The following is a 288358-nucleotide window of genomic DNA, read 5'->3' on the forward strand; positions in this document are numbered from 1 at the left end:
AATAATTGCTTGTTTGATAAATGTTCATTGAGGGTTTAAGTTTGAGTTTGGTGCACTGTGCTCTGTTGCCCTTCTTATCTGCAGCCCGTTACAGAGTCTCTACAACTGCAACTGAATCGTCTGATGAGCAAACAGCAAGAGAGTCACACAACACAGTTCATCACTGAGCCTCACAGTTGGAGGCCAAGCGCAACCAAGGGCAAATTACAATATGTTTGCGGGGGTAAACACATGCTCGGATGCCTTGAATTCCAAAAAAGTTAAGTGTCTACTAGTGCACAGCTTTGCACAGATCGATCGTCAGCACGCTGCAGATAGGAGAAAGTCGGCAAATGTTGACAAAGGTCAAAGGAGCACTTTGAGTTAAAAACAAGCGAAAGGAAAAGAAAGAAATGAGAGCATTAGATGAAACACAATTTTACTGGGAGAATATACAGTACCCGAACCAGACACATCATTATGACCACTCGCACAAAATAATGATACCCATACAGAAACTGTATCAAGCAACATGTGTTTACAAGGACCAAAATATTTTTACCGTTTTCTTCGACACTATTTGCGTGGGACTTTCCAGAGGTGTTGATTTGATATTAATTATATTGTCCATTATATTGTGTGTGTACGCGCGTGTGTGAGTGTGTGTTGTCGGTTGTGCGTATTTTGGCACGTTAAAAATTAAGTAATAGTAATACATTAGAATTGGGCAACTAAAAAAAACCCACTTTGAAGAAGAGTAAAGGTTTCACCCCTTGACTAACTTGCCCACCCACTAAGAATCATAATTGCATAATTGGCCATCTGTTCGTCCGCCTTCATGAACCAGGAAGTAGCCTGCCAACTAACAAACAGATGGACAAACACAAACACAAATCCTCTACAGCACTCCAAAATATTTGATATTTACAATAGTGCATATATATTTGGACTTGTTTTTTATGACTACCTATTGAAATGTCCCCTAAACGTAGAAAATCGCGGTGCTATAATAATACTGGTCCGCGGTAAAATACAATCAGAGATGGCTTATTGTGTCCTGAAAATTATTTTGAATGATGATTTGACAAAAATGTCTTTACTTTTTTTCCAGCACATCAGGTTTGTGAGATAAATATATATTTTTTATTTTTAAGTCTGACCAATAAACGATTGTGCAATACTCATGTGTTGTAATTTATAGCAATATTGATTTAGAAAAAAGCACCTGTTGTTGAAATGTACCCTTCATTTAAAAATATCACTATTATATATTACTATTGTTCATATTACATTATTGTTATTATATTATATTACATTATTATAATTATGTATAAATGTGAGGGTAAATTTGTATTTAGCACAAAAAAATAATCATGGAACTTTTACTTGCATCTCCAATTAAATAATTTAGTAAAAATAAAAATAAAAAATTACCAGTGTAAGTAAAATGCCCAACACCCAAAGGTTGTTTAACATGCATATTTTTATTTCATTGTTTTACATAAATATGAACAGCATGACACCCAACATGCAGATAATCGAACACCTTCATATATATGACGATTGCTATCTGACCATTTGCCTTCATCTGTCGTCCTCAGCATCAGCTTTCTCACAGCTATTAGGACACGTCACGTTCTGATAAATAGTCAATGAAGCAGAGTGCACACACATCTGAGCAGGCGCGTAAACAGACGCGTGCATGGCAGAGTTAGATTAAGTGTATCAGCTTGACCAAGTACTGCATCAAAGCAGACACACACACACACATGCTCACGCCATTGATCATCGGAGCTGTGATGTAATCAGTCATAGAGCACTGCGTGCATCCCTCATTAACTTGCCCCGGAGGCTTTAATGAAAAACCACTGGAGAGGATCTCCGCATTCACTGTTTCGGTCCCTCTTCTTTCTCCTTCCCATCTCTACTTTCACGCCCTGCAATACATGGTCGCCCTCCTCCTTGTTCATTGCCCGCCCACCCGACCCCATATGCCCCAGCGGCTGCCTTGACTTCCGTCAAGACAAAGTAAATATTTCCCATGGCTTATCTGACCGCTGGCAGAGTAATGCAGTGCGAGGATAATTAACAAGTAGCGTCCATATCACAGGTCCTGGTGGGGTTAAGGTCATTTGGCTACCTTTTAAACCTCAACAGCTCAGGGCCCAACTTGGAAATGAATTTTGTTCCTTTGTTAACTTAACATTAAAAAGCCTTGCTTCTCAACTCATACGATGACTCATTTTTTTAAATGCATGATGGTGAAATCCCGCCGTTTATCAAGGCTTGGAACTTGCACAAGCAGTCTGGGTGTTTTCAGCTGCTTTGGCCGAGGACCACCTCACAATAGCAACATGAAAGCCAGCTATGCGACGCATGTACCACAATAGTTTGAATTTTCACATAGGCTGACACTAAGACACTGCTAACTACTGTCATAAGAAACACAACAGATTGGAATTACATGCAATAAGCACTAAATTGTAAGTATAATAACTGAAATAAAAAGGCAATGTGGCTGCATGCATGCAAAATTCCCATCTTGACTTGATTATCTCATTGTTTGTCCTGTTCCTAGAGACCAAATAGGAGGGGTAGAATGAAAAGGATATATTTGTGCAGATTGGCTTGTCTCCAGGTACGGCTCCGCCTCTCTGATGATGACAGTGTGACGTGTGCGTGCACCTTCCCCTGTTGTGCAATCATCATGGGGGCTATAAGCCCCCTCGCAGCCTCATCTGGTTTCTCAGAAGCTCCAGACCGTGTCCACCGCTCACACGCTCGGAAGCACGACATGGTTCAGGATTCTTCCATCGAGAAGCCGGCCAATGAAAAGACATGGACTTTAGCCAAATGAGGCATTGAAACAGCTCAGCTGATCGGACTGGACCAACAAACTCTTGAGGTACAAAATGTTATTGCTTAAATGAATGATGTTACATTTTACAAGTGTAAACAACTTTATCTAATGAATTTCGAAAGTGATGCAATCTCTCCCTGTTGCATTCCTTGACAGCCTTCTTTGAATTAGATTTTTTTTCTCTATTAACAACGTATTCTTCTTCAAAACAACTAAACCAGCTTCTTCTTCTAAATTGCTCATTTAAATTCAAATTCAACTTGACACTCTGTTCATATATGGTATGAATGTTTCAAACCATACTTCCAGGTGTTAATACAGAATGTGCGTTTCTGTGAAATCCAATAGGCAGACGTCACGTCTTTTTTTCTTTTTTGGTTTCATTAAAAGAGTTGTTTTAACTTGTATTGAGGAGCCAGTAATATATTTGAGCCAAATGCTAAGTTTATCACACGGAAACGCAAATTCTTATCCATAAAAGGCCGCTGAATTTCATTTTTCCTTCCTTCCAGTTGACCTTGGCGCGCTGAAAGAAGGCAAGTGGAATTGTTCCGTTATGGCAGTCCCAAATGACAGCTTGAGTTTCAACTCCACCTTTTCTCCTTATACGAGCAAAAACAGTGAGAACACGTCCGTTTGCACAGACTGGCCGCCGGTCCCAATGACCACCATCATCCCCTCCGTCTACAGCATTATCTGCGTTCTGGGCATCATCGCCAACACACTGGCCGTGTTTGTGTTGGCCCACACGAGCGCCTCGAGGAAAACTGTGGCCAACACGTTCATGCTGAACCTTTGCGTGTCGGACCTTTTGTTCCTACTGTCTCTCCCACTGTGGGCTGTTTACTACTCGCAAGGCTACAGCTGGCCCTTCGGACGAGTCGCGTGCAAGATCTCCGGAAGTCTCCATAATCTCAACCTGTATGCGTCCATATTCTTCATCACTTGCATGAGCATGGACCGCTACCTTGCTCTGGTGCACCCGTTGCGCTCTCAGAGTGTTCGAGACCTGAAGCGAGCCAAGCTCATGTGCATCCTGGTGTGGGTTCTGGCACTAGCTTGTACGGCGCCAACCATGGTTCTGAGGGACACCCACTACATCGAGGCCTATGGCGTAGAAGCTTGTGTGATTATCTATCCGGATTCCATCTGGTATCGGGTCCTGGCCTGGATGAAAGTGCTTCTGGGCTTTTTGCTGCCAATGATCATCATCACTTGTTGTTACTGTGCCATTGGCAGACATTTCTTGGCTGGTTCTGGCCTGGTGAGCCTGCGCAAACCATTGCGTTCTGGCAGCGGGTTTAAATCCTCCGGGTCACAAGACAGCTGCAGTAAACCGGAGAGACCCCCGACCCCATGCGTGAACCCAAGCTCCAGTGGAGGCAGACCCGTGGAGGGAAGGGGGCTGCAAAGGGTTTTATGGACTGTGGCTGCCGTTGTCTTGGCCTTCTTCCTTTGCTGGTTCCCCTTCCATTGTGTGACATTTCTAGACATACTAAATAGTGAAGACTGGTTGGACGGTTGCTGGGCACAGTGGGCCATCCAGAATCTCACCCCCCTCACCCTCTGCTTGGGCTTCTCCAACTCTGCCATCAACCCTGTGCTGTACTGCTTCATCGGGAACCATTTCCGGGGCCGACTGGGCGCCCTCAGTAAGGGTCTGTGTGTGCATTTGAAGGCACGTGAGGAGGATCACAGTCAGAAGAGGGGCTCCTTCAGCACTAGGCTCAGTTCTTTCTCCCGAAAACTCAGTGACTTGAAAGATCTGGCGATTGTTGAAACCTCTGCACATGCTTAGATGACTGGTGAGGTAACTTTACACCGGGCAGATATAAGAAGCGCGAGGAGCAAATTAATGTACCGTAATGTGAAGATTGAGACTGCTTTTGCAAAACTGATGAGCATTTTATAATGATAATTTTCCAGAGCAAAGAAGATAAAAGTAAAGTTTATTGTTTATCAAGATCCCGTGTGAATTAAAATTACACAGTTTTTACTGCACAGTAACCTTCAAGTAAGCTTTTTTTTTTTTTTTTTTTTTTTTTTTACATCCGACATGCATGTGAAAAGAGGGTCACTAGGCTCCCATTGGGCCCATTGTGGAGCATGATGATGTACGTTCATGCAGTAGCCTTTTCCACACCTTTTGCACGTCCTTGAAAACAAGAAAAATGAATTTATGAAGCCTTTAGGAATCCTCCATGAATGCACTGAAAGGATGGAGGAAATCGACTATTGTTTCTTCCATACATATTGTTCAACAAAACAACTGCAGTAGCTTCCAGTAAGCCCAATAACAATTTTAGTTGGTTGGATTGTGTGATTTGTCTATTTCATTACATATGCAGGACACATTTATCTCATCTGCCTCATAGTCAAAACTTTTGTTACTAATGTCTACTCAGGCCCTCCCTTGTGGGGTTTGCTTCTTATCCCAGTGCTTGTGTGTTAATGATAATGTTATTTTTTTTTTAATTTAACAATATGTTTATTGGGTTGTGGAACTGCACTCCAACATACTGAAGGCTGTCTAATATATATTGTCGGCTAATATTATGATTATAGCATTCGTATTACTTTTTTATATCCACTATACCTAATGTCATTTCACAAGCTATTAAAAGGTGAGGTTTAAAATGTTTGGCTTTGGTTTGCTATTGGTCAACTTTACACGGCTACTCAGCTCATACTGTTGCCATAATCCATCCATTATCTAAGTCGCTTCTCCTCACAAGGGTCCCTGGCGGGCCGGAGCCTATCCCAGACATCTTCGAGCAGTAGGCGGGGGACACCCTGAAACTGGTTGCCAGTCAATCGTAGATTGTTACCGTCATATTTTATTTATTTTGTGGATTGCCTTAACCCCAAATTATTCATGGATAATGACTTGGCAAGTTTTGTGAATCCTGGTTTTAGCTTGAAAAGGCATGAGGAATTCACACTTTAGCATGTCTTTTTCAAATATAACAATTTAAAACACTGTAACACTGCAAGAAATAGTTGAATAGTCTGAAGTTCTCAGACTCATTTCGAATAGTGCACATGATTGCATTTCATCCAATTTAATTATATCATTTATTTATATCACTGACCTGAATTTAAGTAAAACAAAGGCAAATATATTTGAAAATAGCTCCGTAGACACTCTCTGGTGTGATTTCCAGTAAGAATATATCCATTAAACAAATACACACTCACTTGAAGGCAGAATTTGACAATTGACGATCTTTGGAAAGTTAGTCACACAATGTGATTAAAATGCTTCATTATTTTGAATGTACAGGGCTTAAAATGTATTACCCCATCCGCCGGATTTTGTCTTAAATTAATCAATGATGTTAAAAATGCAAAAACACAATAATTAATAATCATATAATACAGAAATGAAGTTATTTTATTAGTCTAACAGTTAAGAAAATATACTGTTTGGGTGATTGTATGCATTGTATTGTATCATTTCATAATATGTCTTTGCCTGATTTTTTTGGGAATAAAATGAAAAAGAGCAATATGTTTAGCCGCTCCTCCTCCTCAGAATGATCTTGCAATGCAGTGCACATAACAAGTCTGCCTATCATAGTCTTATGCAAATGGTCTGATGATGCATTCAGTCCAAACAATTGTGTTGTGCTAATCAATGGACTGTCTCTGTCTGCTACTTGTGTCTGGTATAGATCCTCCACATACCCCACTGACCCGGCCTGCCCCTACTGGGTGGGATATCTTATATTTGTATTTGTCTTCTCTGCTGAAGGCCACACAACAACAGTTTGGTAGTGGTGTAAATTAAAGGTGGACATTTTTCACATGTCTAGTTACATTTTGTATAGATTTTTTTCATTGTATTTAAGTAAATGTTTCAGTCACTTGAGTATTTATTACTGTGTGGACAATTTGCTTTTAATCCCAACATTTCAAAACAGATCCAGTATTTGCAGTGGCGACCCGTGCATTTCACTCCAAGGCCTTCAGTCAAGTCCTGCTTAGTCTGAGTTCAATAAATCCCCCCCATAATACCATTATTTATGACACCACGGTTGGACAAATAATATATGGTGCACCTAGCTTCTCCTGAAAGGACCATCTTCAAAATGGCCTTGCAAGTATATCTGCAATGAAATCCAAACTTTTCCCTCCTTCAGCCATTGTGGTTTAAAAAGCAAGAATATATTTGAGATTTTCGAACAGCCGCCAGTTCCAGCTTTCTGGTGTGTTGATTCCGCATAGCACACTCCCCTCACAAGTGAGTATCCAATCACAAGACACGTTCATCACCTTCAACGTAAGGCCAGCGAGCAGACCTTACTGTCATCCACTTGGGATCTGATTGGCTATCGCAACTGTCTATCAACTGTAAAATTCCCCTTTACTCACACACGATTGTTTCTGAAAGCCTCGAACGAATAGTGCGTGCTACTGGTATGGTATTGTGAAATCTGCCTGGCAACACGAGCTAGTTGAATTCTGATTGGATAAAAAATCCTAAATATTCAACACTATGATATAATGTGACATCAATGTGAAGAATATGATCATGATTTCTTGATTATGTTAGGCCAGCAGAGAAGGCTTTGAAGGAATTGACCGCTTACCACTGAGCATTTGTACTTTCTACTCCTTACTTTGTCAAAGAAGGCTTGGTACTTTTTTGAACCTCCACAGATGATGACACGACACAATAAATAGAGAGTCATCCATAATTGAGATTTTATTGAGGCGCGATATTCCCTAACAATGGCTGTCTTTTAGAGATTTGGTTGATGTTGTCCGCTCCAAGAATGATTTGTGGCAAACTTGTTGTATTCCGTGACAGGCTAAAAAAATACAAAGACTGTACTGCTGTTTTTCCAAAATTTTAAATCTAATCTGTCAAACAAACCAACAAGTAAACTACTGTATATGTTGTTCACGATACAACTATTTCTCCCCATTTGTCCACTGGGTGGCGCTAACATGCTGCAGATGTCATAGGTAGACAGGGCCGTGCTGGCTGCTTCCCCACACAGTCAGCCCAGAAGCCCCACGCTCATGATCTTTACAAGTTGAGGGAAGGCGAGCCATGATACAGACTGATGACTCGGAGGATACAATTGTGAATGTAGAAACCTTTAAACTAACCACATTGAAAGATTCTCAAGGTCACAAAATGATTTTCTGCAAGAGCATGTGGTCATTTGCGTGAAGGACACGGGGTAGGCATATGTGGCCTTCTCGCCTCTAATGATATACATCTCAGTGTGACACACCAGATGCTATAGCACACGCTTAACAAAATGTGCACACGACATTCAATATTTTAATCAGCAGCTCCTGTTTACAGCAACACTTGACACAACAGCAACTCTGCAACTGACAGGACAGATTGCAAGCGGAGTTTGGAGCAACACTGCAGTATGTTGAGACACACACAGCTTCATTAGCTGCTTCCTCGCTGTTTGGTGGATGAGGTGTATGTGTCCTTGACACACGATCAATAAAAGGCCCTGGTGAACGAGAAATGAGAAAATGAAGTGCAGGCGACTCTTTTGGATGGCATGTTTTTTGTTGCCTGCCTGTGAATGAGTGAAAAGAGTCTCACATTTCTGAAACTGTTAATTACTGTTTGTTCCAAATTGTTGCATTTTTTTAAAAAAAATGATGACTAACACAATATTGGCATTTTTTTTTTTTTTTTTTTTTTGCAGAAATAGAAGTGCAGGGGACTTTCACTCAAATTTCAAATTGTTTCTGAGCCTCATTTGGTGGGTTTAGTTCAAGTCAAGGTGTCAGTGTTGAAGGACACTACAGCCCTGGAAGGTGGTTGTCGCCACATTGTGAAATAAAGAACTTTAAACAATATTATATTTGATAGCAGTTATATGTTATTTGTTCAACACAAAATTAATGTTGGATCAATTTAATGTTGATGACCGGTTGTGTTTTATCTGGCAAAATGCAACAACTATTTTAAAATGTTATGTTATCAGCTGCTTATGTAATCAATTATATAAATGACTTTTGTTTCTAATTCTGTTGAATGTCATGTTGGCGGGTCCTGAACAATGCTCATCACTGGCGTCACAATTTGGTAAATTACCCATTTTTTCACAACTATATACTTATGGTCAGCCCACACGTGTGTTGTTATTTTTTTTCCCTATTATTGACCAATCTCAAGTGTTGAAAATGGCTTGCTGTCTTTGATGACACAACGTTAACGTGATATTTTTGGGGTCTCCTGAAAAGAGGACTGTTTGGAAGGTACGAGGCTTCTACCCGAAGCCAGTGATATGCACAATTTGAAGGTGGAGTTAGGTGGTGGCCAAGGCCACCCCTGTGATTTTTCAGCCATTATCACATGGATCCATGATTCTTGACTAATACCCGCTTAAGAATAGAACATTAGATTCCTACAGTCAACCTCAATAAAAATCATTACTTTCACTCCACACAGGACTTTATGTCATGCTATCCACAGACACAGTTTCATGAAAGAAAATGCACACGTACAGACACTAATAATACAAGCAGGACCAAACCTAAAAAACAAACAAACAAAGTTTAGAATTGTGACAAATTAAGAGATTTTTGTGTGATTGTGTTTTTAAGATATGATTTGAATGAATTAAGCTCAGCAAAATGTTGCTGTTTTCTTCGACTTGTTCCTGCTTGATTATGAGAGTGAGGGGCATTGTTCTGCATATGCGTACATTTTATTTCATGACACCCTGACTATGGATGGTATGACAAAGAAATCACGCATGCACAAATGTTTGGACTCCCCTCACTGAGATGATGTGTTAACTTGGCCAAACAAAATTCTGGTTATGCGTATGCTTAATAAAAAAACAAAACAAAAAAAAAAAACAGGAAGGTTACTGAATGATGAGACGTGGTTGAAATAGCAGTTGCTTCCGTCAGTGTCGGTTAGGAGAAAGAGAAGTTTAGAAAGATCAGAAGCCAGAGCTCAAGCAGCCAAACAGACATTTGAATGAGTAAGAACAGATAGCAGAAAAGGTTCCCTGCCTTCCAGTTTGGGCTATACAGTCAGGCCACTGACCAAAAGTTTAGTTTTTAAAGAGTTGAATATGAAAAGGAGAATTACTACAGGTAAAGAATACTGGGAATAAGTTAAACAGAAAAAACAACAAAGCAGTTGTGGAATGTAAACCCGCCTGTAGAAAGGTAAGATGGAAAATCTGTCTGTCTACCACGGACCCATTGGCAAGAAGGAGGCTGAGAGGCGATTGGCTCTGGATGGACGAGATGGATGCTTCTTGGTCCGAAACAGTGACTCTGTACCCAATGTCTACTGCCTCTGTGTGCTGTGAGTAGAAGAGCAACTTCTTTTTCAAGCTGGTTGATTGATCATCATGTCACCTTGGAGAACCACTAACATAATTGAATAATGTTTGAAATTCTTCAAAGGGACATCATGATCAATATCATACATGCATATATATAGAGAGAGAGCTAGATATGTAGATATACATACAGATAGATAGATAGACAGAGAGATAATTTGTATGTATATGAAGTGACATTTGTGTGTGGGTGTCCGTGTGTAGGTGCAATGGAATTGTCTTTGCGTACAGACTTCGCTGCTATGATGGAGGATCATGGGCTGCAGAGGTATAAGACACACAATCAATTGATTGCCTTTAGTTGTGTGTTAAAATATACTGTTTTAGAAACTTAATTATTGAGCATAGCAAGACACTTTGGACAATTTTCTGCATCCTTATTTACAAGTACAACTTGGTGAAAGCTCTTTACAGTTTCAGAGTGAAAGTTAGTGAACAACGCAGGGTCCATAAATACCATAAATGGTTGTTTGTGGATGAATATGGCAAACTTGATCTCAACTCAAATCGCTTTTGGGATAAATTACAATAGTGACTGTAAAACATTATAGTGTAACTTATAACCTCAAAACTCTGAGGTGTTAAAATTGTGCCCAGTTTTGTATCCATTATTGTTAATCATTCCATTACAGTAGGTTTCATAGTCTGACAGATACCGCATGACTTTTCTCCATGATGCGATGTGCATCCGCTGAATAGGGTAAATCATTTATTGCGTTTGCATTTTATTGGTCACAGTGGTTTACTTAGTTTTTACATGTATCTCATTTTTAAAATGTTTCCAAAAATGATTAAACAGAATCAGTATCATTATGATGTCGCCAATTTGACCTTGGGGCAAAATAATAATAATTTTCTGTTATTTCCCCATGAGAAAAATGGACTTTAATATTGAAAAACATCAAAACTGTTATGTAAGTTGCAAAAAAGAATTATTACAATTGTAAATAATGTAGGCGACCTTGACTACACAAATGATCTGTTTCTGAATTCACAGATATTAAAATTTGAGGATCTTGGAGATTTTAAAACGACGCAAGTGATCTATAAAGTAAAACCCAATCTAATAACATCTAGCATCCAAAAAAGATTTCATGACAGAGAGGGATTCGAATTAAGAGGGATATTACATTTTAAACAATCAGCAATCCACACTACACGTAAAAGCATTCGCATATATAATACAGAGAGCTTATAGAATAGAATAGAATAGAAATCCCTTTATTGTCATTGTACTCAAGTGTGCAACGAGATTAGAGGGCTCCCCTCTCCAGTGCAATACAACAATAATACAGACAAATATATAAATTAGATAAATAAAGAAGACAGTGCAATGGAATTCAGTACTGAATAGGGCATATAGAAACACATCACAATGCTGTTTTGCGAGGTTAGGGTGGTCTCGTGTGTGTGTGAGAGTTCAGTATGGAGATGGCTCTCGGAAAGAAACTGTTTCTCAGTCTATTGGTCCTTGATTTGATGCATCTGTAGCGCCTGCCAGAGGGCAACAGGTCGAACAGGTGTGAGTTTGGGTGGGTATTGTCATTGACGATGTTGAGAGCCCTTCTGAGGCACCGGGCGGTGTAGATGTCCGACAGTGGGGGGAGAGGGCAGCCAATAATCCTTTGCGCTGTTTTGACTGTCCTCTGGAGCCTCACTCTGTCCGCCTCAGTGCAGCCGCTGTACCAGGTGGAGACACAGTACGTCAGCAGGCTCTCGATGGACGAGTGGTAGAAGGCCAGCAGCAGCTTCCTGTCCAGGTTGAATTTCCTGAGGACTCTCAGGAAGTGCAGACGTTGGCGGACCTTCTTTACCACTGCTGTGGTGTTGTGAGTCCAAGAAAGGTCATCGGAGATCTGTACTCCCAGGAACTTGAACGTGTGGACCCTCTCCACACACACGCCTTCGATGCAGAGGGGGGGCGGCAGCGTCTTGTTCCTCCTGAAGTCGACGACAATCTCCTTTGTTTTAGCAGAGTTAAGGTGCAGTCTGTTGTCCTTGCACCAAGTTGTCAGTCTCTTTACCTCCTCTCTGTAGGCTGTCTCGTCACCTTCCGAGATCAGACCGACCACTGTCGTGTCGTCAGCAAACTTGACGATGGTGTTGTTGCCGTGGGCCGGGCTGCAGTCGTAGGTGTAGAGGGCGTACAGGAGAGGGCTCAGCACGCATCCTTGGGGGGAACCGGTGCTCAGCATGAGGGTGGAGGACGTGTAGGGGCCGAGCAACACAGTCTGGGGTCTGTTGGTCAGAAAGTCCTTAATCCAGATGCGTGTGAGGGCAGGGAGGCCGAGAGTGTCCAGTTTGGCGACGAGGATGTCTGGGATGATCGTGTTGAATGCCGAGCTGTAGTCCACAAAGAGCATCCTTGCATAGCTCTGCTGTCGTTCCAGGTGGCCCAGCACAACATGCAGAGCAGTGTCGATGGCGTCCTCAGTGGATCTGTTAGCCCGGTATGCAAACTGGTAGGGGTCCAGAGTGGGAGGAAGGCAGTCCCTGATGTGCTGGAGAACCAGCCTCTCGAAGCACTTCATAATGACTGGTGTGAGAGCAACAGGACGGTAGTCATTCAGGTGGACGGCTGGTGACTTTTTGGGGACAGGAATAATGGTGGAAGTTTTCAAGCAGGAGGGGATGACTGCCTGAGCCAGGGAGCGGTTGAAGATCCTGCAGAAAACATGTGACAGTTGGTGGGCACATGCTCTGAGGACCTTGCCTGGTATTCCGTCGGGTCCAGTAGCTTTCCTGGGGTTGACCGCCAGGAGCGCGCGCCTCACATCGTGTTCCTCTACGATGAGTGGGGGGGAGTTGGAGCTTGAAGTGCGGGGGTGTGACGGTTGGGGCGAGTCAAAGCGAGCGAAGAAGCAGTTAAGCTCCTCTGCCAGCGATGCACTCGGGTCTACAGAGGTCGTGCTGCTGCCACGGAAGTTGGTGATGCTCCGTAGACCCTGCCACACCTCCCGTGGCCTGTTACTGGCAAGGTGGGCCTCCAGCCTCCCCTTGTAGGTTGCCTTGGCTAGCTTGATGCCTTTGCTCAGGTCAGCACGAGCCACCCTGTACTGGGCTTTGTCGCCTGACCTGAAGGCAGCGTCACGGGCCTTGAGGAGAGAGCGAACCCTGCTGGACATCCAGGGCTTCGCATTTGGAAAGGTCCGTATAGTCTTATGTTGGGACACATATGTACATATATATATGTATATATATATATATATATATATATATATATATATATATATATATATATATATATATACATATATATATATATATATATATATATATGTGTGAATCGGTTTTACTGGCGCTGTGCCGATTTCTGATGTGGCTACCACTACAATAGCACCTTCCCTGGGTTGATTATAGCTCTTCAGATGTATACGCTCAGATTGCACCTGGCAGAATTGGATGAGGTCTAAGAATGATACGGCGAAAAACATTGTGAACATATAGTGACATTTTGTTTGCTGTGTCTGTTGTGACACGTACTCATTCATGCACATACTCACAGAACAATTCCTTGCCATCATGTTGTACACTGACACAATCAAGCAACATTGATGAGGACAGACATGGATTGGGCTGCAATAATAATTTACGCGATACTTTCATGAAATATTCTTTGCGGTAATACTGGAAGGCATGAAAAAGAGTACAAATGAATGGAGATTTGAAGAAAGTAATCTACGTGTTTGATTGAATGATTGTAAAATGCATTTGTTTTTTTAGTGTGACTGAAAGAAAAGAATAGAACGCAATCACAACTAAATAAAGGTTCTTAGATGACAAAGTCACTCTCTTTTCAAATGTTTAATTTAGCTCCTGTAAGCGGGCTTCCATTTTGCCAGGTGGAGAGGATCACTTCCAAGCATTTTTGATTATTTTGAAGCCACATATGTTTGTGTGGTTTCAATTTTAATTGGCCACAATGGAAGCTCCAGAGATAATGGCACACATTTCAAAAATGTACTCATGATCAACTTGAATAATTGTTTTTTTTTGTTGTTGTTGACAAACAACGTGTGAAAAAGCCATAGGGGAGTCAAGAACTCTCTGTCTGCATTTTCCTAATTTAGCATCCAATACCCCAGTGTTTTATTTTCCCATCTGCTATCATCAGGTATTCTGTTTTTTATTAATTCTCTGTCTTTAATGAGAGTTCTGCCAAACTGTGCCATATATGAAACAGATTTGTGTTTTAAATATATCTTTTATTTTTTATTTTTATTGCAACAGCCCATTTGTATCCAGGCCAATCTGTGATGTCTTTTGTGAAGTGCAGCTGGCTCATTTTAAACTGGACACGTCATATCCTCCTCTTTTCATGTTGGCTAGAAGAAGTCTATGAATTCTCCTGTGCCTACTGCTTTACTTTCTTTCTTTGTTATCCCTCAGACTATTCCTGGTGTGCCGAAACGATATTTCCGTAAAATCGACAACTTGATAGCAGCTTTCCAGCAGCCCAGACAAGGAATAGTCATTCCTCTGCTTCACCCTGTCACTGCCCAGAGATGGGCGCAAACATCCACAGTGGCGCAGAAGCCCAGTAATAGGCTGTCACCACCGCACAGCAGCTCGAGTTCTCTCCTCCAATAGTCGTGTGCTGCTCAGGGACTGAAAAATGAGGAAAAAATGTGATAGTCTTTTGCTTATGATCGTCTTTTGACACTTGATCATGTTTTGTTCAAACAGAAGATCCCTTTTCACTCGCCACAATATCATCACTTTAAATCAAAATACAATCAGTTAATGTTCTTTAGTGCTATTGTGCCCATTGTACAGCTTTAACATGACGTGTATGAAAAAATAGATTGTGAATTTCTTTTGTGTTCACACACAGTAGACTCAATTAAAATATCCAGCTAGAATATACTGATTGACCAAATAAAATGTATGAATAACAGTGGTTCTAACTGTATACTTGCGTCTGTTCTATTTTTTTTTTTTGTGCCACACAAAATATCTCATGACTAGGAAGTGTTATGTAAAATATTCACCGACTGAAACATTCATATCCATTACTGTTTACATAAATTGACAACTAATGTTTTTTTTTTTATTTTTATCTGAGAGACAAGGAAAATAAAGCATTTGGGTGAAATGTACGGCATAAATGAGTATTTGTTCGCTATTTTACACACCCACACGCAAGCGAGCACATGCACACCCACATGACGCATTATATGGAACAAAATTCAATTTGACATATTGAAGTGGCGAGCTCCGTGGAGAGTGCTGACTGTTGGGGTATAATGGGGGGCGGAGGGGTGGGGGGTACGTGCAACTGTCATTTTTGTGATTGACATTACTGGCTACTCGAGAAGAAAAAGAAAAAAAGAAGTGTGAGCGTGAGGCAGAGAGAAGGAGAGAGTATAAGCATCCATTCAGCCGGGACAGTTGTCTCCTAGCAACCGGACTTTCCCTCTTTTCAGCACCGAGATGAGGCTAGACAAGTATCTAACGAAGCATATGGTTTCGGAACGAAAAGGAAGGCGCTTCGCAAATAGCTCATCGTGAACGTATATCACCTGCTTGCAGTCACAACACATGCAGCGTGAGGTTCTGTCATCCGCAGCCCACGAGAGAAACACAAACAATTAATGGTGGGCAGATGGTGAAGTGACGCAGGGAGGGATCGAGGCATGTGGCTTGGGGAGGCAGATGGAAGAGGAGGTGGATTAGTGAAAGCTCGCTTAAAAAAATCTTTGCATAAACTTTTTTTTGGGGGGGGGGGGGGGGCGGAGAAGCTTGGAAGTGGTTCACATGTACCCTGATTGGCATGTCCTAATGAGACGAGACAAGCTGTAGAGTGCGCTGTAGCCAACTCCAAGGTCCTGCTCCTTCTGCACTCGCCACCCACTCACTGCGCTTCAGCTGTCACATTTCTTCCTTCCGGCCACAGTGGCTTTCTCTTTGCTCCTCGTCCTCCTTCTTCTTCGCTTGTGACAGATGCAGGTTTCTCATGCAAGGCTCAGTTGGAACCATAATGATGGGCGATAATGACAGCACAGATTTGAGAGCGACAATCTCTCTGAGACGAGAACAAAGAGCGCGCAACAAATGTTTTGCAAGGGAGGCGAGTGAGGACACACATACAAGTTGCAAATAACAAGCCAGAACACCATCCCAGGGAGCACTGAGATTATTCACACATAATAACTTTAATCAGCCATGGAACGCCATAAAGTCAGATTTTTTTTCCCAGCGAGAATATTTACTATAGCCATGTATAATTCTTTGCAAAAATGTAACTTCTCTTTCTATTGATTAACAATACTGACACTGATGAACAACAGAACTTCCAGTTGAGCACTTTTTTTTTTCCTCAGTGTGAAAGCACTGGCTATGTACATTCTTGATTGGAGTATACACACTCATACAAACTACTGTTGGAGCACAGCAGAGGCAGCATCCCAGAAGAGGTTCACTCCTCGTTTCGGGAAGTGTCAGCGTCGACAAGGCCTCTCTTACACATTATGTAAACGGGAGTATATCCGGAGTAAATGGCAACTAGAGAGCTCTTGATTTGAGTCATGAGGAGATAATTCACTGGCAACCGTCAAAGTCTTGAGTTTGGGTAAATCAGAACAAAATCCAAAGAGAAGAAGAGTGTTTAGGGCAGCAGAAGAGTCAGTTAACTCCCAGACTAGCAGGGATACAAAAAGCAAAGCCACAACCAAACCACACTTGCTTGTGCCACTGTTAGAAACCAGACAATAATAATAAAATACCATCATTCTGTCACAGTTAAAGGCATTTTGGAAAATCTTTTTCCCCTAATCTCGCTTCTTGTTCTGTTTTGATGATTTCATTTTTTGGGATACAGTGTAGAAAGGGTAGAACAAATTGGAGTAGAGTAGAAACAGGCAGTCTTTGGTGGGCTGGGGTGGGAGAGCCGCTTGAGTGTTACCTGCCGCCCACCTCGCTTAGAGTCATGAAGTGGATGTTGTAGGGGCAGTCGGACAGCTCTGACTGCTGCTCTATAGGCAGCGAGTAGTAGCCGTCGTAACCCTGCACACGTCCAGCAGACAGCAGCTGCTGCTTCTCTACGTCGCTCCACGTTCGGGTCCCCACGTCGCCTAACTCCACCCTCTTCCTCTCGTGGTCCCACGCCCCCTCCACCGCTCTCCGCCTAGCCTCCTCCCTGACCCTCGCTCTCTCCTCCTCCTCATTGCCGCCGTAACGGATGCACAAGCACAGCGCCCCCTGCTGGAGAGTAATGTCAGCGAACCGACGAGTCCTGCCATTGACCATGGCACTCATTTGCGATACGCTGACGTTGACGCCACTCTCTAGGACGCGTCCACCAACCCCTAAACCCAAAGCTAGGTCTTCCTCGATAGGCCGGGACTGGAGGAAGTGGTGTGTGTCGCAGCCATGCACTGTGAAACTCATCCCATCGAGGTGGACGGCGCCGTTCAAAATGGCAGCCACTCGCCGACTGTCCTCACTGGCCACGCCGATAACTTCTGCGCTGACGCGGCCGTGGGAGAGGGCAAAGCGGATGCTAGGACCGAGAACGAAGGGCCTGGAACCAAAGGGAGGAGGTCGTGTTGGTCGGTGGCAGGTTGAGCCAACGGGTGCTGAGACCAGAGGCAAACGCTCCAAAGAGATGAAACGCCTTAGCTGCCTGCGGAGCTCGCACTGGATTCCCAAAACCACCTGAATAGAAGAAGCACAATTAATGTCGACCCACGCATACTCATGTTTCGGCATCTATGGATTCACCTAATTGCAGATCCCCCCCCCACCCAAAAAAAAAAAAAAAATATGTATATATATATATATATATATATATATATATATATATTATATATATATATATATATAGTTTTTTTGTTTAAATTTTCCCAGGATTTTTTTCTCCGATTATCGGGAGAAACACAGATTGAATGTTTTCAGTGTTTTTCGAAGATTTTTTTTATTTACATATCGTAGAAAAATAAAATAAAACTTTCCAACGCATTACAGTGACAGTCAATTATATATAGGGGGTGTCGACTGTATAGCTATTTGTAAAATGCAGATTGTTTGCACTGTGTTCCAAACTAGCATGCCTTAGTAAGTTCATGTTAATTTTCCTAACAAGTCTATTTTTTTAATTCATTTATTACATTAGGTTAGGTTAACACAAATTCATTATAATGTTGAAATAATTCAAAATACAAAAAAATTACCTTTTCAAAAATGTTCAGTTTAATTTGTTTTGTAAACAAATATGAAACTCACATTAATCTAATCAAATGAATTTTTCCCTTTGTAATTATTAGAAAAAAATACATCCTTACCAGCCCGCCAAAACGTTTTTTGTTCTGTGTTTTTAATGAAGAAAACTAGCAAAAATATTGTATATATATATATATATATATATATATATATATATATATATATATATATATATATATAAAAAATATATATATATATATATATATACATACATAAATATTGCACACATAAATATAATATACAAACACAGTCAACGAGAATATAAAGAAATTTATTGGTTTATTGGGTTTAATTATTGTACATTGCATCATGTCGTAAGTAACAACACCAACGTACTCGTGTTTTAGTTGTATTTGTCCAATTAAAGGGCGTGGCCTAGTGAACGATGTAAGGAGTTGGATACTTTGACTGTGGGTTATAATGAAAAATAATATAAAGTGCTAAGAGTAACAATTACCAGTTTCCCAATGTTTCAGTTTGGACTCAGTAAATAGAACTGCAATGGGGTATTCACCTTGCTCGAGTCCCAGTCTTGCGTCTTGGTTTGAGTCTTCATCAGTTCATATGTTTGTTCCATCCGGCTGATCTCAGGCTTTGGGAAACCTGGGACAACGTTATGAAGTTGGAAGCCAAATAGCTGCAGCCAGCTGCCAATGTCTGCACACAGGAACACAGAAATGAAACAAACAATAATGATAAATTTGAGTGTTTTGGGGGACAATAATAATTGTTGTGATTGACCAAGGACATGAGAAGAAAGCACACACTCACACACGTAGTCGGAAGCAAAACAGTCACAAAGTCAACTTGTTCCATATCTGAGCATAATATGCTGCAGAGGCTCATTTGTGTCTCTGTGACTAACACATTCACTCTTTAATAAACAATAATATTGCAGGGGGTGATGATGGTCAAAATTAATGTTTCATTGTTATGAAAGAGAGATGACCCGACCAACATCCTTCATTCGCTCTGATACACTTTTCCATTTCTTTCTCTTGTTCAAATTTTTGTTTCACCCATCGGGGAAACTGTGTTCTTGACAGACAAAAGGGGACAAACCATAAAAGCTTGTGTTAAAAAAAAAAAAATGAAAAAAAATAACAGAAAAACAAGATGATCAGAGACTGTCCTGTTCCTTGTCTGTGTTCTTCAGTCTATTGCATTTTCTCTCTCTGACACACTGCTTCACCTGTATCATCTCATTCTCAACGGCAGATGTTTTCTACGTGCGTGTGTGTGTCTGTGAGAGAGACACAGAGTGTTGTGCTATAGTTGTCATGCGGCACTTCTCACATGTTTCCAAGTAGTACAGTGTAGTGCTGTTCGCCACAGTACGATTTGGATGAGTACATTTAGAATTGGCTCACGTTTTGGTGAATGACAATGTAAAAACACTTTATATGTAACAACGTACACTGCTGTAGACTTATGTGTAAACTGTCCATCCCATTGGGCTTACAAATTGTAAGAAGACTTTCAACTTTCATTTGTGTCGCGCTTTTCTACCTGCTGGGTACTCAAAGCGCTTCACCACTGTCGCCTCATCCAATTACTGAGCGGGTTTCAGTATCTTGTCCAAGGACACTTCGACATGGTGGCAAAGGCTGAGGGTTGAACCCATGACCTTCAGGTTAGGAGACAGCCACTCTAGCATTGAGCAAGGCCACCCTCTGAATGGAGAAGGTTTCCACATATACACTAGGCTAAATAATATGCCTCAGTTGGAAGAAGACAGCATACAATAGAGCTCCTTCATTTGTTTCGACAAATTATATTTGAGAGGAGACACAGAGCAGTAATATTGACCAGTGATTTCCAACCAGGGTGCCATGACAACCTCCTATGCCATGAAAGCTCAATGGGGTGCCATGAGAAATTATTCATCCATCCATCCATTATCCAAACCATTTATCCTCATGAGGGTCAATTTCAATTAATTTATCCCCAAAAACATTATTCATGAATTACAAATATATATATACTTTGTCCATCTATGTGCTGGAGCCTATCCCAGCTGATTATGAGCGAAAGGCGAATCACGCCCTGAAAAGTTCGCCAGCCAGTCACAGGGCAGACACAGACACCGTCACCGAGGGGGAACCGATCCCACACGAGTCAGGCGGATGAACCACTACACCATCATCGACTTACCAAGCAATGATAAAGGGATATTTCATTCTTTTACAATAAAAAAATGACAACTACGTCAACCAGTCAACAGACAGTAGTCGGCTTAGTTCATCACACACACACGGTACCTCCATCAAAAGATATAAGGAACAGTGAAAACACTACCGAACTCAACCAAATCATAGCGCTCGCACTCAGGTGTACATCTGTAAATCAGTATTTAACAATGACATGAATGTGCGCGTGCACAGGTGGGAAGCTGACCTGTTGTAAACTGTGTCACCTCCTCCACTCTCCCCACAGGGCAGTTGTTTTTGAAGGCATACAAGTTAAAAGGTCTGGGCTCCTTGCTGAGCTCCAGCCAGAGCTCATGGTTGGGTGAAGTCCAGCGACCAGCAAGAGTGTCATAATCCCGCCTTCCCAGGTGGACCAGCCTTGTGAGAGGATCATACAAGCCTCCCTGGAATCCGATGACGAGCTGAAAGTCAGGGTTGGTGTCCTGATAGACTTCTCCGTAGGGGGTGTAGAGGATCTCTTTGACCAAACGGCCCTTGCTTGAGAAAACGGCCCTTGGGGTCCCTACGCTGTCACAGGCGACATAGTATTCCTCCCCGCTACTCAACTCCATGGCGATGAGGTGACCCTGCAGGTCGTAGTACAGTGACGTGATCAAGCTGCTGCTGTGGTTGTACAAGTGGCTAACCCTGGTAGGGTGTGAAAGATCAGCGTAGAAGAACTGCAGCTGCTCGCCCTGGCTCGTCTTAGTGGCCACACGTCGGCCCAACCCGTCGTATCGGTACCACACGGAGTGCTCGGTTGCTCGGCTGAAGACCCGCATCAGGAGCCCATTGGAGTTGTAGTCAAACAGGTCGTTGGCTCGCTGACGGAGGAATCCATCTTCATCCACAATGTACTGTATCTCACCGAGGTGCGTGATGCGGTCTCGCTGGTCATAACGCAGCGGAACCAACCTGGAGTCAAGCAGACCAGCGATTAGGCTTTGAACGTATCAAATGCTAAAAAAAATGAATCTGGAACATGTGAACATTCTGAAAATGTGGCTTTAAGTCCCTCGTGGGTGGAGTTACAACATAAAGACATGAAGATTGTCTCTATTTTTATTGCATAATAAATCATCCTTAGGGTGGCAATAATGTTAGAAGGAATATGACAAACTTAATTTCCTGCAAAACAACTAATAATATCATGTTGGTGCCCGAGGAAAGGTTAGATGCACACATATTTCGGGTTGTAAAACTGAACCATAAAAACATTGCCAGTTTATCTAGGTTGTAATGATTAGATGTAAAATTGACCAGTTGGGAACTTGAATGTCACATTTCATGACACTGCTGAAAAGCTCATGATGTAATTTATACCAAACCAACGGCTGGCAACAAGAGCTGACCAGTTTAGGACTGTGACATACACTCAACATAATAGCAACTATTCAACTTTAAATAAACTGGATATAAAAATAATAATTATGATTGGCCACTGGCATATATTGAGGCGGCGTACACACTGGTCTGTTCGTGGACAGTTGCAGAGGAAAACAAATGTTCATGCTCAGATTCACACCTATTTTTTCAATTTAATGTTTCAGAAATGTGGGAGGAAACGGGAGTATCCAGCGGAACAATCTAAACAAGAGAACTTGCAGAAAGGCCTGCGGCCTGAATCATACAGTCTGATAAGGTTACTGTAATTTCAAGAAATTCAATTAACACACCAACCAATTTTTCTGATTTCGTGAACTGTGCAGTGGTTTATTCTCTCGACTTCCGTGCAGGCTGCATGGGTTCAGTTCATTGTAAATGAGTGAGATATGTTCGTGTGTAAATTGACTGGTGATCAGTTCAGGGCATAGTCTGCCTTTTGTCTGAATTCAGCTGGGGTAGGCCCCAAGACAGGCGGCGTAGAGAATGGTGGGATAATTTAGCAGCATCAAGCGTGTCAGGGTGTGGCACGTTGGATTACTGCTGAGCACGTCTGCCTCACAGTTCTGAGGAGCAGGATTCGATTTTGGCTCTGACCTTCCTGTGCGGAGTTTGCATATTCTCCTCCTCCTCCGGGTACTTCGATATCCTCTCACATTCCAAAAACATGCATGGTAAGTTAATGGGACAATCTAAATTGGCCCTACGTGTGATTGTGTGTGTGAGTGGTTGTTTATATTCGTGTGCCCTGCGATTGGCTGGCAACCAGTTCAGGGTGAGCCCCGCCTATACTGCCCGAAGATGACTGGGATAGGCGCCAGCATGCCCGCGAACCTCGTGAGGAGAAGCGGATTGGATAATGGATGGATGGATGGATGGATAGAAGTGTAACATGGTAAACCTGAAGCAGGTGTCTTTAAAAAGCATCATCAATAAAGGCTCACCTAGCACTGGTGCCATGGCTAAGAAGGTTGATGTTCCCATTGAGGTCATAGCTGTAGCGCCACTGAGGCCGCTCATTGACAGCGGCACTTTGTAGTTGGCTGTCCGCATCATACTCATAGGTGTATCGTGTTACATTGCTGTCCACGCCCACCCTAATGTCACAGGTAGTTGTACGTCCGGCAGAGTCATACTGGATGGTCATCCAGTAGGCGATAGATTTGAGGATCTCGTATTGGACCTCCACCACTTGGCCGTACGAGTTAAACACCTTGGTGTGCTTCATCAGATGTGTCGTGATCACCTAGGCAACAGCAGATTGTTGTTGGACGGACTGATGGGTGGATAGAATACACTCACAGTCCGTCCGCAAAGTACTTGACAAAGCAACAGGTGACCGCCAAATGTATGGACAGTTCAGCTCATCAGAAGACAAAAGATTTATTGAATAGGCAGCTGTTAAGGTTGTACTTGTTCAATTTTTTTTCAACCAATTAAACATGATTCAAATGTTATTAAAAATATACACGTACAGGTTGTATGATGACCCTGGAAGAGATTGTGTTCGACCTTAAAGGCTCTGCTGACTATATAATTATGTGAACAAAGAAAATCAATATACAACCCCTAGGAAATAAAACTGAAAAAAAAGGACAATATGAGTGAGGAAATGTGACAATTTTGCCCACAAATCTCTGGTAATTCCTCACTGTGACCAGAAATGATAACAATAAAAAAAAAAGTTTTTAAAGAACACGGTCCAAAATATAAAACAGATCGTGTGGGTGTATTGCTTCATCATAATTTACCTGGTTGAGGTCATAAAAGATGACGCTGAACTTGCCAAATTGCTCCACCCGCCCCGATACGTCAACATAGCGGTACAGATCGATCGGAAGGGGAGTCTCGTTGATGACGGCTTGCATGCTGGTCACTCGAAAGTTATTATAACTGTAGTCGAACCTGGCGTTGACCAATCCCTCTTCACTGAAGCGGAAGATCTGCCGGCTGGTCAGTGGACCTAAGCACAGAAAATCACAAGCATTAACAAAACATCCACAGCCACACGCGTCCCCTGGTTAACCAACACCCAACCAGCTAATCAATTCAATTGACAGTGAGAGTTCAACATCCTAAACGGCGACACGCTCAGTGCAATCCTTTCATTTGTAACTCCCCGCTCACCTCTCTGGCATTTGCAGTGCTGACCTTTAATACGGACGGATAATGAAGTCTAAAGACAATAGCCATGATAGGCCAATGTGCTCCTTAATGTCAGAACATCAACTTCAACATTTTTCGCCTAATCTCTTGCAAGTGACTAGCAATTGTCCTCCACTGGGGGGAAAAGAAGCCTGTTAATGAAATGGTATTATAGCTCCATTTAAAATGACTAAGCACCAGGCTTTGCCGAGTGCAGAGAGCTGGATCATCATTACATCCCCTATTTTTATTTTCTGTGCAATGTTGAATCTGCACCAGCACACATAGGGAAACGCTAGATTCACCCAGAGTAAGTAGAAGCAAGCTTTTTGAAATCCCAAGGGAAGTATGCTCCTCTCGCTTCTAAAGCTGTCATCTTTCCACTCGTTTTTTGCTCATTTTCTCCTCTAACATATATCCCCCCTTTTCAGTCTCAACTCTTTACTCTCGTCCTCTCAAGTTGACAATTACCGCTATCTCCCCTCTCTCCGAACATCCGTTTGTTCTGCTGAAATGAGATCAGTTAAAGGAAGGTGAAAGCCTTTTCATAGTGAGGGCAAAGTGATAAACCACACAAACACACCAACTAACGGACGCACACACAAATCGCACTGCACATTAGTGACACCTGGTTTAGCTAGTGACTGTTAATCACAGGTTTAGGTATCAGGCACAGCAGCGTGTGAATAGCAAATAAAAACAACGGCATGGGCCCTATTTTTGTGCCCAGCGCAAATTGAGTGCAAAGCGTAGTCAAACTGGGTGCATGGGTGGAGTTTTCTTTTTTTTTGGTGTTGCTTTTTTTCTTTCTTTCCTTGGCTATTGTGGGATGGAACACAGCCAACTCCCAACCAAATCCATTAAAATCAGGGCGGTCGTAGCGCACACATGCTTGACATTGCGACAGCAGAGATTGACTCGCTGGGGTCCGCACATGACATTGGCGTGCACGAAGAACCTTTATACAGGAGAACTCCAAAACGTCTGTTTGCGGATGATGCGCATGTGAAGTGGGCAATCGGAAACCGCCTTGCACCTACTACCATGCCTTTGTATGAGACGCCACGCCCGCACACGTTTCCAAACGGTCAAAGGGAACGAGTGCATGCTGTGACATTATTTTATTTCAAGAGAAGCAGAAACTGCTCGGGGAAGTGAGCGCAAACCCCTCCGTAACTCTAGAAGACCTGAAGAAATCTCTCCAGGTCGCTTGTACTAATTTAATTCCACAATATCTCACACTTTCCACGAGGAAGGTCTCTATGGGCATGTTGCAAAGAAGCTTTCTGAACAAACAGCATCTCAAGGCTTGCTTTCAGTATGCTACTACAGATCTGAAAGACACTCCAGCGATGTAGGAAAAAGTAATCTGGTCAGATAAAATGAAAGTGGAACATTTTGGGCCCGGTGGAACATATTGCTCCTAAAGGAGCTGCAACCAAGTACTGACTATGACTTGACGACTTGGAGTGAATACTTTTGCAACAATGAATATGAATAACACCTGATGATAAAATAACACAACATTCAAAGTTCATCTACAACACCCTACTTACTTTTGAGGTCGGGTTTAGTTCTTTTATTTACAGAGATGTTAGTTATAACAGTTGAACAGTGAGTGGTCTGCTGTTAAGGTTTTGGATTGATTGCATTTTCACACCCTCGGCCTTATTCACACTTTTGCAATTGTTGGTTTCACCTCCAGAACGTTTGATACCACATCCATTCTCACATTGCATACAGTTTGAGTCCCAACGATTGCACATTATAAATATTTGAAGTGCAGATGAGTGTTGCTTTAAAGGCATGCTTTACTAATTTTGCAATTTTCAGCAGTAAAAAAATAATATTTCATGAAATACCCTTCATTATTGAAGAAAGATTTATGAAAAATATGAACGCAAACATGAAAAAAAAATAAGGCATCGAATTCATTATGGACAAAATATTTTACTTATTACTGCTGAAAATTCCAAAATGAATGAATTATCCCTTTAAGTGCACGTGTACCTGTTTGCCGATATCGTATAGAGCTTATGAAGCCGTTGTGGGTGAGATGGATGGTTTTGATGCTGCCAGAGGCCTCATCATAAGTGAAGGTCACCAGGGTGGCATCATATGTCACCTCAGCGAGACGCGCTGCTGGTGTGTACCTTGAAAAAGCAGACAATAACACATTAGTTGTTTGCAATCATAAACTAATCATGTGTAGCAAAATGTGGATTATATCCAACCTGGGCTGCGGCTTGCGGAACAGTTGAAAGTATAAAAAAAAGAGTTATTCATGGACTGAACATTTGTTCTGTGGTGCCTTGTTAGGTTGCGGCTTGGTCATATATAGTTATTTTAATATGTGGCTTCACGTTTATATCTTCACCGGCAAAAACACATTTTGTGTTGCTTGTAATATTCATGATGAGCGTTACCATAGTGACCATATTAAAGTATTGTGGTTACCCTTGCAATGGGGTTTGTGCTGCTCGTAAAGGTACATAAAAATACATAGTAGATTTGCGTTGTAGCGTTTTATTAATTGGCCCACCCTTCAAACCTCACACACTCCAATGTGGCAATGTCAGCTGCCGCCGGAAAAACGTGCAAGCTCTGCAACTTGAGTTGACATGTGTCTGTTGTCTTTTTGGTGCGTATACAGTAAACCCCCGGTTATCGCGGTTAATGGGGGCCGAGACCACCCGCAAAAACTGAAAATCCGCGAAGTAGCGGCGCACCTTCAAAAAAAAAAAAAAAAAAAAAATAAATAAATAAATAAAAGAAAATACTTATATATACTTCGCACCTATATATATATATACATATATATATATATATATATATATATATATATATATATATATATATATTTATATATATAGGTGCGAAGTAGTGGCGCAAAAAAAAAAAAATAAAAAAAATAAAAATAAAAAAAAAATATATATATATATATATATATATATATATATACGGGTAGAGAGAGAGAGAGAGTGAAATTCATGTTATAACAAAAAAAAAATTATTATTAAAACTTATTACTTTTTTTATTCCCCAGCCATTATTTTTGTATTTATTCAATTACCTCTTTTTGTACTTATTTAATTACTTCGACTTTTACCTGCTGGTACGCCGTCCGGTGTGCCCTGTGAAATGAAAGGTGGCCTTTTTCATTTGTTTATTTATTCATTTATTCATTCATAACTGACAGCCTCGCGCTCCCCTCATGCCCGGGAGGAAGGTGTTCCTCTTCGGCTTAACTACCACGCACGCCGGCCGGTCTCCTCCGGAGCTCTCGCACGGTCCCGAACGAAACGAAATGTCGCCGCGCTATTGCCCGGGCGGAAGTTGTTCCTCTTCGGCTTAACTGCCACGCACGCCGGCCGGAGCTCTGGTACGGTCCGAACCGCGCGAAACGTCGCCCCCGATAGTGCCGGGGGGAACGTGATCTTCTCCGTCCACTCTCTTCTTCGCCCACGCTGGCCGTCTAACCGCTCCAGCGCCCCGTCGTGCCGCTCGGCGAAACTACAATGCCCCCGAATATTTTTTAGACCCGCGAAGCACTGAACCCGCGAAAGGTGAACCGCAAAGTAGCGGGGGTTCACTGTATTATAAAATGTTTCCACATGTCCGCCGCACTGTGCTCACGTAGTTGCGGTTTGGTCCACTGAATGAGTAATTGGATGGATGTTTGAGATGTCTCAATGTGTGAGTGGGCCCTGAACCCACTTTGAGTCAACGGAACAGTGCTTGCTTTCTTTCGCTTTTCAACACAGCTATCAATTGTTGGATGCAAGTACATCTTTCTTTACAAAACCTTGTCTTTTAACCTGATTATCTTAGCCTCACATCATTGATGCGTGTCACAATGTACCGTCTACGTGTCTTTTTGTTTCATGTGGCTTTTATAATTAAAATGAAATGTCAACACTGTTAACATTAGAGATGTGCTGGGGCTCACAATACAATTGAATGGTTGTCATGGCAACTGAAATCTATAATCTTTGTTTGAGTCTTATATTTGATGTATGTGCATCTATTTGCACATGAACCTTTATGGGTATGGTTTTCTATTAATGCTTTGTGAAATTATTTATTTCAAGAATATTTTGTGAACAATTAATTGTGGTTCGGGTCACGGGTCATGTAGAGTCAGAATGATAATGCGTGTGACATAGTAAATAATAGTAATCGTGGTAGAAGAAGAAGATCCGAACGGTATTAAAATAAAAATGACATATTGTAAGTTTTTCATTCTCAGTTTGCGAGTCAGGTTGACATTTTTGACCGCGAACAGCGATGCAAATCCGCTTATTTTGAGCCTTGCATAGAAGGAAAAACAAAAACAAACAAACAAAAAAAACCAAGTAAAATTATAACAAGAAATGTAATTATTAATAATGCTGTGAACTTGTACTTTCACATTTTAACCTATCTATTCAAGACATAATTGATTTTCTAAGAGTCACGGCACATTGAACGAAAATCGTGAGTACAAAACTGACATCAAAGGAACAGTGGATTTTGTGAACCATTCCACGCCTATAAAACATATACAACAAAGACACATCCGGTAGTGGGAAACAGCAGTTAATTATTTTAGAAATGTATTAGAAGTTTGTCTTAGCTACACTTGAGCATCAAATTTACAATATAGCAAAACATGGACGATTCTTCATTGATCTTTCTGGTGAAAGTTTCAAGTAGACTCAGAATGTTTTACATCCCAGTGGTCCTTCATTTATCCAAAATGTGCATTTGCTTCTACAAATGCCTGTTCTTACAAATGACCCTCAACATATTCACTTATTAAAGAACAAGAGGCACTGCTATATTTCTTTAGATTTTTTTTCAATCACAATAAGAGCAAAGCAGTGGAAGTTAGAGTATCACCTTTCAAACCTTGAACAATTGATAATTTTATGAAAGGATCCTCATCAAGCAAATGAGCATTAGGAACAAGTTAAATGTCAAAATACTACTGCTGTCAGTCTGTTTATCATAAAAATTAGATCAGTGGTGGTGGCCACTGCTGATGATGACGTTGATGCAGACGATGAAGCGGCCCTTTAATCACTTCAATCACTATAATTTGTAGGGACAACGGACTTAGATGTCGATGCAAATTATAGATGATATGAGAGTGTGTCGACTGTTTTGTGTATTAACCCTCCGGCTCGTGAAAGATCTTTGACCCATTTTGTATATGGGAAATGGCACCAAATGCACTCTGTTGTCAACCGTGTCATGTGTTCTCATATTTAAGATGTGTTAAGTACCTGTAGATGACACTGCGTCCCGTCCCCAAGTACTGAGTCCGGAGCAGTCTCCCATCCAGGGTGTAGTCCTGCAGGAAGGACGCCAGGCTGTCAGGAGGACTGTACATATTCCTGTAGTAACCAATGGACAACAGCGAGTGCAGGTTGTGTTTGGCCATGCTGGGCATCGTGACTGCGATTAGTCGGTCCGTCTGATCGTATTCAAAGACGTATCTCCGTTGGCTGTGCAGCAGTAGCATGACCGACTGCAAGGACACAAGAAGACAAATGGGCAGCACAGTGAGAGTCACTCTCCAATTTGACTTGTCTACTTCTAAATTATCTTTTGGTTTTATTTGTACCACTGTTTGGGATTAGGGCTGTACTTAGTCCAGCATATATAAACGTTTTTGTGTGTTTTCCTTTCCCTCAAATAAATATTTATCCATGTATTTTTTTTCTCTCCAGGGAAAAAAAGTACTGAAATAATTTATCTTTGTCCAGTTTTCACAAAAACCTGACACTTGATCAAGGACGTGTAGAATTGTTATTTTTTTTTTATCCACTGCATTTGTTCTTAAGAGGCACCCTTTAATGGCTTATTCCCACAATAAGGCAAAACAAAACAAACAAATAAAAAGCTCATGCCATTTTTTCCAGTGTCTTTGACATGGTATAATGTTGGTATTTTCGCAGTCATAAGGTGCACTTTAAAGTCACAAAAATTCTCCTTAACAAACAAAGCGCCCTGTCAGTCGATGCGTCCATTAAATGGACAAAGTTCCACTCACGCCCATCAGCCCTTGTCATCAACGACCTGTTGGAAGTGCATGTTAGCACAACCTGCTGGGCAAAGAGTGAGTTGTTCATGCTTACAATCGACCGTGACAAATACACTATCTGACTATAATGTTTGGGTGATGGTGTTGGAAAAAGCTGGACAAAAGGGCAGCTGTCCACAATGTTTAAGTCTGTCTTATCATTTATGTTATTGCAAGCAAGAAACGTCCCAGGTTTAGACAACAGACAAAAAGTCCAAAGCATAACAGCACATCTCTTTAAACAGCCATGCAAATCTCTCTAAACAGCTATGGGATTGTGGGTCTCTGCTCCCAGAATGCATTGCTTGAATTAGCTAAGGCTGAGTGGCTTTTGTGTTATTTTCATTTTTTTTGGGTATATTGATGGCATGAGAGATACATGTTTGTGTTCATCTTATTTCTATGTTTCATTGTTTGCTTGTATGATGAGTTTTTTATTTTTTTTTGAAACCGTGACTCTAAGGAGTGTGGTAAGCAGCCAAGTCCCTCCCCTGACGTTGCTTTGTACGTTATTGCCAATGCACCTAATATTGGTCTGAGCCATTGTCAATGTCAGCTCTTGTCAATAGAGACTTGGCGTCTGCTGCAACAATGGGGTGATTGCTCATGTTATTGGGGCATAGTAGGTTGCTATCGGCTGTGTCAGTGTGGGCAGCTCTGCCAGGTTCATGCTATGCTAACACCAGCTGTGCTATCGTCTTGTCAGGCGGTGCGTCCAGTATATGTTACAAAGACAGAAATAGCGCCCTCAACAGGTGTTGCGCCCTTTGACACGGCGCGTCTTTTGGGTGCGAAAATACGGTATATATATATATATATATATATATATATATGAAACATTCCAATTTAAAGATTTGATAATAATAATAATGGCATAATAATATTAAAACTACAGCTTTTTTCAGTGTCACTAATCTTAAAAAGGTTCTGCAATTTATTAATCAAACTCTAATTTCAATGTTAAAAACTGACACTGATTATAGCTCAGGATGGATGCTCTTTCATTAAAATGAATTTTAATAATGGAATTTAAACCTTAATTTGTCACATTTATAAAAGGAACATGCTGGTATTCACTGGGTCCTCACTGCCAATTAGTTAGTCTAATGCACCGCACACATTCCAAAGTCTATTAGCCATACAATGAACCTTTTTTTAGTCGGCACTATTTCTTATACGTCCAATAAGAACTTCAATGCCTTACACTGAGGTGTTATTAAATATAACTCCAAAATATATTTCCCATACACTTTTTACTGTGACAACATTTTCTTGTGATGTATGGTTGAGTTCAATTTCAAATTGTCCAAATGAAAGCTTACTCTGTCTATGTATGTGTAGCTCCATATTTTCCCATTGACCCAGGCTCTGGACACCACCTTGTCGTTCTCATACTTGAGACGTTCAAACCAATCTCCACGGTGGATGGCTGACAGGAGTCCACCTCCAGAGTAGCTGACATTTACTTCTGTGTATTTGCTACTAGGAGACCAGACCACAGGCCGGCCGAGAATATCATACTGGATATGGAGGGTGAACTTTCTGTGGTCATCATAGATCTTGCCCACTCTTGTGCTCTGATCAAAGTCTATGGAGAGCAAGTTCCTGTTATGTGCCTGAGAAGAGAAATTGCAAAAGAGGATAAGCTTGAGGCAACATGGCAAAAGCGAATAAAATCAAATAAAATACAGACATCAGGATTTTTTTTTTAACTTCACTGCTGTATAATCAAAAACCAAAGGTCATGAGACACTGCGATATACAGTATAAATCTGTACTAAAACTTTCATGACTTTCGACTAATCAGTAAGGTGACATTTACAGTAAACCGCGTGCAAATGAAGTATCGTAATGAATTATTGCGCTTGAACTTTCATTTTCTTCTGAAACTATGATAACATTCTTAAATGAAGAAGAGAGGCGTCAGTGTGGTTTTGGAAAACATAACGGTTTGATACAGTTTGGGACTTATTTGTTGAAGTATGCTTTATAATAATGACTCAAAACAAAAAATGTTTCATTTGCTCAAAACACTTCAAAGTTTCACTGATTTATAATACTGTATGTACAGAATGTTTTGTCCACGTTGTCAATATTTTTAAGTATATTAAATTCTGCTTACGTGCTTTCCGCATGAGGCGCATTGAGAACTGAGAAGTGTAATTCGTGCTTGGTGATAAAGTGCTGACTCGAATACAAAATTTAATAATGTTCTGTTGTAGAGATGGCGAGCATGCGTGGAGTATGCGCAAGATTTTTTTTAAATCACGGGTTTCAACAAGTAGCCACCCCGTAGCACCACCTCCGGTTGTCGTGGCAACCAAAGACATCCTTAAATTAAGCCTGGCTGTGTTGCAAAGTGTCTGTAATCATTGGGATAGTTTGACCAAAGGACGTCACAAGCATGCTATTAAGACACATGTGAACTGTATTGAATAGTGAAAAATAAATAAATAAATAAATAAAAATGCAGTATGTCTCCTTTCACATTAACAACAATTGTGCAAATACTTTAGAGTTTCCTAAAATTGTAGTCACACAAAATGGCTGTCACGCCTAGACAGAAAAAGACATGTCTTGTAACACTATTTCAATAGAAGCAGAAAGTAATTACTTCAATGACATCCAAAATGCGTATTATTAGATATTATATTATTCGATTTTCTTTCTGGTGGATTACAAAGATAGAATTCCAAATACTTCTGTGTTATGTGACTAATAATCTCTTATAATGCCGAAGCTCACATGGAAAATTTTGTTTTTTTGTGGTGACTTGACATTTTACCCTCAGTCTCCGTTCATAAGTAGTGTAGTTAGTCTTGCTTTGCTCCTTCCTCTGCCTCCATTCAATTAGGCTGGGGGCGTGGTCACCAGGCAGGCTGATGTTACAGCGGCTGGCGGTTGGGCTGACTCCGCCCCCAACACCTCCTGGGAGGAAGGGCTCGGTGCTCAGGGACAGCTCCATCCCGCTGGCCAGCGACACAAAGAACGAGCCGTCGGCGTTGACTTTGTAAGAACTCTGTGCATGGTCTGCGTGTCGATTTATGGGCATGACACAAGCACACACGTACGCATATAGGCAAACAGACAAACAGGAAGTGGCACAGACACCCCAACCACACATGCACGCAATGGAAATGTGTAGTAAAAAAAAAAAAAAACATCATTATGTGTTTCACACTAAACAACCTAGAGATACAAAAAATGTGTGAAAGCCAGCAAAAGAAGGCATTAGGTTAAAAGAGCCGTTAAAAACAAAAGAAAAAAACACCAAATAATAAACCAATATTGGAGCAATTACACTAAGTTGTACCTTCTATCCCCTCCTCAACTAGTAAAACTTTTTGTGTTTTGGTGCCTCACTTGCAGTAGACACTGTTGCTCATGTGCTGACAGGTTGGAGAACTAAAGGGTGGGGGGATCACTCTGGTGTTCCCAAGCAGATCACAAATTGTGCAAATGCCTTCATGCATGTACAGTATGAAAGCAGACCAAGACACCATTTCTGTCATTATGATGAGTGCTGGGAAGCAATTATAGCGGATAACATGAGAACAGAGTCATCTCCCATTCTCATTTCTCCTATTTCTAAGTCTACCGCTATTTTTTTTCTTGAGGTCATAAACATTCTACTATTATCTAACTGAATTTAAACTATACATCTTTTCAAAATATATCAACGGCCTTTCTGTCATTAATAAATGGATGCTTAATCCTTAATGTTTTAGAGAAAAGGGAACTTTCTATTAGCTAAACCGCAGGTACGGTACTTCTTTTTAGCAGATGCAGAGCTTGCATCTGTGTCTGGCGACCCTCTGACCTTTCTCTGACTGCTATCCCTTATGTTGAGGATGACGGATCGTTATTATGCTGTTTTACTGTTTCGAGAGTCCCTCAAATTCAAACTCGTGAATGTTTCGACGGGAACCTTTGCAGATATGATAGTGAAACAAACCAAGAATGTTTCAAGATTCCTCTTGAACAATGTTACCACTGTCCCATTAAAATTACACATATTAACAAACTTGACCAACGTTAAAAATAAATATTTCTTTTTAAAATCTTTTCTCTTTTGTGGCTTACTTCAGGAAAAGTCATCAAATTTCATAGTGACACAATGTCATTTCGGTCCCTGTTTTTGTAGACAGGCAGCCGTGCGCTCGGCGTAACGATGGGCGTATCTTCATTTTTGTGATGGGGCAAGTCTAGTTTACAGTGTTTGGGAATTTGGAAGACCACGCTACTTACGTCAATAGGTATTCTGGTGTATTGTATTCCACCCCCCGGTGCATTTGGAAATTTGGTGAGCAAATGTAGACTAGAATTTTGACTAGGTAAAAGCAGAAGAATGTCTGTCGCATGCAGAGTAAAATGATTTTCATGGATTTAAACGACTAACGATTCTGAGCTCCACAGACGTGTGGTGCATGTATTTGTATTGCATTCTTAAATATGACAACGGAATGTGACAATCCCCCTCAATCATCACACAAATCAATTAATTGAATAAAGTGTGACCAATGTCATCTTATAAATATTTTTAAAGGCATGCCCACCACCACCAACGATCAGGGGCAAAAGGTGGTCTCCAAGAGCCCATCCACCGTAACCAACTTCACATAATCAAGAGGAGATCTTGCAGTTAATTTTCAATGTTCTTTGTGCATACATGTATCCTGCATCTACACATTGACCACACGACTCTCTCTCCTTGTATTTAAAAGAGATTGAAGGGAGTTCCCTCCTCTTTCTGCGCTAGTCTAGCAAAATACCAAAAGAAAGAATGCTCTACTCATGTGCACAGTTAGTCTGCGTTTTGCACAAGGCTTGCGCTAGTCACAAAAACAGGGCCCTTGGGGTATTTTTATTGCTGTCAAATGTTAAAATGGGTCAAATTTGACCACAACAAAATACAAGGGTATAAAACTTCTATCAAATTCATATATTTATAGAGAAGGATAAATCTGCTTTCACTCCTGTGGCGCCTAACGCAGTCAAACAGAAAAAGTGAACCAAAACACAGGTCATGTCATCAAAAGCTGAAAAAAATACTTCCATGCCATTTGCCAGTCATAAATGTTTAAACATCTTTTATAGCTTCACAGGCTCCCTTTCTTACAGAGCTGTGAATGTTTGGGCGAGCCCCCGATGACTCATAAACGCCAGAAGAAGACGAGGGCTGACGCATGAGGCTGATTTTATGATCTTTCATGTGTCACTCATACACAAAAAATTGCAACATTACGTCTGTACCCCTGTATTTGGTTTCATGTCAGATACTTGCTTTTCTTACATTTTATCCGTTCTCTGACATATGAGAAAAGCCCGTGAGGCAAAAAAAGGCAATGATGTTATACCTCGTTTGAATGTGTAGATAGTGTCACTGGCAGACAGGTTCGTGCTGGTGACAAAGTTCTCCCGGTTGGATGCTTCAACCTCAACCCTCGACCAGCGGTCCAGGTTGCCTTGGAAACCGCGCACATCACCCGTCGGGAGCGTGATGTTGGTCACACGGCCTTCGTTGTTGTACCTGCAGGAATAAACACAAAAGCGATGATGGACAACCGTGCACACACAGATATAACTGTAGCAGTTGGCCGAATGAAACACACAAATGTGTACGCACAATAACGTGCCGCTTCCACACAAGTGTCAGCTTTGATTTATACAGGCAATTATCCAGCTGTGAGATGGTAAATAATTCAGACTGATGTGCGTGTGTGTGCGTGTGTGTGCGTTATCTTTTAACCTGAACATATGCACAATCAAAGCATTGCGTTGAGATATCTTCCAGGTAAACTGTCACAAGTCTCATAATGTAACAAAGTACACATACATGTACATTACCGTACTCTAGTTGAATTTTCATGGATCTGCATTTTACTTGGTTTATATGTATTTATATTACTAGCAACTTTCACTTTGTGCATACTTTTTCTCTGAAACATTCCCGTGTGCCTATTTATTACTGTTCAGCCCAAAATCAAATCAGAAGAAATTATTTTGTTGACCTAATGCCTGAACAGTGGAGCAGAAAGTAGAATAATAGTTCTGCCGTATGTGAAATGAACTGTCGCTCTCTTACTGAGTGTCAACAGGCAGAGCCTTTTTGTACGGTCGGGTGCTCAATAAGATACATTTTTTCAGTCTCTGTGAAGCGACTCACAGTAGTTGGTCTACAGTTGATCACTGAAATCAGAAGTAGCAGTCAGGGGCTGATTAGTCTGGCTTCAAAACTGTGCCTTCTTGTCAATACAGTTATACGCCAAGTGACTACAGGATAACGACAAGATATTTAATGTTCAAACTGATAAACCTCATTGTTTTGTTTATTTTCAAATGTTGACATGTTACTCCTCAGAAAATGTTTGCAATTTGTTGGCTGCGACAAGTTCCAAAAAACGTTGTATTTTATTACTTTTGAGGAACACTGAGCAAGTGTTTGGATGCACCAGGGGCCCTATTTTTGTAGACGGGCGCACATGCAATCGGCATAAATACAGTCGCATCTTTATTTTCGTGCTTCGGCAAGTCTACTTTACCATGTTTGAGAATTTGGCAGACCACTTTGCACTTTGCTAGCCGTTCCAGCAGATGGAGGTTGTTTTCTATTACATACCGCTGGCACACTTGACAATTTGGTGATGGCAACTAGACTTGAATTTTGACCAGGTGAAATTAGCTCTAAGTTATCGCGCAGGTGATGTGACGCAATTTTGGTGGGATTTGGTGTAATTTATGTCATATTTATATGGCTACAGAGTGCATCTAATCCTCAGAATTATTGTAGTAATCAATTTATTTAATGCATTATTTTTATTATTATTATCATCTATATTTTAAAAGTGTCCTACTGTTCACGGCCGAATTGGTGTGCATCTGTGTGTGTGTGTTAGGGAGCGGGTTGTCATTCACAGACAACAGCTGAGTTCATCCTCTTAATATTTCACCACTTGATAACTGATGCGTTTTTATTTGCCGTGGCTCAAGTAGCCGCACACTATCTTGTGTGTGAGGTCAAAATTTTAAGACACATAAATCGAAGTCACTGCTCATAATGGCGGCACACATCCGATAGCTATCAGACTCTTCATCACACATGCGCTACGACATACGACGGCAGCCAAAACATAACAAAGGAGACATGTTGTATGTTCAATATGAGGTCTTGTTTGCGATTTAACAACATATGGTGAAGATAAAGCATTATATAAGTGCACTCCATTTGCCATTTTTATCAACTTTGTTTTTCATTTGTTGGACTATGATGTGTTTTTTTTGGGGGGGGGGTGCTAATTAAATTGCTGAAGATTTTGCGTGGCAGTCTGAGTTCTCGCTTCTTTTATAGGCGGGTTTTAGCTATTCGTGGCCGACCTGTTCCTCATCCTCACCACTCTCCTATGAAGACATGCTCTATTTTGAACTTTGAGCTGATAAAAATCTGTATTGTCCTTTTTCTCTGTGGCCCAGAGGACAGGATGGCCATGATTTCCAAGTACCATTTGAAATGTGGACTTGTCTGACCACAGCGTTGTCCACTTTGAGATGAGCTCGGGCCAGAGTAGCGTCTGTGTTTTTGGTTGTTGTTGATCATTTGTGTTTCACTTTGCATGGTTGAGTTTTAACAGCACTCACGTGGCATTATCCTCTACACCATAGGAGTCAAACTCCAGTCCTAGAGGGCGCTTTCCTGCATGCTTTTAATCTCTCCCAGCTGCGACACACCTGATTCAAATGATCAGCTCATCAGCAAGCTCTGAAGAAGTTTGATAAGCATCCTGCACATTTGAATCAGGTGTGTTGCAGCTGGGAGAGACGGGAGACACGCAGGAAAGCGGCCCTCCAGGACTGAAGTTTGACACCTCTACTGTGTACGATAATGTCAGTTGTTTGATTCAGTGCCATCTGACGGATCAAAGGTCACGAGCATACAAGGGGTTGGTTTTTCTGTCTAGCCGTTTATGTGCCGAGATTTTCTCAGGTTTCTCTGAATCTTTTGATGTGAACAACAGCCTTTGGGAGATGCTACTTTTATACCCAATTTTAAGCAGGGCACCCACCTGTTCCATTTCATATGCTCATTTGTGCAATGTTCACAGGTGTTTTTTGACCATTACCCAACTTTCCCAGTCTTTTGTTGCCCCTCCCCCATCTTTTTTTGGAATGGGTTGAAGGCTTCAAAGTCAAACTGAGTGAACATTTGAAGAAAAAAAAAATAAAACATCTTGTTTTTGTAGTGCACTCAATTGAATATAGGTTGAAAATAATTTCCAAATCATCGTAACATGTTTTTATTTACATTTTACAACATCCCACCGTCATTGGAAATGGAGTTTGTGTTTTGTGCAATCTTCTCATTGACTGAGGACAAACATACAGCTTTGTATTCATTCACACTGTACATACGCACATACAGGATGTGCATATGCGTGTATATGTAGGAACCTGAACGGAAAGGGGGGAAAGTGATGAGAAGTGTCCTTCGCAGGTATTTAGAACATAACCAAACTCAATAACAAATGCTCGATTTAAGTCATTATCGCAAAAATTTTTAGACTGATTTTATATATGACTGCAGTTTCGATAAGTTGTGCATCTTGGGTAAAAGATTACTGTATGATGGCCAATGAGTGCAGAACTTACTCATACACAGTGGTCCAACTGTTCTCGTCGCTCTTGGTTGCTAGGAGACCGGTGTTACCGTGGTAAATGATGTGGGCAACGTCGTGACCTTGTGCTGAAACCTTCCTCAGTGTTCCGCTGTTACTAAGAGACAAGCGGTACACCTGTCCACCCGGTAGCGCCAGCCAGAGTGGCACACCGTGAGCATCTCTCTTCACCTGCAGTCCATGAGCATCACGACCTGTCACTGTAGACAGCAGGCCGTCTCGACCGTAAGAGAAGTTGTACAAGTAGTGGCCGGTGATCAGGTGCTTAGTGTACAGGTGGGAGCCATTCTGTTGTGGAAAAAGAAAAAAAGGCGTACACTGGTGTCACAATAAAAGTCCGATATCCTATTAGCTACCACCCTTTTCAAGTAGAGAATCAAAAACATACTAATTGATAGGTGTAAATAATAGTCAAAATAATGGTAACAAAACATAAATTTGTAGCTACAATACTGTAATGATATATCGAAATTCTGCCAATAAAAAGCATCATAATGTTAATGTTCCTTATTGTTGTTGTGGTGGTATATAAATGAAACATAATAAAAATGAAATATTTCAGGAAATGAAGTATTTTGGTTTATTTGATTACAGGAGAGGGACAATGACTCCATGCGTCATTTGACGATGCTTACGAAAACTGAGTAATATTACAGAAGGTTATGTATTGACATCAATTTGTTTGTTATTTAGTGTTGGTCATCATCCATTGACCTCACGAGCCACTTCTCTTTTCCGCACTTCATAATATGAACATTGTTGGAGAAATCTGATAGATGAGGGTAAAATTGGGCTTCATGATGTGTAGCAGAATTAAAATGTTTAAAAGAGAAAAAAAAATGTCAATGTTTTAACCCGACCAAGTCCAAGTCTGCTCCGTTTAATGTATATGGCAACTGCCTTTTTTGTGAGCTAAGTGTTCTCACCGATTCTGCAATTTTTCCTTCCACTGAGTGCCATTACATCGGTTTGGCATCATTAAAAAAAAAAAAAAAAAAAAAAAATGTTACACCTATCGATGAGCAACAATTGTATCTTCCGCAGTAGCTTGATTGAGAATACTTGATTTTATTTCACAGAGAGCTTCCTCTGGAGCTCTGCGTGTACACGACATCGCAACGGCGCAATAAAAATGAATGCATTGAATAATTAAAGTCCATTTTATTTTGTACAGTATGTAAGCATTAAACATGTTACTGTAACTAAATTACAGTCACGCTCTCTTTATTGCATCTCGCGGTCAATGGCAAAAGTACTGCCATCAGTTACGCTAAACTACTCGTTTATTTCATGCATTTTATTGACCTTGTAAATACAGCACTCAGGAGAATAAAATCTTAGTCCTTAAAAGCTCTGTAATACAGTTGTACAACTAAAACGTTTCCTGATCAAGGTGTTTGTGGAATTGCTTTTGCCTAAGAATCAGCTGTGTGGGTCAGGGTTGCTAGGCAACAGAGCGGAGCTCTCTGACACAGTTCTGAGATCGGCAATCGGCGGTGCAAACAGGAAATCAACAATTGTACACTCCTGACTCATCACATCATTTCGTGGCGCTCGCTGCCCCCCACACAGACACTGCAGGCTTCTTTGAATAATTTTATGTCTGCGTTGACAATATCACATGGAACAGGATCCCTTCCTCACAACGACCTCTGAACCCAAAGAGACTGGGCTGAACACGGACGACCATTTTTCAAATTCCCAATTATTAGCACGAGAACAAGATCCATTCCTCGTGATGACCTCTGACCCTGGACAGGCCAGCACTATTATATGACTCTCCCAGAGGCCACGTTCCATCGGCAGATGGGCATTATTTTCTTCTTGCAGTCTGATTTTGGAGTTTTGATGACCTTACAATGAAACTAAACTGTTTTCTAGGAATTGAATTAACGTGTTAATAAAATAAGTCTTTTATTGACAGTTACTTGATCAAAAGAATTACATAACACAAATGTGCTCACTATGAATCACATCCCTCCAAAGACAGTACAATAGTTTGACACACTATATTGATTATATCGACTTTTTTTTTTTTAATTCTAAGACTATTTGATCATATTTATACATACTGTACACGTCACTACCTGTCAATGTTCAATCTTTTGGTGTTTTATTATTTCACATATTAAGCCTTCATTGTGTTTTCAAACCGGGGGTCCTGAAAAATTATCATGGCAGTGCTGGAATGAAGGATCATTTGGTACATTTGGTAAATCATTTTGGAGAAATACATGATTTAAAATAAAAGGTTACAAATAAAAGAATAAGTTCTGGACCAGAAAGATGATGAGGGTGGGCTTAATTTCCCTGCCTTTTTGGCTAAGGTGGTCCAAGTACAGATGGCCAGTGAAAAAAGAGAGCTCCCAAAAGGTTCTTTCTCTCTTTCTTCTTTTTCTGCACTTAAACAGTAAAGCACTTTTCAAGCAGTGCCCTACGACCTCAAGCCATTTTGAGTGGTGTCTCTATTGGGCCTCCATGAGCCAAATTGTGGTGGCCCTTTCAGAACAGGTACTGGATCTGTATATTCATCATCTAATGTGATAAGAATAAATCATTACAAATATATATACAATATTTACTAACATTTCAAAAATGCACAAAAGATATTTGTTTTTATAGAAAGAGATCCCCCAAACTTTTTAGTGACTGCTTTCACATGAAGACATATTTCAGAAATATATATTAGCTTGAAGGAGCTCATTTATTTGTGGTTCCCTGACAAGTGTTACGCGAGTAACACCGTGCCGTCTTGATGCGTGTTGTCAGACAACTTCTATGATGAATGAAGTCCTCCTTACATTTTCGGAAACCAAAGATGATTGGTGACAGAAATTCTAATTGGCCCAGTCGGGACAACAGTTCACGTTGTGTCGTGGCAAAGTGGTACATTTGAGTGACTTAAAATTGGAAATAGATATTTTTTTTTTGTCTTTGAATGTATTTATATTATTTCAAAGTACACATATTTGCTATGTAAAACATATGGAATCAAACGCTGTATTTGTTATCAATAATGGTAGTAATAACATTCCGTTTTGTGTCCGTTTGACCCCAGAAGAAAAAACACACACTCACACTTTCAGAAAGACTTGTAAAACCGAGCATAATCATCATTAGAACATCAGAAAAGGTACATTCATACATTGTATCAGGGATTCCTTCATACGAATTGTGCTAGTACGTATGTGTAAGATATTTTCTCTGGCGCAGCTTGTCTATTTGTTTTAGAATCAGTCCAGTAAGTAAGTAAGTTGACTATCAGTGGTTTTTGAAATACTACAGTTATCGTTATGTTAAGTTAGAACACTGAAGCTTTATGAAGGCTATATGGAACTGTATGTTATAGTGAGTTTACCATCATCCAAAAAAAAAAAAAAACCTGAACAAATGTGTGTAAAATATTGATATTAGTGATATATATTTTCTACAAAATTGACCCCCCAAAACATGACCCCCCCATATATAATAATACGGTAAAGTGCCATTAAATCACTTATGCAATGAGAAAAGTAGAGTATCAAAACATTTGACGCACAAGAGCATGAATAAGGGGCCATGTACCTGGCTGAAGAGGTAGAGCTCCTGGTCAAGCGGGGAGCTGATCTCCACCAATCCAGCCGGGCTAGGCTGAGGCTGGTTGGGGCTGACAGCTCGGATCCGAATGTTCCCAAGATCAGCAATATACAGTGTTCCATTGGGACCCACGGCCAGAGAGGAGGGAGCTTTGAGACGGGCGTCACGAGCGTAGCCACCATCACCTCATAAATGACACAAGATTTGGAGTTAGCACCACTGAGCCACACAGACTGAGAAACCACCCTCATGAATACAAATTCTTCTTTTGAGAAGTAAACATGTATCCAAGTTAGCAAATAACATTTCACGGTGTGCCCAAAGCAGGACTTGAACTCCAGTAGCTACTCAATGGTCTGGATCAGATCAGCATGATACTGTCTCAATACATTCACGTGTTGCAGTAGCGCAGCAGGAGAAGCGCTTGGTGAAGCCTTTTAAATGTAGCCAGCAGGAAGCACAGAGTCTCTGGCGGGGCAGTGGAGGCACTGCGATGGCAGCTTACCTTTCAACAGCATACAGTACATATACAGCTTTCTTCTGAGTATTTTGTGGATGCATGCTGACGTTCAAAGACAGAGACTGTGTGAGTGTTCATGGTGGGGACATGGAAACGGAAAGCCTCTGAAGAGTGTAATCATCAGTTAACAGCAAGACATGATTGGAAATATGCAAAGCAAAGCTCAAGAAAAAAGGAACCGTTACAGCCCATTGGCTTGTGGCATGAGAGAGACTTCCCTTTGCTTTGAAAAGGGAGGGGGAAAAAATGACAGCTTTTTATGGGCTGAATTAAATGATAAAATCACATCCTCTGACACTTACAATGGAAAGCAAGGCCTAACTGGCAAAAAAAAAACATAAAAACATCTGCTTATTTGTTTGGTCCTTTTCACAGCCTTTTTATTAGATTTCTGGCGCCCTGCAATGATGTGCCAACCAGTTTAAAACCTTCATCTGTCATAGCGGAAGAGCTTTTCGTTCGCCAGCCATAGAATGATTAGATTCGAAAGGCTTTTCTCATGCAGGTTTCAACTGATATTCAGGTGAAGGTCTTCACAAAGGAGACACAGCCACGTGAATACAAATATTACACCAATATATAATATGTACACTTGTATACTCGAGAGCTTAAATCTTCCATTTCAATCACGCTCACACATTAAGGTTATTGTCATTGGTCAAAGCGCAACTTCCACTTGAATGAATCAATTAAGAAAGGCCCAGCAAAGACAAACAATATATGGTGGAAAAAGAAGAGACCATTTTCAAAAGAAATCTGTCCAAAATTGAGCAGAGATGCAATCGCTCCTTTAACACCACTTGATGACATAATTACAGCTTGTCAGCAAGCTATTAAGAGCTCATTTCAAGTCCAGATACAGGACATGTCGTTCTTAGCGCTGGAATCCGATGATCTAATATGGTCACAGTATAATGATAGCAGCATTCGCATAGTGGATTTGTGTGTGTGTGGGTGTGTGTGCGTGTGTGTGTGTAAAGTCCCAAATAACCCACCAGAGAAGCAGTCACAGTTGGGGTCTATCTTGCAGTCACAGTCCGTTGGAGCGCCAGAGATAACCGATATCTCCCCATTGGTTGACACCTGTGCAGTGTTCAAAAATCCATGTGACACAAAGCAACAAAACGGATCCATACTGATGCTAATATGTATCATCTTGTTTGGTAATGCTGAACAGCTGTTATGGAAATCGCACGATTATTAAACATTCCTTGAGCTCATCAACCCCATTTTCAACAACGGTAAAAATACACAGCATTTGCTATCAGAAAAAAAACAAAAACATGATGAACCCTATTCTCATACAAGGCGCAAGTCTAGAGTAAACCTCAGTCTAATTGTTCAGGCCTTTCTAAAATTTTGTGGCGTGTACTTTTTGTAATCAAATTTGCAGATGGCCTGGGGGGGGGGGCAAAGCAAGTGTAGTAAGTCTACCAAATATACAAACACGTTGAAATAAACCATTATCTGTGCATGAAAATGACAATGTGCAAGGGTTGGTGCAAGATGGCACCAAATACGCTAGACTAGATTTGTGCTGGCATGCAAATGAAATTATGCCTAGTTTTACAGCGTGCATACGTACGCCAGTCAAAAAAGCAAATTAGCACCTGATTACTATTTTTTTGTTTTTTTTTCTAAAAACTAAATTCATTTCATTTATATTCAATGGTAAATGAAAGTAAAGAATATATCCTGGCATCTAGACTTTATTTTTTTTGTTTTCGATAAACTTAAACTGCTGATGCAAATCACTTCAGAATATGAATCATTTGAAATAGCTGCAAACAAATCCGGATTTATCCATGTCAGGTTCCCCAATCGGACATTTCATAAACACACCATCAATGACGCGGAAAGTTTTGACTTGCCATGAGAACGGAGAGAAAGTCTGTATCATTGCTTATCTCTAAGCTTTGAAATCACCTTAATTCACATTAATTTCCAAAAGTCATTTTTACGTTTGTGTCTTCAACCTAAATGGGCGGGGTTATCAAAGCGAGCAGTTGAAGACTTTTTTATGTGTGTGCATGTTCCCAGAAGATTACTGCATACATGTGATGAAAAGTGCATCAAAGCATTACTCAGCGGAACATTTCAGCCTTGTACACAACCTTCTTACGTCAAAGCATTACAACTAATAAGGGAATTTGATGCCTCCATCTTCTTATCTTCTATCTTATAACCAAAATTCTTACTTGAGGGCAATATAATTCAAGGCAGATATTTCAACGCGTCACTAGATCATTTCACACTACATATATTCAATTCACAGCAATAAAGCAAACACGTGATAACTATTTGTGAATTATTCTTTCAATCTGATGGTATAAATCCAATAAACTGATGAAAATTAAACAGGCACATTTGCTACTATGCACATTGGGTCCTTGATTTGGGCCTTGAACTAACAAGAGTTTCATCAGGTGTTGTCGGCAGAGACGGAGCTGATTTCAAATGTCTTGTGACTTGACTGTGATCAAGGCTTCAAAACGATGCCCTCTACATGGAACAAGAGCTTGCAATTGATGCTTGTCACGATTTGCCCGCTGTCTATTCTGTGAGTGCGCTCAGAAGAAACATCCTGTGATCGTACAGAGAAGCGCTTCTGTGCGGGAGACAAATTGGAGGAGCTGCGTAAGCGGTTTTGACCACCAAGGGTACACACCGCATCTCGTCTAAAGTTAGCTGGGATTGGCTCCATCTCACCTGCGACCCTAATGAAGATAATTGCTATAGAAAATAGATGGATATATTTTTGTTGTCACCAGTAAAAATGGAACTGTGCAGAAGGGTTTCTAATATTTTTTTCAACTTCTATGTAGGTAATAATGATAGACTTGCTGCAGTTAGTTTTAAATTGCTCTTATATTTGCCCACCTTAGACGGTCGGCCTTGATGAATTGGTCAATGAGTGTATCGCCATTTAGATCAGCTTCTTAAATTTGTATTGCAATTTTACTAGGGCGGTCCCATTTCTTAAAGATTTTCTCATATTGCATGTATTTGTTTTTATAAAACTCATGAGGGCATTACTTCATTCTAAGAATCGAGCGGAGTTGAGCTATTGAGTGTTAAAATAATTTTTTGAAGATTAAAGATGTCAATGTATGCATTTAACAAATGTATTTGATGGTTATAGTCTAAGGCATGCTGGGAAAGTTTTTCTTCTTTTTCATTTGAATTGTAAAGGCTGCTGAGAAACCAGTTGCATTACCACAACCCACTGGCAATATGGACCATGGATGTAGCATTCTAAAATGCAAAATACTTGGGCGATCATTCTAACATTTTCACAAATTGGTGTGAGCATCACTAGAGATGTCAACATCAATTTTGGTGATGATTGAGGGCAGTTTTTGCACACACATTTAGTTTCCTACATTAAGCGCTATGCCTGTTGTGGTGCGTGACTGCATGGCAAGTGAGGAGGGAAACATTACAATTCGAACCATATGCTCCACCATTCCGTCTCTATTAACACTTGCTCAAAAATATTGTCACTGGCACTTTGATACAGCACTAGGTGTGCTTGTAAGCCTTTACAAATGAAATATACCAAATAAGCTATGCATCATTGTTTTGTCAGTCTCTTGCCATGTTTAGCTAAGAACAGCCCAATTTTATTCACTTAATTTACTTTTGACGGATCAAATCAACTCTACGCCAGGCTGCATTTATTCATTTATTATGACACATCAGTGCCAGTTTTCATCAGTCATCATAGAATTTCAAAATTCATCTTAGTATGATAGTTTCATTCATTCACGACTCACGAGGAAGAATTTCAATGTTCATATGCACTAAATGCCTTTGATGGTTTTGTGGGAGGCCTTACGATGAAGGAGTGGTGAGCAAATCCGCTTCACAAAGGTTGTGGTTTTGAATCAGTTGAGTTTGTCTTTTATCTCCAGACTTAAACAGGTTTTCTGCAAATACTCTGGCTTTCTACCACATCTATGTTAGGTTCATTGTCCTAAGGTGTGAGTGGTTATTCATCTATATTGTCACTGTGGAAACCCCTTTTGTTCAAATATGGTAGATAGATATATAGATAACGTGTGAAAATAGAAAGGTTAGATGTATTTGAATTGGTGTTGTTTTGTTAAAATCAAACGCTGTAATGCATCATCGCAGAAGGATCTTGTTGAGCCTTTGTTGCTTATTAATATCAGCTTATTGCATGGGGTGAGTCGGTTCATTATCTTATTTATTGCGTCGCTCACAACTTAAGAGGAGCTTGGTGAGACCTTGCGGACTTCAAAGTGCACGGCTGCTGCTGGCTCCATGTTTGTAATAAATTTGTGATTTTTAAAGCCGATTGAATTAGTGATTTATCTTATTATTGGTTGATGTTGTGTTGATGTGAGTCTTTAGTGGCGACAAGGTAAGGTATAATACAATATGAACGACACGCAAGATGTTGTTTTTTTGATTTCCTAAAAATTTGTCATTTTGACAGTATGACGATTCTGCAGGACACGGACGATGTGCCCTGAAATTGGCTAGCGACCATTCTTGGGTGTACGCCACCCCTGGCTCCAACTCAGATGGAATCATCTTGAGTACAATTTTTTTTTTGCAGAGAAGTGGAAGGAGTTGCAAAACAAGGTCTATAAGAGAGTCTATAAGAGAGTCAAAGGTGCTTATTGTTGGTTCACAAAACAATGCAAGCATATAAACAAGATATGTGAACGAAATGCAATGAAACGGCAATGGAGGATGTTTTCTACTCCACAGATTCCTGAAGGGTTCTCACTTGAGTCAGTGTACTGGGACTATTGATTGAGGCCAGTGAGCCATATCTTTGTTGGTGTTGGTGCTTAACTTTTAGGAAGTGTCAGGCTGAAGGAAAACTACATTAGAGCGGAAAGCTTTAAAATGAAATGCGGCGCTGTTTTTGATTTTTATGACTTCCCAGTATGAGCATTATAGCAATATTTGGGATTAGAAACTCGACTGCAAAAGAATCATCAGTAATAAATGCTAATGCGTCGAGTGTTTAATAGATGTTGTGACCTGCTGAATGCGATTGATGCGCCTCTCATCCGTCTCAGCAATGTACAGGGTGCCCAAGTGTGACACGGCGATGGCTTTGGCGGCTTCCAAAGTGGCCCGAACCGCAGCCCGGCTCATTAGGTGGTGGTCAATACCCGGCACCTGGCAATGGATGGGCCGGCCGGCAACAATACGCACCTGAAGAGTCTCTGATACCTGAAAACATACATGTTTGTGTGTTAGTCATGGAAAGGAGGAATATGAAAGAAAACCTTTATCTTTTATCTGGCAATTTTAAATCTGTGATATTCCGTGTAAAAATAATGACAGCAAACCTAATCCTTCCATTCTATTCACTCTCTATGCACACGTAGTATGTTTCTCCAGAGCCTGGAATATCTATCAAATGATGAACTACACATTTTTTCAAAAATTATTAATAGCCTGGCTGACTATCCTAAACGGAAGATGAAGCCTTCCTGAAAAGGGAAAATGCATTTTTTATTTGCGAGAGTGAAGGTGCTTGTTTTTGCTGGTGCACGTCTCTTGCCTCTGTCAAGGGACCCTCTGACCTTAATATGACTTCTGTTCCTTATGTTAATGTGTACAGTATGAATATTCTTAAGCTTTTCTACTTTTTTACCCCTTTGAGTTACCTCCATGACCCTTCAAAGACCACCATGTGCATATATCCGCTACGACCTGTACAAATGCGACTGGAATATTCTGTGGACTGTTTCAAGCTTCCTTTTGAAAAGTGTTTCCACAGTCCCATAAAATTACAAAAATGTGTATGGCATGTTAATTGTCACAGTTTAAGGAGGGCCACCATTTCCACGATTTATTTTTTCAACTCACACTGGTTAATCCAAAATCTATTCTAATCAGATGTTTAAACTGGTCAAATTGGACTGGAGTTTCTTAATGAATGGTATGGTTGTCTCACTGAAAAAAAACCTCCATTTTATTTCATCTACTGGTTCCATGAAAAAAAGCATCTGGATCGAAAAATATTTTTTTAATTAGAATAAAATGTATCTCGATCCAGATGATCTAATGAAATATAATGCAACAACTTGACAAATGGAAATTTGTTTTCTCAATGACAATTAAGCATAACTTTATTCCTGTGGTTCTGAGTCCTCCGCTAATTGGGACGGGGCAACAAGCTGTGCCCGGTACTGACAAACCTCTACGATGACACTCTACTCTCAGCCATGTCAAGTCTTTTCATCATCTTGTCAGACTCTTAGGGCCCGATTTTTGTTTCAAGTGAAAGTCTAGTGCAAAGCGCAGCATATCTGTGCACATTTTTCTTTCTTTTGTCATTTTGCTCGGCATTGCGCTGGTAGAATTGGGCATAGCGGGGCGTTTGCGCCTTTGTGCACCGTTGTGGGATGGATGGCATGGATAGAGACTTTCCCCAGCCAATCCTAGTGGCATCCCTCATTTGCATCAAAATCAGGGCGGACGGAGGTGCAGCTCGCACGACTACGCCGTGCTTGCATGACATTGACAGGTAAACTGCAAGCTCTCCGCTTGCTGATGATTTAGTCAGTCGTGCATGTGATATGAGCGATTGAAGACCACTTGGACCCCTGATTGTGTGACTGTGAGTTTGTGAATGTGTGAATGGGTTGATTGCGCGAAGGTGGCTTCTTGAAAAGTAGATCTTCACTCAAAAAAGGTTGGGCACCTGTGCTCTAACCTTCACAACCATAGTTGCAATCTTGTTGACATTTTACCATGACAATGTTGCGTGATATTTATTTCAATCTTGCCTGACGCGATTTATGTTTTTCACATGAGAGGCAATCCACTTTTGGCTGACATGTTTTTACATCAAAGTGAGTGACAAACAAAAGAACGGCTTCTGCAGCGACAGACATGCGGCGTCTCTTCTTCAGCAGGGAGCATGATTTTCACTTCATCTTCCGTTACTTGTATCATGCAGAGAATTCAGATAAAGTGACAACATGGCAGTTTGCTAGAAATTATTCATTGTTCCCCTCTGCAGCAAACGGAATTGGTATCTCCCAGAAAAGCACACGGATTGCTGTGTATACAACGTTTGCTTGTGTGTGTGTGTGTCTACCTGTAACACAATGTTGTTGTCCAGGATGTAGAGGGAGTTGTCGAGAGGGTTGATAGCCAAGTCTGTTGGCCACTCCAGACGCACCTGCACAACCACGCACAGAACATTCATGAATACAACAGCCTTGGCCCTCAAGTGTCAGTTACAGGTGATCGGAATAATATCTGCGTAATAACATAGCATTTGGCCGCTTGGCCCTTCCTGCGCATGCAAAGGCCAGCATTAGGCAGGGAGCATTGCCTGTGTTTATTCAAGAGCCACAACTGCTCGTTTCAATGCTGATCCAAATGTCAGCCAATAACCATGATCGCCACGTTCTGAAATGGCGTACCCTGCTTACTAACACTGCGGGGGTCAAAGACAGACAAAGCGACACTGGATCCACGCACATTGCCGTCCCCCGCATATGCAAAAACACTATAAAACACAAGCTGGGCTCTTTGTCTGAGGAGATTTGTTGGAGGGGTAGGAGAGGTGATTGATGACTATGGAGTGGGATTGGTAAATAAATGGATCATGTTAAATTGCCACTGACATGTCCAATTATAGGCTCTGTCAAATGGGAAAGAAGAGGTTTCAGTCTGAAATCCCATTTTAATGGGTAGAGAAATTAATCAAGCAGGGCTCATCCCGTCTTGAGACAAAAGACGACACACACCAGATCCCTGCTCATGATACTGAACTTTTCAGTAATGGCAGGCAAACGCTGCCGCATACCGCATACAAAAAGTCTGGCCTTAACAATTTCTGTCAAAAAGAGCTCAAACCTTTGCGTTATTATAAAAAGTCAGTGTCAGTCTCTATTGAACTGATTTGTTCAAAACAAACGGGTCAGCCAGACATGCAAATTTCTTTTAACAGAAAATCTGATGCTGTGACTGACTTTAGCTGAATATGATTCAAAGACAAGAGTTTGAAGTGAAAACTCTACCTCTGTTTCCTGAGGAACTAAGGAGGTCTTTGAAAATACAAATCAACTTTGTCCCCACATACATAAAAGATGAATCATTCAAGTGTCTGTCAATAGTTGATTCTGGAGTGCTTTCCCAATCAGCTTTTGTGTTATAGAACGAAAAGTCAAATTATTCTTGTCCAGTGAATTATACAACTCTGCAACACACAGTTTTGATTGATAGGCTCAGAGGTACGTCAATTTACAAGGTTTATGAATGTGTTTGTCAGAGTGTCCGGGGTTGAATATGAATCCATCAAATCTTGATGCAACGCCAGTAAAAAAATAAATAAATAAAAAATAAAATAAAATCTCTCTCTCTCTCTCTATATATATATATATTCGTTTTTGTTTATTTATTTTTTTTCGAATCACGGTGGCCCCCACCTGCACACAATGCATATTTGACGTACAGGTCAGATGACCGCGAGCCAACCTGAGCATCCATACTGCAGCCTCATCGAACAAGATGAAGTTACATCCACATACAAAAGAGGCCTGGCTCGGATTTAAAAATAATCAGAATTGTTTGCCTTTTACATGGCATGAATAAATTAGCTACATGTAGGTCACATATAGGCAAAATAATCTAAGTTGAGCAGCAGTGTGAACATAGTTTAAAATGGCCACGTGAATGAGAATGTGAGTGTGGATGACTGTCTCTCTATTATATTGCAATCCTGTATTTGACTGAATATCAGTTCTGATTGTACCCCCCTCAAGTCATATGGAAATGAAATAAGGCTTGGTTATCAATTAAAAAATCACCAATGGTAAAGTTCCAAATAAAATGAATAAAAAAAAAAAAACATTACAAAAAATTTTATTTAGAAGATGACTTTAAAATAGTGATGTCTTAATGTCTTAAAATAATATAATAACTCAGATTCCGATGCTGAATTGCCATGGAGGAAAATACAACTATTTGAAGAAAACATTTCCAGATCTGTGTTGCATGCAAGCTTAAGTTTAATAAAATCACACTTCTAAAAAAGTCCACTACCACTGAATTTTTAGACTACGCTTCATAAAACATCAAGTGTTGTAATTCAAAAGTCAGTTTGACTTTGCACAAAACCCGTGCCAACAATCTGCTGTTTATTTGGCATAAATTAGCGTGGTGGTGTTTGTCAAGTCAAAGAGCTACAGAAGTTTTGATCAATATTGCTGCCAGTTTAAGGTCAGTGCAGTTTACAAGAGCAAACACAGATGGAGTATGATGACGGTCAGATGTGCTGCAGAGGATGATATCTAACAGGAGGATTGAACTGGCCTCTTTAAAGGCATGCAATTGCATCTCTGGAGACTCACCTGGCCTGAACAGTCATACCCAGAGTCATGCACACACTCAGGCACACACAACTCTGTGTGTGTGTGTGTTTGTGCAGAGATCGCACTTCATCTATAATTCATCTGCAGCTCTAATAGGCCTGACTTAAGTCAGCAGTGTGATCTGAAGGCTGGCTGATCAAATTAGCTGCCTTTGGTCTTCACCAGATACTGTCACACGCGCACACACGCACGTACACGCACGCACACAGCACAGACATGTAAAAAATATGCATACGCACACTCACGCACACACACAACACACACGCGCGCACACATACGCATATTAACACTCACACGATGATTAAGTCAAGTCACAAGAGTTTTTGGGGAGAAGTTTAGTAATTTAAAATTACACTGAAAAATAAAATGCAAAAATCAAACTTTCAAAAATCTTCTTTCTGATTGAAATACAATACAATACTACAAATACTACAATATTAAGCTTGTTAATTGTCCTAACATTTCTTCAAATTCAAACAGGACTCAGTGATGAAGCAAATATTATTAAAAAGCCGATTATGGGAATTAACAACTTTCAACTTTACGAAACAAAAGACTTTTCTTTTAAGATTTTACCAGTCATATGCAAACTAGAATGCGCATCACGATCCAATATTTGAACATTATCTAGTGGAATTAATTATTTAATAAACTATTCATTGATCTTGGAATTTTGCCAAATGGAAATATTCTATTCTATTCATTGCTTAACCCTTGCAGGAGTGAGTGGACCCTACACTCTTCCAAAAGTGGGTCAAAAATGTCCCATATGAGAATCAATGTGTTTCTATGCCATTTCGGTGACAGAAAATCACATATATAATATTTAGTATTATTTAGGACCACAAAAAATATATTTCATGTTTGAAATATCCTTATTTTTCACTTTTTAACATTTTTGAAAAGTTACCCAGACCAGCAATAGAAAAATGCGAACATTTGTTTATTTGTCCGCGTGTTTGGCAATGTCAATTTTGTTGTACTACAGCACCATGGGCCACCTCTCTGTTTGGCCGTTGCAAATGTTGTCGCCAACAACTTGATCAATAGTGTCTACACCGCCTTTCAACTTGTTGTAAAATGTAATCACTTCTGTTTTTTTCTTACTGCTATTTTCATCCACTACTTTGTCGTGGTGCATCGTGCTCTGAAGCACGCCAGCTTTTCCTTTCTTTCTGACATAGTTGACCATTGTGAGGTTGTTATTGAATCTAAACTCTGTGCTGCAAACTTCCTTGGACTTGGTAGGCTTCATCAGAAAAGGGATGTCTTATTTTGACTTAGCTCTTCTCACTTCCTGCAAGCACGGTCAATCCAATGAAGGCCATGAATTCATCTTTGGTGACATTTTTCCATTCTTTTCCTCTCGCTGTTGCTTCTCTCCGTCCTTCCAAGTTTGAGCACTTCATCAGCTCTTATGTTATATTATCAATGATAAAGAGTTGATAACAATCAAAGGTTCCCATTGGATTCCATAGAAAATGCACGCGGGCATTTTTGAGGTAAGTTAAAATGTGAATTGTATTATACCTGGAAAATTTCCAGTATGAAGATATTTCAAGAAAACTACCTCACCGGGTCATTTTTGACCCACTTATGCATCTAAGGGTTGACTAAAAATGGTGTTTTTTTGTTAAATATTTCAATATATTATATTTCACATTAAATATTGCTGTAGTCCGCACCCATATCATTTTTTCCAATGTCGTGTAGCAAAAATATTTAAAAATTTAAAATAAATATCAGTTTACCTGGCTGATGTCCATACGTGCATCACAACTTAGGGGTTGCGTTGACATCAATCCATTGGAGCCAATCACAGTGGACAGCAAGCCCCTTTCATTAATCTTCTGAATGGTGGTGCCATCAACAAAGTAGACGACACCCTTTTTATCCACTGCAATACCTGGCGGGTGAGAAAGCGAGGCAAAATTAGCTTCAAAGATGAGACGAGAAGAGAACGCGGAGAAGAAAGCCCAAATCAAAAAGGGGAAAAGGTGAGGAGTGATTGTGACAAGATGGGCAAAGTCAAGAGACGATGGGACTTTGAAGCAGCATTCAATTCAGTTAGACATTCAGCTCAGCTAGTGACTGTCTTATCAAACGTGCTGCACTGCAGAAATGTAATTATATTTCCATCCCAGAGACCACAAAAGGGATTAGAACAATACAACTGCAGGAAGAGCTTATTTGTCACATTAGATGCGAGCAGGGTGCTTCAGTGAACTTTTGACATTTGGTGCTTGCAAATTTACATTAGAAATGTTCACCCACGAAGCATGTGTGCGTGGTTTTCTCACAACACTGACAAAAACATAGGTGTGTGTGTGTGTGTGTGTGTGCTTTGTTATGACCAGTGTACACTTGAACTCTCCTTGCAGTCAGACACTGCAGCAGGAAGTGAGAGCAAGGCAAGTCGAGGTATTAAAGGCCATGGCAGACGATGACTCATCTGGAATGGATGAGGAGCGACCTCCCACAAGACCCCCACCCTCTCCCCTCTCATCTTCATACACAAAATGGGCCCTTTGACTCAACCCTCAACTCTCATTCCGCAGCTTCACCTTGATTGCATTTACTCTATATCGGCAACAATCAGCCGTATTTCAGCGTTCCTTGGCGCCATCTCCAATGCCACTTAAAAATACATTTGGTTTATGGTTCATCATTAAGTTATCCATATTCCTTTTTCACACTCATGCCTCAACGGACTTCACAGAGACATTGCATATTTAGATTAAACAAAGTTAGAATCAATCACTGAATAAAGTGTGTGAAAGGGTGATACTGTATATAAAAAGCTTCAAAATGTTTCAGGCACCACACTCATATTAGTTATTATAAAACAGTTATAAAACACAAAACATGTGCTGTATACACATTATTTTTGGCTCAAATGTGGAAATGGACTTTTTGTCTATGTGTGAAAGCTTCTGTGCATTTAATGAGCTCTGTATTGCCACATTGTCATCGCATGCAACAAGCAATTCATATTATGAATCGCCCCAAAAACAGTGGCTGAGTGTGAATAGTGTGGCACCCCCATTCCACCGCGCCAATGTTGTAATGGAAACGCAATGGAGGCTGTTTGGTGTAGTGCTCGTTAAAGTGTGGGTTTTATAATAAAATACACATCCAGTTTCTTTGCTCTAACCCAACTCGGACGGCCTTTATTTGTAACAAGCAGCTTCTCAAGTCAACTGCTATCATACGTTCAGGCTTCAACTGCCTGTAACAGCACGCAATTGCCCCCTATTGGCACAACTGATAACGACAACATATCATATTGTTACAGTGCGGAGTGGCGTGGCGTGGGGATGTTTGGAGCTCATGCACAAGTGGCAATAATGTGAAAGTCTGCTGCTCCTGCACTAAGGAACAACAAATAGAAAATTGAGACTGTATTTGATTTTTTTTTAATTTTAAAGAAAGATCAATGATTTTTAGAGCATTAAAAAAATCTATGGACATCATTTGTTTTCCCACCATAGCGCTTTTACAACAACTACAGTTGAAGCAAAGCACAGTGTATTATTGACAATAATACAATAACCATCATCATCAGTGAAAAGACATTTCTTCCACCCATTCCTTGCCTTTTAGTTTACCACAATGATGAAAATAAATCCTGAATCCATATATGTATCAACATCATCTTATCTTACTTCCCCCATCGCTGCAGAAAATGTATTTAGATTTAGAAAAGCTGTTGCTATCAGCATCCATTAATCAAAAGGGTTTTAATTAGACCCCCGCGTCTGGTTGTAATCGTGGTTAGGATTATTGCCTCACAGGTAGACCAGTCTAATTCCATCATGGGCCGGGTTGATTTCCAGTCGAGCTGCAACTAGTCATTACTTTAGTAATCAATTAATCTGTGCTATGGATTAAAAAAAGATTCAATTTCCATCCTTATATCTATTGAATATCAGAACACTATTTCAAATTGACAGTGCAGTAAATGCACAAACATACATTATGAATTAGTCAGTGGTTTTGTCCTTGACGTGTCATGAAAGAGGCAAACATGATCAAAAAGTCAAAAGTAAAAGCAGATGTTTGGAAATATTTTATTTAGATTTAATAAAAAGATAATAGGACCCTATTTTGGTAGACTGAAGGGCGCAACTTCATTTGCATGCCAGAGCAAATCTAGTCTAGCATGTACGGAGCACGGAGCAGCCTCACCTCTGACGCAACTGCCAATAACTGAAAGTAGTTTTTGCTCAAGGAAAAACAGGCGGATCTTCATTTTTGTGCCAGGGCAATGCTCTAGTTCTACGTATTTGTGAATTAGGTTGGTGTGCTCCGTCTCACTGGGCATTACCCCCAGCACATCCGTAATTTGGTGACAAAAAGTCAACACGATTTTAGAGTTATAGCAGAGATTTTATTTTGCAGCACAGGTGGTCTAATGTGATTTTGGTGCAGTTAATTGAGGCACAGGCAACCAGATTCGGTGCTCCTTGGATGTGCTTGGACGACCACTTTATTTCAATCATAGAAGCCCTCATAAAAGCCCTCTGAAACATTGTTGAAATCATTATAAATTATAATTACAGTCATGTTCTCATAATCCACTCTTCCAAATAAATGTGACACTTTTTAGACTGGCAAAAAAATATATATAATATATATATATATAATTTTTCAAAGTACAACTTTGCTCAATTATAGTGAAATGAAATGTACTGTTTTGGAACTAAATGTTTACTGTTGAGAGGCTGAACTATCAAGGATTTGGTTAATTTGAAATTGAACGAGGACTTTAAACCATAAATCAAATATAAACAATAATTGTCAATTAATTTGATAATCAAATAGTTGTTGATTAATCAATGCCCCTATAATTTCCAGTTGCTTCCCTTGACCAAGGCTTTTCAAAGAATTTCGGATTCAGTCACCAGGCACAATGCGCTTGACACCCATTGGTCCTTCTGCGTGGAAATAAAAAAAAAAAAAAAACTTTTACTATTGATTTTAAAAGAACATATTTAGGAATACTATGAAACTTTCAGTTTAGTCGAGAAGCATTTAGTTTCGTCCCTATGATCCAATCAAGCTCATATTCCTCCTCCTTGTGCTCCGCAACAGCATTCTAAACATCTCATTCATCACGTGCCACCATGAGACAATCTCTCTCTCTCACGCAACTGTGGACCGACCCGTTGGGTCGTAAATTGTGCAGGTGGAGAGGTGACGTGGGCATGCAGGGCCAGGGTCAGTGTGTTTTCTCCCAAGGCCAGGAGGTGAAATGCAGAGCTCTTCCTGCTGGCCCCTTCATCTTCCCTCTGACACAGACAGATGAAACCACGCACACAGCCTCGCACCAGCACCCCACTCGTCAATAGCCACGACCCGCCAAGCCACACAGACCCAATATGTTTCCATGCACATCTTCTAAAGCGACTTTTGTCTTTTCTATTCCTGTATTTCACGAGTGCATCAAATCAGTGGCCTCTGACCACTCAATAATGTCAAGGCTCTACTTTTTCCTCTCCTCCTTTCATTCTCCTGACCTTGCCATTTCTACTCCTGTCACCTGGCATTATGTAAAAGCAACATCTCAACCTAGTGTGCAGCCTGAGCCCGCTCACATCTACATGTCTGTGCATTCTCCTCGCAGTATAGCCATCCCGGATCCATCCAGTCCTACATTTCCTTTCACTCCCACCCCAACATTCCATATATAGCACTTCTTAAAACTGTCCTTGATCGTAGAGCTCATAAATCCTGCACAAGGACAGGACAAGGAAGCCGGGACTATGTCTCAGTATCTCCCTCCTCACTTGGCCCTTCGTATTACTCTTCCTTGCATGCGTGGTATGTCTTTTATGCATCTTACACTTGGACACTAAGTAATGGCAATCTTTGACCATTATTTCTGTGTCTATAAATAGAATTAAACTAATTTGTCCGCAATGCTGATAAGGTGGGTATTGAAACCGCCACAGATTAGTCCATATTGGCTGCATTTCCCTCCATAGTTGAGAAAGCCATGTAAAGAGAATTAATATTGCATCCATACAGCCCATGGATTATTACAAAACATACAAAGATAGTCTCCCACAGAAGACCTGGCAGACCTTATACTGATGTTTTGAGGCAGAGATGGCGGCAAGACAAACGGACATGATGAGGAATAGCTTTAATTAAGCAACATGAGCCAATCACTCTCAAGCAAAACAGTTTTTTCAAAAATCCTCATCAAATGAATATCCGCTATAACGCCCGCCGTGGAACATCAATGCAATCTAATCTGATGAATGCCACAGAGAGGGGTTTTAGTAAGGCATAAGTGTTGATTATAGCTATTTGAAGAGAGTGAGCCACAGGAGATTACTGGGCAAACAGACTGAATGTTGGGATGGTGAAAAATTAAATGAAGGGAGAATGGCTACGGTAATTATAAAATATGTTATAAATGCTGAATTTTACAATGCAGCAATAGTTTACAGCTTGTTACAGCATATAGTAAAATGAAGATGTGGTGTGTGGTGTGTGTGCGTGTGTGCATGGTGAATACTGAGTGCGCTTTGAAAACAGCAGGGTTAACGATGTCACCATTGATGTTTCCTTGCTACTTTGAGCTCTTGCAATTTGATAGAAAAACAGCAAGTGCACTGCAAGAGCAATTCTAAAATCACTTGTCAGGCTATACAGCTCACCAAAACAACAACAACCTGTGTGCAATATAATCACAAAGGAGATCTATTTAAATGATATAAGAATGAAGGAGAGATACAATTATTCATGAAATTCCATCCATCCGCCTTACATGCACGCTCAAACTCTACAAAAGCATTAACAACCAATAAAAGATACATTCAACCAATGAAACTTTTGTTGTGTTTGTACCTGTGATTGCATTAGATGTCACATTAAATCAAGACAATGCTTTATTGCTTAACCAGTAATGCGCACCTTCGGTTACAACTTGAATGAATCAACGTCAAATCATAGGCTTGACATGTATCATAGAAGAATAACGAGGTGCATGCTGGATGATTGCTTAACGCCGTTGCCTCACAGCAAAAAGGAAAGGCATATCCATGGGCTAGGCAGACTAAAAAAAGAACTATGCCCGCCTGTGAACTGCCTGCTGCCCACTGAAAGCCACTCTATGCCTCCTGAGAGTTGACGTGATTTTATCGTAGCTAAATGTCCGAAATATAACCAGTCGGGGTTCGTGTGCACATTTTGCTCTTGTCCGCTTCAGCCTGTGTAAGTTGTTATTTAACCATTCACCACTAGATGGCAGACACCACTTAGTTGCACTTGTACCAGGTTTTATACTGCTTTATACTGTTTTACATACCCTGAGTAGATCTAATCAATTTTACACATTTGGGATGACATGCAGGACAAACATAGTATGTGAATAATATAAAAAGTGATCAGATTTTTTTGAAAGAAATGCAAAAATAAATGTATTCTTATATATATATATATATATTAAAAAAGACAGTTAATACAGCGCTATAAATAAAGTTGAGATTTTTTTTCATAGATCGGGTGAGGAAGTGCATGGTCCTATGTGGGCCTCTGGTAGCAGCAATGGAAAACTGGCCTACCTCCATTATGTAAGTTACCCAACCCTATTCTAAATATTCACCTGCCACTGTACATCCCTATAGACATTTAGTTTCTAAGCTTCTCTGTATGGAACTACCACAGATTTGAGACAGCCGCAACAGAACAGAAATTTGCAAATAATACACATCTAAATGGCACATAATTGCAGCTAGTATTTATTTATTGCAACTGCAATATTTCACAACATTGTGAACCAGCAGGTGCATTATAATTTCACAGTGCCGTGCTGCCACTGTAATAGTTCGTCATTCCGCCCGGCTTCCCATATTCCTCTTCTCAGTGGGTGTTAATTACATGGATTGAAATATTATTATAGCATCCAACTGATGCTAGCTATTGTTGATTATGAGGCACGATGCCTTTGTAAGTGAATGTTGACAGATGGACAGCACCACCTGTACCATCTCATTTTGTCCAAACAATAGTTTGTCTGTTACTTCCCAACCCTGCATCTTGTTTTTGATTATGTAATACGAGATCACAAACGAGTTGAGACAAATTCAGCATCGCTTCTGCTCGTGACAGCCAAATGGTGCACTAAACGGCCAAATGGTGCAATGAATCAACAATCAGATGCAGTTGATAGACATTTTTATGTTCAGTGATATTCTTACATTATAATTAGTGATTTTAATTGGTGTGGTCCTGACATGAGCCCCAGAGGTTGTTGTTTGGTGCTCATTTTTTCCCGACCCACCGACTTCATGAATAAACTTGGAGACTTGCGTCACATGTGAGCAAGGTTTATGGTTAATGTGTGTAAATATTTCATTTTAACAAAACTGAATGAACTTTTTTCTATATTTTTTTAAACCAGTTTTCACTTTTTTGTCTAATTACAACCACATACCACCGCTACACAATGGCGGCTTATTAAAACAATACATTTTACTGTTATATAAAAGAAAAAAAAACATTAAATTCATGAATTCATCATAACCCAACTCATTTGCATGGGATGTTCAAAAAAGTAATTGCCCACTTCTGACTTCCAGTATGGGACCCTGTGATCAGCGATCTGAGTGTAATTCTCTACTAGGGCAGCGCTCGGGTGGCCAACCTCTTTTTTGCGCGATGCACTACAAGGATACATTTTGACCAACTGTTGGTGCGGCACGGAGATGGACAGCAAGCTGCTGCTGGCCTTCTACCACTCGTCCATCGAGAGCCTGCTGACCTACTGTGTCTCCACCTGGTACGGCAGCTGCACTGAGGCAGACAGAGTGAGGCTCCAGAGGACAGTCAAAACAGCGCAGAGGATTATTCGCTGCCCTCTCCCCTACCTGTCGGACATCTACACCACCCGGTGCCTCAGCAGAGCTCACGAGATTATCAAAGACAATACTCCCCGGAGCTCAAACCTCTTCGACCTGCTGCCAGGTCTCAAGCAAAGACAAACAGACTGAATAATAGTTTCTTTCCGAGAGTCATCTCCATGCTGAAGTCTTGCACACAACGACCCTTACCTTGTAGAACTTGTTCAGTGGTTGAGGCTCAACTTCTTAATAAAAGTGCGACAAGCAGGACTGTACATGAATATCAAGGCCTCATCTGGCTTTCATTTTGAGGTTTGCTTTCGGTAGCAATCGTTGTGGTGGGGGACTTGACATCGAATTGATGCTGCATACAGTAGCCTGACTGCAGTCAAGCTGATTGACTGAGTTGTATTATTTTAATTAGCAAAAGTGTGGTGATAGATTGAACTGGAGAACATTATTCAATTTAAACTGATCATTAGCACAGGCACTTATGTGCCCCCCTGTTTATTATGCCCATCCTTAGTAACAACATTTACATGTGAATACACAAGCAAATCTTATGTGTATACTTCTGCATGGTTTCAGAACTACAATCATTCTCACCTGCGACTTTTAGGTGTGAAACACCAAGATGTTAGATAAAGCAATGCACCATACTCTTGTGTGCATGTGTGTAAAGGTGTAATAACATGATAATGAATAGTAAATGTCAAGAACAATTATCAGTAACTACATATTTATGAACCCCAGTAAAATGAGTCTTGTTGTTAATGCCTGAGTTTTTCCAGTCAAAATTATTTCACCAATCAAGGTTCACCACATGGGTGGCTGTTAATCTTGGCTGGGTCTTTGGAGAGCAATCATAATACTTCTCATTAACTATTTATCAAAGATCCTCAGCACAGACGCTGACTTTGTAATTCAGTCTGAATCAAAGACTGCATCATATCTAATTATCACAGACTATAGGCTTGTCATTGTATTAGCCTGCAATCATTAATTATTCAAAGATGCAATTTCTAATGAGTTGTTACTACAGACATACGCATGATGACACCAGAAATGGAGGAGGATTTTGAAATAATTGCATGTAATTTTGTTGCACGAACGTAAACTTTTTGGGGAGTGTGAAACACACGCCTTGGCAGTAATTCCTTTTGTCATAATAAAGAGATTCAGCAATCACAAAGGCAGCAGACAAACTCAATTATAAAAGCAATTGAAATGCTTTGGACTATAGAATGGTCTATGAAAAGCTGAGGTGCTTGGATCAGTGCAGCGTCTGCAGATTATTTCACATTGTTTGGAACATCAAACAAACACAGGGAGGTCTCACAAAAGAGCCTCTTTACCAAACACACCATCACAACAAGAGATGCTCTGCATCGGTAGAGGAGAGGATATCATCAGATTGGGGGAAACAAATGTTTTCATAACTAAAATGGTGGAGTAAAAATGCCAGCTGATTATAAAAGAAAAAAAAATGCAGAAATTTCTACGAGAGTCAGCGACAACTAGAAAAGCGTTCTTTTAAACCATTTAAGATTTTGCACCCACATTTTGACAGTGAAGGTGCTCCTTTGGAGAAGGCATGCACAAGTGATAATGGCACCCGAGTGACATTTACTGTCTCTCTCGACCCATTCCTGTCGCCACATTTGACCTCAATACAAAGTTACATCTACGACCCTCCTCCCCCAACTAACGCAGGTGAAATTGGACTCTCAAGTAAACCTTGTCTTCCACCATCACGATACTTATTCATCATTCTGTCAGCGTGTTTAAGGAATCAAGATAGCTTTCGACCTGCATGGGCACGAGCTCACTATCGCCTTGATCACAGCATCACCTGCCTACTCTGTGTGTATATGTGCGTGCCTGCGCACGAGCGTGTGTCTCAGCATGTGCGGCTGTGTTGGGCACCCACCTCAACAAAATGTAATTTATTTCCCGCCACATTGGCAAAGCTCCCCTCCTCCTGTCAGCTTGCCAGGCTCCCAGTGGAGGTTGACAGGCCGGCTGCCAGCACTGGCCATTTCAAATAGTTAAAGGGACACGTGTGTCACATTCCCCATGATCATGCTGACATTGTCAAACTGACATCCCTTTAACAAGACTCCTCTAACTAACTCACTGTCTTATCAGGGGAAGGAGTGGAGTTGAGTCCGGGGACTAAAAAGCTGGAGACTGTCAGTCACAAAAAGTGGAAGCACACACGGTGGCAGTAACTTAACACCTTTGATGAAACTGACTCAGCCACTGGCTGCAGGCCAGCCATCTCTTATTGACAATGGGCTTCATGAGACACACAATATGCGCTTTTGTAATCTCTCAGTGCCTTACTCAAGCTACAAAGTAGCTCTTGGTTTGTATGCAGCTTTCTAATACGCACACATCAGTGGCAATCCGTGTATTTCACATGTCGGCCTTCAGTGAAGTCCTACTTAGTCCGGCTTGAAGTGAGAAGGCTCACTGTAACCAACTTGTGATCTGATTGGCTATTGCAACCGTCTATCAACTGTAAACCCACCCTCTCTCCCACAGAAGAGATACCCGCACGATTGTATCTGAAGGCCTCGGACAAACAGTGCATGCTACTGGTACTATGAAATCTGCCAGGCAACACGAGCTCGTTGTATTCTGATTGGATAAAAACTCTCACCTAAAAATACAACACTAGGATATATGACAATGTGAAGAATATGATGATGATTGCTTGATTATGTTGGGCCAGCAGAGAAAGCCTTGACCGACCACCATTGGTACATATATTATTTGTAGTTTGAGACATTGTCTATCATTCATTAAAAATTAATTGATCATTAAATTGTGCGGGTGCACCAAAGAAAGTGACTAATGAGCATCTAGCACAGACCGGGGCAAACTGAGAAACATAATCTCTGATTGGCCCTCACAGTGACCATGAAGTCAAAATTAAAAAAAAAAAAACATGTGTTGCTTCTATTTTGAAAGTTGTGCTTTTATTTTATGATCATGTGTGGATGTGCTTAAAATACACCTCTACAATTTTTCCAAAACAGAGTCAAGCAAAAATGAGAATAGTAGTCTGATTCGAGCAATGGGGGAGGGAAGAGTACCAAGATGATTTGGCTTGATTATACTGTACATAAATTAATTTCATATAGACCATATGTATTGGGTGTTTAAGTCATTACTTTGTCATCACTGTCAATAAAATGTTACTTCCGTTATATATTTGGTAGTCCTGGCCAGGAACGGCCAATAAATTGTAAATTAGTGCACAGAATTAATATTGTCATCTTGAATGTGTAAAGATTTATTTAATTTTTTTTCTTATAATTTTGTTTGATTTAGAATTTGTATTTGCTAATATTAACACTATATCCCAGCTACACATCTAAACATTTTATTGAAACAATACAATATGTTTTTTCTAAATACATTAAACATAATAAACAACAAAGTTAGGGTTAGCATGATGGCTTGGCCGCAACAAGTGTTCCAGCTTTGCAAAATTAATTGCCCTCCCCTGCAATAGCGTGTCAACATAATTAAAAACCGTAAAGTGCTTTTAAGCTCAGACATAGATTGCTAGTATATGTTGCGGCAAACTTTTGAAACCTCACAAACCGAAATAGACATTGTAGTGCCTTAAACTTATTACACTGTTTTATCAATTTTTTATCCCAATTATAGTCACGGGGAGCTGGAGTATTTACCAACTGACTTTAAGATAAAGGCAGTCTATGCCATCAGACTGGAATGGTATGGAAACCATGTTGACTGGACTGAAGTGGCGGTAAGTACTGTAAATCATTACAGTGTCAGATACTGTAACTAATTCAACTCACCAGAAAACATCTAAACAACAAAATAACATTTTCTCACAAACATGTGAGATGTCTGATGCATATGCAGTACGAAAAAGTCATTGGAAAGGTTCAGTCTTGCTGTTTTCATGAGAGCCATCTGTGGACCTTTTCTGGGTAATGAATCGATAAATGAATCACTTTTAGTACACGTCCCATTTTCTATTGACATGAACACAATTCAATTTCACTCAAAGACACATGAACTGTATGACTGAAGGACCTACTTGACTCTCTTACGACTAACTTCACGTCCAATGTTCAAAGTCATTTGGGAATTCCCATTGAGAACATGTGCTCTAAAGTGCGAGTGCATGGATTATTTACAGAAACCTTCCTGTTCTGGGATCACAATGCACTACACTTAAAAGGAGTATACTGTATGTGTTTTTTTTTTTTTGACTGAGTGAATCGCTTTAATATTCCGCCACTTCTGTCAGAAATGCTCACATCAGCCATTGCACTCTCTCTGACTGAGAAAAATTCCGCAATATATCTGTACAAACACATCCCTGTAATTCTTTTTCCTGTCATGCAAAAACTGCACACTGGCTTGACAGGTCCTCGATGTATCTGTGTGCAGTGGGCTGGGCTGGACGCTGTTTGCTTGGCACTCTGTTTATGCCACTGGCAAATTTTTCTTATTCTTGGCAAAGGTTTTGTAAGAAACGTGTGCAATACTTGCAGTAATGGCTGCTCAGCAATGTACGTCTGCAGCACATCCTTTTTTCAAGAGGAAAAAAAAAACACTGCGGTATTTACTGTTACTCGTTTGACCTAATGGTGTCATTATTATCAAAAGGTATGCAGCTGGTTTCCTTAACTGTGTGATTAATTCATGAATGCATCATTAATGCAGGAATGTCTGGGGGCAATGGCAACAGCTCGGTCAATGTGAAATGAAATACAAGAGAAGGTTGTTAAATATCGCGCAAGCTTACACACAAAGAAAATCTCTGGGCTAAAAAAAAATAGGGCTACATTGATCACATGCACTTGTTTTGCAAGGAACAACCATGATTGCTGGCCCAATGAAGGGACACTTTCAATATAAACCAATGACCTCTCTCTACTCTCGCTCGTAATCCACTTCATTCACTTTTTTCATTGGCCACAGACTTTACATTATTTTGATTCTTGATTGGATTTAATCTCCCTTTTTCTTCCCTTTCACTCTATTAATCGAATCCACTCACCCACCTCCTCCCCCTCTCTGAGACGTGAGAGACAATCACTACACCAAACCCTGAGAGCCAGCAGTAGAATAAGTAAGGTAAAAGCATTAGCACATTATAATAGCGAGCAGCTGCTTTAAAGTCAACATAGCCATAGGGGATGTTGTCGCTTTTCTGCAGTGACCCGCAAATACATTTTGAGTAGGGGCAGAGTTGGAAAATGTAAAGCTGAAATGATTTGTGATGCACTCGCACAGAGGAACCTTCATGAATATCCCCAATTGCACGCATCCGCTGCTGTGTACCGGCACCCTGCTGTTTGATAGTGATGCACACACTTGCAAGAAGCATCAAATGTTGGATCCTGATTGAGATTATTCAACGTGCTAAGCTGCTTACAGTATACGGTATCTCAACCCCCAGACAAGGTCGGTGTTGAACAGCATGAAGGAAGCCTTGCTGTTTTGGTGTGAGGTTGGGGGTTGACAAAACCTGTGCCTTCTGCGGTATTTATCAATTCCTGTACTCTGCCCTAGTTAAACTCTCTTCCTTGTGATCGCGGCTAGTCCATACTCCTTATCTTTACTCTGGTGGTGAGTCTAGGAACTGCAGATCTGAGAGAGCTGAAGCCCAGTGTGCGTGTTTGTTTTTAAAGACAAGATTCAGACAACGAAGACAAAAAGACAGCAACAGAGGAGAAAAGGGTCAATGTGCAAGCGGGAGAACGAGGAGGCAGCATGTCAGCCTCTGATAAGGGCATTAGTCTGCCTCCTGTGGGTCAATGTGGGAGACCAGCAGTTGCACAACCATGCAGATCTGCGCGTGCACACACACACATACACACGCACACACACACGCACACCCCCACACGCACGCACACACGCGTACACAAGTTCTGACTCGGGGGTTGAAGTCAAGGCGCTTGCCATGCGTTCATGGACCTTGCTGGAATAGAAAGTGACCTTTTCCCAAAAAGTTGTGACCATACTGTGTTAAAGCTAATGTCGTCAAAAATAAAATCATAAATTGTATCCAAATTATTTTTCTATTTATAGTAAGTACCTTGAGGTTGTAAAAAACAGCATTATATTTAACGTCACATGTTGCAAATGTATATTATATATAATGGATATAACGTAATAAGTTGTCTGGCGTCGTTGCAAACATTTTGTTTCCTGGTTACCAGCTCAACTTTATTTTTGGAGCACTTTAAAAACAACAATCGCTGCCTACAAAGTGTTATACAAGGAGTGAAAATTAGACAAATACAAAGACATGAAATACAAATATGAAAACAAAGACAATTAAAACAATAAATTACTAACGCAAAAAGGCAGTTCATTTATTAATTTTCTTCATTCTACTAGAAGCACAGCTTTTTTACGGTGATTTTGGTGGGAAGTATAATACATGGGTTTGAGGTATTAATGAGATTTTACCATAGTTAAACAATAATACTTTATTTGCAATAAAGAATTTCAGAATGAATGCAACTGGATAATTTTCGGTGGCGCACTTGAGGCTCTCTCACGACACACTAAGGTTTATACTCGTTGGGAATCACTGGTCTACAAATGAACCGCTGATGTTCTAAATGCACACAGCTCTTTTTCACGAAAAATGAATCACTCTCTTGTGTTGTGCGCAGATCGAGTGCAAAGATATGTGGCAACGCTGTTGCCTCTCAAGGGAATTTTTCTCTTTCATGTCAGACATGGGATCCATCTTAAATGGAGCGAGGCCTTTTATTTGCCGAGCTAATTGTCACACGTGGAGCCAACTCTAAACAATGCTCCAGATCTCGTATGCCTAAGCGAGTGCTTGAAGGACACCTAATCTGTGCATTTTATGTTATAATCTTGCACAGCAGCAGTGTGCTTAATCGGCGGCATCTTGATGGCCAAATCTAAATTATGGATTACTTTCACAACTGTTTGCAATGTTGTCACACGTGCCACGGCAAGCCTACTGCAGCTATGTCTACACACAGATGATACATTGACGGCAAATGGAAAGGGTTGGAAAAGAGAGGAAGGTGCCCATTTGCAGAAAAGCACACCAGAGGACACAAGACAAGATCAATGCAACAGAATAACAGAGAGCCATCTTGGAAAAATAAAATGAAACGGACAGATATTTGTCTGTGAAATCTTACACTTATTACAGTTGGCTCGAGGCTGGAGGAAAGAGGAGGAGCGTGAGCGTGGGCTGTGGCAGATGGATGACGAGGTACCAGGAGGCTTTGGGCAGAAACCTCCAGAGCCTTTCTAAGCTGGTTAGTCAGAGCGGAATGGCCACACAAGACTCCGTGAAGCGCGACGAGTCAAAGGGTATAAAATACCTGACCACGAGGGAACAGGAGGAGTCGAGGGAGGCAATTTTCTATTGCTGCATTAAGGAATGAAAACGGAATGTTCTGCAGCAAGAACATATGATGAGGATAACAGGCTTTAGATCAGATGTCAAATTATTGACAGGATCTGCTCCAGTCTTTCATTCAAAAATCATTTCACAGTCTGCTGATGTAAAACTCTAAGACTAGATACGAAAACATGAACTGTACTTTGACATTCTGTGACATTTAAAGCACAGGGCACTATGTTTATTGTGCAACACATTGACTGGATGTCTGCCTCACTCTGCATTGCATGCACAAACTGAGAGTGACTGACATAAAAGACCATGTCGAATGATGGCTGACAGGGCCGTGCCTCAATCTCCTGTGCCTTATGCGGAGCCAAAAGGTGGCCGACTGCGTGGGTGTGACTCAGTACAGTGTTCATTTCTTCTTGACAGCGTATACCTTCTAAAAAATTACAGCCCCCACTGGCCAAAGTTAGTCCTGTTTGGGCCCTCTCGTCTAATACTTGCTGGATAATGACCTCATTATGATCACGTGTCTTCGACTTGTCAATCCTGGGCCGCAAAAGTTGTTCTTGCCTGGGGCAAAATGAGGAAACAAAAGTACATTATACTCTGAAGTAAAATAGTCACAGAAGTCAGTATTTCTTTTCAAGCACAACATGCCACAGGCATGGCTTATTTTGTGCGTTATATGCACATTACTTGCACATTGGAAATTTCCCTATCATTGGACCAATAAACGTTAACTTAATAGGGCAGGTTAGTCTGAACCAAGAAAAAAAGTAACCAGCTCAATTAGTAGATGAATCTCAGTGGTGGACGGTCAAGGCCTTCTCTGCTGGCCTAACATAATCACAAAATCGTGATCAGATTAATGATAAAAGTTTACCATCTATCAATATCAATCTCTCTCTCACTCTATATATATATACATATATATATATACTGTATTTTCCGGACCATAGGGCACACTTTAAAATCCCAAGTCTTCCCCAAAACAAGCGAGGCGCCTTGTAAAGCGACGCGCCCATTATATGGGCTGAGCATCACTCGCGACCATCAACCCTTTTACTCATTGGGCTGTTCAGAGTGCATGTTAGCACACCCTGCTGGTCAAAGTCTGACTCATCTATACTTCGAATTGACGGTGACTTATACATTATGTGACTATGGTGTTTGGGTGATGGTGTCGGAGAAAGCTGGACAAAAGGGCAGCTGTCCACAATGTTGTAGTCTGTCTTATCATTTATGTTATTGCAAGCAAGAAACGTTCCAGGTTTAGACAACAGACTGCAAAAAGCCCAAAGCACAACAGCACATCTCTCTAAACAGCCATGTGATTGGCTGAGTCTGAGTGGCTCCCAAGAAGCCATTGCTATAATCTTTTTGTGTTATTTTTATTTCTTTTCGGTATATTGATGGCATGAGAGATACATGTTTTGTGTTAATCTCATTTCTTTGTTTCATTGTTTGCTTGTAAACTGAGTTTTTTTTTGGTTTTGATTTGAAACCGTGACTCTAAGGAGTGTGGTGACCATTGAAGTCCCTTCCCTGACGTTGTCTTGTAGATGTATTGCTATGAGACCTCTTATTGGTTAGAGTCAGCGTTATTGGCAGTGATTCCTTATAGTCTAAGGACATCTGTCATTGACTTGGGATGATACATCTGGCAGTGATCCTTAAGGGATAGAATCCTGGTGAGCTGGCTACAGTTAGCGTGAGCTCGCACCTTGTAGTGTGGCGCACCTAGTATATTATTATATTATATATATATATATATATATATATATATATATATATATACATTATATATGGAAATAGCACCTTCAACTGGCACCCTTTGATACAGCGCGTCTTATGGCCGTAAAAATACGGTATTATTATTATTATTGTTTTTTTTTTTTTCTCATGTCAAAAAAGCTGACGATACATGTTAGTCTACTTGAGGTTGTGCAATCGCTCACAATCTGGCCGGAGTGTGCATTAGGCTAATGACTAATGAACGCTCTTGATGTCAAGTATTTTTTAACACTTTTATTACCTATACTGTATTTCCATAGTCAAATGAATATATTCATGTATGTGCATATGCATATTCAGTCTCAGTTGGAGGACATACATCTGCATTAAAATGCACTTGGTCAGGCACCCAATATGTTAACGAAGGAAAGGGGCACACCAGACCTGTGATGCTCTTCTTCTCGTACAAAAAGTGCCAATAAGCGGGAATTACATTAAAGCATGAATTGAAATGTCAGGCTTGTAAAATTGTGGCAAAACTATTAACATGCAGCTCTGCAAAAACACTGGGGATAATAACCATGGAGAAGCATGGACTTTCAAAATTAAAAGGAGATTAGAAGAACTTGCGCTACAAAGTCAAGCAACATTTTGGTGCAAATGGATGAGGAATGAACTCTAACAGAATAAATCATGAGATTATATTTTATATTTAAATATATTTGTTTTTACATCTATGAAATCTTTCAACTATTGTTGTCGTTATCATTTATTGTAAGGGAGAAAGCTAAGCAAATGTATGTGCGCACATAGTCTGTAGTGTTCTTTTTTCTTTTTTTTCAATTGACTCTGCAAAAGTCAGTTCTGCCCCAGCCGCAGAATACAATACAATTTTATTTATACAGCGCATTTCACAACAGCTGAACCTGTGACAAAGCGCAACGTGCGTACCACCTTTTCGCAACCTTCAAATGTGCTACCACGTAATCAGTAGGCTAGACACACATTAGTTAATTAATTAGTCCATAGAAAATTGTCAGTTAAATACAGGAATGATGTAAGTAGAACAAAAAGCGGGCTTTATCTCAAACAAACATTTCCTTGTAATAAACAGTTTGTTCCCAAGAAGACAGAAGGAAGAACACAAATTGAAGACGTCCTCCACTGTTTTTCTTTGTCCATGACAGCCCTGTTTCCGGGTACCACGGGCAAAACCGAATAGTTGTGTGACAACACGGGGCAACGAGATGTACAAACGTGACATGCTGTGAGTGCCCTGAATGTCCGGTCAGACGTGAGAATATTAATCTCAAAACATTTGCTGTTGCAGTCTTAATGCAAATTTGAAACCTAGTCAATTGTAGTAAAACGGGATGCACACAACTAAACCTGACAATACCCAATAAGGCGTACCAAAATTTGGATGTGCGCTCTGATGGGATGGGAATCTTAAGTATTTACTATTTCCATGTGTTTAATTAACCTACAACGCAACACTTTTAAAGCTATGCCATGTGTGTTCAATTAACCAATGAGAGGGCAGAGAAAGGGAGAGACAGATAGAGAGAGAGGGGGGGAGAGAGAGAGAGAGAGACATTTCCTGGCAAGGTGAGTGCACTGTGCAATGTGTATGTGAATAATGGGCCCTTCTATAGCCATCCATCCATTATCCGATCCGCTTCACCTCACGAGGGTTGCCGGGGTGCTGGAGCCTATCCCAGCTGTCTTCGGCCAGAAGGTGGGGTGCACCCTGAATCGGTTGCAAGCCAATCACAGGGCAAACGAATACAAACAACCATTCACTCACAACCATACCAAGGGGCAATTTTGAGATTTCCTTTCAATTAACCGACCATGCATGTTTTTGGAATGTAGGAGGAAACTGGAGTACCCAGAGATAACCCAGGCAGGCACTGTTTGTTAAATTGTATACATCTTGAACCATTTTGATTGTTTTCTTTATGATCCACTGGTCAGGGTAAAAAGGTAAAATCATATAAACTTGATACTTCTTCTCAACAGTAGTTAGTAAACAGTAGTGATGGAAAACGAAGCTTCAAAGATGCTTCATGAACAAGTTGCTTTATTTTTGGACTCCTTTAGATGGGCGTGTTGGTTTAAGAAATGGAAAGTCAGTGTACTTTCAGCCCTATGTGGAACAGAGTGCCATTTGGAGAAGTCAAAAAAATATAACCACTGGTTCATGATGCAACTTGAAGTTTCATTTTCTCATCACTAGCTTTAGCCTTTTGGAAAATTTGTACAGGTAGCTATTCAGAGATAGTAATGCTGGGTATCTGAATGTTATTTACATGAGAGGTATTGATAGTCCCTGCAATGTTGATATACGAAAATGACACAAGCAGATGGCAAGTCACATATCCATTCATTATCTGTACCAATCCTCCTCACAAGGGCCGCGGGGGGTGCTGGAGCCAATCCCAGTTATCTTCGGGCAGGAGGCAGGGGACGCCCTGAACAGGTTGCCAGCCAATCGCAGGGCACGCAGAGACGAACAACAATCCGCGCTCACACTCATACCTAGGGGCAATTTAGAGTGTTCAATCGGCCTGCCATGCATGTTTTTGGAATGTGGGAGGAAACCGGAGTACCCGGAGGAAACCCACGCAGGCACGGGGAGAACATGCAAACTCCATACTGGAAGGCCGGAGCCGGAATCGAACCCACGACCTCCGCATTGTGAGGCCATCGTGCTAACCAGTCGGGCCACTGTGCCGCCCCAATCACATGTCCCATTCTTTAAATATATTGTACACTATACAAGTAGTAAAATATGACTGATGACAAATGGGAAAGCAAACTACAGTGGGTTGTGTAACATTCAATTTCTTGGCACAGAACACATGCAGGGAATGTTTGTTTCACTTGTTTGCAAAACTGTCCAAACAATATTGCGTAAAAGTCATTTCTGGCTATCCAAAGTAACTGGAAGCTGTTATTGTTACCAAAGGAGCTGCACCCAAAAATTGACTATGCCTTGGTGTGTATGTTTTTGCAACAATGAAATGCAGACCTATGTAATTTAAAGAACCCATATGAATAAAAACAGTGATGGATTTGTGTTACAACCCAATATAAGATAGTGGTTACATTAGTGGACCAACAAATATACATGAACATGTCTGTCCATATGTTTATGTACAACATTTGTTTTAATACAGAGTGTCAAGTGAAAACCTCTGTCATTTTAGTAAAAAAAAAAAAAAAAAAGCAAGTATAGTTGCAACAAATCCCGTTATTGAAATTGAAATTCCTGCCACTTATGAAATAATATGACTATTTTTTTTCCAGAATAGTACTGACCGGTCAATCAAATGTCTTTAGCCTTCTACGGAGAGCAAAGCTTCTCATAATAAAAATTGTCCTTTGTCTATTGGCGTTATGTGAATTATGTGCCGCCCATGATGAATGCCTCATACAATATTAGCTGGAGTCAACAGGGCAGACTGCTGCGGATGCAAATTGATGCTTTTGGCAGCGCACAGCAGGATCTTTAAACCAGTAATGCATTATACTACACGCATGAGAGCATCCATTCAAAGTGCCACTGAACAAGCGATGAAGATAATCACTACTGTAAACGATTGTGTGTAGTCGTCAAAACATAACCAGCCATTATATTAATACTTGTTTAATGTTTGCAGTTTGAGAATTACAGTACCAGTTTAGTGAGAACCACAATATGATTTATGTAATAGATGTAATATTTATAGTTGATTGGTACAATAATCATCTCAATAAAGTCTTTGCAATCAGTTATTGAATATGAACAGCAGCAATGCGATGTGACTTTAAACAGTACCAATATGAAAATAATTATTGGTGTGTCATATGCGTAACAACTCAGGTTCTTTTTGCTGTAATTGAAAGAGACAAGTAAAGAAAATGGATGGATGGAGCTCATGATTCTTAAAGGGCTCTTGTGCACTGAACTCACACAAGCAAGCGGTTATGGACATTGATTTCACAGTTATACAAACTTCATATACTTATATAAAATTGTGTAGCCGAGTGGGTTATGCAGCGCCTATCCACAGTTCCACAGGAAAGGGTTAAATGCAGAAAAGAGATGGCGCTGTTGTATTGCTCACCCTTAACCTTGACTCCTACATATATTTGTCCATACAGTGCAACAAGAATAACCTTGGCAACAGTGGTAACCGTCAATTTATAAGAACGTTCTCAGTGGCAAGGTCTTACCTCGAGGGTTATTGAGTGCCGCTTCTGTGGCCTTCCTGCCCTCTCCACAGTGGCTCTGGTCAAAGGGCAAACACTGCTCCCCAGTCCCAGCTACCACCTCCAGATTGCGTGACGGATCTTTCGGTTGACCAAGGTTCCTCACCCTGTACACTCTGCGACTGCTGGTATCCGACACATAAAGAACTTCTCCCATTGGGTCCATGGCTAAGTAGTATTTATGGGCCGGGCTGGTGCTATTGAGGACAGGTCAGTGGAGAGCCAAGTTAGAACAGTGCAACACTTTTACTGAATACATTACTCATGACGTGAGTAAATGTTGATTTAATAGTGTATTTTTAAGCAGGAAAGTATGAGTGAAAGTGCAAGTTGTAAGATGTTTGTGTTTTCTTAAATGATTTGATTTAATTATTTAATTTATTCATTTTTTTTTTTTTTTTACATTTTAATAAAAATGTAGAGCGGTCAAAATTATTTCTCTAATTATAATTGTATTGTGGATTTAGATCATGAGTAAATCTCATTAATCAGGTCCAACTTGCAATGATTCATTCAAATCACAAATAGTGGTAGATCTAAGAGATGTCGAAGCGCAGCAGCTAGCCCGGCCCCACCACCACAGCCTGCCAGCAAGACTAACTGGGTGGGAGTCATCCATTCGGCAGGGCAGTATGCATACAGCCGAAGTGTACGTCGGCACTGTGCGTAGGCGGGCAGGTCGGATGGGCAGCTGTGCAGAGTGGTGAGAATGACCTGTGTTCCAAATCACCACTGCGCACTCACTCGACTTGCACCTGCCTTCAGGCAAAGCAAAGAGAAGAATATTTGCCCGTAGATTTCAGCAACGATTGGACACTTTGTTTGAAATGTGTTGGTGTGACTTTGACGCTCAAATCAACCTTTAACTCAATAATACTGTATGCACATCTAAAGTTTCATATACTGTTCATATTGGGTGTATCATAAGTCATCACTGTATTAGTATGCATGGCTGTCAATTATATACTTATACTTCCCACATATCTAAATACTTGGGAGTCCCGACTAGGAATTGTCAATATGTGTTGGCGGTTAGTGAACAAAAATATTAGTTAGACAGTTTAATGTGTAACAATGCCATTTTAATGACTGATTATATCTTTGTTTAAATTTTGTATTTCATAACTAGAACAATACACACGGTACCATATCTACACACCTTGCAATTTGCTTAAACAAGAAAATAAGTATTTTTGTTTTTATATACATTAAAGTAAAATAGATTTATTTTTTTGTTTAGATTTGGCATGTTGGGTTTGCCCTCGGCCTTGTGTTCCAGTTTCTCATGCGGCCCATTTACTAAATTAATTGGCCAACGCGGCTCTAAACACACGAGCACCATGGGATCGGTCAAGATAATGTTGAGAGACAGCGGACGCTGACTTTGGGTGGAAGGGGGATCAGCTCAAAAGCTAAAAAAAAAAAAATCTGTGTGTGTGCGTGTGTGTGTGTCATATATATATATATATATATATATGTATATATTTTCATGTTTGTGTGTGAGCGTGTATTGCTGGAAGGTTATAGTGCTGTTTTTGACAGTTGGTCCGTTTATATTTTAATTGAATGCCCCTGATCTAATGAAAACGCTCGAAGGAGAAAAAGCTCTTCTTGACCTGAACATCCTTTGTTCTTACGGAAGAATAATGCAGCATAGTCCAAGAGCTGTCAGTCATTTGAGTCCATTAAGCGTAAAACTGTTTTCAGAACTCTGCACTGAATTGCACATACATAATTTAAACATGATCCAAAGAGAGTTTTTCACAGAGTTTCAAAGTGTGTCACTGCTCTGTGCAGCATAAAATATTTGTTGGGCCTCTGAAAGTTTCAGCAAGCATTGCTGGTACACTGAGCTGATTACAAATCATTTGTCTGTATTTTGACTAAATTAGATGCCCATCTCAAAAGGCATCTATCCATTTAAAGGCAAATTAATACAACACATAGGTCTTATGCTTCTCCTGCTTCAATAAATCTTAGGAATTCAAGTTGATTGACTCGGTCATCTTGACTGTCTAGGTCACTCAGACTTTATTGGAGAGGACGCCTTCCTCTTGTGTGTTCCTTTTGAAGACAACAAACTGACAATGGTATTACACTGAGTACATCCCATATTGTCTCCCCACTGAGGGCACCTTGCTTTAAAAACCCTGCTTGCTGATAGACACTTTGTGGGGAAAATGTGGAGAGGAACGCTTGAGAGCTGAATATGGATGAATAATTAATGCATTTGACTTGGGAGAACAATAGTATAGCATAAAAACCGAAATGTGCTCCAAACAGTAAAAAGCAGCCATGGAAGCAGGAAGTAAAGGAGAAACCCCCAGGGTGAGGAAAGGGTATCTTAAGTGCCTCCAGAAGAATACACTCCATGCATTAGGGTTTACAACTACTTTTTTGTTACGACATTTGCCAACAACTGCCTGTCAGATCATTTGATATATCGACACCATATATCGTTTTCAAGGTTGATCATCTCGTAATAGAATATATATTTTCACAGTCTCCCTTATTCGTTTAAAGGTGTTAGTAACTGAGCCCTTTTTGTCAATTTTTCAATATATGTTTACATTATTAGATGAGAATCTTCTTGGATCAGGAGTGCTACTCAACTTTTCCATGTCACATACTGGCTGCGGCCAGCTACACAATAGAATTTAATCAAAGTTTAAGCATTTCCCGTTCTTTTACTTTTTCACGCAAACATAAAGTAATTTGTACTGTAGTAAAATGTTTATCTTTGGCATACAACGGATATTTTAAAACCCTCAATGATCATGTAGAGATGTTCCGCATGATATTCGGTAACAATTTAATGAGGTGCTCATACAGAAAGGTTCAAGTAATACACACACATGCACACTGTGTCATGTCGAATTTTCTGTGGCCATGGTGTTAAGAGCTCACGCTATCAAGGCTCAGAGACAGCAAAGAATGCATGGCCAAACCAGGCACTACAATTCCCTTGAATCAGGGTCAGAAAGAGGACAGCCTCCAGCATCCAAAAAGCAGCCCTGAATACAAACTCAATTTTGGCTATCTTCAATATTAACATATTTAGTTGATATAGTGAATGATTGTGGATACTGAGGATGGTGTGTGTTTCAAAGGGAATTCAATGCAATTTGCGGCCAACCAACAAAATTAAGTTGCTGTTAAATCACTTGTTATTGTTGTTGTAATGTGTGAGTCACTCAAAAATTGGTGTTTATCGTCCCTTCTCACCTGTGTCTGGTGTCCCGGTTCCTGATAATAAGCCACGATGGAGCATTAAAAAAAAGAAAAAAAAAAACAGAGAACAAGGCAAATATGTAACTCACAATTGTAGCGAGAACTGAAAAATATTCACAAGGAATAGTAAGTGAGTTTTATCCCCATAAAGTATGATTAGGGTTGATTTAAATGGCTGCATGGTTTCATATTAAATATTAATACAAGCAGGGAGCTGTTTGCTGTTTTTTCCCCACAGGAAAGTGAAGTATTAAATATACTCACGATGAAAGTCTGAAAAAGAAGTGTTAGTAAGATATGCAATAATACCATCCAATAGGAGTTGAGTTACATAAGAAGAACACTTTACAGGACAAATGACTGTGAAATTCCACTGAGATACTGTGCTTGAGAAAATAGAGCAATAGAGGTTGTAGTGCCTCCAGCACCGTGTGATAGTGTCATAATCCACCACAAAAACATCATATCACAAAAAAAGATTCTTTGCCCAAAGAAGTAGATTCGAGTCTGTGAGGTTGGAAACGTGCATACACAGCTTCTGCATGAAGAAAAACTGAAATCGAATGTATCGCAAACACATCCTCTAATGAGAACAAATGCCTTACTAACTCACATGTATTCATTACATATTATATGTCAATTAATTTGAATGCAATTATGTTCAATCAATTAAATTCTGCTTCCAACTCACTTTAGTTCCAAAATGGTTCTGGTGTATCCATCAGGATGTACTCTACGGATGAAATTGAAGTCTCCAACATATAGAGAACCATCAGGACCACTGGACAGAGCCACAGGGGCATAAAGCATCAGATCACGAGCTGCACCACTGCAGCTTGGCCCACAGGGGACGCTCCGATAGAATCCGTTGCCCATAACTGTGGCGATAACAGCGGGCTGCTGCGAGAGGAAAACATTTTCCCCGTTTCCCTTGTGAAGGATTCCTGGGAAAAGACAAATGGATTCATTATATAATCACTTATATTTACACTTGCTGTATTTTGGAATTGCAAAAAGTGGAGGTGAGATAGTCCTTAGAGGTAGCCATGTCCAACGTACAGAGTGTCTACATTAACAACAAGATGTAACCTAGAGTGCACAGAAAACAAGCATGTGTTGAATTTATTAAATTTTATTTCATCAAGTGGTTGCATGAAATAAGAGCATCTGGATCCAGATGCATTTTATAAGTAGAAAAGCAATGAACTTAAAAAATATATTGTTTGTTTGGATCCAGATGCTGCTACGTTGTGCAACCGTTTGACGAAATTAAATTGAGTAAATTCAATAGACCATTTTCTTCAAGTGTGCGGACGAATAACAAAATCATGGGAAAACATGACCGTGTGGTGCCAGAGGAAAGGAGACGCAGGTGTATCACAGAAAACTGCACTGAACATCACTCACAATCGAAACCGAAAAAAAAGGCACTAAAACAGACATTTGTCACACCCAAAAACCCGTCTTCCCCAACACACCCCTCGTCCACCAGTTCCATGGGGGAATAATGTCAGCAAATGCCACAACTGCAATGGAAGCCATCACAATCGTTTGTGTTTACAAGCGATCAGAAAACGTATGCATGTCGGCTAAATGGTAGATCTGGGGCGGCTTCGGAAAGACTGTTTCATTGAGAAGGTTGCATTTGATTTTATAGCTCGCCTTACTCTTCTTTCCTTTGTTCCTGTGTGTGTGATTAGCTTACTTATGCTAATATGCTGCACCTGTGTCCATTTGTCTGCCTCTCATTTCTGTCCTTTAATTGTATTCTTTTAGTGCAGTGTTTAGTGTACTGTTTCATGACTAAATTGTTTTGTGCCCTGTGCTTTGTATTCTACTGTACACAGGAGGTAGATTTCTCTTGAACAGCTTTTGCAGTATTGTGTACTGAAATAAAGTTTTGGCGTGTTCAAATACTGACGGAAATTTTGATTGCACTCTTACTACCTGACAGACTATCAAGTAAAGGATTTTCAATCTTTATTATTGTGAAATTGATAAGTGGATGGAGAAAAATGCAATGGAGTTTATGTAGGGCGAAACCCTTCCATTGGCACAGGATAGCGACAGAGCAGTGCCACAAATAGTGAATAGCAAAATATGAAAAAAAAAAAGGTTTTAATTGCCTACAGATGCCACAGGGTAGTAGCAAAGCATTTTTCTATGAGACAGGGATATGGCCTGAGTAAATAACCTCCTGCCCTCAGTTTAAAATATTTTCAAGGCATCAAGACGCCACCAGACATGCGTTTGGCCCAGGCACAACAAACCGCAAATGTGTTTTCGGGTGGATAACAGAGGAAAACAAATCGCAGAATAGGTGAGTAAAAAACTGTGCGCGGGTTCACTAGAGTTGTATCACTAGAAACAGTCTCCAATAATCCCCCTCGGCCTTTGTTATGGAAACAATCGAGGAAGCATCCACGTTGTTTTTTCTTTCAGTCAGTCAAACATTTGTATGACTAATGCTGCCAGGATCATATCAGACAGCCGAACAAATCACTATTTCATGACAGCGGTAACATACATAAAGACAACATATGTACTAGGTGATAAAATAAAAACCACGATCCCGGTGCTGAAAAATCTGCAGTCCATTGTCCTGCTGCAGCCACGCGCTGATGCTCGGCCCAACTTTTACACAGCCCTTGCTCTCTTTAATTACTTATTACGTGTTTTAATGTAGCCAGATTCATTATACAGTTGGTTGCATTTGCATTTGACTGTGTTTCTATTGTCAGACAATGGTGTGAGCACGCTGCATTTATTTATTTATTTTCACAGTCCATTTGCTAACTACCAAAGCCGGTGCAGTGCAGTGATAAACTGATTTTACAATCACAAAGACCTTTACCAAAACCAACATGGATTCAAGAGATCTGCCTGTACTGACATTTAAAATGATGTATTACAGAAAAAGTGAAATGCAACCTTACACTTACTTGATCAATTAGGTCTCATTTTTGTATTTTTAAGGGATGCTAAGACATAGCTCAGAATTTTGCAGAATTACACAGAGATGGAAAATTAAATGTCCATTTGCATGCGCTTTCTTCAGACCTTGTAATTGTGATTGGTTTTTTTCTATTTTGGTGTGCATGCCAGTAAGAATCAATTGCATTTTTTGTTTCTGTAGTTTACTACTTTTTGTAAGTACTATGTGGAACACTTTTTGAGCTCTTTCTGTGAGAAGTCGTTTATAAATAACTTTTATCTTTTTACTTGTAAGGGGAAGAAAATATTGAGTCTCGACGTGGTTATATTTAGATGGTTCTCAGAAAGCTTTTTTTTTTTTTTAATATAGTGAGGCATTTTCCATTCAAAGATTTCAATTTTATCGCTGGAGTCCCGGTATAGTTTCCAAGAACAAATATACGCAATGTTCACATTTGACTCAATATTTATTGGGGAGATACTCACCACTACGAATGTTGAGGGAATGATGTTTGTCCAAGGACCAACCTCCAAGGTGAGAGGGCACCAGCTCAAAACCCTGCATGAGTGCTGTTCTCCTCTCCCACTGAATAACTCCGGCACACGATTCATACTCATAGCCGACTGACACTAAAAGCAAACATACGCACACAGATGCTGGTATTAGATTCATGCCATTGTTAGATGGTGCAGAAGAACTGAATAGTATAGGGTTATAACATTGGCATAAAATAGCAAATAGCAAAAAAAAAAACATTTTAGAATTACTGAGCAGAATGTAAATGTATAATTGTTAATCTTCTATAGAAATAAAGTTGAGTTAAGTTTAAAATTTATTAAAACTTTCAAATACTAATTTCTCAATTGGTTTACATGGGAGGAAAATGTGTCTAGTTCAGTTGGGTATGGGCTATTTCATTCTATCTATCTATATCATTCATTCATATGAACAAATAAGAGTATAAATGAAATGTCTGCACACCCTGGATCAAACTTGATTTAAACATTTTTGAAAAACACACAATTTTCCAAATTCAGGTTTCAAAAGCAAATTTATGCTCTCAAATGCAGTGTAATGCAGTGCATAGTGATGGGAGTTTTTAGGGGGAAGGATGCCAGGGTTCAACTCCTATGAAAACATCTTTACTTCATTTCATTGGCGCTGTGCCCGCAGTAACAATGAAGTTGAATTTAATCCCTCTCAAAGCTATATTGTACTATATGTTGGGCTGAACCAGATGAAAGGGCTGTACAGCAAAACCTCATCAGTGAGTCTGTCTGCGGAGATCAGTATGAAGTAGCAGAGTAATCAAAAGAAGTCAGTCTTGTATGAAAGAGTGCTAGAATTTGGTGCCTGGACTCTTAGCTCTATTAATACACTGTGCAGCTTCCCACTACAGATAGAGAGCAAATTAGCTTTTCAAACACACACACACACACACACACACACACACACATATATATATATATATATATATATGGGAGATTTGGGATGACTTCCCCTTTAAACATTATTTTGAACACCCAGTTCTGAATGTGTTCATGATATTCTATACTTATTACTGTCTTAAATGTTTAATATTAACAAGAGTCACTCTATAGAAACATTCCCACCTTCAAGTGTTAGTATACAAATACAAGGAAGAACACAGTACAATAGGCAATTTTAAGCGGTAGGTGATGAGTTAATGCAAAGGCATGAAAAAAGAAATATATAAATACACTCACAACAAACACATATGAATTGGAGATGCAAAGACAACTTGACATCTCTGACACAAATGTGGACCTTTTACTGTCAAACACTGTTGCAATGATGTCACTTTCGTAGAACCAAATGCACGTAAATTGACAGACTCTCGAAGGCTCCGAGCAGCAAAGTCAGCAGGAATACCAGTAGAGGAAGTGAATACATAAGCGGGCAATTCACATTATATACCAAGTCAAACATTCACCACAAACAGAAAATATTCCAAAAGGCATCAAAGGCAAACCTAGATCCTCCAATCAATAAAGATATGGCTGCAACAATTATATTAAGAACCAAGTGGCCTAGGTTACGAATATTGTTATCAGATATCAAGTATTTATTTGTTACTAACACAGGGCTCGAATGTCAAAATGCAATTAATGTATTTGTACCCGGCAGTCATAGAAATTGACTCGAGAAAGAATTTGAGCCTGATAAAATTGACCGAAGCAAAACATTTTATACCTCTCCATCCTTTTAAGGTTTTTGTTTAAAATGACACACTTTGGAAATCCTTAGACAACACAACTGAATTATGTTTACAAAAGAGGTGGAAAATAAAGTCCCCCACAAAAGGAAATAGACAGAAACTTTAGCGCCAGCCAAGGTCCCTCTATGTGGGTCTGCAATCAAATCCCACCTGTCACAGAACCCACTGAGTCAATCTGCCGCCAATATGAAAAATGATCAACCATAGTTTATCATTCTTATCAGTTAGCAGTCATTCAGGCACGCATGTGAGTTGATCAGTATTCATAAAAAGATCAATGAGCCTGCGGAGGGAGGGAAGAGGGGAATGGTACATTCCTTGTAAAATTGACCAAATTGTAATGCAGAAGCCAGACAGCGATCAGTGCACCAAATGGACCACTTGGCTCATTTGTATTTAACCTGAATTGTGCAGCCTTCAGAATTCTTCAAAAGTTCAAATTTCAAGTGTGGAGTGCCCCTACATATTATCTGGAGGGTCATTCTCAGAATGGGGTTGTGGCTGCTGAATGACTTTCCTCAGAAATGTTCTCTTATAATTATTTGTCATGTCACCATATTTATGCACAGCGAGGAAAAAGATGTACAATTTTGATGATGAAAATCACAAATTAGTCAAAGGGAAGGAAAACACCGGACAGTTCAAGAAAACTTAAAACACACCATCCTACTCTTACAATAATTGTGTATCATTCAGGGAGGAAAGGGGTTATTAAGGAATTTTCTGTCAGGCACATCCATCACATTTAGAGGGCAGCTGTTAAAAAAGCCACTGATAAGTGGCAAGCAGATAAACTGAAGCTGCTGATGTCTCCGGAATCGCACAAACCTCAATGCAGAAGCATTAGGGCAACTGTCAGTCACAAAAGGAAAGCCAAGCAAAGTGCAAAGGCAAAGTGTGTTTCCACAAGCTAATATCACTACAGATATATTACAGGTGGGACACAGCACACATTCAACACTCTCTTACAAACAATAATATGCACATGCACTACAGCGCACAGGTGAAAGCTTTCATTCCCCTCTGTTGAAGCCTCAGGCATGTGTTCACCCCAGCAAACAGAGCATGGATCTCCCTTTCTTGCAGACTCGATGTCTGTGTGTGTATGTGGATATACAACCAGTGTTTGCGTAGCTCGCTGTGCCAACAAAGCACCAGAAAGTCTAGAGAGGGAATGTTTAGGGTAAAACAAGTGCACAGAAGAACGAACAAGAGGACAGCATGGAACGAGGAAGGCAACAGGAATGAGATGAGAACGAACTGAGAAAATAACAAGTAAGGAGGAAAAGACCATGCTGAGAAAGAAAAACAACACATTAGGAAAGGAAGCATGAAGGGCAAAGATGGGCAAAATCTCTGTTTTGAGAGGGAGGTAAATAGAAGTGAAAATTTGATTGACTAAAAAGATATGAGTGGAAAAGAATAAACACAATAGAAAACCTTTTGATTTGTCTGCACAAAGTTTCAAAGTAGTATATGATTTACTTTATATCTGTGAGTTTAACATCATAAAGAAAAGTGGACTTATATTAAAAAAATAGCCTTTTTAGAACATATGTCAAGAGCCTTCCATGTTATTTTATGTGGCCTATTCAAGCTAGAAAACAATGCCCTTTAAAGATTGCAATGCCCACGGACTAAATTACAGTATATGTCCCAAAATGCATCTTGAGTTTTTGATTTGTGACATGCCCGCAGCCAGTTTCAATAAGGCAAAGTCATTTCCAAGCTGAGTTATGTTGGTTAAAATAGTAGAAATGTGTATGAGTTTGTGTTTAAAGGAGAGGAAGAATTTTAAGTTTAAATGGATTTTTTTTTTTGTCTGAAAATTTAACAAAATTTCACCATGCTTCAGAGTCGCTCAATACTATAGCAAATCTCATTGGAATTCATTTGAATGAGCGTCTAAATTATTATTTTCAGGTTGTTGTTGTTTTGCTTTCGTGTTTTGTGAAGAAACACATAACAGCAATGTATATATATATATATATATATATATGTATGTATATATATATATATATATATATATATATATATATACACATACATATACATATATATATATATATATATACATATATATATATATATATATATATATATATATATATATATATATATATATATATATATATGTATATATGTATGTAATGGGAACATAATGGGAACAGCTGAGATCCAAGCTTATTATTATTATTATTATTATTAATATTATTATTATTCATTAATAACCCCAGCGAACAATCCACAAGGTGCCACTGGTAATTACCTGCAGTACTGCAGTTTCACCTAATAAATAAGTTACATCAGCTAATATGAACAAATGTGACAGGTAAAAGCGGACACAATTGTTCCAGTTTTTGTAAAAAAACACTCACTACACAGTACACTGCATTAACTTGAGTGAATGCACAAAGTTTCTCCATGGAGCCAGTTCTGTCAAAACTGCCCTTAAGTGTTTTCTACCTGCTGCTGCAGTTGGTATTTTAACAACCTACCGATTACTCCTCAGTATATTTGTTGATATTCCAATCTTCCCTTTCAAAGTACTTCTCCACTGACAGAGCCTGTCCTTCTAAATCAACCGTTTACAAAATATATGCTCTTGCCATTTTTATAACATGTTTTTAATGCCCTGACACGAAACTGTATACAGCAATGCCCTACCAGTTGATCACGGTAGACTAATAGAACATGGACAGCTCCCAATTTGTCATTGCCTCACTGCAGGCTAGTCATTTGTGGCCCAAGGTAAACAAAACATAATCACCCCTCTCTGTAATGACTGTATTATTACAGTATTTTGCATGATAAAATGCTAGCTGCTCAAGTCAAGTTGCAAAATTCTGCTAAAGCCGTATTTAATTCTTTATGTTTTTATACAAGAAGTGCATATTTTAAGTTTAATTCAATATTTGTTTGAAATTGCCCCGCTAAAAATATTTCTCAACAGTAAAATACTGTTAGCTGAAATGAATATTTTCAATTTAAGAAATAAAACCTGTTCATTATATATATAAAGGAAAACAATTGTTGGTTATAAAGCAAAACATATTAAGTAAAACTATTGTATATTCAAATACATGGTTAGTCTACACAATTTTCAGTAGGATACTCAAATGCTGAATTATTCGATAGCTGCAGCCCTACATTCAACCTCTCCTTTATTTTCATAAAACCCTTGCTTCAGGTCACTGGGATTGACTTGCGAAAAATTGCTCCTCCAAATTATTTCAAAAGTACGTCTAGTTATTCTGTTCTTGCTTGTTAAGTGCCATTATTTGTTCGGTAGTGGTTTCACATATGTGATGTTAATTGCGTCACGATAATAGCCAGTTGCCAGCTGAACAAGCCTCAAGAAACTCCGTTCATCATCCTCGACAGTGACACAGTGTTGTGTTAAACAGGATGCATTAGATTCTGGCTGAAGGACATCACATACCATCCCGCCAGAATCCTCACATTCCAAAGTCCTTTGACACTTGGAGACAAACCAGAAGATGCAAAGGGCCTTTGTCCTTTGTTCATGAATAGAACATTAAAACTCATGTGCATGTAATTTTCTTATAGTACATGTATTGCAAATGGGTTTAATGTCTGATCATGTCCTTCAATGTCGATTATATGGATGAAATAATGGGCAGAATAAAGAATAAATGCAAAGCTCAAAAAACGCCATTGTGTACTGTGTGTGTGCTTACAAGAAAGTCATGATCCTCTAAGATTGAAAAAAAACTCTAACTCTTTCAATGTAGCAGCCTTCCACTAATAATTCCACTGTTTTTCCATCTGACTGAGCCTTTTAAATTGAATGAAGAAAAAAAGTTGCACTCCTAGTGGCAGCTGAGTGTACTGCAGGCAGTAAAATTCAGCTGCAGTTATTTAATTAAATAAACCGTACAATAATCGTCACAATTGTGTAACTCAAACACTCAAAAATAGCTGATTTAAGTATCAAGTGTTTTCTCTCCCTCACAAACCAAGAAATCACCAGGTGAGCGGTGGTATTCACCCACTAAATATACCCACTGAGTGCACTTGAAACCCCCCTGCGAAAACACTGCACATTAAATATAAAATACAATAATTTCAGTTGCATTTCTCAACCTACCAGTTGCATGAGTGAGGCCCCACACCTCCTGGCCATAAACATCTGTTTTATTCCAGACCAGCCTGTGGACCAGACCGGGCCCAGCAGGATACCAGCGTTGGTACAACCTTCCCTGGACTGAAGCTCTAACGTGCACCTTAGACAGACCGCCCAGAGGAGAGATGGGCGAGGATGCAGATGGAGGTGTGAGGAGGATACGCAACAAGGAGAGGTAACCTGCAGCTCGGGTACTCAAATAGTTGAGCTTCATGGAGGCTCCTGGAATTGCCACTTCTTCCTGCACTGCCTGCAGGACAACAACAGACAAAGATAAACTTTGATGGTGAAATATATGTTTTTTGTCTGCTCTATATGATGATTGGTGTGATTGGAAATGACATCATGAAACAGCTGTAATTATCATTAACCATATTCTTTTCCATATCTGAACAATTTGGGTTTCACTCTTGTACACAGATGACTTAGCTTCAATTACTGGTTTAAAATGTGTCTTCATTAAGAAGATCTCCAAGGCTGTTATTACAGACAAATATTCATCCAAAATCATGAAGATTAATTGACTCATGGACCCGGGGGGGGGGGTCAAAGAAAGCTGAGCAAAATACCAGTAACTGCTATCTTTCACATTTGATTATTGCCTATTTTTAGCAAGCGTAAAATGTTCCTTCTGGATTTACCATTTTTAATTTCTATAGCTGAACAAACAACAATACTCCAACTGGATACACATACTATAGATAAGTTGAGGTTTTTACGGGAATTGTGCTTTGCCTTCTTTGCAGAGAGCTTGATCTCAATGGCTATTTATTTTCTGGTCAAATCAAGGTTCTGATCGATTCATTGAACTGCAAAGAAACCGTAAGCACATTTATTGTTGTTTCTTCATTGTAACTTTAAACTGCCAATCTTTATTGACGTTATTTCTGCATTCAATGCACAAGTGACAAACCAAAAATACTTAAATAATCCTACCTGAAGCTCTGGTACAGCAGGACCTTTCTCTGCACATGTCCCTGTGTATCTGGGCAGTGGGTATGGCAGGACCAGAGGATAAGGACTCAAAACTGTCCGAGTATCACATTTTGAAGGCTGCACCTCTTCCCTGGACATGATAACCTGATCCAGAACCAGGAAGTTGTTGTTCGGGGTCCAGACAGTGCGTGTTTGTGACAGGAAAGGCGGGCGTTGGAACATCAGAGTCACTGACATTGCACCCAAAGTCACAAGGTCATAACTAAAGTGTAGGAAAAGTGAATTACAAAACAAGATTAGTGGCGGAAAAGAAAACGTATTTGTGTAAGTGTGTGTGTGTGGGGGTGTGTGTGTGTGTGTAGGTGTATGCATTTTTTGTACCTCCCATCCTGTCGACTGACAGTGTAACCATACTCGGGGTGCTGAGGGAAGGTGATGTTTACGCCAACCAATGAAGAGCCATCTTGCAATGTAACACTGCCTCGAATCACAGCAACACGACTGACATAACAAAGAAGGAAAAAACAGTTGGAGAAAATCACAAAAGGACACAAAAGAAGACAAGATGATAGCTTTTCAATGGTTTTTCAATGACAATGATTGTTTGAGAAGAGATGCATGTGATGCTCTCCCCAAATGATCACCTTTTGCTTTAGGTGTGATTGTCAGTAAGATTCCATCATTTAACAAAAACTATGGCAGTCATCATGAGGATAGGTCTAGAAACAAAAAGCCCAGTAAAACATTAAATAGCTCAATTTGATTTTAAAACACAAGGTTTCCTTTAACGAATGTCCGCTGGTACGGGACCTTCAAAGTTGAATTTAAAAAAAAAAAAAAAACACTTTTATAAAGCAAAGAAAAAACACATTTGACATGGTCTGACTGTCTACAACAAGTTATTTGATGAATCAATTCATTGTGGTTCTTGATCACATTGAACATTTTGTATGTGTGGATGAAATTGCTCTTCCTCCTGTCATGGCATAACTGCCCATTCATATAAATATATATATATATATATTATGGCTGGGCAATTTAACATTAATGGTTACTCTGCACTGCACTTGAGATGCGTTCAAAGACCACTCACACAGTTGGACAGCTGACTATCTCATGCGCATTCAATGCATCAAACAGCCATAAAATACACATGAACAATCCAGACTTTCTAACACGGTGCACCATTACTGTTGGTGACTGTTTTATCCAAAGAAACAAAGAATACGTACGTTTGTTTTTGATTTGCATTTTTACGAACAAAGCATGGCACAAAAGAATGCTTGCACTTGTCAGTATTGTATTGCATTCAGCGAATTATTCACTACAATTTAAAATGTTAGCTATTCACATTCGCACTTGATGTATGAAAAACGTTTTGCAAAGAAATAGTTGCTGGTAATATAACAATGAATGTGAAGTGTAGTGAATTTCAGCACCTATCCGCATTTCCAGGCAAAAGGAGAGGATGCATATTCTGGCGGTCAATAATTAACCTCATAGGTGAACCAAATACGTGAAGCCCTAACCATCAAGTGACTTATTCTGTGTATTCCTGGGATCATTTTGAGGAACTTTACAAAATACAAGCAAGATACCTTTTTCCTATGTAAAGTTACTGTAGGCGATACAGATCCTGACAGGCACCACTCACAATTTGTATCCCCCCCCCCTAGTCACAGAACGGAGAACCCCAACCACCATCAAATGAATTTCTCTGCATATTCTGGGGTCATTTTGAGTATCTGGAGCAAATTTGAGCAGGATCCCTTTTTCCTCTGTATAGTCACTAGGAGATACAAATTCTGGCAGGTAGCAAAAAACGTTATCCCAGCAAATGTTATGGCACGTTCATTTTTATGGTAATGGATTTAAAATAAAAGTGTGCTTTATACTTTGTCAGAATTCTGTGGATTTTGTCTATAACAATACGATTAATTGTGATTAAACACAAAGAACTAATCTGATTGATCGCAATACAATACACCAATATATATATATATATATATATATATATATATATATATATATATATATATATATATATATATATATATATATATATATATGTATATATAAATAATTTTGCATGCACATGGTGACCCAAACTCACAAAGAGTAAAGAAACACATACCTGGTGTCAAAGGGCACGTCTCCCGGGAGAGTGTGTGTGGCTGTTTTGCCAAGGAGAAAGTGTATGCGGCGGTAGAAACTGTGAGTGTGTGTGTTAATGGGTGAGGAGGGTGCAGTTGGGGGCAATGGGCTCCGTTGCAACAGGGCCATGGGGTCAGCCGAGCCGCGGCATAGAGGGTCAGAGCCACAGCTCAGCTGCTCGCAGCAGTCCGGATCCACACAGTCAATCAGACCATCTGATATAGACAGAAACAATGTCAAAAGATCAAATGCAAAATGATATTATGATGAATAATATACTTCACATTTATGATGTGTGTAACAACAATACATACGACCAGCAGTTATATTTGTATACCGATTTACAATTTTTGTTTCGTCAGTAGGGCTTCAACTGGTTAATGTTATGAGAACACCTTTCTATTTGATATTCAAGAGGGATGAATACTGTACTATATTAGCATTGACAAGATAGAAAGAGGATACTATAAAACCTCAGCCCCAAAAAATTATTTCTGCACCTCCAGCCAACGAGGAGCTCAACAACGAAGATGTAATCTGAGCCAATGAACCGTCCATGTATCATCATTATCACAAAGATAAATCAAATTAGATTCCTTCATCAAGCCCCATCCATATTGCTATAAATCAGGCATTTGTCAGCACAGTTATTTGAATGTAAGTCATAAAAGTCCAGTGTAAACAATGGGCTGCTGATAGGAGTCAAAGCAGCAGGTAACAGGAGCCAGGCTGGCATTTGTGCTTCCTATTTCAGGCTTGTTTCTGAAAAGGCAGGAAGCAGTGCTGACATTTAAATGCATCTGACCACAGAGCAGAGAGCTAAAGGCCAACAATATTCTATTATAACCTCCTCCTACAAAAGTGGCCGAGTACAATAATTCATTTCCATAACATTCACCACTCCAGCATGAAAGAACACAATTAATTGAATTTGCTACATTGTCGCCATTAAAAGGACAATGTTGGTAAATTACTATTCATAGATGGCAACTGAAATGCAAAAAGGGGCAAAGTATAGTTGAGAATATGTACAATACATAATGCAGTGCAAGTGTTTAAGTATGGGAGTCAACTGCACTCTGGATGCAAAGACTTTTTTTTTCTCCAGTTGGAAGAACCTTGATCTGAATTCTGCCCAATACAGGCGGAGTAATTAAAAAAGTTTCTCTTTATTCACTGATTACTCGTAAGAGCATCCTTTTCATCTCTGCTGATCATCAGTGACAAAAGCTGTTAGAGACACGAAAACCTACCACCTACATTGTAAGCATTAGCAGCAAGCGCTATATTATGCTATTTGAAAAGCTGGTTTGTGGAGTGGCCGAAGAGAAAGACTGGAAGCCTGAATGTACCGCTTCTCCTCACTATGGTCGTGGGGGGTGCAGTAGGCGGTGTACACCCTGAACTGGTTGCCAGCCAATTGCAGGGCACACATAGACGAACAACCATCCGCACTCACACTCATACCCAGGGGCAATTTACAGTGTTCAATCGGCCTGCCATGCATGTTTTTGGAATGTGGGAGGAAACCGGAGTACCCGGAGGAAACCCACGCAGGCACGGGGAGAACATGCAAACTCCACACAGGATGGCCGGAGCTGGGATTGAACCCACGCCCGATGCTGTCTCTCACTGTGAGGCCATCGTGCTAACCAGTCGGCCACCGTGCCGCCTAGTCTTGCATCAGTTCTTTCATTTTTAACGGATTTCTTGCAATTGAGTCCTGTTTGCCTGCAATGTCAAACGTACCTTATCCATTTATAGAGTATATGACACTAGATGACATGAAATTAAATGAAATTCTTTAATGGATGGTAAATTGGACGAGGATAGTATGCTTGGCATTTTTACATGACTAGATGAAGTAATTGAAACTTTGTTTTATGAATGAAAATAAGATTGACGATGGAGTTCCATTCATGATGATATACTGAAAATAGGTACGGAATTTGGAAGGTGACATAGTCTACCACTAACCTATAACCAATATGTGTATGAAAAACACTTCTAGGCCAAATACATATTCTATACTACATTACATTATGCAGGTGGGACGATTCCCTTTCCTCAATTTAAACCGCAATACTTGTGTGACAATTAGATTTATATGACCAATGGTGATTGTACTGCGATTTATGATTCAATATCACGGTTATTGCGATTTTTCAAAAGCGATTCTAAACAATATAGACCATAAACAATATATAAGTTAAATCATGTAATTTAATCGATGCAGCCGGATGAAAGTCAGTCACTCTTTCTGACATTTATTTTCAGCCAAATGTCAGTGATCTAGCATTACATTCATATTACGTAGTGTGACTTTGCTTAATGCTTAAGCTGGCCGACTCGCCCCCAAAAAATTGGCTCCGCTCTCCCATCTGCTGGAGGAAAGTGGTAAGTTCATTTTTGCTTTTTGAAAAATCGTGAAAATTTATCAAATTTGACATTGATTTATTGAAGCGTAGCATATAAAATCACGATAGTTGAGTGAATAAATTTTTTTGCACACCCCTATTACAACATATAGCGCGTCTTCTTCCGCTGCGAGATGCATTCTCACGCAGAGAAATCTCTGTATCTATCAGAGACTTCAACTTGAACAGGGAGTTGGTCTTTTTTAAAAATATGTTACCACCCAAAGTAGTTCAAAGTTCTTCCATACCACTTGCAATCATGAATTTTAAATGTGAAATTTCTTTATAGATTTACATTTACATTGATCGTAAAAAAATACAATTGTTGACACTGATTTCAACAAAATAAAGCCTTTTTTAATCTATGCGTGGCTCTCTATGTAGGGTGTGGAGAAGATTTGGAGTGTTTTTTAAAAACCACAGCAGGTGTTATGCATAACAGATATTTAGCTGTGAGAAGACAGAAATGTAAATGCACACCCACACTCAAACACACGCACACACTTGAGTAATGACCAATAGGACTCCACAGGCTTCACAGCAGGACTGGGACAATGCAGAGACGGAGAGAAGGAAGGACAATGAAGCGGATTCTTTTTGTCTATTGAATCAAGAGAAGTGATGGAAACGAGTGCAAGGAAGACAGAAATGAAAGAGGTAACAAAGACAGAATAGAGATAGAAAATGATATACGGTGATAGAATGTCACCTCCATCGTTGTCTGTTCCATCACTGCAGTCAGTTTCCATGACAACGCTGCATCCAGGCCCACTCCATCCAGACTGGCAGACGCAGCGCCAGCCACTCTGCTCCAGGGTACAGCGGCCGTGCCCGCTGCACAACCCTGGGCAGCCATCTGAGCAGGACACACATGAACAGACACACACACACACACACGCACGCATACAGGCACCCATACACACACAGTTATAGGAATTTGTTCAAAGTTAGGAGGGAGTACTCCTGAATAAAATGAACAAAAAAAAAACTACCTTTGACAACAATGTCCAAATCGTGAGCAACTGCGGAGGGGAGGAAACGTGACAGTGACACAATTTTCCAATCCAAATATCACAACAAATAATTAACATCTCCCACGTGCGCTCACCAATGTTGCAGTGCTCTCCCTCCCACCCGGGTTGGCAGATGCACGTCCCATCGTGGCACTGGCCGTGTTCTTCGCAGCGAGGATGGCACGCTCGCTGGTCGCATGCCGCACCGAGCCAACCCTCTTCACACTGGCACTGGCCCTCTGAGCAAACACCATGACTGCCACACGGCACTGGGCACATTTCTGCCAGCGAGGTGGGTGGGGGTATGTGGGCGAGACAAGCATGTTAGTGTGACAAGAGAAAAGAAGGGGCCAAGCAGATGGAGCAAATTAAGAATTGAAGGATAAAGTGAGAGTTGCATGGGTGATGGAGTAAAAAGAAAAAAAAAAGTACAATTCAAAACTGAGGCAGAAGGAGTATTCAAATGTTCCCATCATCTCATACTAAGTTCAGGAGAAGAGTGGAGTGAATCGAGTCAAACAAATGGTTTGTATTTACACTGCATTTGGAAAGCTGCAGGGGCTTGAAATTCAGCTCTTTGGCGGACAAAACATTTTCTATATCCCATTTTCCAACAATCATTTTATTCCCTACTTCTTCTCGCTTGTCTATTTTCTATTTTATTTTTCCACTCTCGACGGAGCAATGAACGTCATCTGTGAGTAACGCCAGCAAAGTGCTTCAGGCTCACAAAGACTACCATACCTAGCCACACTGAAAGGTTATTTCAATTTAAATATACATTGCATGGAGAGGGCGGGAAAAGTGGATTAAAGGTGGAGGGTTTTCAGCTCCGCAATTGTTATTACATGTTACTATGCTGGGGCAAGAAGAAGATTGAATTGTAGAGTTGTTTTTCATAAGGACATGACAGGGAGCGGATTCTTGCGTGTACCACAGATAGAAATTCAGAATTTCAGCCATGGTCTGTCATTATCACGGGATGCGGTATATCACAGTAAAAAGGCATTCACACTCTTGAGGGCAAGTGCTAATGCCAATTGCCCATAAATCATCTTTGCCAAGACCAGCATTAACTTTATGTGGTGGAAAGTCTTAAAACGGACATTTTGCCATCTGTCAAATGACACAGTAACAAGGACAAGAATGAGGTGTGTACCGAATTTTATAATTTGGACATTGTTGAACACTCTGCGATTGGGTTTGTCTTTTTTTTTTCCAGATCGATTATGCGGAGGCAGAATATCAAAGGCATTCGACAGAAGGAAATCCCTAACAACTTTATTAAAAAGAAATAATAATTAAAGTATTCGTTTGGCAAGATTAAATGCCAACTTGAGGTCCAATTTACATTCTTGGAGCAGCCTTGATTGAAAAATAGCTGCTTTTTATTTCTCTCTCCCTCTCTGTTTCTCTTCCGTCCATGTTCTTTCATCACCTCAAGTAGTTGGAGGACATTTGTTTGTGTGATCGCACATTCGATGAGCGATCCACAGCAAAGTTGTTGGCGGTTGCGCTGCCTCAGTCATGACAGGCAATATTGCAGATAAACAAGAAAACTGAGCATACATATTTTTGACACAACTGCAATCTAATAGAGCAGCATCAAATGTTTTACATTGAGATAGACAAGGATCATTTTCAAAGGAGGTCATTTCTTGTCTATCATCGTCTGTTACTGAGAAAAAAAATATTCAATTCATGGATTGCAGGGGATTGTGCTGGTGAATCGATTGCTGTTGTTGTGAGTGTACAGTTAATAGAAAAAGTCACACCGCTGTGCAAATGCCAGGTTTTTGTGAAATAAAAATATGGGGAAAAGTTAATAGTTTCTAACTTGTTTTTTTCACCAATCACCACCACACCCAGTTGAATGAAATTAGATATTTGAGACAGAGGAATTAAAAATAAACTACTGAAATTATGGGGTTGTGATCGTCCCGAATTGACCAACCAAATTCGAACTCATAATAAATGACCGTCAGCACACAGCTTTCACCATTAAAAGTAACTCTGATTCATCCCAAATAACCTCGAGCTGGTCTAGTAGGCTTTTCCTGACATTTTTTTGAAAGCTCTCATAGCACAAGACACAGTCCGCAGAGAGCTTCTAAAACATCAGACGCAGCTTCTTATTCGAAGGTATCTTTCAGGAGAAGGGTACAAAAGACTTTTACAAAGGGTGTGCATACTTATGCAACCACATTATCACATTATTCTGTTTTTTCTTCACTTTTTGAAAGATTTTTTTTCAGATTGAATTGTACAGATTATAGAGCATGTTAGTGGTGAAAAAAGTTGTATTAACTCATTCAATCCATAAGACGTATATATACGTTTTGAAAGTTGTTGTCCTCGCCTCCCAAAGACGTATTTATACGTCTGTCTTTTGCGTAAGAGCTCCATGTTTTCATATCTTTAGAACACAATATTATGTAGGCCTAAATCAGTCAAATTCCAGAAGAAAAAAAAAACGTTGTGATCGAGGTGTTTCCTCTCGGCTGGGATTCAATGAGTTAATCGGTCACTTCATATCAACAACAGTGTAGACCTTTTATGTCAAATATACGTGCACACAGCGGTATCGTGGAATATCCGCTATCCATTCATCTCATGGCTAGAAATCCCCCCACACGCTCCCAAGGGCACCTGGTCATGCCACTTGAACACTGACAAATGTGTGACGTACAATCGCATGTTCCTGTTTTGACTGAAAATCCAATTCATGTTTTACCAATGTAGCAGTCCGGTCCTGTCCAGTTGGGCTGGCAGGCGCAGGTGTCTGACTCAGGGAGGTAGGTGCCATGTCCTGAACACTGCTCCTGACAGGCTGGCAACGGGTCATCACAGCTCACTCCTGCCCAGCCTGGAGAGCATACACAGTCCCCGCGGACGCACACGCCATGCCCACTGCACTGAGGGTCTACGCAGTCCACTGCAGACAAAGAGAGGACAAATGTCCAAGTTTGGGGGGGAGGGGCGGGGAGTCGTTAAGGGTCCTGTCTAATTATAATCATCAGCTCACTGAGTATGAAAGCAGTGTTCTTTGCATCCCATCCAGGAGTTAACCGCCCTAGCTACAATCCCTGTATCTGTTCCACAACATTACATTTCATAGGACACTTAAAACCCGGGCTTTGATAAAGGGTGAAATGGCCTGGTTGAAATCTGCATGTGCGGGTGGTCAGTGTTAGTGTGTGTAATTACAGCTCTGAGCGCCGAGCCAAAGCTCAGCACAACGCCTCAGCACAGCTCAGCTCGGCTCTGTTGTTCAAGGTCAAACACGTGATTCAGTCTCTGCAGGCAATGAGTTACAGTACGCGGTTGTTTTGGAACACTGTACTGAGAGGTTACAATTAAGTATAGTATATAGCTAGGAATAACAGCTTGGTTGTTTTTATAATTGGTGGTTGTACAGTGGAGAGATACAAAATGATGCACGGCATTGCAAAAAGAGCATTTCATATTACACTATAATATTTTCTATATAAATTCATGCTGTAGCCCGACCTTGCATTTGCAATGCCATGTTGCAGTTATGAATCAATATTTGGACTTCAAATGTTGAATGCTTCATTTCTTTGTTAATAAACTGAGTGGCAAGTGGAAGGGAAACTCTGAGAAAAAAAAAAAAAGATGCTGGCAGAATTTGAATGCAAAGCAAATCAATGGATAAGAGGAAGTCCAAAAGTATTGGTTAGGTCAATGAATGTTGGTGCAACACATTTATATTGTTTGTGTAATTTTAGCGTGAAGCATTGCATCGTTTGCGTTTGTCCTTGTTTATGATGCATTTCTATTGCTATTCTGCCTACACACCATGAGTTCGAACCCTCGCTCATCATGAACCAAAATGAAATGGACCACAAATAGAAAATGTCATGAGTAATACAAAATCCATCCATCCTGAGTCGCATTTCCTCACAAGGGTCACGGGTATGGTGGAGCCTATCCCAGCTGTCTTTGGGCAGTTAGGCGGGGTACACCCTGGACTGGTTGCCAGCCAGTCGCAGGGCACACGTAGACGAACAACCACTCACGCTCACCTAGGGACAAATTAGAGTGTTCCATTTGGAAGGGGGTAGGAAACCAGAGTACCCTGAGAAAACCCACACAGGCACAAACTCCGGAGCCAGAATCTTGGACATGCGAAAAGGTCGACCAGCGTGCAGCTCCCATATTAACAAGTTTGACATATTTAAAAAAAACAAAAATTAAAAAAATATATTTTTAAGGTATTTCAGGAGAGGACAAGCATAGCTGGTTTGTTCAACCATTAGCATTGCATCAAGAAAACGAACAAGCCATTTTCAACGCTTCAATTTGGTCAATAATGTGTAACACCCCACTACATTCAAAAACAAAACACGGAAGCAATGCGTGTGTATGAGAATTTCCAGCCGGCTATTAAGCTGTCAATGAATCTCAGTGTGATCTTTTAGAATCCAGCCCCTAATACAAAGGAATTTTGTAGTGCATAAGATTCTGAAATACAGACATGGTCTTCCAAGATGGTTTCTCCATGGTTACCATACTGAAGACAACATTTACATTTGCCAACTGGAGACAACAGTGTCAGTGAAGTTGAGGTTTCAGAAATGCAGTTTTGCCTGATTTGGAATCGGCAGCCACGGCCGAAGCAAAGCGCCTATTTTTGGAGTATGTGAAAAAAAAAGTGTGCATGTATTAATTTTTTAACTTCTGCCATCACAAACAGCAAGTCATCACAAGTAGTGTTTGATGTCGGACTGGCTGTAAACGGCTGCCAGCTGGGGCAGGAAATTGGGTTGATGACAGCAGTTTACAGAAAACCAAAACTCATACACATCATAACCTCAATCCTCCTCCAGCCTCACCCCCTGCTGTGAGGATAATTAGAATCACATATGTGGCACTATGAGAACATAAATTATGTTTATATCCTCCAGTTTATATAAAACTCATCCACATGCGAGTAACTTCATGGACCAGTTGTCTACACTTGCCACTTAACACGAGGTTGAATGCCTATCCAAATCATTACAGTGCACATGTATTTATTTGGGTAACCTTTTGTTGAGGAAAATTAATTGTTTTGTTTTTTTGTATTTGTAGCAAAGTCAATATAAACTTTTTCTCACATTCTCAAAATAAAACGTCTTCCAGCCATTTTATTTATCTCGCAATAATGCAATGTCAAAAAATTGATTTTTAAATTTAAATAATCTTCCTGATCATCAGTTGTTGTAAATACATTTTCCCACTATGTTAACAATGGCACTGTAGTTTTCTTTCTGTAACTATTGTGAATGAATAATTCATTCTTTCATTTTGGCAATATAAACTCAATGGTCAAATAAAGCCTACTTCACGTTCTCTGTTCTGAATCAGTTGATGGCTCTGTTAACTTTCCCCCGTTAAGTTTCTCTTCACATAGTAAAATCTCCGGCCAAATCAAAATGGGTCATAAAAACCATGTGAGATTAGTCTCTCTCAAATGAAAACAGGTCGAAGGTTCGATTTGCTGCAAAGTGAGTGAAATAATGCGAAGAAATAAAGCATTGAGCATTATTACCTTTGTTAATTTTCCAATATTTGTATTAAAGTCTGGCCAGCCAAGGATAAGAACAAAGAAAATGTGAGTTTCTGTAAAAGGTGTTAATTTATGGAATAATAATGATAATGAATTTAAAATGTGTGAATATATTTTGGTTAAAAAGACGTTTAAAATGTAGTCCTGCAAAATATATAAATCTTATGGACATGAGCAACTTCACTGAATATATAATTCCAGGGTCTTTAATGATAATGCTTTAGGTTTTAGTTTATGAATACGATTGTCCATACACGGATATAAAGGCGAATGTCTATTCATATTTCTCCTTTAGTTGTTTGTTTGTTTTTTTTTATTTAGAGAGTGAGTACTGAATTGTGGGTCCACACGTCACGCTCATGCATAGTTATTTTGAACATATTTATGAAAAAAAAATAGCATTGATTTTAAGTTTTATTTTAATTTTGGCTATATACTGGTGTGTTTGTGTGTGTGTCTCTCTCTCTCTCTCTCTCTCTCTCTCTCTCTCTATATATATATATATATATATATATATATAACAAGGGGTAGGGCTGGATAAATCTTTCTATTTCTTCCTACTCCCTATGAACATATAAACTGTTTAGAACTAAGATTTGTATTGATTTTTTTCTCTTTGATCTTAATTTTATGTCTTATGTTGTTTGATACGATCAATCAACAATGAAGGAGCACAAACGCTTGTCATGTCATTATCCACACCGCTTATCCTGTATAGGGTTGCGGGAGGGTGCTGCAGCCTATCCCAGCTGACTACGGGCGAAAGGCACACTACACCCTGAACTGGTCGCCAGCCAGTCACAGGGCAGACATAGACACCGTCACTGAGTGGGAACTGAACCCACGCTGCCCGCACACAACTCGGGCGAGTGTACCACTACACCGTCAGTGACGGAGCACAAACGCTTAATATATAATTCTTCTGCAATTTTATTCCTTCAAGTTGCGAAAAGATGTGGTGCTCCAGTCTGCCTTTATAAAGGCAGCACATTTAGCATTCAGGGCAAATAAAACCCATATATGTTGATAGTTACTTTTATGATATCTTTATGCCAGTTGGATCGGATCAATATTAAACAACTAGCTCACAACAACAGACGAGTTAAACCTGTTTGAGCCTCGGTGGTTTTGGAATTGTCGGACCTCACAAGAATTTGATTACCATCAGTATGTAATATTATTTACTGTAATTCACAAAGTCAATGTTCGTAGAACTGCCGCTGAGTGATTATATAAAACAAAATGAATTTTGATTCGGTTCAAAAATCGTGATTGTTGATTGACACCTGTATATTGATTGCTCATAATCATTTAAATCTAAAAAGGGGAAAACCACAATCAAGTTTTGGGAATGTTGCATTAAAGTGCACTTTGAGACATAAAGTAATGGACCTGAGATATAAAGTAATTGACATTTTTCAGTCTGGGAAGGGTTACAAAGTCATTCCTAAAGCTTTAATGCTCCAGTGAATCACGTTGAGAGCATTTATACCCACAAATTGAGAAAGCATGGAACAGTGGTGAACCTTCCCAGGAGTGACCAGCCTACAGAAATGACCCCAAGAGCACATACAACTCATCCAGGAGATCACAAAGAAACCCAGCAAAATGTGAAAATAAGTGCTGGGCTCCCTTTCCTCAGTTGAGGTCGGTGCTCTTGGCTCAACAATGAGGAAGAGACATGGCAAAAATGAAATGGCATCCATGGCAGACTTCCAAGGGGAAAACGACTCCGCTGACCAAAGAGAGCAGAAAGGCTCTTCTTACTTTTGCAAAAAAAAAAAAAAAAAAACATCTGAATGATTCCCACGACTTTTGAAAGAATATTCTATGGGCTAACAAAATGCAATTAGAATTTTTGGGGAAGGTGTCTAATGAGTGAGCACACATCAGCAAGTCATCATATGATATTGTCTTAAAAAAGTTGCAATTTTGGATTGGCCTAGTCCAAGTGCAGACTTGAATCTGATGGCATAGTCTTTAAAATGCACTTCATGCTCGAAAACGTGATTTTTTTCTGGTCCTCACCTGCTTCTCATCTCCAATCAAGCCCTTATATGTTCCCCTTGTGTCCCATTGCTAGTTCGTCGATTTTCTTCAAGTCACATTCCAGCCTTGCTTCTCATCATAGTCATAGCCATAATGTACCGAACCTTGTTTGCTTTTGACCCTGTGTTTTTGCCTTATGACTTTTGCACCTCCGCTTGAACCTTTGTCTCTCACGTGTACCTGTGCTCAGTTCTTGACAGTACGTTCTGACCGGTTCGCTAAGCCTTCCGTGCTCAGGGACAGCGGTTAGCTCAATAAGACGAGCAGATTGCTACTCTGAGTGCTGATCTTAGAGAACTGGCTGGTCGCCACAAGTCAATGATTGTTAAGCTCACATTTGCGTGAACTACTCACTCACATACCACAAGATCGAAGAGCATCTGCCGACCCAAGTGTCCTACAGGATTCGGGCACAGACTCACAGCCTCCAGTTGGTGTGTCATAGGCATGATCACAGCACTCCCTCACGGGGAAGTTCTCCGGTGAATCAGGTGGCGTGAGACCCTTTTTGACCAAGTGCGAACTGCATTTTGAGTTGAAAGCTTCAGTTTTCCCCACAGCTTTTATCATCACCCACTTCTCCGGGCAAGCAGAGGTGTGGGCCACAGCCGAGTGGAGTCGGAGGTTTAGTGTCGGTTCTTCTCTCACCTGTGCTCTCCAACAGTTCCAGCAAAGCACCACTGGCAAAGAAGCATTACCTTTCTTTGATTGGGTCAGGAGCAAGATTACCACAGTGTTCTAGTTCATGTTTCCCTAGACCCAAAGATTCTGGTAAGATTCGGTCAATGTCCGCCACATCAGGCATGTCAGGTCCATTCCTCTCGTCCCTGCTTCCAGATGCCATCCACCCCTACAGTTTGTTAATGGTTGGCGCGTTTTCACCGTTCGGAAACTCCTATCTGCTCGGCGTCGGGAATCCAATACCTAGTGGATTGGGAGTGCTATGGGCCTGAGGAACATTCTTGGATCCCCTCTAGATTCATTGTGGACCCCTACCTCATCCGGGACTACCATGCTGACAATCCTCATGCACCTTGGCCATCGGGCGCCGTCCCTTGAGGAGGGTTGCTGTCATGATCCGTGACCGTCTCTCTGTTTTGATGTCACTGCCACCTGCTCCCTAACTGCTTTATCCTCATCTGTTTTTCATCCTCAATCAAGACCGATATATTCCCCGTGTGTCTCTTGTCTCACTGCCAGTTCGTCAATTCTCTTCAGGTCATGTTCCGGCCTTGCTTCTCCTCTTAGTTATAGTCATAGTGTACTGAAACGTATTTGCTTTTGCCTCACACCTCTTGCACCTCTGCGCAATCGTTTGTCTCTCGTGTGTACCGACCTTTGCCTTGATTAAACCTTTTTTGCCCTCACCAACTCTGAGTGGTGCACTTAAGGCCGAACCACCTGTGCCTAGTTCTAGATGTTTGTATTTTTATCTCCCTGACTGATAAATGCATTTATTTTGAAAATGCACTTAGTGTTTAATTGTGTTGTCTTTGACCAATATTGAAATTTGTTTCATGATGGGAAACAATTAAGTGTGGCAAATATGCAAAAACTTAAGAATGCAGGAAGTGGCAAAACACTTTTGTAGTCCACACCACTGTAGTCACTCAACAGGGCCAGAGAAGCGATGCACCCTGATTGGCTCAAGCAGCCACACACACTAACAATACAATACAATACAACTTTATTTATATAGCGGATTTCACAAGAGCTGGAGCTGTAACAACGCTTTCCATGTGGTGTAATGCAACACCTAAATTGATGCAATTTATTAGTGCATGCCCTCACACAAGAGACATTTCTTTTTCTCATCAGAACTCCAATATGCATGAGTAATCACACATGTACTGCACATACTGACTTTCAACAGTCTGTGTAATATATTTCATGAACACGTTGGTCGACTGGTTAGCACGCCCACCTCACAGTTCAGAGGTGTGTGGGTTTTCTCCAGGTGCTCCGGTTTGCTTGGTAGGTTAATGGAATACTCAAAATTGTCCCTAGGTATGATAGTGAGCATGTATGTTTGTGCATCTTTGTGTGCCCTGTGATTGGCTGGCAACCAGTTGATGGTGTACCCCGCCTACTGCCTGCAGACAATTAGGGTAGGCTCAAGCATGCCCGCGACCCTCGTGAGGATAAGCGGCTCAGATAATGGACGGATGTGTGTGACATATGAAGTCTTTCTGTTAGGTCAGGAAAGCAAGTGAAAGTGGATAAGTGAGCCAAGTAAGTACCATGCCGCTGCCAATCTCAGATGGTTGAGGGATGTACAGACCTAGCCGCCATGTTCTTCATAATTCAATGCAGATTTTGACATGGATTGGTTTATTACAAACATGGTTTACTACAAACTGACATGCAGTTATTACAGCTGTCACCGGGGTATTTTTTTATAATTGTGGCTTCATACCACATTCAATATAAAAGGTAAGACCGAATGCTTTTTTAAATTTTATAAAAATATATCAGCAAAAAAATAAATAAATGAACAAAAACAACAACAATGAACATGACCTAATATTAAATATTATTTAGTTTTTCTTGTTATCACATTGTTGAAAAGTGTGGAACAGATTGAATAATTATTGAAAGCTTTGAAAACATGTTTCAATTAACGTCAATCTATTTTGGGTTAAAATGTTTATATTTGACTCTAGGTGAGGTAGTCACTAACCAGTCATGAACCTCACCCCATACCACTGTCTGAAATACAACAACTTAGAAGGATGTATTCCAGCCACTGGAGGCAATGATCGGATAGCTTTTTATATCGCAAACATGGGTGAATGTGTGGTATTTGATTGACAGCTAAGCGGGCTGGAGTTTCAGTGCATTCAGCAGACATGTTTGAAAACGGAGATAAGATTTTGAAGCCTGATTTGATAGATTTTAGAGTTTTAAATTAACACATTCTACAAGACATTTATTTTCACTTTATAGATACTTTAACTATTGTTGGACTGTGTCAAAGCACCCCGAGTCAGTCATTAGTTGCATTACCTATGAGGACCATAGTTTTTGCAACATAGTCTGAAATAATCAATGCTGAAAAGCCATGAGGCCGAAAAAGTGTATTCAGTGTACATGTTTCGGTGTTACTGTCTTACCTAGTTCACAGTTTACTCCTTTGTAGGCCGGACTGCATATGCAGATGCCGTGCATGCAGGAGCCGTGGTTGGAGCAGGTGGGGTCGATACACTGACCTTCCTCCACATTACACTCTGCTCCCTTCCAACCGGTCAGGCACACACACCGACCCTTCTCATACACGCCGTTACCGCTGCACAACACAGGGCACGAATCTGTAACAGGACAAACACAGATTACAGCCACGTGAAAAGACACACATGGTACTGCAGTATATTAGCTGGGAGACCGCAGTAACCCAGTGTGAGAGGGGCGACACACTCTTATCTCAGCTGCTGCACGGATTCAGCAAATCCTCAAACAGTCTTCCTCACACACACACACACACACACACACGTCACATAACAGAACACACACGTGCACACGCACACACATGCATCCCAGCTTATCACTCACGCTGTTTCAATTTACTCAAGCACCACCTGAGCTCGGCTACCACGGCAACCCAAGAATTGGAGAAAATCCCCTCAACGTCACCTCACTTGCTCTGAACAGGCCGTGAAAACAATCGTGAAAATGAAAGATTAGAACGAGAGCATTAGGGTTTTATAGAATGAGGAGCTCTCCCCATGCGGAGATGGAGAGCTGTGCGGCAGCCAGCCACGTAGCCACTGACAGTTACCCACCGCTCCTCACATACACACACACGCCATCCCCGAAATTGCTGCGGGGCAGGTAGACACTTCAAATGGATTTGAATGAAAATTTATAAGTAATACTTTCTTTTCTGGGCTAATTTGAACGGAGAACCCTGTCCGTATTATAAATGTGGGCCTATGTTGTCTTGTTTGACCCTTTGTAAGTATAACCCGCTGAGCTCTGCGGCAATAAACACACACTTCACTTTTTACAACTCTTGTCATAACTTTTCAAAGAACACATGCAACCAAATGCTAAAAGATGAGAGGAGCATGAATAAATGATGCCTGTAAATAAATCATCGGAGAACATATCTGAGCAGCTGTTTCAACACAATGAGGCAGATAAAATTGAGAATAAAAATGGGGTGGGGCAAAAGAAAAAAAGAAAAACGATTGGAAGCAAGGGCAGGAAAAGCCAAAGGAGAAGATTACATTTCACAACAGGGAGTGAGAAAAAGAAATAGAGACACCCAAGTAAAAGTCGGAATAAAAATGATTACTAGGATGATATACTTATTTAATACAGTTACAATATTCGGTTGCTGGGTTGATTTAACTTTATATGATGAGGTGGTTTGTTTTCAGGTTATTGGAATATTTTTTACTTGACACCGTAGGACACAGGCAAACTGACAACTACTAGCTGTGAATGCTCATTAAGTAAGATTGTAGATGTTGCCTAATGAGTACTCTGTAAACAAATTTGAATAATCCTGAGGTAGGATATCATAAAAACTAAAATAGTAATTCCCTTTAATCTAGATGTACAAGCAGTGCACGGACAGAGTAAAAGGCCATTAAATTGTGCAGCAGACACGCTGTCATTAAAGAAAATATTGCAGAGACCTTGGTGGCTTGGCTTTTTACTTATTTCACTTCATTTCTCTTCGCGAATTCCGTGTATATAGTTAGAAACTAATGCGAGCCAGAGGTGTCCGACATTTAAGCCACCATATTGCTTTTAATGTGAAAAATGTGGTGGAAGAATCCTCAAAGCACTGCGAACAGACAGACAGACACAGGGTAAAAGTCATATTCTCTTGAAAATGTCTGTTTCAAATTGCCTCTCTCAATGAAATATTCCGACACTTGAGCTGTTCTATTCAGAAATACATAGAGCCTTCGGAAGAAAAAGTTTACCGTGTAAATAGATGAACTTGCAACAAAGAGTTGGAAGAGACGGAAAGTGTATTAATTGTTCTTTTTGTTTAGCCGAATTACAAATGGTCATGCATTCAGCTATTTTTTTAATCTACCACTGGCAGACCATTGTGGGTCTCAAACCATAAAGTGCATGATAATCTCAGTTCACACAACATTTTCATTTATTTTTATTACCTTTGGCACAGTTCGGACCCATGAATCCAGCAAAGCAGTGGCAGCGTCCAGCAACACACTCTCCATTTCCGTTACATCCCTTGGAGCAACCATCCATTGTTTCTATGAAACAACATACACAGACATCATTAATGTATTCATTGATTCACGACATTAAAGGCAGAAAACAAGAAAATAATCCACATGCAACTCCATCAACTGGCATAGCTTTCTGTTATTGAATGAAATATGTGATAAGCACTGGATGGTTCCCCAGACACAGTAGCTATATTAGATTAGCCTGATCCAGCTGCTATCACTCTCTGGAGACTGGCCAAGCACTCACTTACTCTGTGTTGCACTAAGCACATTATGCTGCATTACAGGTTGCAAACACGCTGCACGCACATTTACATACATCAGCGCTTCATCATCAAACTGTTTACTGAAACACAATTTGGAACAAGATTGAACACAAAATGTGACGTTGGGAATGACCCAGTTAGCAGAGAACGGATTATTGTCTGACGTGACTGCTGGAACAAATGCACGCAGAGGTCAGTAGATGACAGTGCATCATCACATTAATTCCTGCCTCTTGGTGACTTTGCTGCTATGAAGTTAAACTTTAGGAAGTCCACAGTGTCTTAAGGTCACTGAACATGAAATGGGTTACTTGCCAGTCTTCAATGGAGTCATTTAGTAACAGTGTGAATGTGACCATGAGTCACATGTGTGCCCTGTGAGTGTCTGGCAGCTAATCCGAGGTGTAGTCCACCTTTCAACCAGAGTCAGACAGGACTCTGAACATGATAAGCGGTGTAGAAAATGGATGGAAGGCTTCATGAATCGTGTTTTTAATATTACCCTGACCATTAGGTATTGTTTTTTTTTTCTTTTGATATTTTTTTTCTGATGGCAGAGTGTAAACAATGCAATATTGCATATTGCTTCATCTGTCTGTCTGCAACACACATATTACTCAATGTTATTTTTTCAGACCATCGCCAAACTTCTGGAGAATAGTAGTCTTTGTCAATGACAAAATGGTGGGCACGTCCATCCCATGTCCATGAATGAGAAAGTAGAACTGTTCAACAACATGATACCTTCTGTGTAATAATCTTACATCATCTTCCACAAAGAAGCAAGTTGCTAGGTTACAGATGGTAAAAGTGCTATTTCTGACAACATATGATTGTGAACAGTTGAGCCTTGGCAGAGGTTACTCAACTGGTGCTGTTGTAGTTACTATGGCCAAAGGGATATTGCAGAGGATCATAACAGATGGGCTGGTATTTAAGAAGTGCTGATGGATGCTTGATATTGTGCCCTAAACCAGTGCACACACTGCACCTGTATGCTTCACACAGATGTGTATCTGTACTGAAAATATACAAGGAGCACCAGATTCAAGTGTGTTGCTACGCATTTGTGTACCAAACATTTTGCAATATTACATATGAGGCATTGGCCTTCTTTTAGCCGAAGCTCAAATTCCCTTGGATTACTTATTAAGGGCGTTAATTGAACAGCACAGGACATTGACACTTGTGCAACAGAGATGACAGCAAAATTGGTATTGGTACATTTAGTGATAGAGCCACTGTCAAAGTCAACGCATAGAGAACTGACCCAAATCAACTGATTATGCAGCCCCATACTGTCAATCTTTTAATTAATCGAGGTGGATAGATTGTGAATAAAGGAGTACCAACCAACAACCCAACGCACTCCTTTTTGAACCACACTAAAATTATGTGCACCACTTATACTGTATTGTGCCCTACAACATCAACGTATGACATGCTGTAAAGTAGGTCACAAGAATGAATCTTTGTAGACTTTGTTCTTTCCATTTCCAGCTGGTACTAGAAAAAAAAGTCAATTGTTACTGTGTTCAGTCGCAAAAAAAACATTTTTACACTTCAATTTTAGACTCAAATATGAAGAATAAAACTGACAAATTCCACAAGCCTGACTTTAAGTTAAATATCTAATTGGTCGTGTTTACATGACCGGGACGTATGTCACACGAGCATTATAACATTACAAGTTCATTGTAATCCACTCTGCATTATGACCGAAGCTATAGTTTTGCTACATATAGTTTATGAAGGTTTTCTTTCTCCTCTGCTTATTTGCCCCATCTACACTGACTTTCTGGGGCTGTCATAATATGACAGACTTATCATCTGAAAAAAATGTGGCTGTGGTCCTGACTGATTGTGGCTGCTGACAGGCTAACACGCTGGTTACTGAACTTCTGGATCACGGAAGCCAAACCAAATAAAAATTAAAATCAAACTCCATCCTGTGTAGCGTTTGCCAATTTTATATTTTCAATTTAATCGTAAATTGTAATGTGCACCCACAGGCCGATTCATTATTTATTTTTTTTTTTTTAACAATTTCATTAAAAACTTAATAAAAAAGTCAGCTTTTTGTTTTTTGATTGTCCTTTAAAAACGGAAAGCGCAAATAATACACAGAATAGAACCCTGGTACCTGCCGCTCGCTGTCCTGCTCTGCTCCTCTGCACGTAGATCTACTCAAGAGTCAAACCACTGCTGTCCGCTGGCTTCTTTTATTGAGGTTGCATGAATGACAAATCCTTCATTGGCATGGACCACACACGTGCGCACATGCGCACATTTTACAAACAAACACACAGCGATATGGTGTGACTCTCGCCTTGAGGCATGTGTGACACATGCTAATGAGACAGGCAGCACAGTTCCTCCACAGCAGTGCATCACTATAGAAACCAAAGTCATTTTCACCTCCATCACCTGTCATCGTCACACTGATGGAGAGGAGTGCCAATCATCTCCCACACAGTCAGGAAAACTCCTCATGTGAGTCTTCTATCCTCTTGGAAGAAAAATAAACTCACACACGTAAATTCTAATATTGGATGTGGCACCTGACAAATGAAATGAGCAAGAACTCATCTGCAAGGTCAGGGAGGAGCTTTTATTCCTGAGAAGACGGCATGATCTCTCAGGCAGCTCGAGGTCGGGAAGGTTGTAGCTGTGAATTAAGGTCTGCATTTTCAGTTCAATATCTTAGCTATAAAATTCTCCAGCCAATTAACAAGTAATGCACAAAGACCATTGTATTAAGAGTCTACGGCATGTGTGTATGCATGCATAATCTGTCCTTTCCACTGACTAAACCCTTTTCAGTTGGAAATCATTCATGCCGTAAGTTATTGCAGCTAAGTGTGATGATAAAATAGGTACTTCCACCCAAGTGATCTGATTGGTCAAATAAGCATTCCAATTGTAGTTTATGAGCCTTTTAAAGTTCCAGCCATGCTTTATGACCCTTGGGTTTAATGTGAAATGAATTGACTACTCAGCTTATGAGACATACCCGTGCATTTCATCCGTTTCTTAGAAAATGTGTAGGTGTCCATATGATCATGGATTTTTTTTTTTTGTCTTGCAAGTACTTCAAAGAGGAAAAAGGGCTGGGAATTTGCATGTGAAAATGCGTCATGTTTGAATTATGCACAATTAGCCCAGTGTGTGCAGGCAGAGGTGAATAATTAACATGATGATTATGTCATTTCTTTCATCAGATACAGTATAACATTTTTAAAATGATATTCCATCAACTGTTTATATACCTGCTTGGTTCATAGTACTGTACATATATTTTCCGGCTTTTTTGTGTCCAATTATATCCTTACTTATAAATCTAAATAAACCAAATAATCGTTGACTGATATTCACCAAATACATGAAGCTTTAAATTTTGTTTTACTGTCCCTTTTGTACGGTCTCAGGAAATGAATGATCATCGTGATTGCCCATGACAGCACTGCAGTACACGTAATCACATACCTCATTGCTTTTGCACCCATGCTTTACGGCCACCCATGTGTTTTTATGACAACAAGCATATCTGGCTAAATCAGCAGTGACTTCACGTATTGTTTTCATATTCCTCATGTTCTCAAATGTTCCATCTGTCAAGCTGAGGAAGGTTTATTGATCTAATTTATTGTATTTTTTTTTCTAAAGTGTATACATATGTGCCGCTTCCTTATTTATTCTCAATATTCATTGCTGGATCCAGTTACCATTTGCCGTGCAAAAGCTCAATTTCCCGACAAATGACCATCTCATATCTTATCTTCCTCTCAGGCTCCAGTCGGAGCTCCAGCACACGGGGTCTCACATTAGAATGCACTGCCTCACGGCTCAGTGGCTTTGATTTCTCCCATCCAAAACAACACAGTGCTAGTTCGGAACCAATTTTTGAATTGGTAGCAAAATGAACTTTGTCATCAAATCTTTATTTGGTCTCATGTAAGCTAAGCCATTCAAAGCCCATCTCTTTCGACTAGATTTACATTATTCAAGGGCGGCTGATTCTAGTTCAATTCAGAACATACAATGGAAACAAATGTCTGTTATATATCAGCCTTCAAACCAAACACGTCAACTGCTTGACAACACAGGAATAAAAACTATGTTTATAGCTTTCATGCTGTCAGTCAGTACAGAAAGGACTGTGTCTGACATCAAAAAAATATCTTGATTTCAGAACAATACTTTTTTCACAGTTCAGCTAGATTAGTATAACGCCTGGTTCTTAATTTAGAACATCTGCAACACCAGATTCCAAATAGTTGTAAACAGAGGTGGGTAGTAATGTGTGCCGTTTAATTTCATACATTTTGTCAAACAGCTTATTTCACATCCGATACTGGTTCCAATACAGATGATGAACACTTTTTGAGCAGTTTCCCCCTTGTGTTGTAAGAATATAGTGTGCAAAGAAACTAACACTTTTGGATGCACTGATGTGCTCCCCGGTGTTGAAATGTATTTAAATTTAAGTTATAAATAAGTATATTTGTATAACAAATTCACTACCTGTGAGTGACACATTACAGATGAAAATGCTACATCTAGTTGGCTGACATTCCACGCAAATCCTTTGAGACCAGACATGCTGAAGGTAACAGTCAGAAATATCTGAAATATTGATTCCTCTGACCAGAATGCAGTTTGGACCGTTTGAAGCAAGATCTTTGCCTTATATAACCCAGATAGGTCCAACGCAATTTTAGAATCAGTTAAGACTAGGCTTATAAAAATTTGGTTCTGTTTGAACTGTTTGTGGACAGTACCCTGTATACCGTATTCTGTGTCAACGACCTGTCAACCCTCAGTGTTTTACAAATGCACAACCTGGCATCACGAATGTGCAGTTAAGCCTTTGCACATTTTTCCTACACCCAGAAATACCAACAGATTGTGTTTATTCTTAAATTGTGATTCAATAAAGCCATACGCTGAATGGGGGTATTAAAATTAAATCCTTCTATCTTTGAAAAGAGCAATGTTTACGGTCCCTTCTCAAGGATTCTCATTTTTCCCCAGATGTGTTTTTGAGTTTTTCCTTGCTCCCCTGGGGGTTAAGATCAGGGGATGTCGACTGTGGGTATGTGAAGCCCTTTGAGACTTTCTCTGATTAAGGGCTATACAAATAAATTTTACTTGACTTGACTTTAAAAAATGTGTACAAATACAATGGAGGCCAAGTTTATTCCAACCATGGTCAAATTTTGAGTGGTTCTTTTTTTTTTTTTACTTCGTCAGTGGGTATCATCAGTGGTGAAAACCCCTCCCAAATGAGTGGAAGATGCACTGTTGTGCCCTTGAGAAAAGGCACCAAACTGCCACATCTCTGATGTATCACTCACAGTACTAACAAATGTACCACAAAATAAAAACCCTTCAATATGTTTCGTAATCATTTTCAACCCCTGTTGGTGCAGTAGCTTTTAGCCATAGTATAGTTTTATTCTGAAATGCTTTTTACGACACATCTAACTGGCCTCTCTGCTGTGATTTATTTTTTTTATAGTGGCTAATCATTGCAAAATCTCAATGTTTTGACTGTGTACCTTCAATTTAATGAAATCAAAACGCTGCTAGTAATTATCCACTTGTCAGTATTCAACCATGTAGTCCTGTATTAGTTAGACTCCAAATTACACTTGGATCCATGTGTGTCATAGCAATCAGCGCTGTACCACGTTTTGCCATAACTGCAATCAGTCCACACCCAGCTCACGTGACTCACATAATATGGAAAGTTCCCTTCAAAATTTAATTAGTCAGCCTGTTTTGATATATAAAAAGATGATAGGTGAGAGAGGACGAGGATTTGAAGAACTCTGAGATAATGAGTCATACAGTGCTCGCCTGGTGTGACTCAAACAACCGGTGATGATGCAATTCTTCTTCTCACCTATAGGAGTGCTGTGGAGTAATACTTGCTCAAGGTTGCGTCCATCGTTGTAGAGAGCCAGATGCCAGGTGCCAGGGTCCATGTACTCAATAAAGCGTGTTTCTTGGAGGCCGCTCAGCAGCAGACCTTTAGGTGCTCTGCCAGCTGAAACAGGATCACTCAATGACCTGGGCAGCGCCTTCCCATCCAGCAGTTTCACAAAGTCAAACTGAACACATGAGGGACCATAAGCAGAACATAGTTAAAGGGAGACATTGGACAGTAGAGTTTATTTAAATGAAGCTGCAACAGTCCACATGCATTACTGAAAATATTTAAAAATCCAACCTACAGTCTTCAAACTTCTGGGTCAAAAATAACCTATTTTTGGTTAAAAAAAAATTGGCAGAGCTTGTAATTGGACCAGTCTGACCCATCTTTGTGCTGAGTGCTTTGGGTTATTTTGTACAGGTTTTCAAATGTAATATGACAATTAGTGGCTGATTCACATAATTTTTTATTAAACGGCCACGTGGAAGATTTGAAAGCTGATCTGCTAACCAGGCGTACCAAGAAGAGCATCTGCCAAACAAGCACAATTTCATTTTGTTGCTGCCTTCTGGGAGGAGTATAAGTAAATTCAGGTTATACTATACATGTCTATTCACAGGAAAAAAAAACATTATTATTATTACTTGACAACAAGGAAAAAAGCAAAACATGAAAAACAAACAAAACATGGCTTTTATGCCTTCTTGAAACACAATGAAGTTTACAAATACTAATGGCTACGGTTACTTTATAGCCATTTTTAAATGTTTTTTTTTACTGTTTTTAATATTCCCCTCAACTTTTAATTTTATACAGTCCATTAAAATAAAACTTTATTTATATAGCACATTTCACAACAGCTGGTGCTGTACTTCACTACATTCCCTAAAGAAAGCATACTTTTATTCCAATGCGTTTTTGAAATGTGGGAGAAAACCGGAGAAAACCAGACAGAGCCTGGATGCAAACTCATGACCTCTGTACTGTGAGGCGGACGAGCAAACCAGTCACTGTGCCACAAGAAATTGGATGAAATAATGCTTCGTCCCCATTGCAAATAAAAAAAAATACTTGTGGTAAAAAGTCATTTTCTGTTACGATACTTTTATATTCATTCAAGCGTCATTATTAAGACAATTTTTTTTATTATTTCGTTGCTGGCTTCAATTAAAATATTGCGGCGATTGATTGCTTTCCTGTGACTCAGTCGTTTGTTTTCCCCGGTTCTACTAACATTTCCGATTACATTACTTTTAAATTAATTTTGCAATTGCATTGTTGTCCTACATTTTCAAGGTTAAAAACATTCAGAGCCACATTAAAGCACAAACTCCTCTTTTAAACATACATCATTATTATTATTATTATTATTATAATTATTATTATTATTATTATTATTATAGCATTTGTGTCAAAACTATATGTTGTGAACCGATGGAATCGTCCAGCTCTGAATTTTATTGCCATCCCTTGGATGTTCTTCAGCCTGAAGTAACCAGGAAAGAGATGACTAAAAGGCAAATGGACAAACCAACCCCAATAGAGAACTCTATGAATTGTTTTCAGTTCTACGAATGCTTCAGCTGTGGTGTTGGTCCATGCTCTACTTACTGGTCTGATGATAATTGATGGCATTGCTAAAACAACAAGTCTAATGGTGGTCCAATATTTTTGCATAGCATTGTATGTTCTGCCATATAAAGTTAAGAAAGCTGCAAATAAGGTCAAATACAGCATATGCAAAGTAAAACAGTAGCCAGTGCCACACATGTAGAACTGCATCTATGTTGTTATATGAACCTCTTGATATTGCATCATTGGAGTAACATATGCTCGAATATGGTCAGATAAACAAGTCAAGAATTAACCACTAGGATGTGACGGTCCACTATTTTTTTTTTGTGATCAGCTAACGCTCAGGGCGGGCAGCTTTAAAAACACACTGCAGATGAAGAATTACTGCAATTTGGAGATTGACTGAAAACTGGCACACGGGCAGCTTAACAAGAGGCACTGCTTTTTTCTGTATAAAAGGGCAAAAAATAAACTGAGAAAAAAATCATTTTCCAGACACAGGCATTGGAAAAACAACAACAACATAAAACAGAGTTTCCTAGGCTTTCAAACATGCATCGTGTGTTTTTCGACAGAAAATTGACTTTGGAGAAATCTCTTAGCGTTGTAATCTTTATATTCAAGCATCTTGCTCATGAATGACAGAAGCTAAGACAAGTTTATATTGGGTCAGATTTTCAGAGATAAATGGCATCAGCTTTCTCATTCATTATGTAGTAGGCACAAAATTACTTGGCTAAATGTGTTGTACTCATGATATTTGTAATGAATTAATGTGTCTTGACTTCATTGCTTATTTATGTCTTAAACAGTTTAGAAAAGTGGTTAGTGCAACATTAATGGGTACTTTTTTATCTTGCATGTGTTGGGTTTTTTTTAGTGGAGAGTGACCTTCAGGTATTTTGGAACTTGTGTGTGAGAATCATAACATGTTACTAGGTGCGAGTGTGTCTGACACAACCATGGTGGGTTACCTGTGTGTGGGTCGGTGGTATATTCCTGCGCCCATAGACTCCCAGCAGTGCATTATGGGAGAGAGAGAGATTGAACTTGATGTGGGTTGGATGATGCACGGTCATATGAAACCTCCAAAAGACTCCTGGTGGGATGGCCTGATTCTGTTGCATTCCAATGTCCACCTCGCCACGGTCGATGGCCCGTCCACGCACCCACTTTTCTGTAGATCCAAACCACAGATAGGTGATGTAAAGGTCATATACGGTAGATTAACCTAGGAGGGGTTGGGGTGATCTCCTCACAATCGAAGGAGCAATTAAATACCAGCTCTCTGTCCTTAAACATCATTGGGACGAACAGCTCGACTAATGAAGTGAGACTGAAGAGACATCGGGAATGACTGTGCGCTGTAAAAATCCTGCTCTTCAAGAGACTCTGTATTGGCACTCCTTTGGATAGGCCCTGCATACAAAATGAACTGCTTTAAAATAAAGTGTTTTGTCTGAGCACTATCTACAGGGGCTGTGACACGTGCTATTTTGGCATCTTTTGAAAAGAAATATTGTTGCGAACAAGAAATAGGTGAGTTCAAGGTAGATGGGAGAAAAGGGCTGTCCACATGTATGCTTGTAACCACAAATCGAATCATGGCAGAGGGATAGCATCTTGAGTGAGTGTGCGTCTTTGTGTGTAAGGAAAATGGGTATTTCCAAAAGTCCTTTGGCCATTAGCTCATTGCCTCTCCATAAGCCTTTATCAACCACCAGGCCTCAGTCTTTTGTGTTTGGGGAGCAGGCGAACCTCTTCAGCCCTCTTTGTGCCTGTCTTTATGGAGAGATATATCTGGGCTTCTAAAAGGCGATGGAGGAAATACGGCGACAGAGGGGAGCCCAGCGATCGTTACGGCAACAAAGGCAGATGAACAGTTAGGTGCAGATTCATGGATGAATCTGCACGCTCTCTATCTATAATGGCCGCAGCTTTACCACTCCATTGTGGTGACATCATGCACACCCACAAGCCAGCTGTCATATATCTTGTGCCGTCGGATGACAGTGAGCAAGAGAGCACAAGACATACCACTGTTCATTCCATCAGAGCTCTTTTACTTGCTCATTACTATACTATTACTGTTGTTCTGCTTTAGAAATGACTATACTACTGATCATTTCCTGACTTCCCATTAGTGTCATGGTACACATGACTGAATTGGGAGCAATTCCTGCTGAGTAATTGTAGAAGTGCATGAGACTGAATATAGTATTCTTTCTTTAAGTGCCTGGAGGACTGGTGACCTTGAGTCTTCTTTTCGCCCACAGACGGTAGGGACATGTTTGAGCTCGCCCATGTCCCTGAATATATTATGGATCGCTACCAAAGCACTTCCTTCATTTTGTTTTCCGACGATATCAAAACTTATGAACCTGCTAAAATGTTGATATAAAATGTATTGCTCTCAACAGTGCTGCTACCGTTATTTTGGACATCATCCAGGTGTTTCTTAGAATCAGACAAAATTTGTCTGGGACATCAGTAAAGTAGCTGCAACCACTACATATACACTTTTCATTTAACAATATAAATGTCAGAAATGCTCCAGGGTTGTTATCACAAAATACATATTTCAAATAAATCATTTTTTTTCGCAAAGTAAACCCCCTGAAGTCTTTTAGACCTTAATGCACACCTGGATGGATTTCTTTCCAGAATCCTCAGAAGCTTTATCATCACATCCACATATTCAAAACAGGTTCCCTTAAAGACACCCATGGAACTTGTGAAAGATGCAGAAGAAGAAGATTCTTCTTAGCAGTGGCGGATTTTGGCATGTGTTACATGTGTGGCCGGTATAGGAAATCTGGTCTGGTCCTCTCATGCGTAATGCATCATCTGTCAAACAGCGAGCTTTTTGCATGGATAATTTGCACCCCCTTGAGGAAGCACTCATTTGAATTTATGAGTACTAGAAGCGATCCATTGCGATACATCATCTCAGCATATGCACATTTAGAGAAAAATGTGAATCTCAAGATGCATTACATGGATGGATCTTTCTGAATCATCTGAACCTGACCAAGTAATATTTACTCCCCTGCCACATGATGAAATCAAACACGTGAGTCACGAAATGGAATGCTAACATTATTTACAATGTGAAAAAATTTAATAAAATTGGATTCCGTATAGTGTTTCCCCCTGCTCCGCCTCCATTTCAAGATTCGTTTTCATGTGCATGTGTGTGCGTATAGGAGGATGTGTGGGTTGGTAGGTGTCAAAGGGGCGCTCGTACAGGATATTTAAGCTAAATTTACCACTGGTTCTCAGCCAGTTACTGACGGAGACTCACGGCATTGTGAGCAAATGCACTGTCATGGTAAAGCGGTCGTACGTTTTCCTGCTACGACGCTCCCCTCTTCTCGAGCACGGGAAGAAGCAAAAGCAACATGATCTCTTTGTCTGGTTGATCGTATGGCCCACAATAAAGGGGAAAACTAATCGGTTGTACATTGAAATATCGTTTGTGACACCGGAAATACATTTCATTGAAACGGGTATGATGAACATTGTACATGTCCTCACTGCCTACCAGTGAATTATCAGTTCAATGAGTCACAGAATTACATGGGCTATTACAACTAAGTCTACATGACTCTTTTACAAGATGAAAAACACATTTTTTATTAAATCAATGCTTAAATTAGTACTCATACATATGGGGAAAACACCCATCCATTCCTGAACAGCTTATCCTCACGAGGGTCATGGACAGGCCGGAGCCTATTCCAGCTGTCTTTGGGCAGTTAGACAGGGTACAATCATTAATATCAGTGCAAGTCACTAATTCAAAATAGTGATTGATGCAGGAAGGAAAGACAACTTTTGGTTAATATTTACAGACAGTATGAAGGGATTGATTTATTTATATATCACCTTCATGGTAACATTCACCCCCTTTTTATCTTTGTGTTGAATGTGTAATATATAAGCAATATTATAAGATTGTGGGTTTAAGTGTGGGAAAACAGTACCATTTTGAAAAAGTGGGGGATATATATTTATAATTTTTTATATATTTTCAATTCGAAACTGACTTGTACATGTCTATAGTATTGTAATGTGTAAGTAAGAAAACATATTTTACCATATGTATGTGTGGAGTGTGGATTGGGCTAACCACAAATAGAAAAAGGACAAATATGGAGATGAGAAAATAATAGTGCTGCATTTCCAAATAAAGTGATTCAAAAATCTGGGAGAACGGAATTCAACCGGGAAATTTATTTTTTTCAACAACCGCTGAGGTCTACCACACAAAGTCTATTTTAAAACCTGAGGCAATTTGAGTATCCATGCAAAACAATCCCTGTCCAAAGGCCCAGGGTCCTTTGGTTTGGATGTGATTGGACAGAGAGAAAAACACAAAATGCTCTCCAATTATAGTAGTAGGATGTAAGCAGCTTGGCAGAACTAAAGCATGCTTTTATGCATTCCTGCTGAGTATACCCCCTCTGTCTATTCCCTTTAATGCTAATCCTCACTCCTGTGCTTCATCGCAAAAATAAAGGCCAGCAGAGGGATGGCTGTCCCGAGGAAAGCAGCCTTTTATTCAACTCTAGATGGAATAGGACATGAATCGAGCATGGCAGTTGGCACAACTCAGGCAGGCAGACACGAGCGCAGGCAGCACGGCAGGCCAGCTGACTGGCAGCAAGATGAGCAACCAGGTCCTTCTGATGCTAATTACTGTACTGTAGCTTTTCTCGTCTGATGCAATATGAGGACAGACACCAGAGCTCAGGGCATCGGCAAGTATGGGTATTGGGTTGAGCGGGGGTGCAGGGGAAGATTTGTAGGAGGAGGAAGAAAAAGATGGGCGGGGGAATGAGCCAAGAAGAGAGAAACATGTCCAAAACAGAAGCTGGCAGCGTCAACTTACTGCTGCTGATGCAAGAAAGAGGAAAAACCTTTCTTGCATCTCACTCAGCAGAAAAAAACCCTTTTTTTTCCTGCTAGAAACAAGAGAGGATGGAGACATTATGCTGGCCCAGCAGAAAACAGACATATTTAATGGTTACTTTGATGTCTCTGCTCTCTGCTGTCAATCAATATTTAAAAGATTATCAGGTTGATTTTGAACCTGATTCTCTGCCTCCAACCTGAGTCACACTTGATTAACAGATGGTTCTAAATATATTCTCTAAAATTAGTAGGAGCAACTCATCAAAATTATTACATGTGTTCAATAGTCGTCAAACAAGATCTTTACATTACAAATATTAAATCAAGAAGCAAAATAACGTTTGAAAAAGGAGAAACTGTTTCAATTGGGGGTGTTATATAGACTGACATTCGCAACAATAGCAATGGAAAGAAATGTTGGCAAGAAATGCAGTTACCAGATCTGCGAACCGATTCCAGCAACTTCTTCTACAACATCGCTACAACGCCATACGATAGACGTGTCCTCAAAGCCAATATGCTTGCAGATATCACTAATGATGCTACTCGGAATACGAAAGAGCAGGTTCCAGAGATGTTTAGGGGGGACAATATGCGTGGTTATAGTGGGTTGAGGTCAGTATTGGAACAAGTGTGTGTGTGAACTAGTTCAAAATTCAATTCATTGTCCTCAAAATACTGGCATTTGCCCATTGTTGCCATCCATTCAGTCCGCACATAGTGCACAGCTGCAATTTGCTGCTTGAATGCTCTTTTTTAAAATGAGGAATTAAAACAAAAAATGGCCTGTAATCTTCAATGTGCAATAAGGAAGACTATAGTCCCACACAATCTTAGGTAGAAACCAGTCTGAGGTGGGAAATGAGCTCTCACACACAAACTAACCCCCCCTTTCGTCCTCCTGCAACCGTAAAACAACAACCCACATGCGACTCCACCCTCCTCCTTGCAAAGTTCTAAGGGAAAACAATGTAATGTCTAATGCATACCGGGGAGTAACAAACAGTAACTTAACGTACTATTTGTTTTCCATTTACTCCTTGGTTTGGGTTGCCAAATAAGGTCTTTATCTGCCTTCTTATGAAGGCGTGTGTTTTTTCGTGTGTTTAGTTGTTCTTTCTCCTGGAAATCTAACAAATCCGAGCACTCTTGAATAAATATGAATGGAAATTGATGCAAAAATCGATAGGATAATCGATTTCAAAAAGATTTCTTTGTCACAGCTCTAATTATAAGTTACTTTAATTGCCTCATTCAGAAGGCACTTACAATTCTGCTCAGGATGAAAGTTTTGTCACTGAATTGGAAGTGCATTTTAAAGGTTTCGATTTTGACTTATCATAATTACATTTATTTAAACAAATATGTCCAGTCCATTCTGAATTTCACTTACCTAACATTAATGGGCTACTTATTTCTTTATTTAACAATAAAAACAATCTTTATACATATAAATACATGTTAAAATGAATTCTAAAATAAAGGCAATCCATTAACCTGGCATATGGTATTTAACTATTAGTACTATAATGATATAACTCAGCATTAATATTGTACATTATTTATAAACCTAAACACATTTGTGGTCGTCCTGCAACCCCACAATCTGTTGGGACTTTCCCTTTAAACTTGAATGCATACTGTGCTGCGCTCCATGTGTTATTTTGTAGGTTTTTTTTTAACGTAGCTTAGGGGAGCTTGATAACACTCTGTCAACATCATAGAGTTCGGAACAAAACGTAATATTTTTGTTTTAGCTGCCAGAAACTCCAAACTGTTTTTCCATCTTGAAAATATAAATCTCTTTCATTCCTGCATTGCTGTTTATGTGGTATGATATTGTCACATGAGTAGTCAACACGTTGAAAATGTGACTCTACGCATGCATCACCCAGGCCAACACGTATGAACCGCTTATTTAAGTCTTGTCAATTCTTCCTCACTGCTCCAACCTGGAGGCCGTTCACTGCAACTGCCTTTGGGGAAGGGTCCAACTCTTAACTCACTGTCAATACATTCTACATTGTAATGTGTGGTTATATTTGAAGACTAACTGTATTCTGATTACTACATTGGAAAAGTAATGCTTTTGATTGGTCCTCACAAGGAAAATGTGCACAGAATGGAGTAAAACATTATTTAGTAATTTAGCCACATGTTAACACCCTCACTGGCTACAACTTCAAATGAACTGCAGTCAGGCGAGAATGTATGAAAAGATTTGATAACTGATTACTGCTATTGATTACTACACATTGATTAAAAAAAAGATGCTTCATGGGATTGTCTGGATGTGATAATAACATAATGACGCTGCTTTGGCCAATTAAACCATGTGTGCATTGTCAGATATTCGATTCAAAAGTGTTTGTTGGCCACATTTGGAACAGGCCTGATTCTTTTGTGAGCATATCTGATTTCATGCTTTTGTTCTCTTTATGTTGCCGTGACCCATATCTAAATTGAGCCATTTGGGAGCACAAAAATCTGAATTGTGTCACGAGAAGCATTAGCTATAAATAACGCCCACGATCTGCCATCTTCATCCTTGCGTGAACACCTGGCCAGCTAATGACTGAGCTACTTTAGGACTTGGAGCACAAGGTCTAATTATTTTTTCTTGCCTGGGGGTTATTCAGGTAAAACAATTACACTTTACGTAATCATTTTTCAAAGGAACTCAAAAGTCTTTGGCATGAATGTTATTACCTCTGAGATTCTAGCCAAGCAAAGAACAGCGTGGTAGTGCAGCCGACGTCTAGGATAACAGGACATGTCTGGAGGGACTGAAACTGTATGTGTGTTAGTCCATATTCGAGTGTTTGATGTCAATCTCACACCCATTGGTGCATACAACATTAATAGTGTTCCAAATGCAAGCGAAAATCGCTTCAGGGTGAATCAAAATATCACAATGGGTAAGGTCTCTATAATTACTTGGATTGGACGAAGGTCTTTTTGAGCAGCTGGCTTAATAAGCTTTCAGCCACCTCTCTCAACTCTGCAGCCTAATGAGTGTCAGTCAGAGTCAGGAGGAGATAATGCTCTTGGCCGTCAGGCTCACCGCTACTCCCGTCCTCACCGTCCACCATCAAAGCCTCAGGCTATGTCTGTGAGTGACAAGTCTGCCTGTCCACAGACATACTTATCCCAGGACCATGGGAAATTTCCAATGCTACTCGTTACCATTGGAAATTGGTCAATATCGTCAACTGTTTTCTTTTTTCACCTAGGACTATGTGTAAAATAACAGAACAAAAGAATAGAGACAGAAAAGATTTGTATGCATGGCTCTGTAAATAAAGTTGTATTGTATGATGATTGATGCCCGGTCAATTAGTTGAAACTCACGTTTTTTAAAATAAAACTTGCACAAATAAATGGTGGTGCACATTTTGCTGCTTGTGTATAAAATAACCTGGGCAAATTAAAATCTATTATTGACAATTTATTTGTGTAGTAGTGGGATCTCTTGGAGTGTCTGCCCAACAACCGAGTGTAGCAAATCTTCAGTATGAAAGTAAGTAAGTCTCTTCTTGGCTGTCTTTTTCAAAAAAAAATCTGCAAGTCAGCCATTCTGAATTTCACCGGATGATGATGTAACACTACTGTAATTTACATAATACAGTGAACCCTGCATATTCACGGATCGGCACCTACTGAGCAGCATATTTGCTGTATGTTTTAAAATCTCTTTCCTCTCATTTCTCCCCACTTTATGAGAACTTTTTTGCTCTTTATCAGCAATGTGAAGATTTTTTAATGCATTTCAAAGGGCCTCAATTGTACAGCGATTTTTGCTATTTGCCGGCCCCAACCCCCAAACTCAGCAAATAGTGGGGGTCCACTGTATTTCCCCCCCACACTGAGATTTGTATCCAATAATTGACAGCTATGCTGGGTGAGAATGAAAGAAAAAAAAAGCACATCCACAGTACACTGCATCCATCCTGCCTTCTATCCAAGCTATTATGCCTGCATCTGCCCTCTCTATCGGGCAATTTCTCCGAGGTGCTTCACTCTATCAAACAAGAGAGGAAGTGAAGTGGGCAAATTGGAGACCTCAAAAATTTAGCAGCGCTGCATAATTTACTTGTGAATATTTCTGATGTCTAAAGTAGTGAGGTGTACCGTAATATTTTATGATGAAACAAATAAGCACAACGTGCCCATATACGTATTTTTTTACAAACACAGTCTTTCTCATTTAATGAAAATATGAGGAATGTAAAAGAAGTATCTCTAAAGTGGCAGTAATATGTTTCCTCTTTTTTTTCCAGACAGTAGCAGACTATCAATGCAACTGACAACAATGCAAGTGGTCCAGTATTTCTATGGCAATTATGATTAGTCACATGATTTTAAAAAGTATATTTCAACAACAGCCTACAATATATTACAGAAATGTATTAACTGATTTTTTTTTTGCATCATAAAGCTGTTCCACATGCACTGTAAGCACCGTTTGAATTTCCTTTGTTTGACTACATTGGACAAAGGGTTTTGAATGCAGGATGAGTAAAAAATCGACATGGTGCTCCTCTAAAGCTTTTTAGACTTGAGGCCTGGGGTTCACTAAATGATTATTGTGTACGTATGGATGTGTGTGCATATGTGTGTGTATGTGTGCAGACTAGTGTTGCACTCACATCCTGAGAATGTATCGCAGCGTGAGAAAATCAATGAGACCAGTGTAACATGGACTAGTCCATCAGCATTTATGCTCTCTCTCTCTCTCTCACTTTCTCTCTCTCGCCCTCCATCCTTCTCTTTCTCCCTCTGTCACACATCGTTTCTCATATACACTACATACAGGCCAGACACATTTTCTTACACACTGCTCCCACTTCCTTTAACTTTCTCTCAGCACAGAATATTGATGTGCTTTTTAAGAGTCCTCTGTCAAATTCTCGCGGTCTGCACTCCATTTCCAACCGCAAGCGAGAGTGAAAAGAATTTGGCATTGACTCCCATTTCAGCTATAAATGCTACCATAGCATTGGCTCAAGTGCCATTGCTCAAGCCCCACAATCTTCACTTGATAATGAGGCAATATGCTCCCAGTGAATGTCACTTTGCATCAATTTATATAATAAATATAGCTGATGCTTCCTACTGACTCAAATGGTATTCTCAAATCCAACGTACTTCATTAATATAAAAATGGTATTCCTTGAGCGTGCCTTCTGCGGCACTTGGGTATTTCTCAGTCAATATGTCAAATAAAGAAATATTAAAGCATGTTCACTCATAAAAACTCAACAGAGTTTGATTATCGTGGGGTGAGTGGCAATTATAGTAGTGCTAATTAGAAATACTTTTACTTGTCAACGACTATGAAGGGTGTCTGATGATATGAGGAAACATCAGGAGATAGGTATAGACCATAAAAACACAGTGTGTATACACGTATGAATGACAGAGCATGTTATTTTTTTTGTTACAATATCCTGCTGCAGAAATAATCAAGCAATCAAAGAGCGTTCTCTTGCTCATCCTGCTTTTAATGTTTGCATTAAACACACATTTAAATGTATTTGTGCTATGCAAACAATCTTCATTGTATATTATAACAGCAAGGGTGGAGAAGAAATCAAAGACTTTTAGTTGAAGTTGATACCCTTTAATTAATTTTCTTCATCCGACAAGGTAGCTATTGAAGTCCAATACATGGCAAATGGGCTGTCACTTGTATAGCGCTTTTCTACCTTCGGTACTTAAAGCGATTCGCTCTACTACCTCATCTATCTACTGATTACGTCACATCTGAAGCTCCTGCTCAAGGATTCTTTGACATGGTCACAATGGTTGGAGATCAAACCCACAACCTCTAGGTTGGGAAACGACCATTCTACCACAAATTAAAATATTTATTACATAATAAATAGAACTTTGGAAAACATTTGTGGATTTTCAAGCCTTAACGAATGAACAAACAGTGCACTTAATCATTATGCCAAACATGTTTTATCTATCTTTCAACATGAAGAATTGACTATAAAATAAGGAGGAATTGACAACTGTTCTCAATTAATAATATCCCACGACCAAGCTGCGAATTAGCAAATTAATTCACAAATTCAAACATGGGAACAAGCTGACATTTGCCTTTAGCCAAAATTGCAGAAAACTAAGAATTAATTTCAATGCGCAAAATTATTCTCATTCATCACTTTGGTGAAAATGCACCTTGACCATCCTTCAAGCAGATTGCCGCCCATCAATCATTCATGTCTTCCTACCATCTCCATTCTCTCACTCCGCACTCTCTAGTGTCACGTCTTTATCCTTTTTGGTTCCCTGCAGCCTCCACTCACCAGGCCTTGCGATGTAATCTGGGGGATTGTGCGGGTTCTGGGTGTGAGAGGTGATGGTACAGCAGGCTGAGCATGATAATCTGACGCACTGGATTACAGCCCAATCTCTAATCTCTGTCCGTGTAGGGAATACCTCTGAGGGTAGGGCCTTAATATCAACCTACTGTCTTAACTTTGCCCATTTCTATTTTCCAGTTTTTATCCTGCACCTAAATCAATAGATGTCAAAACAATAGATTGTGATGCAACAGTCATAAGTAAATTCAATGACCCCCGTGTGCTCTATTGTCTAGGATTTAACTCCCGATTTGAGCGTTAATCCTCCGAATGTGAGGATTCATCAAGAGCCGTTGCTTTAGGGATGTCCCAGGTTGCCTGAAATGCAATGCGTTGCAGTTTATCTTAAACCTTCTCTGCCTCTAAGTGCTGAACATGAGCACTGGCAACTATGCAATATCAATCAGCCGACCATGAAGGTTGTTGTGTCCTGCCTGACATCATGACCTGCAACACTCACAATTAATGTACCGTATCATGGGGTTAAATTGGTGTTAGTAATTCCTCTGGCTAGTTGAGAACTCAGTGACGAAAGTCAATTCAAGTCACGTAGCGGCTAAGAGGGAACATGATTAACCAATTATCGCGCCTTTCTTTTAAATGACTAATAAGCTCTAAACTAATTTCTGGAGTGAGGTCTATTATCAGAACATGCGTCACACACAGCATATTGTGTATGCAAGCCAAGGTTCAAATCAAAATCCTCTGACTGATATTCACGCCTGTGGAGAGTCAGATTCAGCGTGTACTGGCAATTTAAATGCAGTGCTTTGTTTGACGCTGGAACACATTTGTTAAAGCAAGCATTATGCGTCACAGATTAAGAATACTTTATATTTTCTCAGGTATTAATACCGATAAAAATGAAGAAAAGCAATGCCTTATTCCAGGATTTTTTTTTACCCTAGCTGGGTGATAAAGGATTCTCTATTAAAAAACTAAAACAATTAATTCCTTCATTTTTCAACTGCTTATTTTGTCGAGAGTAAAAAGTGAGGTGCAGTCTATCCTCTGTGATGTTCGGTCAGAGGGTGGGTACTAACATAAAATACAATTTTTTTTTCCATCAGAATCAGAATCATCATTATTGACCAAGTATGTAAAACACAAGAGGAATTTGTCTCCGGCAGTATGAGCTACACTAGTATTACAGTAACAGGCAACTACGATGACATGACATATAAGTATAGAAAATATTTCCGTAAAAAAGGGGTACCATTGTGCATTAACACCACCCTAATGAAAGCTGTGCAACAATTTGGACAGTCATAAGTGCAGAGATGAAGTGATCAGTGGTGCAATATTTACAATACAATGAAGCGTTGCACCATTTCTTAAGTGTCCAGGAGCAGTACATGTAATGCAAATTTGTTTGTATAATTATACAGAAGGTCCTTGAGTGCTTTAAAATGCCAGTGCTGGGGAATATTGACATCAACAACGGCTGTTAAAGCATGTACAGGGCTGAGGCTACAACTGATGTGTTCATTAATAATAATAATACAAATAATACTACTACCACTACTACTACTACTACTGCTACAACTATTACTACAACTACAATTGCTAATAAGAATAATAATAATTATAATGCCCCACGGGGTGTGCAACATTGGCAAACATTAGCAAAGTGCCACTGTAGAGGTTGAATCAACTGTTTCGGGAGGTAATGGCATGAGGGAAGAACTTGTTTGAATGTCTGTTGGTTTTGGTGTGCATAGTTTGATAGTGTGCACCTGAGGAGAGAAGCTGGAAGAGATGGTGGTCAGGGTGTAGGGGGTCCAGAAGAATTTTCTGAGCTCAGTCTTGTCAAGAGTGGGTCAGTCCGTTGCAATCGAAGCTTGTCCTATTTTGTGGAGGCACCAAACCAGATTGTGATGGAGGAATACAGGACTGATTCCAGGACTTCTGTGTAGAATTGTTTCAACAGCTGGCAGGCCGGGGACGAGTTGATGATTGTCCCACATTTTAGGTCCTGAGATATTTTAATTCCCAGGAACTTGAAGGTCTTGACAATTTACACAGGACAGTTGAACAATGTGGGTGGCACCTGTAGCAAATGATGTTTCCTGAAGTCCAAGATCATCTCTACAGTCTTGAGCATGTTCACATCCAGGTTGTGTTGGCTGCACCAGTGCGCTAGCTGCCCCACTTCCTGTTAGTACGCAGTCTCATCTCCATCGTTGATGAGCCCGATAACTGTGATGTTGTCTGCAAACTTCAGCAGTTTGCTTTGTGCATTGAGGTGCAGTCGTTCGTGTACAGCAAGAAGAGCAGAGGAGAGAGGATGCGTCCTCAAGGGGCCCCAGTGGTGGTGGAGCCTGTTGCTGAGGTTGTCCTACCCAGCCTCACCTGTTGTGTCCTGACTGTCAGAAAGCAGTGGATCCACTGGCAGATGGCGAGACACACTTTGAGTTGGGGAACATCGGAGGAGTAGAGTTCCAGGACGATGGTATTGAACGCCGAGCTGAAGTCCACAAACAAGATCCTCGCATAGGTCCCAGTTCCGTCAAGGTGCTCCAGCATGTAGTGCAGCCCCATGATGACTGCGTCATTCACCGATCTGTTCAGTTTGCCCGGTAGGCAAACTAAAGGGGGTTTAGCACGGGGTCCGGAGATGTTTTTTAGGTGGTCCAGCACGAGGCATTTGAAGGACTTAACTACCACAGCTCCAGGGATCTGTTGAAGATCTGAGTGAAGACAGGAGCCGGCTGGCCAGCGCAGACTTTAAGGCAGGAGGTTGACACCTAATCTATGTAGTAACTGATTTCAGGCCTTTCTATAAAAAACTGTTTTCCTCAGCCTTTCCGCATAGCTTCTATTTGCGGTTTTAATTTCCTTTGTCAGCTGGTTTCAGGCCCGTTTGTACAGTGTCCAGTCTCCGCTTCTAAAGGCGGCCTCATTTGCTTTTCTAAATTGGCTGAGTTTGGCAATGAACCATGGCTTGTTATGGCAGAATGAGCGGAAGGTGTTTGTTGGGACACACATGTCCTCGCAGAAACCGATATATGATGTTACATAGTCTGTGTATTCATCCAGCTGGCTAGTTGAAGTTTCAAAGACACCCCAGTCAGTGCAATCCCAAAAATCCTGTAGAGGCGGCTTTGCCTCATTGGTCCATTTTTTTTTTTTTTTTTTACAGTTTTAACTGGCAGTTTTGTACTCTTAGGTCTTTGCCTGTATGGTGGGATTAAGCGTGTTAAAGAGTATCAGACAAGACCATTGCTGCGTGGGCAACAAACCGGGATCAGTCTTTAATTGTTTTGTAAGAATGGTCCAGAGTTTTGCCTTCCATGGTGAAACAATCAATGTGCTGCTTTTATCTGTATAGCTCATGGTTTAGTTGTGCTCTATTAAAATCACCTCGGAAGATGAAAGGTACTTCTGGGTGCTTTATCTCAAGTGAGTTTACTTGATCAGCCAGTGTTTTTAGTGCCACATTATTTTTATTCAAGTCCTGGTTTGAGTTTGTGTTGAGCTCCGTGACATCAGTGTACCATCTCTTGTTGATATCGAAGCATATTCCGCCACCTTTTGACTTCCCTGTTAGTTCCTTGATGCGGTGCGCCCGGTGAAGACGGAAGCCGGGAAGTTTAGTGCGGCGTCCAGGATGTAATCATTGAGCCATGTTTTGGTGAAGCACACGGCGGCAGAGCGCCTGAAGGTTTGTTTGGTCCTTCTGAGGTCAAGAAGTTCATCCATCTTGTTTAGCAGAGAACATAGGTTAGCAAGATGAATCAACGGGAGCGGTGTTCGAAATCCACGCTGTCTGATTTGGCTGGCCTCCCCCTCCTCTTGCTGCGGCGTTTCCACACTCCATATAGTGCACTGCCTCCGCCAGCAATTATCAGCAATTAAAAATAATGTTGGTTTGTGTAAGTTGGCGAAAAAAGTCAAAGAATAGACTCTCTAATGCTTAGCTCTCGTGTAAGCAAGTGGCGTAGGGTCGCCAGAATCGAACGAAAATGATAAAAAACAAAAAATACTAGAGAGCGCAACACTGAGGCAACCCCTCGTGTGGTTGCCATCTCATCTTTCCCCATTTGCACTCAAACGCAAACCAAAATACCCAGAATATGATGCTCATCTGGAGAATACTGAACGATAAACATATTTAAACCCATCTTAACTTTGTTCGTTATCATTAATATTTATTCACATAAAATGTGTAAGTACAACCCACTTGGTATGCAACCCACTTGGTATGCAATGGCATCTCCTGGATTTTTCGCTTTCACCATCCCATGCCCCTGTGTTACATTGCATGGCAGTACTAAAGCCTAGCGCAACTAAATGGAACCGGAACAGTTTATTCAATATATTGAATGCTTACGTACCAGTAATTTCTTTTTCTTTTTTTTCTCAAAGGCTTTATACAGTAAAATACTGTCAATTGCTGAGTGCATGTTTTTATTTTATTTATTTATTTTTTTAAGCTCACCTCTGTCAGTGCCATGTGTGTTCTCAGGGTTAAGTGTGTCCAGCAGTTGGATGGAGCTGGTAGGTCTAGTTTTGCGATCCTCCTGTTGATGGTCGGCTGAGCTCACACCATTCTCATACAGCTGGCTCTCTCCGTGCCGCAGATGCCAGGTCAGACCTAACAGGTGGACCGCTACACACAAACACACACAGAGGCAAGGAGTGCCAAAGAGAGAGAAATTATAGAAAAAAAATTAGAATTCAGCGTGTGTGTATATGGGTATGTCTGACTCTCCTTTAATGCCCATATCTGGGCAATCATTCATTTTATGTGCTTATTAGTGTCCATCAAGGCAGCACACAGATGCCCAAAGAACACAGGAAGCATATGCACACACCCACACACAAGCATGGACACACACGAGCACAACCAGCACACTTTCACATAGATTGTGGCAGAGGTGGGCAATTATGGGAGATCTTCAGAACTTGAGCCCAAGGCTGATATTAAAGTGCTAACACAGTCTTTTGTGCATGACTAATGATGCTTCTAAAGCCGTTGCCGATTCACAATCCATATGGGCCTTTTAAACAACAAAGGGTATGGGAGGATACTGGATTTCCCCCGCCCGCTCATCAAACTGTTTACTGGGAAAACAATCCAACACACTGTTAAATAGAAACAACCAACACCTGTCCATTAAGGAAATTAATTGTCTTGCAAGATTGTCAATAAAACCTTCCATAAAATATTCACCACGCTCAAACAAATGTTAACGTTCCGTGCATGCAAAGTTGCAGTCCTACGTTGCTTTCATTTTTACCTGAAACATATCTTTACACAGAAGAAATAAATGAAATAAATCACTGCCAAGTTTTCTTCTGCGACACCTTCAGAACATCAAATAACAGCAAAGAGTCGAACCACAAAGTAACTCTGCATTGGTGGCAGTCAGAGGCTGTCTGCAAGCATTGCAGATCAAAGACTTCAAACATCTTCACTGTCTATCTTCCTTCTGTTGATTGGAGGCACCCACAGAAAACCCTTGACACAAACTTGCTAACTCTCATACAAAATGGCTGCTTCAAAAAAGCAAATTAGACATGATGACCAACACAATTGAACACGCTCACTCCAAAACATGCATGGCTGTACTTCCAAAATGTATTTGCTTGCAACCTATTTGAGCTTGAGATCAGCATGCACTTAATGAGGCATATGTAAACAACATATAACAAATAACAACTTGGGACTTTTGGGTGCAGTGCTCTACCCGCTCAGGAAACGACATATATGCAACGTCTTACTAGCTCGAGCTAATGTTGGATTAGCACTCGACTCACGCACAATACGAGTTCTTCAAAGCAAAACACTGATGATGATTACAAGAGCCATGAGGGAGACGTCATGCGACATTTAATTCACACTAATTGAACTGTCAGCGTGAGACGAGACCAGACACGGACAGGCACAAATTCTGCACATCAATATGACTACAAGCCATTCGTGTGAAATTTGTCTTTCTTCCCTCTCAACTGTAATTTTATAATAAAAGATTTTTGTCATGAACAAATGAGTAAAAAGTAAATTAAAGTGCCAATGGAGGAAAAGTAATGCAAAAGGCCTTTCTTATTTACTGTGTGGTTGGAGGTTGCCCTATTTACTATATTAATTGAATTAAATTACATTGATACATCGATTAACTTAGTGTGGCATGTAAACGTCAGATCAGAATAGAACACATCACAAGTAAGCAGGTAACCAGAGCTCTTAATTCAAAATTATTTCAATCGGAATGACAAAAAATTCTCCATGCAAACTGAGCTCCTGACAATCTTGTCTCAATTTACACACGAATGGATTTACTCACTGTGAAATTGGTGCCGGTTTAATTGAACACAAAGCAGTTATACGAGCAGGAATCAATGATTATTCTGTTGTATAAATGGCAACAGGTTTATTGTATCTTCTGCCATTTGATGGAAGGACATTTATTAGTTTTGCCCATCACTACACACTGGCAAGTATTATTTTTTCAATTATATTTGTCTTTATAAAACAAAACAAAAAAAAAAAACAATCAGGGATGAGCATTTCATGTGGTCATGTCACATTCCGTCCAAGTATAGGAAGCAAACTTCTCATGGCCACGCCAAGCTTTATGTGAGCTGATTTCTTTCAAACTTGACTAACATTTGTTGCCTTCAATGGAAATATGCAAGCATCCATTCTCCACTCTGAGAAAGCGTTTGCAGAACACAGATGCACAATGAATAATAGAAAAAGTCCCAGACTAGTATGAATGTTACATAAAACTAGAATGGCATTCAGATATGAAACTCAATTTGCAACCACAAATGTCTGTGTGTATTATTTTGCAGAACAAGATTCATAAATGATTGTTCCGTTTTCTCTGTTAGTCCTCTGCCACTCCAGAGACGACTGTGTGGCAGCAGTTCTTAACAACTCTCCTGTCCTCTCCTCTTCACCACAACTTCCCTAAAAAGCCCCTCTTAGAATACTTGCACTTCCTGCTCATCAGTCTCTCCTTTTTTTGTCTTGCTCACTCTTTGTTTTATAGTTGTTGACCTTTAGCTTACAACACTTACCACAGAGATGTGATGAGGAGACATGATGAGGAGAGGATGGTTGTGTGGAGTGTGTGTGCAGTGTGCACTCTAGCAATTGGAAGCACAGCAATATGAATGACTCTTTCTGTTCTGTTACGATACATATATATATTTTTGGGGAGGGATCTGCTAATTAAGCAGTGCCAGCAACAACAACAAAAAAAGTCAAACATATAACGATATATGTCCAAATCATAGTTGGGCATACCCTTCATTTCATCATCTGTTTCACTCAAATGTGATCAGTGCAAATATCTTTTGTATTTTTTAATTACTCTTAAAGCTCCTGAGGCCATAAACAATTCGGTTTAATTTTAGGAAGACAGTAAAATAATTTTACATCCTTGTAATATTCACAAGATTTGTAGCAACATCAGAAAGACAGCTGTTCTCAGGAAGGCTGCCACTTCAAGTCTAACAGAAAAGTAGCTTTCTGGCATAACTTTGTTTCTGTGCTTAACAATGTTTTGACAAAACCAACTCAATTGAAATTCAGCGATGTGTCTCATATTCCAACAAAAATAATTTGCACAGTTGTCATGGAGATACAGTATGTTACTGCTATGGGATTTATTATAGCTTTCGACTCCCAAAAACAAAAGTAAACCTTAAGATCAAACAAGCTTTAGTCCAACAGGCATCATGTGCTTGACACCTGCACACGTACAGATAAATCAACTACAAATTGCAAACAGGCGAGAGTAACTTTCTGAATAAATTGTGGATCCCTACTGAGACACCCACTAACATTATTCACCCGTTTAAATATCATCACTGCCTACAGATTAGAAAAAAAAATGGGGAAGACTATGCCGTTCATGTACATGTAAATAACCTCTTGTTTGACAAGTAAGCAATCAGTCAGATTTTCTTGTTGTATGAAATGTGACAGTCAAGATTAAAATAGACTTATTATTTGTTATTCAAATCATTCAGATGTTCTTTAGATTCTGGGTTAACATTACATACAAATATGTTGTGGTGTTCTATTACCCAAGACAATTTTCTGGTTTGGCTACAAATCTGAATCTCATCACAGATTATCTTCATTCCCTGAGGAAACAGTCAATGGGTTTTATGGCAACTGTAGTATTTACAATCGTCTGCTTTCCCGGACTCAACAGAATTAAGACATAAATGTATATAGTATATAAATATATCATATATATAAATAAATAAATAAACCTTGAAAGCAAGAATGAAGAATGTTACCGAGATACATACATTCCAGATGTATAGGAAATTTTGAGTGCCAGTGGTCAAGTGGGAGTGTTACGTCGAAAACGGGTTATTACAATTTGAGTGCTGGGAAAGGCTGTGTGTTACAACAGACATGCTATAAAAAATAAGAATGACATATTTTAAATAAATCATCATGGGCGGAAGAGTGGACTACTGGTTAGCACATCGGCCTCACAGTTCATAGGTGCAGGGTTTGATTCCAGCTCCGGCCTTCGTATGTGGCGTTTGCATTTTCTGCCCATTCCTGCGTGAGTTTTCTGGTTTCCTCCCACATTCCAAAAATATGCATGGTAGGTTGATTGGACACTCTAAATTGTCCAAGATATGTGTTTGTCTTTGTGTGCCCTGCGATTGGCTAGCAACGTGTACCCAGTCTACTGCCCGAAGACAGCTGGGATAGGCCTACGAACATTGTGAGGAGAAGCGGCTCAGATAATGGATGGATGAAAAAAATCATCATGGCACTTCATCACACAGGTTATGTGTGTGAATATAAGAAAAAAGCACACTCATCCACACACACAACACACACACGTGCACCCACACACACAAACACTCTTTCAACAGCATGTAGTCAGTTATGCGAGCAGCGTGTGCTCTGCATGAACCTTTGCTTCTACTCTTTTTCTCACTGGCTGTCTATCCATCTTTCCTTCTGTGTCTATCTTCTCAGCATCCTTACCAAACGGTGCCTAACGGTTGGAGAAATACTCAGAGAAAGTCCAGTCATTATTTCCTGAAGAGGCAGCAGCACAGTGGAACCAGTGAGCTGAGAGCTGCAGCGCAGCAAGCTAACAGGCCAAGGTCCTACTGCACATGAATCATTGATCAGCGTGACAGTGAGATGACTACCACAGGTAATAGGACGGCAGTGCATTGAGGGGGTTCTGTGCTGTCACTTACCCCCTGAGAGTGACTTGAAGAATATTGTTCAAGTGAGACTACAACTCAAAGAGAGAATGGTGCTTCTACTTGTAATATGTCGACATGAAGTATGGTAAGGAAAATGTATTTTCCGAAATAACTGCTCCTATATTTTTCACGTTGAGAGCCAAAATACGATGTCGTTTGGACCATGGAACAGGTACTTTTGAAACATTTACTTTGCTTCCAATTCAATATTGATTCTTATTTAGGTAAAGGTGAAGATTGGGAAACATATGTTTATTTTTTTTTTCCCACTGAAGTCAGCTTCCATTCTGACCAAGTGGAGCAAAGGCTTGCAGTTCCAGATGTAGCAGATGGTGCTGTGGTTAAAAAGCTTGCTTTGTGAGAGAGTCACCACCGACTTCAGAATGAATATTACTGACATACTATATTATATAGGGCTGGAGTGGAACATGACATCACACATATCCAGTCAGATGAACATGTTTCAGCATGTCCAACCTTGGCAGGGCTATGACCGTAAATGAATCGCACTATAATAATAACAATATTTTTCAATATATTAATTATTATCATATTAGTGGAGAGAATGTTTCCGATGGTGAGAACACTTTTCAAATGCCAACCAAAATTATCATGACATATCATCTATTCAGCTATGCAATTTTGGAGCTTCTGAATTATCTCAGGGGTGAATTGAAACAAATTTACAAGAAGCAGTCATGCATATCACCTATTATCAGTGATGGCCATTAGTGGTCGCTACCTATAACTACATTCTCCAGTAGAAAATTATTAATTATTATTATCATATAGCTTTTCAATAGAAATGCTTTTGTTGCAATAATGTGGTAGCATTGACAGGCGCTACATTTACTCTGCCACTTCTAAACCTTAAATCATCTCTTTCAATTGATGCCACATATTATGTAGCTATCCTCCAGCTGAAGCTGGCCCGAGACGATACTGGTGAATTATGCAGAGCGATATGGATTATGGAATGTGCGTAACTGGATACAAATGCAGAGGAGTGAGAAGAGGTGTATTCATTTCGTCAATCCCTGCTGTCACACCTTTAGAAATTCATGATATTTTTCGAGTCCTTACAGAACACTTAGTCCAGTTAAAAAGTACATGGCCTCTTCTCAAATTATAATTTTTTTTGCATAGTTTTCCAACTTCAAAGTTTAAGATCATCAAACAATTGGCAATATCTGATGAAAATAAACCAAGTAAACAAAATGTTTTCAAATTGAGATTTGTATTTATTAAAAAAGTGTGGAAAAGTATGTGTAAAACCCCTCTTGTTAATTCATGAACTATGACTATTTTTTTTTCTTTTGGAACGCCAAGTTAATTTTCTTTGATGACACCCAAGCATGATTGCCTCCAGACCTTTACAATCAAGACTACAGTTAAATAGAATCTGCCTGACAATTCGTCCAGTAAGAAAATTCCACAATCCAAAGAAATTCAAGAACAGAGATGTAATAATAAAACATAAATAAATAAATAGAATAAAAATATTCCATTATTCTGAAAAGGGGTACAAAGCCATTCCTTATAGTTTTTAGGACTGCAGTGATCCACCGTGAGAGCAGAAATGTAGGGAAAAAAATGGAACAGTGGTGGCAGGCCGACAAAGAAAATTGAGAGACTTGAAATAATCCAGGAAAACATCTAAAGAACTGCAGGTATCACTTACCTCAGTTAAGGTCAAGGTGTTCAAAAGTCAAAAATAGGAAAGAGAATGGGGGGGGGATTACACCCAAGGCAGCAGCGTTCCAATGCACAAAAACACTGCTAACCAAAAGCAACATCAAAGCTTGTCATAATATTGGGAAAAAAAATAATCTGTCAGATTCTCATGTGAAGACTATTCTATGAACTGGCGAGATGAAATTTACGTCTCATTACATATGGCGTAAATGTGAGATGTTTGCGGAAAAGAAAATCCTACCAACAGGCAAACATGGAGCTTGTAGTCTGATGGACTGGGGCAGCCTCTCCTGGACATGCAGTTTTTCTTGTAGAGGCGCAAACCAACTGGAATAGCTTTGAAGTGCTTTTTGTACAATTATCATTTTATTGTATCTTAGATTGCTTTAATGCTGGATAATTTGTAGTTTAGCTCAATACTTTTCAGGTAGTTTGCCAAACAATGCCAATGACGACACTCCTTTCAACTGTGCATTTACTTGCATTTGAGTCATTTCAGCGCTTTGTGAAAATTGGTGCTGGCCTCTCCCAGAGCTGTTAAGCCGTTGCTGTTTCTAAGTTTTTAACGCAGATACCCAGGATGGTCACATACCTCCATTTGCCACAAACTCTGAATGAGTCAAATCCAACAACGCATGATTTATGATGTTAATGGTTTCCTCCAAATTATCAGTCTGATGTATTTCTTTTCAGTAATTCAGTGTTCCCATTAGTGCTCCCAAAAGTGCAATACTGTTTTAAAAACAACTCTCACCATCTTCTGTACAAGTGTTGCCAACAGAGTACTCAATCTGTTCGTGAATTTGCAATTTAATGCCAGCCATTTGAGAGCTTGATATAACATCCTACACAACACGGACGCCAACAGTACGCGGAATCTAGTCGAGCAAACGTGAAATTCAGTGAACACGCTTTGGGACCTTAGAAAATCAGGTCTATAGTCTTAGAATGCACAGGCGAAAAGAAAAAAAATCAATACCCGCATTTTAAGCATCAGTCATTCCATTTAGAGTGTATGTTAGCATGTACAGTAAATGCAATTGCTCATCCAAGTTTGGTTGTGTGGCAGCGTCAGCCTCCAGCAAAGCCGCAACTTCAGAGAGATGGTGGTGGCAGTAGCGGCGGGGGAGGGAGGGAATGCAGGCAGAGATAAAAGTCACACGCGAGAGGAAGAGAGCGGAGTAATGGAGGAGAGAGACAAATGGGCAAAACAAGTGTGAAGGAGAGTGAAGGGGAGTGAGGGATGGGAACGCCTGAGCCAATAAAACACATTTCTGACTGAGACTGACTGCGAGCCTGGGGTGTGTGCATGTTTGTATGTATTTTGGGGGTCGATTCATTCTGACAGACATAAGTTGGTAAAATGTTTTTATTCCTACCCCCAACTGCGCTGACTGTTTACGTCTGCATGCTTGTGTGTACTTGTATGGTTGTGCGACTGCTGACATTCGCGTCTTTGCTATTCTCTCTTATACGAATGTGGCAGTTACTGTTTGAGAATTAATTGAACAACAATTGAGCATCATTATGTTCCTGACAGCTCTGTCAAAGGCTGAGGTGAGGCTGAGACAGTCAGCAAGGTTTTAAGATTTTTTTCTCTTGAGTGGAAAAAAATACTGTCTGGAAAAAAAGAAACTTTCAACCTATTTTAAAAATAAGACAAAATAAGGCATTAGATCCCTGTACAGTTAAGATTCAGACAATGGCAGCTTTGATGAGTTTGATGTACCGGAGTGGTCTCAGAGTAATCCTTTAAATGCAAAAGTCGGTGTTGGAGAGCCGGTCAAGGAAACGACTTTGTTTGTCACGTTTTTCCACTTTTCATTGTTTTACATTTCTTGTCACACCCGCCACCTACTCTCTCTGTTTACCTCCCACTTGTCTAACTAATCTGGCCCCTTTGCTGAAAGATGAGTCATATTCCAGATACATACATACAGGATTAATTGAAGCAAGGACAGGTGCCATGTTACATCCCTCTCTGGCAGTCATCAACAAACATAACAAAGAAGAGAACCAGCAACACACACAACTTACATTATATGGGCAATGATATTAGTACACATATAGGCAATTGATGAAATGTTGGCTTTTCTCCTTTTCAGCAGTTATTCTCTTCGGAAAAACTTGCTATTCTATGCTTTGCGTGTTTCTGGCCATTATTGTTAATTCATTCAGAAAAAACACAAGTGAGGTCAGAGGTCACTGATGTTGGGCGACACTTAGCTGACACCATTTTAGTTCACACCGAAACTATTCAATGGGGTTGAGGTTGGGGTTCTGAGAAAGTTCTTCCAGCCTAACCCAACTCATTTTGGATTATGGACCTTTCTCATTGTCAAACTGGAACACAAACTCTTTCAAACAAGTCAGATGCATTGATCATATTTTCTTTGTATGATTAACAGGAAGGTTAAGAAAAAAATAAACTCTTTCAGACCACAAACAAGAATGAATGGAAAGCAATATGTAAAGCCATGTGAACATAGGCTTGCCAGGTGAACTAAGGCAGGGCTGTCATTCCTCGAGGTTCTGCATATTTTCCATCTCTCCTGGCTGCAACTCACCTGATTCAAATGAGCAGGATACTTGCCTGATGAGCTCATCATTTGAATCAGGTGGGTTGCAGACAGGAGCGTTTCAAAGTATGCAGGAAAGCGGCCCTCCAGGACTGGATCTTGACACCATTGAACGAAGACTGCTTCCATTCAAAGCCTTATGAAGCTTGTCTAGTCTTTTAAAAGCAATTTTATCTGAGACTCCTGTAGCAGTTAGACCAGTTTTAGCAAAGGCCAGTGGGTTGCTTAGCGCTGCATCGGTTGACCAAAACAGAAGATGAAAACAAAGCGAAACTGGACCAATCAATATAAATCCCAATGAGGCATGAAGCAGCTGGCAGAAAGAAGCTGCGGGTGAGGAGCAAACACACAAACACACACACACACGCGCACACGCCCACGCACACGTATGCAGTCCGTGCACATGCACACACAAACAAATACACGTGATCTCGAACATTCAGAAAGTGAAGGACACCAACAAGTTCCTTTTTCCAATTTTTTGAAACTATGAAGCATTAACCCTGTAGCGCATGCATTTGTCCAGCATTTGTCAACAATCTCCTCAGTTAATTCCACAGTTACTTTTGTGGAGTACTCGATAAGATTATTGTACACAAGACCGATGAATACTATCAATCTGGAAAATTGAAGAACAAATGCTCACATACGTTACACTTGTTTAAGAGGAAAATAAGCCACAGAAAACATGAAATCCATCCATTATCTGTTCCGCTTCTCCTCACAAGGGTCACGACGTGCTGGAGCCTATCCCAGCTGTCATCGAGCAGAAGGCGGGGTACACCCTGAACTGGTTGCCAGTCAATTGTAGGGCACACTAAGACGAACAACCATCCGTGCTCATGAACACACCTGGGGGCAATTCAGAATTTCCAATTAAGCTGCCATGAGTGTTTTTGAATGTGGGAGGAAATCTGAGTTCCCGGAGGAAACCCATGCAGGTAAGGGGAACACAAAAACATGTTTTGCTCAATTTGTTTTATTACTGTATGCATTTATTAAATTATTGTATGTATGAATCAAATAAATAAAAAAAATCATACAGAAACAAAGCAAAGTGTCATTGAAACTTTACGCCAAAGTGAAAGCTGTTATTTTCAAAACGTATTTTATTTTTCGTTCATGTGGGTGTAACAATCCATCCATCCATCCAGCTTTCACCACCAACATCACAGGGCTCGATTTTAAACAAACAAGTCAACTTAATCCAGCAACCCTGACTATATTCACTCATTATTGTCTAAAAAAAATACCCCAACGTTCAACGAGACGACAACTACGTCACTCAACACCCGCGCAACAAGGAAACCATAGTAATTTACCACACCAATGCAACACTTCCCAAACTAAAATCACATTCAAGTGTGGCAATGTTTTTGTGTTTGCATGTGTTTTCAAGCTATTTTCACTGCTTTAAATTGGCTAAAATTGCGTAAAAATTACAGAAAGTATATTTGGCCATAAGAGGTTTCTTGGTGGGGTGGTTTGTAATGTGGCGAAGTCTACATTTGAGTGAGTGGGGAAGAGTTGTGGCAATGTCTGTGTATAACTGTTCTTTCAGCATTCAATAAATTGCTCAAACGTGCGCTCCTTTCCCATGTGAGGCCATTACAGTCAGTAATATACAATCAAAACCCATAAAAAAATTATTTGAAAATATATACTAGGTAGTTGCAGATTTAAAACAACAGGTAAAGAACATAAATAATAATAACCCCACTGTGACACGCTGCTTTTGTTATTGCGATACAGTACAATGTTGCTGTATTTTAATGAATGTGTTCAGTCGTTTAATTGCTTTGAGGTTTTGGGCCATCCTGATGTGAGTGGTATGCCCACACCTTCAATTTCACACCGCACTCCATCGAGACCTCCACAAAACAACTCCAATATATCCCTTGAGCTTGAAGTCATTTATGCATGTACACGCACTGTATTTTTGTAGTCATGTTTCACAGTTACAATGACAATTGATCTCCTGCATCCTCCCACACACTCAAATGTGCATTATTTGACCCATAAATAAGTCAATCAAAGCTAATAATTTATTATTTTCATTTCCACAATCCACCGTGTTTAATGCACACCATTAGCTCATTTCCTAATATCCAACCAGCGCATGCTGCAGAAGCTATCAAACAGGGAAATACAACCGATTGAGCTGTCAGATGTGTCCACAGATAAGCCAGCAGCAAGTGTTACATCTGTGCCATCTGGAGTGAAGGATTATCCTCACAAAACAAGATTCAATACAAATTTATTATCACTTGTTGCATCTACTTTTAATGTTATTTCAATTTTACTCTGTCCACGCTATTGTCTTGTGAGTACTAATACTTTGTGCTGTGTTAAGAGCCATACAAGGGGAAATATTGGCAACCTATGACGTGTTATTGTATGTTATAAGTTTGCTTCAGGGGAAATGTTTAAGACAAAGAAAGACAAGACCTATTTATCTCAACATGCAAGTGCAGAAATTTAAAAGTATGTAGTTTATCATGATACAAACCGGTATTTTTTTCATATATGACATGCATGTTTTTTTTTAAGAAATTGAAATGCGCAAGTGGTAATGCTATGAAGAAAACCGAGATAATGTCTGCAGCCATCCTCTTTCTCACTGCCGGAGCTGAGCAGAGGTGAGAGAACTACTGCGCTATAAGGCACTGTCTAAGTCATAAGACAAAACCGTATTATAGTGTTTTGTGTGCGTGACTTTTGGCTTAATTACACATCATAAAACCAGGTTTTCTATTTTATTTTATTTATTTATTCATATTATGATATTTATATATTCATATTTTACAATACACTTTTTTTAGTTGGGTTTGGAACAGATTCATGGAATTTCTATTCCTTTCAACCGGGAAAGCTAATTTGATATATTTTTTTAATTAAGTTATAAGCATGGCCACGAATCCAATTAAAACTTAGAAATCAATACACCACTGAATAAACAAAATGGTTCACCCCCCTGAACATCCAACAGCTACGGGGCGGCGCATAGTGTGGGCCTGCAGCATCTCTGATGGACGGTCAAATTGAAGGCGTCTAATCAAGTTTGGTTTAGATGCACAAGTTAAACAATAGCTTGTCCTTTGCCTGAACTGAAGTAGGTTTACTTGCATTCTACTCAATTACAGTACTGACACTTTGATATATATTGCCTGTACATGAGACCCGTAGGCAATAAACTCAACCTTTATTGAAACGTGTATGAAACTTCATTATTATGTGTTGAGATTATGTTTAACCCACATTTATCAGTTGAACGCTAAGGAATCAACACCATTCGGAAATTGATGGTACAATTACAAGAAGGTTTTACTATTTTTATTATTTTTTTTTTTTTATGAAAAGATATTTTGTTCACTTGATTCTTTTTTTCCCCCATATAATTGTAATGCTCTTTCTTGTTAGGTTACTCTTACACAACAAAGCCGGTCAATGTCATCACAATCTGGGTAATTCAACTCAAAGACTTGCTATTAGAGACTGCAACCACACGCTCACACACACACACTTTATAAAATTGGAGACTGAACAAAGTTTGACCTTTGGCAATAATGTGTAAGTTTGAAGGCTCCACACATGTTTTATTGCCATTAAACTGTAAACGGAGATTTAGTGAAACAATTGTGTTTACTTAAGCAACTGGAGGATCATGTGTCTTCAACGTAATCAATCCACAAGTGCCTTGAGCCACAATGGCTACCCAACAAAATGTAAACGAAACGATCTAATATCAGTGACTGAAATGTAATTATTATTTGAACGCAGTGAGCTTTTCTGTAACAGATTTATCAACGGACCTCTTTTTTTACAAGACCACATCCCAGCCTGCTATTATATTTGATTCAATGTATAATAGCCAAAACTTCCATTATGAAATTAGCTGTGTTAAATGAATTGATGCAAGAGCATACCCTAATGAGCTTTTCTGACACAAAAGGGCATCAATGTTTTACAGAAGCAGAGCTCAAATGAGGCTTAAACAATAAAATGAGTGACTGGTGGTGGTGTCATCACATCTATCCTTCAAGATTATAGATGCAATCTGAACCTGTCCTCTAGCTCTCCTTAAATGCCCCATCATAATGCCCGCTCCTCATATCTGATGGTCGTGCTGTGCGTAATAACAAGTTAAGTCTGCAGGATGGAGGTGCACTGGGAAATGAACAAATTAACAAAGCAATTCAGTCTCTGCAGCACAGTGGGGGTCTGCGAGGAGAGACAAAGGGTAGTAAAGAAAGCGTGGAATACTGTGTCACCTGCTGAAAACGAGGCATGTGCTGCAATCATTTAAAAACAGTAATATCTGCATTCATACGCTGCCCTATTTACGCTCTAATTGGGCACCTTAATCAGAGACATAATATTACTGCTTCATTATTGGCTCGGTTATTTTTCTCCAAATTAATTAAGCCACATATTATAACTCCACACGCAAGGCGACAATGACTCATGCGAGGTCAGTTATAAGAACTGTTTCGTCTCACTAGTGTCCCATCAATTATTTAAATTCAGAGAATTTCCAACAAGGCATGGTGAGTAAGTGGTGAACACATCACCTCACAGTTCTGAGGTTGAGGATTCGAGGCTGGGCTCCGACCTTCCTGTGTGGAGTTTGCATATTCTCACCGTGTTGGTGTAGGTTTTCTCCGGGTACTCTGGTTTCATCGACCATTCCTTAGGTTAATGATCAAAGACTCTAAATCAGCGGTGACAAACTCAACGTATTGTATGTGGTGACAGCTGGAGATAGAATCTGTGTGTTTCGGGGCCACATCAAGTTTTCCACAAAAAAAAAAAAAGGGGTTCAAGTATTCCAAAAAAAAAATTAAACGGTCCAAAATGTTCAATCTTCATTAACAACAGTTCAGAACATTAATTCTTCTTCAGAGCGAGAAGAAAATTGGTGACCCGGTCCTTTCTCTCATTGCCCTTGAATTTTGCATACCCCTCAGCATGTTCACCTTAATAATGATGTCTGAGTTTTTGACCATGGCAACTTTTTCTGTGCAGTCAAGACAGGCTGTGTTGGACCTGTACTCAACCAAAAAATATTGTGTCTCCAGTTTTTCTTGAAATTGGTTGTTCTTGTCGCCAACCTTTCTATTCGTGGTAGGTTTTGAAAAAGACATTACTGGGATTAGGTAAAAAAACATCTTTTTCATCCACTGGGGGTTACTTCAGTGTTAAGAGAGGTATGTTTCGCCGAAAGCTCAAAAATAAGTCATGAGCCTGAGCTATGGTAGCAAACAACAACAAAAGTATGTGCTGTCCTTTTCATGGTCAGTTTATAAAGCGATTCCAAGGGAATGGATCGTGACGGTTTTGGCTCGGATTCGCCGGAGGATTTATTCATTTTAAATAACATTTACAAAGAAAAGGTGTGATGTGTCAAACTCATCCAGACTGCTTGTTACCATATGAGGAGCTAGCAGGCTAATACTGAAGCCGCAACTGTTAAGCAAATACTTACAATATAATACTACTAATAACAATATAATAGTAACTACTAACAATACAATAAAAATACTACTAATTCCAACCATGAATCACCCACAGCTATACTATTTAAATGCCATATTAACAATATCTTCTGCTAAATTTGCGACAGTACTTCCGGATGCCTGCATGGAATATCTGTCACATACCCGTGCCATTCGACCACAGCGCGACACAGAAACTTGACGGTGTTCATTTTAAATACCTCCGCTTTGAAACATCATCCATGGCCCAATTTAGTATTATGTATTGTGGAATCTTCTATTTCTGATTCAACAAAACACATGTGCAATCTGAGGTACAGAAATTGTGCGTGAGGAGAGTCATATCCCATATAAACTGATAGGCATATAATGTATACTCATTGCGTAAATGACAGACTTTTTTCAACCAAAGTGATATTTGTCTCTTGTTTGTCTGCATGGGAAACAGAAAGGAAGTCAAGTTTCCCCAGGAGAATTTCCCTTTGTGTTGTCAAGTTTAAACATTCAGTTATGCTGCCTGTTAGACTATGTATCCTTCAAGATTTGCAGCACAGATAAAACTTCAAGCATAGTAAGACTACATATAATGATAGTTGTGATCTTAAAGTCCATTAATTTAGCAAATGAATCACTAGAAAAAATATCTTCTTGCTAAAAGTGGATTAACTGAAGTTGGGCTGCTACAAAGATCGATATCGATATAAAAATATTGATTACTTTAGTCACACTTAGAGTGAATTTGGGCATTCATAATGAAAGTGTCTGTAAATAAGGGGCAAAAATTCATGTTGTTTATTTGTCACATAAATTTACTGTGAAACTGACGTACAACAATCGATTAAACAATTAATGTCCCTAATTCTACCTAAATGCAGTCGTACAGCAAAAGCCAGATATGCTAATGAAAATTACAAACCTTCAAACAAGACGCTCGTAGCAGTCCATCGTGTTGTTCACTATCTTCTTGCATGATATCAAAGAGGTCACGGGAAACAATTGCAAGCTTGTGTTTTGTGAAGCTCCGAAAAATACAATAACAAGGAGTGGTGGACAGCTACGGCGATCCCCAAGGGACAAACTTAGTTGCGCACAACAACATATGTTGCTTCAACGAATGCACTGGAACTAGATTTTAAAAATGCATAAACTCGACGTGTGAGATAATAGTTTGAATAGAAATAAAGAGTGTTAAGATTGTGAAAATGACTTTATTATATTAACAATATGGAGAGCCGGGCGGCATCACGAATGTAAACTTGCATTTCCTTACTACAGAGATGCTAATCATTTTAGGGCCGTTTGTGGTCAAATAAATTCCTTGTGAAATTTTCTTTTTAATCTCTCCTCAAGGCTTCTGACACCCACCATGCACAACTTGGACATTTGTGTGCAACCAGCGAAAAGATACGTAATATGGTGAATTCTGAGGGTGGCCATAATTCTGGATTGTGGAATTTACATGAAACGGGAATTCCATAGAGTTCCATTTATAAAATATGTTACATTTTCATTGTAAAATTAACGTGTGTCGTGGATCCAGAAGTGATCTTCACCAGTGATCTGTGTGGAGTTCATCTGCGCTCATTGACTACTTTCAAGGAGCGTTTGGTTTTGCATAAATTTTTTAATAAATTCAATAAAAGCAATTTAATCAGAATATCGTGCTCAAAACTGAACTATTAAAAATGTTTAGAGTTCCCCAACACAATTCATGCGTGGCACATCAAACACAAAAAATATATAAAAATTGCAGGCATGGCGCATAAAAAAAAAAAAAATCTGTAACTCACAGACGATGACTGCAGTTCTTTCTTCAGAACTCCATGCTGCTCACATGTAGAAAAAAGTCAGCTGGGGCTGCTTTTTCTCTTTTTTTTGTTTTTTATTTACCAATTAATTAATATAATTTTGATATTCGGCCTTCATTCTAATGACGTAGGGACAAATCTACAGCCTTTGAGCAGTCGGTTATATGGGAGAGGTGTGCCCCACAACCAAGTCCGCACACAGGCACGAATCAGTGGAGTTGGCCGAGTCAGTCGATGGCCGTCATCCCTCGCAGCAGCTGTGCAATATGATGTTATGCCTTCGAGAGGTGCTATCAGGGGAGGGACATTCCGGTCCTCAAGCGCTGGTATCCTGGATGTTTTATATGTCTCCCTGCTCCAGCACACTTGATTTAAATGATCACTTCATCAGCAAGCTCTGCACAAGCTGGGTAATGATCCTGATCATTTGAATCATGTGTGTTGGGGCAGGGAGACATATAAAACATCCAGTAAACCGGCCCTCGAGGACCGGTGTTGCCCACCTCTGTTCTAGACCTTACTACAGCCTCCGGAGGGCGGAAGCCTCAAGTCTATAAGAGAATGTGCGCACTGACTGATTTGTATGGGAACCTCTTCATTTAAAGTTTGCGCCATGCAAAATGCGTACAATTCATGAAGGTGGGTAAGATGCAAAGTTACAGTAACCCGATGGGAGAATCTGCAGAGCCCCTCAAAAAATTGAGGAACATAATGCCTTTTCTGACTCAAGCACAAGGGAGAATTTGCTCCATTGTGAATAAGCTTCTGTGTTGCTGTTCAGAAATAAGGCCTATTTGGCAGATATTGCATGGCATACAATGGTTTTGTGGTGGTCCTTGACGAATTTTTAATGTCAACAAACAGTATAGTTAGAAATAAATGTAGAACTCAAATATTCAAAAGCGCAGGGATGTTTGTGCACTTCACTGCCCGGTTAATTTGAAATCATTTCTTGTTTTTTTTAATAAAAGAATGACTTTTTATTAAATATAACAGATTCATCTAAAAAAATATGGGGTTATTAAAATTATTGTTATTTGCAGAACAAAACATTAGGACGACGCCAACATTGTGTTCATCATAATCATATTTCAACGCTCTGGACTTATGAATCCATAATGTATGATCGAAATGTTTATAATTTTTTTTCAATTGTTTTTTTATACTACAGTACATAAAAGACAAGGTATGTTTGCTTTAAAATGTTAGACTAAGTACTCAGAAAATATTGACCAAAGTGAATTTTACTCCTACAGAGTTATTATCTGTTTAGATATTTTGAGTAACCCTAAGTATTGTATTCAGGAATTCTATTGAAGACTGGGAATTGGGTAACCAAAATACTACTTGTCATTTTTTTTCTCTTCCTGTCAAAGGTTGTTAATTAATAGATTCAAATAGCGGGATCATTAGGTAATGAGAAAACCTAATCATGTGGTTACCAGCGTCTCAACCTCTCACCCTTAACAAAGACATTAAGTCCATGACCACTGTAATCTTGGATCTGAAAGTCTTATGTGCAAGTGAACACAGCATCTTTCCTTATGTCACATCCATCTAAATTTAGTTGCCATGGTAATGACAACATGAAGATCAATCATTGCCAAGCAGGAGTGGAGCATGACACCAATTAAAAGGTTATGTTGCCTCCTAGTCATCACTCACTCTCTTCACTAATGCACTAATTACCAGGTCCGGGACATTAATGGCTTAGCATGGTTCAGCCAGGGGATTAATCTGCATGGCTTTGCTACGTGAATGTATGTGTGTGCGTGTGTGTATGTGATTAATGTGAACCCCCAAAACCACCGCTGACAGCCTGAGTATGACACCACATAAAGGGAATGAATCGGCCGGGCATAGCATTGTGATATCTGCACAGGAAGACCATGGGCCGAGGTACATTGATTATATTCTTGCACAAAAGGGATTTCACAAGTTTGCTGTGATGCCTTATGCCATAAGGCTTATGGGATGGTTTAAATTTTCATGACCTCCTCCTGGAACTGCCACCTAAACGTGGTTGACGGGTTTGTGTGGCTCAATGATCCTAAGAGGAAAGTTGTCAACTTGTAAGGTCATAGAAGGCAGACAGAGCCTAGGTGAGGGAGCAGAAAAAGCATGGCTTGTTACTTGGAATGACAACAAACACTATTGGCACTTATCATTGATGTTATTGAAAGCAAGTAACATCACAGGTTAGAAAAACCTTTACACAACAGACGCTGCCCAAATCACACCACTCACGACATCTCTCTAACCGGCCATCTGATTGGCTGAGGCTGAAGCGCTCCCAGAATTCATTTGCAGCACTTGGGATATGAATGGTCTGAGAGATACGTGTTTTGTGTTAATTGTACTTCTTTGTTCCTGCTTTTGGTGGTTTCATTGTATGCTGTTCAGTTGATGTTGGGATTTAGTTTTGGTTTTGATGTAAAACCGTGACATAGTGTGGCAACTAGTGGCATACCTACATCGGCATTGTGTGATCAAGCGTTGTTAAGTGAATGTGTCTGCTTGCACTGCTGTTCAAGTTGTCATAAAAGCCGGCATCATATCTGTGGGGCCGTGCACCAGGAGACTGACTGACAATGAAGAGAGGGTACATGCTGGGTTGGATGGAGAACTTTCCCAGCTGTTCGTTCCATTTACAGAAGCTGAGGACTTTGATGGATTTGTGGATGAGGGCTTACCAAAAAAGAACCTGAGTGCATTGTTAAATACTTAAGTTTAAAAACATGTGCTAGCATGCAAGCCAAATTAAGATGTTTATGGCTGTGACCAAATAATAATACAGTGTGCCCTCTGTACATGTTAAAATACAGAAATAGAACCCGCAACTGAGACTGTGCCCTTTAATATCGCGCGCCTTACGATTGTGAAAATACGGTATGTTCTTTCTTGCCTGAAGACCAGGCTTCGAAGTGGGGCTCAATGGTCTCCACTCATGGGGCCCGCCCGGCACAGTACGAATATATAATGTGGGAGCCCCTTCCCATTGATTCACCACCTGTGGGAAGGGACAAGGGTGGGGCAATGTGAGCTTGATGATGGCCGAAAGGCCAAAAGGGACCTTGGCAGTAAGATGTCTCTAGGGATGTGAATGTCACCGCTCTGGCAGGTTGATTGATACCATCAATTTAGGAGTGATAGGAGGCGCAATGCTTGTGTTGGGCTCAGGAACTAGTCCGCTTGTGAGGGGCTGGACACTTTCCCACCGTTGAGCTACCCGATTTAGAGTCGCCAAATTGGTGTGAGCACACACAACTTCATGTACCCTGACACAAGAAGTTACCCTCACTCAGCCATTTGACTGATGTTCACAGACTGTTGTGCTCAGAGTACAAACCGCTATTGGAATCCTTGGAGGAAATTCTGGAGAGCACTGTTGCTGGGTACTCCCGTATTCTTTGGGACAATGACAATGAGATCTGAAAGGGCCTGATTGGGAGGAAGGCCATATAACCCAATCTGAACCCGATTGGTGTTTTCTGATTGGACTTCTGCGTTCATCACGGATAGTCAATAACTGACACCATGTTCAAGCATAGGGGAGTCCATACTTGCACTTGGCACCAGGAAGGATAGAGCCTACAGTACCACACATCACCTGCAAAAAGCAGAGATGCAATACTGAGGAAACCAAAGCAAACCCTTTAATGCCTTGTCTGACCTAGAGATTTTGTGTCCATAATGTTATCAACAGAATCGGCGATAAAAGGAAAGCCTTGGTGGAGTCCAACCCTTAATGGAAACAAATATGTATTACTGCAATGCTGGCCAAACTCTGACATCAGTCGTATCGAAACTGAACATCCCATCCTAAGTACTCCCTTACCACCTCCAAAGAACTCCCCAGGGAGAAGGTCGAACACCTTCTCCAAGTCTACAAAACCAAACGTTTAACGAACGCCGATGCACCCTGAAAGAATTGACCTTACTTAAAAAGGGGGACTACCACCCCAGTCTGCAAATCCAGTGGCACTGTCCATGCAATCTTGCTGAGGCGCGTCAATCAGGACAGAACTACAACATTCACAGCCTTCAGGAACACCACAAGGATTTCATCGCCTGGGCCTCTACACCGAGGAGCTTTTTAACTAACTCAGTGACAACACCAGAGATGGGAGAGCCCACAACAGTCCCCAGACTCTGCTTCCTCAAAGGAAGCGTGTGAGTGGAATTGAGGAGGTCTTCAAATTATACTCCCCAGCGACTCACAACGTCTTGATTTGAGGTCAGCAGCACCCCAACTCCATTGTACACCGCGTTAATTGTGCACTGCTTCCCCCTGCTGAGATGCCGGATGGTGGACCATTGCTTGGCCAGCCAATACCCATCAGCTGCCTCAGGATCCTCACAGGCCAAAAAGGCCTAAAAGGTTTGAGGGCATCATTTCCAGATGGTGTCCACCAACAGTTTTGGGGCTTATTGTCATGACAGGTACCGACCACTTTTTGGTCATAGCGCTGGTCGGCTGATACAACAATGGGGGCATGGGACATGGTCCACTTGGACTCAATGTCCTCCGGCTCCTCTGGCACTTGGAAGAAGTTCTGCCAGAGGTGGGAGTGATGTTCTCTCTAATTTTCCATACGTCTGAGCATTCAAAGTCACTGAGCATTCCTTGGACCACGGTGAGCCACATGAGATTTGCACACGGTGGATAAACACCTGACACGCTGTAGGCATAGCCACCTATATATCAAAATAGAGATTTATACCACGAATAAAATGAGCCTAAGTTTGAAAAAATCTGTAAAAGATTGTCTACTTGTGGTGGTCAGAAAGAAAATTATACATGGTTTATCAACAAAAGCATGCTTTCAAATGTGTTTTGGGTAACACTGGTTGTATTTAAGAACCTATTTGTTGAGACAACATGGCGGCTAACTCACAACTAATCTTGCCTACAACCAGCTGAGCTGTGACGTAGCGGCCCTGAAAGCCGTCTTGGTTCGGACAACTCAACAATGCGGCATTTTCTTGGTCAGCTCGTTTTGTTGACTCTGTGTCAGGTGAGGTCGGTGCAGAGCGCGCAATAAAAATTCCACCACCAAATACGAAGACGGAAGCCTGTCTGTGATGTCGGTCAGATCCTTTGTGTCTAAATAAATAAATACATACATCTCAGAGTCTGGATGACAGTGGAAGACAAAACAGATCCTTACATCCATCCGTGCATGGGACGACACAATCAGTCTTGACGTCACATCTGTTCCTCACATGGCGCCTAGAATTAAAATTAACTCGGGGAACTCTTCTGGCAAATACAAGAGTAGACACAAAAATGGGAACACCATATATTCATCAATCGTTACATTATTGCTCTGTTTCCCTATCAATGCCTCGCATTGGGCCACCGGAGGTACAATTTAAGGATTTTCTGCCGCTTTTTATGTTGTGAATTGGCCTTTCTTGACGAGTCCAGTACTCAATGCAAGTAAATGTGAATTTGGTAGTGGCCATATTTTTTTTAAATATTTGCTAGCAAAATATATGAAGAGTAGATTAACATGGGTGAAACTTTTCCTCAACAACAAATAGATATAAAAAATGGTTGAAAATGTAAACCATATTCAATGTTGATGGTTTTACTAATTCCTGTAAAATATCTGAGAAGTTTCACTTGTTGGATAATATTCCTCAAGAGAATTTTAAGAACTTTACCCAGCACAGTAAATATGAGAATTTGCTCAATTCACGCTCTTTAGATGGTGCTAAACATCCAAAGTCTAAGGTGGGAAATATTAGTAGGCTAAATGAAGCAGTCAGGTCACTGTAACAGATTTAAAAAGCAGCACAAATTAGCCATTATTGTATAACTCACATTTAGTCAAAAATGAGCAAAAGTACAGAGGTGCAGGGGCGCTCTGATTAATTTTGCCTTGGGCAGCCGAATGACTAGCTCTGGTCCTGGACTGAGTCAGATAAAGTGTGCTTATTCGCAGCTCATCCAATGATGACGCAAGGCTGCTTGGAGCAGCAAGAAGTTATGTGAATTGCACGACAAATTAGCCATCAACACTTACATACGGTGAGCAGAAATGGGCAATTTCCAAAATTTTGCTGATCTGTCATTCATCATTCGTCAGTGCCCTGGGCACCGTCCATCATTGTCGTCAGGCATTTTTTTCAAGCCGAACCAAATTGTAATCATTAGTCGTCATGTTATTTTAACCACGCTTCCGTCATCACTTCCGTCAGTATTTTTTTCTTCACAGCCTACGAACGGTCATTGTCATTCTGCTCAGAGTCGCTAATGGAGAACCCGTTGTCAAATATAATCATAGATTACATGTTTGTTTTTTAGTGTCTTCTTGTCCTGAAGAAATAACTGCATGGTCATATGCCTCTGAAATACAACTGAGTCATAATGAATGATTTATTTTAATTTGTCCAACCTTGTAGATTGATATTTCTCAAACCAATGTTTTGGCCTGAAAACGAATTCATTCTATAATAGCATACCTAGTATTTTAAATGTATGAAGGTTTAGAGTTCGGGATGATGTCGTAAGCATTGCCTCTTCAATATGCACATGCGTATTAACGTTTCCAACATTATTACATTACAAATTTGGTTCTAATATTTTCAGACTAGGATTTTATTTATACACACATATATTTTTTGTCCAATGAGTGATGGAATATTTCCTCTCTACAAAGCAACTGGAGGGGCAAACTTATGACGGGGAGTAAAGAAAAAATATTGCACTTCAGGGGCTACGGGAGATTTTAGAATATATTTAAAATGTCACATCTAACAAATGAGCTGAATCACAGCAGTTGCCTCTCTACCACCAAGAATGACGGAGATCCTCAGTGAAGCACAAGCCCAAGTGTCTCACCCAAACTCAGTTCAGTGCAATAATGCAATATTCAGTGTTGACATGGTAATGTTGTCACTCTTCTTTTTAATTATGAAATAGATATTTTAAGATAATTTTATTATAAGCAGTTTCTGCTTGTATTCTATTTATTTCTACTATCTGTTCCCAAAGGAGGACACTTTTTGTTGATAAAGTATTTTGATGTGCATAAATAGGTATTTACAATTAAATTAATTATTTCTCTTTTTTTGTTAGATTTTTCTCCAAATAGTTCGAGAGATACTACTACAAATGGAATTATATACATTGATGGCACAGTCTTGTCTTTTTTCCATACAAAAATGCTTTGCGCTAGATAGGGCGGTGTACTGAAAAAAAATCATTCACAGGGGGTACATCACTGAAAAAAAAGGTTGAAAATGAAATAATTGCTCTACTTATTGGATTTAACTTAATGATGTTATTTTTCGGCCTGTTTATTCACCCCCGCCAACAAACACTTTAAGTGCTGACAAATTATGTGATTGAAGTAGGTCATCTCTTGAATCCAACAGGCTCTCTGAATCTATCGCCTTCATCAAGATCAGGGGTGGGCAAACTTTTTGATTGGTCGGCCACAATGGGTTCTAAAATTTGACACAGGGGCCGGACCAAGATAAGATGCATGGAGTGTTTTGGTAACCTCACCTCATCGGAGAAAAAAAATACATTTAATTTGAAATGAAAGTGTACAAAAGCATTACAACAATATATATGTCTTGGAAAAACCACAGTATTTAGAAAATCAAACATTAACAAGGTTTTTCTTCATTTAATTTTTTTCAAGTTCGGCGGGACGGATTAAAACATTTAACGGGCCGCGTGTGGCCCCCGGGCCGTAGTTTGCCCACGCCTGATCAAGATATATATATATATTTTTTTCTGGACATTTTTACTTCCATCAGTTGTTCACAAAACTGGGGTCCGTCAGTGACGGAATGACGGACCTTCCAACCGGTGCTCCAATTGTGCAGAGATATTTTCACTCAAGCATCGACGCACTTCCCAGTCCATTATGAGGCAATTAGTAATAACGCTGTGGCCCCAATATACGTGTTGTCAAACACATCCCAATTATCGGCAAACTATTTTTGCTAACCTATGCTGTTTGTTTCTTTTTGAATATTTGGAACATATGGACATAACGAGTTAGAGACTAAATCTTGAAATAAACAAGCCATGACAGTAGCTATAATTAAGAGAGACCAGGCCATCCGCAGGGATAGTTCTGTTGGTACGGTACATTGAAGATGCGCGGCATAGGTCCCGAGACAAGACAAAATGAACGTTCGTGAGAGTCTTGGTCGTGCATTAGCACAAACACAGCAGTCCTGACGCATCCCCCCCACATGAAGGCAGAGAAAGGCTGTCATCTCATTCACCGGAGTGAACCACAAAGTGAAGGCACTGAGACGCAATAAGTATGCGCACACCTGCCTCTCATCATGGGAAACTCCAAAGTGGAAGAGTGTTAAACCCCTCTCAAGATGACTAGTACCAGATCCCAAACTATTGCCTCAAAATTTCTCAACCTTGTACATCAGCACCTGCTCCTTCCCTGCCAGTGAGGTGACATTCCACGGCCCTCAAACCAACTTCTGTAGCAAGGGATTGGATCAAGGTGGCTGTCTCAGCTCCCATTGCACCCGAGTACTATGGCCCCTCTCACAAGTGGTGAGCCCACGAGAAGGTGTACCCATGTTGTCCTTTCGGACTGGATCTGGCCAGGCCTCATGGGTAGAGGGCCAGCCACCAGATGCTTGCCTTCGAGCAGCACCTCCAGGCCTGGCTTTAGATGGAGGGCCCAGGGAAAATGTCATCAAATATTTTTCCTCATCAAATAGGTCTTTTAAACCGTGCCTTGTCTGGTCCCTCAACTATGACTTGTTTACCATGGGTGACTGTTACTTAATCAGAATCAAAATCAGAATGCCCTTTGTCATTGTACGCAATGTACAACGAGTTTGGAGCTTGGAGATTGGAACTAAGCTAATAGGACCAATCGAACACCTAAACCCTTCCACCGCAATAAGGGGCGCACTTCCAGGTGTATTTGATGATAACTACAAATATTAAAAAGCTAAAAACATTGGGTCACATGTTAAAAATGGTCTGTGCATCGACTAGGCAGAGAGTGCGAGAGGGTGAGAGAGCTGTGAGAATAACATTTTACAACTGAATTTATGTGTCTATTCATCATCAAATAATTACCACGTTTGTGTGCTTTGGTCCAATGACTCAGATGCAATTCAAAATTTCCCACAGATTTGGAATACATTATTTTCTGTGTTTAAATCCATTTCGCACAGCTTATTACTACAACATTCTGGTTTATAATTGCATTTTAGTAGTTTGCATTGATTATATTTCAGATTTATTTTCTATTGAAATGGCTCCTTTGGTGGTTTGCTTTGAAATTATTGGCAAAAATAAAACACACAACAACAACAACAACACTAATATAAGCCCTTCCTCTCAACCTTAAAACCAGTGATAACATTGTTCAAATAATACATGCACAGTTATTCTGGTCTTAAATTGTTTCTGCAATAATAGTTAGGTTCACAACAACAACCATTATCTTCATTGTCATCATCATCATTATCATCACCAAAGTTTAAGTAGAATGTATAAAGACAACGTAGCAAAAATATGTTGATGTGCTTTTGTTTTAGGTAGATCCTCTTATCATTATTATATTGGTCAAATAAGTTAGAAAAATGAAATTAACCTTTTTGTAGTTTGAACTCAAAATAAAAACTCATTAAAATCCGACCTCTATGCAGAATTTCCCTGAAATTGGCGACCGTTTTCAACAGACCCAAAGCATTCCTTTGCAGAGATAAAGGAAAAACATTGCGCAGTTTTATGGTAATGTTATGCAGAAGAGTAACTCACCAATGACATATGTAAGTAGCAGAGCCAGGGTAAGAGTAAGAAGTGACGCAGATAATGCTGTGCACTTCCAGTTGCAGCAGCGATGAGGCTTGTTGAAGGTAAACAGTGGTCTGGTCACACTGCTGCGAGGCAGCGGCCTGGGTGGAGGCGAATACACTGTCCCAGAGGTCAAAGGGTAACCCTGCCCTGCGCCGGACAGCAGGGCTGATGAGCCTGAGCCTTGCTTGAACAGGAAGTGCCTAAAATGGAGTAAGAAAATGTAGCATTTATTTGAAATGATCATTTTAATATTACACTAATTCTCGCTGAAACTGCTTTGCTCAGATGAGTATTATTAAAGCTGTATTATTAAAGCTCTTAACTCCTCAATGGCATCTATACCTGACAGATTTTTATTTATTTATTTTTTTTAATCAGATCAATCTAGAGTGCTGATTACCACAGCTGCGTGAGCAGGTTGAAGATGTACTGTACATTCTACTAAATGGTTTACCTGGCAAAAAAATGAGTACAGTACATGTAGAATACATAAACTCAAGCTTACGAAATAAAAACATTTTTGCTACTCTGCAGCAGTATAGAAAATACGACATTGACTTGACTTGACTATCTGTCTCATAGTTTGAATCTCCTATGTAGCTAAATTAGCTAACGAAGATATAATGTCCCCGCCTATGGTGGCACAGTGCCTAATGTTTAGCACATCTGCCTCACAGTTCTAAGGTCCTGTGTTGGAATATTGGCTTTATTATATTGGCCTTTAGGGTAGGGTTAGCTTTGTCGCCCAAATGCTCGCGTAGGATTTCTCAGGGGAACTCCAGATTCCCCCCATATTTGAAAGAAATCCACATGTAAAGTTCATCTAAGTCCCTAAATTCCCCATGGTTGTGAAAGTGAGTGTGAACAACTGTTTGTCAATGTGACCTGCGAATGTCTGGCGACCTGTCCAGCTCACCAACGATGCTAATGAGAACAAGCGGAAAAGAACATGGATGGGTGGACCTCCGAAAGTGATGAAATTGCCAAGATTGGCTACAGGGTAAAATCCTGTTTTACCAAGGAGGCCTTATTTGTGAGTTGTAGTTGCTTTGAGATGTAAAATCCATGTCCCGCAAGCTTCCCTCCATCTCTGGGACTAAAATGTTTGTTTTGTTTCAAATGAGATTGTAAGTTACATGAAAGTGGAAACAACCAGGTTACTGTGTAGGCAAACCGAATGTAGGACAGCAGCTGAGCAGATCATAAATTAAAACTGCATCATATTTTCTCAGGTAGAGTATCTGAGTCACTGTTTAACTATGCAAATCTGCTTTTGGTTGGATTCTCACTCTGGAGAATGCTTGACTGAAACTCCTTCAAAGGGCTCACTTCCAAGACAGGGGACTTTTTTTCTTTAAATCATAGACAATCAAGACGGCTTAAAATTCAGACACGCATGTTCTACTGTATATCAGGCCTCATTTTAAATCATTTATAATCCACATCTTTGGCGGCTTATGTATGTGTGTGTGTGTGCTTTAATTTAGCAAGCATTACTCCATCAGCGTTTCATATTAAAAACTAATATTAATAAATGTAGTGCCTCAGCATTAGAATTCCCCTTGTATTCTATATTTAGCTGCACAAGAATATGTAATGAATAGCCTCCGATTCCAGTCAGTATGAAATTATTTCTTATTAAGAGAATTCCAAAACACTACTTTTGTTATTATTATTATTTTTTATTTTAATCATCACTAATGTCATTATTATTTAATGTTTCGTATATTTTGGCTTCTCCCATTTGGGGCTCAGAAAAATAAACTGAGAAAGTGGATGGTGTGAACCATAGAGGAAAAAAATAATAGGATGTAGAACATGATGTTTTCAACCTATAAAGATGAAAAGGGCAAAGATGTGAAAGTATTTCACTTTGTATAAGACAACTGATGGAAATCCAAGACACATTGAGGCATTTACAACCATGCTTGAATGTGTTTCTGTATTTTCTTGGTGTAAACGCATGTTTGAGTTATATCTTCAAAATCCTGATAAATGTGCTAGTTCAACATTTCAAAGCTAAGAACTGCTTGCAATTAACTGTTCTTTTTTTAACTTGTTACTTGCAAACAGATTCAGGTTATGAATGAACTAAGGACCCACTTTATAATTGTCACGTGAATGTTTTTTTGACATACATTATATTAGAATGCTCTAGATGTTAGATGAAGATGAAAATAAAATAAAGTGCGATAAAACGTTTTACTGACTCTGCATTGTGTTTGGATAAAAGACTACAAGGTGTGAGCTGAGAACGCATGATGACAGAAAGAGGAGCTATCCAATTTGAAAAAAATGGATTTTGGTAGGCAAATAGCAAGTATAATCAGCGTTACTAGATTGACTCCAATTTAAAAGTGAACTAAGTCGCTTGGAGATGAGGTACTATTCGCAAGGATGTGACACGTTTATTGTTTTCTGTGAAATGTGCGCATTTTCTTTTGTTTGAAAATACCCTCAGCCATTGCCCTAAGTTACGTCATGCTCGATAGACATTAATACTGGTTGACCGTGTGCAATGCACAGCTTTGCCTGACTGTGTTCTCTTGGAGCAGTAGAGTGTGTGAGGTCACAGGCCGTTGGTGGGTCTCCGAAGGGCCAACAGACGCGAGGTCATTAATGTCCAGCCAGACAGCAGAACGAGCACCAAGCTACAAAACAGGCCACACTATTCCTTCATTTGCAACCGTATGGAACGTTAAGTTGAATTTATTAAAATACAATGATAAGGTCACTCCCGGGAAATTAGTGGGTGACAAAGCTCAAAAAATGTTCTGCACAAATGATTTGTGGCATGAAAGAAAATAAATGAAACCGTGTCATAATTATTGTGTCAACCTAATTGCAGGAAAATTAAAAAATAAAATTGAATTGCTGTGTTATTTATTTATTTATACTGATGAAATTAAAATCATTTACACAGCCAAACAAACGGCATTCATTTTATTTAGGAATGCTCTGATGCTGTGACAGGGTTTATTCATTTTGTCTTTAAAATCCTCCAGGTATCACACCAGATTTGTCTTTTCGTCTATTCTCTCAGTCTTTCTCATGCGCGGTTTGTCTAACTCATGTGGCCCCATGGCAATTTAACACAAGACAGATGACATCCATCCTTCACTGTCGGCCTCCCTTGCTCTGCTCATCCACCCATCCAGCATCAGCTGAAGGGTCGGAGTCAGATGGGGGACACAAAGGCTGCACATGAAGCTTCCGCACACCTAAAGGGTCAATGCTAGTTCAAGTCTAAAAGGAGATAAACTTGGGGGACATACAGAGACACACAGCCTGCGGAAAACAAGCAAACACACAAAGATGACAGATAAAGATGGGCATTTCAGTGCGTTTTGAGCCAATTGACGGGTTCTTCGGTTTTTCTTTAGAAAACGGATTTGCTCAAAAACAGGATTCATCTGATGATGTTGTGTTTGCAAAACCACATGGACCTCAAATCTCCATGTGTGTTACTTTTAAAATGCTTCCCAATCTTCCCAGTCCACTGCCTTTGATCGTCTCAGACAACATGTACGGGCGATGCTCAGGAAGCTGGAAATTCATATTGGGAAGCAAATTTCCCCTGAGACAGGAAGTAAATGAGTCCTCGCTCTTCTGGAGGTTGAAGCCAGCTGCCCTCGGGCTGTTCACATGGTAGACTCATGCAACTACAGTATGGAATATGGGGGTATCAGGTTTTGGTGGTAAGGAAGAGGGGAAAAGGTATTGTTCAAATATATAACGTTCGAACAAGAATGACTAGTCTGTATGTCTCCCAAAACATTTCATCTTTTCAGACGAAAAGCTGATCTATGCACACTTCAAACATTCCTAATCTCTTTTGGCATATGATCAATATGTTCCAATGCAACTCAACAATTCATCGGATATGCATCAAAGAAAACTGTGCTGCTCTTGACAAGACACGCAATTTCTTGCCATTTCCATCAAAGTAATATAATCCCTTAAAATTTTACCGGCATGCACTCTCATGACAAGTTTGATTCTTAATCATCCTTGTATCTCAATTGAAAAAATGATTTGAGAGCAGGATTAGACCCCAAAAATAATTTGATACCAGGGTGTCTGTCATTGTGAGAGAGCATCAATTTTGTAGTAATAAATTAAGTCAAAACTAACTTTTGTCCATGCCTCAAAAACATTAACAGTCACTATCCTCTGAATTTCTATCACAAAGGGCCACTATTCAATATGAGCTGTATTACATATTATAGTCGCGATACAAAGATAGAAACTGACTGTGCTCATTGATGGCGAACATTTACATTTGTGTTTGGGACATGATTTATTGAAAATGTGAGTAGAACCTTATTGTGCACTTCCTTCAAGTCGGTACACGACACCGACAAGTCAGTAGAAGAGCGTATCGTAACTACTACACTTTCATCGCGCTGACGATTGATTTAAACTGTCACATGGTTCTATTTTTTTTCAATCCCTTTACTTTAAGTGAGATGAGATCTAATTATGGTCTGATGCATAACTTATTAAAAGCACTTTTTCTGACATGGCAGCCTGCCAATCTCATCTCCATAATGCCGAAATTCAGCCGCCACACTGAGGTCTCATTAAACATGCAAACATATTCTTTTGCACCTTTCTGCTTCTTCTCAAAATCAGCCTCACAAATGAGAATCTGCGAAATAATTCTCAGATCAATTATTACGTATGCAGCTGGGAAATACTTAATTCCGTTTGATGGGTTGAAATTCCAGCGTCTCTTCTGCGAGCATTAGACGGTGCAGTATGTTTTCAGGTGCCACAACTGAAGGTGGAATTTCAATGTGTTCCCAAAAAGAGGATTTGTGCTAGATGCCGGATTTTGTTTTGTGACGTCTTAACTCATAATGGTCCCCTGATGGATCTTCAGAGGTATGGTGAGAAAATCCAGTGGAAAAACCTGAGAGATTCACGATGGCTTTGATGGTGTGCAAAGACGTGTAATATCACCCATGAGGCTTGTGTGTTGCTCCACTTTTTTTCTTTTTTGAGCAAATTCAAAACATCCAAATAAAGTCCTTGTCTTGTCCTTAATTGCTCTCCACAGAATTTATGAAGGTTTGTCAATTGCTAGTGCAACGCTTATCTTTAATGTGATGATAGTCATTTGTGGGATTGGAAAAAATAGCTTTTTAGAGTAACAATCAAGTGACATATTTACTTGGAATATTCACTTATTTTAAGAGTTTCATTGTAATAAATTAATCCTTTGGTGCGAGCTGAAAGCATTCTGGAAGAAAGTCCCCAATCTGTTCCCCTTAAAACGTATTGTATCATTTATTTTCTTTTTGGGTCAGTTCAGAAGGCACCTATCAATTGTTGCATTTCCTTACCTGGTCTCGAGAGGAATGTTGCTGTTCAGCACCCAGCTGTCATGAAGCTGTGCCTGGTCCGTGCTTGAGCTGGTGTCTGCCCCCTGGACGCCCTGGCTGGCCTGACATCGCGTCGGCATGGTCTTCCTCTGCAGACTGACTTGTGTGTAGGGTGCTGGGCGGGCGCAGGTGCAGGCATGGGGGGGCGGAGGAGGTGGCGGTAATGGTCGAAATGTGAACTGACCACCTGGACTGCTGGGTAACTCTGGAAGAAAGAGGTAGGGGCAGGCATAAACCAAGTGTTATCAGCGACAAATTCCAAAAGTTGCAATTGCAAGTGACATAATGTAAATTGCATTTCATTTTGACAGGCATAAATCAACTTGATAACTTCCATAGCCTCCTTTCATACTCGCTTTGATACATTCCCAGCTTCCCTATAAATAGATACTGGGCTGTCCAAAGCACTGAGTCTTTTAAGAGCTCACAGCTTTGACTTAATCCTCACCCGCCAGCCCAAACTACCCATACAATGTTTATTATGAGATATGTAGCTCTGCGGAATGAGCTAGCCAGCTGTAACCCGCTCACACTGGTCACCTCGAGGTCTAGCTGGAGCACTTTCAATCCATCATTTAACATGCTCTTATGCTATAATTCCTCCACACTCTCCTCCCGGCAGCCTTCTCTTCTTTTCTGGCTTCCTTTTTACGCTAATTACAGATTTTGCCTAATTGAATGTTTTGTTTCTTGTGTTTCCATGTGAAATATGTACCAATAGAACCCGTTTACAAGTATTTCATGTGTGAAAGCAGTTGTATATTTTGAATTTATTCATGAATGCACATAGACTGCCCTGAGACTTTCTTTTGCAGTGTTTAGGGGGACATCGCCTGCCATATGGTTGTATAATGGTTGCATGAACATGCCAGCTTAACAATGAGCATTTTCCCTAAACACCAACTCTGTGCAGGTACTTTGAAAATAAATGAAATATATGTCGCAAACCAGCTGAAGCGGTTTAAATGAATAGACAGCATTGAGCAAAAAAATGGCCAACAGTGTCTTGAATTTTGGTGATGAAAATTATACTTCAACTTAAACCGGCTAAAAAAAAGGTGGTCTATTTTGCTGAGCAGGTGGTCTAACGCGATATTGATGTATTTAATCAAGGCGCAGGCTGACAGATTCTGCGGTCCGCAAGCAAGCGTGATGGATCTCATGGGATTTTTTCATTCATTATAGGACACCAGTGTAGTATTATGGGTGAGGCAATTTTCTCGGCTACCAAATTTGGACTGAAAATTAGGAGGGTTCAATGTAGAAAACTACAATTTGGACCTTTTCAACCACTGGAAAGTTGATGTTTTTTTGGTTTAATACGTCTGCTAGGACAGACAGTTAAGATTAATTACGTTTTTAAGACAGCGACCGTTGAGGATATGTAGTTCAGATAATGGATCGATACGTGCAATAGGATGATACAGGTAGTACATTTGTGGTCATATGCTTTGCTACACTGCATTGTGATTTTGTTACTGACAGCACATAAGACACTTAATACTGCTTGTAAATCGCTAGTATTGTAATGCGTTTTCTACCAAGACTGCCAGCAAAACACATAAAGGTTGAATAAATGACTGGTGTTAAATTTTGCTCACATGACATGAGTGAAGTGATCTGAAGGCAGCGTAATACTCAGCGAATTAATTACCAATGTGACATACCGCAGTAATATTGAAACATGTCTCCATTTAAATTGTAATAGTGACTAAAAAGAAATATTTCTGACTGGCTGATCACATGTCCCTGTTCTAATTAGTTTGGTTGTCCGGTTGGGTACAGTCTGTGTGTTCCCGATTAGTTTTAAGATAGAGCCAAAATAAATGTGAACGTGAATAAGCGTGTTCAAGAAATTTACAATTTTAGTCTTCTGGATCTTGTGAAGGGAGGTTTACATTGCTATGTCGTTACAAACCGCCATGTTTTTGTTTTTCACACCAATGTTGAAGCCTCTAAATGCCAGTTTAGAGCAGTTTATCACGGCACAATGAGCACATGTTGTTTTGTCACTTGAGGCTTAATTCCTTTTAAAGAATGCCTGCAAGCTTAAGGCGTACAGTTTGGCATACATCTATGTACTGTCATTCAGAACCGCTTGTTGTTTGGTAGCATCTTCATTTTCCCATCTTGATGCTCACGCATGCGCGGAGGAGATCTGCAAGTGGCTTGATGCCCACGGCACACACACACACCCACACACAGCCGACTACATCATCCGAAAGTGAAGATATTACAGTTTCCGTGCCAATGTCATTAACAAACTTCAGCAGGTCTCATTTCTGTTTCTGCATTTTCAAGCACAGTGTACTCAGGGTGTGCTCCCTAACACCTTGATTTTGTTGCAATTTAGGGATGCGTTGAGGTTTGGCCACAAAAACATTACATCCTATCCTACAATAGTCCCTGCAAATGCCCCATTATACCCGATTCTACCGATTGGAAAGTCTAGCAATAATAACAAAAGAAAGAAAACTCCACCCATGCACACAATTAGACGCGCTTTGCACTACACTTGTGCCTGGAACTAAAATAGGGCCCATGTGCGGGGTGACAACGGCCTCATTGCATGACCGATGCTTTGTGCTGCTGCACGTCTGCAACACGCGCCACGCACACGTCAGAAATTATTGTTGGGTATAGAATGCAGGGCACCTTCTCTTGTGATTGGTCAGTTTAGTTACATGTTGCAATGACGTAGTCAGCTTTCCCCGGCTTGGTTCCTCAGTACACAACACCTGTTTAACGGTAATTTATTTGTCACCACGGAGTATAGGAGCTGCACACATAGTTTGTTGCTCCTACTGCAAAGCAAGATAACTTGGTAGCGCAGTGGGTGTTTTGTCTGTGTGTGTGTGCGTGTAAAAAGGAGCCTACACATACAGACGCACATGCCACCTACGCCGGCTCCTTCTTGATCGATTTTGCAATACAATTAAATGCTTCATCTAGTCATCCAGGTCCCTTTGTTCTGGCAGGCACAATCTCCATTGTTGTCGCTGTCACTTAGTTCATTGTTCCGCAAAGTAAAAAACGGTGATCGGAATTGGCCAGAAAATGCTGTGGAAACTCCACCCTGTGGTATCCTAGCCAATATCAGACGTAGCGACACCCTCCTGCTTGGGGTGAAACAACACATTTCGCCACCAAAAAAGTAAAGAGGCAAAATGCACGTAACTTTGCAGCAGTGATCTCTGCGCGGTCGTTACCCTTGCAACTAAAAGAAAATTTAACAGTTTGCCCTTTGTGGAGGTCTGCGCGATAGTTTCAGTATATAACAGAAGCTCTAGAAATTCTTGCACAAAAAATAAATGTTACTTTTGGGGTATAAACATACCGCATATTCACATCACGTTATATTATTCTTGGAAATATGTATCGTGATATAGCTCTCTATATTGCTAGACAGCACAGATGCATCTTGATTTTTGTGCAAGTGCAAGCCTTTAACGTTTTCAGGAATTTTGCAGACGGCTCTGTTCTATGCCGGGCATTTCGGCAGACCGAGGATGTTTCCTTTGACACGCCACTTGGGCGTCTGACAATATAGTGGAGGAAAGTAGACTAAACTGTACACCTGCTGGAACCACATCTCAGTATTGGCACAGGGGGTGCGATATTGGTGAATGGGATCAAGGTGCAGGCAGACCAATTCTGAGCGACATGTGGTGATGTCATCATATTTCAGTCATAAATATAACGCCACCAAATCAATTTCTGCTTCCACCGTCAAGTTCTGGGTCTCTTGCGCGCAAATTTTTTAGGGCATGTGAGGAGCCGTTTCGACTGTCTGCTAGGCACGTCAGCTGTGTTCACAATCACAGTGGAACATAACACCAAACCATGCCAAGCTGCATGCATCTGTAAAGAAATACCAGCACTTGGTGTAACCCGCCCCTTCGCACAGTTATAGGCCACGCCAGACTCGTGGTGGGCCACAATATAGAGCCCATAGTGTCTACATTGTGAAAAGAATGCTCAGCATAGCAGTAGGACGGACTGTCAATGCTCTATAAACATTTCTATGTGACACCGACTGTTATAAGACCATCTGTCTGGTTTTAGCAACAACCTTCATATATCTGTATGCGTCCAAAATTTCTTTGGGATTTCTGTCATCACACTGTTTGACCAAACGCTCGGTTTTGTCATGTATCAAAGACCATTGCTGCTTATTGATCCTTATCAAGGCTGATATGTCTTTGGTGCATTCATGTCTCCATTCTCTGATCACTGCTACAATGAAATGGCCTTTTCATGAGTTGTGACAAGCCATTAGTCATTTTATATAGTGTATTTTATGGTTTCACTGACACATGCAGTACAGTTTCACTAAACAGCCCTCCTCCATAGTTTTGCCCGTGACCATCTGCAGTGATGCACATTGCACACCCACACACGATTTAGTATTTTTAGTACGCCTAAGAGGTCTGTTTTGAATTATAACCGTATGCCAACTTGTAGTTTGTGGACCTGTTTTCTCATGCTCGATAACTCTTGTTTTCACCTAATCAAATTAGTAGAATAAAAAAGATCATCCGTATGAGCTGAAGCTTATTGCTTTATACCTGGTAAAATGATAAAAAATGTGTTTGCTTTTTCATCGAGGGGTGCTGTTTCATCAAAAGTAATAGATGTGGAAAAGACATTGGTTATTTTTGGCTGAACCATCTCAAAATACCTAACGTGGCCTGCTTGGAGGAAACCAACAAAATATTTTTAGACCACACTACTACATTATGTGTCATTGCTATGCACCAGGAGCTTTAATTCTCTCTTATTCATCAGCAACTGGGAGTCCTTAGAGCCCTGTACAAATTCTTCTGCTCCCCTGCTCCCATATTTTGCCTCTTCTGCACACCGAATGTGCTGATATACTCTATATTACTTATCTTATTACTAAAGTGAGCTGCAATCAAATAAGGCAAGGCAGTTATAGTTTTATAGCACATTTCATACACGGGGCAACTCAATGTGCTTCACACATCACCTACAAGCATTTAAAAAACACAGCTGTTAACATAAAATAAAAAATACATTTTATATATATATATATATATATATATATATGTTTTTGTGAAAGGCAGGGAGAGAGGAGGAGAGGTTGCAGTGAAGGTCGGAAGGTAGTACCATGTGGTAGTTATTGTTGAACTCCATTCGGTGAAATATATACATATTTTTTGTAAATTACTATATTTAACTTTTTGGTGAATTTTCACTGTGTTGCACTTTGGGAGTTTGGCACAATAAACATATGTTGCATATATTCTGGCTACGTCATGGTTTTGGGAGGAGGTTAAATGGGAACCCGTGACAGTAGGTCACAGATGGTGTTTTTGAAGGCTTAGCTGAGACAACTTTGGCTCACCACTCCCAAAGACCAATTCACAAATAGTCTGAATCTAACACATCACATCCAAATATCAGCTATTGTGTCTAACACACTCTTGCACTTTCATTCTACAAGACAGAGACCACAAGCTGTGCTGCTCCAGATGTAACCCATATAATTCAGTCAAAGTAGGCCAGGGGGGCACAAAACATTTCTTCAGTTAGCCTGGAGTTCAGAAACATCAAGTCAACTCTGAGGGTAACAGATAGAGGCAGCGGGGGAGGACCATTATAGCTTCAGAAGACATCCGTGACAGTGTGGAGCATCTTTGCCCTGAGGTTCCTCTGGGACTTAGCCCTCCAGAAGCGGGACTTCAGAAAGTCACTTATCTGATATTTCCCAGCAATCATCAGCTTTTGGTTATATAAGGGACATATAGGAATTAAAAAAGAAATAAACATGGGGATTTAGGGGTAGGGGGGAGTGGTAAGAGCAGGTATTAGGGCACATTAGGCGTGCATCACAGTAGGTGTACCAGAAATTGCACTCAAACAGCATATTAATGAAAACGACTTTTTTAAATCAAGACATTATAATACAATACAACTTTATTTATATAAAGGGAACACACACAGACAGGCATACATTAAAAAAGTAAAGCCAAATGCAAATACTGCAAACAAACGACATTGGCAAGGTAAGGAACAATGAGCTAGGTCCCTGCATACTCAGTACTAGAGTAAATTGGAGAGTTTTTTTTTGTTTAGATGTGTTTATTCCTTTAAATAAATTTAAAAAACAGGCTTTAATACATATAAAACATTTTCCCATCGATCTATTCATCTACCCATCCATCCATCTGAGTCCCGGAAATAAACTCCCTGCTCACTTCTTCATATCATTTGGTGAGTGCGATACTTTGCAAAATTAATTTAACACCTTACAGGAAAGTCTGACAAAGTACATTTGAGTGTGAACACTAGACCTTCATACCTTTCGGTCTAACAAAGCCATCTGGATCGAAAAAAAATCAACATTGTTAACTATCCCAGTAAAAAGTACATCACTCTAGAAATAAAAGCTTCAAAGTATCCCTTTGAACCTAGCCCGCTTCTTAATTGACTCACATTAAATTGCCACATAGCTTATTTTACTGCAGTGCTTGGATAAAATAAATATCATCACAAAAAGGTCAAACAACTGGAATCAGTCTTTTGTCTTCCCCTTCCATCTTGAAGAATCATCTTTGTTCACTGACCCGTTCTATTGCATGTATGTTATAATTTGTCTTTGTTATCTCATCAGACATTGTAACTTCTAGAATGGCTCATTTCATTGTCACTGATGAAGTTGACACAAACAATAATGATATCGATAAAAATAATAATGTTTGCAAGATAACGGGGAGTAATATTGCTAATGATCATGGTGAAAAAGGCATTGCACAAGATGATTTTACTGATAACAGCAGCAGTGATAACAATAACAACAATGAAGATGAAAACATTGGTAATAACAGTGCTGCAGAAACACTGATAATTGTATTGATGACATGTGGCTTAGAGGGAGCAATTAGAATAAAAACCAGCCATTGATTCATCTTTGCAGACACAGGGATAAACGACAGGAATTCCATTTACCAAAGTGACACAATCATATAGTCCAATTAAAACCAGAAAATTCAAATGAAGGAACTGAGGGTGCACAGCTCCTTCCCCTCTCCCCCAATCGATTTTCATACAGAGTATGATAATTAGCAGTCAAGCGTCATCTGGCTTTTCCATATCAAATTCTACTGCCAACCTTGCTGTGTTTGTGTGTGCGTGTGCATTTGTATAACTGCTTGTTTGTAACCCCATCTTCAAAAACAACTCCACAATCATGTTTAGGCTTCAGGTGATTCTGAAAGTAGCTTTTCCCTGGAGAAGGCATTGAACCCTCTAGAGTGTAGCGCCTGAGTTCTAAAGCGAGAAGCTTAGCATCACTCAAACGCTTCACTGCAGGGGCCCACATTCTCCAAATTAGTTTTTCAGAAACACACTTGCACTCATGTACTTTTTTAATGATCAACAAAATGTAATTACCAGATCATATTTTACTGAAATAAAGTATACAATGTTTTTTTTAATTGTTAATTTAAGTTACCTCTGTTTCACAAAGCATTCATTTATGGTAGATAGATATAAACACATTTAAAAATATATTTTTCAATCAAACTATTACTCTTAGGTAACAAAAAATAAAAAGAGGTGTAACAAAGGTTATCCTGATAATGTGAGTAACACCTCTGTCTGACAAGGTGCAGTTGTACACTTCTGAAAATAACCACAATAATAAATATAATATAAATGTTTTCTGTCTCTGACAGGGTCAATCAAAAATATTTTTTGTTACCTTGCTTACATTGTGAAAGGAAGTATTTTGTGATATTTTGTATATTTTGCACATACATTGCACATTAGCTTTGGTGATATTGGTGGCATGACATTTTGTCGTTGTGTTGGTTGTTTGCGTTGAGAGTAAGACAATAATGCAAATTGTTTGAAATTGCAAATTGTTGCGAGTCAAGACGTGAAAAGTTGCCATGATCATTGTGATGATTAGTTCACGTTCAGAATTTCTACGCTTCACAATGGCCTTCCCTTCCGCTTGCTCTCCAATGAACACATGCCACATCTCCCTCAACCCCAAAGCAATCACGAACAAACACACAAAGAGTATGAAGGATTATTGCTTTCACTCACATGCTCGCTCAATATGTTTTTGGTGACTCCCAACACTAAAAGTGTAGAAAGTTGCTGGGCTTGACAGCAAGCAAACCAATATGAAGAGATACCTAGCAGGCTAAAAAAAAAAAGAAAATTTTGACAGGGAGAAAGCATGAGCGCGTGCAAAAGAGAGAGAGTGAGAGAGAGACAGAGAAAGGGAGGCAGAGAGATGGTAATTAGAATGGGCTCTGAGGAGAGACAGGCAGTGGAATGAATGCAAATGAATTCAGTGGTCTGGCAATGCGCTACACAACCACACATTTCATACAGCATGCCTTTTAGACATGAAACTACTGGCACAAACAGAGCAGGACTACACAGCAAATAGTGAGTGGCATGACCGTTGGCACACACATGCCAACATTGCGCACGAGTAAACACTGATGTGCACGAGTATGTGGATACAAGGCAAATCATCAGGCCTGAAACAAATACTAGCCCCAGAGTGCATAAGGAAGCATGCAGATGGAAACGCACAAAACCACAGAGGCACAGTGTGCTAATCCCTGTAAATACCAAAGTGTCGCTTGTGAAAAGAGAAAGGGGTGAGCATGTTTGTTCCAAGCGAACAGCCACAGCATGTCCCAGAGCAGAATAAACAAAACCTTCTTAATTGGTGTCGATTTGCAACGGAGTGATGATTCATCATGCGGATCTCGCCAGTGGAGTATTGGAAACCCAATCATTTCTAATCCATATGACCTTGACAAAGGGCCAGAGTTGGACTAGAACTCCTTCGGCGTGCATTCTCTGACAAAGTCACGCCATTGAAACTGACGTTACAGCTCGTTGGAAATGTAATCCACCAAAGTCAGATCACTTCACTGATTACTCAATCTCAGGCGGCGGCAAATCTTTATGAAGCACTCAATTCTCCACAGTAGTCATAAATCAGAACACTATAAGCTTTCTCTGTCAATGATGGCACACCAGAGACACTATCTCCATATGATGCTACTCGAGTCAATAATACCCACCAAATCAGCAGCACTGCATTCAACATCAGGACATACACCCATATTTTACCTCAAATCACCTCCAGGTGTCTGTCAGTTGTCCTCAGCTACCATGTTAAACTCGGCTCAGTACATCTCCACTGAAGGAGAAAAAGGTCATCTTTGATGGGGTCCTGCTCTTTACTAGCCACTGCTATAAATGAGTCAGATTAACACATTCCTCTTCCTATCTTAACCAGGCATTAGAAACCAACTTCAGGCTTATTACAACATACATTATGCATGCTATGACCTCACTGAGATTACAGTATGTAAATCGAAGCATTTAGAGAACATGTGCATTATGGATCAAAAGATAGGACTGTATGAATGTGGGAAGATGTGAGCAACGGCCAACAACAGACTGAACATGTACAGTAACGGAGCCCAATGTTGGTGGAAAAGAGTGGGGTATAAATGGAAAGAGATGTATCTTTAGGACCACCTGCAGACTCGCCTGGTAGCCATCTTGTGGTCAATGAGGTGAATGCAGCCAACGCCCTGGGTCAGCTTTAACACAGTCCAATGACAAGTCTGTACTTGCCCTCTATTGCAACAACACCTTGCCGTTCCACTCCACCAACTGCACCTATCACACCAATCACGAGGCCGGCCCACACACACTTTCGCACACCCTCGGCCCACTTCCTCTACTCTGCTCACCGTCTTTAAATCACACACACCAGGCGAAGCTTAACAAATGTGGGAACAGATGCCCCACATCAGACTGCAGTTGCCCTCTGCTCCTTGAGTGTCTCCAGAGAGACAGAGGAATACCGTTAGCAAAGTCCTTTGCTGTCTCAATACAGGCCTATGTTTTTACACACACGCACGCACGCACACACAATGAGCAATTTGTTATTTTTTCCGACAGTAGGCTACTTCAGAAATTCATTTCGAACGTATTCCTGCTTGATGTTACAATGATTGCAATTACCTCCTGCTGTCTGCTCTCAACAAAAAAAAACTCTGTCCACGCAAATAAGGACAATAATTTTTTGACATGTTCGCTCTTGTCATTTTCATGTGTGCATCTGATGGAAATGATTAGTTAGTGCAGTCACTCAAACAAGCATGAATTCATATGATTATATGAATATCATATGAAATTATTTTTAAGAACATGGATGTTGATAAATTTGATGTAATAGGATGCTGAGACATAAGGCTTGGGTGTACTTGTCAGTATTTCTTTTATTATTTCATGCATGGATCTAGATAAGACTGGCGGGAAGACCAAGACATTGACCAGATTGGTTGATGTGTGTGTCATTTTTCATGGACTTGTTGCAAATGTCTTATATTCTTATCTGATCCAGGCGCTATGCCTGAATTTTACACGATTATTGGAAAAAATATACAAATGGTTATGGTTTAAATCAATTTAATGAAAATGGCTGCTTTAACTACTATTGTATTTTTACTGTGCAAATTTATGGTAAAAAGAATACAAATTTTTAGATTTTTTTTCAAAGACTTTAAATACATCTTCCACTGTGCACTGACTTTTTCACAAACTATATTAAAAGCTGTGCATTGTGCTTTTAAACACATTTGACTTGACATTAAGCTTCAAAGTACGTGATTTCAAACAAAAGGATTATTTTAAAGGTCGGTGGCATTCAAGCATTACTATATATAGTGCTGGTCATTGAGCAACTAGCTTGCCAGAAGGGAAACCAAGAGGTCAGACCAAATAAACATCAGCAAGATTAGGCAGAGCACAAAGTAGCATGCTGGCGAAGGTGCACGCGGCACAACAAACCACATTTATTTTCTTAGAGCATCTGACACACATGCACGTGTTTATATTTTTGGCACTGGTGATGCAGTGGTACATGCTGCTGCCTTTCATGCAAACGGTGTGGGTTCAGTTCCAAGCCAGTGTCACAAGTGTGAATGCAAAAATGAGTGGGTTGTGTCAGGAAGGGCGTTCAGAGTAAAACCTGTGCCAAACACATTTTGCAAATGACTCAGTATGGCATGATGATGATGAAGCCTGGAAATCATATTTCACATGTCGTGCCTTTTATAACATAGGCTATATAACAGACGGCTTGTTTTTAAACAAGGACATCCATTATTTTTCAATGAGTGGACAAACTAATATAATTCAGTTAGCTGCATGAAAAATAAACATGAACAGAAAAGTTGTCCAGTGTTCATGTTGATGTTTTTGGGATACAACTGTCTGTGCTCTGGTAGGCGACAGTTGCCTTGCATGAAGCAGAAGCACCAACAAAGTACTTGTTTTTGAATCAGTAGGCGATATTGGTGCATAAGTCTAAACTGCCCTCTTGTGGCTGTCTCTGAAATTACATTTTATTTTCATGTATACGTTGCTCCAGAGTATAAGTCACAGGACCAGCCAACGTATGAAAAAAAGTGTGACTTATTGTCCAGCAAATATGGTAAGCGTTGCGAAGATCTCGTTTGATGAAAAAGATGGCTTTATTGAGAGGCTCAAAGGAGTGGGCGATGAGGGGGAGCAGATAACTATTCTTAATGGGGAAGTCATTTAGTTCTCTAAAGTCGATGCATAGGGTCTGCTCTTTTTCTTTGCTTTTATGTCTACCAAACTCAGGCAGGACTGTTTGCAAAGGTATTTTATCGCAACAACATGAGTATCTCAAAAAGGCAAAATGCAGAGAGCATTGTTGATCTGGCAAGATGTCACGAATTGTATGATTCAGTATGTGTATGCTGACCTCCGCTGAACCCTTTAGAGTGACTCACCGTACCCCTGGGGCTCAATCAAATTCAGGTTAAGAACCGCTGCCTTAGATACTAAATTATACAAAACAAGGATTAGGAAGCAGACCAAAATAGCAAAATGTTACACATTTGAAATAATAATTATATTGAAAAACATGCAATTGTTCACGTGGCATAGGTAATATATCAGTAATAGGCACACATCAGTAATACATTTTTACTGTAATGATAAATACATGTTTGCAATTGTACTGTATGTGATAAAGGAACTTGTCAAGACTGACATCTATTTTGTTCCCCATTTAGCTGCACGTTTGGTCATTGTTAACTTCCTGCTTTTGCTTCATTGAACGTACAAATGAAAGCAGAGCAGGAAAAGTTCGACTGATTGCCTGTTGTCACAAACATTTTCGTCTTTCTTGAGAAAATATGTTCACAGCTGATCACTGTAATTGAGCTAAAATGTATCACAACAACTAATCAAGATACTATAATCAACCAGCCCTAAGTGTCATATGACACATGACTCATGCAGGGAGACATTACTACCAAATGTTAGCTTTTTTTTTTTCTTTGAGTAAAAATGTTTGCCCCTAAAGCAGGAAACAAGTTTCCACTATACACAGACTATTAAGTCTCTTTCATATAAAAGAACACATAGTCATTTTGATTTGAGAAGTATTCAGTTTAACATGCTCGTGTTTTATGAGGATAAACCAAAACTCAGCTGAGGCGGTGGACCAAAATGGTGATGACTTTGATACAAATAACTATTGCAGTGCGATTGTAGCCCTACCACAAACTGCATGCACAAATTGAAACACAATGAAGTTTCAAAATACAGTGGCTGTTACTTAGCATTGTTAGGTACAAAATAAATAAAATACCTCTAAAAAAAAAACTGACTATTATCAATATGTATGCTTTTATTTAGTTCTCAAAGAAATGTAACATTACCATGTACCATTTGCTACATTTGAATATATTTATACATGTATTAGGGCTGTCAAAATGAAAGCGTTAACCAATTTTTTTTACTCAGCTAAATATTTTAACTCAATTAACTCAGTTGATTTATTTCAAAAATAATTTGTATACTTAGCAAATATTGCGCCATATTAGCTGTACATCTTTAGCAAGTCTCAGAACAAAACAATGTTCAAGTTACCACTGGGCCTTGCAAACCAACACTGCTGGAGTGTGTTGCTTGTGGGCAGATTTGAGAAATGTTTTGAAGAAGAAAAATGCCTGTAAATATGTATTAGATCATATTCAAGAATCAAAGAAATCTATTTGAACAGTCTTTGAATTAAATATACTTCATATTTGGTGAATTTGCATCAATTCCAAGATATTATTCAAGTAAATATCTGTTACGAGCTTCGCAAACAATAGTAATTGAAAAAGATGATTAATCGCGATTAATCCTGGAATTTTTTGTGATTAATTAGTTAAAAAAATGAATCACTTGACAGCACTAATATATATAAAACAATACCCAAAGCCTTTTTTGAAGTGCTTTCTGCTGAATATATCAGTGAATACTTCAATCGCCACAAATAATAAACAGCAGAGGGACCTTAATATTCATACCAGCCACCCACTGCGAAAATGTGATACAGTCCATCACCTCACCCATTTCTTTATGTAGCTAAAACATGGAGTAAAACAGCCACTAACTATGAAGGACTAAAGGTGCCAAAATTAAATAAATAAATACTCCATGAAATGTTTAGTTAAAATGGTAGGTAATTAATTAAATGTTTCATTCATTAATAAAATCTGGAATTAAATAAATATATGTCTCATTAATTAATTAAATTACCAATGATTATATGTAAAAAAAACAACTAGATAATTAGTTGTGTATTTAAATAAATATTTGTGTATTTAATTAATTATTTCATGGTCCCTCGTTGCAGTGTTTCAATTTCATTTTATCTGTCGAACTCGCCAATCAATGTTTGGAGGGCAGGTCCTAACACCTGATTGGCCGGGCTGCTCATCAAGTCAAGGCAAATCAATTCCAGAATAATGGACTGGTTGTCATGATTTGTATTTGTTATTTTTGGTTTCGTATTTGGTTTCATGTTTTGGCCTTGTTCATGTGTCTTGTCTCGTCTTGTCTATTGTGTCCACCTGTGCTCGTTTACCCAAGCCCTAGTGTTAACCAATCCGGTCCTTCTAACCCTCCATGTCTTGTCCAGGTGCGCCTCGTTGTCTCGTCAATTTGTGTGTATTTAGTTCCCTGGTTGCTTTCATTTCTTGTTGGTTCATTGTCATTTTCACTGTCGCTTGTCCCTGTTACCTGTCCCTGTTACCTGTCCCTGTTGCCTGTCCCTGTTGCCTGTTCCTGTCGCCTGTCCCGATCATTAGTTTCCTGTCGTTGTCTAGTTTTTCCAAGTTCCCTGTTTGCCTTAGTTTTCTGTTAATTAAATGCCCTTTAAGTTACCCCTGCCTTGCTTCCTTGCGTTTGGGTCCTCACCTTCCTCAACCCTGACACTGGTGACCATAAAATAATTAAATACATGTTAAAAATGTAATATTTAATTAAATGCATAAATAATTAATTAAATACATAAATAACTAATTAAATACAGAGATGATTATACAGATTTTGTACACATAATCATTGATAATTTAATTAATGACACGTTTATTTAATTCCAAATGTAATTAATAAATTAAATATTTAATTAATCAATGACTATCTTAATTAAACATTTCATGGTGTATTTATTTATTTAATTTTGGCACTTTCAGTCCTCCATAATGAACACTTGACACAACAGTGTTTAAAAAAAAAAAATGAAAGAATATAAAGCCCATCAGTGACCCACTTTGAAATGGTCAGTTGGTAAAAGGAAATAAAACCTTGAAAAATATATACTGTAAGTATTTAGCCTTAGTGACGACCGTAGAGACGGGGAGTCTGGGAGCGAATACAGGAGAAGGGATGAGACATGACCCAAGTCTTAATGTAGTTTGTAATTGTAAGTGTTGGTCTTTAATAAAAGCCCAGAGTATTTGGTCAGGCTAATAGACTGGGCTCTCTAAATCCTGGCTGCTATGCATTATTCAACAGCTATTAGCTATCACCTCATCTGGGAGGCTTTATGAGTCCCATCATCGGCTGGGGCCTGGGCTCGTCACACTGGAGGTGTGTGGGGCGGGTAGAGGAGGAGATTAGCTATGGAGGGAGGGAGAGAGTTTTGCAAATACAGGTATGAGGTCAAGGGAGATTCAGACAGCAGAATCAAAGGGGAAAGCTGACGAGAGTTGGGTGTGATGTGGTATAGGTGAGGGCCTGTGATATGGAAATGAATACAAGCATGGGAAGATGTGGCTGGATGAAAGCCAGAGGTCATATGGCAGACATATGAAAATGGGAAGGCTGATGCAGGGAAATGAGAACAAAAGTGACCAACGGAAGGTTGTGCAAGTACAGCAAGGTGTATGGAAATAGGTGTCAGATGTAAGCTCTGGGTCAAGGCAAGGCTGGAGAGTGCAGCACAGAATGAAAGAGGGATGCCAGGCTGAAGTGGCATTTTCTGTTAGCCAGACACATAAATGTCAGACTCTCCCTCCCTCTCTCCTCTCAACCTTCTCCTTTCAATCCCCCTAACCATATTCTCAAACGGCTCCTTCCACTCCACCTCTCCATTGCCTTTCTCCATCTCCCCTGAGCAGTGCCAGCCGTAATTTTACTTTCAGTGATGAGAGATGGCCTCGGAACACATGGAGATGCTTACTATAGTATCAGTGGCCAACAGGAAGAGAGCCAAGACAAGGACGCATATGTGCGTGCATGGGTGTGAAGGTGCGCGTGCACTTTTAAGTGCAGCTACACATCTGAGTAATGGGTGTTTAGCAGGCTTGCCAGCCTTGTCCCGGGACTACCAGCTTCTCCTGACCCTCTGCACCAGCCCAAGGACACACTCCTGTCTCTCTAATTAAAACACAACCCTGACACGCACACATCTTACACTCATACACAGACACAACCTGCAGGTCTTCATCTTAAAATAGCCTTAAAAGGAACACGCAGAGCCACCAGTCCCAAAACTAAACACCGCTTTAAAATCCGCTCTGTGTTTTCAAGGCAAGCAGCTCCCAGGCAAACTGCCTCTATCTGCAGGCGGATTCATAATAACAAACAGATGCCCCATTTTTATGGGATGCATTTATTCTTGCACACCCAGAATAACATTGTTACTCTGAGCTATAAGATCTCTCTTTGCTATTTCCTAAATGAGAACCCACAAACAAGATATCTAAAATATTAATTACAGTAAATATAAGTATGCTTCCAGACATGGCCCCGAGGTTCACCCTTGGTGACAGCCACTGATGACAAGCAAAGCAATCCAAATGATTTGTTTTGCCTTTTATGTTTGGTAAAGTTAAACTCTAGTTTCAATGATGATATGACACAACTATATTTCCCAAAACACCAACTCAAATTGACCTGTGGGAAATGATCAACTACTTTTTTGGGCAAGACTACTCTGAAAGGCAAAACCACTGTTTGCGTGGGGAATCATTAATGGCCAACTGACACATTCGCAGTGAGCATGAAAAATCTACTCAGCTACTGAATAATTGCACAGAAAATAGGCAATCAATATTACATTCTGTACATCATGTGTCTTTGCAAGCCTATTGCCATGCATCACCTAGATCTCCTCCAGTATTGCATGAAAAAAAAAGTGTTACGTAATGTTGGCCAATGGCATGGATAGTTTTGATTGATGGAAGAAAAAAAGAGCACACCGTTACACCTTGCGTTTAACAAACTTCAGTGGACATCACTCATGAGATGCTGAATTGAGACAGCCTCTTCGTTTCTCCTCCAACAGACAATTTAGCGTGTTTACTTCCTCGTTAAGCGCATGAGAGACTCTGATTGAGGAATTCCAAGGAGGCAATGGCGTTCTGTCACGGCAGGTTACCACTGCGACATGATTTAATGAATCCGTCTGTCAGAAGACCCAACAACCGACTATCAAGTATACAGGAAAATATGGTGCGCACGCACACGCTCACACTGAGGCTTTGTCAGGATTCGAGTTATTGCTTGTGCACACACACTCTCTTGTTTTCCATCGTACACACACACACACATACAAAACAATAGAGACCTCAATAGAATCCAAAGACAAATAAATGAAATATGATGTTCAAGAACATTTGAAATCCCATAGTGCTGTACATTTACATGCACAATGTAGCTGAGTTGGACCTATACAATGTATTATGTTTCTTCAAACAATCAAATAAATCCACATAGATCAAAATATAGCCTTGATGGTTGTGCGTTAACACTTATAAAACCAAACTTTATTTGATGAGATTCCTCCATTATTCCTACAAACCAATATAAAAAGTCCTATAAGTTCGCTCAGGGCTGATTTCTGTCCTCTGCGCCCGAATGAATAAAGGGAGCAATCACATCAGTCAGGCTTTGGGCACTGGCTAAAGCTTCATTGTATATCTAACCATTTCACCATACTGGAAGACCTGAGAGCTCTGATTAGCATCACAGTCTTTGATTTTCGCACTCAACAATCAGTCCTTCCCTTCTCTCTTCCACCTGTCATCTTAAACAAAAACTTTCACATATATAACTATGCACTTTAGACCACAAAGTTGAGAGGCAAACCTGAATGATCTGCTAATACACTTTGGCTTTGCAACCCATTATTTAGTAGCATTTTCCAAGAATGGCCTTTCACACTGGCCCTGAAAATAGGGTGCTTCTTTACCAATACCGCTCTTTGTGGCCTTAATATGATAAGCTGCAGAGGACATTGTAGCTCTCTCCACTCCTAATACATTTTGTATGGATTGTCTGAGAGGTAAGGATACAGCGAGCGGAGCGATCGATAATCAGAGTCTGTGTGGAGAAGAGGAACCATGCTGAGAGATGGTTAAATGTTCTAAAGGAGCAAATACAATCTGGAAGCTCCGAATGCCAGGAATCCCTTGATATTGAGTACTTCTTCAATGCTTAATGCTCAAGCTGGGCGATGGTTTATGTTGAGTGGTTGTATCCGAATGGAGTTTCTTGAAGATTGGTTGTGGATATCTTAAAGGATGTGAGATATTATATAAGGCAAATCTTACACTCTATGATGCGCCACTCAAGTCCAAAGCCCCACTGGGTCTTGCCTCCATCCAGCTGATGTCAAAGTGTTGCTCTAAATAGAGAATAGGGTGTCCTTTGAGATCGAGGGGGAAAAGGGTCCCAGATTTAAGTGGCTTCATTTGCATGTGAGAATCCTTCACTTAAGCCCATTGGAATCACACACATGAGCAGCCACACACACTATCGGACATGCACACAAATTCTGAGCACACAACTACACACAGCACACATTCGGCCCCCTATTTCGAGAGTCAGAAGACATTAGCATAGCATCTATTTCTGGAGGCCCATTAAGGCGGTAAAACATTTAAGAACCGCCCGGACTGATTCCTACTGTCAGAATTATCCGTTCTTTCCCCATTTTCATTGCGCATGTAAAAAAAAAAAAAAGATGACACGCGGCTTGTGACAGAAACATGTATTTGGTGGCGTTTCACATTCGCCTAAGTGAGCAAACCCAAGAATACCAACTAGATAAGTGGGGTGGAAAAGAGTTGAAGGGTGTTTTTTTTTTTTCAAGTGGGTCAGTTTTCATGAATTGCCAATAATTCTTTTTTTTTTACATTTTCTTGACAGGCTATAATAAATCTATCAATTTCTTTGGTGTTTATTGTGTAAATTGTGGACATTAAAAACGGGGGGAAATCAATTGCAGGTCATAGAAAATCCTACACGGCCTGACAATGACTTGCGTGTGCGTGCATTCACACACACATAGGCTCACACAAGTAGAAGCTAATATGGGACAGGCAAGTCTGGCTCCCATCTCTGTTCTGTACATAAATATATAATTTTTTATCCAGTGAGGGCTAAAACCATGAAAGCAGCAATGCTCGGCTACCTTAATGTGAAATGACAGACTCTTCGCAGCTCTTAGAGGCCCAACAAGCTTGAGCAGTCACAGAGGGAGAGTGTGGCATACTAGTAAAGTGACTGCATTCATACAGCTGATTATGGCACACAACCATGACCATCCACTCGCATGCGTCAACTTTAATTCTAGCAAATAGCCACAATGTTGCCAGGAGCTTTATGTCCCTTTTGTTGCTTGAATCTTTCTATACATCCACAGTACCCCAATTGTATTTCATTACATTGTACTGGAATGTAATGATGTGTAATGTCTGTGCAGTGTGACCTTACATAATCCATTCATTTTGAATGTAGCCACACTAACTTAATAATTTTAATGCAAATAGGCAGGAATTGTAGTGAAGTCTGGCAGTACAAGGCAGGTGTTGTTTGGCGTTGCTGCCTTTACAGAAAGAAGGTTAAGAGTTTGAACTTGAAGTCATGCTGGATATGGCCTTTTCTCACTTTAGCAGTGAGTCTCAAATTTTCTATACAAGTATCACCTGGAAATACTTACAGTGACGTTCCAAGTACCGGTATATACTAAGGGAGAATATTCAAATACAAAAGCACAGCTGGTGGTGACCGGAGACTTTTGCACAGCAATGTGTTTTTAGCAATTTACTTTTCCAAGCAACACATACAAGAATGTTTTTGATAAATCCCACTGTATTCTTTTCCCTACCTTATCCTACTTAATTCCCGCCATAATAGGACCTTTAAATATCAGGACACTCTTTCAACTTTTATGACTCAATATTGAGAGTGCTGAATATTCTCATATTGATGCTGTGTGAATGAATTTCCTCTCAAAGCATGACAGTATTTTTCCACTTCGCTGAGTTTCAATTCAAGCCTGTCCTGACTTAGCAATTCTTTTATGATATTTTGCTGTTGTGAATATTATTAATGACATTCATTTCACAAAACATTTTTTCCCAAGCAATATATAAAGATGTGAAGCATTTTGATTAGTCACATTGCCCTCTTTTTTGTTGTGAAATCCTACTAAATCCCTATCTTAATAACATCCACATTTTACAAGTGTTGAGTCGCCTTTAAATATCAGGGCACTCTTTAAACCTTTACGACTCCATTTTGAAGGTTTTCCGTGTATTCATATTGACTGTGAAAATGAATTTCAACTCAAAGGACAGCATAGTGGACGTTCTGAGGTTGGTGGTTCAATTCTAGGTTCAGGCCTTCCCGTGTAGTGTTTTAAATTCTTCTCATGTGAATGGTTGTTTGTTTATATGTGCCCAGCCGACCAGGCCAGGATGTACCCCGTCTCTTGCCCGAAGTCAGCTGGGATAGATTCCAGCTCACATGCGCCGCTAATGAGAATGAGCAGGGCATTAAATGGATGAATGGAGAATAATAAAGTATCCGTCCACTTTACTGCGCTTGTCCTGACTTGTCAATAATATCCTTTTCAATGTTTTTTCACGATGTGCCTTCCCCAGAAGGTGAAGTCAATACCGCACGACAATACACCCCTGACCTGTGGGCTAACCTGGCCCAATCTGCCTTTCATCTTCAAACGTACATTGATTTCCTAGCATTCCACTCAGCTTTCTCACATCTGTAAAAGTGGCAATTGGACAGATTTGAACAGAGATTTGGAGATGATGAAAATAAGAGATAGGTTCACAGATTACGCCTTCCCACAACTAGAACAACATGGCAGGATGGGTACTAATGTTCACTTTAGAAGGGGTGTGATGTGCGTGTGTGTTGTTATTTATTAGTCAGGGGGTCCATCTACAGTAGGTCTGTTATATGAATCTGTTTGAATGGCAAGAAAGGTGATGAGAGCAGCAGGCATTCTGTTAATTCACATTCACTCCAGGTGGTTGGGGTACTTGGCTGATGATACTTGGAAGTGTTGCGGAATGCAAGAGAACCGGAGAAATACAAAGATAAAAATCCAAATTCCAAAATCTATCAATATATGAAACATTTTCTATGCACTTTTAACATTATATGTGATGTCACACCAGACCTCAACAAATTTAAAGGGCAAGTCAACCCAAAAATGTTCTTTAGAAGAATATATTCTTTGCAGAAACACGGCATTCTGATTAATATTGTATTTGTGGAAAATTTGTTACACAGTAAAATCCACCTGTTTTTGTCCATTTTAGGGGGCAGCCATTTTGTCATTTCTGTCGACTGAAAATGACATCACAGTTGCTCAGGGCTTTGCTATTGACCAATCATGGCTCAGCTTCAGAAAAAAGGTGAGCTATAATTGGTCAATACCTGAGCTCTTAGCAACTGGGATTTATTTTTTTTTTTTTCAGTCGACAACAGGTGACAAAATGGCCGCCCCCTGAGATGTAGTAAAGTAGGTGGATTTTGCTGTGCTCATATTACAAAAACGCGATATTGATCAGAATGCCATGTCGAAACTGGTGAAGATGCATAGAACATTTTATTGCAAAGAATTTTGGGGGGTTGACTTCCCCTTTAAATGATTATCACCAATTAAGTCTCTTTTATGTTATTTTTCTTTATTATTTGTGTTTTTGCAATGTCAACACAAATGTGTCCCAGTGACGACAAAGAGGAAAGGTTTGATGGTAACCATAGAAACCAGACCTTGTTGTGATGTACAGTAAAGAGTCTGGCAACTCAATCTTCGCTCAAACATTTGTCTGGCTTGTTTAGCTGTGGGGACTCAACAAGTAAAAGTGGCTTGCTGCTTGTTATTTGCTTAATATTACCAAGCTGAGTGGTTAAATGTTTCCTTTGAGACAGTTGAGAAATGTTAATATCTATATATTTTTAAATGCCTTTAAAGTAATTATGGTATAATTATGGCAACACTTTGGGGTTGGAGAGCATTAATTAAGTTGACATTTTAAATTACAGAAAAAAATGTCGGAAGTCAACCATAATCACTGAACGAATTGGGTGAGACTTCTGAATTATTAACAATTACTAATTACCTTCTGAAAAAATTAACCGAATTAGTAATTGAATTACTCTTTTGTAAATGTAATTGGTTAGCAGGGAAAGACATTTTTGCTTCCAAACTTCAATTACTGTATGTGAAATGATTCTGAATTGTTTGTGCTGGTTTCACGGACCAGTCAGATAGAATAGAGCAGCATAGATAGTTACATTGTTTAATTTAATATATATTGAACCTCAAACCAAAACTTGTCGACATACTGTTGGCCCTAATTCAAGTACTTCCTTCAATACTAAAGGTTTCAACAGTGAATGTGCTTTACCCAATATAGTACAAGATAAGAAAAAAAACTGAAATGGATAAATAGCAATAAATAAATAAACAATGTACAGACATAAAAACATTTTTAATTCTGCTGTGGGACGAGGTCCAGTCACCAAACAAATATCATTAATTATTACAGACAAATAAAACAAAGTGGATTATGTGAGAAATGTTCCCATGGTGAGACTAAAAATCCAAAATAGCACAGTGCATGTTTTGGAACTTTTGATATTTATTGTATATTATCCATCAGCATCTACATTCATGAAAGGTGGTTAAACATGACAAGCGTTTGATATTTTGCCACGATGCCTAATATGAGTCTGACTTGACGCATTTTTGTGCCTCCCAGTTGGTTAAGCTGGATCTGAGGGAAAACTTGTGAGGCGGAAAAATCAAGCTTCTTTTGTTTTTTTTGTGGGGCATGGTCTGTCACTTCAGCTTCATTGGCCACTCATTTTGTAGAAACCTGTGCTGTTGAAAGCCATTTCATTAGGATGGAATTTCTGGACATTTATGTTTCATCCAGGGCTTGAGCCGCATTTAACGTAATCACACTTTTTCTACAATGACTAATCCTTGGGTTGGACTGGTACCTATCGTAACAGATTTTGGGTGAGGGATGGGGCACAGCATAAACTGGTAGCCACTCACTCGCAGGGAACTGGGAGACAAACAACCATTCACATTCACACCAAAGACAATTTTGAATCTTCAATCAATCTAACATGCATTTTATAAATGTGAGAGGAAAAACAGAGAAGTTACTCCCATCACTGGTGATTACAGCTTTGTAACTAACTAAAAAAATAAACAGCGTACTTCCTTGCAGGACTGTTGATAACTAATTGTTGTCAAAGCCATTGTGTCATGTGTAAGTGTTTAACTGAAGATTGCACGCTCACACACATATCACACAGGCACAAACCCTGTGTTTGTTTCAACCAAGATTACAGCCCTTGTAGCGTCCATAAAATCCAAAACATATTTGATAATAAATTAGCCCACAGAAAGATGAGCCTTGCACTAGTCATTAGAGCACTTTACATGATAGATTCTCAGTCCATTCAGGTTATTGTGACTGCAATTGTATTATTATATGTCAGCCTTGGGCCACCTCTGCATTTTATTTAATATCCCCTGAGATCTATTCAACTTCGAAAGCCCAGCTGCAAATAAGTATTGAATGAGCACCGCAAAACACACCAGAATCGAGAAACATAAAATGACCTTTGGCCGTGTGGAGAAAAAATTTGTTGCTGGTCCCAATTTCTGACCTCTTAGGGCCTTATTCACAATTAATGGGTGAATCGACAACTAATTGATCATCAAAGTAATCAACAACTATTTTTGATGAATCATTTAAAACTATTGTTTAACTTTTTTAACCAAATGCTGTGAGCTCAGCCTCATAATTTGTGTTGTCAAAATAAACATTTTCAAACATCTGGAGCAACTTTGGAAAATATGATCAGTATTTTTGCCCATTTTCTTATACCTACGGTGTCTCAAAAATGTTCCGTCACTTTGGAGGTAGGATTACGAGGTTTCCTCCAGTAATACGCTAATACACAGTGGCCGTCTCCCAACCTCGAGGTTACGGGTTCTATCCTACACCGCATTGAGTTGCCTTGTGTGTGAAATTTCAAACAATATTCTGTGGGTCTTGAAAGGTCAATGAAAATCTTTCAAAATGGCTGTCAAGGTGGAAGTGGCTACTGGAATAATAGCTGGCAGAGAATGAGTTCAGTAAAAAATTACATATTTTTCTTCTCAATTAATTAATTAACCAACATGTTTAATTAAAATCTGACCAGCTATTGTTGAGCTAAACCGTCAAGCTAATTTAGGTAGCTTAGCTTCACATTGTAGATGCTGTGTCGCTTATCTTCATATTTAAAACCTTGCATGTTACTATTGTCTTTTTTACATTTTCATCAAAAAGATAATCCATGAATTTAAATTAATTCATCTTTGTAGCATCCTCCGTGACACTTGTTCAACAAGTCAGCCTTGTCTCTGGCGGGGTCATACTGGTGGCCATCATTGCCGGGGTTTCCTGATTGGTGGCACGCAAGACAAAAAAAGAATATTTTTTTTCAAAAGAAAAAAAGGCACACGATATTTAAAAAAATATATTTATATTTCTAAATGTCAACCGAATAACTTGTCAAGTCATGGGGTTCGTGACAAAGTGAAGGCAAGTCTCATGAATGCAAAGTCAGTCAAGTGGAGCCTTTCTGAAGTTTTTGGCGAGCAAGTCCCAATTCATGAAGAGATAACTCAAGTTGAGTCCAAGTCATGTGACCTCTGGTTTCATGTCTCCTTGAGTAGATGCAAAAGAAAGTATACTGCTACATCATCAACGTTGCATAAATCAGGGATGAAAGCATAATGGTGAGGAGTCAACAGAGGGCAACCGAGGGCAAGGACAGCCATTTGAGATATTGTCCTCTTTAATTCATCCTCCCTTTGCTTCCTCCACTCTGCTGTAGCGCTGACCCGACTCTCCTGCCGATTCAAAAAGACTTAGAATGAAGTACCACAGATTGTCAACCACAAACCCCATTATCTATGTCGTTCCGCATCTATGAGGAGGCTCAAACACAGACTTCTCCGATGTGTAACAGGCTAAGACAAGATTTTCTCATTCATGAATCATACAGGGGCACTTCCTGTGCTCACTCATTGCTCTTACAAAGAGTAAGTGTAAGAATACCGTGGATATGCCACTTGGGGAGAGGCGACTTTAGTAATGCAGGGAGCCTATTTGCTCATAATTTGCTAAGCTATAGTCCCTTTAACATTCCCAGGGGTAAAACAACAACAACAAAACAAACTGAAGCAGCATATATTTTTGACCATCTATGTTTTAAAGACTACTGTAACTTGTCTCCTATCCACTCCACACCAAGCTTAAGTTAAAAGTTAATATTTCTCAGTCAGGTTAACAAAAGGGCTGAATGATTAATTGCGTGATGAAAAATATTAAATGCTAAAATGCAATTTTTTGAATGTGATCTTTTACACTGTGGTCATATAATACATGCAAAACTGTGAGTAGAATGCCTCAAAATAAATAATTTTAGGCGTATTTTTATTCATGCTATTATTATTATTGTTATTATCCATCCATCTTCTGTACCGCTTCTCCTCACGAGGGTCGCGGGGGGTGCTGGAGCCTATCCCAGCTATCTTCAGGCAGTAGGCAAGGTATACCCTGAACTGGTTGCCAGCCAATTGCAGGGCTATTATTATTATTAGTCCAACATTTTGATTTCAACATTTGTTTGCAGAGTTCGCTACTGGTTATTTACAATGTTTGCTCATATTTTCCATGCGTCTGAGCATTCACACCCTGATCACATCACCATAACTTACACGGTAGGTAGGTATGTTATAAAAAAATTCAAACCACCAACGGTATATATCAAATTAGAGAATATTGAATAAAGATTTGAAATTAATTAAATGAATGAATCAGACCAAATTGATTTGAATTGACCAGAAATTGTAAGCAAATGGGAATTTTGTCATCATTTTTAATATAATTATGGATTCAATATTTTCTATTTTAGAATACAAACTATATGAAGTCAAGTGTGACAGATTTTTTGGGAGTTGACACTTGGGTGTTTATAGCTGAGTCGCCTTCGATTAATTGATGATGTCATTGGAATTTTTTTTTTCATTTGTCAATTTGCTCTTCGCGCCTCCAAACATGAAATTCTACACTCACTCTTCGCAGTGTCCTCGGTTATACTGGTCCACCACCGATTCATTCATTCAATCACCTTCCCATACTTGATTATCCATTCACATTCGGACACCTTCATCAGCTCACAGACAGTTGGCAAGCTCGAACACTTATTCGAGTAACAACAACTACAGAGTCAATACTCACTACAGTAGATAATAGTAATTGTCCTGAAACTGCAGTTGATTTACGTAGGTTGTTACAAGAGTTTTATATGATCTGACTAACTGTGTGACAATGAAGGTGGCAGTCAGACTGGATGAGTAAATTGGAGGGCGGGGCCAGTGAAAGGTGTAAGCGTACAACGATTGTGGGTATGCAGGATAAAGGCTGAGGTTTGTTATAAACACCAATTGGATTGTATTTTGGGGTAAAATTGAAGATTAATTTTAAGAATAAAGAGGTTATTGATTGATCGCATTATTGTCTTTGTTTCATCATTCAAGCTGACGCAGCAGTGTGTTGTGTGCCTTTTTACTGTTAAAGGAGGGCATTTGGTGAATTCGCTGACAGCTGACATCAAGATTTAACAAGCTTTACCAGATAAGCGTGCAGTTGTTATATTCGAGGATTAACTTGCAGATTTTGTTCAACCCATCCCACTTTTAGTAAAATATGTCCACACGCTTGAGGCAGCGCTACTGCTTTGCGTCAGCAGCCGACCAGCTGTTGATTTGAGTGAGGCATCCTTGTTAATGCCAAAACACATGATTGGTGATTAATGGACCTAAAACTATAATTGTCATTGTGCAGTGGTAAAGTCGACACATTCAATACTTGACTGGTTGATTCAACCCCGCGTTGGAAGTCCTGCTTCACTCGAGGTAAACATGAGCCACAGCTGCATCAATCTGAATTGCAGCCCACAAATTTCTTCTCATACATTTTCAATCATGAGATTCTATTTATATAGATGGCTCGACTGAATACTTGATGGATAATATTTGTTGAAGATGTGCATCAATATGAAATCATAAGTCAAAACCAATCTACTGCTTTATATCAGACCAAAGTTAACACAAACCACTCCCCTAAAGCAAAACTGATTAACTCTATCTTGCAGGTAATGCTTTCAAATATGCCTACTGTTAATTATTTTACTCTTATCCTTACCATCTTTTTGAGAGGGAGAAATGCTACAAAATTAATGGCTAGTGTGCAAGCTAATCATGAGTTGAAGAGCTGCGCTCTTAGCAGGCGTGTGACAGAAGAATGGCTTCCATCAGACTTGGAGAACAAAAGATTATCACTCTGATGTTTTTGAAGTGTCAATTACATCATTGCTCCCTTTGTTTTTGGCCATCGAATGATTCATTTTGATCTGAATGTCAAAGCAATACTGAATAGAGTATATTTCCAAATCCCCGAGATCCTTTACCCTCTCTGGGCTTTTTTAAGTAGGTGAGCAGAGTGTGATGTGTCTATGCAGACAACAGTGGACTGTATACTTATCAAGAATGCACTATTCAAACTCAGATATTGATGAACCGCTTACTTAATATTGCAATGTACTCAGGCTTGGGGATTAAGGAAATACATGTAATGGCATATTCAGGATACCCCCCAAAAATTTATTTTTGTATAAAAAAACATACTGAGATTGCAGGTACAATGATGGAAAATGTTGATTATTTTGCAGAGAGACGGCACAGTCGAGTCCTCAATCACCTGCTCTTAACTTGTTGGCCAATTCCTTGAATTAAGTGGATAACTGCTCACAATGGCTGTCCCACGAATAGGTTTTTGTAGGCCAATCATTAATTGAGACAGATCACTAGCTTGGTACATCTTGGTCTTAGCATGGTCAGTTTGGAAAGCAACTCCAAGGGAATGGATGGTGCATCGTGTTTGCTGGATGATTTATTCATTCGTTTTAAGCATTTCAAAGAAACATGAGCTGTCAAACTGACTGACTGAGGGACAACTTGTTATCATATGAGGTGCTAGCAGGCTAACACTTGTAAATAAATACTCAACAAATTCCCGTCAAGAATCACCCACAGCCCTAATAATTTAATGCCATATTTCCAATATCGCCGGCTAAATTTGTCACTTGGAATAATTTCGCTGTTAACATCAAGTCCCATTGTGAAATTCCAAATGTGCGTGTGCGCGTGGGTGTATGAGACGGGTATTGAAGCGAAATTCTCTTTTTTACTTTTCACTTGTAAGAAACATTGGTCATGTGGAAATGTTTGAAAAAAACCTACGAAGCTTTCAAAAGTTTTTAAAATTTACCTCATTCAATGACGTTATTTATCTAATCTATCAGTAAGTGAGCTGTTGGGTCAATTTACAGCCATTGTTTCACATGGAATTTAATACATCAATCCATCTATTTATTTATCCATCCATACATCCATACATCTCGCCAGCATGCTGTGCAAGTGGTTAGGACATTTGCCTCACAGTTCTTGTACTTTGCATTTGAATTGCAGGTACTCAGGCTTGCTCCGGCGTTCCAAAACCATGCAAAAAAAACATAGGACGGGAAAAGACCCCACAAATATGTATTGCATTGATTTGGTATGAAGCCATCAAAAAGTACAATGTAATAAAAAATATTCAAGTTAAATCACTTTAATATTATGGTTGTTTGTCTTTGTGTGCCCTCCAATTGGCTGGCAACCAGTTCAGGGTGTCCCCCGCCTACAGCCCAAAGACAGCTGGGATAGGCTCCAGCACGCCCACAACAAATAATGGATGGATGGATTACGTGACTAAATATATAACAGGTAACTAGTGACTGTGTTGGAATAGATTTTTAAAGTAATCCTCCTAATCCTGAATGAACTATACCAGTCTTGGGCGAAACATTCTCCGTTGAAATTATGTACATAACCAGTTTGAATTAATTGGTATTTTATTTACACCCTTGCTTGTTTTGACGACTTTCAATTTGTCTACTTTTTTCTATAACTTGTGATCCTTATTGTTTGAGTGGATGTATCATCATTGTGGACCACACTTAGTCCAAACTCTATTGTTTGCAAGTCATGAATAGACCATTTGGTAAGTACATATGTATATGTTGACTGTTGATAATGGTTAATGCAAAATTATGTTGAAAAAACTCAAAGAAAGGTTCCAACACATCAGTTCCTGAGTTTTGGAGATTGACATAGTGATTTTATCGTTACCTTATATAAAAAGACACAGTCATATTTGCTTCAGTATTTTTAGGAACACTGTGTAATTTCGATTGTATATTGGATGGAAAAGTAATCAATTAGGTGATAGTTAATAAAAAAGGGAAGTTGAGCTACCGCCAAGAACCCTGCAATTACAAGTGGGCAACAGACAACTCAGAACAACACTTGCATTGAAAGAGGAGTTCGAAACATTCAAGGGAAAGATTTTTTAATCAGATCAGATTATTAAAAAAAAAATCTTCATAGCCGATTAATAGAATGTAGTGAAATGCCAATTCCTTTTGAAAACATTAAGTGTACAGTCTTTAAAAAAAAAGGAAAATATATGCTTAAAAAAAACTGAATATTCTTCAGAATCTAAGAATAAATGGACAGAAAGAGTTCACTTTCCACAAAAATGACAAAAACATAAACCCCCACATTTCACACACAAAAAACACAGTGGGAGTGGGTTCGAGCATCTTTTTGGATAAACGCAACACATTTGGTTATCTGAAACATTGGCAACAGCCCTACATTGGCCCTGAGAAGTTTGACTGCACCAAGGTAACTGGGTGACACAGCAGACGTCCAGTCGTCTGCACAGCCTTACCGAACACTTCAATACGCACGCAACACGTGCACCCCTTGATGCTAGCACTACATTTTCTCAAGACACTCATAAAGAGACACTCTGAAGTCTGAAAGAACCTTTTTATTGTACAGCATGATAATCTATCTGGCCAATCTATCTAGCAAAGTGAGTGAGTGGATGCTTCTGCTCAGGCAGATATGGTTCAGAGCAGATGCCTAACTAACATCTAATGTATAGCATATTTGTGATATTTTACAAATGCAGGGCTTCCCTGTAAAAATTCATCTTCACCAAAGGGCTAATTTGATTCAGCACAAAGACATACATATACATTTCACCTGCTTTGCAACATACTGTAAAACGGCAAATTGCCTGCTGAGAACTTGTGGGGGGGCCCTCCATATAAGTCAAAATACTTGAAATGTGAAGGTGATGTCTTACACCAAGCAGCCGAGCCTCATATTAACAAAGGCATATCTTCAGGGAGTGGAGGTTTAGCATTTAGCACATGCATACATCACATCAATGTCACTCGACAAAAGCAGCCCATTTATATTGCTGACAGCTCGGCGGAGGCCAAATTGTGCAAGCTGAAGTGTGTCCGTACACTCCTGCATGCTTGCACACGTGGTTGTGTGTGCTGAGGGAGAGGGCAAGAGGAAGAGAGGCGGAAAGGAAAATAAACAACATTACAGAGAGAGACAGAGTGCTCTGAGGCAGTGTTAAAAACAGACCGAAAGGAGTTTTCAGTTATTTACATATGCAGATTCCAGTGACCCCAGATCCCTACCCTCATCATGCGAACCCAATTAAAACTCCCCTCATTTAATGTTTACCTTAATTAACCTAACAATTAATGAATTTCCAAAGTCCTACTGCTGCTTTTTCAATTAAACATTTCATGTGACAAAGGTTATTAAAACAAAATCTCAAGTGAGTAAAAGAAGTCCATCACAGATCAAAGTAATTGACAATAATTGCTGTACGTGTTGTTACAGTAGCTGTTTTTTGTTTGTTTGGGTTGTTAATACCTTTACAGTAATTGAATGTTTTGCTGAGTACACGACTTCCCTTGTTTTTTGTTTTTTTGTATTTTTTTGGGAAATATTAACATGACATTTGTATGTGTATGTTAGTGTCTAGCCATGCCGGCAGCAGCGCTCATACTGGTCAGCAGTTGAGTGAGACTCAGTAGACCATCATCCGTTGACCGGTGCCACAGTCCCAGGTGGTAGGTCTGACAGGACAGGGCACTGTGCCACATAACAACAGTCTTTACAAATGTAACCGAGAGCACCACTGCAGTTTTAGCACACCTGATACAGGTTCAGCAGCTGTCGTGATGGAAGCATCCATTACAGCAGTCAGAGTAATGCCTGATCCACATTGCACTTGGTTATACACGAACATACTTAATAGGGTTCCATTTTCATGCCAGGTGTAGGTGTGGTGTCTGCAGAGGCAGGCTAGACATAGTGTTGGTATTTCCACAAACCAGTACAAGCCGGTGCAGCACGGTGCGTTTTACCACTTTGCAGGCGAGCGATGGCAAACTATACTAGCATGCGTGCATAGTTTTTACCCCTATTTTCTCAAATGTTACACGCCAAACCAGTACATGAATCACAATGTACGCCTTGTATACATGTATGTATGCATGTATGTATATCTTCTGCGCTATCATTTTGAATTAATGTCCTCTTTTGTAAAATAAAGGGGTAGGCATTTTGTTATAACTTTTTTTTAAAATCCAATTTATCAATTCATCGAAATAAAAATCCTTGATAGCTTAATCGATTATTATTATAATTGTTAGGGAGGATATCTCAAAAATAAAAATGCACAGCGAATGCATGTGAGCGACCGTGATCAGAACACCCCTACTATCATGTATTCCACTCCTGTGGGGGGGACTTTCTATAACAATGTGTCGCATAACTGTTAGGAAATTCATGTCCATTCACCACAGGAACATTTATGAGTTTAGCAGTCAACGAAAATTCCGTCAAGGTCCGTCATTGAAAGAACCCCGTTTCACTGCAGGACTGATAATTGATGCAAATTTCGAATTGAATAAAACAGACTCATAATACTAGTATATGGATATAACTAATTCATGGTTAATTAGTTTTGAAATGAAAACTCAAGGAGACTAGTTTGTTCAACTGTTGTTGAATGAATGTTAGAAATATGTTTGATACCAAAAATGCGATTAAAAGTGTAACATTATCTGAAGATTTCCGCATGAAACATGAAGAACATATTTGTTTTACAGGCCACATCAAATGATTTGGTGGGCCAAATATGACCATGGGGCCTTGGTTTTGACACATGTGCTGTATAGGGGTGTAGAGAACTGGAGGCTATCCCAGCTGACTTGGCAGACTTGGTCACCAGTCAATCACAGTGCACACATAGGCCTGGTACACACGTAAAAACGCAGATGTTTTTCAATGCATCTGCCGCTTCCCATTTGTTTTGATCCCCGGCCCTTGTGACCATGTCAAAGTGTCCTTGAGCAAGATACTGAATTCCCAGTTGCTCCTGATGTTATGTTCGACGATAGATCAAAAACTGTCTTAATCGTGTTACTATGATAATAACAACTGCCTCGTTTTGACACTTAAGTCAACCAAGTCAATCAGTACAGACTAATAAGAAAATATAATGATGTGATTTCTATAGTTTAATAGTTGTCCCATAGAAATAAAAGCAGACCTCCCCTGCCCCTTCGATTTACCTTTCACCCATTTTGGACCTTAGTGCTAGTCTGATTCTTGTGTGTGGGCATTTAAATATTTTTAAAAAAAATCTCAATCTGAAATATTGCTTTTGGTTAACTTCCCCCGATTTACTATGAATCAAGATGGTTTTCTTGGCTTTTCTTCAGAGACTATATACAATATATCTTGGGATGACTGAATAATATATTTGGGTTTGCATTACAGTACCATAACTTGTTTAAGGGAATTCTTAAGTGAATCACCGTCAATATCCACCGAGATATCTAGCCGTGGCGGGCCAGCCAAGACTAGAAATACATCTCTATGCTAGGTTATTTGCAAACTTTGATTCACAGAATCACAATGAAACAGGTGTATGGGTGACAAACATTTTCTTAAGAAGTTCCGTCATATTGTGTGTTGGATGAAAACAAGTCAGAAGTTTTATTTCATTCGTCCATTCACAGAAACAGCTATGTTCAATCAAAGCATCTCAAGTGAACAAAATAGGGTGGAAATGTTCAATTTAATTTCCTTTTTTCCAGTCTGAAAGCCATTTCCTTATCAGTCCAGTCAGGTCGCGGTAACATTTTTGAAAACACAGTGCTCCACTGCCATCACACACACACATACAGAATCCCTAAGCAAAGAGTGTATGTGGGTTCCGGAGAGCATGCGTGTGCGTGACCATACATGCACCTCTCTGTCCTCCACCCTCAGTCAGCCTCTGCCATTCACTGTAAACCACTCTGGTTTTGACTAATCTCTCAGAGCACTGACAGAGCTATTGTTCCTTTTGGCTTTCAGCGTTTTCATGTGCCACTCACCCAGCTCTCTGCTCATATTAATATGCTAAAAGCGCTTGAAGCTAAAAAGAGTTCAAGGCCCGCTTATGCCAGTGTTTGTTTAAAAACAGCTCGGCTCTCACCTCCTCCACTGTGTAGGTGATTGTAGCGCTATAGCTATATGACCGCTTATTAAATTGGCAAGTAGTGGCTGGGCTCTGAGATGTTTCTCTCGCACAATTTTTGTATACAGGCAGCCTGTAGGCAGGCAGTGAATAGCATGAAATGAAAGCTGCGACTGATGTTCTGATTCAATGACTGTTGCCATGGCACCGAGATGATAATGGAGTAGGGGGTTTGAATTCACACACACTCGGGGTGGGGGGGATACCAAAAAGAGTCTGTCCTATTCTCACACATGAACACAAAAGCCAAGAAGTGCCCATCAAGCGGCAGTGCAGTCCAGTAACCCTTCCTTTGGACCAGTGGACTGTAAAGGTCCATCATTAGGACAATAGGGCTTTGTCCGTGTTTCTGACAGCTTGCCAACATGGTTAGCGATATGATGAGACAAGCATTAAAGAAGCAAAGAGTCAAAACTCTGCTACAACTCGACATATGGCTGATTGACGGAAACTATTCAGCTTCTCCAGGAAGCCGATCGTCAGGTTCAATAAAAACGGTTTCTGGCTTCAGTGGACGGGTTTTATAGTGTTTCCTCTGGCCAAGCACGGCACCAGGGTTAAGTTGATCATCTCTCACTCTAGTAAAATAGCCAGGGGAGTCTGTGTACCACTAGATCAACTCCACAACTTAAAGACCCTAAACGTTACAGCTCAGATGATCGATATGGCACTGAGCAATGTTCTTTACGAGCTAATAGACAAATCCATTACTGCAACCCCCCCAGGGCCTTGGGAAGGCAAAAAGGGAGTTTGAGCATGTGGCCGTTTGTCTGCTGTTGCCACTTAGACTGCCACTCACATAGGCACAGATGCACTCACTAGGGAAGTTAAAAGATATACCGGGTGGAACAGGAGCACGTCTACATGCATGCTTGTACGGTTTTGATTGGCACATCTGCCGATGTCTTTATCTCTGAGGGCATCGCAGATTCACAGCTCAAGCAGGTTGCGCGATCATAGTAATGCCAGAAGAAGATTTGTGACTTCAAACATCAGAAGAAGGAGAAACACATGAAATCCTTCTCATTCACACTGCTTAACGAGACTTATCTGACATTTCCGGATAAGAGCGCTTCCATTAAATATTTGTAATTCCCTCTCTGGTTAATTAGAAGTCTGCAGTCTGAATAATTCTCACAATTGTGCATAAAGAAGTGAAATCGGGACCATCAGATTCCCTGCTGACATACTGCGTAATTTCTCGTGTCTTATTTCACCAAATAGTATCATGTAATCTGACTACTAACAAATGAATTCAGTCATTTATAATGTTTGTCTGACATTTGCTCACCAACAAGCCTTTTATCATCTTTGTGCTCTCTCTTTCAGCCGTATGCTGCCTCATTAACTGTAAGGTCAATTTGTGGGTTTTTCAATCCCCTCGGACATTTTTTGTTTCTGTCTTCTGCGTCTGACCGTCTGTAACTCCGAGACAGTATGGAGAAAAAAAGAAAAAAAAATATTGACCATGTTTATTAACAACAAGACGGCCTTGTGTGACGTATGGTGATTAAGGCGCGTAAGCTAATTTTGAGCAACCATTGAATGTGTTTTTACTTGAATAAAATTTGCGCTTTTCTTTACTAATGAAAAGTACAAAAAGTTACAAATTGAACAACAACAACAAAAACAGTTTAACAGACAATTTCCTGGGCTGCATGGTGGGAAACAAAGTGCCTCATTGCACAATGTCTTTGCACTCTGGTAGTCAAGCATCTCTGGCGTATTTGAGAATTAAATTATATTTATGTTTTAATAATGAACAAAAATCTCCAATTTAATTCAATTTCAAATTCTACAGTGGATAAAAAAGTATACACACCCCTGTTGTAATATGTGGTGTTTGTGAATTTTTGCCCAACACAAAGCATTAAAAAAATAAATAAATAATCCGCCATGACTGTGACTAATACGCGCTACAACCAAATTGGAAAAAAGACCAAATCTTTGAGAAGGAAACTTAAAAAAAAAAAAAACTCATGTTAAATGGGAGTCAGCACAAATCATTTAAAGTGCCTATGTAATATAATTCAAATTTATTCAACTGAACCCAAAATAAAGTTCATATGTTGGAGCAGGCTTTTACTGCCATTTGTACAATCACATCTAAAAGCACACAACGTGATCTGCAGGGAGCTTCCACGGCATCAGAGCGTGCTCATCGTTCAAAGGTATCAGTCAGGAGAAAAGACGAATTTCAAAAGCATTAAATACATCATAGAACACAAAATCATCATGTGGGAAATTGTGATAGTACCAAGAACTGGATGTCTATATGTAAATACAAATTTACATACACATAAAAACGACCCTTTTTCCTGGGTGGAATAACAATTTGCATTTTCTTCTCTTCATTTTCTATTTTTAAACAAGTATTAGATGCTCATTAACCAAATTTGACTCAGTGCAAGTTCCACACATTATTTATATTATCTGTGACAAATATAATGAGAGAATTAATAGAACAACTTTTTTTTGGTTCCATTTTACTTAATTTGTTTCAGTGGGAGCATGTACGTATCTTGGAAATGTCAAAACTTGTAGATGGATATTTTGATGTGAACTTTCTCTTTCTGACTGCCACTTTCAATTTCCTCAGATTTTTTCCTTAGGCAAAAAAACAAAAAAACAACAACACAGGCTGCAGTGGCTGCACTTTGTTGTCCATCCACATCTGTGGTAACTTTTTGTCTGGCAGAAATCCATCTTGGAGAATTATGCAAAAATGTCAAATGAAAATGGTTGTCACAACAAGAAAAGCTGTGGACTTTTCATACATGGAGGATGGTCATCCAACCCTAAATTTGCAGTCCTGCATCTTGAAAGCACTACAAAACTAATGAGGTATCCTTAAACGCCTGAAAAATTACGAGACTCTTTATTTTCACAAGCGCTCTTGTGGTGTGAACATGGCAACATACTGCAAAAGATCTTAGATTAAAGTTTCTGCATGGTTAGTTTTTGGTTAAATGGTCCTAAACAAGTTTCAGCTCGACCACACACTTTGTTTGTAACCATCAATTATTATCAATCCTTATTATAATTCTGGCGTTTCAGTATCAGAATGATGGTTGTATTTTTTTTTAACTTTCTGCAATAAACACTTTTACAATCTTTGAGAAATCACTATGTCCAATCAGAACACACCTAGAAAAATGTTCGGCAAAGTAAAAATAAAAAATCAGTTGAAATATATTTTTACAAGGTTAGATCTTAAGTTTGAATCCAAAAAGTGTTTCCAGTGAGTATAGAAATAAATGTGATTCTTCTGGAATTTCTCCAAAAATTGATTTTGTCAATTTTCAATTGTCATCTTTTTACTGGGTTGCATAAATAATGTGTCTTGAAATATATATAAATATATAAGAAGCCATGCTGTTGAGTGCTGCTGCCTTCATTTGATGTGATTGCTAACCTGGGAATGCTAAATAGTTGAAGCAATTTCAAAACCCATTTCCTCCAACCATTATCAGCAATCTATGTCTGGAGTGGAACACTAAAATATATCAAGTATATTCATTTGGCAGGATCAAGCAAATACGAGAGAAGTCAAATTTGAAAAGAAAAATAATGTAGGCACAAGCCCATCCAAATGAAGTGCTTACTCAAACCAAGGTAATTGCGTTGATATTTGAGAGATCCTTTAATTTGACTGGATTTGCAGGTGTTCTATAATCTCACTGCTCCGAGAAAGAAGCATAAAAAGAACAGTGTGTTCCTGCCAGGAGGTAGTCTGCACAATGCCAAGGTGTCAGTGAAAAAAGATGAGAACAAAGGCGAGTCCATAAAGATAGACATTGGGCTCGAGGGAATGAAGAATGAAAAACTGGTCACTTTATTAGCATCTCATTCCGGGAGTGCAGTAATCCACATTTAAGTGTAATGTTTAGCTTCGACATATCAGTATTTCAATCCACTGGCATCAAATCTAGCTAATCATTTTTCTCCTGTACTATCTCTCGTAACATGCATTTCACCGACGATGCATGGCGAGTACTGCTGGATGGAAGTAGAAATTTTTCCCATTAATCAATCTTTCTAGAGATGAAAGTAATATTTAGTATTTTTTCTCAAATAGATGTCACTTTTGTTTAGAGTGCAAAATTTGTATTTTCATTGCATTCTACAGACATTGCAGTTGCGGCAATTCAGCGTTTTCAATAAGAGTTGGCGTCGGCTGCAGTGAATCATTGTGGATAAAAGCAGAGCTATATTAAGATAGAGTGCATAATGTCAGATGCACTGGCCAACATCTAAAAAAATCGAAATATCGCTGGCGTCGCGCCAAAACTGCTTAAGTCAGAAATTGATCAATTTAATATTTGTTCACAAATCTATGTTATTGGACAATCCACATGTGCAGGTGTTATTTTTGACAAATTATCAACCAATCTAAAGCGCTGAAAATGGCTAGCGCACTTTTTTAGATTCACCTGAAAAGTGATGAATTTAGAGGTACAAGGATTCTGCCCGACGCCAGAGATATATAAATGACATTATGAACATTTTCGTGAATAATTTTTTTTTTTTTTTTAATTTGGTCATCCAAATGTGAATCAAAGATAATTACTTTTTACTGTAGTCATTTGAAGACTAGAAATGAATCCATCTCTGGATTTGAAATGCCGGAGTATTACAAAGAGGAGTAGGCAAAACTCTGCAAACAACAGCGCAAAACGAATTGCTGGTTATCCAAATTGATTGGAAGCTGTTATTTGTGCCAAAGGAGCTGATAACAAGTACTGACTATGACTTTCTGACTTGGCGTGCTTTTCAACAATGAAATACAGACATAGGCGACCCATCTAGAGTAAAGAGTAAAGAACCCTTAAGCACAAATACAGTGATGGATTGTTGTGTTTGTGCTATTTCCTATCATTCAAACAGGTGAAACACACTTTTCCCTTGTTCTATGCTGAGAAATGAGTGTTGCTCATGGGTATGAATACTTTTGCAACCCACTGTATATAACTTGAAAATTAACAACTTAAATATGTTATTTAACAAAAAGTATGGTCAGTTTTGCGTTTCTGAAGAAGGAATTCTGAATTTGAAAAAAAAAAACACTGAAATGAGTGCTTCAACGTTTCATTGCGATGTGAACGGCCGTGGTTGCTGAATTATTGTTGGACAAAGTGAATCAGGGTCTAACCCAAATTTGATGGTTCAACATTAAGGCTTGCAGGCTTTCCTCTGGTCATAACACTGTGTGCGCTGTGTTCATGTGCCTGGGAGAGTGTCAGTGATAAACTCCAGCTGAACCTAATTTTGTCTTTTGTACTGCCAATCACCTCAACTCGAACATTGCACTTTTAGTCATCAATACGGAGAGGTTGATATTTTCACAAGTTTGTCAGCAGGCTTGACTGATGCTCTGGAATGCCTACAGCCATCCTCTAGGGAGGTGTCACACTTGGACAAACTGTACAGTACAACTACTCAACCACCACCCCCGCCCCCGACACACGCACACAAGACTGACTTATCTTTTTATTAAATCACATAAATAAAAGAAGGCAGGCTTGTATTGAAATTTAAAACTTAATCTTTTCCCTTTTCTCTCTGTTTTCCTCTTAACACATGCACCGACAACACATTCAGTGACAAAATTGACTTGCCACCTTCAATCAGAGGACCAAATGGATTTCTGCCAGTTTTAAGATGACATAATAAATGGACCTGGGAGGGGCCAAGCTTTGAAGACAAAGGGAGAGCAAGGATCCCTTTACACTCAAATCTTTTTTTTTTTTTTTTTTTTTTAGCAAGGGGCTCTTACTTTTATTATCAATCCAAGCAGAGGAGAGTATTAGACTTTGTTGTGGAGAGAAGTGTGACATCCATAATGTATTTCCTATTAGAGGATGCCACGCATGGACACACCTGGCCACGTGTCACAGTGGGATGGACAGGAAGTGGATGAGAATAAATGAGAGCAGAGGAAAAAAGGTTGCCAAGAAACAGATAGCAGCTCAAGTGAGGGGTAAAAGTAAGAGTCAAAGGAAATAGAAGAGAATGTGTCGGGTTCAAGAAGCCACTGGACATTTAGTACTTCATGTAACACATGAAATCCACGCATAAACCAGCTTTCATGGTGCATCGCTGCAGTTAAGCCAATTGCTTTGAACATTTAAATCCTCTCCTCTCACCTGCGCCACTTCCATCCTTATTTGCTCTTCTCTTCCGCACGCCTGTCTATCATTCTCCTTTTTTTTTTTTGACCCCGGATAAAGTTGGAGGGTCTCATCTTAAATGATAATTATTTTGCTCCATATGCACACAGCCATCACAAATTGATTAGCGTGTAATGCTGCAAGCACTTCCACTCCCTCCCGCTCATTCGCTCCCCTTCCGCTGTGTGATTTTGCATTAGGCAGACTCCATTTCCAATCAGGCTGTCATTAAAGTGCACCCCTGGGTGCATCCCAAACAAAAACAAGTACACCCTAAAACCGCTCCTGCATAATTTTTGTCTTATCCCACTCCACTTCAGCCCTCTTTGTTTAACATGGTTACCCTTACCTGTTTCCCATCAACACATCATACTCTTTCGTACACATTCTAATTATACCATACATTACCATTTGTATTGCCTCATTAACATTTTTGTTCAAACCGTCTGTACTTTTCTCCCCGCCTTCATCATCCATCGCCCCCCGTCCACCCCCCTTTATGTTATCTTCAGCCTCTGAATACATTCCACTTTTTCGCAGCACATAAACAGACAGTGCCCTTGGGGTGGGGGAGGCTGGTTGTTGGAGAGCTCTGTCTTTGTTTGTGCGCACCTCTAACTAACTCTCCATCTGCAGGGAGCCAGGCCCGCCAGTGCAAGACAGATAGCTGGCTCAATTCCAAGCTCCTTTCCAGTTAGACTCATTTCTTTACCTTAACCTCACAATGTCTCTCTCCTTCCACGATAAAGCCCTCCCTCTGAGACGAATGTCAGCTGCCGACAGTCGCCAGTGACTGAAGACACCTGAACTAATGATTAATTGGCCTCAAAAGAAAAAAAAAAGCTGAAGCCAAATCTGTTTCATCTTTCAGTGGATTTTCAATCCTCTCCAAAGTATATACCGTAGAAATTCATCATTAGACTTTCCTAAAGATTCATCACTCATCTCCCACCACCACCCCCCACATTAGGTTTAGGTTGCAAACTGAGGCTCAATGACCAAGAGCACACACTTGGTATTTCACCACATAAAATATCCTTGAAAGAAAGAAGAATTTGACAATAAGTAATAGTCTAAAAACTCTTTTTGTAGACTGATAATTGCTTCAGGCTGTAACTTAAGCCATGAAAAGTGTTTGATGTTTTTATATTGTTTGAAAATGGCTTCACATTCGATTCAATACGGAACGTGAAGGTGTATTGAAAATACAGTTATGGAGAAAATTACAGAAGTTGCTGGGTTTCAGAATGTGCTGCACGGTACTTACATGCACAGTAATGCACCATCAAAGGTGCACTATGCTATGCTAAATTTTCTATCTCCTCTGGCTTTGATGGACAATCTCCTTACAGAGTGTGAAAAGAGGTTTTATCACTCACCATTATCGGGCTCAGATTTCCTGTCATGCTCGGTGTCGGTGAGAGACAGGGCCGAGTTGGCGCGGCTTGTCAGGCAGGAGCTCTGCTCAGACTTCAAACCACGCATCCACATGTGCTGCAGGCCATGAGCGGGTGAGGGTTCCACTTCAGGTTCAGTGTCCACATCGGACCCGACGCCCAGGGAGTAGCCGCGGCTATGGATGTGAGCGGTGGGTCCAGTGCATAATGTTTCCTCCTCCTCTTCTTGATGCTGTTGTTGGACGTAATCTGGACTCCTCATCTGAGCAGCCTTGCAGAAATCTAGATCTAAAGAAGGGAAATGGAGAGACAGATTGAGAGCCTGAAGACAGCAAAGCCTCTAATACTGGCATGTGTTTGTTATTGGCTTCAGCAGCTTTGCTGACCAGGTGTTCAGAGATGACAAAACAAGCACTGGGGAACATATTGGGCCGGCCTTAAACCATAATATTAAAAGACACCGAATTTGATGTCAAGGAAAGGGGCATGGCTTTTAACCGCACCAAATGAATCATGGGCTGTGCCAGACCCATTAGTACCCCTCTCAATTGTTGGGAGTAGTTTTGAACACAAATCCACACAAAAACATTGGAACCTAGTGCAAATAGGGAACTGACTCCATATTTGATTTCATTTGTATATCCTTTTGCTGTCGTGCAGCATCTGAATGTTTTTGTTGAAAGATTGGTATAATACGATATCAATTACATTGATGATCTTTCAGAATTGTGTGTGGTCAGTGTCTGTCCTCACTCGTATTTTACACAAAAACATTCAATGGATACCCAAAAGAGAATTCGGACGAACATAGGTTATTATATATCAATTATACACTTTTGTCTATACAATACATTTATAAAATTATGAAGACACATTTGAGTTTCATAGGAGAAAATGCCAGCCTTGATTTCCCTTAAAGGGGAAGTCAACCCCAAAATTTTCCCCACAAGAATGTGTTCTATGCAGGCCCACTCGTTGAAACATGGCATTCTGATGAATATTGTGCTGGCGGAATATAAGTTAAACAGCAAAATCCCCTTGTTTTTAGCCATCTGAGGGAGTCGCCATTTTGTAACTTCTGTCAACTGAAAATGACATCGCAGTTGCTCAGGGCTCAGCTAACGACCAATCATGGCTCAGCTGCAGAAAACAGGTAAGCCATGATTGGTCAGAGCTGTGGCTTGAGCAACTGTGATGTCATTATCAATCAACAAAAGTGACAAAATGGCCGCCCCCTGAGCTGGACAAAATGGGTGTATTGTATTGCTTAACTCATATTCCACAAACGCAATATTAATCAAAATGCCATTTTTAGACTAGCGAAGGTGCATAGAACATTTTTTTGCAAAGAGTTTTAGGGGGTTGACTTCCCCTGTAAGCATTTGCATTGCAACCATATTCTGTACTGACTACCTGATGTGTGTTATTGAACTTGAGACGTATCGAACTGCTGCTCAAACAGAGCACTGATCTCATCTATATTCTCCTTGGTGGGGTGAAGAGATCAGATAAAGATCAAACCTTATTAATATTGACTCAGACTGAGGGAAAAATTGAGCCTCGCATGCTTTCAGGTATTAGAACGCCCTCCAATCTCAAGAATCAACCCGTTATCTGAGAACATCAGATAAACTGTGCTAGCTCTCCGGTTGCACCTCAATTCAATTGAGATGTTCTTTTTTTTTTTTAAGAAGAAAAAGAATTTAGATGCAGCTGAGTAAATTGTCTGTCTTTGCTTCTTTGGTTCTTGTTTAGAATTTACATGTTGAAGTAATGGACTCAATGCAATGTAAAATGAATTGCAGCATGATTTGACATCTAAACTGAAGACTGCAGATGGAAGGATGAATTCCCATCTCTGTGATTAGAGCATCTAATAAATATATAGTCCTCGATGGACATAGAGTAACCCACTTTCTGGATTTCGTTATGTATACCTTTAAACATTTGCATTACTGTCAATCACACTAGTAAAGTTTCTCTAACTAGTAAGCAAACAGGTCGATTAATAATCTGTCACTATTGCAGGAGATAATACAAAAACTCTCCACTGGTGGGATATAATTAATGAAGAGTATTTGCACAAAAAAAAACAGCCTTTTAGACTTACTGACCACTGGGATGACCGTCAGTGTGTCCTGTCTCTGTTCTATATAATGATAAAATTACATGTATCCTGGAATGATACTAGGCAATACATTTTGATTCTAATCTTTGTATAAATTAGAATCAAATGGTCGAAAATTGGACAAGAAAAAAAGCAAATTTGGGTTTGCTTCTTTCGAGAAAACACAGCAACAGACATGCCAAACCCTCATGACTCATATGCAAAACAAGGAATACCATAAGGATGTATTTACAGTCTTTTGCACTGGACTGAATTACACAAAATGTTAATCGAAGTTGGTACCATGCAAGAAAACAAAAAAACAACATAATTTCATTCAAGTTCTGTCCTTGATCTAACTCAAACACATTTGCAGTTTGTTTTTTTTGAAGAGTGCAATTTCCACAATGAATGTGTGGCGGACTTGTTCCACTTGATTATGTTTGATTCACTCACTTAAACCTCTCTAAATAGCACCATCTTGCTGTCCAGCTGCCATAATTCAAATGAAGGAAGCTGAAGTAGGTTTAAATATGACACACTCATCTGCTTAGGCCTCATTTAACACATGTAGCAATAAGCACATGAGCAATATTTATGTTTATGTTCTCCCAGCCAATCAGGGAACAAAGATAATGGCACAAACGGAAATATTACGATAGATGAAAAGAGTTTACAAAATAAATTTCACAGGGAACCCAACTACTACTACTACTACTACTACGACAAATACTACTACTGATAACAATAATAATAATAATAATAATAATAATAAGACATGTAATAATTTTCTTAATTTTGTCCATAGAAAGTTCCTAGAGAGTGGAATTAATGAGTGTTGACCTCTTCTCACCATTTTTTTTTTGCACCATTTTTTAATTTAGGATCATCAAACCTAATGTACACTTCAGACAAAGAAAACAGCAGTAAGCATAAAGTTCAGCTATTAGATAGTTATTTTGTTTATTAAGGGAAAACTATGTCAAATTAACTGCTTGGGCCACTCTCATCAGCAACAACTGAAATTAAGCTTTTGCTAAACTTGGCAATGAGTATTCTTCTTCATCTCTGCGGAGATATTTGGGCTCAGTCTTCTTTGTAGAATTGCTTTGATTTGATTCAGTAACAATTGAGCGTTTTCAAATGCAAATAGGCTTTTTAAGGTCATGCCATACCTTTTCAACCAGATTCAGGTCCAGCATTGACTTGTGTAATCAAGTCCTTCATTTTTTAACCCATATAAAATTTGGCTTGAGATCTTGAACTTACAGTCAAACACTAGCTTTCAGAATTTTCAGGTTAAGAGCAGAATTCATCATTCCATCAACCACATGTCGTCCAGGTCCTGAAAAAGCAAGCAGTTCAAGAACCATCGCACTACCATTAGTATTATTTTGCATTTGAGTATGATGTTCGTTCGTTCGTTACATTTCCGCCAGATGCAATGAGACCCACGCCTTCATAGAAGTTAAACTTTCGTCTCACCAGTCCATAGAATATTCTACCAAAAGCCTTGAGAATCACTTGTGGAAAAAAAGTTAGCATTTATCTTATTTTTGGTTAGCAATGGTGTTCACCTTGGAACTCTGCCATGGATGCCTTTTTCACCCAGTCTCTTGACGTCCTGGGTCCCTTTGTTACCTCCAGGATGAGTCATCACTGTGTCTTTGGGGTAATTTTTTGTAGCTTTTGAAGCTTCACCATTCCATTCAATGTTTTTCCTCACCGTGGTTCGCTGGAGTTGTAAAGCTTTAGGAGTGGCTTTCTAACTCTTTTCAGAAGGATAGTCCATTTAGACATGTTATTGATTAAACAGTGCTGGGGGTAGTCAAGCTTAGTTGTGGTCAATGAAAATGAACTCCAAAAAAATTTGATTGACCACAGGATTTAACGAAGGGGGCAAGTACTTTTTCTCACACAGCCATCTACAATAGCTTTTTTGTAGTAATTTACTTACTTATGTGTGTTCCTGCTCGTATGTTGAATATATGTTTTGCATTTTATTTCATAAAACCATGACTTCTCAGCCATGAAAAAAAGTTGACCACCGATTAAAAACATAAACTGATTGGAAGAAAGAGAGACTATATTCGCAATCCATTCAACTTTGCTGCGTTTCGTTCCAATTGTGTCAGGAAATCCAGATTGTGGTAACTGATTTGGTAAATAGCTTACCTTGTAATGAAATGCTCTGATATTTAAATGATGTGATTACATGTGTGTTGTGGTCCCAAATGTGTAACATGTTGTAATAATATTACAAAAATAATGCTATTTAATATCACTTGTTATACTACTTTGTTATTGCAATATGTAATATATTACTGTATTGTGTTACTTTTATAACACCTTACTCCCAGCTCTGTAAGTGACCAGTTGGAGTTCCTTAAACAAAAGTGATCAAGTGAAACATTGAATGGGACTGACTAATAATGTTAGGTTGCATTTCATCACTATTGACCGTAAAGTAATCGAAAGAAAAGAGATTTTTATCGGAAAGTGATGATTTTCTATTACGCTGACATGTCACAAAGGAAATTGTAGTGGTCAGTTGCCTTATTTACCGACAAAGAATCCGATAGAGCTTTGTGCCTGACTTCAGCATCTCACACGTACGGTATACTCCTCCGTTGCCAGACTAGGTGGGATGTAGTATAAAATTGACAAAAATAAATGACTGTATATGTGACATCAGGAAATAGAAAAAGGAACAAAAAAGAAAGGCCGACTCACATATGACAGGAAACGTGAATAATATGCTTTGGGAATTAGACGAATTGGCTGATCCCTGTCATCCATTAAAAATGTCACCGTAGGCGATGCCCCCCTTAACAGTTGGTTACTTAGGCAGGCCATACTTTATATAACGCTGTTGCCCAAAGATGAACAGATGTGCTTCATATTACCAGCTATCATTGACATTTGAAAGGCTGCTTTGGGGGGGTCGCTGGCACCTTACCATATGATGTGATGCACGTCATCAGTGTCATATGGTAGGGTAATGACTTTCTTTTTTTTTTTTTAAGATTAGAGAAGCAGGAAAACTTGAATAGGCAAAAAGCTGGCACACATCGGTGATGACTGATGGCCTTCGTGGGTGGTTACATGTTGACCAATATGACAAAATCCATAGTAGGCGTAATTTGAAATCTGAAATGGCAGGAACGGCTTGTCCAAATGGTTGGCTAATGTTGCTTGTTAGCATGGTGGGAGGGTCTTACAGGAAAGCAGGACGTTCGGGTGGCAGAGAGTGCATCTATTGATCACAGTGAACCCTGCACAGCAGCACAGTCCTGATGAGGTACAGCTTCTCTCTTAACACCATACATGACCTGCATAAAGGCCATCCATCACAGCACGCACTGGCCCATTTCTCCTCCTGTCACCGGCAGGGGAGAATTTCTCAGTGTGTATGCGTCAGCGCTACCTCATGTGTGTCTGTGTCTGTGTGTGTAATGAAGGGTGGTGTTCCACCCCAGGTGAGGCCAAAGAGGTTTGGGGCTGACCCAGTTTAGCTGTGGGAGGGAAATATCACCTCCGTGGAGGGGAGGTAATTGGTTGCCTCCGACTGTCCTTCTGGCTCATTGTAGACTGTAATAGGTAATTCACATAGGCCCGTTTAAAAAGCTGTCTGTGCGTGTGTATGGAAGGGGTGGGGGTTATATGTGTGTGTGTGTCTTTGTCTGCCTTTTGAGCCGATACATCCAGCTTCTGTGAAGTTTTGAGGGTGCATTCACGGGTAAATACATATGGGATACCTGGCTGAGCTTGGCTGTAGTTGTTTTGTCTTTCACGGTGTGATCCAAGCGTGAGGCGAAGCTCATGTGTGTAGTCAGGCAGGGTTTCACGTGAGGTGTAAGAGCGGTGGTGAGCGTGACCGTCCTCGCTCTCATCAGACGAACTGGTGTAGGACATCTCCATTTCATGGCGGCCCTTTGACAGCGGCTGGTAGGGTTTACTGTCCATCTCCTCCATGGCTTGAAGGGCATTCACTTAATCACTCAGCGCAGCCACAATGCAGAATACAGAGTCTGTAAATGGGTGGTGGGGGGTGGATAGGGTAGGGTTGGGTAAAGGTGAGCGAATGGAGGACAATGGAAAGGAAAATGAAAGGGAGCGGGGGATTGAATAGGTAAGGTCGGAGAAAAATAGCACAAGAAGTGTATTATTGAAAACAGTGGAACAATACCGCAGCATCTGCTCATTCTTTCATACACAGTATTTGGCCTATTTGATATTTCACACCAATGGTTAGTTGAAAATCAATATACCCAGAATAGACTGCAATTATGTCTGAATGCATTTGATGAAAAGTTGACTTGAATATGGAGCTACAGTTTTTCTTCATGTGTTGCTATTTTACTACTAATCTTAATCTTTTACAGCCAACTATTGACAGGTTTCAGATTAATCACAACTGTGTTGCTGGGTCTCTTTGGTTACTAAATGCAGTGACTCACTCACCATTTTATTCTATAATGATGGAACACTTAAAAACCAGAGAGTCATTGCCCTCCTAATTATAGACAACTTAAGTGACTTGTTTGAGCTCCATTCAATTAGTCTTGTTCCTCTTCCCACGACCATGAAATCTTCTGCAATGTGCTTTGTTCGGACAATGATCCGCAACATAGAATATATGTTTAGATTACTTCATTCGATATCATCAATTTTCGTGGCACGCTCATATGAAAAACAGCGATGGGATTGATGCAACAAAGTCGAAGAGTCCTCTCTATAATCTCTTTTAATGTTACCATTTTATAAATTGCAGGCACAACAAATTATTAGCATTATAAAATTGCGCAACAATAATTACACATTATAGAGGTGCAGCAATTAATCAATTGATCAACAACTAACAGATAAATAAATTAATAATTATTTTTATAAAGTGATTAATCATTGAGAAAGCTTGTTTGATTTAAGAATGTCCAAATCTTTGGAATTTCATCCTCTCAACAGTAAATATTCTTAGATTTCTGTAGTCCTTTATCAGAGCAGATTGATTATCTTTGTGTTGAATCAAAATAAAAGAAGTACCCTGAATGTATTTTTATGGGAGACTTGCGCAGCGAGGATGTGACATGTATGCAATTGCGCCCTCCCCTCCATGAGAATGCTTTCAGTTGACTGTCACCCCGGCTGGACATTACAAAAAAAAAAAAACATCCAACAAAAATAATTAAACAAATTGTAAATTTAAATACAAGCCATTTTGTTTCATGAAGATTATTTGTGCTAATGCTAAAATCAATGCAAAATCCCATTGATATGCTAATTGGAAATTAGCAAACTTCTGAGTATGTGTATGTATATGAATATATTCCTTCAAATAACCAACATTTACACACAAAATCTGTAGGGACACAAACACAGTCAGCCAATACCTAAAGGCATAGATTCTTCCTAATTTGTGAAAAGCAAGTTATGTCAAGAAGGATCAATCGCAACTTCTTCTTCTACTCCTTTACTCTTATCTTAATGTTAATTGCGAACTCTTTGCATGCACGGCACCAAACTGCCACTTAGAGGCCAACAAGTGTACAGCAGGGGAATTGAAGCGGGTATGTATATGTGTATATATATATATATATATATATATATATATATATATATATATATATATATATATATATATATATATATATATATATATATATATATATATATATAAGAGAGAGAGAGAGAGAGAGTGTGCAAAAACAAGATGAGGTCAACGCTAAAATGACTAAGACAGTCAGAAGCTAGCGTCCCGCCGGAGTTGAGGAGTAGAATGCTAGCTAGCCCATCAGTGAAGCGGCATTGACTCATTGACCTCCTCCTGTTTCTCAGGGCGGTCAGAAGGAGACTTCCCCATCACCAAGGCCTCAGAGGACGATTTCTGCACATTCGGCACCTGTTGCAGGGACTATTCTGTCCCCACATCAAGGACTTCAGGATTTTATTCTGCCTCCAGATGCTAATGCAAAAAAATGATATGGCAAACTTGCTCATGTACTATAGGCTGCATGAACCTTTCCGCAGAGACGCCCCCCCCCAAAAAAAACAACAAGGAAAATGACTGGTAAATGACTTTGCTGAGCACAAGGCCCAGAAGAAGAGGTTCTGATATGTGTGCATAGCTTCTTTTTGTTTTGAAGTGGAATTAGTGGGTCGATTTTTTTTTTTCATTTATTCAGACAAAGGAGGTTCTTTGTTACCTCTTCTATTTTCGATTTGCAACTGCCGTCTTCTTCGAGAGCTTTAAAAAAAAGTCCTCTTGATCATCCAATCACTTTCAGGCGGCATTGCTTCCAGTGTATAGGCCAAAAAAATTAAGAAGACAATATTTTTGGACTATGGAATTAGTGGAATTTAAATCTATGGCAAAATATTTGTAAGCTGTTTGTTTTTTTGTCCCATGACGAGCCTTGTATATATTCTAATTGATTATTGTTATATCGTTAATGTTCACTATACAAATTACAATATCAAAATTGAAAAAAAAACTAGAAAAATAAACAGTCACAAAAAAACGCTATTACTTTATAATATTATTTTCTTACTTTGTTCCTTATTTGCTTCCTTGTTGTTTTTTTTAAGTTTGGGATACAAGAAATGATTGCCATACTAACAAACATGTTCCACATGATATGGCACGAAATAAAATCAAAGTAACAGTGATTATTATTTTTTCCATAATCACCCAGCCCTACCATAAGTATTATTATTAATGCAGTATACATATCAGGCAGAGCAATAGCGATATTTTTCTTGCCAGCCACTGGCTCATTTATACCTGCCTCATAGATTGTTTAAAAGCCAAACTGGCAGCGTGTCCCTGGACTATGAGCTGCAGGAACAATAATTATGACAGGCACCCACTGCCAAAGAAATGATTCCCCAAAAGTCTCTCTAAGTATTTATGTATTTATTCATCAATGGATTTATTAAAATTGCATTTGCAATTTTATCCCTACTCTAAAAGAAAACTATCTGCCGAACTGCCCGAATGTGGTGGAAAATGGCACCACTTGTCACTAATGCAAAGTCACCAGTGATTAGCTTTCAGGTACTATGCCCAGCCTGAAATATTTCCGGCAGATATAAAGCTTCTAAATGGAGCTTGAGAGGGTCATAGCTCATAGAGACAAAGTGCTCTGGTATTGACCTCTTCAGGGAGTCCTGTAGTCCATATATCAAAGCCATTAGAGTGCGCCTGCTCAATACCTCAGAGATATGCAGCAAGGGGTGATCAGCACCAGTCTGTTACCATCCAAGTATACAGCTGACCTTTCTACCAAGACAATGATGCTTTTATTCCACCTGAAAGACTCTTTCTCTTGCCCTCATGATCACCCTTCTCAACCCACATACACATGTCCACACAAAAAAGTTAGCAACGCCCCCATGCACAAAAATGTTTGCTGACCCAGTAATGAAGTCAAACATTGGGCCAAATCTCTCGTAACCCATTCATCCTACACACGTACAACACCCTCACCACAACGGAGACGTAATTGTAACTCAGTTGTGATGAATAAAACCTCGGCACTTTTACGCTTGTTTTTCACCTTAAGTATGGATGATCACATAGAGATCCAACAAAAGGTTTGCATGTGAAAAAATGGGCACAGATTTGATCGTGGATTGTGTCGGCCAAATGGGTAAACGTAATTCATTCGGGCATATTCTCTCAAATCTGGTTTTCGTCATTCAAAGCACCGATCCTTTGATACATTTGAGAGGCTGTAGTAAGTCCAGCACCCCGTGAAGGTGAAACATCATATTGCACTTGATGTTTGGATTCAGTTACAACAGACGTCCGACACGTTGGAAACGGTTACATCAAAGCTATCAGATGCATGTATAGAGACTGAAAAAAAATATTGTACAAAGCTGATGGACAAGATGCCGTGAGTTAGCTATCTGAGCATTTTAGCTGATATTTACTGGCTAAGAAAATCCATGCAAAAGGATATTTTTCATCCACAACGTTTGCAGAATGTTTTGATTTTTCATTGCATTGTCTTAGATTACCACTAAGTGGAACTTATATTTGACACAAAATCACTTTAATAAGATTCACAAGACTGGAGAAAAGGCCCTGTTCAATGATTTAAAACCATCCATCCATTATCTAAGCCGCTTCTCTTCGGGGGCGTGCTGGAGCCTATCCCAGCTATCTTCGGGCAGTAGACGGGGTACATCCTGAACTAGTTGCCAGAAAATGTCAGGGCACACAAAGACGAACAACCACCACGCTCACAAACACACCGCGGGGCAATTCAGGGTGTCCAATCAACCTACCATGCATGTTTTGGGAATGTGGGAGGAAACTCACACAGAGAAGCTGCAAACTCCACACAGGAAGGCCCGAGCTGGAATCGAACCCCACACCTCTGAACTAGGAGGCCATCATGCTAACCAGTCGCCCACCATTATGCCCTGATTTAAAACCAGCCTTTTAAATTTAACTAGGTCTCAAAATGTGCAAGTACACCAATTTATTAATAGTGTATTGATTGGTTCTACTGAATTTACTTTGATTGATTAATAATTCTCTTTATTAAAGAAAAAAAAAAGGAGACCGTTGGTGTTATGGTTGTAACTCCATATCAGCACACTTGTGCTCTCCTTGGTGAAAGATAGACTGGTCACCACATTTTTCCTTTTTTTAAGTAATAGCGGCAAATAAACTTTTGTGGATTTGATTTTTGCACTGATTCCAAATCTGCGGTTTTTTTTTATTTAGCAGATGAGGTTTTCATAATAATAAGCTTAGAAAAATAACAGGGGGAGGCGTGGCTCATTGGTATCGTGTTCTTTACCCCACCGAGATCATGTTCATGATCATGTCATCCTTGAGCAAGATACTGAACCCCTAGCTGCTCCTGATGGTATGTCATCAGCCGGTAGATGTGACAGCAATATGAAGCCCTTTGAGTGCCTTATTAGGTGGAAAAGCGCAAGACAAGTGAAAGACCATTTACCAATAACATGTAATTAAAAACAGATTTTGTAATATTCATGAATTAAGGGTTAGGTTAAGCAACAGGTGTTTTTTTTTCTGAAACGTATGGCTATAAATTACAACACACACTAAAAATCCGTACACAAAGGTTTATAGCTCAAACTTAACGGCAAAAAAAATAGATATCGCAAAAACCTGATGGGCTAGCAAAACCTGTCAATATTTTTTAAAATGAGCAACAAAAATACATTTAGGGACTCATGAAGCCATCTCTGATTAAAATTTGCTCTTGACCAGTGTTATCGGAGCTAGCTTAAATACAAACACTAATTTAAATAGGGGGTCTTCAGCACTTTTACACATGTTGCCAGCAATCTTGGTGCATCATGAGCAACACATTCACCAATAGTGTACGCCATCTGTGAGAGCGGCTATTTGGCATTCAAGTAAACCAGGCCCACCTGCATCATAATTATCTTTGCCTTACAGAACTATGCAATAAGATGTAATCCTGTGTCCTTTGTTTTTTTATTGGCAAGACACATTGTGGGAAATCAAAGATCACTATTGTCTCTGCTGCTTTGTCAGGATGGGATTGACTGGTGTCACCTTCTCTTTGGCACAGCGAGAAGTGAGTATACATTACCCGTGAGCTCTGAGCTTGCTGCAGGCACTGACTGCCGTTTGTCTCCGCAGAGGCCCTCTGTCCTGTTTCATGTTTGTCACACACTTACATGCACGAATGAAGGCATGCCATCATGCACCCTGTGAACTGCTTTGTTCACCGTCATGTGCAGAATGCACACAGAAGCAGCACATATAGATTGACAGCAAATCTCTGAGTAAATCGGGTACATCGATTAAAAAATATACTTGAGGCATTATTCTCAAACTCAATCGCAAACTCTGGCTCCCGACATCCTGAAATAGTTTTCAATCGTCAATTACAGGCGCTAAAAGAATGACTTGATAATGCTGACAATGTATTTGTACTCTGCCCTTTGCCAGCTTTTATTGGCGGCTCCAGCAAGCGTTAGCTAGCGCTACAAAGCACTAGCAAGCGCAAGTAGCACTTGGCGAGAACCATCGGATTACTTCTCAAAGACAATAGACATTGATTGACTGATTGATTGATTGATTGGTTGATTGATTGATTGATTGAACAGATTACAATACAAAAACAAGACTGAAAGAAAGAAAAGAAAGAGAAAGAAAATCATCACTAGATGTTCTATTTGAACTTGGTTTACATGTTCAAAGGGAGTTGGTAGAAGTACAACACTTATCTAGTCCTAACCCTTAGCTTATTTATTAAGCAATTATATAGTTACAGGCGGCATCAGGCGTGGGTTCGATCCCGGCTCCGGCCATCCTGTGTGGAGTTTGCATGTTCTCCCCGTGCTTGTGTGGGTTTCCTCCGGGTACTCCGGTTTCCTCCCACATTCCAAAAACATGCATGGCAGGTCAAATGAACACTCTAAATTGCCCTTAGGTATGAGTGTGAGCGCGGATGGTTGTTCGTCTCTCTGTGTCCTGCAATTGGCTGGCAACCAGTTCAGAGTGTTCCCCGCCTACTGCCCGAAGATAGCTGGGATAGGCTCCAGCACCCCCCGCGACCATAGTGAGGAGAAGCGGTACAGAAAACGGATGGATATGTAGTTACACTGGTAGATAATTTATATACAAAGAATTATGCCATAATAAAAATATACTCCTGTACCAGTTCATATGATAACGAAATGTGTTTATAAATGTTGTTCATATTTATACTTGACTTATATAATTTTGTAGCACTATATTTTTAAATCTTCTTTTGAACGCCACAAGTGATTCACACCTTCTGAATTCATTATCAGAATTATTCCATAGATTGACAGCGTTGCTTTACATTCGTGTTTACCCTCAATTTTTTAAAGTCACTTGTGCCCCTTAGGTTATAACAACAACTTTCTTTAATTTCTAACAGTTTCTGAATAACGTGGCAGTTTCTTGTTGTATGATTTGTACATAATTTGACCATTTTTAAATTGGACTAGGTCATAAAATTTAAGGGTGTTTGATTTGATAAATGAAGGCTTAGTTGGTTCTCGATAACATGAATGATTGGACATAAATGACTTCACAGTTTGATGCCGACGTGTGATCATGTTTTAACAAACCAGGCACGCTTACTCAAATGTGCTGTTTAGGCTGGCAAAATTGCTACTATGGTTCGGATGTCACTTTGTCAATGCGTAACGTAATGTATTGTTCTTCTATCTTGAATTGACAGAAGCAAGTAATATTGCACCGCTTTCACTCAATGCTTATACACTCCAGAAGGCGCAACTACATTGGCTCCAGCAACAATTGTGGAGATGCGTCAACAAATTGTGTTCTTGTTACATTTCACTGGGCTTCTGCAAAGGCTATAGACGGCAACTATCCCTTAAAGATGATCTCCTTTCTTGCAAAATTCAAAGTGCTCCCACACAAGCAAATGCTTTGTGTTGTCTCATCTACACCTCCAGATCTATGTGTGTGATTAATGTAAATCCCCGTCGTCGAGCGGAGTTGACGTCTAGGAGTGAAAAACTTCTGAAAGTTTCCATCCGTTCTATTGTTGCTCTTTGTAAGTATGTGCAAATGCAGTAGCATGTGTGTGTGCACGTGTATACTTTTAACTTTTGTTCCGTTATGTTCTTGTTGTTTTTTTTATGCACATCACTTTGTGATGCATTTCCCATGCATGAAAAGTGCTATATATAACCTTTTGATTGATTGACTGATCGACTGAGTTATTTTTATAACACTGTTCAAATATGTGGGTGAAAAGCAAAGTGCGGCAGTGTAACAGCCAAGTTTATGCTGCACGACCAGTGTTTGGGGAAAGCTTGTAAAATGAATGCTAATTTGTTTTTAATTTCCTCTTGTTTTTTTAAATTGATTACTAGAAAAGATTTTCAAAATTGCATTGATGTTAGCACACACGGTTGTGCACCAGGTTACGCCACAGACCAGACAAAACCCTGAAGGAATTTTATAATTTCCTACTAATGTTGTTGAAATAATCACTTATAATTTGAAACAAAAGAGAAAAACCAAAACGTTGGCTTGTAAATCATGTTCCTCTCTATCTTTTACTCGTCATTTCAAAGTTAAACTTTTTAATTTGTTGTGTAACAAATTGTGAGACGGTTGGTTCGGGTCCCCATGATTACTGTATACCACATGTCCTCAAACATTTATTTATTGATAATTCATAAAATTATTTATATTGACTTTTCTGTTTGTACACTGGGATCATTTTAGTCAATTTCAATATTTGCACCTTTTGTTTAATTCCATTTGAATGGTGCAGCTCGGTGTGCTGTGTTCGCAGTGCTGTTATATCTGATGCGTTTTTAAGCTTCAATAAAGCCAGAGCAGTCACTCGTGACATCAGTGTGTTTTCCATCTTTCTTTACAGGACGGCAGCAATTGCTGTTCAGTAAACATGGTGTTTTTAGATGTCAGTATCAAGCGAATTACGTTCACGTATTATTACCAACTTTTCGGGTGACAAAAAGAATCTGTATTGATTCCTGAGGCTGCAGTAATGGTGTATATGTGTTGGATATGAAAAAGCAGCATCGAGCCATCCCTAATAAATGTGTTAAATTAATATGAGATACAGTTGAGGTTATCATATTGGTGTGGCCCTCAACAACCATTCCAGTTTCTCATGTGGCCCCTTTGGAAAATTAATTGCCCACCCCTGGGTTACATGCGCTCTCTCACCGCATTCTCTTTTATGCTGCACTCGCTCCCCTTTCGTATGTGCTCTACAGCCTCTATCGTGTCCTCCAAGGCCTCTGCATTTAGAGACGTAAGCCTGCTGGTGGGGGTGATTCCCTCTAATTCTAGCCCACAGTGGGGTGCCCATTAGGGGGCTTGATTCTTGGTTTTGATGTCAAAACCTAGAGGTTGTTTCCTAGAGCCAAGCTCACTTCAAACAAGGCGCATTGGGTTTTGTGGAGGACAAGTCAGCATGTGGCACCGTGGAACAACACCAGACTAGAGGGTTGTAGAGAACCACTTCAGAGTGGCGCGCTTACTATTCACAGAAAAACACAAGTGCAGTCCTAGAAATGTCCGCGAAGGGTGAAATAATTAGTTTCCAATACTTCTTCAAAACCTCATTACATTTCTCGAATCAGTCTTCAATATACAGTACATATGTAGCATGGGAATATAGATGGTTCCCCGAGTGCACAAACAGTATGCACTGTAACTAAATGCTTTACGGACTGCATTGCTGTTTGTGCATTTTGGGAAGACATACTGACCATGTTTCTATATTTGACATCAGTTTGACATTAAGTTATCAAGAAATAACATCAAATTATGAATACGGAATGTGTTTGCTTTTAAATGTCCAGTATAGGACTTGCATTTGATCGAACTTTTGCAGTGAACTGAATCCAGAATCAGAATCTCTTTATTGCCCCATAAGGGAAATTAATGATGCAGCAGGAGCACATATATAACAATAGACAAAGACAAGGACATAGACAATGACAAAATAACAATAAGACAGAATCTAAAAACAGAAAGCAAACATCTCATGTTTGCTCCAAGCCTAAAACAATAAAAGACAATTATTTTCAATTATTATTCAATTATGAGCCCTTTTCTCTTTCTACCAGGCAATTTGAAACTGAAAGTGATGTTTTTGTCAGTTGTTTGTGTACATTAAGATGATATTTTAGGATCCACAATGATTTTTAAGTATTGTGTTTAAAAATAAAATAATCAGCATATTTGATCAATTCCTGTTTTTTTGGCCCACTAAGAGGTAAAGTGTATCGACAGTGTCGCACTTTATAGTTCATTTCATCAGCTAGCTGGAACTAAGGAAGTGATCTTATTCCATGCAAGACAATATGTAATATTCATGAACTTAAATGATTAATGAATCCCTAGCTGCTGTATTAACCACAGAGCAGTCATATTTGTTTAGCAATGAAATATTATGGTATTGATAGACTAGAGTTACAATTTACAAGAGAAAAAAAAAATCATCAAGTTTTAACATTTGAAGCGCATCTCGAGAGAGCCCACTAATGGACCTGAACTGTATGAGTATATGAATGTCATTTCAGTTCTAATTTACATTAAATCTATAATTCATCTGTGTGTAATGAACTCCTCTGCGCTCAATTTTGAATAACCATACAAAGTGGACTGCATGCATCACATTACAGTGTTGCCCTTCTACTCCACTACCCCCCTCCTTCACTTTTAGCGAGAGTTAACTCTTCTTTGTCCTATCTCCATCCACAGATTACACATACATGCGCTCACACTCGCTCTTGACAAATTTATGAGGGACCTCGCAATCAATCACTGCACAGTAGCAACAATATCAGATCCTTCACTGACATGATCCGCTCGTGTCCATCCTCAGCGATGAAAGACACGTGTGCTTCTTTTGTAAATCTGCTCAGAGGTGTGATCAAGCCTGACATACGCGAGTTGAAATAGATTTACATTGCAAATCAAATCAGGCTCAAAGAGGTCAAGCAACAATGATGCAAGGAGCGTAGTCGAGATGCCGTGCAAAGACCATGAGAAATGTCATTTATACTTCTCATCTGCAACTAACGTCCTGAAATCTGTTGAACGTGAAGGGAACATGCAAAATCGAGTAGGATAGAAAGGAAATAAGGAAGAGGCCAGTGGAAGCAGAGAAATTGAGTTTCACATTGCGAAATAAATGAGAAGAATAGGCAGGGCAAAGTGGAGCCAACATTATTAGCTCCTCTGAGTGATGCTGCATAGCCGCAGGATTTCAGACACATTGTCACAATGGTGAGAAGGTCTTATTTTTATAACATCCTAGAGACCCTGAAAAAGGGAGCTGCTTTATTTGTTAGCTCTGGCCTTTGCACATTTCACTGAATCTTGTTTGCACACGCTAATCCCGCTCTCTAAACAGGCCACGGGAATGACAAAGAGACACACTGAGAAATCCACTCGCACTCAAGCAAGACGTTAGCTCTCTGCCTCAGATGCGTAAAAATACACTAGTGAATAGCACGTTTCTTTGCACGTTGTTGTTTTTTATTTAGTAATTGCTCACTTCAGTCAGAAGACTTTCTTAAACCACGGTAAGTAGTTGTGATTAAGCCACGTCTAAAAAAAAAAAAAAAAAAGAATGCCAATACCTGCATTTTGCAATACTATAGACCCAACCTCCACAAACAAACAACCCAAGACGATATATATATATATATATTTTTTTTATTTTTATTTTTTTTAAACAACCGCAATTTCTTGAACTGATAGAGACGCTTCAACAAATTCCAATCAGTTTTCTGACCTTATCACGATACAGAGTCAGCTCTTACTAAAGTGCTAATTGATAGAAGGTTGAACAATGATTAATGAAAAGATTTAGTTCTAGACTGCATACAGGAGATTACAATATATGAGTAGGACTCAATGCAACAGTCCAAAAAATGGTTCATATCATATTGAACACCAAAACATACTTTTATCAATTAATTTGTACTTGTGTCAATATGGGCACATTATTTATATGATTCGGATATAATTTCAAATCTATTGAGACAAAGGGATTGGGCATGACTTTTACGTTCCTTCCAAAACATTTGAACAAGTAAACTGTGCTGAATTGTTTTCGTCATTTATTTATAATTCTCCGGCGTCAACCCCGTGAGAAGCCTCGTCTGTCTGTCGAAAGCTGGAAGCACACGTCGTCGAATTGCTGTTCGCTGTCGATTATCAGCTACCAATACTGATGTACTTACTCCTCCACTTTAGGAGGAAGGAGCAAGTTGTTTGAGCAGCATCTTTCGGCTTGACAGAAAAAAGCACAAAAATATTCAAACAGGTGAGAATACGTCCAATTTTCAGCTAATTGTTTTAGTTATCTGTGAGAAAAAAAGAATTTTAGTTTTGGGTTTACAGAGGTGCTGCTGCATTGCTTGCGAATAGAGGCAGATGCTATTTCCAACTCAAGGCAGTCCAAAAGGGAGATTGTATCCCCAGTTTCTTGAGTTAAAGGGAGCAATTGTCTTCATCTATCATGTTTGCAATTATCTGGTCTAAATTATCAGTGTTTTATTTTATTTTATTTGTTTTGTTTTTTTGGGGGGTGGGGGGGGCTCAACTCCTGCAATGGTGTAAAGAATGAAATGACACTACTGGAAGGAGAGAGATTGCTGAGTGAAGCATGAAGTGATGGGCATTTAATTGATGAATACAAGCTGGATATCAATGGGCCACAGCCCTCCCATCATGTTCTTGCACTTTCATAGTTGATCAAGCCTGAAATCTCTTGCTGATAATGCGAAGTTTACCAGCCACACACAAGCCAGGACCTGACACCACACCGCTTGCATTCTTGATCACATGCAAATGTGTGTTTCCAGTGATGGAAATTGGAAACATACAACAAGCTGGAGACCAATGATACATTCACATCGTTTAAAATAACAAGATGCCTCACGCGAGTATTATACTGAAAGCAAATATATAACTCTCAAATGTAAGAAGAAATACAGCAATGACTACCAACTACCAACAGTGCTTGTGTGCATTCTCTCTCTGCATTACCGATAGTCTTTGCCATATGTTCATGTACACGAACAATTCTAGGGCATTTTTTATTTATTTTTTTTTTTTTCAATTAAATCATCTGTAAGACATGTATTGTTGAGGGTCACACTGTAAAATTAAACTAAAATGATATTTAAACAATTTTGGGACCATATATTGTGGTATATTCACACATTATTATTAAGGTCAATTATAACATTTTGGGATGGGAGGGGCTCGTTAACGACTTAATCCCGATTCCAAGAAAATAGAGTGACACCAGACTATTCTCGGGGGATAAGGACAGAGCCCTGCCACGAATATTCAAGAGTAAATAGCTGGATTTCCATTACAGTTTTCCACAAAATAAAAGTGATATTTCTATAATTCTAGTAATTATTATTATTGTTATTGTTATTGTTATTGTTATTGTTATTGTTATTGTTATTGTTATTATTATTGTTATTATTATTATTACCATTATTATTATTACTATTATTATGTTTATTATTATTAAAGTCTACACACCCATGTTGAAATACCTGGTTTCTGGGATGATGTAAAAAAAAAAAAATTAGACCAAGAAAAATCTAAATGTTTAAAAAATTAGTGTGAGCTAGAACCAGTAGCCTACAACTCAGTTTTGAAAAATATTTTTGAGAGAGGACATAACAGTAAAAAAATGAGATAATGTGGTTGGACAAGTGTGCAACTACTCTTCTATCTGGGAATGTGGTTGTGTTCAGTATTAACCAATCAACCTGAAATGCATGTTAAATGGAAGTCAGCACTCAACTGTCACCATTTAAAATGCCTCTGATGAACCATAAATAAAGTTAAAAACATCCAAGCCTGGTTGCATTTTGCAAAAACACACTAGATTTTACTTTGACTTGGCATTCATAAGATTCTACTACCGTAATCTTCCGTTTATAATGTGCAAAATTTCCTCTAAAATATATTGTCAAATTTGGGTTGTGCATTGTACGTGGAAATATGGAAAACAATATAATAACAATTGCAAATGGTTTTACAACGTCATTATGCTATAGGACATTTCCACCAATTTATTCACAAAATAGCAGGTCAATTAGATTGAAACAACATGAAAAATTATCCAATAATAAAACTATGCCTTTAATGTGATGACAATGAATAAAACAACTGTCAGTTATCTATCTTTGACACTACGCAATGCTTACGATAAACATGGGCACCATTTTGGTTTTGAAAATTTCGCTCGCTGATTGGTCGAATATCTGTGCGTTCATCTGTGTAAATAGGAAGTCGATAGATTCTGTTGCGCATGCGCCCTTATTAAGCAGGCGCGTATAAAAGAGAAATCACAAGAGTTCCCACCTTCAGGTATCATGCTGTAGCTGAATACTCGTAGGAATGTAAGAGAGATAAATTATATAGTAAATCCAGAATTCAAGTAGACGAGCATGGTGACCAGCACTTCACTCCTTCTATAATATAATAGTATAATAGTCTGAGGTTTCAAAAAAACATTGCCTCACTAATGTCATGGATGGAAGTGAAGACGACATTCTATGGCAGGACATCCAGGAGGAGGAGCAAGTCAGAATTGTTGAAGAGGATGATTTACTAAACGACGCAGTGTACAATGATCCTGCAAATGAAGACGAGGAGGACATACGTCACATGTTTGTTTCGGAAGGATTCACCGTTGATGACATTAAATTGCAAAGTACTAGTATTTTTTTATTTCATATCCAGTTCAACCATGGCTGCAATATTTTACTATAAGTGTTGTATCTGCATGTGAGTGAGAGAAAGAGGGGGAGAGCGAGAGAGAAGACATATATTTAATTAAGATGGCAGATTTGCGGGATTTATGTTAGTATTCTTGACAATACTCCTCGTGATTTTGTTTGTGCACTCGATAAAATCCGATGTGATTAAAATGTGCGGCTGTAAAATGCTCTGTGAAAAGGAGGTCACTCAATGTCTGCAGTAAAGCTTATTTTTTCTGAACCCCGTTTTCATCCATGGATTTTGACATATGTTTTGAAACAATTCAGACACATTATAGCCATCTCACAAGATTGCGGTGCGCATTATACACGCGTACCAGTAAGAAAATGTGTTTTCAAGTTGAAAAGGGTTCAAGGGTTCGTATTATTCATGGGGGCACAATATACACAGAAAATTACGGTAGCCTGCGTTCGTGTTCTGTTCATATTTTCCTACAAAGAGAAGTAAGCCGAGACACTTTATGTCATGTCATGTACATTTAATTTGAAGAGGTACAGTTTGGTTTCAGCTCAAGTTTTTTTTTTCTGTTATTATGATATTAATATTTCTTGAAATATAAGTATAAAACGTTCTGAAGCTAAAAAAAAAAGTCCATGTGAATAGTTATTTTCCTGACCAAGTAAGTGAGGTGAACTGTTTTTAAGTCAAGTCCACTGGAAAAGTACACCAAATTTTCTGATTTACTATATCACTTCATTTCATTCTGAGATGTTTAGAGTGACAATGCCAACAACTGTCTTGGTGTGCCAACTTCAACATTACTCCTCGAGATATAAAAATTCATTTGTTTAACAAGACTGGCCAGTGCCCAAGAAGTTCAAAATGAAGTGTTGTCTATTTATTGTGCATATGGGTCAAACCACCGATCAGCACAGCATATCTGAGCAGCGTGGGGACATCCAGAAGTAGCTTTGCTTCAATGATCTTTCAACGTGGCCTCCAGTGTGAGAATCCACATCCATCTGTCTTTTCAAGGGCCGCCTTTCTACCTGACTACTTTCTCTCTTTAAGATCTCTGATAAGATATATTTCTCTTTCATACTGTTTCTAACTAGAAAGGCAAGTTCGTTATGTGATACTCCCTTTGACTTGCTCACTGATTTCAAGCCATTCGCTGATCCCCAAAAGGGAAAAAGCAAACGGGTGAGAGTATGCAAAGACACACTCGGCTCGTGCCGCTTTCTCTTGCTGAGCCACCAAGGAATTTGACCACAAATACACAGACGCACACAGAGCTAGAGACACCCCCCAAAACCACTTAATCAATATTCCTGACAAGGCAAAGCCTTATTCAACACAATTGATATTCCTCCTCTTTCGCAAGATAAATACATGTCACTGTCCTCCTCGCAGGCCTAAAAGGCTGTTCACACTAACCCGTTTTGCAAATAAAGCTTTACATCAAGACTGACAAGCGCCTAAGCTCTCTGCATCAGCCACTGCTCGCTAAAAATCCTCTTTCAATAATGCATTTGGCTGCTAAAACCTCCACTTCTGAAAGATAAGCAAAGTGGTGGCATTACAGAAGCAGAATTAATTGATAAATCAATGCCAGAAATTGGATTCAGTTGTTAGCAAGTAAGACAGTACTTTCTGCATGGCTCCTTAATTAAGTTGTTGATTATGGAGAAATAAGTGAGCTGAAGAGGAGTTGCTGGAGAGATCTACTATGACTATTAAGCAGCATAAGTGATTAATTTCTGAATACTAAGGGGGATCGTCTTCCATCATCGCGTCCATCGGGAGGATTGCCATCAGAAAAGTGAAAAAAAAAAAAGATCCAGAAGAAGGATTTTTCTGACTTCCTCTAATCTGAAAAGCTTTACTGCTCCCTGTAGATTATTATCCTGGAACTGTATACGGTAGCTGTGTCCCTGACCGAATGTTAGATGGGCAGACAGAATGTGACAGCCTCGAACCGGCAAGTACCTCCTAACAAAGAGTGGAGCACGTTCCCAATGGCGAGAAGACTCGTCCAAGTTGTTTAAGAAAATTTTATTTTTTTAGATAACCTTGACAAATAAAGGGGAACTCACTGTATTTGCTTCATCTCTATTTTCTTTAAAACACTACCCAAGACAAAATTCTGCTCCTAAAATATTTGCATTCCTCATTTTGCTGCTTGTCAAATGAACCTTTGTGCTTACGAGGTACATTTAACAGAACAAACCCATAATTACATTTCTGGGCACATCATGTGGGAACGACACATTGCACATTCTGTAAAATGTGTCATTTCAGAAGCTATGTCTGTCATTAGTTGAAAAACGACAGCACAATCCATCCATGATTTTCTTGGAGAACATTCTGGTTACTTTATTTGGTCAAATGACTTTTCCTTGTGCACTTTGCTTCTGCGTTTTGGCTGACAACAAAGAGAGTCTCCCTGTGCAGTTGGAATGATTCACATACTTAAAATAAAATATCCCGGAGTTCATGATGGATCAAGACACAGACTGAAATTAACCACAACAACAAAAAAATAACCACATGCTGGAAATATTAATGACTCTGATTGTACTTTATGTATGTTTACAACAAGGCCTCCAACGAGCACCGTTTTAGCTCGATTCATCTTTTCCATCAGTTAATAATTCATGATAATCTAGCAAAAAGTAAAGCCATGAATATTACTGGCAATATACACATGAGGCACATTTACCACTCAGCAGCAAATAAATGAAATCGTTTAGAGAAGCGAATGTACAACATACAATCACTGTTTAATGTTGCAAGTAAGCAACAAGCAAATATTTTGTCCAAGTAAATCATTTCATAGTCATGTAGCCAAGTTACACATTATAAATTAGTCATGGTCATAAATTATGTCCTGAGTTGCAAAATTTGATGAATGATCTGTTGTTTAATTTTTTTATTTTTTTTTAAATGGTCAACTTGGTTTCAGTTCAATCATTTTGTCAGGATTTGTTTGAAATTGACTTTCTTTTCCAAGGTTAATTTTGAGACAAGTACAATTTAAAGTGGATGTTTTTTTTTTTGTACTGAAGCCTTCCTTCCTCAATAATGTGTATTAAACTGAAGGTGAATTCTTGGTCTCTTAGTAAAGGCTGTCTGGAACACACTCAATTTTGTCCTTTGTATCAACAAGACAAATATAATGGATTTTGACTTAATTGTTTTGACAACAATGCCAAGATTTGCAGGCCGAGGTGAAGGACAATTTACGTGGCAATAAATCTGTGGAGAAACAAACATTGATTTTCCTTCATCGAAAATTGTCCGCTGACTTGATTAATAAAATTTTCACAGTGAAGAATGTGTCCCGACTCCCTGTAGATGGACATTGGCTCTCTTTGTATGCGTGTGTGTGTGTCTGTGTTGGGGGATGATAACATTGCAGCGTTAGAGTGTGTGGGTTGATGTGAATTTCTGCCGAACACGTATGGCTCTACACTCCAAAACAAAAGAATAGGCCTTGAATAACCCAAGCTTTGCATTATGTTCAGGGAGCAATTAAATGGAGAAACTCACAATATGTCACAATCCACTAGAGACAAATTAAGCACTCAGAAATGACCGCAGCCTTTTTCTGACAGCTTTTCTGTCGCAGCCCTCCAGCTAGCCACGCTCCTATAGCGCTCCTCTTCACATGCTTAAAGACGCACACACCACACTCCTCTTGACAAATTAATCTCATATTTTAAAGAAAGGTGGAGTGGCTTGACCAATAAGCCTCTTGAGGCTCTGATCCTTCTGTCTTTTGGAGCCGAGAAGCAGGGTGTTGACGGTACAGGCATGTGAAGGTCGGCTACAACTGCATTTTCATAATACAATTCTCACGTAACACTTTGTCTCTTGTTAAAGCGCATATACTTTAGTTCCTGACTTTTGCCCACAGCCCAATGGAGAAACACAAGAGGGAATAAAGAGCTGGAGATGCCAGTTGAGACACCGCCAAATACTTAAAAGAAGATTGCCTCAGGCATACATGCTACAACCCGGCCTGTGTGCGTGCGTGTGTGTGCGTGCGTGTGCATGTGTGTGAATTTGTCTGCACCATCACTAAGTGAAGATGAATTTGGTTTTGATACTTTATTTTCTCTTTTACTTCTACTTTTAGTTTCAGCATAAAAATAAATGTCGTATCGCCATGCTTCATTGTATGAAAGAGCAGAATCAAAAATATAGTTAGCAAGCACGCACATGTTCACATTGTGTGTTGTAAATGTAATCAGCCTTTTACAAACATAATTTAATCATTTTAAAATAGTGGAAAAATATTGATTGATGGTGGAACGTGGTCAACTGGTTAGTACTTCCATCCGCCACACAATGCAGCGGTAGTGGTTCAAAAACAGGCTCTGGTCTTCCTGCGTGGAGTTTGCATGTTCTAGCTGTGCCTGCGTGAGTTTTCTACGGGTTCTCTGGTTTCCTTGTACATTCCAAACACATGCATGTTATATTAATGAAACACTCTAAATTGTCCCTAGGTGTGATGGTGAGCACGAATGGCTGTTTGTCTTTGTCTTTGTGTGTCCTGTGATTGGCTGGCAACCAAATCGGGGTGTACGCCGCCTACTGTTCGAAGTCGGCTGGGATAGATTTGAGCACGCCCGCGACCCTCGTGAGGATTAGCGGCTTGGATAATGGATGGATGAATATAGAATGTTAGGGACAGAATGACGTGTAAAATATTCTGCCGCAGAATTTGAGTACAAGCACACAAGCACGAAACAGCATTGAAATTAGTACAGTTTAAATAAGATTTAGTCCCTTACTTTAACACGTTATTAACACCTTCGGATTATTATTTTAGAAACTGCGTGAGGATTTATGGTGTCAGTCAAGTTGAAATAAAAGTCTGCCTTCACATACCATGTTAAATAATTTTGAAAATGTTAAAGGGTTCCACTATTGCCTTTCAATTTCAATGCTATAAATTATTGTGTTTTTTTTTTTTTTTTTTTTTTACTGTGTTAGGATTTTTTTTGAGCAGGGTCAACAATTGCCACCTTAAGGGGAAAAATGTTAATCAACACTACAGGTTTGAACAATTCCTATTGATGATGGAGCAACATTCAGGAGGAACGTCTGTTTTTGAGGTAGTGTAAAGTTAAAGCGTGCGTTTGTCAATCAAAGTCTAATGGTCTTGTCATCTCAGTGCTCGAGTGGGAAGGGCTGTGTTACTTTAAAATGATCACTAGGCTGGCGAACGTTTTAGCTTCCTGAGCAATTACATTCTTATCATATATGATGGACATGCAGAGAGAGAAGTGGGTGGTATAATGTCACACTGGGCTTAAAATTGCTTCTTATTGCAGCAGCGAGTGTAGTGCTCTGAGCAGTACTATGTGTGTTATGCTATGAACATCCCCCTGTGCCTCTCACATTGTCCTCTCACTAATTCATGACCTCAAATTTATTAAGGAAAAGTCGTTTGGCAGCAACATTGTGGAGCAGAGAGAAACGTCGGAGCAATTCCACAGGAGAGGAGAGCATTACAGTGCCATGGGCAACAGCATTCCTGGAATGAAAATTTATTAATAATGCAGGGCTGGATAACAAAAAAGAACACCCACCACCCGTGCACCCTTGCTGTTTGGTACAGTGCCGCGCATCACAAAGACAATGCAGTTCCACTCAAATCTCTGGCGCGCAAAGTATCAGGCATCAGCATGTGATGACTTTTCAAGTCTTCTCCACATGGGACAATGGAATATGTTGACAGGTACAACTTAACAGCGCGCTGGCTCAGTTGCACTGAAATTGTGATGGGGCTCTAAGACGTGGAAATTGAGTTTGCATGTTTCTTCAAATTACCAAAGCACCATATGTGTGAGCCCGCTTGCAACAGGACTGAAAATTAAAAAACGAGAGAGCAACAGCTGAACGAGATCATTAGTATCGCCGCACTGCTGGCCTCAAACTGCTGCTGAGAAGTCAACTGGCTCAAATTGATATGATTGAAAGTGAAATGCGGAATGTTGGATGGATTGATTAGCCATGTTGGATAACTGACACAAATGCCAATGCCATATCAGTGCCATGAGCCGAGTGCGTAATTGGTAGTGTGACATTTCAATTCCAAGACCTGCCATAATGGGTGTGGCATTTAAGATGTGCTCTTAATCACCAGTGATAGGCTAAACTAAAAAGGATCCGTATGTAGATAAGTTTAAAGGCACACACATCGACACACATCATTACTTTGTGCGTGTGTGTGCAAGAGTGTGTGTGTTTGTGAGGGGGGTGCGCACGCGTGTGTGTGGGGGGGGGTTTCCAGGTTGTGTGTAGGAGTGTGTGAGAAAGGGTTTGCAGCTTGTGTATGTGTGTATAGTCGCTAACCCCCATGCACAGATGCTCTGTTAATAATAATTTTGAAAAAAGCAAAGACAGACGGTCTTATTTCACTATCAATAAGGCACACACTGAGAAAAACATAAAGAACGCTGGTCGCCTCACCATGAACAGCTCCAGGTAGGACAGTGTCACACATACATCGCATTTATATTTGCTTTTAAATGACAGAGTAAAATAATATATAATTTTCTGAAAATAATTTTACTATTTTATGCCTGAATTGTCAAGGTTGCCGCAGGAATAGTACATTGTGATAAAGTGATGTTTTCTGATTAACTACATTTGCATTTACAACTGAAAACTATTTAGTTGTTGCATCGTTGAATAAAGCATATTCCGTCTTGAAGTTGTTTTTGTCTTGTACTTTTTTAAAGTTATTAAGATATATATGAGGTCATTTATTTATTATTTGCACAAACTGTCTTCCGTGGCTTACTGAAAGCAATTATAGCGTGAAGAAGAGAGAAGGTATAATTTAAATCTATCCGAGCACGTCCAACCGATGCAAATTATGGCAGCTTCATAATAATTATGATTTATCCAACTGCATTTTTGCTGCCCTTAATTATTCACTCCCGTTCATTTTAAAGTCATCCAATGTGGACAAAAAAAAATATGCAGCACAATAATGAAATCCAGCGTGGGGTTGGCACAGCCTTTCTGTATTCAGAATGTTACTGTTTTACAGGAGCCTTATGAAAATTGTTAACTCTGCTTTGCTTTCTGGACCTGTACTATCTGGAAATGTGCATGACAATTTAGTCCATATCTAACAGTTTGGCACTGTATAAAATCACTGAAATGTGTGTTGTTGTTGTTGTTGTTGTTTTTTTTTGCTTGTTTTTTTGCAACTCGTAGGCTACAATTGTTTGTACATATAGGGCTCTAAACCCTGTGGACCTCATGTGGCCCTGTTGGCACCATTAGGCTACCTTGGTGCTGATGCTGATGGAGTGGCACCAGCTCCTGCTCAAGGCTACTCGTGGACTGAAGCCAATGTGGCGCTTCGCGAGCATGAAGCGGACTAATTGTCACCATTCATGACGTTTATGTGATAAGCGCGCTTCCTGTGTGCTCTGGCTATCCATCGAGAGGCGTTTAGAGCATTAGCACTCGCCCATGTAGCCCGGCGGTGTCCCCTCCACGCACCGCACACTCCAGACTATGAACAGCTGATGATCATTTCCTGTGAACTCACGTTGTCCCGGCAGCTCAGCCTTCAACCAAGCAACAGTGCTGACAACCGGTCACACGCCGCGCATGAGTCCACTAAAGGCCAGAACAGAACGCTTACCTTCCTGACGTGCAGCAGCCATTCCTTTTCGGTGCAAATCCACGTTTAAGATCCAAAAGCGGTGCTATCCCCCAGCAGGATCGGAACCCCGTGATGTTGTGCCTCCGCTAAACGTGACTGAGACACCTCGCTGCGCTGCCGGTGTGGCGACGATGTTGACGCTGCCTCAGACGAGATCTCTGCAGAGAGGAAGGGAGTCTGTTGGCAGCAAGTGTGCGAGAGGCAGGCAGAGCAGTGCGGTGACAAGAGGGAGCCCGGCAAGATGCGATTAGCTGCACTTGAACCCGACGAGACTCACTGGTGTTGCTGATGCTGCCGAGGCTTCTTGCCGCTATAACAGCATCCGTGGATCATACCACCGCACCGCGGATAAGGGGGTGTGGCACAGACCGCTTCACTCTTTAGCATGATGCCATATTGTGTCCTATTATTCCTCGAAATAAAGCACAGCGTTGAACTTTAGGGACACTGTGGTTTCTCACGGGTATGATGCCCTCAAATGTGCTGTTTTGATAACCCCTTGTTACATTTTTGACCCATAAAAGGATACAAATTTAATTCACCAACAAGTCCAATAATTGGCCCTATGGGTACATTAATGTCAACTTGCATAAATGGGCTCCCCTGTATTTGACAGAGCAAGACACTACCTCATTAGTAAGGTATTTATGGTCAGTGACAGCCACATTTTTTCAGTGATCAAAAATAGTTCCCACATGGCAAAATGTATTGGGATTCAACATTATGGCAGTTTTTCAAAGATAAGAAATTGAACTTGACACAGCTGAAGGGCCCCATAAGATGTGTTTTTCCGTTGCTAAATGAAGTGCTTAATGGCTCTGACCTATGTGCTCCATATGTGACGCTTCCATGTTGGTATTTAAAGCTAACAGAGGCTGCTACAAACGACTTGTGAATGACAGGTGTCCTAATGATGCGGTTTATTATTTCCCCTAAGCCCAGCACGCAAGGGGCTACAAACAACCATTCAGACAGCTGCTTCCATCTATCTGTCTTTCAGCCTGTCTCACCATATCCCCAACACACCACAGCAGCATGCATCTTTTATCAAGATTGGTTCTGGCACTTTCCTGCAGTTTCATCACTGATTCTGAAAATTGAAGCTGCATTCTGGTGCTATCTTGCAGAGCGCTAAATGGAGCACACGGACCAGGTAAGAGCAGGTTCTGTTTGGAAAAATACAGTAAAAGCTGGTTCATGCCACATTGTATCCAGTGTGTGTCATCTGGGTATGGGTCGTCAATATGTGGCTGCCAGGCCCTATTGCAGGTGAGACTGTAAAAGATGGTGGAGGATTTTGATTAGAAGCGCAAAGACCTTCAGAGTTTCTGTGCTTGTCCTAATGGCACGAACATTACACCTCAGCAGCTGGGCGCACAGTCTTTAAAAGAGCTGGACGCCTTGCAGCCGACACATCTCACTGAGGCATCTCCTTGACAACCAGTTTATTGCTGAGATTTGAAATGTCACAATGTTTAACTGTGATTTTTTTCCCCCTCATCCATTGTGTTACACTGAAGAGAGCCAGCTCGGAGAGAGAGAAATGGACTGGCCTTGTTATGACAGAAGCAACATCCAAGAAGTGTATGTTATTCCATAAAGCATTTTAAATTACTGAAGAAAGTTGTATTTTATGACTATAGGGTTTGGAAACAACAGCTGGTGTCAACTTATACTCGCTTTCATGGCTAAGAAAGTTGACATTTTATTGTAATTATTTTCCCGATGGGCTCTACATTACATGGTCTGAGGCCTGCTTCTGCTACATTTTATAGACATTTTGCCAGTTGTATATATATATATATATATAATAGCAAATGCCATCAGCTTATACTATAAATTGCATCGGATTGTATAAGATAATAAAGGATTTCCTCATACGGGAAAAAATGTCAGTGGAAACCAATAAGAGAGGCCCATCTCCATAAGAACATGTTTGCTGAGCCAATTATCTCTGCCCTATTTGGATGACACGGAAGCACAGCTGAGTGGGATGTGGCGCACAGAGGTGGATTTAGAGCTGCTACTCCATGAAAGCGATTTGAGGGCGAAGAGAAGGCTACTGTTGCTGTTGTGAATGCTAAGATGGAGAGTCTTCTGAGACTTAAGTTTGATGGGAAGATGTCCATGCCTGTCCTCTCTAATACACACCCACCACAAAGCAAGCATCTTACGCTGTGTGGCACATCTGTGGAAGTCTGAAACCCCAATTTTTCATACTCTGTCTACATTTTTAGTTTAAGTAATTTTTTTCCCTTCTCATAAATAAGTCTTTTGGATGGAATTGACTCATAAAACAGAAAAAAAAATACTTCAATCACCCAAATGTGTAAATTTTACAAACATCAATTTTAAGCAAATTAATTAATTAATTAATTAATTAATTACTACATATTAATTAAAAAAACAGTCATGGTGTTTATTGCAGTTAGGTGGAACTGTAGTTCACAGCGCATTTTAAATAGAACTGATTGACAAAAAATGTCACATTTTTAATAGAGTTTGTACTGTACAAACTATCTAAAAAAAGTTGCATGCCTACACATTATAACTTTCCATCCATTTATTAGCTTAGCATTTTTTCTAATTAGTGTCTGTGGTGACCTGGAGCCTTTCACAGGTGACTTGGCGAGAGGTTGGCTCAAGCACAACTTTTAAAATCTTTCTTTTTCAGTTAGAAATTAAGAATCGTTAATAGCAAAAAAAAACAAAAAAAAAACACTCACTCTAACTTAAAATTTGATTCGTAGCTTAAATGAGACACACTAAGGGCCCTGTTTTTGTTCCAGATGCAAGTCCAGTATAAAACACAGTCAAAATGTGCACGAGTGGAGTTTTCTTTCTTTTTGTATTTTGCTAGACTTTTCACCAGTAGAATTGTGTGTGACGTGGCGTTTGCACCTTTGAGCGACTTTGTGCGCCATTATGCAATGCAACGTAATATATTCCTGGCCAATCCTCACTTCATCTCTAATTGGCATCAAAATCAGAGCAGCATGGAGCGCACACCCGAGTATGCTGTGCTTGACTTTGCGTGAACAGAAATTAGACCCGCTGGAGTTTTTGCTTGACATTGGCAGGTAAATTGCAATGTAGTCACATGTGTGTGTGACGTGGGCAATCGGAAACTGCCTTGCACAACCCGATCGTGGGTCCCTGTGTGAATAATGATGGGGGTGCTATTAAAATATTTTTAAGATGATCATAATAATTATAATTTATTCAGTAAATTGATTTCTACAATGATTATGAGCGACTTTCCCATGCTGGTATCATATTAAGCTGAATCTGTCTGCCGGCTTCTCGATTAAATTCACCAAAATCACATTAAATTACCTTCGCTGCAAAATAGACCACCATTGTGTCAAAGACGATATATAATCAGATATATTTATTGGAAATCTTAAAATAGCATGATATGGCCTCTTGAATATTATGATAATTTTGTTACGTTACTCAGCGCTGTTGTATTTTAAATGAATAAACAATAATGTTATCGGAATACATTTTTAAAGTAATCGTTCCAACCCTGGTGTAAATCAGGGATACCCAAATCTCATCCCTCTGGTGTAGATTACGCGCTATAGGAAATGAACTCCTTTTTCTATTTAAATTAGATTATGATTGAGTTTTCAATTGTTGGAATTAAAAAAAAATACAATGAGTAATCCATTTGAGTCTATTCGAAAGACATTCACTGCTATCAACACAAATAGCGAATGGGGAAACAGGGTACGAGTCCAAGCGTTAGTACAAACCCAATGTCGGAGCTATTATCCCAAAAGCATTTGATGGAGTTGAGGTCAAATCTCTCACATTCACATTTGCAGCGTCTTGATACTTTTGTCCATTTGCTGTTTACTGTTGTGCTGCTTAATATCAGATTAAGTATGCTGTGCTACATCACTTCACAGCTTGAGGCCTTTTAAATGTTCATTATTTAGTTGTGTGGATGCAAACCGTTTTTCTTCCCTGAACTCCTTGTCCCTTGTAGGCTGTAACGCATTGGCCATTGATCAGAGCTAGAGCACGGGGTGATTGTGGCTTGCTTTATTAGATACTAACAATTATCCTTTCAGTAATTTGCAGCAATTCCCTCTTGTTAAATTCTGCTTTATTTCAGGTTAAGTCTCCCACCACTTTCACCTTATTGTTGTGAAAATTCTCCTCTTATTATTATCCATTTGGACTATATTCTCCTCACCTCTGTTGCCTCCTCTTTATATTCTGCACTTGGGAATGTGCTGATTTCTCCGCATGCATTTTAAAAATCATCCTGGTTGCGCTACCTGGCCACCGTTATTGTGGAACCCAACTATGCGACCATGCTTGACCCATTACACCACGTGGCTGAGAATCAACCAGACTGAACTTGCTCTGGCAGCATGTCGCGGCATCACAAAGACATTGCAGCGACGTTTGGCCGAATTGGTCTCATGAGATGTTGCCCCAGTGAGAGCGCAATCAATATTTTTGTGTCTTGAGTCGCTGCGACAGATCAGCCTTGGCAGTCGCGGTGATGTCTCCGCCGGTGAGATACGCCTTTCAGGCAAATAGTTCCATTAGAACTAAAGAGCACACTGCACCTAGCTGACAATCTTTAAAGTCGGGATTACCTGAAGATCATCGTTGTTTTATGTTTTATGAGTTGAATCTTGAAACAGAGCAGAAAGTGAAGCAAACAAACATAATCACCGCTCTCTGCTGCTGTAATTATATTATCTTTATTCATTTATTCCTGTTTTCAATAGTAAATTGGTCAAAAGTAAAAATCTTGACAAATGTTGGTCAGTCTTATTTAAATGAAATTTTCATTGATTACTCCAAATGCTTTTTCCTCATTGTTTTTTTTTTCACTCAAATTCACACCTCTGGCCAATATAGAGACTTTAATTAAAATCACAAAACAAATTTGCATGTTTTTTAAATTTGGGCGTGGGTGGTTTCTCCAGCATACCCGGAGGAAACCCACGCATGTATGAACTGAGCTGGTATTCGGATCCATTTTGCCATCGATTAATGTCTGTCCTTTGGTCTCTTTTGCAGGGAATGAAGAAAGCAGGCACAGATAGCTATCACAAAGAGAACGCATCCTAATGCGCATATAATGTGGACTGATTTCAAAGTGTTGACATTCCCCTTCAAGATCTTCTCTCAGAATTAGTCATTTCCCTGAAAGGCCATGACATTCATAAATTCAACAATCCACGTGTATAAACAGTGGCAGATTTGAAAGACGGCAAAATTTTCGCCAGCGATGCTGTGACATTCAATAGCTGGTGATGTGTGAGTGCAGATTAAAGCCAGAGAGGACACAATAAGCTGCAGACGAGGACATCATTGCACAGACGACAGGCTCCAAGGGTGCCGTACTGCAGTTATTGATTTATAAGGCATACCTTTATCCTTACAGTATGCATGAAAGTGAAGGCAACATCAAGGGAAGAAAGACGAGTGATGGAATCAAAGCTTTGTTCTTGATACATGCGCATACACTTTGGTCCCAAAATCAGGGCTTTCTACTTCGGACCCTAAAATCGGGGGACTATTCCCATACAGATCAAAGTGTGTGCGTGTGTTTTTGTTTTTTGGGGGGGGGTGCTTTTTGTATCAAGTGCCTGTGGTGTTGAGTGCTTTCCTCAATGCGAGGAGCAAAAAGCCCTCAGAGAACGCATACCACCCTGAAGCTTGGGCACTTCTACTTTTATCACCGTATGCTTTTTTGCTCTTGCTGCCCTGCTTACCTGTGACAGGAGCGCTTTTCAAACGCACCTCATTGCATTTCAAACGCCACCAACTCCCACTCCTATCTCCAACACACCCAAGCTTATGTACACAGCTGTCAGCTGCCCAAATACTGTATATCCCTTAGCCTTCTCTCCCACTCCTTCCCAAACTGACTCCTTCACAAGTTTGGATAGTTAAGAAAATGTTTTATGCATTCCAAAGCTGCCCACGCACAAGCAGAGCTCATAAGAAACATACTGAACCTCCTCTTAGCTGACATCATGTGTCACATCTTTGTAAGCCCATGTACGTAGTCATCCTCAACTGAATCATGCTTCTCTTACATGCTTAATGAAGACATGCGTAATGATTTAGTAGTTCACAATAATAACATCACAATCGTTGTTTTGCAATGTCTTCGGGGAACATATATATACATTATGCAAATATATAACTCAGTAAAAATAAGGCATGCCAAAGGCCATGGTGGCTGCAGTATCCCACTCTTCAGTGAATTAATCACATGGTCCGCCTACACACCTAAGCATTTGTCAGAGAAAGAGAGGACACAGTGAATGAATTTGCATTTGTTTGAAGATGTATTATTAATTCATGCCAATGAGACTTTGCATAAGGGAGACTGGGTGAAGTTTGAAAGGAGTAAAAAGCCCCAGTAAGCACAGTGCCTCTTTGATCTTGTTTTGGCTTCATACTCTTACTCTGCTCGTGGAAACTACCGTCCGTCCGTGTATGGGTGTCCGAGCATCTTTGACAGCAGATGTCCCATATTGGCCGAGCCTGTGACAACAACAGGTCGTCGAGCGTGGGCCTATCTTATTTAATCAGCATGTGTTGAGCTAAATAACATGCTATTATTAGTGGCTGCCCAGTGGCTGCTGTTCACGTTCACAAACAGTCAGTCCTAAAGGTCAAACACTGATAATGAGTAGAGTGATAGAGCTATTCTTAATTAGACGTGATTGTAAAATTTGAATGGGAAATTCAGCTGCTAGGTGTAAGCAAGCCATTCTAAATGTGCATTTAAAGATTCATTCCAGCAGTACTTAGCCCTATCTCTGTTCAGCTCACGTGTCATTGTGTGTGTGTGTTGTTGATTGGGGGTGGGTGTGGGTGTGTGTGTGTGTGTGTGTGTGTGTGGCCAGTAAAAGGCCTGTGGGCATGCTGCAACCAGTCCTATCCTACCATGGAGGAAAATAAATTACGGAGGAGAAGAAATTAACAATAAAGGACTAAAAGAAAACTAAAGAAAAAATAAACATTGCAGTGATCGACTGCTGATAAAATGGTCACCTTATCTTAATTTGCCCCAGGGATTTGTGATGACCACAGCCGCTGGTGGCATGCTCGGGCCAGCCTGGGATTGGAGCACTGACTCTGGATCGAATGTGCACTATCTGGACCAAGTGAAGTGGCAAGTACCATAGCAACACCGGGAGTGGTTGTGATGCTGGCATTACAGGACTAGAGCAACAACAGCGCTCCACAGACCTTATATTACCATTAGGCAAGCATTGTCTAGGCCCTATGCCCAGATTTCCAGGGGCCCAAAACTTCTCATACAGTATAAACTAATGAATAGCTTTTTTCTTGGATTTAAAACATTCTTATCATTTTGGTTTTAAATGCCGCACTTTAAAACACATAAAAATTGTCATTATTTGATGATAATTGTTTCAACTGCAACCCCATTTCAATCGCCCACAAAAATAATATTCCGTGTGCTTAATTTGCATGTGCAGACTTGATTGAGGAATTTGGCTGTACAATAATTGTTATAGTTGTTGTGAGTATGACGTGGAGGTTAACTGTTACAGCTGTTGTTTGCAAGAGAGCGTCGAAGAGCCCTATGGTCCTCACGACATTAGTAAACCAGAATGTGTGTGTGTGTAGGTACGATAAGTGTGTGTGCGCACATGTGACATTCACCATAAGCAATGCTTGGCCCATCTTGTATATTGTACTTTGGCACAGCTATCGTTGTTTAGGAGAGTGGGTGGCAAATGTAAATACAATAGTCTCATATTATCAGTAAGCGCAAAAACACGAGCTAAGAGTATCTAACCACCTGATAGGAGAGAATTTTTTTTCTGCGTTGTATTGGAATCAAAGTGACAGAAGCACTGAGGAGCATTTCCAAGAAGGAAGAAGGGTACTGTAGAAGACTAAATAACGTAACGTATTACTGGTAGGCATAAGAGTGCCATTGGTGTCCTGGAAACACACATCAAACATGTACCTGCAATGTTGCTGATTTAAATCACTCTTGTAACAAATAATGTACATACATATCCATTTGTCATCTGGATTCAATATGATTTAGGAATGTTTACATTGCATACTAAATAAAGTAGACATCTATCAACCACAGAGGCGAAGCTCAAGCACCAGCGACAGCGAACATTGATGTTGTTTAAGTGTCCTTGAGCACTATGCTTAATCCCCGCCTGCTGGAGGGGCGCTGTTGTTGTGCTAACCAGCGCTTTCCGTGGAGGCTACTGGAGCATGAATTTGCCCTTCTAAAACCGCAGCTCCAAACTCAATTCGTAAAACCCTCATACCTCTGTCCAAGGTGCTGAAATATGGAGGAGAAATTCCACAACCGTTTCTTCCATATGAATTCCCAGCTGATTTGGATTATGCAATGTGGTTAAAAGAAAGGAGTGCTGAAGTGGAACACTCAAAGCCAACCGCACGCATGTGAAAATCACTTTTTTCTCTGCATGTGTTTTTCATGGACACTATCTTCAGCGCAGAGGTGGAGCTGCTTATTGAAGGGGGACTGCAGTGGAAAAACATTTTATTTATAGTTTTATTATACGTATGTACACTTTTATTCCTATTTCTTGTATTTTTTTTGCTTATATATGTTATTTGTAGGCTACCATGCAGAAAAGATAAAAAATATCAATAGTAATGACAAGGTAAAAACAAGAAGACAAGGGGAGAACATTATATAAATGCTGTATTACGACAATTAATGTATTGCCATATCAAAGTATCTGTCTTGTAATAAATTGATTAAATTCTTCTAATATTACTACTTTTTTCCTGTAACATTATGACTTAATTTGTAATTTAACTTATTTATGTCTGTTTAGTGTGGCCCTAATAGTCACTTAATTTGTTTGCAATCGACAGTTTGGTGTTTGTTCATTTTCTTTTAAGAAATTAAAAAGAATTACTAATACACTTTCTTATCTTTTTTCATTCACCTGTATACTAGCAAATGGAAGTCCAAAAGCATAAAGAGAATGTCAACTGCCTCACGTTGTAGCTACATTTGGATTTCATCATTGATTTTCTCTGACATGGCACAATTGCTATGAGCATAAGCACACATCTGCTACTGCAGATAACCATGCTGGTAAAGAATAATCTTTTTATGAATGAACAGCACCCATAAACGAAATCATGTTGACTGTGTCGATACCACAGCCCACACTCTTTAAACACAGCACATCTCTTGTTAGGTGTCAAAACCATTTATGCAAGGATATGTTTTGTCAGCCAAAAGCATGATTTAGCGCACCCCGTACGAGATGCTGGTAACACTAAGTTTGATAGAGCAGTTATCTTTTCATTTAGTAACTCTAATATTGTTGTCATTTGTTAGAAGGTTGGTGAGAGACTGCCTTAATTCAGAAAAGAAGAAATTTTATTGAGATGAATTATTGCTCGTTGAAAGAGTATTTTAACCAGAGTGGCTTGAGGTCATTCAGTAAAAGAAAAGCATTCAAGGCAATGTGTTGTTTTGACTTCATACATGAAACTCTGAAACCGTAACAAACTCTTGCTGAGATCTTTTTGCAGCTGTATTGTATAATTAATGTATGTCGTTGCACGCCACAGTGTATGATTGCGTCACTCTGAGAACCCTGCCATGACTTCCCTTGGCTCGGAATCAGCGACTACTGCAGTCATTTGCACCCATACCTCAATATTCTGAAAGGGATGGAAAATAGGGAATGATCATTTAACTTGTGTATTTTCTTTTTACACTGTGCACTTAAATGCTACAGCTGATTTTTAAAATTGTTTTAATGGAGCATTTCCAAAAATTAACAATGGCAAATATATTATCCATGATGATTTGTTATTGTTTTTCCTCTGCTATAATCTCGGCAAGAATACTTCTTTAACCACAACGGTATTCCATTCAGATTAAATGAGGAAAACATGTTATTGTAAATAATTGATTCAGAAAAGATTAGAAAACCATGTTTAGAGTACAACTGTAGTTACAGTACTTACTTAGCTATCGAGGATTCGACACATGTATAAAATAAAATGCATTCTAGGTATATAATTACTGCCAAAGATAGTATACAATGTTTTCCCCTTCTTTAAAAATTTAATTTATTTCATATATATATATATATATATATATATACACTTTTAAGGTTACATTTTTAAGTGTATTTCAAATGATAATGATCTGGCTGGTCAACACACTTTTTTTCACAAGGTAAATTTTACTGTATTGTACTAGAATTAAGACCAAATGCTCCTGGAAATTAGACTTAATTTGGAAACACATATTGGTAGTGTAACATTAAACTTTGTTAAACTATCATAAATCAATTGAATATTTTTGAGGAAAGAGTAGAAAATTCAATCATGTTATGTGTTTTGTTCAACTTCATTGATAGATACGTACCTTCCTGGATAAAGCAGTCGTTTTCTCACTACTTAATGCAATGCTGTATATATACTAGTTCAAAAAATTCCACCGATGTATTGTATTTATGAAATCATGGCGCCTTGGATTTTAAGATAGTCTGTATATAGGAACAAGTGAATGTGTGATCCTGCACAGGGTAGACTGTCAGAATGGAAAGAAAATGTATGCAAGGACAGGTTTGCAAAACCAGCGACTTCTGGTGCCACGAGACACTAGCATGAGCTTTATAGCTGCCATGACGGGAAACATAGTTCTTTATTTATTTACTGTATGTTTACATTACCAGCAAATGTATTCCTAATTTATTCATTACTGCCTGATCCCGCAATGTAGGTTGAGCCGGCACCAGAACGATCGTTCTGCACTGCGCCCATCAAGTTCCATCAAATTCTGAGCGATCCAACTGAATCTCAAGCTTTTTGAAATTAAACTTGCTTCACGGTCTATATTCCAGTTACAATCAACGCAATATGGAAGATAAACGCAAAGTGTGTGTTATTTTTCTGTAACCTGATCCAAACTTTGTCAAACCTTCAAACTAATAAGAGAATGATTTATTTGTGGTGCATTCCACATTCATCTAACACAAATTAATCCTGGACAAAAAAACTCCATCCGCGCCAAGTTTAATGGGACCTAGAAAAGGTGCGTGTGCGTGCATGTACGTGGAGGAGGTAGGGGCACAAGAGCTTCAAAACACATCAATTGATAATGCTGTGGATTTAAATGATGCATGTGTCAATGTGGGAAGTACAGGCTTGATCCAGGAAGCATCAATGCTCCCGAGGGTGTCAGAGTGCACTGTGCTTCCCATCCCTGATTGGTCATTAGTTGGCAAGGTGTGAAACGCTGCCACATTAACGCTTTCACACACAGCCTGTTAGTCGGATGAAAGCCTGATGCTCGCACACACATGTACACGGCGTACACTCGCACGCACACACTGTAAGCTCGTTTAGATGTTAGTCAGGTATTTTGCGGATGGATTTTGGAGTAAAAACATCTGCTCCATCTGTCGAGTGAGTTGCGAGTTAATAAAAAAAGTGGCATTATCAGTGTGTGTGGTGAGGTTTTATTAATTCACCAGTTGACCTTTTCTGATTCAGTGTCACACCCAGGAAACAAGCAAAGGGGAGAAAACACAGCTGTTTAACCACACACACACACACACACACACAAAAACCCATGTTATTTGTTCATTTTTATTCACTGAGACTTCAAAGGGGGGGACGTGGTGCAATCCAAATCCAGATATTGTGCTGTAAAATGTTTTTTTCCTTTTTTATACATGTATCAAATATAAAAGGGAATTTTTAATAATTAGTTGAATAGCAATTAGATTAGCACAGCCGTCAAAGCTCTGAAAACCTGTCATCTGTCATGTGCTCTCCCAATTTGCAGATCTCACACCTGTAGTATGAGGTCAATAAAATGATTCATTGATTTAAAGTTGGAGTGGAAATACAGAAAGATCAGCAACAGATACAGCCTCAAGCAACGAGCATTCACACCAGTAAGACTCAAAGGGCATCCATGACAAACAATGCTGCTGGGATTCGGTCTTCACTCAATTTCATGACTTTGCCTTGAGCCAAAAGTCATGAAATTACATTTTGTTATCAGGTGAGAGTCTGCCAAAATTTTGACAGCATATCCCTTAACTAGGCGTGCGTATTTTTGAGTATTTGTTCCAAGTCAAAATTCTAATCCATCTTTGACTTCGGGTTACAAAAAAAAGAAAAGAAAGAACGCTGTGATTCCTGGATTAATTATCACCATAACAAAGTAACACAAATCTAATTATTCACCTTTTCTTCTTAACCTGAATGAACATGCAAACAAAATTATAGCCTGCAGTTGTTCACCCTGCAGAAGAATAAACGCGGAGTGACAAATAACATACAAATACGTTAATGCTTTTGTACAGGTGCCTGGCCCCAAAACACAGCTACTGGCCTTTCCCCCATACAAAAGCATTTCTGATGTCATAGCAGAAGAATGAAAATAAATGATGGCTACATTCTTCGGGGTCTGGTTGTTGCGCAAAGAGGTTCATAATGTTACTATTTGAAGACCTAGTGTGAAGTAAGTTCAGAAAATACCAAATGAAATCTATTTGTGTGAAAAGCGACACAAAATACAAAAGCATGAAAAAAAAAATATTTGGTATATTTGCAAAATGATTGTTTTCCTGAAGTGAGATTCTGTGTGACGTCATTACCGTGTGACATTCCAATACATAGAAAGTGTAATAAGCCATTTAGAAATTGACTCACAAAGTGAAATATCAAACATATCTGAGGGCGTCCAGGTATTTGAAGAGTTGGTGGACAGGATCTTGTTGGAATTCTGTTCCTTGGACCATACATGCACAAGCCAGACGCTCAGGAGACCAAAAACATTGTGCGGCTGTCAAATCGGTCAATTCGCACGGGCAGGACATTTTGTTTGAACACCGGACATGGAGTGGAGACTCGATTCACTGAGACTGGAAGAATGGTAAGCTATATACGCTGAGGTTATTAGCCTAGCATTATTGTTTTAAAGTTGATGCTCTGCCGTGCAGTAAACGACGCACGGTGAGATTATTCTGCTAGTATTGAGACCACATGTTATAGTGGTTTGGTTTCCTACGTTATCATTGGTAAGGTAATTAAGGTACTTGCTGTTTAACTCGCTACGTAACACCCTCCCGCTCGTTCTCTTTGGATCCTAGTTCACGCAACAGTAATCCCTCGCTCTTGTCCTCTTTTCTCGCCATTTTTCTTCAACATATGGGTACTCCGCATACATACATAGCAGCCGTCAGTCACACACACGCTGTCACAATACACGCAACCCACCACACTTTTCTCAAAATGGATTGTAATCACACCTACCTTTTTGCGAACCCTTTATCGTAAGCAAAACGGTTGCGAAAACAGAGATCTTCGAAGTGCTGGTTGCAACGAACACTGGCTTGAATGAAATTGGTCCATTTAAGTGCCCTATTTTTTTTTTTTTTTTTGGGCCACTCAAACGGATGCTACCCAGAATGCACGCTTTCTTATGGCTCCAGCTGTTCTGAAATGCGCTCCATAAATAAAGTTATGCTGTAGTTTATAAAGTAAACACTGCATCGTCACAGAGCGCCGAGGCATTTCGCGGAATAACGCAACAACAATGGCACTCGAGCAGCTCACCGGGCAATAAGCAATGCATTTCAACGGCGACTGGCGACCGATCGTCCTGTGGATGACATCATTCCCGAAGAACACCGGGAATTGGCAAAGAAAAGCATTTTCGTTGTTAGGGCGCTGCTATGAATCTAGGACGTTTGCGTTAAAAAAGAGCGCGTATTCTTAAAATAGATTTATTACTCAAAAAGTTTCCTTCACACTTGGTCTTTAAATAGCACCCACACAGACTTGTAACATGATGCCTCATGATAATTTCTAAAACGATAATAATAACAATGAAACAAAAAAGAAAACATAAGCAAAGAAAACACCCCTAACTGATAATGCTGTTTACGCTCTACAGAACAGCAGTTGGAATTCATGCAGTGCTGCTATGATGATATGAGCGAGGCCGACTTTGTGTAGAGCTCAGAGCACCAGAGGTCCCTGAACTCCAGAGACAGTTCTTGCTGGGAACCAAAGGCATATCTGCAGGCTGCCACATCACAGACTACTATCTGTCTGGAACTGGTGAACATCATCATGAGCTCTGTGGCTCTGGGTACAGAAAGATTCAAACGCTGAATCTCCCAGTGGAGCACCACTTTCTCTTCTCCAAAGCCTGAACATATTGCATTACACCATTGGGAATATGAATCAGTGCCATATCTGTTGGAGGTTTGGGTTTTGCCTCGCAGATAAGTTGCATGAGTTGAGCTCTACCTGGTGTAGTTGTTTATGCTCGCAGGCTGTCTTAGTCAGTGAGGAAACTATTTTTTTAAGAGGCAAATCTGTAAACAGCATCAATCAGTGGAGGAGAATAATGTCATTTTTTGGATAATGAGAAAGTGCGCTAAGCATCACACTTACACACACGATTACTGACATCTCAGTGACTCCCAATGTAGCAGAACTAATTCACACATACAAATGTATGTCTAAAAAATGATGACTTCACTTGAGGCTAATTAATAATCAAACAAGCCAATGAGCAGTGAAACACAGAGATGATGCGATGAGCCTGACGAGGCGAGCCTTTTAACAGTCACTGCTTCTTGAATTTTGGAGTTCATCTAGAAAGAGTAACAATAAATTCTTGCCACTCTAACAAGGCCGGTATTCCACAACATCGTAAACACAAAGTTTGAAGTTTTTGGATAAAGTTTTTAGTCAAGTTGATTTTTTTTTCATTTGATTCAATTGTTATGGTGCAGAATATTGCAGGGCAATCTGAGAAACTGTCCATGCTGTGCAAAAATTTCATACCTAATTGCGTAATTGAAAGATTTATTTATTTATTTATTGTTTTAACATTTTGTACATTTGTGTAATTGTTTGTTCTTGGGGATTCTTCAAACGTGATTGTGTTCGATCTTAATAATGTTGCATTGAGTTGTGCACAGACTAGTGTTGGCAAACAGCATTGCCTCCAGATATGTGGCTCATACTTGTTTTGTGAAGTTGTCGTAAATTGGGAGTGGTGGGATGGTCTAATGGTGTTTAGTGATGTTGTTCCTCATTCACATGCCGCTTGTGTGTAAATCATTCACTAGAATCGATGCTGTCTTGTTGAGCTCATGCATACTAGTAACTTAGTAGGGTTTTTTTGTTGAAAATTGCAGCCACCTCGAGCTCCACCCATGTCGTCATGGTAACGAAATTCATATTTACTATTGGCCCAGCAGTATAGCCTAGATAAGGGCTGGCTCACTTACAGGAGACAGCAGCAACAACAACAACCAAAATAGGGCGACCCTTGGGGTGTTTTGACGAAAGCTTGTCACAGACATGTTATTAAGACACAAGGGAATTGTTTTAAATTGGTATACAACAACAAAAACAGATGACTCATTTAAAGCTTCTACTGTTTATGGAACGCAGTCAAGCTATGCATAGTCTGTTTAAGCAAACTAAACATCCATTACTTATCTTTTTCTCTGGGCAAATGAGAATAATCTATGTCACAAAATTCACATGTGTGGGGGTATTTTACTAAGGCCTTGAAAGGAGATGAGGTATAAACTGAATGTACCTTAGGAAAAGGAATGTTGACTTTAACTAATGAACAGTTCACATCAGAATTCATTTCCTTCAAAGGCATTTAGCTCACGTTTGCATTCAGACCAAATGACAATTAGTGTAATCTCTTTGTAGGCTTAAATTCCCCGACTGTCAATACAGCAGACAAGTTAGTGTGCGAGAAGGTCAAGGTTCATAGCTGCTGCATAATTACAAACGATGAAGTACCATAACTGTGTCTATGCCTGCAATAATACGCTTCTGTGTGTGAGCGTGTGTGTGCATGTGCCTGAGACTCAAGACAATGCATTATTAATTTAGTCACAGTTTAAAGTACAACCAAACAATTAACAGTCTTACCTGCTTTTCCCTGTGCGCTAATCATCTTGGGTTAGTTCCAGTGTTCCACTGCTGAATAATTGGACAACATAGTGGGCAATCACAAAGTCTCTTGCTCATACCAAGGGAGAGGTGAAAGCAGTATTGATCCATGTCAGAATCTCTGATCAATCACCCCAAACCAGTCCCCTGGGGATAAAGGAGGGGAAACAGGTGACAAAGGATGTCTCTATGACTGTATATGTATTCATCACAAGAGTGAGATGTGTTTTGCATCACAAGTGGCATCAGGTTTTCTGGCTATTGTACGCACGCTTAAGTGTGCCCCTCTGCTTACTGGCTAGAGACCACCCAGACTCTCCAGGTGACATCGGTGGCGGAGGAGCCGGCTGTGGCTTCTTGTAATTGAGTTGAATAAATGATTGCGTTTCCTGCAGCGGCTGCTGCGGCCTACAGCTTTCTGCCTGGCTAGAGCCACCGCCGATTTAATTAATTTTTAATTAGGAGGGGAAATTGCGGGCCTGTTCCACAGGGACCTTTAAGACATCTGTGCATTAGCGATAACATTCTTAAATACCCTGAGCCTCCCAAAAGTGGTACCACGACTCGGTTTGTCCAGGACCGAAGGAGGGTCTGGGACGGTTTCCTGCTCCTGCTTCTTAAGATGGGCACACAGGCCAAAGTTGTACCCTTCCCCCTTCTGATCAAAGTCAGCAAGGGCCAGGTTATCAGACTGGGTGCCTCAAAAAGAGTAACTTGACCAACTATGCAGCGGTAAGAGTATTTTTTTTTCTTGCCAATATGCTTGAAAAAAAGGTCGTGCCAACAATGCTGAATAAAAACCTGTTGAATATATCCAATAACAAATCCTTACTTGTGTCCGCCAATTAACAGACCCCATTGTGAACTGAACATTCTGTTTCCAATGGCCAATTTAAAAGTGACCTCAAACTCACACTGACAAATGGATGTGTAAGTGGTTATGTTGAGATAAGCTGACAGTTTGAAATGCTCCATTCATTTATTTTTTTGAACTCCTACTACTACAATTACTAGTATTGTCCATCCTATTTTTTTTTTAAATTTTCGTTAGACTTGATGCCCTTTTTCATCATGCTGCCTGTCACAGGTCTGTTTTGATACTATGACAGACATCTTGTTTGGGGAGGAGACATGGTCACGTGTGTTATGTGCTATGTGAGTCATGTCCAGTACAAGGCACCCTATGAGAGTTAGCGAATCAGTGTTTTTATTCGTCATACATGGGTTTACATTTTAAAAATGTAGGGGACCTTTTTCATGCACAAAGAGGAGTTTAACTGGGAGCAGGGGTGGAGTTTGTGTCATTGGGTGAAGAAGCCGACTTGAGTCTCAGCCAATCCAAGCTGCTCCCTCATTCCCTTTAAATTCAGCGTATATACGAAGCACAATGGACTTGCTGGAGTCCATGCAGGAGATCGGCGTGCACAAAATATGTTTATAAGACAATCTCCACTTACTCCACCTGCGCCCCAACTTAGACCTGGTTTCATTTGGTGTAAAAGTCTAGGCACCAAATTGTCAGGTGCCCCCGGAGGCATGTAATAGTCCACGAGTCCAGTGCGGCTAAATGCGGTCAGGCAAATTCCAAAACACGGCAAACTGAGCTAAACCGGGCACGAAATTGAAGAAGTGTCCATTTTACGCTGAGCGCATGTGCTCCTGTCTATGAAAAGAGGGCCCAAGATGCTAAAAATTGGCGTGTGTACCTTGCTTCAGACATCTCCAGAATGTTATGTAGGTTTGTTCATTGTTGTCTGAGTTGTTCAATGTCACCCAGCTGTACGGAGCTTCAAGTGTGAGACCTTGGAAGATTTGATCCATCCATCAGTCAAACAGATTCTTGTCACTGTCAGAGGCTGCTTTAATTGAGAGATTGATTGTACTTTCACTGCTACACTCACACACGCACACACACACACACACACACACACACTTTTATGGAGCAGTACAGTTTATTTGCACATGCTTCACTGATGAATATATATGTACGAATTTTATTTTGCCTCTTGCCATGTAATCCCTCATACATTTAGCTTGTGCACACTGTGGCCCGGGCTTGATGTATGGCAGTCACAGTGTGTAAGAATGTTGCGTGCGGATGTACAACAGCCTGTTGGAAGATGTTTTACAGCCGCGAGAAGCAGTATGTTGTCACAACGTGTTCAATATCACAACACATCAAAATTTATTACATGCTTCCAGCACTTTTCATTCATTGTACTTTACTGCTGCGATAAAACACATTGATCTCTGCAAATAATACTTTTTTATTATTGAACATTATCTCACGCTCTCTTTAATCAGAATTATTACCTGTCTGGAATCTATGTGCGGTAGGCATCATACACGCAGATATAGGTGACAATATAAAGAATAAATTATACCCTGTACTTGACTTCATTGTCTTGCTGAATGAAACTCTATCAACAAGAATGATGGAGACCCTCTCTTGAAGATGCCAAAAAATTTGTTTTTAAAGAAATGTGGCAATGGACGAGAAAATTGAAGAGCTCCTGTAGTTCCCAAATAGCAACAAAAGATACGACAAAGAAGGTGAACATGACCAAATATAATTCTAGGTGTGCAATATTGTTCAGACACCCTGTTGGTGCAGCTCATGTAAAGTTGTGTAACGAATTACAAAGCACATCACAAGCCCAAATGGGGTTTATTGCCTCTTTGAAATTGTAGGATACAACGAAGCAGAGACGCCCCCCCAAAGAAATTAATAAATAAATCTGAAAAAGGGTCACATAGCGAAGCGGCAACTCTTCACTGGGTTTTTGCTTTTGTTGCATTTTATCATTTGAAGTCTCAAATTTCAGTGTTTAGATACACTACAATTCTCAAACCAATTGCAGCATTTCACAGATTATGAGAAATATGCAGTCCAAGTTTCTAGTAACAAGCAAGAGGAAAATAATTGCAGAGTTCCAACTTATAGTGCAATCACAAAAGTGACGTAGCCCATCAGACCGTTAATACCAGGTAGTTTGAGTATCAATGAATTAAAGTGTATGAACTGAGCTGACCATTGAGCTCAAGTACTTATTTGGGAAAGCTACAATTATATATAATTAAATGAATGAAAACATATTTATGATACTCATCATTAAAAAAAAACCCTCTGTTTATTTGTGTTGCACACTGCACAGATAATCAGACCCTACGCATTCAGGCGTACAAGGATCAATGTGAAAGGGAGGCGCAAACAATGTTGAGCTTACACGGGGGCGTTGCTCATGGGCTCTTCTCAGTGTTATGGAAGCAGAAAAGTTTAGGCATTCTTTTGACCCGTGCCTGAGAATGGCCCTAATATATTATATATTTCTCTTTCCCATTGATTCATAAATTTATATCGCTATGAAACAGCCATTTCAATTCTTGGCCTCAATTTGCAATGTCGATCATCAGTTAAATTCCATCCATTGAGAATTGTCATTGAAATTGTATTGTTTACTTGCAGATACCATGGACTCACTCACCCTATGTTTTTCCACACATAAAACTTGCATGTGTAATGGATCAAGTACATGTTTAGCATTGGTCTTTGTCAAGGAAAGAAGAAAAGTCATATGGGAAACTTGTCAGTTGCAAAGGCAAGAACAATAAAACATTTGCCATTTTCCTTGTTGGGTTATCATCACAGATACTCTTGTGATAGGTTACCACACCTTAAAAGCCAAAGAAAATACAAAATGTTCTTTTTTAATTTCGGGTCTTAGCCTTAGTGTAGAAACTTGACATCTGGGGCCATATTTTAGTAGAATGTGCACTTGGTGTAAAAATTAGTTTAACTTAATTTAAAATTTTCCAGCACCAGTCAAATCTGGCGTGTTTGGGGCCATGTTGCGCCCATCTGGGCATGCCGGTGCACTAAGCAGCTTTGCCCCCCACGCAACTGATAATTTGGCGACATAAAGTAGTCGGCGCTTGCCGTAAAAATAGGCGCATTGTCATGTTGGTGAATTTGGTAGATACGCAACACCTCACTGGGCATTCCGCCCCAGCGCCTGTCGCAATTTGGGACAAAAAGAAAACAGAATTTTAAACTGGCACAATTTTGGTATATTTAATCAGGCGTAGGCTGATAGATTCGGTGCTCGGTTTTCCGCAAAATATTTAATGGAAATGTCTCATTTTAATTTTTAATAAATAAGGTACGAAAATTCCACGTTTATGCTGTTTCAAGTGGGACGAACATAAAATCAAATATAAACACTTTGCAGATGAAAGGATGAGTGATTGTGATTGTCCTTCCAGCCGGCACATAATCCATGCATCGCATATTTGGAGTAACGTGTATTGGGGCAGCACAGTGGCTGACTTTTTAGCACAGTGCAGAGGTTGCTAATTTGAAGAGTTGGCAGAACATATACAGTTTGTGGCTTACATTATGTTTTGAGATTATTCATAGCGTGTCACAATGCTAAATTTATGGTTTGTCTTAAACTTGGTTTTGCATCACACGTAGAATGACTTGTTACACTTTAAAATAGTGTAGGGCAGCACGGTAAACGAATGGTTAGCACGACCGCCTCACAGTTCAGAGGTGTGGGGTTCATAGCCGGGCTCTGGCCTTCCTGTGTGGAGTTTGCATGTTCTCCCCGTGCCTACGTGGGTTTTCTCCAGGTACACCAGTTTCCTCCCACATTTCAAAAATATACTCGGTAGGTTAATTGAACACTCTAAATTGTCCATAGGTTTAACAGTTCAGGGTGTACCTCGCCTGCTGCCCGAAGACGGCTGGGATAGGCTTCAGAATTCCTGAGGATGAACGGCCAGGATAATGGATGGATGGATATTAATATTGGACCCTATGTTTAAGTGTTGATGTATTCCTAATGTTTTCCTTAAAAAAATGTTGAGCCATCAAATATTTTTTCTCAATGTGGACGAAAGCAATCAGGATATATATACCTGAAAAAAATATTTATAAACTTGCTTGTCGCAGGGCACACCAAAAGGTAAATAATCTTGTGGCATGTAATTCTTAACTAAAATGTCCCATTTCAGTCATTCATTCGACTAGACTGAAAGAAAAAAGTGGAAACAGTAAATCAAGCAAACCTTGGCAAATGATGCTTCAGGAAGTTAATTGTAAGCGCCTCCAAATTGTTTTGATACCACATCACCATTTTTGGCATTTTTAATCTGTTGAAAGGTTAAACTGAGTGGTTTTTCAGCACTTCTTTAAAGTCTGGGGTCAAAATATTTTTCCTAAGGTGCAGGACCATTGAAAGAAAGAAAAATTCAAATGTCTCACTGAAAATAATGTTCGGTACGCAGGCGCACCCCCGACGAACATGGCAATACACGTGAGAGTCCAGTACGATTTTCAAATTGTGACATTGTGTAACACGAAAAAAAATGCACGTATTTGTATTTAACTAAAGCCGAGGACACTGAGGTATAATGGCACTGAAAGGGCAGCAGTTACGTAAAGAAAAAATAAAAGCTTACTTTGCTTAGTATGTCAGAAAATTGCAGTCACTCAAACCCAAAATACATATGCACATCTCTATTTATAGCCACATCACTCTCTGACTATTTCGCCCTAGTATTATGTAGTTAATGTGTGATGTGTTTCTCTTAATAGTGACATCAGCTTTGTGAGCGCCTGTATTGAAGAGGAAAACGCCCTAAAAGCCGCAACACTTGGGCAACTGTTGTAATATTTGAAGAAGTTGGTGTGAGCATAATGTAACCATCTATTTTTGGTGTCTATTGATGGCTTTTAGCCTTTAGCCATATTATAGATAGATAGATAGATAGATAGAATAAACATTAAAATAATTTTCTCAGTTTGTTTTGATCTGTTTGAGAAATTTGAACATTCTGTGTGACCTTCATGCCCACCCCCAATATCCACCCCACCATCTAGAAAACCTAGTGACACACCTGGGTCAGCACTTAAGAAAGCAAGTGATCTACAGTACATCCAACCATGTACAGTATTTTTTTTGTATACGTAAATTATGAACGTGATTTTGATGACTGTTGTGGAATTTTAGGGGTTAAATCAATGCCAGAAATGTTTTGGATGCAGCATTTTGTTAAAAGGGCCGATGGCAGAGCATGGAAGTGGCTAATTAGGCTCCTGTCCAGAAGGCTGTCGTGTGTGTGAGAAACGCCCAGTCTTTGGCATTTAATCTAATCCTGTCACATCCACTTTGCCTCCTCCGCAGCCCCCCCAAGACGTGTGCACGACTGAGGAGACACCTGAATGTATTGCTGTAATTTTTACTTTCCAGAAAAATTGCTGATATGCCTCTCAGATGGCAATTATGTGTGTTCCTTGGGTTGTATGAATACAGTGGTGTTGTAATACTTGAGTTCGGCCTTCCTCTCAAATTTGAAGGTTAAAGTCTTGTCTCGCCCGAAAGTCTTGGTTTAGTCTTGGTCTCTGTGGATTATAATATCGGACAAGTCTTGCTCCTTGATAGCAGGATCTTAACACTACTGAGATGTGGTGTGTTTAAAAAAAAAAAAAGTGAAAAGGGAAGGAATAAAGAAAGTATTTTGACAAGTACAGAGTATAATTATGTATAACTGATGAAATTTAACACAGATTGCAACCCGTTGATGCATTTTGTTGGCTGAGTGAAAAAAAAAATATAGGATGTTTAGCACCTGCTCAAAAGTTAAAGACCAAAGGTATAAAAGCCAAAATCTGCCTAAATTCAAGGCATTCACACCATCATGCCTCCCGTTGGCTAAAGATATTTGAAAGAAAAAAAAGTAAATTAGTAGACCCCCTAAAGAACCCAAATAAAGGCCCTTACTGGTGCCAGCTGCAGCACAATAATCATCAGACGGCATTTGCAGGAAAAGGGTTTCAAAAACAAGAACCAAATTCAAAGACCTTGCCTCCTTCAACTCCACCAAACTGCCTCTTTTGACTGCCAGGGCAGAATCAGAATAAGAAATCCCTTTATTGTCATTGTACTCAAGTGTGCAACGAGATTAGAGAGCTCCCCTCTCCAGTGCAATACAACAATAATTCAAATAAATATATAAATTAGATAAATAAGAGAATAGTTAGTGCAATGGAAAATAATACTGAATAGGATATATAAAAACACATCACGTTGCTGTTCTGCAAAGTAAGGGTGGTCGTGTGTGTGTGTGTGAGAGTTTAGAATGGAGATGGCTCTTGGAAAGAAACTGTTTCTCAGTCTATTGGTCCTTGATTTGATGCACCTGTAGCGCCTGCCAGAGGACATCAGGTCGAACAGGTGTGAGTTTGGGTGGGTATTGTCTTTGACGATATTGAGAGCTCTGCTGAGGCACCGGGCGGTGTAGATGTCCGACAGTGAGGGGAGAGGGCAGCCAATAATCCTTTGCGCTGTTTTTGACCGTCCTCTGGAGCCTCACTCTGTCCGCCTCAGTGCAGCCGCTGTAGCTGGTGGAGACACAGTACGTCAGCAGGCTCTCGATGGACGAGTGGTAGAAGGCCAGCAGCAGCTTCCTGTCCAGGTTGAATTTCCTGAGGACTCTCAGGAAGTGCAGACGCTGGTGGACCTTCTTTACCGCTGCTGTGGTGTTGTGTGTCCAAGAAAGGTCATCGGAGATCTGCACTCCCAGGAACTTGAACGTGTGGACCCTCTCCACACACACGCCTTCGATGCAGAGGGGGGGCGGTACCGTCTGGTTCCTCCTGAAGTCGATGACGATCTCCTTTGTTTTTGCAATGTTGAGTTGCAGTCTTGTCCTCGCACCAAGCCGTCAGTCTCTGGACCTCCTCTCTGTAGGCTGTCTCGTCACCTTCCGAGATCAGACCGACCACTGTCGTGTCGTCAGAAAACTTGACGATGGTGTTGGTACGGTGGGCCGGGCTGCAGTCGTAGGTGTAGAGGGCGTACAGGACAGGGCTCAGCACGCATCCTTGAGGGGAACCGGTGCTCAGCATGCGGGTGGAGGACGTGTAGGGGCCGAGCAGCACAGTCTGGGGTCTGTTGGTCAGAAAGTCCTTAATCCAGATGCGTGTGAGGGCAGGGAGGCCGAGAATGTCCAATTTGGCGACGAGGATGTCCGGGATGATTGTGTTGAATGCCGAGCTGTAGTCCACAAAGAGCATCCTGGCATAGCTCTGCTGTCGTTCCAGGTGGCCCAGCACAACATGCAGAGCAGTGTCGATGGCGTCCTCAGTGGATCTGTTAGCCCGGTATGCAAACTGGTAGGGGTCCAGAGTGGGAGGAAGGCAGACCCTGATGTGCTGGAGAACCAGCCTCTCGAAGCAGTTCATGATGACTGGCGTGAGAGCAACAGGACGGTAGTCATTCAGAAGGACTGCGGGTGACTTTTTGGGGACAGGAATAATGGTGGAAGTTTTCAAGCAGGAGGGGACGACTGCTTGGGCCAGGGAGCGGTTGAAGACCCTGCAGAAAACATGTGACAGTTGGTGGGCACATGCTCTGAGGACCTTGCCTGGTATTCCGTCGGGTCCAGTAGCTTTCCTGGGGTTAATAGCCAGAAGCGCGCGCCTCACATCGTGTTCCTCTATGGTGAGTAGGGGGGGAGTTGAGGGATGAAGTGCGGGGGTGTGACGGTTGGGGGCGAGTCAAAGCGAGCGAAGAAGCAGTTAAGCTCCTCTGCCAGCGATGCACTCGGGTCTACAGAGGTCGTGCTGCTGCCTCGGAAGTTGGTGATGCTCCGTAGACCCTGCCACACCTCCCGTGGTCTGTTGCTGACTCCAGCCTCCTCTTGTAGTTTGCCTTGGCTAGCTTGATGCCTTTGCTCACCTGAGCTCTTATATATATATATATAGAGGCGGCACTGTGGTCGACTGGTTAGCACGATGGCCTCACAGTGAGAGACAGCATCGGGCGTGGGTTCGATCCCGGCTCCGGCCATCCTGTGTGGAGTTTGCATGTTCTCCCCGTACTTGTGTGGGTTTCCTCCAGGTACTCCGGTTTCCTCCCACATTCCAAAAACATGCATGGCAGGTTGATTGAACACTCTAAATTGCCCCTAGGTATGAGTGTGAGCGCGGATGGTTGTTCGTCTCTGTGTGCCCTGCAATTGGCTGGCAACCAGTTCAGGGTGTCCCCCGCCTACTGCCCGAAGATACCTGGGATAGGCTCCAGCATCCCCCGCGACCCTAGTGAGGAGAAGCGGTATAGATGATGGATGGATATATATATATATATATATATATATATATATATATATATATAGATTAGTGCTGTCAAGTGATTAATTTTTTTAACTAATTAATCACAAAAAATTCCATGATTAATCACATTTTTCAACAACAATTTTTGGCGAAGCTTGTAACAGATATTTACTTGAATAATATCTAGGAATTGATGCAAAATTACCCAATATGAAGTATATTTAATTCAAAGGCTGTTTTAATAGCTTTCTTGTATTCTTGAATACGATCGAAATGGAGACATCTTTACAGGCATTTCTCTTCAAAACATTTCTCACAACTGCCCACAAACGCCACACTCCAGCAGTGTTGTTTGCAAGGCCCAGTGGTAACTTGAACACAATGTTTTGTTCTGAGGCGTGCTACAGATGTACAGCTAATATGGCGCAATATTGGCAAAGTATGCAAATTATTTTTGAAGTAAATCAAACTGAGTTAATTGAGTTAAAATATTTAACTGAATTTTGGATTAATCATCTGAGTTAATGCTTTAATTTTGACACCTATTCTTCGCATTCATATATCCTAGAGTTGAATGTTTAGGTGAGAGTTTTTATACAATCAGAATTCTGCTTGCTCGTGTTGCCAAGCAGAATTAATGATACCAATGATACAGTGCCATTCGTCCCAGGCCTTCAGTTACAGTCGTGCGGGCGTCTGTTCTGTTAGTGGTTGATGGACAGTTGCGATAGCCAAATTAAATCACTAGTTGATGACAGTAAGTCCTCAAGTTGAAGGTGATGAATGCATCTTGTGATTGGATACTCACTTGTGAGAGGGCAGCGCTATGCAGAATCAAACACCGGAAACACCAGGCAACTGTTCGAAAATCAAAATGTATTCTTGCTTTTTTTAAACCACAATGGCCGAAGGAGCAAAAAATGTGCATTTAATTGCAGAAATAGTAGTTAAGGAATTTTCAAGGCGGACCTGTCAAGAGAAGCTAGGTCGTCCAACAGCGAGAATATGTGGGTGTATTTCTATAGCTGTTATGAGTGGGATTTATTCAAGTCGGACTAAGTTGGACTTCACTGAAGGCCTAGGTGTGAAATCCTCGGCCCGCCACTGGCATCAAGTATGCCCAAATGTATTTATGCAAGAAACGGAGATACACACTCATTATTGAGTCCTACTGAGCAGATATTTTGTTTTGGTTTGTAGAGTTTTTGTTATTTTCTGAGCGACGGTCTTAAACTTTTGATCAGCTGATAAACAGCCTATTTCAGTTTGATTGCTGTTTTCAATAAGTTACATGGTTACTTTGCTTTTTTTCACACTCCCCCCTACTTGGTTTTGCATATTGTAGCTCTACTTAAAATGTCTTTTATGTCCAAATGTGAAATAGGTAAATTCTAGCTATATTTCAACTGGTCTTAATATTTTGATAAGATAAGCCCCCATTCCTCCCAGCGCCACCATTCTGCACTCCATGGCGCACTGAATTGATTGTTGGTTGTTTACAGAGTCAATTTCCTCCACTTTGATTGTAGCTTCGAAAATATATTTACAAACCAGGGAACGAGCCAAATTTTCATTTTCATTTTATTACGAAAATGTCAATGTCTGTGATAAGGGAAAAATAGCAAGAAATGATTTAAAAGCCATGATGTTTTTCAGTCTTTTATATGCGGGTGCAGGAAATCAATGTTCAGACTCTGACTTTGTGCTTTTGGCAGATATGCCCTGTGATACCATACATTTTTGTAGCCTGAGTTTTCATGAGTCCTCAGACTGACTGAATGAACTGTCATTTTCCCTTTGGCTTGTTATGTTTTACTGAACACAGGCGTTGTAACTCAACAGAGACCTTTTGTGGACAGCCTTTTTGGTCTCTAGCATTAGTTTAATAGGCAATGGCAGATGGAGCAAGGTCTAGATTTTTTTTATTCACATCATGCCTTCAACAATCTGGAGCAAGGTTCTTTAGACAAAATGTTTGACTTAATAAATAAATGTCAATTCAACACTGTGGTTTCCATTAACTGCCATTAACATGGTGCACACATGGTCCTATATTCACACTGTTACTTACGGATTAATGTACCGTTACATAGCCTCCATAATACAAGACTTCAGTATCAACAGCAGTAATAAAAACGAAAGCATCTGGAGCACTGTAAATATAATCATCAAATAAACAATACAAATTGTTTTGTCTTATCAGCTTTGAAAATGTGTTAGTAACCACCCTGACCACCGCAATATTTCCATTCCTATTGACAGAGATCATCAAATAAAAAACCTAAATTTACTCTGTGGTGGCTGCGTAGCCAAGTGTGTCCATGCTGTTCAAATGGCTTATTTGGTTTATTGCCTCAATAAACATTCACTATGTTTACATGGTCAGCAATAGCTCCGCTATTGATTATAAATAAGACCATAGTTTTACTATGGTGTTTACATGAGTTGGATATAAAATAGTTTATTCATAAACCTGTTCACATGTAACACAGCATAATCTCACTCTACAGTATCTCTGTTTCAGATGCGACATTCATGTCCATTACTCTTAAGAGTCATGTTATTTTTGCAACTAATATTCCCAATGTGACCCAAATCTTCTCATTTTACAGACTAACCGAGTGCCAACAACCTTTAAAATACCTGCAAATTGCTTAGCAAGTGTAAAACATCATTCCTTTTTTTTTTGTTTTCTCTGGTTGTGGCAACTCCCCTGAAGTTTTTTGGCACCCTCCAGGGCAGGCCCTCACACCTTAAAAACTGCTGCTTTACAATTTTAATCTTGCATACTATTCTTCAAAGACACACAGTAAAAGAGAAATGCTCAGTGTTTATGAGTAAAATCATGCTTTAACTGTGCCAGCTCATTATTGCGTCTGACTTAACTGTTAGAAATTCAAAGCAGTGCCAATCACTCCTCGTTCCCCACCTGCACCCTAATCTCAGACAGGTGACTCAAAATGGGAAACCTTAGAAACGTGTTTCACATGTATTAATGCATGTTTTATGCACACTTCCAAGTTATACAGAATACTCAGTCATAACTTGTTGCCAAAACTCTTGCTGATATTCATATTACTGAATTGTCATCGTGTAGCAAAGTCTAGCAAGGCAAAGACATGTTTTCAGAAAGTTATCGTCATTATAGCAAAGCAGTTTCAGGAAAATTAAATCAATGTCATTCATAATTCAATCAATGAATTTGTCAGTTGGCAAAAAATCTGTTCAAAATCCAATTATTTTGAGATTTAAACAAATTGATGTCAATCGGTTTTCCTCTTCAGCAAATAGTCATGACACACAGGGTCGCAGGAGGGTGTCGGAGCCTATCCCAGCCAACTACGGGCGAAAGTCGCACTACACCCTGAACTGGTCGCCAGCCAGTCACAGGGCAGGCGTAGACACCGTCACCGAGTGGGAAGTGAACCCACGCTGCCCGCACACAAAACAAAGCAAATGTACCACTACACCATCAGTGTCAGCAAGTAGTGCTTTGCACAAAACCGCACCATCCAAGACCAAGGACTATATACCTCTCTACCCAGTGCAAGCCTGGCATGATGTACTTTTAAAATCTATGCAGGGCCAGGCCAGACAAAGTTTTGGTATTTTCACAGACCTGTGCAAGCGGGCTTATTTGTGGCCATGTACACAGCTAGCTTGATTCTCTGCCAATCTAAATTGCTTCTCTTGTTCCCTTTTAGTGCCAAGTGTAAGAGGTGAGCTGATAATGCTTGACATGGCAAATAAAAGTCAGATTTTTTCGTCTCCCATACCAAGTTGAGCAAAGTATGTTTATAAGTGACTAAAAGCAGACCTCCGCTGGTGGATCATATGAAGTTGGCAAATAGGCTCATCACCGATTTGTGAAGTGGGCACATAGAAATCACCTTTCACCCTGACCGATTGTGTGCATGGGTGACCTAACCAGCTCCCACTCTACTCCAAAGCCGTGCTGCGGCCAGTGGAATGATTTTAAAAATATAGAATAAAGATGATAAGAAAAAGGTTGACGGCACGGTGGGCAACTGGTTTGCACGATAGCCTCACAATTCAGATGTGCAATGTTTGATTCCGGCTCCGGCCATTCCAGTGGGCTGTGCGCAGCTTGCAAATGTTGTTTTTTGCAAGGTTTTGCAACCTTGTTGGTGCAATCTGGCCATAGACAGCATAAAGAAATGAGACAACACCGTGCATCGAACCCTCTAAATCCCTGTAGATATAAATTCATTGAATGCACCACTATTCTAATTATTATTGTTATTATCCTCTTTAATATATTTTCAAAAGCAGGTGTTTATGCATTTTAGTGTATCACATAGATGCAGACACACGATTGGGGGTGGAACGTAATCTCCAAGTCCTCAATTCACAAGGGCCAAATATTCATTAGCCGTAAATGGAGTTCTTCTAGTAGTTCCTTTTAAACATACTTTGCGCATACTGATTGCCTGGATGAACTCCAGCGAGTGAGTTATGTTTTCGCCTTGTAGACCACGCGCCTCACCTGCGCTGAATTTAAAGGGAATAAGATGAGCTAATTTCGATTAACCAAGAATCAAGTCATCTGTGTTCACTCCCACAACGGCCCAAACTCCCATCTCTGACAGCATGTTGTCTTTAAAAATACCAGGGACAGTTTGGAGCATTATTCAATTCTAAAAAGGACCTTTGTGAAGTTTGTCTATACATGGAGTTACATTTTTTAATTTTTCAGTTCAAGTTCACCTGGGGAATCTTGCAGGTGTCACCTGCTCTGTCCAATGACACAGACCACATTAGTACTTGCAGGTGCACAATAATGCAAGCCCTGCTAAGATCATTAGTGAGATGTCTCAAAGGTGCTGGAAATTAATAGATGACCATTACCGAAGGACGTTGGAGGCCGGGCACATTTTTTAATAGCCTCAGATGAATTTGCCTGTTTTATACAGGAGGATGAGGGAAGGCGGCAGAGACATCTGCATCTACTCATTCTGACTTGTTGTGTGTGACCTTCTCCAAACAGACAGGGAAGTGTCTTCTTAATTAGGCCAATCAAAAGCTCACTTTCTGTCACATGCTGAGATATTCTGACAGCTGGATGAAAATAGCACAAATTGCTCCATTAAAAAACATTTCGAAGTGGATTGCGCAAATAATTGATTCCAAAGATACAGAATGTCATATATCAAACACACAGACTGTATGATTGGCTGGTAACACATTCCCATTTATGTCCAGTCTGCCATTAATTCTTGTGGCAGCAACAAATTGACATTTTTATGGTACGCGTTTTGATCACGTTTAAATAAAATAGCAAGGAGAATTTTATTGCATGCAACACCAGTCTACTACATTAACCCAATGAGAGACGCTCATTCATTGAGGGCTCATGTCATGTCATTTCTAATTTTAGTTGCATTCACGGGTCTGATATATCTGCATTGTTAAACAGAAACCTCATATACCTGCTAGGTTGCTTCATTATTCAACTGGTAATCATTTCAGTATGAATTTCCCCACTGGCAAGTAAAGCCTCCCAGGTATTTAGAGTTTCTCACTTGGGCGCACGTCGACATGGCTACACACTAGTCTGTCTGCTTCTGCAAATGTACACATTTAAATTTAAGGCACCCAACTGAGAGTAATGACCTTGGTTCCACACATAATATGAAATAAGCCAAGCCTTTTTATTTCATTAATGCAGCGTACGTGTAGCCCTTCAAGCCCTCTAGTTTCTGCCTTAACATTTAACCAGTCTTTATTGCTTGCTGACGAGGCTCAAGACAGCAAGGTCAATTACCACGAGTTCCCCTAAGAGGCTACTTTACCTACCTCATCATTTTGCATAAAGTCTTCAAAAGTAACCATAATGATCCTTGTAAATGCCAAGCGGAGGGATTAAAGACAATTTGTTTTGTTTTGATACACTACAGTGGTGCAGCTCAAGCCAGAGCGGAGAAATAAAACCAGGCACAAGAACACCATAAACTGGTTAGTTGCTGTTAAATAATATATATACATATATATATATATATATATATATATATATATATATATATATATATATATATATATATATATATATATATATATATATATATATATATATATATTTAGAGGGTTCAATACATATATATATATATATATATATATATATATATATATATATATATATGTATATATATAAATCAGCCTTCAGTCTGCGATGAAGGGTGATGAACGTGAAGAAAATTTATGGTTCACATTGTTGAATTTGAAGAAAAGAATACCAGTCAGCCTGCAGAGTAAGAGGTGTTTTGTCATTGTGAGAAATTGAAGATTGTAAACAGAAGATGTCTGTGAAATCATTTGTCTTGGCCCCGTCTTTAAAGGTATCAAGTTACACAAGTTAAACTGGTGCACTTCCACACAGCCTCTTCAATCTCGCTTTGCCAACTTACTCTAAATCTACCTCATAAATGTATGCATGCGCACACGAAATCACACACGGTAAACACATTTCAGCTCATGGCTTGAAAACCGAGCACAAGCTATGATCACACTCGCCATGCATGAAGTGCTTCACCACCCACTGGCGACTTTAATGAAAGGTCACACACGAGGAGAAAAAATGTAATTGTTACATGGCTAATTTAGTAGAACATTGCATATGCTTTAGGCTGTTGTCTGCCATCGATTTATGTTGTTGTGGCCCGATTGGCTTTAATAACAGTAGCCATTCTCCTCCGATGTTTACCACACCGGCCATGTCGATTATATCATTTACAATAAATGAAATCTACTGCACGTACATGATGAGCTATGTTGGTGCGTATTGCCCCGGATAAAAATCGCTGCAAAATTGTCAGCCCCATGCCATTGCAGTTGTAATCTAATTCTTTAGAGCAGGAATGGTATTAAGAGAATTTTTCATCTATTGCTCTCTGACAACCACATCTGGATCCCCTTGAAGATGTGTGCTAGATGAATTTAAAACGAGGGCTCAGCTGACCTTTTTCTCTCATTTGCAGCGCTCCCTGCACGATGGAAACTAATTAACAGGACATTTAGTTATGTCTGAAGCCAGCAACTGTAAGAGCGCAGTTAAGCTTTCCCTATCTCGAAAAGGCATTTGTATGCTGCAGTTAACAAAAGTGATATTTATGAAAATGACAAGTTTAATATGCAACTCTTGCTCCCATTTTGGTTAGACTTTGTAAAGCACTCTTCAACTTAATGGACTTTGAGTCAGGAGGACATCACAGAGTGGAATCCGAGTGAATTTGATCTCAAACTGGCCCAAAAATACATGCTTGATGAAAGCGGGCTGTTATTTTGTGCATTTGTATTCAATTTTAACAGGGTGACAAATCAATTCGAGGCTAATGGAAGTGATAAAAAATAGACGCGAGGATGAATGATGTTGAATATTGACAGAGCAACTTCTGGAATAAAAATGCAGCGCTATTGATTTTCTATTTAAGTTTCCCATCAAACTTGGTGCGTCCTACCTTGACACTAAAAAAGGACTTGTAAAATAAATGGGAATCCACTCAAGCTGAGGCCTGCCGCTCGCATTATTGAATCCAGCATCTCAACCACAAATAGCTGCTTTGACATTGATAAACATAACCCTCTCATGCTCAACATCATATTGACAAACAACACTGAAGACAAGCTTATCGGCCCTGGCATCCCCTGCTGCTGCTCTAAGTGTGTTTGATGAGGCCACATTGGCAGCTCAGACGCTCTAGAATCAGCGCGTACCGAGCTGCCTTTAAGGAGGTAAAACACTTGCCATGCCTTTACCATGTTTTGACAAACAAATAGGTTGTAAACCTTTACATGAATTGAACAAAGCAGACAAACAGCAGGGCTGCAAAAGAAAGCCTCAGCCCCAGTAATTTGCCTCAGACCATCATGCACTTTGAGTCATTGTCAATCATCTATTTAATGCTCTTGGAAAGCCAGGAGCGACCGATGTCGCTGCTCAGAGCTGCACAGACGCCTTTCTCGGCTCCATGCAGGAAGACAAAAACAATAAACACGCTAAATCACGAACGCTAGCGCCTTTTTTTTTTCCTCTGTTTTTTTTCTCTTTTAGATGTCCTCATTTGAATAGAATGCAAAAATCATGTTGCTCTAATACGTGGCATGTTTGCTTCCTTGGACGTTATTGTGGCGCCCTTACAGAATGCGTGCAGGAATAAAAATGTCTCTGAACATAAAGCTCCAACATGCTGTATTGGGCTGCAGACACTGACTATGCAAATGAATGTTCCACGCTGCCTCATTATGAGCCCTAGAGAGAGGTCGTTTTTCTTAGCTATTTTCATGAAGAAGCCTTGCAGGTGGAGAATTTGGTCCGTGGTGTTTTTCTTCTGGGGGTTGTAAATCCAAAATAAATAAGCTACGACTTGTTCATATCATTATATAAATTAAGACTTTTGATGTGTGTCTTGAGTTGGGTATTTGTGTTTATTTCAGCTGTCACTCACAAATCAACAGGAAATTTGTTTCAAGCCTGTTGGTATTTTACAGAAAATAATTACAGTTCAAGTTTGAACACATTTCCTGTCTAGTTGAAAAGCGAGGAATTTTCATATCAAACATTTGCATCATCTATAATCATATATACATGTTATCCCTAATTTTATGAAGTTAAACTATGCTTCTGCAGACATTCCGAAGCATACAAAATGAAACACCCACTCCCAGCGCTCTTATATATTTTTTTCTGCTGTCCTCTTTTAGGCAGTCTCCTCCTCTCTACTGATTATTTCTGGTGTTGCAATTTCCCAGTCCTAACCCCCATTTGCCATCAACATCAGAGCCTCATAATTAGCCAGCATTAATTAGATGCACTGGCATAATTGTTAATCATTGGTTACGCTGGGAACATGTTGGAGAACCAAGAGAATGTCAGGAAGAAAACAGCAGCTTTGTAACAATATGAGCAAGAAGTGAAGGTTGTGTGGACACGTGAAAGTGCAATATAATGAGTACCAATGCCCCTTTTTCCCACAGAGATGGCACACAGTGAACTAAAATAAGGCTGCTAACTTACTAATGACTCTGACTCTTCTCATCAACTGATATTATTACTGCCATTACTCTGTTGGAATGCAAGGATTAAAAAAAAACATAATGAAAGAGTCTGGCTTTAGAGTAAGGCATAGAAGCACATATGCCGTCGTGAAAATGTCATTAAATGGAAAGTCATGGTGATCGTTTGCCTTTGGAGTTCCACGGCTTGGTGAAAATGACCATCTCTGATTAGCATCTAATGGAATTCAGACTCATGTTTGGCTGCTCCCGTGAGTCTGAGCCGCTCTTCGACTCTTTGACTCGTGTGATCAAACATAAAAACAAGACACCTCCATTTCATCATGGAATGAGCCGAAGGGGACATCGAAAACCTGCATAACCCCTCGCTCACTCCCTATCAATCTATATCTCCACCTAATATGGACAAAAGTATTGGGACTCTTGGATATTATACCAACACTGTCAAAAATATGCCTAGAGGAGTTACGATACAACTTAAGATGCATTCCTGGACTCCAAGGAATCTGTTTGCACGTGTAAGGGCCCAAGATGTCACCTATCAAGGATCCAAAGCAGTATTAGAACCAATATGCCTTGGTGACGAGCACCTATCAGCTGTAAAAATGTAGTCTTAATCAAGAGTGTATTGAAAACTTTCTGCAATATTTTAAAATGTGTCTGTCTCAAAGCTATTTGATTGGGCTGAGGTCAGGGCTTTGAAATTCAACCATAACAATTCTTTTACAGACCTTGCCTTGTTCACTGGTGCATAGTTAAGCTGGAAACCAAAAATGGCCTTTCTCTGTTCTCACTAAGATGGAATCATACAAATTGTTCACAATGTCAGTTGATGATGGGCCTAGTGGATAGCAACAGTCGGACAGTTCTTGAATGAAATCAGAGAATGCATGGTCAGTGATATATAATAGTCTCATAAACATGCATGGTAGGTTGATTGGACACTCTGAATTGCCCCTAGGTTTGATTGTGAGCGAGGAAGGTTGTTCATCTTTGTGTGCCCTGCGATTGGCTGGCAAACCGTTCACAGGGTGTACCCCGCCTACTGCTCGAAGACAGCTGGTATAGGCTACAACAATCCCGCGACCCTCGTGAGGAGAAGCGGATCATGCATTGCTTTGCAATGTCAAACGGTAATTGATGCTTATGAGTGAGTGACTCAAGCGTTCATGGAATCGATGAGTGGCGGTAAGTCTTAAATGAGCATTAGCTTTGAAAACACTGCTACAGAGCGAGTTACTGGAATGGAAGGGCGATCCAGAGATCTGGATAACATACAGCATAGATACAAAACGACTACTAGTGTTATTATTATGCTACTATCTATTACTATAGACTATCCAAATACTAGCCTTCCACTACTGTTTGAACAGTAACAATACTGTAAATCAGGGGTAATAAGTAGCTGGTTGTGACTGAAGCACGAGCTTCCTCTTATTTTGCTTTTTACGTCTTCTTTTGGAAATCATGTCAACTCGCTCTTTGCTCTGCAGGTCCCTCTGAATAGTCAGAGATTTGCAGAGAATTATTGCCCCTCTCCTTCCTTCCCTTGGAAAATAAGGCCCTATGGACAGTGCCTTTTTTGGGTTTAGGGAAGGAGCGACATATGGAGGCCGAAGACTATTCCCCATATTATGGATAGCTTTCTCTGCATCTGTTAATTTACCATTTCACATTCTCTCTGTGCTTTCCCAACGCTGTCTGTCAAACTCCATCTCTCAGCATGTTGAGGATAATAGCTGAGCCGTCAGTTGACTGAATGCTCGTCATCAGGAGTCAAGAAGCGTCGTGCATAGGTTGCATGGCTCATTCCTCAGTCGCCATGTCAACTGCCTGTAAATGTTTATGGCTTTGTGGTAAGACCTCGGCTATTCAAATTATCTTGTCACAATGCATCCCTGAGCAAGAATAAAGCCCTCCTTTATGGGAAACTGTAAACAGTCACTGTGTGGTTCATGGGGAACAATACCCATTTATAAGAGTCCAGCAGAGGCCATGTCCAAAGGGGACCGTAAAGGTTTTTTTTCCCTCTCACTTTCCCCCTTTCTTTTCCCACCTTTCAGTCCTCCCCTGGTTTTTCAAGCCTTGTTCACCCCTCCTTTCCCAGGGCTTGGCTGAGATCAGGCTGGATTTTAATGAGTGCTGCAGTCTCAGTCTGAGCCCTCCTCTCTATGCAGCTCCATGAGCCTCGTAATCCGCCATCGATCCTGTCATGGGTTGTTGCTGTCAGCTTTCTGAAATAACAGAAAGTAAAACACAGCACATTCCAATTAGCCCACTTCATAATTAGGCATTATTGCAGTGCTTGAACCTGATTTAGTGGAGCATGATGCATTAAAGCTTGGGAGTTACGTTGTGACCATCTAGCCAAATAAAATCTGGCCTTTTTTTGCTCAAGCAGTGACTTCTCAGTGTCACAGCTTATAAACAGTTGCCAAATACGGATTGTCCACAATACATTTTTTGGGACTTCATCCCAATTTGCAAACAGCGCTTTGGCTAAAGCTTAAATATTGGGTCAAATAAATTATGGGAATTGGGAGTAAGCATTTGCAACTCTTTATTGGAGTATGGTGCAAAATGTCCTCTGAAGAATAGTTCATCAAGGACATTTACACATTCAAGTCTCCAGTTCACATTAGAGTATATTAACATATAATGACTGGCCAGTTTTGCGCCCATCAAAGTCTGGAGCTGTACAAACAAATGAATAATATATGGAACATGCCACAATTTGTATTATTGTACTTCGTCAAGGCAATTAGTTTGAAATTTGACCACACGGAATCAGTGGAACCTCCATTTAAATATTTTAAAATGTGTACAATTTGGATTTCAAGCAAAATGTACTCAAGAAATACTCATCCATAAAGTACCAAACCTAGAGCTCATGTGGTCATTGTGCATGACAGTTCAGTTTTTCTTTCGAGATTTATCTAGGACTCAATTCTGCACAAATAATTTGTGTTTTCTTTCTTTGTGTGCACAAATAATTTGTGTTTCTTTATGCGCATGAGGAGCGGCCACATAGGTTAGCAGTCCTCACACAGCAAAGAAATATGATGAAAACCATGAAAGTGGAAATGGAGCGTGACATGGGAAAGCAATACGCACATCTCTGTTTGCTGCTCAGTACAATACTGCTGAAATGAATGGGCAACCTAAACAGAGCTGCTTTTTGTGATTAAGGCATGGATATAAGCATAGTCTGCTTGGTCTCTAGCCATTACCGTGGCCAGCATCCACATGAGAGACCATTGTTTGTTTGTTTTTTTAATTTTGTCATTCATGTCATTCTAGTGGGTATGTTTATCAAGGCCCTTGATTCATTAATTAATTTTTAATATAAAATACCAAGGTGTGTAAGCTACTCTGATGAAGGTACTTGGCCCTGTATATCAAGGTCAGCTAGATGTTATGTGTTGATGCTGTACACTGATACGATGTGATTATATTTAACTATTATACCACAGTCAAGGCAAAGCTTAAACAGTCATAAGGTACATATTGGCAGATGGATTTCCTTTTTGTGCACAGAGGCCAGTTTTATCAAAATGATGGATGTACTTTAATTCCACAACTTGCTCTCTTATTCCCATCCTGTCACAGCTTTAGGGCAAACGCTGACTTAATGCATTGCCCATGATGGAGGAGAGATGAACTTGCCAAATGTGTCACCATACGACCACAGTTGAACCTCTAAAGTTGAACACAAGATCTTTGGAGCTGTCAGGCCCTTTTTGAGTAAATAGATACAGTACTCTATTTCAAAAGACAATCTTCAGCCAGCATAAAAATAACATTTATTGTAGAGATAACATTCATGACCAATTGGAAATAATGGGCATTGAAAACATAAAAAAAAGCTGCTCTCAACCTCAACTTTGACAAATAGGGAAGTGGAAAGGAAGGCTCGCGGCTTGGAAATTGCATACATCATATGTGCTAACCACTGTTAAAAGTAAAATATAAACAGTGCTCGAGACTAACTTTTGACACTGCTTGCATTGGTGCACCCACTTTTTTTTCTTGGTTGCACCAGCACTAAAGTTAGGTGCTCCAAAATTTTCAACCTCGTCACGTTCAACATTGCAGTTTTACAGGTGTAGTATTTAAAGGGGAAAATGTATTTTACACTATATTAACTGGCAAATGATTAAAAACCGACTCAACAAAGTTTTTTTGTTTAAAGTGCCATTCGGCAAGAAAGATAACTCACTGAAAAGTATAAGTACTACGGCAATGCAGTAACAAGACTGTTGTTATAGACACAGGTCAGGCTGGGTGATATGGCTGAGAAGTGTTTCACGATCGATGCTCGAAATGTCTTTTTTTTTTTTCTTGTAAAGCAGTTTTGCAAATCTGTGACTTATTTTTAGGAGCAACTTTCTATTCGATTCACCTTGTATAAAGTAGCAGCAAACTATTTTGTGCGGAAAAACTAAGTTGGTTAAAAAAAGAAAAACAAGATTATATTAATGACTTTGTTGAAAAAAAGCACATTTTCCCACAAAAATGCATAGAAATTATTATTCAGTTTAAAACCAAGTTATGTTTGCCTTGTTTTTACTTGTTTGTGAAGATCAGTGTTTCACATAATGGATGGATGGCTAAAATGACAAACAGAAAGAGAAATGAATGAACCTTTTATTCCCATTCGTGTAATAGTGCAAAGCCAACGCAATATTTAAGTAGTGAGAGAGTAAGTACAAGTAAGCGTTCTCCGTGGATGATGAGACCAGGGCGGGCTTTTTCATTAGGCAAAATAGACAAATGCTAAAAGCGCATTGGAATCTGGTCTGTGCAAAAATAAAGACAATGATTATCACATGGCTGTACCACCCTGTTCTGTCCATGACTATTAAACATTAAAGGGCCAAGACTTCAAAATTCTCCGGTTGGTTTCACTTCTGCTGTGATTTTCTCAGCTGTCAGTTGTAGTCCTTATGGTACCCCAAAGCTGTTCCACACGTGCACACAATGTTGCAGCAAATTATAGTCGTTAACACTTGAGCTGGTTTTAATTTGTGGCAAAAAATTGTGGTCTTACAGTTCTGGTGTTCAAGTTTCAAATCATTGTCCAGTACATGAAGAGTTTGGATGTGCCCTGAGCTCGGGTGGGTTTCCCCATGTGGCCTACAACGACACATTGGCACATAGGCACATTGCAGACGCTCCATTGCTCGTGAGTGTGAAAGGAGTTGCAAATGATGGTTGACGGTAAAGTATAGCCCGCCGGTCTCGTCCACATTAATGAACGAATGGCACTTTTGAACAGTGTTCTGTTAGGAAACTGTGCTGTTGAGTTAGTTGAGCCTTATAAGAGGATACTAAACAAGCTGTGTTCAGGAGCTGTGAGTGGAGCACGACAAAACATCGGCAAATAAAATGTTAAAGTGTTTGTAAAAGTTTGTCGATAAACAGCTTACCTTAACAAGACTCTCATGTTGCATTTTATCCAAAGGTCCTTGTTGATTTTTATTGTGCAAAGCAAAAATTAAGCCATGTTTACTTCCAGCGAAAGTGCTTCATCTCCATGGGTTTAAAAGTGCATTAATCCACCAGAATTTTACCTTTGGCTGAAATGCACCACAGAATTCTAGTTTCGGTACGCCAATTATAGGATAATAATGATCACTTTAACAAAGTTATTAGTCAACATTCCATCATAATCATCCACTGCCGGGCTTGTAGATCATGTTCCTCTTACAGCCTGCAGCTTGGTATTAATGATTCATTTTGCATGTTGAAGTATTTAGAAGGTCAGGAAACATGTTGATTGCAACGGCATAACAGAGGTGTAAATCCCTCCCAAAATAAAAATTAAAAATAACAATAATAACAATTGAAAAAAAGTAAAATTTGCGGTTGTGGTTCCCGTTAACTGCAATAAATGTGTAATTACGGTATTAGAACTGGTGGACGAAAAAAAAAAATCAGAAAGCCTTTCATTGAATAAAAGCCAATGAAAATAAGTAACATTTGGTATGGCAATCCATGCGTTAGCGAAGCATTAGGGAGGCTTAAATGAGCCTTCAAACTCCCATGGGTTGCATTCAGAGAATCCACCGGAGAGAGACGGGGCGAAAACTGGAGTTTGCCTTGGCTTGAGTGGCTAGCTGAGTGAAAATACTGTTTTCTGGCTCTGCAAAAAAACAAACATCAGCACCAAGAGCTGTGATAGAACTGAGGATGGCATCTGACCGGACGTTGCCTTGGCAACGACAAAATCATCATGGTGAGGTAGCCTGATTGTGATAAACGCGGGCAGCGGGACCTGGTTGTCAAGCTGCTTGGGGAAAAGCAATCAGAACACTTAGGGGCCAATTCAGTTTTTGCTTGGGTTTCCTACTCTTCTGTGTCAAAGTGACCAACCCAGCTTTCTGACGGACGGGAAGGCACACTGCACTGCATCTCCAGGTGGAAGCAACCTGTAAAAAATGTGCTTGTGCTCCTTCGTAAGTCTTTGTAAAACACAAATGCGAGAACAACATCGTTGCCCCATTAAATTGGTTGAATTTGGTATGCTGCTTTGGTATTGTGCGAGAAACCCTGCTGTTTTCTTTTTTTCTCCCTAGCTATGGAGCTGCCGACCATGTATGTGTTTACTAACAAAAGAGCAGAGAGGCTTGCGATCTTGGCCTCTATCATCCCACGGGAGGACCACGATGGCCAGCAGCCACCTGCCGCCGGGAGCATTACACTTTACTGGTGCCATGAAAAGACAGAGGTAACTCTCCACAGGCCAATCAAACTATACCAACAGCTGGCTGGCTGCCCTCCTAAGCTTTGCTCTATCTCCCTCTCTGTGGCTCAATCTGTCCCCCTACGTGTGCATCTTCCCTTCAAACACACACACGCGCACGCAGAGGATCTCCGTCCCCTTACTCCCTCCCCAGTGACAAATATTTACTGTGCTGCCCTGATTTATTCTGGGTTAATTAGTGAAAGTTAAATCGCCATCATAGGCATGATTCTCTAAAACACAAGCAGGGCCGTGGCACAGCACACAAACACGTGTGCAGGCTGACAAGCTGCTGACCCGCCCTTTAACCCCAAAGGCATAATGTGCTTTATTATAGACATGTGAAGACTTAATTAGATGTGTATAATGCATGCCGTCCAGGGACTGCTAGCTGTACTGCTGTATAAAACCGGGCCATGTTTAAAACTGGCTAGCCTAACTGCCTGCATTAGTAAATCTCTTTGTGTTGTGCTCATGATGAGAGGCAGCTCATAGTAAAGCACTGCTGGCTCCTCATTATGACAGATATATGCTGCTTTGCTAACCGGCAGAAGAAGTTTCAGACACGCACGGCATTTCCTGAGCTTTGTGAATAATTGGCTCAGTGTAAGGTGAGGAAAAATGGAGCAGTGTGAGCAATGATAAGTAATGAGCATCATCATTAAACAAATAGAACCTGCCAGACGTTATGGTTCATCTTAAGACATTTCCTATTGTGACAGCGAGTGCATCTGAATGTCGATGTCTTCCCTTAAAATCAGCTCAAGACACTCTGGAGAATATCTAAATCTCCGGCAAATCATTCGGAGAGGTTCAGTGTCCTGCCCTGGAGAAAGCCATAAAGATTACCAACGAGATTACAATCTTTACTACAAACAGTCTTTCCAAGAGTGGGAGGGTGAAAGAGCAGGCCAAAGCAATGTCGATGAGGCAGATTAGCCTGGGTGGAAACAAGAGGGACGAAACAAATCCACTCAAAGGGAGAGGACGGTCATACAAAAGCAATGGATGAGATGTGGAAATAAATGGAGGAATGCTGCTGACTACAGGAAATATTTATGACTTTCACCATACATAAATCTCAAGTGAGAGCGCCAGTAAACCAAACAGACAAAAGCAAGACAATCAATAAATCCATAAATGGTCACACTAAGCGGATACGGTGGCGTTTGTCACATGCATTATTGGCATGCCGTACAAGACCGTGACCCTGTTTGACTTCACTGACTCTGTGGTCCTAACAGTCTGATGCAAAGCTCCTACGGAGCACATTCGATAAAGCGGTATGATTCGACTCGCCTTATTTACAACGCACAAAAAGAAAAAGGTCTTCAGTTGATTCATTAAAGGAAATATGAAATTCAGTCACGTCCAAAAGGGTTATAGAAAAAAGCAAACATTATTCACATCAAAACCAAGATACCGCATATGTAAAATGCCAGAACCAAACGTGAGTTGCTGTTGATGATGTGCGGTTTTGCGTCTTCGCAATGTAATGAGACGTTGCCATTGACTGTTTACTGAGTGATGGATAAGGAACTTTACAACAGTAAAGGATGAAAGCACAAATAATTTTCTTCGCACGTAAACAGCGTCATGGCTAGTGATTTGCCTGTCGCAGTACATCAAACTCTTTTCACATGAACATGAATTTTAGTGCAGCATGAAAAAACATTAACGCGGCGCAAATGCAACTTCCAGTGGTATTTAAACAGCCTCTCCTGATCCAAAGCAATAACACATGCCATTGGTGCTTTTATAGCGTAATGATTCAGACTGTTCAAACAGTTACTGTCACACTTGTCCGCATTATTCATTGCCTAAAAAAGAATGCTATTGACATTTCACTTTCCTATAAAGGAAAGCTACAGGTGTTTATATATTATGCCATATTCATGATTGTTTTATTGTATGAATTACTTTGCTTGTATTTTAAATTGTTAACTCCGTGCCTGTTTACCTAAAAGATACTTACTTTTTCAGTTAACTCAGAGGTGGTTCTGGCTAGATTAGCGCGCTGAGTCAAACTCTTTCTGTGGCTGCTGTGCAAGTGGCTCACTCCTCATTTGGGCCAGTGCGTGCTCCATCCCCAAAATATTTCAGAATTGCCCGTGAACCTACAATTAAGATACATGCCCCCCACTACTCTCTCCATGTTTCACTCGGGATCACTGAAGGGACCGATTAAAGAAAAAGATAAAGATAAAGATGTCCTTTATTAGTCCCACAATGGGGAAATTTGAGACAAACCCTCCATTGGAAATCATGGTACTTTCATTGCTTATAACGTGATCAACAGGCACCTAAATTCACGTGGACATCGCTACCTATGACCACTTCAACATATCAAAAGGATTACCCTCGTTGTGGCGTTATATGAGAATGAGGAACTGCGGCAGTGAGCAGAGCTACATAGATGTATGCTGAGAGGAGCGCACTCTGCTTCTTTCCTGATCACGATTTTTCGTACTGATGTCATTTTTACATGTAAATCTATTATATGAATGCATCCAGGCGACCCTTTAAGTGGACGAACAATTCACTTTGTATCGACTGATTTGTTTCGAATGTGGACACAGCATCTGGAGAAGTTGGCGCTGGCATTCCGGAATCAGTGGCCAGCTGCAGTGACACACAAACGAGCAGACTTTCTGCTAAAGCAGTTGCTGATAGGTTAGACAGATTTCAAAATGGTAGAAAGACTAAGTTGAATAAAGCTAGCAATTTAAGGAAAACAATGCCACATGAGGAAAAAAGTAAAACATGAAACATGGTTTAAGGCAAAAATTATGCTAAATGATGAATTTATTGAAAGCATGAACCAGTGGGTCAAATTGAAAGGAAATCATGCGTTCGGAAATGAAGGAATGGGCAATTTGAACATTGATGATGGTGTTGATAATGATGGTATTTAGCTTAACGACAATGTGGGTAAGCATTCCTACAAAAGCATCACCAGTAACAGGTCAAGTACCACTTCCTCTGCACGAATTAAAGCTGCAGCAGTAACCGCTGCACTTGTTGTTGAAATGGCAGATTTAAAGGAATGCCATGCATTGGAGGGCAAAGTTCCATTAGGTGAAGACTTTAGAACAATCCAGAGACTTTCGGTTTTCTTTGTTGGCCAGAAAGGAAACTTCAACAAAGAACTCAAAGACTATAGAATGGAGCTCATCCCCCAGTTCTGCTTTTCTGATTAGACTGCGCATGCTGTCAAGCAGAACTTTTATGTTGCCGACTGTTTGATGAACTTGGGCTCGGAAGAAGAAGCCAAGCAAATGATAAAGGAAGTCAACGTTCTCTCTAAAAGAGGTGGATTCTATTCGGAAAAATGGATGAGTAACTAGGACCAGTAGTCCTAGTCCGATGAATCACCGGGAGCGGTCTTCGAAATCCCTGCCGTCTGAGTTTGATTCGCACGCCTCCTCCTTCCAAGGCGACCACTCGTGTCAGCGCCATGTTGGTATCAAGAATTAACATCCTGATGATATCCGCATATCTGCTGGAAGCTGAGTTGCTCATCATACGCTATTGTCAGCAGCAAAGGTTTGAAGATGAAATTTCCTCCCTTCAATCTGAGAAAGAAACGGTCACCAAAGTTCCGTCTACAGGCTGGAACCGACCTGCTAAGAGTTGGAGAGAGATTGAGCAAAGGATGACATTGGTCGAAAAACATCCCCTCATCCTCTCTAAGGCTCAGTATATCACTAGGCTCATCCTCAAAAATATTCATCAGTCCTTAGGACACAGCGGACGTATTCATACATTTTCAGCTGGGAGGAGGAAATATCGGATTACCAACGAAAATGCGTCTGTGAGGTAAATTATATCTGAATGCAGATTTTGCAGACGTTATAATGGGACAGCTATAGATGGCGGATCTTCCTAAGGACAGAATTATTCCAGACTTACCTGCATTTACGAACATTGGAGTGGATTATTTTGGGCCTGTGGAAATAAAGAAAGGCAGAACAACTTGTAAACATTTCAGAGTGATATTTAACGGCATGGCAAGAAGAGCGGTTCATTTGGAGGTGGCGAACTTGCTGGAGACAGGCACCTGCATAAATGGTGTACGTCGCTTCATCAGCAGGTGAGGTCAAGTCGTCCATACATAAGTCTTTGGCACTGAAAGAGAGCTGAGAGAGGCTCTTGCTGCATTGAATCATGAGAGGATTCAAGGAGCTCTGAATTTAGTTGAAGTCGAATGGAGTTTCAATTCGCCAGAAGGATCCCATCATGGCGGAGTTTGGGACTGCCTGATATGTACGGCAAGGCGCGTTCTCAACTCAGTCTTGCGCCAGCAAACGTTGAATGATGGACTCCACACTTTTATATGTGAAGTAAAAGCTACTGTGATGATTGTCCAATCACCAAGCTGTCTGACAGCCCAAATGACTTCGAGCCTCTCACACCAAATCGACCTCTTCTGTTAAAGGGAACACCTACCTGCCTTACCAGTTGGACTCTTTGAACCCTGTGACATGTATGTGAAATGTTGCTGGAGACAGGTTCAGTATATCTCAGATCAGTTTTGGGAACGATGGGTTGTGGAATACCTGCCATTATTGCAAGAGTGACAGAATTGGAACCGAAAGAAAATGAGTGTGACAGCTGGAGATGCCGTTGTCATCACAGATTCTTCAGCTCCATGTGGTTCCTGGCCTTGTGCTCAAGTGTTGGAGGATTTTCCTGACACAAGGGGCATGATGCGTTCTGTCAAGCTGCTGACCAAGAACAATATTAATGAGTGACCTGTTACTAAACTCTGTCTGATGCAGGAAGCGCAATTGGATTGAGTTGATTTGCATTTCTGTGTATGATAAACGATTTTTTCACAGTTAGCTTCTGTTTTATTTGTTGTATTGAATTGTTATGTCTGCCTGCCAAAACAATTGTGGACGGTGGGACTGAATTTATTTGTTTCTGTGTATTTGGGTGTCAGGTCTCATGGTGGTCATTGCCTTTCAGTGATCAAGAACCTTTTGCCATCTGGTCAGGTGTTCCACCCGGAAGAGTAAAGAGTTTTTGACTGCTGAAGCAGCTAGGTGCAAGTGGCATTAATCGTGTGGATGTTTTTGTGTGTTTTGGAAACCTGTTTGAGTTTAAATGGACACTGAAATGTTTGTGAAGGAAAATAAATGGACAAAGTGTTCAGCTGTTTGACTAGGACTTTGATTCATGAGACACGGTAACAGTAATCACGTCAATTAGGTTATCCAGGTGCAACACCTCAGTGGCTTAAAGCGTTGGCATGACCTCTACACAATCTGTGTGACTCTCAGCAGCAAGTTGACGTGAGAGGGCACCCCAGTGGCCACTCCACTAACTACACATGGAAATGAGCGGTCATCAAGAAAACTGCAGAGTTTTGTTTTGAGTTTATTTTATTAATTTTTTTGTCATTTTGGTCACTCACATTGCCTACAGCAAAAAAACAGACCTTTGTACTTAATGTACTCAAAGTAATCTCGAATGACCTTAAGACAAATGTTTGTTGAACCGAATTTTTTTTTTTTTTTCAGGAATTTGTCACCGGTAGTATGAGATACATTGATATTGTAGTAACAAGCAACTATGATAAAGAACATGACTCATGTATGGAAAGTCTTTCCATAATGTATGGGTACCATTGTGTAGTAGTTCCGACCAATGACTGTGGAGAGCCATCGAGCAGCGATAACGTGATACTATTGAAGTTGTGCAGATGATGCGGATCATTGCACCATTTTAAGTGACCAGAAGCACTAATTGTACTACAACTTTGGATGTTCAATTAATTATGCAGAAAGCGCATCAAAGCGTCTCGTGTTGTGAGATATTGATCAACAACAGTTGTTCAAGTATGCAGGGAGCTGTAGCCAGGGGCAAGGTGGCCATCGGGAATTTCGGTCCAAGCCATCACAGCTGCCAGCAGGTACGTCATTGCATTCTATTTGTTCACCACCGGATGGCAAGTACATTTTACACACTGCACTCTTAAAATCTTTTACAATTAGTTGAGTTACCATGTCATTTGTTTTTAACTGAAAATGGTTCAAAATTATATATATTTTGGTTTTATTTTTGATTTTATTTGTAAAGTATTTTGGATTTCATATAAATAAATATTAATTAATATTTATATTTCATATAAAAAATATCCAATACCATTGGAAAACCAGAATATAATAAATCAACAATAGTAAAATCCATGGAAGGAAAAAAAACTTGCATGTGTAAAATCATTTTAAAAGTTCATTCACAAACCAGTCTAAATGGGAGAATAAGAAAGTCTGTTTAAAAAGCAAAGACCGAAAGGGAGATATAGAATATATACCAAGACGGTGCCGATACGAATGGATTTTGTCATTTTGGTTAGATTTTGACGACCCTGTGGCGCTTGCTTACACGAGAAAAGAGCTGCTAAGCATTATAGAGTCTACTCTCTGACGTTTTTCACCAACCTACACAAACTAAATAAGTTTTCTGGAGATAATTGCTGGCAGAGCGACTGCACTATATGGAGTGTGGAGAGGCCGTAAGAAGAGGATGGCGAGGTGAGCCAGCGTGCGAGTCAAACTCAGACAGCATGGATTTGAACATCACTCCCGTCGATTCATCTTAATAACCTACGTTCGCTTCCAAACAAGATGGATGAACTTTTCCTTACAAGGACCAAAAACACCTTCGCACACTCTGCCTGATGTCATGGATGTCAACACACAAAATAAATCGGTACCCCCAAAGCCCCCGGCCAACCACAGGAATAGCACACTTCACGAACCAAGACAAGAGCACAGTAAATTCTCCCACCCTGAGCACCGTCTCATCCAGCTCCTCCCCTCAGGTAGGGCGCTATCAAACCATGCTCACCAAAAACAGCAGACATTCAAACTGGATATTACCTCTCGGCATTAACTCCTCAAACAGTTCAAACTCTATAGTGGCACTACGCTAATGTTTGCCAACTTTGCACACCCCGTGGGATTATTATTCTTATTATTATTATTGCACGGATCAGTGTAACCTCAGCCCTGTACATACTTTAACAGCTGATGTTGTTGGTGTCGATATTTCCCAGCACTGAGACTGTAAAGCACTCAAAGACCTTCTGTATAATTGCACCCGCAAAGTTGCATTTGTACTGCTATTGGACACTTACCACTCATAAATGGTGCAACGATATCTGCATCATCTGTACAACTGTCGTAGTACTGTAAGTAATGCACCATTGATCACTTCATCTCTGCTCTTATGACTGTCCAAATTGTTGCACAGCTGTCATTGGGGTACTACATACTACCGCATGATGGTACCTCAATATTATGGGAAGATTTTCTATACGTATATGTCATGTGTATATGTCATGTCTTTGTTTATCGTACTTGCCTGTTACTGTAATACAAGTGTAGATCATACTGCTGGAGACAAATTCCTTTTGTGTTTTACCTACTTTGACAAATAAAGACTTAATCAAGTAAAAGTTGAAGGCAAAATCCAAACAATTACCAAATAATTTTTTGTCATATCACAATTTTAGCATGTTTGAACATTCATGCTGGAATATTCCATGTAGAAATCCGTAGGGGTGACCCTATCTGAAAATGTATATTGGTTCGGATTCCGATATCAGCCAAAAAAAAAAAAAAAACAATTTCGGATTTTATCATAATACAACCAAAATGTCCGGTATTAGCACTCTCAGTCAAGCAGTCCATTTGTGAATCCGCGCCTGTATCCAGCTAGTGTGCATAGCCCACGTGATCAAAACAAACACTCCTGTAATGGAGTTAGTGAAGGTGGTCATGGAGTCCCCATATTTATTAAAATATCCTGAAGTTCATGGTAAAAAAATAACTTAAAAAAATCACGCGTGTCATTCACTTGAATGAGATACATTGCGCACCCTGAGAAATCTGTTCAGATGGTGTTGCTTCAGCCAAAACAATATCAACGGAAAAGAATCACCCCATGCAAGCATTAATTTCAAATGCATGTTGCTTTATTTGTCTAAATGACCTAAATGTGACAGTTTTGTTGGAGAGCATGTATAATGCTGAGTTTCGCGCATTTATGAGTTGAGAAGAGAATTATTTAGCAGTGAGATCAAATTTAGTGAATAATTTAGGGATATACTGAACCAAACACCACAGAGTGCGCAGATGTAAGGTTTGGCTCCTCACATAATACCGTGGTCAGAGTAATAATAATAATATGGACATTTTATCATTATTGCTGTGCCCATTCCACGTTGTCTATGTACTGTAGTTGTGGGAACTTTGTTGTTGGTTTAAATTGCTCCCAAAAGTACAATTACCTCACTGCAAAATCTGTTGCATTTCCATGCTGGATGAAATAATGCCTTATGGCTCAGTCCAGCTGTGGTTACCCTGCCTTATTACTGTAGACTTACTCATAAATCAGACCTTACAAACGCTACATGGCTTTTAGGAAAACATGTCGTACATAGCGGTGCAAACCTCTCTGATGATATTGCGACAGCTAAAAATGTAATAGTTCTGGCACTCAACAGGTACATTTAGATTTGATTTCCAGACATAGAATCTTGAGCATTTTGAAAAAATCTTCACGGCACTAAATATGTGAATGAAGTGGCTCTTAGCTTTAGATGAATTATTTCCACGTGAAAAAAAAAAGTAAAAAATAGTATTAATCATTCTGGAGTATCTTAACTCAATCAGATCAGACAAATAAGACAGGTGCTGCGCTTATTATTTGTAGAAGAAGAATTATTCAAATACAATTCCAGAATAAATATAATGTTCTAAATTCCAGAATAAATATAATGTGCTAAATTTAGTATTTTTTACTCATGTATTTATTATATATATATATATATATATATATATATATATATATATATATATATATATATATATATATATATATATATAATATGTAAAGAAAAGAAGAAAAAACTGAGGATAAGCAGTTTGGAAAATGAATGGATAGAATCAAAATAATGTGAAAAAATTATTGTGTTATATATACTTCTAATAACATTTACCCCAAAAAAATGACCTCCATTAAAACTTTAAATGTCAGAAAATAAACCTGGATTAGAATAATATTCAGGATCAGTGTAGCAGTTACTTTCTTTCATCAGTCATCTTTTCTTTAATGAGGCTCGAGCTGGCGCACGGCTGTTGTGATTTTAGCACTCAGCCTGTTATTGAGCTTGGAAATTATTGTTTTAATGTAAATATTTCCACGCATCAACTTCAATGAACTCACATACCCCGAGTTGGGAAACACTGTTCTAAATGGCTCTGTGCACCCTCTGAATTATATGATGCAGATTGTTCACAATTGTCTATAACATTGGTGATAGCATCGGCAGCTAACAGGATTAATAACATGTTATTTATATGGTCTGCGATTGGCATGCAAGCGGAACAGATAATGATGGATTTGATATTTACAGTAAATTCTCCGATCATGCTCGAAAGTCATTATGGTGAAGAGGGGACTAAAATTAACAGAAACATCTTTGGTGAACGCGCTGATACACGCTCATTTGCGAGCTTGACGTGTAAGACCAACAGCACTTCACTCCTAAAACTAGATGATGTGCCATTCTTTTGAAAAGCACTCAACAAAGTCAAATGCTATCTACTGGTGTCCCAGAGCATGCCAGATTGTGCAGAAAATTACTACAAAACCAAATAAAAATTAAACAACAAAAACAGAATCATGGATGGGCCTAGTAACGCACCATGAAGACACTCTTGGGATAGCAGCAAGTGTGGAATTTAGGGACAGGTTATACTTTCCCATTTTCACGAGCATCTTAAGCAGCACTGTGTTGAATGCACTGCAGCTATAGTCCAGCTTGTTGGAGTGAGGAATGAAGGGGGATAGGTGTGTCCCCCTTCAGTGGATGCAGAGTGGGCAGCATTGATCACATGATATAATGCTTTACAATGGTAGTTTAAGCAGCACTTGCCGCAGGTCTAGGCGTCTGGGGAAAGGGTCCTCCTCAGGTCTTGTCCTGATCGATCGATGCAGAATCACAGCCTCACTTCGCTTATCATCACCTAGTCACTTCTTCGAGCAGGAGCGGGAGGCAGGTAGAATGTCAAGGGGGGTTAGACAAGGTGAGAGACTAGTTGCAAGCTCAGAGAAGGTGCCGTTGAGTTGGCAGCCTGTTACAATCAACAACAACAAAAAAAAAACATGGTGGAATATTCGAGGTGAATGTCTACTTGAATGTTTTTGCGATTGTGATCATTTGACTGGCATGTGCAATTTGTGTTTTCTAATGCAGCCGCTGAAAGCACCACATACACAAACCTTCACACGGGTGTAATTTGTCGGCTTGGTATGCCACTTCCCCGAGTGAAAATGTCATCATTGTAAAGCACAGCTGTGGCGCGCCAGGCAGTGGAACATACTGTATAGAGACACAGGTTGATTCCAAGAAGGCTATAAAAGAGAAGATAAAAAAAGGTGCTGTATTTCATCACTCTTTGATCGGAAAATGTTACTGACTTCATTAAGGCACCTGTGATTTGTTTGTGGAAAAATTGCACAACTTCTTTTATATTGTAAATTCAACATTGGAACGTGACAAAAGATGCATTCGCAGGAGTTAAAAGTCGAGCTTTTTATACGAATCAGGAAAGGAAGTCGTCCTCAAAAGTGTTTTGAGTGGACCAGATTGTCTTTGTCTGTTTTGGTTTGTCAGACACTCAATGATGGCTGTCTCTGAGGAGCGCTCAGTGAGCTGCTGATTGGATTAATAAGGAAACAGATTGAATGTGGTGGTGTGTTTAGTTTACAGGTTATTCCCAGTGTACCTCTCCCTCAATGGTTGTTGTATGGGGCAAAGCACTAAAACCATTTGTAGATGGCTGCGGACCTCATGGGTCCCTTGGGTGCATGGATGGTTGGCTCACTGCACCATGCTCCACTCGTCTGATGTTGTTATCTTAAACCCATAAAAGTCTTGTGGGACAATCTTGAATTTATTGCTGTCATACGTTGTGTGTAGCCTTTTACTCGGATAGAACCGAAAAGAATTGAATTCAAATCATTTTAACATGAATTCCTAATACCCTGGCACTGGTCTCATGTTGTTATCAAATTCCACTGAGGCCGCAAAACATTAGTCTTTGAGTATTGGTGCAATTTCTTTTTTGCTACTTTTCCAGTGTTCTGGTTCTGTATCATAATTTTATGACAAAACAACAGGACAAAGAAAAAAAATGCATTGCGAAAGAGCTGAAAGCTGCATGCAACTAATTTCTGCAATTATCATTTATTCTTCATCACCAATCGAGAAACAAAAACCCCAAATGTGACTCATTATTTTGTTATTTTTTTAACCAATTTAACACAAAAAATGGAAAAAAACAGAAAAAAGGCCAGAATTTTTACTTTTAATTTTAGGCATTGAGCAAATTTGATTATATATATTCCAATAAAAAAAATATTCCAATAAAAATGGAAAAATGAGCCACCGGAGTGAATTTATTTTAACATTTAGTTGATTGAATTTGTGAACCACATGAGTAAAAATGCATTATTGCTTACTTCCATCATCTTGTAGCTGGTTATGACTTTGTGGTGTTCCCATTATTGCTTTCGTATTAGCCTCCTTCAGTGTGCTTAATGTTTTTGCTCGTCAGGAGTCAACAGAAATTCATCTGGGATTTCCATTGTTAATAAGATTCTGTAATTATATTTTATTTGTTTTAGCGTCTCCTTTCTATTGTGCACTTTTATTTAATACATTGCTGGTTATTTACTCCCGCATCGATCTTTTTTCGTAGTTTTCCATTTCTTTATTGGCTTATGTTATTTACGTAATACCACATATGTGTTCCCTTGGTTTATTAAATTCTGTTTTATTAAACTTCTCGGGTCCTATTTTTGTTCTGAGCCCAAGTGTAGTCCAAAGCGCAGTCTAACTTTGCATGGGTGGATTTTTTTCTTTTGGTATTTTATACTGGTAGACAGGGTGTTTGCACCATGGAGGGATGGAAGTAGTCTTTTCCCGGCCAATTTAGTGGCATCCTTCACTAGTACGGAGGTACAGTACGCAGTACAGTGTGAAGATTGCGGGAACAGAAGTAGACTCGGTGCGGTCCATGCACGACATTGGCTGGTAAAATCTTTGACATTGGCTGGTTTTGTGTGGAAAATTGAGAACTGATCATCGCCGTCTGTTATCACCTGGAGCGCTACTACAAGGACAACTATCAATAGGGACCGAATGGTGAGCAAGGAAGTCAGCATTCAGCACCTAATTAGGTGCATTCACCACTTGACTACAGCTCAAACTGCACCAAGATAGCAACAGTATTATAACCAAAGTATTTAGCATTTGGTCTTAACATAGAGCCTCTTGGTGAATGTCTCTAACTATTGCGGTCATAACAAGACAATTGTTTTAACTGCTGTGTCTATCTATGACCACTTTTTTCCAATACATTCATGTCCACACCACTTGTGGACTCGTAGACCTAGGTCAAATTACTTCGATAACAGCATATATTTAATTCTTCTTTCACCCGCTGTCCAATTGTACTCAAGTAGCTGTGGAGATATACCTGTTGTTAGGTGGGCGTGGCCTCAGAAAGTAAATACGCTCTTTTATCTTTTGAGCAGAATCAAAACATTCCCAAATTGGTTGACTACAGCAAAAATATGTTTTCCATGTCAGACATAATGATTGATTTTAACTGCTGACATGCTAAAGCAGCAGTGTCCAAACTAAAGCCCGTGGGCTATTTGCAGCCCACCCTACGTTTTTTTTTTTTTTTTTGGCAATCCACGGCATATAATAAAAATATCATTTGACATGTCCTGCAATATTATTTAAAAATGGTGTGGGCAGTGTGAGAAGTGTGTCTTTCAAATAAGTGGGGGGACATGAGTGATGAGGACTACCACTGTTAATATTTGATAAATCTTATATGGAAAGACAAATGCATTTACAGCTAAAATAATAATGGAACGACTGTTGACAATAAAGATCATTCAGTTCCAGAAACAAAAAATTGTTTCCTGAACTTTCTGCTTAATGTCAAGATAAGATAATTTTTGATTGATTAAATATAGTAATATATAAAATATATTAAAATTAAACACACAACTTTTTCAATTTCATATTTTTGATGTGGGACAAAAATTGATTTGTGGAAAATCACACTCGTTTTGCGTGTTTTTTTTTTTTTAACCAGTTGAAAAATGATGATGATATGCAATGAAAGCAGTGAGTATTTCGATGCAACTGCACACTATTGATCTGGCAACGCTGACTGCTTAAGTGAGATCTTTTACAAACAAAGCTGTCAATCACCACTCTAGAAGATCACTGGCACCACCCTTGACAAAGAGCTAACAATACAATTTATCTTTTAAGTCAAAGAGGTCTGACTGTTATGGGCACTAACGGAGCAACCTTTTTTTTTTTTTAATCCAGCCTTTAGACATGGAGAATTTGACAGAATGTAATTGAAAGTGGAAGCAGTATAGCACTTTCGGTTCTGTCTTCCGACCAAAAAAATTATTTAAGACATTCCGACAGTCATAATCGTCAAAGGATTTCAATTGGTATTACACAAAGCGCAATGTGCATGGTTTGTGAACATCTATTTACATCGACGAATCATGCTGGGTTAAGCATGTTGTCCAAGGTCAGTGTAACAATGCCAACGACGGGAATTTTGATCCAAGCTGTATAGTACTTTGTGGAAAGAAATATTGACATCTGAAACAACTGATGAATTCATTGGGAGCTCCAAAAAAATCTATCCCAAATGATTTCCCCATCAGTAAAAAAACGGAATGTGGACATTAATAATTCATCGAGATTCAGGGGGGAATTGATTCACTGAGTCTTACAGATTGGAGAAATGCTCAACCCACACCGAGTGAATTTGCCCATATGCACTTTGTTCCGCTTGTTCTCATAAGTTCTAAAAAAAAATAAAAAAAAAATAATAATATTTCTCAGAATACAATACGTCATTGTGATTTTGTGAACAAACGTTATGAAAAACTCAATCGAAAATTAAAAAGTTTTGCATGGAGCAAATGTGGCCATGTATGAGCTAAAGTATTCTGAGTCAGCTCAGAAAACATTAAATAGTAAATCCCCAATTCATTATGAAAAGAAATTGAACTTGAAATAAGCAAGTGGAACACATTTGTTGCAAAGGACAAGACGTGATGTCTTGTTGAATGTTTCTCTGCTTTTCATTCAATCTGAATTATACCTGCAGTAGTTCAATGATGCATCTCATCCAATTATCGTGCAAGAGTGACATCACTGATGCTGGAGAAAGCCTATGAAGAAGAAAAGGCAAAAAAAACAATACGCAATAAAGATAAGCAAATGGGAAACATGCAAATGGACACAAGTTCTTTCGAATTTTCATGATGAATGTCTAATTGGCCGTTAGAGAAAATATGCAGATGCAGTGATTTTGCAGCCTATACCGCAAATCCACCCACTCTACAACACGTACAAAAGCTCTGAGGCGAGCACAAAAACACACATACTGTAGGCATCAGTCCGTGCTCCAGTAATACCACACCTCCCTTGCTCCAACAATAGCTTGGTGCAAAAGAATTCAAGGTGCATTGTATGTCAAGGAATTTTCTTCCTGTCTTTTTGTGTCAGCTCCCTTGCCAGACATCTTTTGTTTAAGCACCCAGAATGTTGAAAGGCGAGCGTGCCGTGTGTCCTGTTTTTGTCCTTTCCATGAGGAATTCTCCCTCACCTGCCATTAACGAGCACTTTGTCAGCAGCGTTGAGTCACATTTTAGAGAGGAGATAAAACTGCTTTCGCCCCACCCCATTAGAGATGAGAAAAAACTCTAACTAGCTTGGTGGATTTTACACAATAAATACTAACTCTAAGTAAGAGACACATAGATAACTATTGCTGGCCACTAAGCAGACTTGCCTTCAAAATAGCCACCTTTCATTTGATAAAGATGCAATAAAAATAATACCAAACAGAATGTGCGGGCTTATAATGAGCTGCAGAGGGAGTGGAGGACACCTGTTTGTTTATACAATCTTTCACAAACAGTGTGCGGTTAATCACCCAAGGTGCTGCTGAGGTGACGCTCATCTGCATCAAAACAAAGAGGTCGGCCCACATGAAACGGAGGACAGACGCCGTTCCATTTTGCTTTAGCTTTTCAGTTTTAATGGATGCTTCCTCTCTGGTGAAAACACGCATGCAGATGTTCATGAATCCTCAGCACCTGCAGCTGCTGCGTGTCCACCATCAGACAGCAATTAGATTTAAAGTAGATACACACAATGGGCTCGACATTGAGGCATACTGCATTTCACATGCAAGGCGTGGTCTTAGTCTGTATTGCGGAGGTCTAGAGTTAGTTTTTGTATTTTCCAGAGCTGGGCACTTGACCCTTTTTTACCGGTCAGTTACCCGGCCCCCGGCCGCTATCTTGTTACCGTTCCAGCCTCAACCCTCTGGCCTTTTTTGTGATAATTGTCGGCCCCCGACACCATAAAAAAAAAAAAAAAATCTCTTTAAATCCGCTTTGCTTAATATGGGCTTATTATGGTGGTAAGTTTTTCGTCAAACCAAAGTGGGTTAACTGTTTGACCCCTGGTATCCCCCCTCCCATATGAAATGGTATGGGGTTGGAGACGCAGGGTACGTCATGTCAGAATAAGGAAATACAGGCACGCACACTGCTGTCTCACGTCTCTTCATACACAAACAGTTGGTGTGGTGGTTTTGACGGATTCTGAGGCAATTTTTGTCGTTTGCCCGTTTCGCGAGTAGGTTCATCGCACGCACGAGGACCAATTCGTGGGCCGGACTAAAATCAACCTCCGGCCTTTGTTAATTGAACCCTTTTTTTTAAATTTGCCCCCCGACCATTCCACCCCCGGGATGGACTGCCCAGCGCTTTTTTTTTTTCAGATGCAGTGTGACGCGGTTAAAAATGGGCGTTTTACGGTTTTGTGGGTATAAACACGACACACTTGATTAGCCGCCATCCAAAGCGACTCTTCTCATTTGTTTTTAAAATCGGCACACAAACGGCGCAATACTCGACAGTGTGACAGAAGAAACTGATTTGCTGGCGTCAATGCAGGAGGTTGAAACACGCCAAGTACGGATATTAGGAACTGCAAGCAGACCGACACGGGTGTTTGATGCTGTTGAGGTTGACCAGGGAAATCACAGATCTGTAAAGTGGACACTTGGAGACCACCTTCCAAACCCCCTCAATGATTAACAATGATTAAGGTGGTTTGATTCATTCCGCTGCCAGAAAATTGTCATGTGCGTTGGGCATACGTCCATAGCGCCCGCACTCGAAACGCCAAAACGCCCGCCGAAGCACAGAGTGGTCTGTCAAATTCCCAAACATGCAAAACGAAGCTTACACCGGCATGAAAATCAAGATGTGCCAGTTTTTATGCCTGAGCTCAGCTACACAGTCTATGAATATAGAGCCTAATGACTTGAGTAAAAAGTCCCTCCTCTGCCAATTGTAAGATAGAAATTTGGAAGTTTGCCTGACTTGTCTAAAAAAGTACACGTTGTCGATAAGCAACAAAGACAATCCAATTACATATTTCTTATTTTCACAAGCTTTGTTGCCTCTGATGGCCTTTCAAAAGCTGTAGTTACCACTTTATTCGGTGCCTCCATAAAGGTGATTTATACGCTGTTATCACAAGGCAGGAAAGAAATGTCAATACACAATAAAAAGGTGTGAACAGAGAAAGAGACAGACTTCATTAATGCGTATGTCGCGCAGCAAAGGCCTATTGATAAGTGACAGGCAAGTGCAGTATTTGAGATGTTTGAACTATTGATTTGTTATATATATATATATATATATAGCAGGATCACTGACAAAACCTTGCTAAACCCATTATAAGCGATATATATATCACATATGGTTGTGCTTAATCATTTAATTCTAATTATAGTAGTTTGATGAGGGTCTTAACATTAGTACATTGGGAATGCGTATGAAACGAAGCAACGGTGAACGGTGTTTTAATTTCCTGATTTTGATATTTAATGTACAATATGCATAAAATATCATTTGTAATTTACTCAGTCCATCAACATTTTTTTTTAATCTGTC

General features: G+C 39.9%; 3 protein-coding genes across 3 annotated transcripts; 2 read left to right on the top strand and 1 right to left on the bottom strand.

Moving 5' to 3' along the window:
- Positions 1–2738: 2738 nt before the first annotated feature.
- agtr2 (angiotensin II receptor, type 2) lies at positions 2739–6717 on the top strand. The gene is made up of 2 exons (XM_088292407.1): positions 2739–2884; positions 3352–6717. The coding sequence occupies exon 2, from the start codon at positions 3396–3398 to the stop codon at positions 4635–4637; it is 1242 nt and encodes a 413-aa protein (XP_088148533.1). The 5' UTR covers positions 2739–2884; positions 3352–3395; the 3' UTR covers positions 4638–6717.
- Positions 6718–9771: 3054 nt separating this feature from the next.
- On the top strand, positions 9772–15281 carry LOC148337903 (SH2 domain-containing protein 1A-like). Its single transcript, XM_088294073.1, has 3 exons — positions 9772–10145; positions 10387–10450; positions 14572–15281. The coding sequence occupies exons 1-3, from the start codon at positions 10009–10011 to the stop codon at positions 14770–14772; spliced, it is 402 nt and encodes a 133-aa protein (XP_088150199.1). The 5' UTR covers positions 9772–10008; the 3' UTR covers positions 14773–15281.
- Positions 15282–16318: 1037 nt separating this feature from the next.
- Positions 16319–230673, bottom strand: tenm1 (teneurin transmembrane protein 1). Its single transcript, XM_088292837.1, has 38 exons — positions 230355–230673; positions 208179–208451; positions 202296–202601; positions 161481–161724; positions 156094–156332; positions 129985–130155; positions 115227–115429; positions 112648–112855; positions 106396–106497; positions 104377–104571; positions 96377–96577; positions 93738–93923; positions 93622–93651; positions 93339–93485; positions 90193–90427; positions 88440–88559; positions 88059–88320; positions 87087–87372; positions 81222–81365; positions 78493–78745; positions 77796–77816; positions 74535–74767; positions 54080–54234; positions 50045–50128; positions 47971–48165; positions 43947–44034; positions 42420–42616; positions 38830–39143; positions 35544–35716; positions 32972–33216; positions 31509–31802; positions 29387–29631; positions 26130–26272; positions 23726–23937; positions 22919–23220; positions 20800–21506; positions 18917–19059; positions 16319–17838 (listed from the first exon to the last, which is right to left on the bottom strand). Exons 2-38 carry the CDS (start codon positions 208393–208395, stop codon positions 17083–17085), a joined length of 8256 nt encoding a protein of 2751 aa, XP_088148963.1. The 5' UTR covers positions 208396–208451; positions 230355–230673; the 3' UTR covers positions 16319–17082.
- Between the last annotated feature and the right edge of the window lie 57685 nt (positions 230674–288358).

Source organism: Idiotropiscis lumnitzeri, chromosome 4 (genome assembly GCF_059441095.1).
Source record: "Idiotropiscis lumnitzeri isolate Australia: NSW breed Sydney's pygmy pipehorse chromosome 4, RoL_Ilum_1.0, whole genome shotgun sequence".
Lineage (NCBI taxonomy): Eukaryota > Metazoa > Chordata > Actinopteri > Syngnathiformes > Syngnathidae > Idiotropiscis > Idiotropiscis lumnitzeri.

Bases quoted from the DNA above. Each gene is read 5' to 3' on its own strand.
- agtr2 (XM_088292407.1), top strand. From the start codon at position 3,396: ATGGCAGTCCCAAATGACAGCTTGAGTTTCAACTCCACCTTTTCTCCT.
- LOC148337903 (XM_088294073.1), top strand. From the start codon at position 10,009: ATGGAAAATCTGTCTGTCTACCACGGACCCATTGGCAAGAAGGAGGCT. The intron at 10,146-10,386 runs GTGAGTAGAAGA...GTCCGTGTGTAG, and splicing joins GTCTACTGCCTCTGTGTGCT to GTGCAATGGAATTGTCTTTG. The intron at 10,451-14,571 runs GTATAAGACACA...GTTATCCCTCAG, and splicing joins GAGGATCATGGGCTGCAGAG to ACTATTCCTGGTGTGCCGAA.
- tenm1 (XM_088292837.1), bottom strand. From the start codon at position 208,395: ATGGAGGAGATGGACAGTAAACCCTACCAGCCGCTGTCAAAGGGCCGC. The intron at 93,924-96,376 runs GTAAAACATGAA...CCTCGCTGGCAG, and splicing joins AGGACCGGACTGCTACATTG to AAATGTGCCCAGTGCCGTGT. The intron at 39,144-42,419 runs GTACATGGCCCC...TTTCCACAACAG, and splicing joins AGCTCTACCTCTTCAGCCAG to AATGGCTCCCACCTGTACAC.